General features: G+C 42.8%; 1 protein-coding gene across 2 annotated transcripts; it reads left to right on the top strand.

Moving 5' to 3' along the window:
• The first annotated feature begins 20,298 nt into the window (after window positions 1-20,298).
• cpne5b (copine Vb) lies at window positions 20,299-209,768 on the top strand. 2 transcript variants are annotated; one of them, XM_042324199.1, is made up of 20 exons: window positions 20,299-20,777; window positions 65,530-65,570; window positions 66,287-66,333; window positions 74,785-74,888; window positions 76,820-76,859; window positions 78,616-78,692; window positions 137,082-137,145; window positions 149,766-149,869; window positions 151,880-151,984; window positions 163,117-163,158; window positions 164,739-164,814; window positions 169,816-169,869; window positions 171,017-171,078; window positions 179,056-179,102; window positions 184,313-184,494; window positions 184,786-184,913; window positions 187,308-187,410; window positions 204,664-204,721; window positions 206,585-206,658; window positions 207,323-209,768. In XM_042324199.1, the coding sequence occupies exons 1-20, from the start codon at window positions 20,668-20,670 to the stop codon at window positions 207,509-207,511; spliced, it is 1,707 nt and encodes a 568-aa protein (XP_042180133.1). In that variant the 5' UTR covers window positions 20,299-20,667; the 3' UTR covers window positions 207,512-209,768. The 2 variants fall into 2 exon arrangements, with proteins under 2 accessions (XP_042180133.1, XP_042180134.1); XM_042324200.1 differs by lacking the exons at window positions 20,299-20,777; window positions 65,530-65,570; window positions 66,287-66,333; window positions 74,785-74,888; window positions 76,820-76,859 and adding an exon at window positions 78,298-78,308.
• Window positions 209,769-229,732: the final 19,964 nt, after the last annotated feature.

Genomic DNA, 229,732 nt, shown 5'->3' with positions numbered 1-229,732 from the left:
TACAAAAAAGGGGGATAAAGAGATACAAGGGTGGTATAACTAAATGATGAGTTGAAAGGGGGTAGAGGAGGATAGAGAGGGTTACGGGGAGAGTAATAGAACAGGGGGGTGGTGGGGAAGGGTTGATGGAATGGAAGATGGAGAGGAAGAGGAGAACTGAGAGTACTGGAGACACCTTAGCCTTGAGAGGAGGCAGGCGGTGCTCTGTGGTGGAGTGGAGGGAGTTAATTTGAAAACAGAAGGAAACTATAAAGCGAGAGAGAAGTAGAAATAAAGAGAGAACCACGGGAACTCTCTGTACAACCACCACTGCCACCACTGTACTGATTAGTCCTGTAAGCCACATGGACAACCACAGAGATGGAGGGCAGGGGTGGGAGAAAAACAGAATGACAGAGTGAAAGAGAGAGAGAGAGAGAGAGGGAGCGAAAGGCAGAAAGCGAGAAAGAGCGCGCGCGAGAGAGAGTCTAAAGAGACAGAGGGAGAGAAACCATGGCTGATAAAGATTGATTGAGAGCAGAAGGACAGTGAGAGTTCACAGAGGGACTTTAATATGTCATCAAACACAATCAGTCTTATAGGCACATACCGTACATCTGCATGGGTTTATGCAGAGAACAAAGGCCGATCATATCCGCAGAATAACATGGGCGTGTCCTACAGTACTTCCTCTCTTTGAATTTTAGCTTAACTACTCTGTATGCGTGTGGTTTACACATTGTGTGTTCACACAATGAGCCAAATAGAAGGATACCGGTGAATTAACTGTTGATCAGAAAAGGTCCAAAGTAAACTCTTTTACGGCACTGTGAAAACTTGATTTCATGTTTCAAGTACTGAGGATCAGACGTTATCTTCATGCAGTCATAATGATCAGACCTGGGTTCAAATACAAATACTTAAATAAGCATGTATTTAATATACTTTAGTATACTTCCAGTGCATTCGGAAAGTATTCAGACCCCTTTGACTTTTTCAACGTTTTGCTACGTTATTGCCTTATTTTAAATGGATGAAATATTTTTGTTCACTCATCAAACTGCACACAATACCCCCTAATGACAAAGCGAAAACAGGTTTTTAGAAATACCTCACTATAAGTATTCAGACCATTTGCTATGAGACTCTAAATTGAACTCTGGGGCATCCTGTTTCCATTGATCCTCCTTGAGATTGGAGTCCACCTGTGGTACATTAAATTGATTGGACATGATTTGGAAAGGTGCCCACACCAAGCCATGAGGTCGAAATAATTGTCTATAGAGCCCCGAGACAGGATTGTGTCGAGGCACAGATCTAGTGAAGGGAACCACAAAATGTCTGCAGCATTGAAGGTCCCCAAGTACACAGTAAATGGAAAAAGTTTGGATCCACCAAGACTATTCCTAGAGCTGGCCGCTTGGGCCAAACTAAGCAATCGGGGAGAAGGGCCTTAGTCAGGGAGATGCAGCAGAGCCTGGACCTGCTAGAGCAGTACTGCCAGCCATGGGCCCTGGCAGTAAACCCCCAAAATACTCAAATAATGCTTTTCCAGAGAAGATCCAGATCTCAGGGATTTTGACCAAAGTTCCCAATTGGTACAAAATATATAGAGTACTGCACACACTACAATTACTTAGGTTTAAAATAAGCTCAACTGGACACCTTAATGAGTCAGTGAATGAACTGAGAGAGAAAGCACGCAGGGCATTCTACGCCATTAAAAAGCTCATTCAAATTGAAATACCCATTAAAATTTGGCTAAAACTAATTGAAAATGTCATTGAACCAATTGCACTTTATGGCAGCGAGGTGTGGGGTCCTCTTACAAAACAAGATTTCATCAAATGGGACAAACACCCCATTGAAACTCTGCATGCAGAGTTCTGTAAGATTATCCTACATGTCCAGAGGAAAACTACAAACAATGCATGCAGGGGAGAATTAGGCCAATATCCACAAATAATAAAAACTCAAAAAAGAGCAATTAAGTTTTGGAAACATCTAAAATACAGTGATCCCCTCTCATATCATTACCAAGCCCTGCAATGCCAAGAGCTGAGCAAAGAAAAGAGTCCCCTCATCCAGCTGGTCCTGGGGCTGAGTTCACAAACCTGTTCTACCGACACACTGAAGCCTCAACATCGAATCAATCAGAATAAACCAAATTACAACACAGTCAAAACAAAACTACATTGCTTATTGGGAAACACAAGCACAAACACAAAGCAAAATGCAGTGCTATCTGGCCCTAAATTGACAGTGGCAGGGACTGAGAGACTAGTCAGGATCGAGGGAAAGATGAAATGAGCAAAGTACAGAGATCCTTGATGAAAACCTGCTCCAGAGCGCTCAGGACCTCAGACTGGGGCGAAGGTTCACCTTCCAACAGGACAACAACCCTAAGCACACAACCAAGACAACACAGAAGTCTCTGATTGTCCTTGAGTGGCCCAGCCAGAGCCCGGACATGAACCCGATTGAACATCTCAGGAGAGACCTGAAAATAGTTGTGCATTGATGCTCCCCATCCAACCTGACAGAGCTTGAGAGGATCTGCAGAGAAGGATGGGAGAAACTCCCCAAATACATGGGGGGCCAGGCTTGTAGCGTCATACCCAAGAAGACTCGAGACTATAATCGCTGCCAAAGGTGCTTCAACAAAGTACTGAGTAAAGGGTCAGAAGACTTATGTAAATGTCATATTTCAGTTTTTATTTATAAATTTGCAAAGATTTAAAAAAAAATGTTTTTCCTTTGTCATTATGAGGTATTGTGTGTAGATTAATGAGGCAAACATTTTTTTAATACATTTTTAAAATAAGGCTGTAACGTAACAAAATGTGGGAAAATAAAAGGGGTCTGAATACTCGGTAGTATTGCCCGGTAGTCCTGAGGCATGGTCCTAGGGCTCAGGTCCTCCGAGAGAGAGAAAGAAAGAGAGAATTAGAGAGAGCATACTTAAATTCACACAGGACACCGTATAGGACAGGAGAAGTACTCCAGATATAACAAACTGACCCTAGCCCCCCGACACATAAACTACTGCAGCATAAATACGGGAGGCTGAGACAGGAGGGGTCAGGAAACACTGTGGCCCCATCCGATGACACCCCCGGACAGGGCCAAACAGGAAGGATATAACCCCACCCACTTTGCCAAAGCACAGCCCCCACACCACTAGAGGGATATCTTCAACCACCAACTTACCATCCTGAGACAAGGCCGAGTATAGCCCACAAAGATCTCCACCACGGCACAACCCAATGGGGGGCGCCAACCCAGACAGGAAGATCACATTAGTGACGCAGCCCTCCTACGGACGGTATGAAAGAGCCCTAGTAAGCCAGTGACTCAGCCCCTGTAATTGGGTTAGAGGCAGAGAATCCCAGTGTAAAGAGGGGAAACGGCCAGGCAGAGACAGCAATGGCGGTCCGTTGCTCCAGAGCCATTCCGTTCACCTTCACACTCCTGGGCCAGACTACACTCAATCATATGACCCACTGAAGAGATGAGTCTTCTGTAAAGACTTAAAGGTTGAGACCGAGTTTGCATCTCTCACATGGGTAGGCAGACCATTCAATAAAAATGGAGCTCTATAGGAGAAAGCCCTGCCTCCAGCTGTTTGCTTAGAAATTCTAGGGACAATTAGGAGACCTGCGTCTTGTGACTGTAGCGTACGTGTAGGTATGTACGGCAGGACCAAATAAGAGAGATAGGTAGGAGCAAGCCCATGTAATGCTTTGTAGGTTAGTAGGAAAACCTTGAAATCAGCCCTAGCCTTGACAGGAAGCCAGTGTAGGGAGGCTAGCACTGGAGTAATATGATCAAATTTTGGGGTTCTAGTCAGGATTCTAGCAGCCGTATTTAGCACTAACTGAAGTTTATTTAGTGCTTTATCCGGGTAGCCGGAAAGTAGAGCATTGCAGTAGTCTAACCTAGAAGTGACAAAAGCATGGATTAATTTTTCTGCATTTTTGGAGAAAAAGTTTCGGATTTTTGCAATGTTACGTAGATGGAAAAAAAGCTGTCCTTGAAACAGTCTTGATATGTTCTTCAAAAGAGAGATCAGGGTCCAGAGTAACAGTTTTATTTGAGACGACTGTACAACCAATAAGATGAATTGTCAGATTCAATAGATCTCTTTGTTTCTTGGGACCTAGAACAAGCATCTCTGTTTTGTCCGAGTTTAAAAGTAGAAAGTTTGCAGTTTGATAGTCCCACTAAGCGCAAACCAGATGGGATGGCGTATCGCTGCAGAATGCTGTGATAGCCATGCTGGTTAAGTATGTCTTGAATTCTAAATAAATCATAGTCACCAGCAAAGCACCATCACACCACCTCCATGCTTCAAGGTGGGAACCACACATGTGGAGATCATCCGTTCACCTACTTTGCATCTCACAATGACACGCCGGTTGGAACCAAAAATCTCAAATTTGGACTCATCAGCCCAAAGGACAGATGTTTTCCACCGGTCTAATGTCCATTGCTTGTGTTTCTTGGCCCAAGCAAGTCTCTTATTATTATTAGTCTCTTTTAGTAGTGTTTTTTTTTGTTGCAGCAATTAAACCATGAAGGCCTGATTCACGCAGTCTCCTCGGGAACAGCTGATGTTGAGATGTGTCTGTTACTTGAACTCTGTGAAGCATTTATTTGGGTTGCAATTTCTTGAGGCTGGTAACTCTAATGAACTTATCCTCTGCAGCAGAGGTAACTCTGGGTCTTCCTTTCCTGTGGCGGTCCTCATGTGAGCCAGTTTCATTACAGCGCTTGATGGTTTTTGCGACTGCACTTGAAGAAACTTTCAAAGATCTTCTGTATACCACCCAACTCTGTATACCACCCCTAGCGTATACCACCCCTACCGTATACCAACCCTAGCGTATACCACCCCTACCAAAGTTCTTGACATTTTCCGTGTTGACTGACCTTCATGTGTTAAAGTAATGATGGACTGCCATTTCTCTTTGCTTATTTGAGCTGTTCTTGCAATAATATGGACTTGGTCTTTTACCAAATAGGGCTATCTTCTGTATACCACCCCTACCTTGTCACAACACAAGTGATTGGCTCCAACGTATTAAGAAGGAACAAAATTCCACAAATGAACTTTTAACAAGGCACAACTGTTAATTGAAATGCATTCCAGGTGACTACCTCGTGAAGCTGGTTGAGAAAATGCCTAGAGTGTGCAAAGCTGTCTTCAAGGCAAAGGGTGGCTACGAATATAAAATATAAAATGTATTTTGATTTGTTTAACACTTTTTTGGTTACTACATGATTCCATATTTGTTATTTCATAGTTTTGATGTCTTCACTATTATTCTACAATGTAGATTAATAGGAAAAATAAAGAAAACCCCTGACTGTACCAGTCAAAAGTTTGGACACACCTACTCATTCAAGGGTTTTTAGTTCTTGTTCTATTTGATACAGTTGAGTCACTGACAGTATACTGAGCCAAAGCAAATGATTGAAAATATAACACACTCAAAATCACTCTTTATCTCTCTCTCTATTTCTCACAGCCTCTGTTTGCCTGCCATCAAGGTCCCTTTGAGCCTCATCAAGGCTGTGGCAGCCAACCAATCATTGTACTGTGTGTGTGTGTGTGTGTGTGTGTGTGTGTGTGTGTGTGTGTGTGTGTGTGTGTGTGTGTGTGTGTGTGTGTGTGTGTGTGTGTGTGTGTGTGTGTACTGCTGAGGTACATTCCAATAAACCAACTCCTCCAAGGTTAGAAGAGTTCTAATTATATGATTAGAACACACAATAATGTCTCTGTCTTACAGCAGCCTTGCAATACTAGCTATAGTTTCTCTGTCTTAGCAGAATTGCAGCAATGTCCACTGCAATTACACTGAAGTTAAATGGCGCCGACAGAGAGGGTGCCTCGCTTCTAGTCCTTAGGATACTTTGCAGTATTTTTAAAAATGTATTTCCTAATTTTAAAAAAAATTCTTACTTTGTTAGCCCAGAAAATCTTAAGTGTTATTACATACAGACGGGAAAAACTATTGAATATCAGAGCGACGTCAACTAGCACTACGACCAGGAATCCGACTTTCCCGAAGCAGGTCCTTTGTCCGCACCACCCAAGGGCATTTTAACTGATTTTACAGGCCGACCCAAAACAACGCCGCTGGAGAAAAGGGAGACAGAGCGGACTTTGGAGAAGCGCACATCACCCACCTCTTCAGAGTATATTACTTGCTAATGTCCAGTCCCTAGATTACAAAGGAAGACGAAATCAGGGCAATGGTTGCTTTCCAGAGAACCATCAGGGATTATAACATACTCTGTTTCACGAAAACATGGTTCTCTCGGGATATCCTGTCGGAGTCGGTACAGCCACCTGGATTCTCAGTGTATCGCGCCAACAAGAATAAACATCTCTCCGGGAAGAAGGGCGGGTGTGTATGTTTCATGATTATCGATGGTGTAATTGGTAACAACATACAGGAACTCAAATCCTTTTGTTCACCTGAGCTAGAATTCCTCACAATCAAATGCTGACCGTATTATCTCTCAAGAGAATTCTCTTTGGTTATTGTCACAGCCGTGCATATCCCCCTCAAGTCGATACCGGGATGGCCCTCAAGGAACTTCACTGCAAACTGTAAACCGTATATCCTGAGGCTGCATTTATTGTAGCTGTGGATTTTAACAAAGCAAATTTGAAAACAATACTACCTAAATTCTATCAGCATATCGACTGTAGCACTCACGTTGAAAAAACACTGGACCACTGTTACTCTAACTTCCGCGATATATACAAGCCCCCCCCACCCCCCCACCCTCATTTTGGCAAATCTGACCACGACTCTATTTTGCTCCTCCCTTCCTGTAGGCAGAAACTCAAACAGGAAATACCGAGCTAAGGTCTATTCAACACTGGTCTGACCAATCGTAAATCCACGCTTCAAGATTGTTTTGATCACATGGACTGATATGTTCCGGGTAGCCTCAGCGAATATCATCGACTTATACGCTGATTCGGTGAGTGAGTTTATAAGGATGTGTATAGGAGATGTTGTACCCACTGTGACTATTAAAACCTACCCTAACCAGAAACCGTGGATAGATGGCGGCATTCACGCAAAACTGAAAGCGCGAACCACCGCATTTAACCATGGAAAGGTGACTGGGAATATGGCCTAATACAAACACTGTAGTTATTCCCTCCGCGAGGCAATCAAACAAGCGAAATGTCAGTATAGAAACAAAGTGGAGTCACAATTCATTGGCTCAGACACGAGACAGATGTGGCAGGGTCTACAGACAATCACGGACTACAAAAGGAAAACCAACCTCGTCACGGACATCGACATCTTGCTTCCAGACAAACTAAACACTTTCTTTGCCCGATTTGAGGATAATACAGTGCCACTGACACGGCCCGCTAACAAGGACTGTGGGTTTTCCTTCTCCGTGACCGACGTGAGTAAGACATCAAAACGTGTTAACGCTCGCAAGGCTGCCGGCACAAACGGCATCCCTAGCCGCGTCCTCAGAGCATGCTCAGACCAACTGGCTGGTGTGTGTTTACATACATATTCAATCTCTCCCAATCCCAGTCTGCTGTCCCGCACATGCTTCAAGATGGCCACCATTGTTCCTGTACCCAAGAATGCAAAGGTAAATGACTATCGCCCTGTAGAACCCACTTCTGTCATCATGAAGTGCTTTAAGAGACTAGTCAGGGATCATATCACCTCCACCTTACCTGTCACCCTAGACCCAATTCAATTTGATTACCGCCCCAATAGGTCCACAGACAATGCAATCGCCATCACACTGTACACTGCCCTATCCCAGCTGGACAAGAGGAATACCTATGTAAGAATGCTGTTCATTGACTATAGCTCAGCATTCAACACCATAGTACTGTACTCTCCAAGCTCATCATTAAGCTTGAGGCCCTGGGTCTCAACCTCGCCCTGTGCAACTGGGTCCTAAGACTTCCTGATGGGCCGCCCCCACAGGTGGTGAAAGTAGGAAACAACATCTCCACTTCGCTGATCCTCAACACTGGAGCCCCACAAGGGTGCGTGCTCAGCACCCTCCTGTACTCCCTGTTCACCCATGACTGCGTGGCCATGCACGCCTCCAACTCAATCCTCAAGTTTGCAGATGGCACAACAGTAGTAGGCTTGATTACCAACAATGACGAGAAAGCCTACAGGAAGGAGGTGAGGGCTCTCAGAGTGTGGTGTCAGGAAAATAACCTCTCACTCAACGTCAACAAAACAAAGGAGATGATCGTGGACTTCAGGAAACAGCATAGGGAGCTCCCCTGTCCACATTGACGGGACAGCAGTGGAGAAGGTGGAAAGTTTTAAGTTCCTCGGTGTACAAATCTCTGACAAACTCAAATGGTCTACCCACACAGACACTGTGGTGAAGAAGGTGCAACAGCGCCTCTTCAACCTCAGGAGGCTGAAGAAATTTGGCTTGTCACCTTGTCACTTTTACAGATTTACAATTGAGAGCATCCTGTTGGGCTCTATCACCGCCTGGTACAACAACTGCACCGCCCACATCCGCAGGGCTCTCCAGAGGGTGGTGCGGTCTGCACAATGCATCATTGGTTGCAAACTACCTTCCCTCCAGGACACCTACAGCACCTTTTGTCACAGGAAGGCCAAAAAGATAATCAAGGACAACAACCACCCGAGCCACTGCCTGTTCACCCCGCTACCATCCAGAAGGTGAGGTCAGGTGAGGTCAACACAGCTTCTATCTCAAGGCCATCAGACTGTTAAACAGCCATCACTAACGCAGAGAGGCTGCTGCCTACATACAGACTTGAAATCATTGGCCACTTTTTAATTTAACACTAGTCACTTTACTCTTCACTTTACTCTACTCTGACAACAAGTTTGTTATCTCTACTGCTGCACACCTTCTCTTACCCAGTTTGACATTTTATTCTTCTTCTCCTTCTTTCCTTCCACCTTTCCTTCCATCTCTCCACTCCCCTCCTGGCCCGTGACCGCTGTATTTCATGTTTCTTTCCATGGCAGGAAGCTGCAAGACACCAGGGCTGTGATGAGATATATGAGCATGCCGGTGTAGTGCCCCACCACCGGGCAGTGCGGCTGAGCCAGGACGAACAGACAGAAGACGTTGACGCTGGCGCCCTCTGCCAGCACCACCCGGTCCTCCTGACTGGCACTCAGCACACCGCAGAAATGGATCAACTCCACAGCGGGGTAGAACGCCAATTCCACCATGACGTTGTCCGAGTTAGATAGAGAGAGCTGCCTTAAATAGATGTTAAAAAAGACTTGCTCAAAGGAGAGTGTGTTGATCTTTTTTTCTTTAACTAGGCAAGTCAGTTAAGAACAAATTCTTATTTGGAACAGTGGGTTAACTGCCTGTTCAGGGGCAGAACAACAGATTTGTACCTTGTCAGCTCAGGGATTTGAACTTGCAACCTTTCGGTTACTAGTCCAATGCTCTAACCACTAGGCTACCCACATGTATAAACACACTGGGGTATGCAGACGGAAGTGAATGTGCAGACACGATTAGGATATACAACAAGAACAACAACAAACTCCTCTTGGAAGAAGAATACATTTACAGGTGAACAGAGGGCTTTTTAGTTACACACACACACACACACGCCTTTTGGTCCTTCCGTCACACACACTCACTCTCCCGCAGAGAGTCAGACACTCTGTAAGGGTGTGTCCTGTGGAGATGGAATGTTGGACCTTTGATCATCAGTCCTCTTGGATCAGTGCATTAGCCAACTCCGGTAGTATCTAAAGGGGGCAAGGTCGTCTGTGTCTCACAGCACACAGCTCTACTGACAACAGCTGTGATCAAAACGGCTCACTGGAACATACTCTTATTTCCAAAGGCAGGCATTAAGACGTTATCAATTTATGAAGGATTACAATGTTTATTTTGGTCAGAGTATACTTTACCGAAGACGTTTTTTCAACCTTCGCCCTGACATTGTTTTGCAGAGTAGGCTACATTGGGTTGTTGTACTGAGGTTCTCTTTCAGTCAACTCGGTTCAACATCTCACTATGGGACACAGGCTCGCGTGCATGTATTCGCTTAAGCCTTATTCAATCACTCCTAACAGGCCAATCAGAGCTTTGTGGGTGTGAGCACCGCTCAATGCTCTGGTTTCCTCATTTTACTCCTCTTCACGAGTCTATTTGCTTATGAACCCATTTAGCAGCTTTCTTCAGAAAACGTACCTCTCTACCCAACTGTTCCTTCAGTGTGGGTTACCACTCCACAACAGGGCGTTGATTGGCTTCTTTTCTATTTTCAGGAATTCTGCTAACTTCAGCTTCTCTTTACAGAGTAAAGTTTGCGTGTTAGCAGCGCTGTTTATTGTCAGCTTTTCTTTGATGTGTAAATTATCAACTATTAATTTTACTTATTGAAAACATTTAAATAAATGCAATTACCTTGTGGGCCTAATGTAGGCTATAGGCTATCTAAATACATTTTACAATTAATGATCCGATTGTGTAGCCCGCACGTACCCTATATAGGCTACTTGAACTGGTGTCCAGTGGACCTGCAGTCTAAGGTACAATGTACCTGCTCCCTGGCGGCGATTCTAAATATTTCTTCAGATATTAAAATCCTCCTGCTGCAGTCTTATTTTCCACCTGGGACAAAACGGGTCAAATTAAGATCTGACCTCTGTAGCTAGCTAGCTATCGTCACTCGGGTGGTGATAGCTATCTAATTAGCTAGCATCCCTTCTAGTGCTACTGTACTTCCACTACCCTGAATGTATAAAGACTGTCTTTATCTCCTACTCCCCTGGTAAATAAAGCATTCTGCCTACCTGGCTTCCAGCTATTGTTACCCCGTGTCTCGCCAGGCTTCTCCATCTAGTTAGCAGCATGTGGAGTAGCTAGCTAGCCTTCCCCTGGTAATTCCGAACCATACCTTAGTCGAAATGACGTTGACTAAGGTACCAACCAAGGGGGGAGCAGCGCAAGCCTAGGCAGTTTGTCTTGGCAATTTCGGCCATTAACTTGTCACAGTCTGATTCCCATCAGTTCTGCGTTACCTGCCTCAGCGTGGACCACACTGGCTCTCGTTGACCCTGCTAGATGTGCGCATAGCGGCCGTGCATGACTGGATCTACCAATCAACAGCTCAGGTGGTGCGCTCCGGTAATGCAGCTGCCCTCTTTGTCTCCATGGCAATACAGGCCAAGGAGCTGTTCAAGCTACCTGGCCGAAGGTGGTTGCACTGTTGACCAGGAGAAGTTATCAGAGTTAAGCCACCTTGCTGACCATTCCATCTGGACCCTCATGTGTACCGCTGAGGCTTCTGGGAGGGTCATGAAGTTTGAAAAGCCACCGTTCCCCACCACTGTTTGCCCAGTCCCTTCCACGGCTGCCTCAGGGCTCCCCGTTCCCTCAGGGAACAGGTGAGTTCCCTTGCTCCTCACAGGGAGAAGCGGCTCGCGTGTGCAGTCTCCCTTTGGGTCCTGTGCATCATAGGCCAGGGGTACAGACTACAATTCATGGGAGTACCCTACGTTTCATGGGAACAGTGCAGTCCATTTCTGAAGTGTACAGTGGGGGTCTGAAATGATTGACACTTATACATTAATGTGGATGCGACCATGATTACTGATAATCCCGAATGAATCGTGAATAATGATGAGTGAGAAAGTTACAGAGGGTCAAAGATCATACCCCCAAGACATGTTAACCTCTCACCTTTACCAATAACAGGGAAGGTTATGTCTTTGGGGGTATGATTAGGGCTGTGGGGGTCATTCAATTTTGTCAGCCGGTGATTGTCAAGCAAATAACTGCTGGTCTCACGGTAATTGACCGTTAATTAGCATAAACACTTTTAGCATCTCCTGGCTTCCACACAGCCTACAAGCCACTGATGGGGACCTTTGGAACATCTATATTTGAAATAGTCTAATAAATCCATGTAATATAGCCTACAACATCACAATAAATCCATGTAATATAGCCTACAACATCACAATAAATCCATGTAATATCGCCTACAACATCACAACAAATCCATGTAATATAGCCTACACCTTCACAATACATCCATTATTTATATTAGACAGGTCTAAAGAAACATGATATGAAGAAATGTAGTCTATTTCAGAAGAACAGAATTGTATACTCTGAGTTGTCCTTATGCTCGGCCCTGATATGACTATGGCTGTGGGTTACACTAGTTCATTTAGCAGACAAGATTTGCTTAGAATTTTGTGGCATTTAAAAATATATATATTTTCTAGTATGAATAATACAATTGAACATGATGGGACTCTAATGATGTTTTTTTTAAATGTGCAAGCTGCACACAACTTCATCACTCTCTCATTCACATTTTGACAAGCACTTGATAATATTCTCACTAGGCCTCGATATGCCCCCTAAAGAAATCCATGCCTTTTGCGGCCAAAGTCACCATTGTAACCTTGGGAGTTAATCATTATAATTCCCTTCTCCCTTCTCCCGGCTGCAGTGCTCCTCTCACTCACATGGCTCTCTCAGATGAAGCCAGTGCCCGTCACGTGATCGGGTCCTTCTGTGCGGAGTAGCACACTGCGTGTGTCCCTCTTGTCGAATTCTGAGGCTCATATGGATGATGTTAGATCTGTCCACATTTAGCCTACTTTTCACCAGTCAACAAGATGAGTAGGCCTAACAAACAGCAAAAGCAATTTACTACCCCCCATAGTAAAAAAAAAGTGTATCTATTTTATTGGTTAAAAGCAATGAGGCACTTTGTTTAGCTTATAATGTTGATAAACTATTAGGCCATTTTTTCACATTATAAGCTCAGCAATGTGCTCACGGCAGTAGGTTATAAGCGCAAATGTTCCAAAATGCAATCAATTAGCGGATAAACACTGTTCTCCAAAGTGACTGCAAATATGACTATGCGTGTAATGCTTTATTATAAAGGTGCATTTTTGTGGGTTAAATTATCTTCCCCAAACTTGAAACTCACACAAAGCCTATGTGTGCCAGTCAAGTTCTACACCGGTTATAGAGTGGATTAATGTGCTTAATTGTAAGAAGTTATTTGACCACTTTAGTTGTGATACAAAGCTTATCAAAACATACAGTATAGGCACATTGGCTAGGAGACATGAGGTGTGAGGCTATGATTTTGAAAAAGTCGCAAAAGAAGGTATGTTTTGTTTCTTGCCTTGAGGCGCAAACTGGGCGTCATTCACAAGTAATAGGCTTTTTTGTCACCCATCCGACTATTCTTAATTGAATGGTGCCTATACATACAGTACCGTCAAAAGTTTGAACACACCTACTCATTCAAGTTGTAATTTTTTAAATATTTTTTTAACAGTGAAGACATCAAAACTATGAAATAACACACATGGAATCATATAGTAAACAAAAAAGTGTTCAACAAATGTGTTAAAGTAGCCACCCTTTGCCTTGATGACAGCTTTGCACACTCTTGGCATTTTCTCAAATTTGGATTTGTTTGAAGAAATAAATGTTGGTTACTACATGATTCCATGTGTGTTATTTGATAGTTTTTACATCTTCACTGTTATTCTTTAATGTAGAACATATTCTAAATAAATAAAAACCCTTGAATGAGTAGGTGTGTCCAGACTTTTGACTGGTACTGTGTAATAAGTAATATATGCGTGATATTAGTTTTGATTTAGAATGGACCATTATCATGCACCTGTCTTGGAACAGGGGCATGGGAAACAATTATAATAAAAGAATTGCGAATGGAGGATGCTTCCCATGGTTCATTTTCATGTTAGCCAGGTAGGCTATACTCCTGTTGTTAAGCGAAGCAATGTGCTTAATATTCGGAAAGGTGAGAAATAAATGTAGTAGGCCTTGTCTATAGAAGGCTGGTGGGATCCTCCTGTTTTTAATAGAGGCCATCACTCTGTTTTCTCACGCAATTGCATAGCCTATAGAAATGTTACACAACATTAGGTCATGGGCTCTCGTGAAGTGTTTGATTATATTTTCGAAGACATTTGCATTGATGTCAGAGTGATTAGGGGGACAATAGAGTGCTGAGTACCAGGCAGTTAGCTAGTTTGGTAGGCTACTAATCACCATCAGCAGCATCAGAGCTTGGAGAAGCCTAATTACTGTGACTAAACGGTCACGTGGAATTTGATGGCCGTCATGACTCGTGACCGCCGGTGTGGTAATATGGTCACCATAACAGCTCTAGGTGTGATCTTTGACCGTCTAACTTTCTCCCTCATCATTATTCACAATTCATTCTGAATTATCTGTAATCATGGTAGCATGCACATGAATGTAGAAGTTTTAGGAACATATTCTAAACATATACAATTCCTGTTCGGTGGATGTGTAAGATCCAAAATGATTGATTTACCCCTCTTACATGTGTGGTCTTTGTAAATGTCTGGGAGAGCCTTTTGCTTTCTCTCTACAATCTTACCACTGATTTGCACAACTCTCTAGGGTAATCTGACTTGTCCATGGGATGGAGCCAAACCAGACAACTACACTAAATGTTAAGACAGGCTTCATAAAATATCTGTATAAGGAATATAAAATAGATTGATCGACAATCAGCCTTCTAAGTTTAGCAGGGAAAACAGTCTGGGTTGACATTTAGATAATAACACTCGCCCACTGTTGGCTCTAAAAGTTCATCTTATTATCAACTCTTGTACCGAAGTACTTATACTTCTCCGCCTGTTTTATGCTCTGGTCGCCGATGGGGATTGCCTTTGGAGCTGATGGTTGCTTCCTAAAATCTATGATTAAGCTTTTGGTCTTGATGACATTCAGATCCAATAAAAAGAAAGAAAGAAAAATAAATAAATAAATAAATGCTTGCCCGGGCTACGTCTCAATCCACTGCATCCGCCTGTTGGCTTTCTGCATCTGCGGTGGAAGGTGACCGAGCTACAGCTGTGTTTCTCAGACCATGAGACATCCCAAAAATGGGTCTTCTAACAAAAACGTATGTAGCGTCCGAACGGTATGGTCTATAAATATACCACTCTATGGAAAGGGGAGACTCTCACGGACATGATGGTGTTCTCCGTTTTGAGCTAGGATCCCCACAAGTGTTACAGGACTTGTCTGAAGTCTGTAACGCTGATGTGCCATCCGAACCGTTTGAGCTACAAACTAATATGACTCCCACTATGGAAAAGGGAGACTCTCACAAACACGATGGTGTTCTCTGTTTTGCTCTACGACAAGTGTCACAGGACTCATCTGAAGGTAACCTATACAAACAAATGGAAGTGTAGAGGTAGTTTTGTGCAAACAAACAAATATTTCCTGAGCCGCCTTGTATCTCCTAGATATATTTGTATTTATATTTATTATGGATCCCCATTAGCTGCTGTCAAGGCAGCAGCTACTCTTCCTGCGGTCCAGCACAATTAAGGAAGTTATACAGTTATAAAAACATAACAATACATTCATTACAGAATTCACAACACACTAAGTGCGTACCATCAGGCTTATACTCCACTACCACATATCTACAACACAAAATCCATGTGTACGTGTGTGTAAAATGTGTATGTTATCATGTGTGTGTATGCATGTGTCTGTGCCTATGTTTGTGTTACTTCACAGTTCCTGCTGTTCCATAAGGTGTATTTTTACCTGCTTTTTAAATCTGATTCTACTGCTTGCATCAGTTACCTGATGTGGAATAGAGTTCCATGTAGTCATGGCTCTATGTAGTACTGTGCGCCTCCCATAGTCTGTTCTGGACTTGGGGACTGTGAAGAGACCTCTGGTGGCATGTCTTGTGGGGTATGCACGTGTTTCCAAGATGTGTGCTAGTATTTTAAAAATACTGCTCGGTACCTTCAGCTTGTCAACGCCTCTTACGAAAAAGTAATGATGATGTCAATCTCTCTTCCACTTTGAGCTATGAGAGATTGACATGCATATTATTAATGTTAGCTCTCAGTATACAGCCGAGGGCCAGCCGGGCTGCCTTGTTCTGAGCCAACTGCAATTTTCCCAAGTCCTTTTTTGTGGCACCTGACCACACTACTGAACAGTAGTCCAGGTGCGACAAAACTAGGACCTGTAGGACCTGCCTTGTTGATAGTGTTCTTTAGAAGGCAGAGCAATGCTTTATTATGGACAGACTTCTCCCCATCTCAGCTACTGTTGAATCAATATGTTTTGACCAAGACAGTTGTAGTTGATGTAGTTGAGATTTAGGCTTCAGTGAATGATTTGTCCCAGATACAATGCTTTTAGTTTTGGAAATATTTAGGACTAACTTATTCCTTGCTACCCATTCTGAAACTAACTGCAGCTCTTTGTTAAGTGTTGCAGTCATTTCAGTCGTTGTAGTAGCTGACATGTATAGTGTTGAGTCATCCGCATACATAGACACACTGGCCTTACTCAAAGCCAGTGGCATGTCGCTAGTAAAGATTGAAAAAAGCAAGGGGACTAAACGGCTACCCTGGGGAATTCCTGCTTCTACCTGGATTATGCATGAGAGGCTTCCATTAAAGAACACCCTCTGTGTTCTGTTAGACAAGTAATAGCTCTTTATCCACATTATAGCAGGGGGTGTAAAGCCATAACACATCAGTTTTTCCAGCTGCAGAGTATGATCGATAATATCAAAAGCTGCACTGAAGTCTAACAAGACAGCCCCCACAATATTTCTCTCAGCCAATCATAAGTCATTTGTGTAAGTGCTGTGCTTGTTAAGTGTCGTTCTCTATATGCGTGCTGAAATTCTGTTGTCAATTTGTTTACTGTGAAATTGCATTGTATCTGGTCAAACACAATTTTTTTCAGAAGTTTACTAAGGGTTGGTAACAGGCTGATTGGTCGGCTATTTGAGCCTGTAAAGGGGGCTTTACTATTCTTGGGTAGCGGAATAACTTTAGCTTCCCTCCAGGCCCGAAGGCTCATACTTTCTAGTAGGCTTAGATTGAAAATGAGGCAAATAGGAGTGTCAACATCGTCTGCTATCATCCTCAGTAATTTTCCATCCAGATTGTTAGACCCCGGTGGCACGTCATTGTTGATCGACAACAATAATTTTTTCACCTCTTCCACACTGACTTTACGGAATTCAAAAGTACAATTCTTGTCTTTCATAATTTGGTCAGATATACTTGTATGTGTAGTTGCTGGCATGTCATCCCTAAGTTTGTTTATCTTGCCAATGAAAAAGTCATTAATAAAGTAGTTGGCAATATCAGTGGGTTTTGTGATAAATGAGCCATCTGATTCAATGAATGATGGAGCCGAGTTGGCATTTTTCCCCAAAATTGAATTTAAGGTGCCCCAAAGCTTTTTACTGTCATTCTTTATATAATTTATCTTTGTTTCATAGTATAGTTTATTTTTATTTTTTATTTAATGTAGTCACATGATTTCTTAATATCACATACATTATCAAGCATTTCACACATATTATCCAGATACTGACTGTTAACACTTGGTGGTCTATAGCAGCTTCCCACAAGAATGGGCTTTAGGTGAGGCAGGTGAACCTGTAGCCATATTACTTCAACAGTATTTAACATTAGATCGTCTCTAAGCTTTACAGGAATGTGGCTCTTTCTATAGACCACAACACCGCCCCTGTTGGCATTTATGTATTTTCAGTAGATGTCATAACCATGTATTTCTACCACTGTATCATCAAAGGTATGATCTAAGTGAGTTTCAGAGTCAGAATATGAATGTCTGTTACAAGCAAGTTATTGACTTCATGAACCTTGTTTCTCAGGCTGCCTGTGTTCATATGGGCTATTTTTAGCACTTTTCTGGGTTGCTTGATTGTTTTTAATGCTTTACTGGGAAGCTTATCAGAAGTAGACTTGATAGTGCAGGGTGAGCTGCACAAAGTGGTCTTCCTATTAGGGCACACCGCCTCAGTGCTAACAGTATAACTCTGGTTCATAGGCTCATGATTACTGCATCCAATAGCTGTTGGATTAACAAAAGTATTCAGGGCAATTAGAGGGACATAAATGAAGTCACTTACATTGTGTCTGCCAACGCCCCTAGGATAATGTGCATTTGATGCAGCATTATGACGACTCATTGTCCCAATGGTAGGGATTAACTGAGCTGGTCTTAGGTCATTGATAAATCATTGTTTCAACGCATCCTTGAAATGCGTGGACAGAGTTCAAGGAGCCAAGATGATTTGGATGGACACCGCCATTCCTGTAGAGTATCTTCTGTTTCCAGAAGGTGTCAAAGTTATCTATAAAAGTGACTCCAGCAGAGCTACAGTAATCGTTTAGCCAGATGTGCAATGCCAGTAGCCTGCTGAATCTTTCACACCCACTGACCAACGATGGTGCTGGACCTGGAATGATTGGCCGTTTTTTGGAGTCTTTTAATGCTAAAATCAGTTCTTTAAAATCCATTTTCAGATGTTCCGAGCTAGCCTTCCTGATGTCATTTGACCCCACATGGACTACGACAGTGTCAGCTCCTGGCATCTGTTGTAGAACAGTCGGAAGCAGCCTTGTGATGTCCTGTACTCGAACTCCTGGGTAGCACCGGGTTTTTGCCTTGGGAACCGAGATGTTTGTCACCATAGAGCTGCCTATGATGACAGCTGGCGATGTTAAGTGGGCCGGTCTCTCAGGACAGACACTTCAAAACCTTATTCCTTATGATTAATTTATTTTTACTCTTTTTTGCTATTTATGAATGAGTTATTCAATGCCTTTCTATGGGCTATAGTAGTAAAGACTAAATTCAATAATTGATCAAGTAAAACTAATTATTAAGAAATGGAGACCTAAAGGGGTCCTAAAATTCTAAATCAAATAGCTAAATGATCCATGGTATGACTACCTTAAAACAATTCCATATGTTAGCTTAGTTTTATTTATTATTATTAAAGAAGGTTGACTAGAGGCTGGCACAGTGGGAGCTGGCCATTTTACTGTTTGCCATTGTTATCACAGGGCCAGTGACAATTGTGACTAAGGCTGTCACAATTACAAATGGCAAGGCCTCACTCCTCCTCCTCTTTCTCTATCTTTGCCAGGCCATGCCAACCCCCTTATTGGATACATCTGCACTAACACCACCCACCCACCCTTAGCCTGCACACACCAACCCCAGCCACCATAACTACCATGCCTTTACAGGCAGGACTCTTCTACCAGGGTGTGTGCGTGTGCGTGTGCGTGTGCAATCTTGTGCCGTGAAAAAGAGAGAGAGAGAGGGCGAAAGGAGAGAGGTTAAGTGACGTTATCTTTGTGTTTGTGTGAGAAGGAGCAGGGTTGTGTGTGCATCTGAAAGAGAGGTTGGGTTGTCACTGTCAGCCTAGTTCCTGTTGCAGAGAGAGACAAGCGTGAGCCCATGTTGGGGTGTAAATTGATTTCTGGAAGCCAGACCCTTAGTAAGAACTGGGAGCATTGAGGTGGAGGGCAACTTTTACAGATGAAAAATCATCACTTTCCTGTGTGGCTTCTAGTCTCGAGGTTCATTGTCTTCCACAGAAAAATTGTGGGGAAAAAAGTGGATCGCTCTATAAAAGCGGATCGCTCGATAAAAGCAGATCGCTCTATGAAAGCAGCACAAGCTGCCGCCGACTTGGGAGCTGTCCACCAATGTGGTGCTGAAACGAGACACACTTTCAATGTAGCTCTATACATTCTCTCTCTCTCGTTTTTTCTTTTTCTTTCTCTCTCACACATATAGTTATGTAACAGCAACAACTGACTAAATGAATCAATGGATCGATATCTAAAAGAGCCGACGTGTCGATAACTGCATAGGCCTAATGCATCCATGTAGGATTCAGGTTTCCTGTAGAGTTGGAAATAATGGAATTCTAATTTTGGTAGCCTACATTTTTTTTACATTCGAGCAGCGCTGCAAAATTAATTTCTCACAGAAAATAACATATTTTGTTTCTTCTTGCTGAGAGAAGCAATATTATCCCACCCACACCCATGTGTCAAAACGGCTGTCCATCTCATTATTACACTTGGAACTGTGACAGCAGCAAACCCAGAGCTGGCTAGCTGTAGGCTACGCATCTGGCTAAGAGGCGGGCATGGGCTGGTCTGTGAACGCCCGCGTGGAATAACTTGTGTAGAGAAGGAAGGAGGGAGGTGGAGTACAGAGCAGTAGTGTAGTGTAGAAAACGCGTTCTCTGTCTTCAGTCTCTGGTCCGCGCAGTCTGAGCTCATCAGCCAGCGGTTGGAGTAGAGCTCTGCTTGACGCGCAAAGAGCAGGTCATCAGGCTACTCCCCTACAATGCGCTGCCTGTCAGCGGTGCGGCAACAACTGTAGCTAGCGCGGTAGAGCGGCACGTCACTTTCATGGTCTCTCCAGCCAAAACTGCACTATCTTTGGACAGTTTGTTTTGTGCGCTTCTTCAGAGAAAGGCTGTTGGTGTCCGGTTTCCCTGAATACCTCTCTCTCTCTCTCTCTCTCTCTCTCTCTCTCTCTCTCTCTCTCTCTCTCTCTCTCTCTCTCTCTCTCTCTCTCTCTCTCTCTCTCTCTCTCTCTCTCTCTGGCTGGCTCTCCCGGTCTCATCGCGGGGGGCTGGCGTGTGATCTGATCTCCGACCTGTCCTCGCGACTCACCGGGAGGGGGGACACGACACAATCACCACCCAACACGCGCTCGACTGGGGCCAGGCTGTGCGAGTCACGGATCGCTCCCGAGTCGCCCCGCGCGCTCGCCCTTGGGCTTGCGCCCATGGAGGGGGACGTCATGGACAAACTGGGGGACATGGCCTCGGTGTATGAGTTCGACCCGATCACCGGGAACATCCCCGCTACTAAAGTAGAGATCACCGTCTCATGCAGGTAAGTTCTTAACCCCGAGTGGACCGGTAGTCTCTGATCTTCAGTTCTAAGTTCTTCCAAAATTGTTCCAAAGCTGTGCTATTCTTAACCGCCGTGGTCCGTGGTCAGTTTTGGACGTTCACGTGTAGGAATATCCCAAGGGTTTTCGTGTACGCTGTGATGTTTTTAAAAGAACATACAGTTAGTTTTACATTTGATAACACACCACTTAGCAAGTCGTCTTCAACTGCTGTTGAGTCCTGACGACTGGCCGCGCGTTATGGTGAGGCCAGATCGTAGATATACATTGAGTGTACAAAACATTAAGAACACCTGCTCTTCCCATGACTGGCCAGGTGAATCCAGGTGAAAGATAAGATCCCTTATTGATGTCACTTGTTAAATCCACTTCAATCAGTGTAGATGAAGGGGAGGAGACACGCTAAATAAGGATTTTTAAACCTTGAGACAATTGAGACATGGATGTGTGGCATTCAGAGGGTGAATGAGCAAGACCAAATATTTAAGTACCCTTTGAATGGGGTATGTGCAACACAGTATTAGGAAGGTGTCCTTAATGTTTTGTACACTCAGTGTATAGTCTTGTGATTGTGCATAGCGTCAGTGCAAGATAGGGTCAGTGCAGATAGTTCGGGTAACCATTAATCAACTGAGATCATTAGCAAGCACACTGTAGCAGCGTCACATAGTCAATTCAATATTAGGAAGGTGTTCCTAATGTTTGGTATACTCTGTGTAGACTTGTAGGCTAATGGATACGGGAGACTCACTGAGAGTGGAGGGGTTTTGGGTGGGACTGCTATCTGCATTTGACTAAGGTAGGCTGTGGCTGAATAATACAGGATAGGAAGTTACAGCTGAGATGTCACTATCGCAAGTGCTGTTATCTTTTTCACATCAGCTTTTTTTTTTAAATTAGGGATCAATTCTTTCATTGAGGAAAGTTACACTTGGATTGAAAAAAAATGTGTCATTTAAACAGACATGTGCTCTTTGTTTGTTATGTAATTATCACTGTGCTACAGTGCCACTTTCCATCCAGCCGCTCTCCAGAACCTAGCTGGATGAATCACTTTTAATAGATCGGCTGGCTGCACTGTGTCACCATGTATTATGTATTGGCTAATTATTTAGTTGTGGTTGGTGGTGAATGATGCTCCAGTGTAGAGTGCAGGTTGCAGGAATACGTGCACTTTGATGCACCCGCAGTGCACGGTATGTTTGAATGTGAGTCTGTGGGTCTTTAAGTGATTCCAGAGTCCGCTTAAGTCCACTTTGCAGTGTGTGTGTGTCAAAATCAAATGACATTTTATTGGTTGTGCACAGTACACATATTTTGCAGATATTATTGCAGGTGCAACAAAATGCTTATGTTTTTAGCACCAACAGTGCAGTGATATCTAACAATACAAAACAAAACACACAAATCCATAAAATAAAAATTAAGAAATTAAGAGATATGAGAACGAGAAATCAGTCCGGAATATAAATATGTATATAAAGTGTGTGTACAGCAGTAGTTATATATGATGACTAGAATACAGTATATACATATGAAGTGGGCAAACCAGTACATAAACATTATTAAAGTGATTAGTGTTCAATAACTATGTACAGTACATAGGGCAGCAGTCTCTAAGTTGCAGGGTAGAGTACTGGGTGATAGCCGGCTAGTAACAGTGACTATGGTTCAGGGCAGTGTACAGGGCGGAGGCCGGCTAGTGGTGACAATTAACAGTCTGATGTCCTTGAGATAGAAGCTGTTTTTCAGTCTCTCGGTCCCAGCTTTAATGCACCTGCACTGTGGCTCGGGTGGCTGAGGTCCTTGATTATCTGCTTTGGCCTTCCTGTGACACCAGGTGCTGTAGATGTCCTGGAGGGCAGGCAGTGTGCCCCCGGTGATGCATTAGGCTGACCCCACCACCACCCTCTGGAGACCCCTGCAGTTGCAGTCGGTGCAATTGCCGTACTAGGTTGTGATACATTCCTGACAGGATGCTCTCAATGAAGCATCTGTAGAAGTTTGTGGGATTTTTTCTTCTGCCCCCTGAGATTGAAGAGGTGCTGTCGTGCCTTCTTCACACTGTCTGTGTGAATGGACCATTTCAGGTTGTCAGGGATTTGCACGCCGAGGAACTTAACGCTTTTCACCTTCTCCACTGCTGCCCTGTTGATGGGAGCATGCTCTCTCCGCTGCCTCCTGAAGTTCACGATCAACTCCTTCATTTTGTTCATTTTTATACGTTTGGAAATAAAAAATAAAAAAACGTTTTTGCTTTGTCGTTATGGGGTATTGCTTGTGTTGTGGTTAAATACGGTACTTCGCGCTTTCAGTTTTGTGCGAATGCTGCCACCTGTCCACAGTTTTAGGTTTGGATAAGTTCCAATTGTCACAGTGGGAACAAAATCCTCTATGCACTTCCTGATGAACTCGGTCACCGAGTCAGTGTATAAGCCAATACGATTCTCAGAGGCAACCCAAAACATTTCCTAGTCCACGTGAACAAAACAATCTTGAAGCATGGATTTCTGATTGGTTAGGCCAACGATGAACTGAACAGTCCTTACCACAGTTACTTCCATTTTAAGTTTCTGCCTATAAGAGGGGGGCAGCAATGTGGAGGCGTGATCTGATTTGCTGAAGGGTGGGTGGGGGAGGGCCTAGTCGCCACCCCGGAAGGGAAAGGAGCAATTGCGAAGAGTGCTTGATGCGCAAGTAGCACAGGAGATGTTGATAGAATTTCGGAAGCGTTTTCCTCAGATTTCCTATTTGAAAGGGTCGGATGCGAGAGATTTTACTCACTAAAGTAACAACACAGTTTGGTGAAAGACTTAGTAACTTAGTTGTAGTCACAATGTGGTTATCTATAACTACAAACATAGTTATATTTTACAGTTTTTACATATTAACTTATTTCCGGATGTCTTCGGAACTACCTACAGTGCACTATTTCTCAACGTCATATGGATAACTGGTGCTGCCTAGCTGGTTCCAGCTGGCTAACGTTAGCTACTAGCCATGCTAGAATGTATTTACATTCCAAACCAAGTGTTGGCGCTGGGGAGCTACTATGTACAGTTGAAGTCAGAAGTTTACATACACCTTAGCCAAATACATTTATACTCAGTTTTTCACAATTCCTGACATTAGTTCTAATAAGAATTCTTAGGTCAGTTAGGATCACCACTTTATTTTAAGAATGTGAAATGTCAGAATAATATTAGAGATAATTATTTCTTTCATCTGTTATTTCTTTCATCACATTTTTTATTTCTTTCATCACAAGTTGACATAAACTCAATTAGTATTTGGTAGCATTGTATTTCAATTGTTTAGCTTGGGTCAAACGTTTCGGATAGCCTTCCACAAGCTTTTGGGCCATTCCTCCTGACAGAGCTTGTGTAACTGAGTCAGGTTTGTAGGTCTCCTTGCTCACACATACTTTTCAGTTCTGCCCACAAGCTTTCTATGGGATTGAGGTCAAGACTTTGTGATGGCCATTCCAATACCTTGACTTTGTTGTCCTTAAGCCATTTTGCCACAACTTTGGAAGTATGCTTGGGGTCATTGTCCATTTGGAAGACCAAGCTTTAACTTCCTGACTGATGTCTTGAGATGTTTCTTCAATATATCCCCATAATTGTCCTCCCTCATGATGCCATCTATTTTGTGAAGTGCACCAATCCCTCCTGAGCAAAGCACCCCCACAACATGATGCTGCCACCCCCGTGCTTCACGGTTTGGATGGTGTTCTTCGGCTTGCAAGCCTCCCCCTTTTTCCTCCAAACATAACAATGGTCATTACGGCCAAACAGTTCGATTTATGTTTCGTCAGACCAGAGCACATTTCTCCAAAAAGTACAATCTTTGTCCCCATGTGCAGTTGCAAACCGTAGACAGGCTTTTTTTGTGGCGGTTTTGGAGCAGTGGCTTCTTCCTTGCTGAGCAGCCTTTCAGATTATGTCGATATGGGACTTGTTTTACTGTGGGTATCGATACTTTTGTACCTGTTTCCTCCAGCATCTTCACAAGGTCCTTCGCTGTTGTTCTGGGATTGATTTGCACTTTTCGCACCAAGGTACCTTCATCTCCAGGAGACAGAACGCGTCTCCTTCCTGTGCGGTATGACGGCTGCATGGTCCCATGGTGTTTATACTTGCGTATTATTGTTTGTACAGATGAACGTGGTACCTTCAGGCGTTTGGAAATTGCTCCCAAGGATCAGCTAAACTTGTGGAGGTCTACAATTATTTTTCTGAGGTCTTGGCTGATTTCTTTTGATTTTCCCATGATGTCAAGCAAAGAGGCACTGAGTTTGAAGGTAGGCCTTGAAATACATCCACAGGTACACCTCCAATTGACTCAAATGATGTCAATAAGCCTATCAGAAGCTTCTAAAGCCATGACGTTGTTTTCTGGAATTTTCTAAGCTGTTTAAAGGCACATTCAACTTGACCCACTGGAATTGTGATGTAGTGAATTAAGTGAAATAATCTGTCTGTAAACAATTGTTGGAAAAATTACTTGTCATGCACAAGTAGATGTCCTAACCGACTTGCCAAAACTAGTTTGTTAACAAGAAATTTGTGTAGTGGTTGAAAACCGAGTTTCAATGAATCCAACCTGAGTGTATGTAAACTTCCGACTTCAACTGTACATCCACAAAGAAGAAACCATATACATTCCTATGTAAAACTGCATCTCCTTCACGTGTTTGTTTGGTTTTGGCAGTCGAGCGAGTGGGATTGTACTTTTCCGTTGATTGTAGCAAGTGCAGTAATACCCACAAGGACGGGGTTACGACTCATTTGTCTGCAAAAAACAAATACTACCACTGCACCATCGAAAGCATCCTGATCGGCTGCATCACGACCTGGTACGGAAATTGCTCAGTCCTCAACCGCAAGGCCCTCCAGCTTGTGGTAAAGATGGCCCAGTACATCATGTGCTCCCACCCATCCAGGACATCTACTCGAAACAGTGCCTGAGGAAGGCTGTATCAAGGACCCCACACACCCTAGCCACAAGCTGTTCTCTCCCTTACTGTTGTGCAGATGGTATCAGAGCATGAGTTCTGATAGAAACAGTCTCTGAGCCTTTTGGTATCTACAAGCCATCAGACTGCTGAACACTTGTACTGGACTGACCACCTGCTTTGATTGTCCACACCTTAACACATATGCACTCATCCATGCACACACACACACACACACACACACACACACACACACACACACACACACACACACACACACACACACACACACACACACATCACAACTGCTGCTGCCAGACTCCTATTATACTACTCAATTAATACACTTGCCCCCCCCCAATATACGTGTAAATATTGGACCATAAATTGTGCCTTCCTGTATTATACTTATGCTTAAATGTTTATTCTATTCTACTGCTTTTTACTTTGTTTTGTATTCTTATTTTGTATTATTTCTTGGTGTTCTTGCATTGTCGACAAAGGAATCTACAAGTAAGCATTTTGTTGAACGACGTATACCATGCAAATCGTGTACACACGACTAATAAAACTTGAACATGATCTGAAAACCAGCTGCTGTGCTGAGCGTGAATGTGAAGCCTGCAGTCTTTATTTCCTACCGACCTACCGGTACATCGTGAGTGTCAGCAGTGACGGAGATAAGCCGGGTAAATTCAATGTGGACTTACCTCACTGTGGAGTGAGTCCACTGACTAAATCAAATTACAGCATTTAGCTGAATGATTGAGTCAAAATTGCGCAACATCAAGCAGAATAAGACCAAATTGCACCCCACTGGGCACACACTGGTTGAAACAATGTCGTTTCCAAAGCATTTCATTGAATTTACGTTAAACCAACGTGGAATATATGTTGAATTGATGTCTGTGCCCAGTGGGGGTCACACTTAAAAACACACTCTTTCAAGTGTGGGTGGGCGGCCCCTCTACCTCTCCATAACTCTCTTTTGTTAAATGTAGGTGTTAAGAAGCACTCAGCCAAATGGAGTGAGTCCACTGACTAAATCAAGACTTAATCCATTTGGCTGAGTGCTTCTTAACACCTATGTTTAACAAAGAGAGTTATGGAGAGGTAGAGGGGGTGCAATTGGGTCTCATTATGCTTGAGGGTGTGCAATTTTGGCTCGATCATTCAGCTAAACGCTGTAATTTGATTCAGATGCAGTGGCACCTTTCCTTGTCCCATTGTATTGTACTGCTGAGGTGACTCATCTCTTTTGAGCGGTTTGATTCCATTGGCTTTCAGAGAGTGTTCCAGAAAGATGAGGACATGGGAAAAAACGTGTGTGTGTGTGCGTGTGCGTGTGTGCGTGTGCGTGTGTGCGTGTGCGCGCACGCGCGTGTGTGTGTGTGTGTGTGTGCGTGCGTGCGTGTTAGTGATGCGCGGGTCAGCTGTTTGTTCACCCGCCCCGCAATTGCTAATAACCCATCCGCAACCACCAGACTATATGTGATAAAATGAATGTCTGAGGCCCGCACCCGACCTTAACCCACAAATTACTTGATTGAAAATGCTCTGTAGGCTGCAGTCAGAGATGTCAGAACGAGTTTCTGACAGGGGGTGCAGGATACATTTTTTAAAGCCAAATTTAGGCGTTTTGATTTCTGACATTTTGGTTGGCAATTTGCGAGTGAACTCGTCTATAATTAGGTACATGCAGCTTCTCTTCTGTCGTTACTGCCATAGAAGACTAAATTAACTGTTGCTCACCAGAATGATATCATAAATCGATGAATGCTTCAAACTATGCAACCTCTTAAGGATTGGACCCTTTTTTTTCAAATTTCTCCTAAAATGACATACCCCTAGATAACTGCCTGTAGCTCAGTACCTGAAGCAAGGATATGCACATTCTTGATACCATTTGAAAGGAAACACGTTGACGTTTGTGGAAATGTGAAAATAATGTTGGTGAATATAACACATTAGATCTGGTAAAAGATAAATCAAAGAAAAAAACATGCGTTTTCTATTTATTTATTTGTTCCATCATCTTTGAAATGCAAGACAAAGGCCATAATATAATGTTGCAGTTTATATTTTGTAGTGTGTGTGTGTGTGTGTGTGTGTGTGTGTGTGTGTGTGTGTGTGTGTGTGTGTGTGTGTGTGTGTGTGTGTGCAAAGTTTCAGATGGATTCAGGGAAGCATTGCAATACTGCACAGTATTTTGTATGAAGTCTGCCCAAATCTGGCAAATTGGTCAATTGATACATTTTCAAGTACATAACTATAGGGAACATACATTTTGTATTACCATATCATGTATATGTTTACACACTCCCAGGAATATATGTTTACACACTCCCAGGAATATAAGTTTACACACTCCCAGGAATATAAGTTTTCACACTCCCAGGAATGTCGTACATGATGGATCATTAGCTTATACAATAACTTTCCACGACTAGATGGCCGGGCGGGGTGGGTGTGGTGCCAGACACAGTAGGGGTTCAAACTGTAGAACCCAGCTCCTACATTTGAATATAAAAATAGATTTTATCAAACAAAACTATGCTACATTTTATCTCTGGGACCCTCAGGATGACAAATCAGAGCAAGATTACTGACTGTAAGTACATTATTTACCTGCAGAGGTGAATGTATCAGACATTAAATTCTCTGGCAACAGCTCTGGTGGACAGCTCTGGTGGACATGTCCATGGGAGGGAATAGTGGGGGGAGCAGGTAGCTGATTAATGGTGGCTATTTAGCTCCCTGATGGTCTGAGGGTAGAAACTATTGGCCAGTCTTTCAGTTTTTGCCATGATGTTCCTGCACTGCCGCATCTGAGTGATTGAAGCGGGGAGAACAGGGCATGGGTGGCTGGGGTCCCTGATGATCTTCTTGGCCTTCTTGTGACACCTGGTGTTGTAGGTGTCCTGTAGGGTACCCAAATGGTGCGTTCGTCTCCACATATATAAATCTCTGAAGAGCCTTGAGGTCCGCGGTACATCACAGCCTGCTGTACCAGGCTTTGGTGTAGCTCGACAGTATGCTCTCAATGGTGCTCCAGTAGAACACTGTGAGGGAAGTTCTTTAGCATACTGAGGTTAAAGAGTCGCTGTCGTGCCTTCTTCACTATGATGTCCATGTAATTAGACCATTTCAGCTTCTCTGAGATATGTACGCCGATGAATTTGAAGATATTGACTGTCTCCACAGGGCCCCGTTGATGAGGATGGGGTCGTGTCCAGCCTGGTTCCTCCTGAAGTCCACAATCAGCTCAATTATTTTGCTAACATTGAGGGAGAGGTTGTTTACTTGGCACCACGCCATCAGAGTGTCTACATCCTCCCCGTGGGCTGTCTCTTTGTTGTTGGTGATCAGGTCTAATATTATCATGTCGTCAGTGAACTTGATGATGGAGTTGGAACTGTGTAAGGCCATGCAGTCGTGGGTATACAGAGAATACAGGATGCACCCTTGTGGGGCCCCCATGTTGAGGATCAGTGTCGAGGAGATAATGTTCTGAAATGGTAATGAAAAGAAATAGGAAATGGATAGCATTCACTTCTCATATTTTGTCAACACATTTTTCACTGCCATGTTTTTATGTTTGGATTTGTATTTTGTAATGGATGCTTCTTTTATGCTCCTTTTATGTTGCCTACCTTCACCACCTGGGGGTGGCCCATCAGGAAGTCTAGGACCCAGTTACATAGGGAGGAGTTCAGACCCAGGGCTGTGAGCTTTGTTATGAGCTTATAGGGCACTATGGTACTGAAGGCTGAGCTGTAGTCGATGACCAGCATTCTCACATACTGTATGCATTCCTTTTGTCCAGGTGGCTAAGGGCAGTGTACAGTGCAATGGCGATTGTGAGTCAACATATTCATTGACATTATCTCCAGAGGCAACCCGGAACATATTCCAATCTTGGAGTGTATATTCCAATCTTGAATTCTGATTCGTCGGACCAACGCTGTACAGACCTGATCACCGGAGCTTCCCTCTTGAGTCTTTGTTTGTAGGCAGGGAGAATCAAGATGGAGTCATGGTCGGATTTTCCGAAAGGAGGACGGGAGAGGGCCTTATACCCGTGTTTAAAAGGCGTGTAGCAGTGGTCAAGAGTATAATTTCCGAGCATTAGACAGTCAATGTGTTGGTAATAATTTGGGAGCACGGATCCCAACTCAATGTAGCATATAGATCAATTGCACAAGAATTATACATTTATAGATTTTTAATGCATTGTTTTCTCTATATTTAACCCGCCCGCCAACCACCCGCTCTTCATCCACACAATATTTCATGACCCTAAATCCACCTGCCCCACAGATATAACCATGGGGACTGCGGTTGTGGGTCAACCCACCTATCACTAGTGTGTGTGTGCGTGTGTCTGTGGTATAATATTGTCACACCTGGAAGTGGTGAAGATGTGTCTTGAGTTGATGTAGATGGCATTGATGGGGCTCTCATGACCCATGACCTCTCCTATGGGGGTGAAGTTGTCAACTGCCATTTATGGTGCAAAACAATTCATCTTTGAATAGAATTTCTCCATGTCTGTGACACCAAATGACACATTGCATCAACCTGGCCTTCCAAAACTATACAGACATCATACATCAATCTGTCACACTTCTCAAGTACGTCCACATCCAACCGTTTAATATTTCAAGGCATTACAAATCTATCTTAATGGCTTTTGCTAAGGCTGTGAATGGCAGTGAATAAAATACATTCAGGTTGTATTACTGGCAGGGTTCTAATCTATATTGTAACAGTACATTCTCTCCCCTGCCACCACACGGTAAACACACACACACACACACACACACACACACACACACACACACACACACACACACACACACACACACACACACACACACACACACACACACACACACACACACACACACACACACACACAGTAATCAGAACCATTCAGTGCTGATACATACTGTCAGAGACTACCAAAGGGAGTAAACTACCGGGCCTGTTGAAAATGTCTGGTTATCATAATGGGTGTGGTACATGTGGGATGGAATATAGAATGTTGATTTTAGAACATCCTATAATATTTATATACAATAATGTATTTTTGCAGAAGACAGCTTTTGTGAGTAAAGGTTGGATAGCCTCCTGAGTTTTATTTTTTACATCACATACAGTACCAGTGAAAAGTTTGGACACACCTACTCATTCAAGGGTTTTTCTTTATTGTATTATTTTCTACATTTGTAGAATAATAGTGAAGACATCAACACTATGAAATAACACATATGGAATCATGTAGTAACCAACAAAGTGTTAAACAGATGAAAATATATTTGAGATTCTTCAAAGTAGCCACTCTTTGCCTTGATGACAGCTTTGCACACTCTTGGCTGGGGAACATAGCTGTGCAGCAGTGTTCCCCAGCCAAGAGTGTGCAAAGCTGTCATCAAGGCAAAGAGTGGCTACTTTGAAGAATCTCAAATATATTTTCATCAGGTCTTTTCAGAGATGTTCGATCGGGTTCAAGTCTGGGCTCTGGCGTGGCCACTCAAGGACATTCAGAGACTTGTCTCGAAGCCACTCCTGCGTTGTCTTGGCTGTGTGCTTAGGGTCACTGTCCTGTTGGAAGGTGAACCTTTGCATCAGTGTGAGGCCCTGAGTGCTCCAGAGTGCTCTTTATCAAGGATCTCTCTGTACTTTGTTCCGTTCAACTTTGCCTTGATCCTGACTAGTCTCCCAGTCCCTGTCGCTGAAAAACATCCCCCACAGCATGATGCTGCCACCACCATGCTTCATTGTAGGGATGGTGCCTGGTTTCCTCCAGACGTGACGCTTGGCATTCAGGCCAAAGAGTTCAATATTGGTTTCATCAGACCAGAGAATCTTGTTTCTCATGGTCTGAGAGTCTTTAGGTGTCTTTTGGCAAACTCCAAGCAGGATGTCATGTGCCTTTTACTGAGGAGTGGCTTCAGTCAGACCACTCTACCGTAAAGGCCTGATTAGTGGAGTGCTGCAGAGATGGTTGTCCTTTTGAAAGGTTCTCCCATCTCCACAGAGGAAGCCTAGATCTCTGTCAGACTGACCTTCGGGTTCTTGGTCACCTCCCTGACCAAGGCTCTTCTCCCCCGATTGCTCAGTTTGGCCTTGGCGGCCAGCTCTACGAAGAGTCTTGGTGGTTCCAAACTTCTTCCATTTAAGAATGATGCAGGCCACTGTGTTCTTGGGGACCTTCAATGCTGCAGAAATGTTTTGGTACCCTTCCCTAGATCTGTGCCTCGACACAATCCTGTCCTTCGTCCTCATGGCCTGGTTTTTGCTCCGACATGCTGTGTCAACTGTGGGACCTTATATAGACAGGTGTGTGCCTTTTACAAATCATGTCCAATCAATTTAATTTAGTCCAATCAAGTTGTACAAACATGATCAATGGAAACAGGATGCACCGGAGCTCAATTTTGAGCCTCATAGCAAAGGGTCTGAATACTTATGTAAATAAGGTATTTATTTTATTTTATTTTATATATATATTTTTTAAAATGTATTAAAACCTGTTTTCGGTTTACCATTATGGGGTATTGTGTGTAGAATTAAAATTATATTTAATCCATTTTAGAATAAGGCTATTACGTAACAAAATGTGGAAAAAGTCAAGGGGTCTGACTACTTTCTGAAGGCACTGTAAGTACAATTAAATAGTCTTAATTGGTCAACCATTGTAACTGGTTGATGAATGGTAGGGTAAAGTCCCAGGTGACTAGGCTAAGTAAGTTGTCATGTACAGTTAGAGATCAGGGGTCAGACAGGGTGAGTTATGGCAAGGTCAAATACTGTAGATCAAAGTAGTGAGAGGAAAACCCCATGATTACATCAGGCTGCACTTCCTGTGTTTTTGTTGAATGACCGCTCCTCTTGAGAACGTAGTACAGTGTAGCACATGGGTACTTTTTATACGAACTGAATATATTTATTGAAATGGATATTGTACCTGTAAAAATGACAAAACAAATAGAAAATTGGGTAAAAAAAAGGAAATAACAAAGCTAGTAGTACGGTGTGACAGAGACAAATGGGAAGTGCTGCTTCTGTAATCTGTTATTACTGTTACTACAGTACTTAGAGCCCTCAGGGTCCTGAAACTGAGAAACATCTATTTTAGTTACTTTACATCTAAGAGATGAAAGGAGGGAGATAAAGAGAGAGTGGATGGAGGTACGGTGAGAGAGTGAGAGAGAGAGACTTCTGGGTTGGTACCATCACACAGTAACATCTCCACTATACTGTACTCAATATATTTAGATATAAATCCCTGAGTCTCCACTTTAAATTAGCATAAAGTTGTATGCATGGTGCCATACGAAACCAGACACACTCTATCTGTATCTGATGGTTGAATTCCTATTCCTTTTACAGTGTACTACTTTATACCGTAAAGTAGTGCACTATATAGGGAATAGGGTGCCATTTTGGGCACATCCTATATCTGATGGTTCGTCACTGATCTGGGGCAGATTGGACAGCATCACATCATGAGGTATTAAATCCTGGAGACTAGACATAATGTAGCTACTGTAGCTCCCACTCACCTTCAAAAAGGGTGTGTGTCCTTGGCTTCTGTACACTTACTGTACTTCTTGACACTATAGAGGGATAGATGGATGCATTGACTGTAGACGTTTATGAAGTGCATGAATATTCAATATTAATATTTAGAGTGTAGAGAATATGTTAAGCGAGAAAGCCAGCAGACAGACGTGGTAATAATCTCAAACACAGCTGTTCAGATCCATCCTTATTTGGCAGGACTGTATGGAAGATGCTAACCTGGTGCAAGATGTGATTGGAATTGGAAAACAGATCTGAGAACAGGCTAGGAAGAAGCTTGTATCATCTCCACAACTGTCAGTCCCTAAACTCCTTGTCATACACAGGTTCTACAGTCCCCAGGTCAGTCTCAGTCTCTGATAGAAACAGCTGCAGTCTAAAGCCCAGAACAGAACCCAGGTACCTCAGGTCACAAACACTTGCGAACATTAGAAAAAGTTTGTTTAACCTGGACCTCCATCTCAAAATGCACATCAGCCAATTATAATCTTTGGTGTAGTTGCACATGATAGAACGCTACATTGTAGCTTTTCCCATCAGATAACCTAGCACACGTTAACCCTATGGTACCTCACCAGCTGACAGTGATTACTTCCTGTAACAAATGACGCAATCAGCCTATCACATATCTTTGACTTTCTATCCACCAACCAATGGCAATTTCTTAAAATATAGGTAGATTGGGCCTCCAGAGGGATATTTTAAAACTCAAAAATTCTAGGTCTGTAAAGTGTAGTGTCCCAATAATATTGTATGACTCATCCTTGACTAGGCTACTAGATACTAAATTCAAAAGGCACCTTTTCACGTACATGACAAATTCACCCGTTTTTCCGTTTCACACACATTCATGTGCTTTCACAGCAATAAAGATGTAGGGTGATTATACAACATGTAATTTTATATTCATACAGCATTTTTTTTTAAAGTTGAAGACACTCGTGGTCATGTCAAATGGCTGTCATTTACCCATTACTGCTATCGCTAATTGGTGGTGTGATCCACTATGGCGTTAAGCCCAGAGACGTCGAGATATGATGTCGCCGATTTCGTCTCCCCTCAGGGCAAAGGTTTTTATTTGAGGAATAAATGACCACTATTGGTCCTCACGCATATGTGACAAAGTAAATGATTATAAAAATGCATGTAAAAAGTTGTAGGCCTACATTTAGGCGTACACATCCGTGTAGTATAGCCTATGCAATATGACTATTAGGCCACGGCAGTGTGTTTGTCTGTAAGGCTGAAGAAAGATGTAGCGCCTTATTAAATTAATTCTTCATCTTCACATTCAAACGGTTGGCTGCACTTCCTTCTCGGCACACTAAAACAATACATGTTATTCTACATTTCAAAGGGGGGAAAACTCAAACCGTTGCCACAATTATGAGGAGGTAGGTGCTCTACTCTGTGAGCTATAATACCAGTCAGTCATACGCATGTGATCTAGTTGCTTTGATTATCAGAACTTGTCTTTGGACTTCTGAAAGCATGCTTTCATGAACAAGTGTTGGATCAAAAACTATTACGGCATTTTAATTGGCTGTTATGGAATTTGAACCGGATATAATCACAGCCAGGTGTGCAGGTTATCACAGGGCTAAGTTTGCCAGGTTATCTGATTGGAACACCTAACATATAGCTTTTGATCACCTGCAACTACATCAACGATTGTAATTGGCTGATGCGCATTATGAGACGGAGGTCCAGGTTAAACTGAAACTTTTTCTAATGTTCGCAAGTATGAGCCCCACTGTGTTCCAACCACAACAGCCTGGAACACAGAGACTAGTCAGGTCAAAAACACTGTGTTCCACTAACACAAAGCTCTGAGATACTGTAGGTCACCAACACAAAGCTCTGCCTTGCTCCATGTTCCAACCTACAACACATTTCCACTCCAGAGTCGAGGGAGAAAGGGGAAAGGAAAAAGGCGAAAAGAGATTGATTTTTGTGACAGAAAGGAGAAAAATAGCAGCCTGGTCAAAATGTCATAACATGCCCCAGGACAGAGAGAGAGGTTTCTCAGAATGACAACAGGCAGGCAGGAAGTTATATTTATGTAGCGGGATGGGGGGTGGGGTGTTAGAGGTGCAATAGACAAGACTGACAAGATCTGTTTTAGTCAGTCTATTTCCATGTCAGACTCAGCCAGTTTTGGAGCTAACTGGGTGGACAGCTGTCTAGTGAGAAAATGTGCTGATGTGTGAAGCCACAAATCAAAGTTGCCTTCTGTCGTAAAGACACTGTTACTCTGGGTGTCGATGTGCTCTACAAAGTGAACTCTACAAGGTGTAGAAATTGTTCCGAAGGAATGCTGGCCCATGTTGACTTCAATGCTTCCCACAGTTGTATCAAGTTGGATGAATGTCCTTTGGGTGGTGGACCATTCTTGATACACACAGGAAACTGTTGAAAAACCCAGAACCGTTGCAGTTCTTGGCACCAACCGGTGCGCCAGACACCTACTCCCATACCTCGTTCAAAGGCACTTTCTTTTTTGAGGTTGCCCATTCACTCTCTGAATGGCACATACACAATCCATGTCTCAATTGTCTCAAAGGTTTGTAAATCATTCTTTAATCTTAAGGATCTCTACAGATTGGTGTCCCACCCATGGCACGGTTGAGTTAATTAGCATGACGTTGTAAGTAAAATAACATTGCTCAGGTCATAGACATATCTGATATTGGCAGAAAGCTTAAATTCTTGTTAATCTACCTGCACTGTCCAATTTACAGTATCTATTACAATGAAATAATACCATGCTATTGTTTGAGGAGAGTGCACAGTTATGAACTTTGAAAAGTTATTAACAAACCAATTAGGCACATTTGGGCATTTTTTTACAGAAATACAGAAATGGTTCCTTGGATCAGTCTAAAACTGTGCACATACACTGCTGCCATGTAGTGGCCAAAATCTAAATTACACCTGGACTGGAATAATATATTATGGCCTTTCTCTTGCATTTCAAAGATGATAGTACAAAAAAAACGGGTTTTTTTTCTTTGTATTATTATAATTTTTTTCTAATGTGTTATATTCTCCTTCGTTCATTTTACATTTCCACAAACTGCAAAGTGTATCCTTTCAACGGTATTAAGAATATGCATATCCTTGCTTCTGGTCCTGAGCTACAGGCAGTTAGATTTGGGTATGTCATTTTAGGTAAAAATATTGATTCAAACGGGCAGATCCTTTAACCTGTCTCCTCCCCTTCATCTACACTGATTGAAGTCGATTTAAGAAGTGACATCAATAAGGGATCATAGCTTTCACCTGTATTGACCTATGTCATGGAAAGAGCAGGTGTCCTTAATGTTTTGTACACTCAGTTGCGGTCGGTGCAGTTTAAGATGAGGGAGGATTTTTTTTTTAATGAGCATGGCTTTATTTCTATTACAGTATATTGGATGACAATCATTCATATTCCATTCACCCAGTTCAATTTAACAGTGATAGGTTTAGGCTACTACATGATACTCACATTTTCCCTATACCCATCATGAGGTTGCTACAACCTAGCCTATGAATGAAAGTTTACAACGTAGGTGCACACAGGGCGAGTGAAAAATTTGAGGTGACATGGACAGACAGTGACACATTCAATACCACCTTGCACACTCTTGCTTGTATCTAGCTGATATAAGGGTGTAATCATTAGTCCAACAGTTGCAAACAAGAGTTTCTATTGGACAAATTTGGGTATGTCCCCGTTTTGTTCTGTTTGCTTCCATTTGAGAAACATTTTTAAATAGATTCTGTGGAATTAATACACCCCTGATCACGTGTTCACTTTCATAGCAGCCATCTTTTTTTCCTTCTCTCATATATGCGCTCTCCTCATCTCACGTTTTCCCTTTGCTTGTGGACTTCAATTCACAACACATCACAACACATGAAAATATCTTTCAAAACCATATCATAACCGCTACACACAGCCTACATTTTTTTCACCATATCAGCTAAAGCAAAGTCATAGTCAACACAGCCAATAGAACTAACTTGTTAGTAAACCAACTACAATCATGCAATAATGTTACAGTGTACAGTCAGTAAGCACTTTAGCACTTACACCGGCGGGCTCAGGTGGCAATAAATTAGTCAAACCAAAAGCTTACCTTGACTTGGAAGAGTTCCAGTGTTGTGATAGTCATAGCCAGCTAGGTAACATAGCATCCCTCTCTTTGAGCAGGATGTTTGAGTAAGCTAAACTAGCTAGCTGCATTTACTAACTAAGTAAGTTAAACTGAAAGGGCTTTCTTTTTTTACAATATCTTTCTCTTGCTTCTACTTCATTTTGGAAGAAATTAATTTGTTCAAACTGTTCAACTATTGTCTTTCTCTCTCTTTGAGTCAACTACTCGCCACATTTTATGCACTGCACTGCAGTGCTAGCTGTAGCTTATGCTTTCAGTACTGCTGTAGATTCATTCTCCGATCCTTTGATTGGGTGGACAGCATGTCAGTTCATGCTGCCAGAGCTCTGATAGGTTGGAGGACTGTCCTCCGGAGTTGTCATAATTACTGTGTACATTAAGTCTATGGAAAGGGGTGAGAACCATGAGCCTCCTAGGTTTTTGTATTGAAGTCAATGTAGCCAGAGGAGGACGGAGGCTAGCTGTCTTCCTGCTGCACCATGGTGCTGTTGAGGCTACTGTATATATTCATTTCAAAATAGTGTGTTTTAATAAATTATTTGGTGACGTGATTGTATTTAGTATAGTTTTATCTAAAAAGGATAACTTAAAAAAATAGACATACATTTATTTGTTTAATGAAATTGACTGAGGATGACTCTCACCTTCCTCCTCTGAGGAGCCTCCCCTGATGTACATGCATCTGTGACAGGCAGTGGTGTGTGTCTCAGAGCACAGATATTGGTCATGTGATCAGTCTGGCGTTCTAAAATGTTTTGGAAAACGTGGTGACCGTTGTAGAGAAAATCAATTTCTGTTTTGGAGTGAAATCTTGGCCATTCAAGTCGCTAATGTTTACTCACTACAATATATGATCATGATACTGTGTTCAGTTTGTCATGTTTAACTGACGAAAATATCCATGGTGGGTCACATGCTAATCGGTTAGCATGCCAACCAGAGTGAAAGCAAAGTCAATGGGAAAAACTGGCTAAATTAGTTAGCTAATTACATTTCATTTTCCGCATTCACATCTTTCTAGCTTATTATTATGGAGTTAGAGGTTTGCTGAATCTAGTCATCTTCATGTCTGCATTGCCATTGACTTGACTGGCAGCAGGTTGATTGGTTGGACAGAGCAGGGACAGTACCACCTTGTTTGTTAGCTTATGAATTTCAGTACAGATGTGGCTGTTAACTGGCAGTAAATAACAAGCTATAGGAGATGAGTAAATAAATTGGGAAATAATGTTTTAAATAAATGTATGAAATGTATTAATCACCTGCATGTTGATCATTGATCATCATTGCTCCAGTGTCTCATACCCCTCTCTCCGTTACCAGCAGCCAGTAGCCGTGAGGGGGTAAAATCACTGGGGAAGCCCAAAAAGAAGCCATATTACAACCTGTGTTGTGATAATTGCGTAATTTGCTCTATAACCTGTTAATTCATATGCCTTGCGACTGTGATATATAGGCCTAAAGGCCGAGACAAGAAGTCAGTGGCAAAATAAATTCAACCACACCTTTGTTTGATCACAAAACCAAATAGCAACCTCTGTCTGTTTTTAAGTCCACAAAGCATATCACATGTAACAGACAGTTACATGACCTACAGAATAGTCAAGCAAGTTAATGTTTCCAACATTTTTGGACCACTAAACAGCTATTGATTTAGAACCACAGAGAGTTACCACAAGTCGTAAAGAAAACAGGAGCTGCCTCCACTATTCCAGCACCATTTCAATTTCAACATCATCAAATCACCTCTGCTTAGTCTAATACAGTGATAACTAAAAGATACCAAAAACAATTTAGTCCAATCAACATAAGCTAAATATGATGTGGCCGTCCAAAAACGGTCTATCACTCAGTAGACGCTTTTATTTTTTGTGGCTAAAATGCTTGCTCGCTAGGCTATATTCCATTCATGGGCAATGCTAGCTAGTTAACATTAGCCTTCTACATCTAGGTACATATTGAACTTCCAAATCCCTATCTCCATCCATGGTTAATTTAGGAAAGGGCCCATTTTAGCTAGCCACTGGAGGAAAACAACACTACAAGATGTCACAATTCAATTTATTTCTGTCAAGGATGTATTCTCTCAATGCGATTTGATAGCCAAAATCCAAGCTGGATTGCCTCTCCCTTTTTTTTTTGCTGTGCCAGGACCATTCACAGTTGTGTTCTCTGTTTACCTCAATGCTAATTGGCCATTTTTAAAAAACTTTATCAAGGGAGGCCAAAAGATTGCTGGCTTCCCTTGCATTCAATAATACGGGTGGCAACAATGTCATACTCGTTTGGACCACACAGGATCAGATTGATGGCCTACACACACAGAGACAGGGGTGCTGTTTTGCTCACTCGGATGCATTATCCTATGAGATTCATTCAGCCTCTAGCGAATTGATAGAAAATTATGAAAATAACTGAGACGAAAGATTAAATATTTTTTTATTGAAAATGAAATATAGAAATATCTCATTTACAAAAGTTTTCACACCCCTGAGTCAGTACATGTTAGAATCACCTTTGGCAGTGATTACAGCTGTGAGTCTTTCTGGGGAAGTCAAAACTGTAACTAGGCCACTGAGGAACATTCAATGTCGCCTTGGTAAGCAACTCCAGTGTATATTTGTGTTTTAGGTTATTGTCCTGCTGAAAGGTGAATTTGTCTTCCAATGTCCGTTGAAAAGCAACGTTGCTTTTTATCCCCCAAAAATCCCTTGTGTGTGTGTGTGTGTGGTAATAATCAGTATGTCTGGTGTCTTTGAGAGAGTTAATCAGAGTTACTCATTGCCATGCAGGTAGGGGGGGAGTTGAACTGTGTGTTAGCTCTTTGATGTGAGGAGGAGTTAAGTGTACAGTCAGACAAAGTTCTGTCTCTGAGTGAAAGCCTTTCTCCCATTAGGATCTGGATGAATCAGAGAAGCCTAGAGTACATTCAAAGTTCTGGTTGTGAAAACCTTTCATTAGTTTGAGAATAAATGTGACAGACCACCTTGATTCGGTCTTATGTAGCAAAATTGAAATGGTCTTTTTTTACATTGGATAAAAGCAGAGACACAGAGCTATAAAATGGTATGTCATACACTGCATCTGAGGAACAATGGGAAAGTAATTATGCTTTGAAAGTTGATAAACTTGTAACCTTACTGTTGAGGAAATGGCCTTTGAATGTTTTGGTGCCTACTGGAAAGCTCTTCTTTGTCTTAACCCAGTCAGCATCGTTCACACTTGCATCATGGAGTCTTTTGTTAAGACATGTAGCTAGCTAGCTAAACAATGAACCATACTCCCAACTCATGATATTACTACCTTGCATGAATCTGCAGATAGCTAACCAACCAGGTTCAATGTTAGTTAGCTAACATTAGGCTATAACTAGCCAAGCAAATGGCTCTGCGATATGAATAATAAGATCATTCACGTAACAATAGTTAGCGAGCCAGACAGCTAGCGTTAGCTACCTAGCTAACAGTACACTTTAACTTGACATGAAAACGTCTATGTCAAAATTAGAAACGTGTAATATCTGAATATCTTACCCGTCCGTATACATCATGGTTGGATGCTTCTCCCTGACACGGATGCCATGGTTGCACTTAGTTTGAAGATATAATCCAGAGACAGGTGTTTTCTCCATCTCCTTAGCTGTCATACTTTAATTCCACTGATATCAAAACTCGGTCCTACAGAAAGTGGAGAGCAACACTTCTGCAGTTCTACTAAGCAATATTTTTTTAAAGCAGCATTAGACAGGATTATCTACACATATTCACCAGCTCAAATAGACAGAAGTGTGCTATATGGCAGACCGATCTGAACTCATCTTTTGGCATGTCCAGCCCACTCATTATCTTAGCCAATCATGGCTAGCAGGAAGGTTGCTGGCTTTTTCTGTGGCTAAACCAACTAGGCTCATAATTTAACAATGTTGTTTGTATTTACAGATGGCATACAAGTTTGTTATTAAGACATATTAAAGTTCACATGTTCCAGAAGGCATTTCTGCCAAAAAACGCATTATGATAAAAAAAAGGATTATATTCAAATGGCTCTCGTGTGAATTCATGACCCGCGACATATGCTTAGTTTCCTGAAACGGGTCACAAAATGTAAAGTTGAGGATGGTCAGGGTTTGGGATTGTAATGCATAAATAATAAAGTTGTGCCAAATCGCTTAGATGATTAATATTCACATAGAACATGTCATGCATCAAAGGCCAGTTGAACGGTGTTTCCTCTGACACATTGGTGTGGCTGGCTTCCCGGTTTAAACTGGAGGGTGTTAAGGAGCGCAGTTAGGCGGGGTCATGTTTCAGAGGACGCATGACTCCACCTTCGCCTCTCCCGAAATTGGGGAGAAAAAGGGGGTAAAATGGAAGAAGAATGTAATAAAAACATTTAGAAGACCACCTGGGAACACGCATGAACCCCTATAACCTTTTCCCATGTAACGTATTCCATAGAGTGAGTACGACCACTCCTGGTGAGGAGACATGAACAATACATCACTTTCTACATACATCCCTGTAAAAAAAGAAGAAAAAAAAGAAAGAAAATTACTTAATTTAGAAGTAAAAGAACCGTAAAGCATGAGAAGAACATGTTAGTTGTTAGGGGATAAAACATGACTGTAATCCACATTCTTACTACACTGTGACTACAATATGTAAACACAGAGCACTTTCAGATAAACGGAATCGAAATGATAAAAATAAGAAGGGATAGGAGATTGTGCAAAAACAATTTGGGAAAGTAAATATGTTTATATGATTGATCTGAAAGTGTTCTGTGTTTGCATATTCTAGTCATTTCGTTACCCACTATCTCATGGTTTGAGATAGGACAGCCCACTGTCAACTACTCCTGTGATAGTCCAAGAGAGTCCAAGCACTATATATTTTTTACCAGACAGGGAGATGTTTTTTTTTGACACTCATTTTCTTTTCTTTTAATTTTTCTCTCCTTTTTTTCAAAAATCTATCTAGAAATCATAGTCCATCAGCTACTGTGGCTTCTGTATATGCCCTGGGGGGGACCCTGTCAGAGTGCTCTCACAGGAGTAGCTGACAGTGGGGCTGCCTGTCTCAAACCATTTTCATGAGATAGTGGGTGACTGAATCAAAATGCCCCTGAGAGGGCAGTGAGTGGGGGGTATGGGACTTGGCTGAAGGTACAAAACCCTGCTGACACTTGTGGCTGCCTATTGGGTGGGGGATTCTTTGCGACGTCATCATAGAATGATGGATAACTTTTGGGGTAGTTTGAGATGATTTCAAGTCCTGTTTTCAAGTCCAGTACCTTGTATGTGACACCAGGCTGCCCATCTGTGTCGAACTGATGTAGGATTTTGCAGGGGCCCTAACAACGTGGTGCTAGTTTACAGTGCAGCTTGCCTGGATCTGTCATGAAAACCAGATCACCAACTTAAAATGGTTTGAAAACAGTTCCCTTGTGGATATTTAGCTACATTCAGTGCTGTTTGGTTTAGGGTAGCATAGAGATTGTCATATTTTGTGAAATAGTTCATTATAGTCCAGTATATTTTTCCACCAGTAGTGGGGTTCAACTATGAAATCTGTAGTCACTTTCTGAAATGTGCGTAAAGCCATTTTTTCTGCTGGAGGGGAGCTTTCGAGTTAAGTGTTGGGGAGTGGCTAGATTGACATGAGAGGCAACCCTTACAAAAGTGGCCAATATCTTTGTTCATGAATAGCCAGTAACAGTGCTTCCTAGCCTGCTCAGGTGTTGTCACTGGGCCCATATACCCTCACAGAGGGTGTCCATGTAGGTGGGCTAGGGTTTCAAGGATCTGTGTTTCTGGAATGATAACCTGGTATGCCAGCGTATCACCTGGAGGAAGAAGGACTTCTCTACACAAGAGACTGTTGTAGATGAGAAGCTTTGGGTATTCATACCATCATTTCCAAAGTGCTGCAGGGGAGTTTTGAGGTGGTCTCCCCACTGGCCTCATCTGATCCCGTTCGAGCCAGTGGAACACTTCCTGTAGTATTGGGTCAGCGTGTTGGGCAGCTTGGAGGCTATCTAAGTGCAGTAGGTCATCCTCAGGTAGGGATGGTTGCTCTCCAGTAACTGAATCAGGTAAGTGTGGTAACGTTTGGTCAAGCTTGACAAAAGAATATTGCACAGCTGCAGAACCTGACTGGGCTTCTCCTGTGTCTGATTTGGTCGATGCTTTTGTAGCAGAGGCAGAGTGTTAGCTGCGTAGAGGGGTCATCTTCCGTTGCTCGAGCTAGGCAACGGATCAACGAGTCAGCATTGATATATTTTCTTTCTTCCCTGTGTTCGACCATGTAGTTGTAAACATCGGGTTCCAGTGCCCATCGTGCTCTCCACCCTGTGGGGTCATTGTCCAGTGGGATCTTCCTGAGTGCCACGAGTGGTTTGTGATCAGTTATGACCTTGAACGGATTGCAGCCCAAATAATGTCTGAAATATTGGATGAGTTCCTTGTCATATGTGGACCAGTTTGACTCAGACGGGTTGAACATGTGACTAGCATAGGTGATCACTGTTTCTCTGCCATTCTGCACTTGACTGAGAACAGCACCAATTGCCAGCTTGAATGCAAAACAGTGAATGAGGAAGAGCTCGTAAAATAATTACTGTACGGTGGCTCAGAGAGGGTCTGTCTCAAGTATTTGAAAGCTGCTTCCCTTGACCACTCAAAAGGAACATCCTTGTGTTTGGGCTGCATTTTGGGCAAAGTTTCTTATTAATGAGAACCTTCCTGTAGTATGTTCACAGACCCACGAATGCTCTGACGTTTTTGGGAGAGGATGGGACAGGCCAATTTTTCACATGCTCCACATTTCTGGGATCTGGTCTCAAGTCCTGGGCAGACACAACATGGCCTAGAAATGTCACTTTGCTCTGAACAAAGGTGCTTTTGGATGGCTTCAGCTTCAAACCTGCTGACCTGAATCTCTGGAAAACTTTGTTCAGGTGCTGATGGTGTCCTTCCAAGTTCCTGCTGAACACGATGACTTCATCCAGGTAAACTAGGCAGTGGTTACAGTGACAACCGGCATGAATTTATACTAGAGGCCGCTTCTTGTGTTAAACAACATCTTTTTCCTGTCTGTAGAAGCCATGGGAACCTGCCTGTAACCACTGGATATATCAACCGTACCGAAAATACGTCTTTCCGAGCAACTCTAGAGTGTCATCCACTCAAGGCAGGGGATTGGAGTCACAAATTAAAGCATTAATATTTCTGTAATCGACACAGAATCTGTAGCTTCCATCTTTCTTTTTGACCATAACCGCTGGAGAACACCAGGGGCTGTGACATGGTTCGATCAGATAATATTCAATCAACTGATCAACATTCTCGTCAATCATTGCACGTACAGTAGGTGAAGTCCTGTAAGCAGGCTGTCGAATCGATGCTATGTCTCCCATCCGGATATGATGTTTGATTAGCTCAGTGTGTCCGTAATCCCTTTTGTGTTTGTTGAAGATACACTATATAGACAAAAGTGTGTGGACACCCCTTCAAATGAGTGGATTCGACTATTTCAACCAAAATCGAGCACACAGCCATGCAAGCTCTATAAACAAACATTGGCAGTAGAATGGCCTTACTGAAGAGCTCAGTGATTTTCAACATGGCACCATCATAGGATGCCACCTTTCACCCAAATTGTTGTGGGAAGCTTGTGCAAGGCTACCCGAAATGTTTGACCAAAGCTAAACAATTTAAAGGCAATGCTAACAAATACTAATTGAGTGTATGTAAATGTCTGACCCACTGGGAATGTGATGAAAGAAATAAAAGCTGAAATAAATAATTCTTTCTACTATTATTCTGACATTTCACAAGTGGTAATCCTAACTGACCTAAGACAGGGAATTTTTACTGGGATTAAATGTCAGGAATTGTGAAAAACTGAGTTTAAATGTATTTGGCTAAGGTGTATGTAAACTTCCGATATCAACTGTAGCTAGCTAACTTGTTCAATGCGGTGGTCGGTAGTGCCGTCATACAAAACAGCACATAAAGTCGGTAATTTCTAACAGAAACAGAAAAGTTATGTTCCCCAGACGCTGTCACCATGTAATGTAAGGCGGGATACAAAGATTTGCCGAATAACGTCGCTCTTAGATGATTCATATGTAATATCCAACTGCTAGCTTTACATAGAACATGTCATACATCAAAGGCTAGTTCAAAAAGACCACCCGGGAACATGCATGGACCCCAATAACCTTATCCCAGGTCAAATATTTCAGAGTAATTACACCCACTCCTGGCAAGGACACATTAACATTTTTTTTAGTTCTGAAGCTGTCCCAAATCACTGAGATATCTTTATCAGAACCTGAGTTTTGAGCTTTTAAAGTTGAGTTTGGCAAAAAAAAAGAAGAAGGAGAAAACAGCATTGGAAAATTCCATTGAGAGGCATCAGAAAAACACCAACTCTCAGCTTGACTGTTTTAAAAGAGGTTGTCACTATATTATTTTAAAACAGCATCTGCTGGTATTGTTTGCATTAAATAATCATTACTAGAACAAATGATCATACTGTACAATAATAGATACATATATTTGAATTGTAGCCAAAATAATGTACATTTCAATGCAATTATGAACCATCAATAACACTTCCTTAAAAAGAAAAACATTTTTTTTTAAAAATCTGTTTGATGTGACAACACTGGATGGCATGAAAATTCAGCTTGCAGGAATGGTTAGTGGAATGATTTGCCTCCGTCTCTATGGCCAGGAGGAACAATCTCATCTGCTGAGAGATTCGATTAGTTTTTCATACAGGCAAAGTAAAAACAATGTAAACACTCACAAAACTAGAAGACAATCACACGAAACCTAAATATAACTGTAGAGGCAAATAAAAGAGTACAGTACTAGTGTGCAAAAGCAAATAAAGTGATTGGGTAAGGTCGTGTGTTGACTGTGACCTGGTATTGTTGATGGCCCAGATTGCAGTTGGCAAGAAGGATTTAATTAATATTGATATTAATGAATTTGACTCTCTCCCTCTGACAAACAAACACAAAGAGATCTCTAACGCACACAAACACAAACTACTCCAGTAGGTCTTCATTCTTGCCTTGGCCGAGTGCTCCATGGTGACGACCATATTGGATCCAGCGCTGACCACTAGATTCATGAGCTAGCCTATTCTCTTCACCGTCTTACCCTGAGGGGAAAAAACATACGTTTCAGTGCTTTATCAGTCTTATTTCTTTGGGCCCACAATAAGGTCAACTGTCATGGAGACCCAAATGTAGATTTTTTTTTTAAAATGACACTCTTGTTAGCTAGCTAACATGTTTTGTGGATGAAAAATAGGGAGGGAAAATACCATGGCTGGTGAAATAGTCAGTGGAACATTTAGGCTAACATTAGCTATAGCTGCTGGTCTTCAAATTTGTCTTCGAGAGTACTGTCACTCCAGCAACACTGGCTGAAGCCTACCTTGAACAAATACAAAGTAGATGCAGGTAGTGGAGGCCTGATGGTTTTTAAAGTCTTGTGTACTCAATTAGCTAGCTAGCTTAACATACCTTGCTAGCTCCTCGTTGAAGATGCTCTCTCATCTCTTCATCCATTATAAGGTGACAGACGATCGTTGGGACCACTCGTAAAATAATCATTGATTACTGGTAATTCAGAGCATAGTGGCAGCTTTGCTCAAAGTAATGACAACTAACTAGCTAAATCAAACAACAAGCAACGGCGTTATTTATCTGAGAAGTAGCTGTCAGCTTCAACGATGATTGATGACTAACTAGAAATGGGAAGACTGCGTGCATGTGCTACGGTACTACTAGGATGACAGAAGCACAATCCCAATTCGCCACCCTTGTCGCCTGTGCACTCGTTCAGACCCCCGCAAAGATTAAAAGCAGTGGCTTGGTGTAACTGTATAGGTATACAATTCATCTACTGCTTTTACATCTTTGAGGGGAGTGAAGGCGAGTGGCCATTACTAGCAAGAAATGTTTACAGCAGGCCGGGCGCAGTGCACGCTAACCAGGGTCGCCAGGTGCACAGTGTTTCCTCCGACACATTGGTGCGGCTGGCATCCGGTGTTGGATGCGTGCTGTGTTAAGAAGCAGTGCGGCTTGGTTGGGTTGTGTTTCGGAGGACGCATGACTTTCGACCTTCGTCTCTCCCGAGCCCGTGCAGGAGTTGTAGCGATGAGACAAGATAGTAACTACTACTAATTGGATACTACGAAATTGGGGAGAAAAAAGGGGTTAAAATAAAAATAAAAAATACAAAAAAATAAAAAATAATTAATTTTGTTTTTCTCCCTCCAACCTTTTATTTTATTCCACTGTTCATTTTATTATATTCCCTTTGGAAGAAAGAACAGGTACAAACTGACCTGGTACAAAGAGCTTTTTATCAACGCTAAGCAAACATAATTAATCATAGCTCCTCTGTGTGCTGGAACATGGGTCTCTGTGACACGTTCCATGATAGTCAGTTCCAAGATTCCCTCTGTGGCTGTCGGCCGGTAACTGGTGTGTGTGTGTATATTTGCATGTGCGTGTATGTGTGCATATGTGGTGGCTGGCTCCTGTCAGGGGATCTCCCCAGAGAGAAACACTTATGAATAATTAAGGGTTCTGTGAGAAAATGAACCAGCTCCAGCATCGATCCCACATCCACCCTGGGAAGACCGACGCTCATCCACCCTGGGAGGACCAACGCTCATCCACCCTGGGAAGACCGACCTCGAGTCTAATGCTAGAGGTCTGCAGGGGCAATGCCATCCCTCATTCCTTTACTGCCTTTATCCTCCTCTATTATGCTCCTTTCTCCTCATCCATCCCTCTCTCCTCACAACTTGTTTCCTTACTCCTCCAACCTATTTCTTCTCTATCTCTTCCCTTCCTCCATCCTCCTCTCTTCTCCCACACCATTACCCTCCTCCTTCCCTTCCTTCCCTCCGTATCACCCTCTCCATCTACTCAGCAGCATGCAAAGCCCTTCATCCCCTACTCTCTCCTCCCTCTCCCCCTCCTCTGTCCTCTAAACATTCTCTCTCTGCTGACATTAATCTCAGGAGTGATTGAGGACTAGGGGCGGAATATTAAAGAATTCTTATTTCTGCATCTAGATGCTGCTGTGTGCCTTCTACATTCGGATTTCAGAACTGTGGTGTGTCTCCCCCGGGCGACAATCAATCAACTTTGTGTGGTTTCCTTTTCTGTGTATTTAGGGGTGAGAGCGAGCTGATCTCATAACTCACATACAGATCATATCCTGTACATTTCTGTCTGGGTGATACTAGTGTGGCCGTGGCTGAGGCCATCGATTGGGATCTAATTGAGAAGCACAGATGGTTTGTGATTCAGACAGTGCAGAGCTAGAGAGGCGAGCAGAGGCAGGGGGGAGAGGGAGAAGCAGGGAGAGGGAGAAGGGGAGGTAGGGCAGCCAGGTCATACCAGATCCACTGCAGTATTAGATGTTTGCCCAGGTCCCCTTGTGCATGCATGCAATTTCAATAGGTTTCCTACTGTCCACTAGGGGCAACATGAGCACCTTTTCATAATCTCGTAGGCTTGCGGCTTGCTAGGAGGGTGTTGTGGATGGGGATAGACTAAAAACTTAAACTGCGGCTCCGAGGATCGTGAATTCAATCCCAGTGCTAGACACGTTTTTATTAGAAATTATTTCTGTTTCAACCTTATCCCAAACCGTAAGCCTTACCTTAATCCCTAGGAATGAATGCCTAAATTTAACCGCTGAGTTTCGAGTTTCACTTTCGGTTTCAACTGGCGCAGTTGCGACATAGCAGACCTACCTTCACTTCACACATAGACGTTTATCCGTGCCTGGACAAACATTGAATACTGAAGTGAGAACATGAGATCTTTTTTTTGGGTAGGGAGAGGCAACTCACCAAACAATGAATACGTTTGGCGAGGTGTGCCCACCTTTTCCAGATCGATTTGATTTCATTGCGATTCAAGTGCGAAAGCATGCCTTGATAATATCCCTCCGTTGTGAACACAATCTCAGTGGCATTCGGGCCTGAGCAGAACATCAGCCTGGTTGAATCCATGAGCCGTTTTTGACTAGCAGATGTATTTCTGACACAGTATGCTAGAGCTGAGAGGTCAGATAAATGGTGACCCTTTGTATGCGTATTTATGTTATGCACCCACTAGTGGAGACCCTACTGTGCATACAGCTGGCCAGCTGGAATACACTCTGGATGTGAACTCTTGGCCTTAGAAAATACAGCATTCAAAATCAATAGGACTGTTTAATGGGAACGAATGGCAGTAGAAGCACAATCCGGATTTTACCGATGCAGGAAAATAAAAGTAGGGCAAATCAAATAAAAGTTTGTTGGTGGCACACACAGTTTAGATGTTGTGGCAGTTGTAGCAGGTGCAGGGAAATGCTAGCTCCTAACAAAGCAGTCAAATGTCAACAAGTAAATCGACAACCACGAAAAAAAGTATAATAAAACAAGAAATATTAAAATGCCAGAAAAAAATCCAATTAACTCAAATAGCACTGTGACAGTAAAATGGCGTCTCTATATGTAAGCCGGATGAATTTACACAAGATATACTCAGAATGATATGTACAGCGGTAGATATGGCAGAGTGAGATATGTCAAGAATCCAGTATTGAAATGAATATGTGGTATGTATATGCAATGTAACTAAAACGCAATGCACAGTGGTAGAAATAATAGAATGAGCTATGTCGAGAATACAGTATTTAAATACACAGTGCAAAATGGATAGAATTGCAAGAATTTAGCTTCCGGACCAAGGTCCAGAATATAAAACTACAGTGCTGTGAAAAAGTATTTGCCCCCTTTCTAATTTTCTCTACATTTGCATATTTCTAATACTGAATTATCAGATTTTCAACCGAAACCTAATATTAGATAAAGGGAACCTGCGTGAACAAATAACACAACAATGACATACTTACTTCATTTATTTCATAAATAAAGTTACGCAACACCCAATACCCCCTGTGTGAAAAAGTGATTGCCCCCTTCCACCTTTAGCTGCAATGACTCCAACCAAACACTTTCTGTAGTTGTTGGTCAGTCTCTCACATGGCTGTGGAGAAATGTTGGCCCACTCTTCAATGCCGAAAGTCTATAACTCAGTGACATTTGTGTTTTCAAGCATGTAGACTTGATTGTGTGTTTTGGATTATTGTCTTGCTGCATGACCCAGCTGCGCTTCAGCTCACAGACGGATGGCCTGACATTCTCCTGTAGAATTCTCTGATACAGAGCAGAATTCATGGTTTCTTCAATTAAGGCAAGTTGTCCAGGTCCTGCGGCAGCAAAGCATCCACAAACCACCACACTACCACCACCATGCTGACCCCAAATCATCACACTACTACCACCATGCTTGACTGTTGGTATCAGGTTCTTACTGTGGAATGTAGTGTTTGGTTTTTGCCAGGCATAATGGGACCCATGTCGTCCAAAACGTTATACTTTTAACTCATCTGTCCATAGAACATTCTTCAAAGATCATTGATGATCATCCAGGTGCTTCCAGGTGCTTTTTGGCAAACTTGAGTCAACTTTTTGGATGACATGGGTCTAACAAAAACCACTGATTTCAATGCTTGTATCGACACAGTTGTTCCTGTAACTGGATTTTTGTACCATTTTCTGTTGAAATTGATAATTCTAGTCTTTGTGGATAGACTTCTATGGTTTGTTTAACTTAGAAATCTATGGTTTTTGTTTGGTATGTATTAACTGAAAAATCGGAGTCTCAGCGTAATTCCATTATCATGGAATTGCCCCCAACTCCTTGACCTTTGTCCCATCATAAGGTTCATGTCCGTTCTAGTGTTCTAATTATATGGGCAAAACTCTCTAACTGCAGATTTAGAATTGTTATGACCACCATGTTGGCACCAAATGTTCCATGACATTCCAGATAGAACATAGATCACATTCTAGAGTGGTGGTTGAATGTTTGGTGCCAACATGGCAGACCGTTAGCTGAGCCACCTGTGGCTCTGCGCCTGTTGAGGTTTTTGAGAGGAAGATGGCTGGAATAATGTCTGGAATACAGTGTAATGGTTGGAACGGAGGGAATGGAATGGTATCAAACACATGAAAACCACATGTTTTATACGATTCCATTTACTCGATTCCAGCTATTATTCTGAGCCATCCTACCCTCAGCAGCCTCCACTGTTCTGTTCACATAGTAGTGGAATAGAACTACAGATGCAAGTCTATGGCAGATCCCTAGTCATCAAACTGTCATCCTGTCCTCCGATTTCCGGCATAACACTCAGTCACTCCATCAGAGAATATGTGAATGCAGTTTTTTTAATCACTGAAGTATTTTTGCATAGGGAATCTCAGGATCCAGATTTCACCACTCTGGTGTTGTCTCTTATTGCTGCCATACTTGGCGTTTATATAGGACGAAATCTGGCCTGCCTGCTACTTAAACTGCACACGGTGTAAAATTTAGCACATACTGTTTAGTAAAGAAATATGCATTATGCCACAGCCAAAACGTCTTACTTTTGGTGTGTTCAAGACAACTGGGAATTCAGAAACAAAACTAGCTCAGACTGGGAAAAATCGTGACGTTTGTTACCTGTGTGGCAAGCTTTCTAGCGTCTAGAGCTCAGTTTGTATGATGGCAATTTGCATATACTCCAGAATGTTATGAAGAGTGATCAGATGAATTGCAATTTATTGCAAAGTCCCTCTTTGCCATGCAAATGAACTGAATCCCCCCCCAAAACATTTCCACTGCATTTCAGCCCTGCCACAAAAGGACCAACTGACATCATGTCAGTGATTCTCTCGTTAACACAGGTATGAGTGTTGACAAGGAGAAGGCTGGAGATCACTCTGTTATGCTGACTGAGTTCAAATAACAGACTGGAAGCTTCAAAAGGAGGGTGGTGCTTGGAATCATTGTTCTTCCTCTGTCAATCATGGAAGGAAACACGTGCCGTCATCATTGCTTTGCACAAAAAGGATATTGCTGCCAGTATGATTGCACCTAAATCAACCATTTATTGGATCATCAAGAACTTCAAGGAGAGCGGTTCAATTGTTGTGAAGAAGGTTTCAGGGTGCCCAAGAAAGTCCAGCAAGTGCCAGGACTGTCTCCTAAAGTTGATTCAGCTGTGGGATCGGGGCACCACCAGTACAGAGCTTGCTCAGGAATGGCAGCAGGCAGGTGTGAGTGCATCTGCACGCACAGTGAGGCAAAGAATTTGAGAATGGCCTGGTGTCAAGAAGGGCAGCAAAGAAGCTACTTCTCTCCAGGAAAAACATCAGGGACAGACTGATTTTCTGCAAAAGGTACAGGGATTGGACTGCAGAGGACTGGGGTAAAGTCATTTTCTCTGATTAATCCCTTTTCGAATTGTTTGGGGCATCCGGACAAAAGCTTGCCTGGAGAAGACAAGGTGAGCACTACCATCAGTCCTGTGTAAACAGTAAAGCATCCTGAGACCATTCATGTGTGGGGTCGCTTCTCAGCCAAGGGAGTGGGCTCACAATTTTGCCTAAGAACACTGCCATGAATAAAGAATGGTACCAACACATCCTCCGAGAGCAACTTCTCCCAACCATCCAGGAACAGTTTGGTGACGAACAATGCCTTTTCCAGCATGATGGAGCACCTTGCCATAAGGCAAAAGTGATAACTAAGTGGCTCGGGGAACAAAACATCGATATTTTGGGTCCATGGCCAGGAAACTCCCCAGACCTTAATCCCATTGAGAACTTGTGGTCAATCCTCAAGAGGCAGGTGGACAAACAAAACCCCACAAATTCTGACAAACCAGGGCTGATTGGCTTGAAGAAGAAGGGTCAACACCGCAAATATTGACTCTTTGCATCAACTTCATGTAATTGTCAATAAAAGCCTTTGACACTTATGAAATGCTTGTAATTATACTTCAGTATTCCATAGTAACATCTGACAAAAAATATCTAAAGACACTGAAGCAACAAACTTTGTGGAGATTAAGATTTGTATCATTCTCAAAACGTTTGGCCACAACTGTACATTGTGAAGCAGAAGTTCAGTGGCTACATGAATCAGGCTGGTTCCCAGAGTAGACCTCTACAAGATCGTTACCAAATCCCATCTTCATCAGCCATCTCCCTGACCACCTTACTCTGATCAAGCCATGAACTGTCCCTCTCCAACTTTGGAGGATCCATGCACTCAGACTTGGCCTCTAGTGGTTGACCTATAGCTAGGCTACTTGTGATCATGTATTGCTTATACGTTTTTATACTTTTGATGCGCTTGACATTATGAAAAGCGATATGAAAAACATCAATTATTATACCACAGATGGTTTATTTAGTTTAGTAGAGCAAAAAAAGCTCTGATGAAGGCCAAGAGGCCGACAAGTAAGCTTCAATAAAAAAGTGATACTAGCAAGAGCAGTGTACAGGTTTCTTTTAACGTATCTAATTGTTCCCATGCACCTGCAACAAGATAGCTCAGATGTGCGAGTGCATTTTTATGTTGAAAGTAAAACACACCAACAGTTTATTACAAACAAGAAACACTTTTCATTGAGAAAACAGAAATCTACTTTTGGTTAAAAACAGGAATTCACCAAAAACAGTAGAAAATGAATAAATTAATAGCTATACATAAAATACATTCTCCCACCTCAACATCTGGACCTTTGTGGGAGGGAGAGGAGCCCACTTCTTTTTAACCCCCCTCCAGCTCACACTCTTTCACATAGATCCTGAAAATACACAAGATGAAGTACAACATTAACCAAACATCAACCAAGCTATTGTTGTGCAAACTTTCTGTAGCTAGACTGACTCATACTCTATCAAATTTGGGTGCCAAGGTGAAACAGTAATGAGTGCATCTTACCATTAATTTCAACATAATAGGGGTGTATACTCCTAACAGTTGCAGTGTGTTCCGTTTTGTAATGAAAAACTAGCATTTCTATTGGACAGGTTCAGCAAACAGGGAGCGACCTACCTGAATCTGTCCAATAGAAATTCTAGTTTTCATTGCAAAACAGATCGATTTGCAACTTTTGGAGTAACGATTACAATCCTATGTGCAATGAAACTCGCTAACTAACTAGGCTAATGTTAAATATGAAGTTGTCGCTCAACAGCAAGTAACCAAGTAGCTAATGTTACTGTTCAGTTACAACTGCTAGTCCTAGCTACTAAAGCATATAGCTACAATAGTTAAATGCACGGCAGGCAGTAGGCTGAAAATCTATTTTCAAATATGTATGATGGGATAGTCGATCAGAAGCTTTGCTATTCACCATCTTCCAAGATGTTTTGCTATATATATATATATATATATATATATATATATATATATATATATATATATATGTGTGTGTGTGTGTGTGTGTTATATTTTATGTAAATTCCATAAAATCCTCAAGTTTCCTGTAGTTTTCTGGTAAACTTTTAAATATATCCTCCTCTTAATCCCAATAAACATTCCTTGATAAAAAAAAGGTCAATGATAAATTATAATAATATATAACCGTATGCTTGTCATTAGACCAATTATGATAAACAATCCAACTGATGCCAGCATTACCTTATACATTGTATTAAAGCACATGGAGTCATCCTGGTGAATTATCCTAATGGATTCCTTGTTGATAGTTTTAACAGCTTCTTAAAGCTTCATGCCACTAAAATGTATGATTAGCTGTAGGCTAATTTGTAAATGGCCAGTACTTAAGCCTCTATAGAGCCTGTTTTGACGGTTGTCTATTGTCCGTGTCATGTAGGTCGTGTCAATGAAGCAGGCCTGGTTTCAAATACGGTGCGTTCAGAAAATATTCAACTCCCTTGACTTTTTCCACATTATGTTGTGTTACAAAGTGGGAAAAATGTATTTAATAGTTGTTGAGCTACAAATACTCCCCCCCAAAATTCTAAAATGTGTAAAAAAAATATATATATTTATAGTAATACTAATTAGATTCAAGTATACATTCAGAATCACATTTGGCAGCGATTACAGCTGTGAGTCTTTCTGGGTAAGTCTCTAAGAGCTTTGCACACCTGGATTGTACAATATTTACACATTATTCTTAAAAAATATATATTCAAGCTCTGTCAAGTTGGTTGTTGATCATTGCAAGACATCCCTATGAAGCCCACAAACCACACAAGACTCGTCTGAAGGTCCCCGTACCAGTTTAAAAAGTGAATGGAGGTACATATATGGAGATAGTTTAGTGCCTAAAACCAGGAGATCAATATAAATATAAAAATTCCTGACCTTTCTTATATCTCTAAGATATAGGACAGACACTTCAGAACAAACTTCCTTTTGATTATGTTGGGACTATCTGTTGTTCCATGTTGTGAATCTGTTATTCAATGTGTTTCTATTGGCTAATAGCAGTAATGTCAAATTCTTTTTTTTGATATCGTAAGGGGTCTAAAAATGTAAAATCATATAGCTAAATGATCCTTGGTATGACCAGCATAAAACAATTGCATATGTTAGCTTAGAACGCTCTCCTCCCCTGCCTTGCGTTTTAGGTTATTATACTGCTGAAAGGTGAATTTGTCTCCCAGTGTCTGTTGGAAAGCAGACTGAACCAGATTTTCCTTTAGGATTTTGCCTGTGCTTAGCTCTATTCGATGTATTTGTATCATAAAAAACACCCTAGTTCTTGCCGATGACAAGCATACCCACCATGCTTGACAATATGAAGATTGGAACTCCGTGATGATTGTGGACTACAGGAAAAGGAGGACCGAGCACGCCCTCATTCTCATCGATGGGGCTGTGGTGGAGCAGGTTGAGAGATTCAAGTTCCTTGGCGTCCACATCACCAACAAACTAACATGATCCAAGCACACCAAGACAGTCGTGAAGAGGTCACAACAAAACCTATTCCCCCTCAGGAGACTGAAAAGATTTGGCATGGGTCCTCAGATCCTCAAAAGAACTTACAGCTGCACCATCGAGAGCATCCTGATGGGTTGCTGACGGGCTGACGGGACATTTCTAAGTGACCTCAAACTTTTGAACGGTAGTGTGCATATTTAGACAGATGGTATTATGGATTAGTAAGGGTTTTGGGGTTGACAGTTTGTACAATAGGGTGTGTGGGGATAGTTTATGGATTATAGATTGAAGATAATGTGTGGAAGAGGATATGTTATGGAACTAAAACTACAGGTTTGGGGAAGAAGGATGTTTGGAGAATTTGGAAAAGTATTGTTGCTGTTTAACGTGCACATGTAACATAAAGCTGTTTCAACAGCTGGAGCATCAAACACCAGCACCATTCATTATTCATATAGAGACGTGCTGTGTAGGTATACATGTGTGTGTCCTACCCAGAAACAGGTTTGAACAGGAACACACACACTCTCCCTCTCTCTCTCTCTCTCTCTCTCTCTCTCTCTCTCTCTCACACACACACTGACACACACACACACACACACACACACACACACACACACACACACACACACACACACACACACACACACACACACACACACACACACACACACACACACACACACACACACACACACACACACACACACACACACACACTATAAGTGTTTGAACAGGAACCTGGAGAGCTGAGCTTATAGACAGCTGACTCTTATATCCAGACTAGATGCTAAGGTGCTCAGTTTAGTCAAAAACACTTCATAGAAATGAGTAAACCTATACGGGATCGGTGTCCCTAAACCGGGACGGTTGTTGCTCAATGTGCGATAATGTGACTAGAAAACATTGTCTACCACAGCCAACTTTCTGAGACATAGAGATGTCTTATATGGGCAGAAAGCTTAAATTGTTGTTAATCTAACCGCACTGTCCAATTTACAGTAGATATTACAGGAAACAAATACCATGCTATTGTTTGAGGACAGTGCACAACAACAAAACACTTTTGTTAGAAAAAAATCTATTTTTATATTCAAATTATATATTTATATTTTTATACTCTAAAATGAAGAATCAAATGATCCATGTTATGACCATCTTAAAACAATTCCATATGTTAGCTTAGTATGGTTACCTCCATTGTGGAGGTCACTAATGAAAGAGTTGTCAAGCGCCTCAGTCACACACACGCGCACACACACACATACAGAAAAACACACAGACACACGCACAGACACAATGCTAACTGCAAAAGCTTACGGGGAAGTGTCTGGAGTGCAGTGTGTTTGTGTTCAGAAAGGCGAGGAGCTGTATTTCTCTTAAAGTATAGTCTCTGTGTGGTTTAAAGTTCACAGAGAAGAAACAATTTAATCTTTCTTCTTGTGGTGAATATATTGAGATGGATTGAGATAGAAGCAGTGTAATAGATCAGCTCTATTAGCTCCCTCTCCTCTCTGTCTCCCTTTCTTGCATGCACACGCAACCATGCATGCAGGCAGGGAGGCGGCATACAGGCAGGCACACAGGGACGCACGCCTGCGCGCACGCACAAGCACACATATTCACACACGCTGTTCATGTTGATGGGGCCTCTTTGACTGTCTCCGTAGGCGAACCCTTTTTGGTTCCAGGTAGAACCCTTTTTGGTTCCAGGTAGAACCCTTTTGGGATCCACGTAGAACCCTCTGTGGAAAGAGTTCTATATGGAACCCAAAAGTGTTTTTCAAAGGGTTCTCCTATGGGGACATTCGAATTACCCTTTTTTTCTAAGAGTGTATTGTAGATTACTGGGATAGAAATAGAAACGGCTACAGCCCCCTCATCTCGCCCACATCACTTTATATACTTATACCCAACGCCTCTCCTCCCACACACGTCCCTGTTGCTCTCTGGCCGCAATTTAAGATCCAGCAGGTTCATTAGAGTAAGTGTTTCTCTCTTAAGTTCATTAAGTCCAGAAGTGTGTAGGGGGAGTTGACGAGAGTCGGGGAGTGTGGTAACTTTCAAGCATTCAGATTCCCAGAGTGCCTATTTTTTTCCCTCCCTATCTTGCCGTGACACTCAGTCACACGCTACCCCACCGCCTCTCTAAGCCACACCGGTCTACTTACATTTTAGTCATTTAGCAGACGCTCTTATCCAGAGTGATTTACATTGGCAATTAGGGTTAAGTCCTTTGCTCAAGGGGACACAAACATCTTTTTCACCTAGGGGATTCGAACTACAGCGATCTTTCAGTTACTGGCCCAGCGCTCTTAACCGCTAGACTACCTTCCGCCCCATCAATGCACATTTTCTGCATCACACTCAACTGGTTTTTCTCTGGGCTCCCATAGAGGACTGTTTCATTAAAGACATGCTCCGGAACTTTGGCGACTAGTAAGTCTTTTTAAAACTGTCGCGTTGGGCTGGATTTGTCAATGTGTAGTTTATAGATGCATAATCTATGAGCAGAATTAACTTCTTCGAATTCGTGTCCCTTCCATGGGACGGTTGAGCAAACGTAGGCTAATGCGATTAGCATGAGGTTGTAAGTAACAAGAAAACTTCCCAGGACATAGACTTATCTGATATTGGCAGAAAGCTTAAATTCTTGATACTCTAACTGCACTGTCCAATTTACAGTAGCTATTACAGTGAAAGAATAACATGCACAATTTTGAACATGAAGTGCACAATTTTGAACATGAAAAGTTATTAATTAACAAATTAGGCACATTTGGGCAGTCTTGATACAGCATTTTGAACAGAAATGCAATGGTTAATTGGATCAGTCTAAAGGTTTGCACGTACACTAAATTGCACCATGGCTGGAATAATACATTATGGCCATTCTCTTGCATTTCAAAGATGGCACAAAAAAATACAAAATAACGGTTGTTTTTTTCTTTGTATTATCTTTTACCAGATCTATTGTGTTATATTCTACTACATTAATTTCATATTTCCGTAAACATCAAAGTGTTTCCTTTCAAATGGTACCAAGAGTATGCATATCCTTGCTTCAGGGCCTGAGCTACAGGCAGTTAGATTTGGGTATGTCATTTTAGACGAAAATTGGAAAAAAGGGGCTAATCCTTAAGAGGATTGCATTGATGTCTTACCTCAATTAGCCATAAAATCCCTGGTTTGAAAGTGACTATCAGGAGAGATAAAATTGTGGCAGGAGAGATAAGACTGTGGCAGGAGAGATGAGACTGTGGCAGGAGAGATGAGACTGTGGCAGGAGAGATGAGACTGTGGCAGGAGAGATGAGACTGTGGCAGGAGAGATGCAAAGGTAATACATCTTGCATCTTACATCTTACATACTATAGCTGTTGTTCGTCTGTTTATACTACATGTACGTATGCAAGGCAATAGAACTTCTCCATTCTTGTATGTAAAGCCATTTCAAATAACCTAGCTGCATCTTTACCCTCCATTTGAAAGATTCTCCGGTACTTATATACCTTTTAGCTAGTAGTTCTGAAAGTAGCGGTCATGAGCCAAAAATGGTCCCAGAAATGTGTCACATATGTGCAGATATGAACACCACGTACTGGCTCTCTCTCGCTCTGCTGTGTGGGCATCTTGCTAGATGTCACTCAAATGGCAAGGAGCTTCTGAAGCTCATTAGCTAAAACTCAAATTGCTAGGGGGCTGGCCCATGTGGGGGAAAATATAGGTAAAATGGATCCGGAAGCATCCAGAAACCAGTCACTTTCAAACTAGGGATTTCATGGCTATTTGAGGTAAGACATGAATTCTGCTCATAGATTATGCATGTATGAACTACACATTGACACATCCAGCCCAACGTGGCAGGTTTACAAAATACTTACTAGTCGCCAAAGTTCCAGAGCATGCCTTTAATGAAACACTCCTCTAAGGGAACCCAGAGAAATACAGTGCCAATTGAGTGTGATGCAGAAAATGTGCATTGATAAACATGACAGATGGCTTGTGTGTGTGTGCTTGCGTCTGTGTGCATGCATGTTTGCGTGCCTGTATACGTGCATGTGCGTGTGTGTGTGTGTGCACATCCATGTTCAAATATTCATCATGATGTGATTCATCAGCCCAAGAACATAATGTGAAGATAAAAATCGAAAAATCATGACTATCACATCAAATCTTCATATTAGTGTTATTTAAATGCATTTATCTCTTTGTGGTTGGTTGGTTGTTTGTGAGCTAATGTAAACAGCACGGAAACAGAACAACAGTTCTAGAAGGCTGCATTGCAAACATTGTGACGTGTTAACTATTAGATGCTATAATTCTATGATATTGAGAGAAGTGTGTGTGTGTGTGTGTGTGTGTGTGTGTGTGTGTGTGTGTGTGTGTGTGTGTGTGTGTGTGTGTGTGTGTGTGTGTGTGTGCGTGTGCGTGTGCGATAAGCATCAATCTGGTATGATTGTGCAACAAGATAGACATCAAGGAACATGACGCTTATGCGAATACATTGCATTCAATGTCAGGGAGGTTAGCCGTACACTATTGAAGGCTAGAGACGTGCATCAAACAACATTTCTAATAAGGGTTACATGGAGAAAATCGGACCTCTATTTTACCTAAACCCTCCCTGAATGCTTAGAGGGAAAAAAAAACAGGGACCCTCTGCTATACCCCAAATAATAATTAATAACAAAAAGGATAACAGAGAACATGTCTACCGTTTATCCTCACTTCTTGGTCAGACAAGGGCCCTGGATATGCAGGTTTCAGAAACTGTTTTTCGTCCTGTGAACATGATATGGCAACGCAGGAATTTTGATGGCGCACATGGCTGTGGGCCAGAAGGTTGTGGGGTTCGCAGACCAACGTGGACAAGAGTAGGGGTGGAAAGATCTGCTTCATAGTAAAATTGTTGCATGAATCTATCATAGTATTTGAAGGTCCAAGACAAAGTAGCCTTTAAATAAACATTTCATGCAATTCGAAGTCATTTGACATAATAGCTGATTATACCACACAAATTACCGAAATTGACAGGCTGATAGACAGAGAGAGAGGTCTATGCGTTCATCTTATCACGTTTCTTCAATGCCAAATCAGTGTCTTGTTTGCAATGAAACTGTCCCTGTTTGCAAAGAGTGTGCTAAGCTGTCATTTAAGGCAAAGGGTGTGTCAGGGATTTCCTCCTCTTCTTCCGAAGAGGAGAGGCGAAAAGGATCAGAGGACCAATATGCGGCGTGGTAAGTGTCCATGGTTCTTTTAATACGTAAACGTACACATGAACAACTGATTACAAAAACAAGAAACGTGTGAAAACCTAACAGCCCTATCTGGTGCAAAACACAAAGACAGGAACAATCACCCACCAACACACAGTGACACCCAGGCTACCTAAGTATGATTCTCAATCAGAGACAACTAAATGACACCTGCCTCTGATTGAGAACCATACTAAGCCGAAACATAGAAATACCCAAATCATAGAAAAACAAACATAGACTGCCCACCCAACTCACGCCCTGACCATACTAAAACAAAGGAAATAAAGGTCAGAACGTGACAGGGTGGCTCTCAAATATGAAACGTATTTTGTTTTGTTTAACACTTTTTGGGTTATTACATGATTCCATATGTGTTATTTCATAGTTGTGATGACTTCACTAAGTGAAAAATAAGAAAAAGCCTTGAATGAGCTGGTGTGTCCCAACTTTTGACTGGTACTGTATATATTTATAAAATGGTTGGTTCGAGCCCTGAATGCTGATTGGCTGACAGCCATGGTATATCAGACCGTGTACCACAGGTATGACAAAACATGCATTCATACTGCTCTAATTACGTTGGTAACCAGTTTATAAAAGCAATAAGGGGTTTGTGGTATATGACCAATATACCACGGCTAAGGCCCACTCCGCGTTGCGTTGTGCATAAGAACAGCCCTTAGCTGTGATTATATTGGCCATATACCACACCCCCTCAGGCCTAATTCCTTAAATATACAGTTATTTGTTTGTACGAAGCAGTATACAGCTGACAAGGAAAACTGATGATTGATGAGTCCATGTAGTGTGATCTTAGTCTAGATAATACTACATGATTGCCACTGAAGGCATGACTGTGTGGTGCTGGAATATTTTATATGCAGTATGTTTTATATATATACACATGTGACCAGTAATAAGACTATGGAAATAATATTAACAAGGCCTATCAAGGTGTATATTGTCTGACTCCGATAGATACATAGCAATGTGTAAGCAAGACTCGTATAGAGTTATAGGAATATAGTATTAAGAGAGGTCTGAGAATGGAATACTAGAAGCAAATAGGATTCATTACATAGTAAAAATCAAGTCAAAATGTATTGGTCGTATGTACACAGATTTGCTGAAGTTATCGCAGGTGCAGCAAAATGCTTGTGTTTCTAGCTCCACCAGTGAGCCTACGGCTTTCCATACTCAACAGTGAGTATTATCCAAAACAATACCTAGCAATACAAACAATACGTAAATCATCCAAAAACTGAAAAGAAAAGAATAAAAATGCACCTTTGTAATAAAGCATTAGGCCTACATGAATAATCGTGTTTGCAGATTTAGGTAAACTAGCCTAATGTTAGTAATGTGATGAGTCGATTGGATAGTCATAATTTAGGATAATAATATCCTGTAACTCCATAATTGTTCGCAAAAAAAAAAGAGTCTGTTCAATGCATTTGGCGTAGGGCAGGCCTAGGCCTAGGCTTCATCCAATATGTTTTTTCTTTCTTTCTTCGCGTGGGAGGAATGTGGCCCTTTATGAACACATTCCATCTAGTTCTACCCTACTTTATATATGACTGGAGGCATTAGCAGAATATTGAAGGGTAGCCTACTCTGACGACAGTGACAAACTATCAATAAAAATGGCATTGTCCATATAATCGACCTATGAGAAGTGCAGACACAAATATAATATGACTTCCATCTAAACTGGAGGAGGAAATGATTGTCCAAAAACAAACTTTTACGTGGTGCTGACCCAACAATGATAAATAGTGAATATGCGCAGTGCGCAGTCACTGAGGATATTGCCGATGCTCTCCCCTGGTGCTAGTAAGATAGGCTATACTGTTGTTCGCTCAATGAAGTTGGGAATCTTAAGAGACTAAAAGACAGAGTAGTCTTTTCATGGTCTTCTTTTTATAGCAATAACCCTTTGCTTTCCAAACTATGTTTTCCCGCAATTGTATTTTGAAATATTGCATATGCCTGGTTTGGCCTCTTTTCACAGACAGTTGCAACTCAACAATAATCTACCAAAATTGTGTGCGCTGCATTTCCTTCAGACTATAGGCAATGCGATTTAAAACAATCAAAATCTTTTTTTTTTTAAGAAACTAAATATCTTCTGTGGCCAAATCATGCTTTAGTCGTCTATTTGTAATGATTCTATGTATTTTTAAAATTTTATTTAACACGTATGCTTCCCCTAGCCTTATGGATGCTGCCTATTCTTGCATAAAAACGTAACTGCACAACCTGCATTTATTATTTGATGACATTTTGTTTTTGTGGGCCATTCTAACAAACAAAAATTCCACACATATATTAGTAGGCTATATGTAAAGACCAGATTAAATTCAGAATAGTCTGATGGGTGAGAATATCATCAAATTCTTGTGAAATTGTGAATGAGAGACTGATGAAGTGTGTGCAGCCTGCGCAAGATGCAGAGCAGAGCTCATGCCTTTCATGCAACATTATGTGGCATTAGAATGTATTAACAATCAAAACATATAGCCATAAATTTGTATTACAATTAAAATTGTATTAATAGCTCTAAATTACGCATATAGGAGGAACTGTTTCTTCGTTAACCGGTCAATACAATACAATATTGCTGGGTTGCAGGCATTGAACCAATGTTCAATACAGAATAGCCAAATGTGCCCACTCCCTTGGAAATCTTTGGAGAAAATATCCTTTCTATTTAATCAGGTATATTCAATTGTATTCTTCATACTATAAAATAATATAAAATAATGCCTCGGAATTCAACGCTAATCTTGTCTGCTAAACTAACTAGTGTAGCCCACAGCCATATGGAGCTATGTGTTTCCCGCAAATTAGATTTTTAAATGTTATTCAATCAGAAGCCTTTTGTCTCTCTCTCTCAGAGCACACATCAAGTGGCTCACTCATCACAGCAGGGGCCACTTGCCAGCGGAACAGGCCCCGGCGAATCAGGCCCACGGGCTGGGCAGACACTATCATTAGAGGAATCATGAGGATAATGCTCATTAGGACGTTTTGAAACTTTTGAGTGAAGTGACCATGTAATGAATGTTCAACATGCATGACAGAAATTACAAATTTAACTTGCGCAGTCGGGTCAAATGGTCGCAAAATGCCAAATGGTTGCAGTTTGGACAACTCGCCCCTTGTAGCTATATTGTAATCAAAGTTGTGTCAAAATTAGTGGCCTGATAGGTTTCAGCAAACTACTAGCTAGCATTATCAATCTGTTATTAGCCTACCTTAGCGTAGGCTATATATTGGGATGATGCACTTTTGGATTTCTCTTGAGGTCGGCAGTATTTTTCCTGGTCAACTTGTGGGAGCAAACACTGTCTTCTCCCATGGAAACATTGCATTCGGTCTTGTTTGAATCTGCACGATACGTAAAGTGGCTCCAAACATCTTCCCTTTTTCTACCGGGAGCTTTTACCACCAGGAGAGTAGCCATGGCATGTGCCTTATATGCATCAGTGATTTGTTGCCTCTAGATTGCAAGTAACACTGAAAAGATCTCAATCTTTCCAAAAACTCTTGCCCAGTCCATTTACTAGTCAGATTTTAGTCACAGAGATAACTTAGTCTCGTCTCATTTTCGTCAACCCAAATGCAAAAGGATTTTGGGTATAATCACTCTTGGTATACGTCTTCATTATTTTAGTTGATGACACTGCAAGCCACTACAGCTGTTGGATGATATGAATAGGTACTCAGTCAGGACCTCTATGGTTAACTTAATAGATCTCAGGAGAAATTCTGAAAGCCATTAATGCCTGTGTAATGACTCATGCAATAACTGAAGCACAGAACAATTGGATGAATTGGTCTCTGATATGTTTCGATAAGATTATGAAGTCGATATTGCTTGACAGTTTTCCTCTTTCCTTTTTGTCTTTCAGGAATCTACTAGATAAAGACACATTCTCCAAATCTGACCCATGTGAGTATGACTCAACCTTTTATGTGCTCCTTCCCTGTCTACCTTCCTTCCTCTCTCTGTCTGTCCATCTGTCGCTCCGTCTATCTGTCCTTCCATGCCTCCTTCCCTCCTTCCCTCCCTCCATGCGTCCCTCCCTCCCTCTTTCCCTACCTACCTCCATCCGTCTACCCCCCCCTTCCCCATCCCTACCTCTCTGTCTGTCCATCTGTCTCTCCGTCTATCTGTCCTTCCATGCCTCCTTCCCTCCTTCCCTCCCTCCATGCGTCCCTCCCTCCCTCTTTCCCTACCTACCTCCATCCGTCCACCCCCCTTCCCCATCCCTACCTCTCTGTCCCTGCATGATAGTTGACTTGAGGAGTAGATGTTAGCTTTGCCTTTAGCCTCCGTCTGTTGTTTGCTCAGTGTTTTGGAGCTAAAACTTTTGTATTCATCTGCGCTGTTCAATCTGCCAGCATCTATTTCTGATAGTCTTTCTGCCCTGTATGTCTCACTTTCTCTTTCACAATCTCTATATCACTCTCTCTCTCTCTCTCTCTCTCTCTCAATCTCACTCTTTATCTCTCTCTCTCTCTTTCTCTCTCTCTCTCTCTACTCTCTCTACTCTCTCTCTCTCTCTCTCTCTCAATCTCACTCTTTATCTCAATCTCACTATTTATCTCTCTCTCTCTCTACTCTCTCTACTCTCTCTACTCTCTCTCTCTCTCCCTCTCCCTCAGTGTGTGTGCTCTACACCCAAGGAGTGGAAACCAAGCAGTGGAGAGAGGTGAGCATACACACGCAAACACACACACACACACACACACACACACACACACACACACACACACACACACACACACACACACACACACACACACACACACGCACACACACACACACACACACACACACACACACACACACACACACACACACACACACACACACACACACACACACACACACACACACACACACACACTTCTAAAGTTCAATGATTCCCTTGCAGTGGGGTATTGACTGTTTGTGAGGGAAATAGCTTCTCTTTATTTTTGTCCTTTTTTTCCAAATACCAATCAATTTAGCCCCGTGCTGACATTTAAAAGTTTAAACTTTAGGATTAGTTTTGGAATAAATGTAGCTTTAACTCTTCACACACCTACCTCTATACTCAACATATACAAGCCACAGCGTGAGATTCAAAATAGGACAAACTCATTACTGTAAGAACCTTTCTGTGTACATGTGTGTGTGTGTGTGTGTGTGTGTGTGTGTGCATAGGGGGATGATATGTTTATTCAGAGCTGTTTAGTGGAGATCTGACAAGCTTGACCTTTTCAAGCCTTATACCGTCTGATTTGCCTGTCTGTGACATCCTAGCTGTACAGTCCAGGCGAGAGAACACGACCAGTTCCCACCGCCAGTGTCTGTGTGCTACCATACCGATCGCTGCCTGTGTAATCGCAGTATAAGTTCCCGCAAAGGGAGAAACTCAAAGTTCCAAACTTTTTAAAGTAAGTGACCAGGTGACAGTCAAGGATAAGGTTGAGGGGGGCTGTCCTGTGAATCAGAACCCCCTCTAGTGCTGCCAGTGTGTTTTCCAGTGTGTTTGCCAGTGTGTGTGCATGTATGCTGGAAGTCTGTCCAGACAGTTTTGAGACATATTGAGCATCATAGCATAAAGAACTTACTCTCAGCACACTGATCACTCTATCTATTACTACAATGTGTCTCTGGGAACACAGGACTGGCAAGACAGAATAGAGCTAGACCGAGGAAGAAAGAGAAATTGATAGATCCGTTGAATGGAGAGAGAAAGAGAAAGTGAGGGAGAGAGAGAGAGAGGGGGGTGATAAAAGAGAGAGAGAGGGGGGTGATAAAGAGAGAGAGAGGGGGTGATAAAGAGAGAGAGAGAGGGGGGTGATAAAGAGAGAGAGAGGGGGTGATAAAGAGAGAGAGGGTGGGGTGATAAAGATAGAGAGGGGGGTGATAAAGAGAGAGAGAGAGGGGGTGATAAAAGAGAGAGAGAGGGGGGTGATAAAGAGAGAGAGAGGGGGGTGATAAAGAGAGAGAGAGAGAGGGGGGTGATAAAGAGAGAGAGAGGGGGTGATAAAGAGAGAGAGAGAGGGGGTGATAAAGAGAGAGAGAGGGGGTGATAAAGAGAGAGAGAGAAATAGAGAGGAAACAGAAAAGCCATGATGACACACATCCAAATGCTACAATCCTCAACACCCTAATTCAGCTGCTGAACAGAAAAACACCCTCCGAGAAGAACATCAATGAAAGCCAATAGAGGGGATGCAGTATTCTATTACTACAAACTGCCTATCGGAAGACAGAACTCTACCCTGTTATCACAGTGTCACTCTGTTCCTGGTTCTGCTAGGGACAAGGAGGTTGGGGGCACCTTAATAGGGGAGGATGGGCTCGTGGTAATGGCTGGAGCGGAATCATTGGAATGGTATCAAACACATCCAACCCACCATTTCCAGGTGTTTGATACCATTTATTTGCTTTGTTCTGGACATTATTATGAGCCGTTCTCCCCTCAGTAGCCTCCTATGTGTCACATGCAGGGATTTCAACTGGTTTAGACTTTACTGTGAAATGCTAATGAGACCTCCGCAATAATGCAGAGTTGAAAAATAAAATAGTAACACAAGAAGAATAACATAAAATGCATATGAGAATGGAGCTATATGCAGGGAGTACCAGTACCAGATCAATGTGCAGAGGTACGAGGTATTTGAGGTAGACTTGTACTTCAAGGCAGGGTAAAGTGACTAGGAATCAGGATAGATAATAATATGGTATTTGAGGTAGATATGTACTTGAAGGCAGAGTAAAGTGACGAGGCATCAGGATAGATAATAATTATATTCCAGAAAATTATGTCATGGCTTTAGAAGCTTCTGATAGGCTAATTGACATAATTTGAGTCAATTGGAGGTGTACCTGTGGATGTATTTCAAGGCCTACCTTCAAACTCAGTGCCTCTGAAATTTGTAGACCTCCACAATTCTGGTTCATCCTTGGTTCATCCTTCCAAACGCCTGAAGGTGCCACATTCATCTGTACAACCAATAGCATGCAAGTATAAACACCATGGGACTACGCAGCCGTCATACCGCTCAGGAAGGAGATGTGTTCTGTCTCCTAGAGATGAACGTACTTTGGTGCGAGAAGTGCAAATCTATCCCAGAACAACAGCATAGGACCTTGTGAAGATGCTGGAGGAAACAGGTACAAAAGCATCTATATCCACAGAAAAAATAGTAATGTATCGACAAAACCTGAAAAGCCGCTCAGCAAGAAGCCACTTTTCCAGAACCGCCATAAAAAAAGCCAGACTACGGTTTGCAACTGCACATGGGGACAAAGATCGTACTTTTTGGAGAAAAGTCCCCTGGTCTGATGAAACAAAAATAGAACTGTTTGGCCATAATGACCATCATTATGTTTGGAGGAAAAAAGGGGAGGCTTGCAAGCCGAAGAACACTATCCCAACCGTGAAGCACGGGGGTGGCAGTATCATGTTGTGGGGGTGCTTTGCTGCAGGGGGGACTGGTGCACTTCACAAAATAGATGGCATCATGAGGGAGGACAATTATGTCGATATATTGAAGCAACAGCTCAAGACATCAGTCAGGAAGTTAAAGCTTGGTTGCAAAATGGGTCTTCCAAATGGACAATGACCCCAAAGTTGTGGCATACTGGCTTAAGGGCCACAAAGTCAAGGTACTGGAGTGGCCATCACAAAGCCCTGACCTCAATCCCATAGAAGATTTGTGGGCAGAACTGAAAAAGCGTGTACGAACAAGGAGGCCTACAAACCTGACTCAGTTACACCAGCTCTGTCAGGAGGAATGGGCCAAAATTCACTCAACTTATTGTGGGAAGCTTATGGAAGGCTATCCGAAATGTTTGACCCAAGTTAATAAATTTAAAGGCAAAGCTACCAAATACTAATTGAGTGTATGTAAACTTCTGACCCACTGGGAATGTGATGAAATAAATAAAAGCTGAAATAAATATACTATTATTCTGACATTTCACATTCTTAAAATAAAGTGGCGATCCTAACTGACCTAAAACAGGGAATTTTTACTAGGATTAAATTTCAGGAATTGTGAAAAATGGAGTTTAAATGTATTTGGCTAAGGTGTATGTAAACCTCCTACTTCAACTGTGTATATATACTGTATATAGTTCTGGTAGCCTTAATTGACTGTTTAGCAGTCTGGCTAATTAGCAGTCTGGCAAATTAGCAATCTAGCTGTTTAGCAGTATGGCAGTTTAGCAGTATGGCAGTTTAGCAGTATGGCTATTTAGCAGTCATGGCTTTGGGCGGGTAGAAGCTTTCTCGGAGCCTGTTGGTCCGAGAGCCAATGCTCTGTTACTGTTTGCCGGATGGTAGTAAGGTGAAAAGTCTATGGCTTGGTTGGCTTAATTCTGTGGCCATTTTTGGCTGCCTGATATAGAGGTCCTGGATGAAAAGGAGCTTGGCATCAGTGATGTATTGGGCTGTCTGCACTACCCTCTTCACGACTCCTCGGATGTGTGTGGACCATGTTAGCGTCTTGATGTGGATTGGGGCTTGCTCTCCCTTTTTTCTCCTATAGTCCACAATCAGCTCCTTGGTCTTACTGATGTTGAGGGAGAGGTTGTTGTCCTGGAACCACACTACTAAGTCTTTGACCTCCTCCCTGTAGGCTGACTCATCGACATTGGTGATCAGGCCTACCGCCCTGAGGGGCCCCCATGCTCAGCGTCAGCGTTGCGGAGGGGTTGTTGCCTACCCTCACAACTTGAGGCTGGGCCTTTAGGATGTACAGGATCTTGTTGTAGAGGGAGGGTTTCAGTCCCAGGGTCCCTAGCTTGTTGATGAGCTTGGAGGGGACTATGGTGTTGAATGCTGAGCTGTAGTCTATAAACAGCATTTTCACATAGTTCACATATTTACAGAAGTATGTAGACACCCCTTCAAGTTAGTGGATTCGGCTATTTCAGCCTCACCCATTGCTGACAGGTGTGTAAAATCGAGCACACAGCCATGCAATCTCCATAGACAAACATTGGCAGTAGAATGGCCCTTACTGAAGAGCTCAGTGACTTTCAACGTGGCACCATCATATGATGCCACCTTTCCAACAAGTCAGTTCCTCAAATTTCTGACTTGCTAGAGCTGCCCCGGTCAACTGTAAGTGCTGTTATTGTGAAGTGGAAACATCTAGGAGCAACAACGGCATAGCCGTGAAGCGGTGAGCCACACAAACTCACAGAACAGGACCGCTTAGTTCTGAAGCGCGTAGCACGTAAAAACCGTCTGTACTCGGTTGCCTCTGGATGAACTGTTCATCGGGCTTCATGAAATGGGTTTCCATGGCCGAGCAGCCACACACAAGCCTAAGATCACCATGCGCAAGGCCAAGCGTCGGCTGCCCCCGTCCCCCGAGCGAGGCCCATACAGAAATGGTTTGTTGAGATTGATGTGGAAAAACTTGACTGGCTTGCATAGAGCCCTGACCTCAACCCCAGTGCAGACTATGAGCCAGGCCTAATCGCCTAACATCCGTGCCCGACCTCACTAATGCTCTTGTGGGTGAATGAAAGCATGTCCCCGCAGCAATGTTCCAACATCTAGTGGAAAGCCTTCTCAGACGAGTGGAGGCTGTTATAGCAGCAAAGTGGGAGGACCAACTCCATATTAATGGCCATGAATTTGGAATGAGATGTTCAACAAGTAGGTGTCCACATACTTTTGGTCATGTAGTTTTCCCCCCTTCAGGTGTGAAGTGCAATTGAGATTGCGTCATCTGTTGGGGCGGTATGCAAATTGGAGTGGGTCTAGGGTGACTGGGATGATGGTGTTGATGTGTGTCATGACCAGCCTTTCAAAGCACTTCATAGTTACAGATGTGAGTGCTACAGGGTGATAGTTGTTTAGGCAGGCTCTTGGTAACAGGGACAATAGTGGTCCACTTGAAACATGTTGGGATTACAGACTGGGACCAGGAGAGATTGAAAATGTGTGTGAAGACACTTGCCAGCTGGTCAGCGCGTGCTTTGAGAACAAGGCATGTTATTCTGTCTCTGATTGTTAACCTGTTTAAACATTTTGCTCACACTGGCTTGAAAAGGGAGGGACAACTCTCCTGGTAGATTAAAGGGTCTGCAGTTTACTATGAGGTATTCTTTATCAGGTGAACAAAAGCTTGATATTTCCTTCACACTTGAAGCAGCACACCATTTGTTATTCATGAAAAAAAACACACTCCTTTCGACTTCCCTGAAGACTCCTGCCGCTGCTCGGAGAATCCACCGTCATCATCCAGCCACGTTTCAGTAAGACAATATTGCAGCTCTTCAAATCTCTCTGTCAGGAGACTCTAGATCGAAGCTCATACACCCCCCCCCCCTCCAATTATTATAATAAATAATAATATAGAGTATATATTTATACTTTTTTTAATGAACTAAGTCCAGCTTTTAACCTACTCTTGAAAGTTGTAATAGTAGAATGCACAATGCACAATGCAATTTCGAAAATTGGGTAGGGCATCATCAATTCCTCTTGTTGTGTTAGTAATTGCATACCTTCGAGAGCTATTTATAAATTGTCAGAAAATGTCCAGATCAACTAGCCCAAGTCAGACAACGGTTTTTCTATTTCAATTTTTTTTAGCCCATAGATACTGTATGCATTTTTTTCTCACTGAAATACATGAATACACATTAGGCACTCAAATACATGAATATACATTAGGCATGGCAAAATGTATAGAATTGTAAGAAAATGTGCTTTAAAACTGCAAACATTTATTTGCCCCCCACAACAAAATGTGTAGAAATTGCAGGAAATAAACTTTAAACCTAGAAAATTATCTCGACCAACAAGAACAGTTTGTGTCATAGAAATGGCTCGGGATGTTCCCCAAAACTGGAAGGGGGGCCCGGAGTGACACATTTTGGGAACCCCTGTCTTTACCTCAAGGGATTTTATCCTGCATGATTAAATAAAGGCTAAATGAGGTTAATCTCTGCATTTAGAGAGGATGCATTGATTGCAAATGTCACCAAGAGTAATTACAAAGTAAACACACAGAATCCCAAATGGCAGATCAGTTGTTTACTCCGATAGGAATAGCAATGGAAAAAAAAAAATGCCAATGAGGAGGCGTTGTTCACATTACATATTGTTATTATTTAATGAGTCTGTACGTCAGGAGATTAGAGCTGTAAACCCACAGCTATGTATCTTGTAAAAAGGTCATTTATTTCCATAATGAAAAACAATTTGCATCATCTGAACAGTTCAAGTAACTTTGCTAATGTGTCCAATTTAAGTTGTTGACTTCTCAAAGTTCAAACCACTTCTGGTCTCCAAATACGTAGGCAACTTTGACTCTTGGGACTCCCTTAAATAGTACAACTGAAGCCCCTCTCTATTACATCTTGTCCTCCAACTTCAGAGAATGGAGACGTTTTAACCTCAATCCTCTCTAGCTTTTATAACTGGCCCTGCTCGGAAAATGACTAGCTTTCTCTAGAGTGTGAGCCAGGCAAGCACGGTTGGGAAATGGCTGTTTTATTCATGCATTATCAGAGAGGCTAGGTTTCTCTTCCTCTCTATTTCTGTCTTTCTCTGTCGCTCTCTCTCGGTTTCCTCTCTCACACCTTCCCTTCTCCCTCCATCTCTCTCTCTCTCCATTTCTCTCCCTCCCCCTCACTTTTCTCTCTCGCTTTCTGTTTCCCAGTCTGAATAATTCATGGATCAACACAAATAGCTGTGAACAAACTGCAGCCCACCTCTGGGCACAAGCCTCTAGAGTCTACCGCATTCAACTACTGGGTTTCTACACCACACAACCATAATGCTGCTGTTTCACCACGCTGTACACTTGTTAAGGGCTTCAGATGTCGGCCCCATTTTACTTAGAAACCAGACTGAAACAGCGATTTTTTTTTTCAGTAGTTTACAAAACATTTATAGCATGTGTCCCAAATGGCACCCCATTCCCAATGTAGTGCACTACTTTTGACCAATACACCATATAACCACTGTGCTGCCTCTCTGTACTTGTTTCCCCATACATTAGACATTGGCCCATTTTACACGACCACTGCAGACGGCACTGCCTCCCTGTTAAGGGATGTAGACAGACGTTGCCCCAGTTTGACTCCGAAGCAACCATATTTCAGCCGTTTATTTACAGTCTCAATTCATATGAGATCAATGGGTGTACTTCACCCCACTGTATCTCCTCATAGAGAGTTGCAATCAGAATCAGACCCCTTACTGGGCGACATAGTCTTTGTTTCAGACATGTTTAAATGTGTAGTCAGAGAATCCCATTACCATATTGGCTTACCAGGTCTCCATGATTGAAACCGTATCTTACAGCAGCTATATTTAGAGAAGTGGTTGTAACCCCTACCTTATATTTAGGATTCCTCCATGGGCTTTACCAACAGTGTCATGTCACTCACACTGTCCTCTTTCGGAACTAGGTGGGGTGTGTGATTGGGTGACTTCCAAGCTTGCTGGCTTTTTTCCTGGATCTGCAGCCGTTCGTGTAGGAGTGAGAATCCCAGTAATTAACTGGGTTTAACCCCCCGCCCATCTCCCCCTCTCTTTCTCTTTTCTCAGCTCCCCCTCTCTTTCTCTTTATTCTCTACTCCCCCTCTCTCTTTTCTCATCTCCCTGTCTCTCCCTTTTCCTGGTCTCCGGTGCTAATTCCGCCTCTTTCTCTAACCCATCTCTCGTACTCTGTCTTTTCATGTCTCTTGCCAACTCTGCCCCTCTGTATCGCTCTCTCTCTCCTCCCTCTCACCCTTCATCTCTCTACACTCTCTCGCCAAGCCCTCTCTCCTTCCCCCTCTTCGTCCCTCTTCTTCCCTCTTCCTATTCTTTCTCTCCCTCTCTTCCCCTCCTTCCACTCCTCTCCTCTCCTCCCCCTCCCTCCTCTCTCTCTCTCTCTCTCTCTGGAGGGTGAGTTGAGGTGATGAGTGGGTGTTCTCTGCCTCAGTAATTAGAATGGGAGAAAAGAGACGAGACAGGATCAAAGAAACACACTCACACAACAAGAGTGTGTGATGTGTTGGTATTCACGGGGTGATACTCCTAATCATCCCTCTTCTGTCTCTCTCTCTGACAGGTGTGTATGTGTCGGAGAGAGAGATAGATATGTATAATGCTGAATAATGCTTCCCCCCCCTCTCTCTCTCTCTCTAGTTTGGGAGAACAGAGGTGATTGACAACACTCTAAACCCAGACTTTGTCAGGAAGTACATCCTGGACTATTTCTTTGAGGAGAAGCAGAATCTACGCTTTGACTTGTGAGTGATTATTTCTTTTAAACACCGGCCCTGATGAGTCCCCACATGACAACCCTCCCTCTGTTCCCTTTCTTTCTCTTTCTCTGTATGTATCACTGTCTCTGTATCTTTCTCTTTCCCCCTCTCTGTGTTTCCCATTCAATTCAATTCAAGAGGCTATATTAGCTTGGAAAGTGTAGGGACTTACATTGTGAAAGCAAACATGAAGAACCATATTGGGGCGGCAGGATAGCCAAGTGGTTAGAGCTTTGGACTAGTACCCGACTAGTACCCGAAAGGTTGCAAGTTCAAATCTGTCATTCTGCCCCTGAACAGGCAGTTAACCCACTGTTCCTAGGCCGTCATTTAAAATAAGAATGTGTTCTTAACTGACTTGCCTAGTTAAATAAAGGTAAAATACATTTTAAAAAGACACGTTCCGTTACACTGTAGTGACTATTCTGTTCCTTGTTGGCCTCATGTTCACACCGAGAGGAATCCTAGAGACGGTTTCCTCTCCTTTCGAATGGTGTTTAGTCATGAATAGTAAACATCAGACAGACACGATAGTGGTTGGCACACAGCTGTCTCATTCTCTCACACATAATGTATCCAGGAGGAGGTAGTGCAATAACAGGGCTAGGATTGGACTTTGGAACGAAAACTATAACAGTAAATGGCTGGGCGATGATGGAATATGGCGAGCTAATATAATATTCACAGAACATTATGAATCTTCTCTTTTGGAGTTTAACTGTGAACAGTTAGTTAAAGTGATCTATGACTTCTATGATAAAAACGTAGGGAAATAAAAACACATGTGGCTTTGGTTTCAATCCTCAGCCAGTCCCATCCAGCGAGAACAGAGGGGAATGGAGGAGCAAGGACCTCCCATAGAGGTTCAATTCAACCCTGTCAGACGAATACGATCACCCCAATTTGTATAGTGTAGAAGTACGCAGAGTCGGACATAATGAGAAGCTACCCCCTTTTGCTCTGAGGTGATGACCCTTAGTAATCATCCTGATTCATGATCGGTATTGCGTCACATGCTATAGCATGTGCGGCTCTCGTCTGATTCTGGGCTGTAGTGGTCTATTGTATCACGGCCTGTTTCATCGTCACAGGGCTCACAAAGTGGATGTCCTTCTCCTCGATGTCTCTATGTTCAAGGAGTTAGAGAAATGTATTCAAGTGTCCCTCCACAGTGACACAGTGACGCAGAACACAGCTGGAGAGAATAAGAAACGCATTGCGGACCACTCAAATTGAGCTTTGAGACACTAAGAAACAACCAGTCAAAACATGTTACGGGCCTCATCTGTAATGCATTACGTCATCTATACCCGTGTATGCATCAACAAAATACAGTGGGTCAAAGGTCAATTAGGCAGTTCTAAAGAAACGGAGGATAAGGTGGCAGGTTTGGTGCAGGCCTTTACACTCACGTGCAGGGGATCAGGCCCATGAACAACTAGCCTCCAATGGTGAGATATCTTCCCACTAATAGGAAGGTGAAATAGATAACCAAGATGAAATACGACCCCCTTAGCATTTACTCACGTACACTGATAGATGTGAAAATATTAGATTAGGGTTTCCTAAACTCGGGTCCTCGGGACCCCAAGACACGCACGTTTCGGGTTTTTTGCCTAGCACTACAAAAAATAATCAACTAATCATGAAGCTTTGATCATTTTGAATCAGCTTTGTAGTGTTAGGTTAAAAAAGTGAAACGTGCATGACTTGGGGTCCCGAACACAGAGTTTTGGGAAACGCTGGATTATACGGATGCTGGATATATGGACGCTGGATTAATGAGCCACGGAGAAACTTCATCTACCAGAGGCCTCGTTAGAGATCCCTTTCTCTCTCTCCTTCTCTCTCTCGCTCTCTCTTTCGCTCACACACACACACGCACATGTAACCTGTGTTACCTATCTCTCCTCCAGATATGATGTGGACTCTAAAAGCCCAGACCTGTCCAAACACGTGAGTGACACACCCTCTCAGACCTACAGACACAGATGAACAGGTATTGGCCAATACTCCCAACAATAATCAACACAACTGACTTGAAACCATTGATTTTCAAAGTTATCATTGATCAATACAAGTTAACAGAATTTCCTGAACAAAATGATCAGAGCTAAAAGCGTAGGACTCATCATGGACAACTGATGGAATGTCCAGAGAGATGAAACATGAGAGTCCTGCACTCTGATTGGCCAAACTCTCCTTATCTGTGACTCTGGTCTGATCGTGAAGTTGCATGGTTTGATTAGTTGTGCCTGCTACATGTTGCATGTTCTGTCAACAAACTACCTTCATGGATTTATGCAAACCTAGTGGTTAGAGTGTTGGGCCAGTAACCGGAAGATTGCTGGCTCGAATCCCCGAGCTGACAAGGTAAAAATCTATCGTTCTGCCCTGAGCAAGGCAGGTAACCCGCTGTTCCCCGGGGCGCCGAAGACGCGAATCTCTGATTCAGAGGGGTACTTATTTTCCACCATAATTTGCAAATAAATTCATTAAAAATCCTACAATGTGATTTTCTGGATTTTTTTTCCTCATTTTGTCTGTCATAGTTAACGTGTACCTATGATGAAAATTACAGGCCTCTGTCATCTTTTTAAGGAGGAGAACATGCACAATTGGTGGCTGACTAAATACTTTTTTGCCCCACTGTATATATATATATATTATTATCCCATCTGGTTTGTTTAATAAAAGGAATGTGAAGTGATTTGTACTTTTGAGTATATTTTAGTAATTACATTTACTTTCGATACTTAAGTATATTTAAAACCAAATACTTTTTGACTTTTACTCAAGTAGTATTTTACTGGATGACTTTCACTTTTACTTGAGTCGTTTTCTGTTAAGGTATCTTTACTTTTACTTAAGTATGACAATTGGGTACTTTTTCCACCACTGCTTTGGTGCAGGATTTACATTCATATGCAGATGATTAGTAGTTGTACTACTGTTGTAGAATAATGTACCTTCTGTGTCCTCAACTAGACTAGAATTGATCATGAAATGCTTTAGTGCATTTGAATTGAATAAACAGGATGTATGAATCATCGTGTCACTATTTGACTGCTAATAAGAGGATAACAATCTTCACATTCTGTCGCTGGGGAGACTGTTGGATCAAAACAGTCGAACAGATTATTTGAGGCGTTTGCACACAAAGAGAAGATTTGCATATCTCCAATTGCATGATTTTCATGAATTCTATTCCTCCCGGATGTTTTTTTTACAGCTCTTATATGACACCTAATCTGTATTCTCTCCTGCTACACTTTCTGGTTTGAGTGGTGCTAGGTGTTCTGGGTATTGTAGTGTTTGTGTGTACATGATGTGTTCTGTTGTTGTTGTTGTTGTTGACCCTGCTGCCTGCTCTCCCCTGCCCTCTGGAAGCCTTCTGATCTCAACGTACGTCTCTGCCTCTTTCCTTTTCTTTTAGTACTGTAGCTATAGTATATTTTAGCTAGATACAGAAAACACAGGCAGCTGTAATGCATGTAACACATTTTAATAACCTCAGTATATTACCTCCCTCCCTTCTTTCGCTCTCGCTATCACCTTGTCCAATCTTTTCCCCAACTCCCTTCATTCCTGTTTACTTCCCCTCTCCCCTTGTTTCCCTTTTGTAACCCTATACCTCCTCCATCCTGTCTGTCTCTTCTTCCCTCCCTCTTCCCCCCTCTCTCTCTCTCCCTCCTTCTCCTCCCCCTCTCAGGACTTCTTGGGTCAAGTGTTCTGTACCCTGGGGGAGATCGTGGGGTCACCTGCCAGTCGACTGGAGAAACCACTGGGGTGAGTCTCTCTGATAATATCATAACTTTTTTTCAAACCGCTGTTGTCATAAATGAGACCATTACGGATGAAAAGTTGTCCACTGTTCTGTGGTGGTGAACGCCAGACCTCTGGGATATGGTTTCACCGCTGTCCATGATACTGAAATCTCTGATCCCCGCTATTTGCTTGTTGTTACCTTTTGCTCTTGTTGTCGCAAAGTCACACAGCCGTGTTTTCCACCTGTGTCAGTTGGGATTGTTTTTCTGGACCCCTGATGTTGCTGAAGTACCTGCCTGAAAAGTACCTACCTGCCTGGACCCCCTGCTGGTACCCAAAACTACTGGGTCCATTTCAAGGCTGTTGGTTGTCATTGTGTGATAATGAGAATAGACAGAATGTTTTACTCCTGTAGAGTCTTTTTTTCCCCTTTTTTTTTACATATTCTAATGAGACTATGTTGTCAGAAAAGGGACAGAAAGACATACAAATGAAAAATAATGAGAAAAGAAGATTACTTAAAATAAACAGAGAGGGAAGTAGAAGGAGAGAGAAAGAAACACAAATAAATCAAATTGTACTCGTTCCGACAAATTATTGTCATTAGAGAAAGGGGGCGAGGCGCTGAACCAGAATTACAACAATTAGTAGTAATAGCACCTTGGGATTAATTTAAGATACTCTTTGAAGAGGTAGGGTTTCAGACGTTTTCGGACGATGGGCAGGGACTCTGCTGTCCTGCTTCCACCTTAGGGGTGCCAAGACAGAGAAGAGCATTGACTGGGCTGAGCGGTAGCTGACCCCCCGAAGAGGTGGAATGGCCAAGAGATCAGATGTGGCAGAACAGAGTGCTCGGGTTGGGGTGTGGTTTGAGCATAGCCTGAAGGTAGGGAAGGGCAGTTCCTTTTGCTGCTCCGTAGGCAAACACCATGGTCTTGTAGTGGATGCGAGCTTCAACTGGAAGCCAGTGGAGTTTGCTGAGGAGTGGGGTGACTTGGGAAGGTTGAACACCAGGTGGGCTGTAGCATTCTGGATAAGTTGCCGGGGTTTGATGGCACAAGCAGGGAGCCCAGCCAACAGGGTTGAAATACTGTAGTCCAGATGGGAGAAGACAAATGTCTGGATTAGGACCTGCGCTGGTTCCTGTTTGAGGAACGTGCAGGGTCACGCCAAGGTTCTTTACACCTACAAGGGGGACACAGTGGAGTTGTCAACCATGATGGAGAGGTCTTGGAGCGGGCAGGTCTCCTCCGGCAGGGCGAGCAGCTCTGTCTTGTCAATGTTGAACTTAAGGAGGTGTGCCGATATCCAAGCTGAGATGTCTCCACGTCACCTGGTAGGTGACCTCCCAGGTAGGATGCAATCCAAGAGTGTGCAGAGCCTGAGACGCCCAGCCCCTGGTTAGGGTCAAGAAGATCATTCTGAGAGAGATAACGGGAGAGTTAGCAATAGATAGTACGCTCAAGTGTATTGGGAAGAAAAGAAAGAAGATACTGGTCTGTAGTAGTTGACGTCAAAGGGGTCGAGTCTTCCTTTCTTGAGGAGGGGAGCGACTTTGGCCATCTTAAAGTCAGAGTGGATGAAGCCAGTGGTCAGGGATGAGTTGATGAGGAATGGGAGAAGGTCTCCAGAGATGGTCTGGAGAAGGGGATGGGGATCGAGCGGGCATGTTCTTGGGCGATTGGATATCACAAGTTGCCAGATTGCATATGGAGAGAGAGGGGGCAAAAGAAGTCTCTTCTTTTCAAAGTGATTAACAAAGTTGCCCATGGAGAGGGAGAAGGGAGGGGGAGGAGGTTGAGGATTAAGGAGGGAGGATTAGAGGCAGAAGCTTGAAATTTAAAGTGATAGAAGGTTCTACGTAAGTTTAGTTGTCCGCCATGACCTCTCAGCTGCCCGCAGCCCTATTCTGTAAGCTCGGAGTGAGTCACTAAACCACAGAGCAGGAGGGGATGGCTGAACCAGCCAGGAGGAAAGGGGACAGTGAGAGTCATAGGATGTGGAAAGGGAGGAGAGTAGGGTCATAGAGGCAGAATCAGGAGACAGAAGGAAGAGATGATAGGATAGGAGAGAGAGAGAGAGCAAAGATTGCGATGGTGCATGACCATCTGGATAGCGGCTGAGTGGGTAGGGTTGGAGGAGAGAGGGAGGGAGGGAGAGAAAAATAAACAAAGTATTGATCAAAGACACGAAGGGGGGGTTGTAGTGAGATGTAGTTTTATGTCACCCAGTACGATGAGTGGTAAGCCATCTTCGGGAAATTAGCTTGTCAAGCTCATTGAGAAACGCTCCAGCCGCTGAGCGATAGATGGCATCAATGTAAAGCTTGAGTGGACAAGTGACAGTGACAACATTCAAATGAGGATGTGAGAGAGGGGGAAAAGATCAAATCTCTACAGGAGAAATGAGTAGCCCTGTGCCACCACCGCGATGACCAGATGCTCTTGGACTAATCAAGTGACGATAGAACAGCAGGAGTAGCAGTGTTCTCTGGGGTAATCCGTGTCTCCGTCACCAACAAAAACTGTAGAGACTTAAGGGCGACATAGGCTGAGATGAACCAGTTATGTTAATGTAGATCAGTCCACAAGAGCTTAGGTTGGGGCCTATATGACAGAACTGAAAGAGGGGATAAGAATGTGACATGAGTGAAAGTGGGGACGAGTGGGAGTGCATGAAGAGTGTGATTTGAGGGGGTTAGTTGAGGAGATGGGGAGAAGAATGTGTGACGAGAGTCAAAGTGGCAATCGTGGGAGTTTGTTTGCTCACTTCATGATTCAAGTACAACACTACATCTCCCCCCTCCCCCTACTCCAAGTATACAGCTGCTTTATTAAAACAGACATTGCATGTCTAATAAGAATCTGAAGGAGGCTTTGAAATGAAACCTCTAAAAATCCAAGCCATTGGCTTAAGCTAATGTACAGTATGGAATTGTTTTAAGATGGTCATACCATGGATCATTTAGCTATTTGATTTTGAATTTTAGGACCCCTTTAGGTATAAAAATATATATATTGAATTTGGCCTCTAGTACTATACCCATAGAAACCCATTGAATAACACATTCATAAATGGCATAAAAAGGCAGTAAAAAAATAAATCATAAGGAATCAGGTTTTGAAGGCTCAGGAAATACAGTGTATATTTGAGTTTTTTGGACACATATTTAACCCCTTATTTTTGTTGGCACAAAACTACCTCCAGACTTCCATTCATCTCTATGGGTTACCTTCAGACTAGTCACGGGACACTTCTGGGGGTCATAGAGCAAAACAAAGAACACCATTGTTGTTAGGTATGCGTAACTGGCTGTAAGGGAGTCAGGCGCAGGAGAGCAGAAGTTCGGTAGCCAAAGGAGCCTTTTATTTCAGCGAACAAAAACATGGCACTAAACAGAAGGTGGTTTGACATAACCCAGCGCAAACCAGTCTAGCAAGCACATACAACAAACAATTCCACACACAGACATGGGGGGAACAGAGGGTTATATACACATCTAATACTGAGGGAATTTTTATTTATCCGTTATTTTACCAGGTAAGTTGACTGAGAACACGTTCTCATTTGCAGCAACAACCTGGGGAATAGTTACAGGGGAGAGGAGGGGGATGAATGAGCCAATTGTAAACTGGGGATTATTAGTTGACCGTGATGGTTTGAGGGCCAGATTGGGAATTTAGCCAGGACACCGGGGTTAACACCCCTACTCTTACGATAAGTGCAATGGGATCTTTAATGACCTCAGAGAGTCAGGACACCCAAAAGACAGCACCCTACACAGGGCAGTGTCCCCTATCACAAATTTTTTTTGTTTTAGACCAGAGGAAAGAGTGCCTCCTACTGGCCCTCCAACACCACTTCCAGTAGCATCTGGTCTCCCATCCAGGAACTGACCAGGACCAACCCTGCTTAGCTTCAAAAGCAAGCCAGCAGTGGTATGCATGGGGGTATGCTGCTGGCAAATTGAAACCAGGTGTGTAGGAAAACAAGACAAGACAAATGGAAAAATTAAGGGTGGATCGGCGATGGCTAGAAAGCGGGTGACATCGACCGCCGAACGCAGCCCAAACAAGGAGAGGAACTGACTTTGGTGGAAGTCATGACAATCGTGTTCATGAGAGTCTTGTGCGCTGTGCCTGGCCCGCCATAGTAGTCACTAGTGCACGATGAGACAAGGATATCCCTGCCGGCCAAGCCCTCCCTAACCCGGACGGCGCTGGGCCAATTGTGCGTCGCCCCATGGGCCTCCCGGTCGCGGCAGGCTCAGCGGAGCCTGGGCTCGAACCCAGAATCTCTGGTGGCACAGCTAGCACTGTGCCACCAGAGATTCTGGGTTCGAGCCCAGGATAGGAGAGAGATCACTGCGCCACCCGGGAGGCTGACTCTTAAGGATTTTAATGAGATTTCATGAACCCCTTTCCCACGTTACTGTCCATTTCTTGTTTTTAAAGGATGGTAGAAGTGCTACACCTGGTGGAGAGAGATTGTAAGACAGAAATAGTTGCGTTATGCGTACATTACGACATGACACGTCAAGATGTAACGGAGGGTCAGTTTTTTAAAACTTTTCTCCAATACTATAGAGTCATTACCATGTCGATCAACGCTTGAATAGGAACCTAGTTCACACCCCCGATTTTGAAGTCAACACAGTCACTACAGTCCCATTAGTTTTCTTTGTAGACTTGTTTGAATTTTGCGGTTGCGCACATTTGTACAGAATGGGGTGAGTTTACGTTAGCCAGCTACGTTAGCTTTCTAGGTACATTAATTGATTTAGTTTGGTTGTTTTTAAGGTCAACTTCAAGATTTCCACCAAGGCCGTTGCCTCTCCGATCATAAACTCTCATTTAAGAATCACTCCGATGTGACGTTGTAAAATGTCATTCAAGGGCTGAGGGCCGATGGGTGTCTACTTTGAGTTTGGACTGCAGCCCTATTTGCCTCGTGGATTCGAACCAGCGACCTTTCAGTTACTGGCCCAACGTTTTTAACCGCTAGGCTACATAAATGTGTGTCCAAGCTTGATGGGTGACTCCTCTTTCCTATGCAAAAAAACACAACTATAGATGTTATGCACTAGCATGTAATGCAATGAGATATATTTGACCAGGTATTTACTTTGTAACACGTGTTGTCATTGACTAGACCCAAATATAATTGTTTGAGATATGCATCTGTGTACCGCCTCTGCTAGCTAGCTAAGATGGGTACTCCAGTCAGTTGTCACTAGTTACCACAGCCACAAAGTCATAATTATGGATAAACTGCTTATTTCTAAAATGTATCTTCTTAAAATCTGATTTTAAACCTAACCCTAACTCTAACCGCAGTGCTAACCTTATGCCTAACCTTAATCTTAAATTAAGACCAAAAAGCTCATTTTAGATTTAATGATTTTTTACGATATAGAGGGCTTGAAGTTGAAGTAGAATGCCTCCTGGAGGCCATTTTGGAAGGCCACCGCATCAATTATTCTGACAACAGCTGAGTGGCTACCCCAAACTGCATGATAACAGTGCCTGAAGCTAGTTGATTCATCACCACGGTCATTTTCTGTAGAGTATTCGGCTGCTCTAACCAGGCAGGAAAGACAACGGGGGAAAAAAAGGTTTACAGATTCCCCGCAATCATGAAACACGATTGGTGACACCAATGAGATAAAAACTCAAGAACTGTCAGAAAAGTGAAGAAACCTTTTTGTCCGTCAAAACCTGAACCCGGACAGTTGTCAATACATGGTTTGCTATGATAATTTCATCACTGGTAAATCAAGTCTGATTGATTTTGAGTTTAGGTTCGCTGTTATACTAACCAAGTGTTGACATCAACACTAAGTTAGCCAAAATTAGCTAGCTCAATAGCTTGTTGTCTAGCTATCAGCATGTTGTCGCTTGAGTTAAATTTTGGGGAAGCAATTTTTTTTAAATGATCTTTTATAACAAAAGATTGCATGCCTCTAACATCGCATTTGCAGACTAATGTAAGGCTACTATTCCTAATGTGATGAGTAGATTGGATAGTGATAATTGTGGCTATTAATAAGCGTGTAGTGGCATACGTTTACAGGCTGTATCAGAGATGTTTCTTTCCCTTGCACGGGAAAAATGTTGCCTTTTGATAAACATTTCATGCAATTCTACTAACTTGCACGTTATGTGACTGGAGAAGAGACATCGGCAGAATATTTTTTAATATGATGGTAGTCTAGGCCTACTCTACTGACATTGACAACAGATCATTAACAATGACTTTGTCTTGAACGCAACCATGAAATCTTGACCGAAAAGGGGTCCTGGCTAAAAGGGATCCAGCTTTTGTCAAATACACATAAAAGGTTATATTTAACCTAATTCTCATAACCTCCTGCGTAAATCCTCCTAATCTGCTATGAAATGTCAAGTATTACGTTCATTTGACAAAAGCTGGATCCCTTCTAGCCATGATCATGAAAAGGGGAGATGCAAATTGTACAATATGACATCCATATAGCCTGGAGGACATTATTGTCCAAACATACTCCAGTGGTTATCATATATTTGTGTGATAACACAATGATAATTTGATAACTTTGTTTATAAGAGGAGGGGGAAATGTATGGATATTACAGCATGGGACAAAGGCCTCAATGGGATAGGACAACCTGATATGTTGACGATCGGTTGCACAACAATGGATTTAATCTTTATATGACACTAAAACATATGAATGAATTAAGCACAACCAAACACGTAAGTGTCCTGATGGTGTAGGTGATGCTGAAGTTCTAACATCAAGTGTGCTTCTCATTTGCTTATGTCCTGTAGGTTCACCAGCTGACCTCTATCAAGACACCTATGTCTTGAGTTGCCTAGTTAAAAAAAAAAAAGTTGACTTTGAAGATGAGCAATGCTGCAGCAGCATCCGTTTCTACTTCTACTGTGTCATTTTACAGATATGAAAGGAGACATCCCAGTTATACGAGAGGGTTGTCATATGCTGTGCTTTGGACAATCTGAATGATACTGTTGTGCCATTCAAGTAGAGAGCACCTTCACCTTGTCGTCATGACAAAGTGCCCCCCTTAAAGTGTATGAATATATATATATAATGTAATTTTGAACGTGTAAAAGACAATTGTTGATATTGTAAACATGGGTAAAATGAAAAGGTAATCTCTGCTTTGCTTAGCCCTATTGAATAAAAAGTATTTCTTACAGCCCAACTATTGCCTTTCCTTTACAATTTAAACACATTCAGCAAAGACAATGTAATTGTTGTGGTAGTCTTAGGCAAATCATCTTCATTATCTCACTGGCACCTCCAAGTACCACACAGACCTTCTGGTAGAAAAGTATCTGGCATTGAACATGGTGGTAGTTGTATGTTTTAAGCTAAGGATCCCATTATCTCCTGCTTCCAGACATTTCACCGCCTAGATTACAAGGGTTGGATTTGCAATAAACAATTTCATGTCAGCACAGGGCATGTGCAACATCTAGTATAATGATCAGCCTCATACATTGTCCACTGGTATCGTTTTGAAATAAGAGGACACATAGCTGAAAAGTGTAAACAACGTGTGCATTAAGCTATTCTCTACTTCAGATGCACAATCAAGGGGTGCATTGCAAGGGGTGCATTGCAAATGCCCATAAGGCAATTGCCATCATACTGTAGGTCAGTGGTTCCCAACTCCGGTCCCCGAGTACTCCCAACAGTACAGTTCTATTGTAGACCCGGACAAACACACCTGATTCAACTTGTCAACTAATCGTCAGGCCGTCAATGAGTTGAATCGGGTGTGTTTGTGCTTTTGGAGGTACGCAAGGACTGGTGTTGGGAACAACTGCTATAGACCTATGGCGGCACTGGCGTTGCATGCCATTATCAGTTAGAAAATGGGTTCACATGGATGATATACTGAAAGAATTGCTTATGCCTGAACAAAAAGGTAATGTTCATTTGAGAATATAACACAGAAACACAGACATATTAGAGACAGATTCCCTTCCCCTCTGCTGCAGGATTGTGATCTGTGATTAATCAACATCGACACTAGTTCGTCTTGAAATATAATTAAGTTAACAATTAAAACAAGTTTAAACACTCAACTTCAAAGAACCAACTCTATTTCATATAATTCCAAAGCGTACATGTAAGCTGACTCGTATGTCAAGGTTAGACATTTTAGTAACAAGTAGGCTATTACCACTAAAGCATCATTTCAGGTGAACAACGAAAAAAAGTCAAAACCAGAGGTGGCCAACCTCACTCGACTGATCACTGATCTACTGGGTGAGCAGACTTCCGTTCCAGCCCAGCAATAGCACACTTGATTGCTAACTAATTAGGTTTGATATATTGAATCAGATGTGTTAGTGCTGGGCTGGAACAGAAGCCTGCACACCCAGCAGGGTTGGTCTGCTCCAGTTGTAATAGGTTTATACATTCTGTGTGACTTTTAAAATGTGTTTTTTTGCTCACAAAATTTGCCAATAAAGGTACACATATAATCCATGGTATACAAGGATGTACCCGTATTCTCTTGGAACATTCATTTGGACCTCTTCATCTGCAGATAGGGTTTCACGGCTCTATCTGAGGACAGAAAACATCAACAAAGAAACAGGCTGCATTATACAAAAAATAGACAGCACTGAATATTATGTTGCTATATATGTCCGCAGTTTTTCTCTCTAGGGACTGGAACAGGAGAATATTTCCACAATGTCCTCCCTAAAAGGTACCTGCTCTATCCAGGGCAGCCTACTCACCCTTCTCTGACAGCTGGAACTGCTAGCTAATCCTTTCACCCTATTCCTTGGTTGTTAGCTAGCTAACTACCTAGCTCCAAATGCATTTAGTTACAACATTAAATACGTCAAGATAGCTAGCTGACTAGGTAATATGAAGTTAGCAAGCCAGTGATATTCAATTCGCTTAGCTAGGTAGCGAACATTACTTTAGCAGCTCATTTGAGTTAGCCTACACACTAAGTGTCTTTAGCAAGCTGGCTAATAATAGCTTGCTTTTGATCATTTTCTAAATATATTTATTTACTTGGATATACGTTCTTCAACTGTCTCGGTTTTATGCGTCCTTACAAAAAATAAATAATGGGCAATCTTTCCAAAGTTTCCGGTGGTTGCGGAACACAGCCGGCAATGGGGACTTTTGGAGACATCCAACAGACTGATTCTGGTCTTCCAACATTGCGCCTGGTATGGTTGCTAGGTGATTTGTGATGCACCTGCAAGCCCTCTATAGCCGTAGCCAATTTTGACTTTGTGGTAACTTTTTATTTTTTTATTTTTTTATTTCACCTTTATTTAACCAGGTAGGCAAGTTGAGAACAAGTTCTCATTTACAATTGCGACCTGGCCAAGATGAAGCAAAGCAGTTTGACACATACAACGACACAGAGTTACGCATGGAGTAAAACAAACATACAGTCAATAATACAGTAGAAAAATAAGTCTACATACAATGTGAGCCAATGAGATGACATAAGGGAGGTAAAGGCAAAAACAAAGGCCATGGTGGCGAAGTAAATAAAATATAGCAAGTAAAACACTGGAATGGTAGATTTGCAGTGGAAGAATGTGCAAGGTAGAGATAGAAATAATGGGGTGCAAAGGAGCAAAATAAATAAATAAATACAGTAGGGGGAGAGGTAGTTGTTTGGGCTAAATTATAGATGGGTTAAGTACAGGTGCAGTAATCTGTGAGCTTCTCTGACAGCTGGTGCTTAAAGCTAGTGAGGGAGATAAGTGTACCCAGTTTTAGAGATTTTTGTAGTTCGTTCCAGTCATTGGCAGCAGAGAACTGGAAGGAGAGGCGGCCAAAGGAAGAATTGGTTTTGGAGGTGACCAGAGAGATATACCTGCTGGAGCGCGTACTACAGGTGGGTGCTGCTATGGTGACCAGCGAGCTGAGATAAGGGGGGACTTACCTAGCAGGGAGCCAGTGGGTTTGGCGACGAGTATGAAGCGATGGCCAGCCAACGAGAGCGTACAGGTCGCAGTGGTGGGTAGTAAATGGGGCTTTGGTGACAAAACGGATGGCACTGTGATAGACTGCATCCAATTTATTGAGTAGGGTATTGGAGGCTATTTTGTAAATGACATCGCCGAAGTCGAGGATCAGTAGGATGGTCAGTCTTACAAGGGTAAGTTTGGCAGCATGAGTGAAGGATGCTTTGTTGAGAAATAGGAAGCCAATTCTAGATTTAACTTTGGATTGGAGATGTTTGATGTGAGTCTGGAAGGAGAGTTTACAGTCTAACCAGACACCTAGGTATTTGTAGTTGTCCATATATTCTAAGTCAGAACCGTCCAGAGTAGTGATGTTGGACGGGCGAGCAGGTTCAGGCAGCGATCGGTTGAAGAGCATGCATTTAGTTTTACTTGTATTTAAGAGCAATTGGAGGCCACGGAAGGAGAATTGTATGGCATTGAAGCACGTCTGGAGGGTTGTTAACACAGTGTCCAAAGAAGGGCCAAAAGTACACAGAATGGTGTCGTCTGCGTAGAGGTGGATCAGAGACTCACCAGCAGCAAGAGCGACATCATTGATGTATACAGAGAAGAGAGTCAGGCCAAAGAATTGAACCCTGTGGCACCCCCATAGAGACTGCCAGAGGCCCGGACAAGAGGCCCTCCGATTTGACACACTGAACTCTATCAAAGAAGTAGTTGGTGAACCAGGCGAGGCAATCATTTGAGAAACCTAGGCTATCGAGTCTGCCGATGAGGATGTGGTGATTGACAGAGTCGAAAGCCTTTCCAGATCAATGAATACGGCTGCACAGTATTGTTTTTTATTGATGGCGGTTAAGATATCATTTAGGACCTTGAGCGTGGCTAAGGTGCACCCATGACCAGGTCTGAAACCAGATTGCATAGCGGAGAAGGTATGGTGGGATTCGAAATGGCCAGTAATCTGTTTGTTGACTTGGCTTTCGAAGACCTTAGAAAGGCAGGGTAGGATAGATATAGGTCTGTAGCAGTTTGGGTCAAGAGTGTCCCCCTCTTTGAAGAGGGGGATGACCGCAGCTGCTTTCCAATCTTTGGGAATCTCAGACAACATGAAAGAGAGGTTGAACAGGCTAGTAATAGGGGTTGCAACAGTTTCGGCAGATAATTTTAGAAAGAAAGGGTCCAGATTGTCCAGCCCGGCTGATTTGTAAGGGTTTTGCAGCTCTTTCAGAACATCAGCTGACTGGATTTGGGAGAAGGAGAAATGGGGAAGTCTTGGGCAAGTTGCTGTGGGGGGTGCAGTGCTGTTGACCGGGGTAGGGGTAGCCAGGTGGAAAGCATGGCCAGCCGAAGAAAAATGCTTATTGAAATTCTCAATTATAGTGGATTTATTGGTGGTGACAATGTTTCCTATCCTCAGTGTAGTGGGCAGCTGGGGGAGGTGTTCTTATTCTTATAAAGTTTGTGTTGCAGGAAGCAAATTTCTGCTTGAAAAAGCTAGCCTTGGCTTTTCTAACTGCCTATGTATATTGGTTTCTAGCTTCCCTGAAAAGTTGCATATCACGGGGGCTGTTCGATGCTAATGCAGAACACCATAGGTGTTGGTTAAGGGCAGTCAGGTCTGGAGAGAACCAAGGGCTATATCTGTTCCTGGTTCTAAATTTCTTGAATGGGGCATGCTTATTTAAGATGGTGAGGAAGGCATTTAAAAAAAATAACCAGGCATTCTCTACTGACGGGATAAGATCAATATCCTTCCAGGATACCCCGGCCAGGTTGATTAGAAAGGCCTGCTCACTGAAGTGTTTCAGGGAGCGTTTGACAGTGATGACCGCTGACCCATTACGGATGCAGGCAATGAGGCAGTGATCGCTGAGATCTTGGTTGAAAACAGCAGAGGTTTATTTAGAGGGCAAGTTGGTTAGGATGATATCTATGAGGGTGCCCGTGTTTACGGCTTTGGGGTGGTGCCTGGTAGGTTCATTGATAATTTGTGTGAGATTGAGGGCATCAAGCTTAGATTGTAGGATGGCTGGGTTGTTAAGCATGTTCCAGTTTTAGTCGCCTAGCAGCACGAGCTCTGAAGATAGATGGGGGGCAATCAGCTCACATATGGTGTCCAGAGCACAGCTGGGGGCAGAGGGTGGTCTATAGCAGGCGGCAACGGTATGAGACTTGTTTTTAGAGAGGTGGATTTTTAAAAGTAGAAGTTCAAATTGTTTGGGTACAGACCTGGATAGTAGGACAGAACCCTGCAGGCTATCTCTGCAGTAGATTGCAACACCGCCCCCTTTGGCCATCCTAGCTTGTCTGAAAATGTTGTAGTTAGGGATGAAGATTTCAGAATTTTTGGTGGTCTTTCTGAGCCAGGATTCAGACACGGCTAGAACATCCAGGTTGGCAAAGTGTGCTAAAGCAGTGAATAAAACAAACTTAGGGAGGAGGCTTCTAATGTTAACATGCATGAAACAGAAGTCATCAAAAGGGAGTGCCTGGGGAATAGGAGTGGAGCTAGGTACTGCAGGGCCTGGATTCACCTCTACATCACCAGAGAAACAGAGGAGGAGTAGGATAAGGGTACGGCTAAAAGCTATGAGAATTGGTCATCTAGAACGTCCGGAACAGAGAGTTAAAGGAGGTTTCTGGGGGCGATAAAATAGCTTCAAGGTATAATGTACAGACAAATATATGGTAGGATGTGAATACAGTGGAGGTAAACCTAGGTATTGAGTGATGATGAGAGAGATATTGTCACTAGAAACATCATTGAAACCAGGTGATGTCATCGCATGTGTGGGTCATGGAACTGAAAGGTTGCATAAGGTATAATGAGCAGGGCTAGAGGCTCTACAGTGAAATAAGCCAATAAACACTAACCAGAACAGCAATGGACAAGACATATTTACATTAAGGAGAGGCATGCTTACTCGAGTGATCCAATTAGGGTCCAATTAGTAGTGAAGTTGGTTGGGGTAACGGCGATTCAGACAGCTAGCCGGGCCATCGGTAGCAAGCTAGCATAGGATGGAAGTCTGTTTTTAGCCACCTTGTGCAGTTCCGTCGGTAGATTAGTGGGGTTCCGTGTGGTAGAGGGGATCAATCCAATTGGCAAAACAGATATAGTTATAGTGACCCAAGAAAAATTGTCCGATAGACCTATTCAGATAGCAGCTGATAAGACAGCTAACGATTAGCGGGCCGCAGATGGGCGTTCAGGTAACGTCGCGACGGAGGTGCCAGTTGGATAACTGCCTCGGGCAGATAACGTCGGTAGTCCATTCGTGAAGGCCCGGTGGGGCTCCGCATCGGCAGTAAAACTAATCCGGATAGGTGATTGTAGCCCAGGAGTGGCTGATGGAACTCTTCAGCTTGCTTGCTCCGGAATAATTGATGTTTGCTCCAGGATCGACATAAGCCAATAGTCACTCAGATAGCAGCTAGCTAGCTGCGACATCCAGGTGTAAATGTCCAGAGCTTTCGGTTGAAATCCGGGGATATGGAGAGAAAAATAGGTCCGGTATGTTCTGGTCTGGGTCACGTTGTACAAAACTGGCGAAAGCTTTTCGAGCTAAAAGATAGCTGATGACCATCAACCGTGGTTAGCTGGATACTAACGCTAGCTTCTGGCTAGCTTCTGGCTAGCTTCTATTGTGGATTTCAGATTTGAGGTGAATAATATATACATTTTTAAATTGGTGAGGCGGGTTGCAGGAGAATGTTTTGAAGTTGAGTTTTTGGAAAAGAAAATATATAAAAGAATGCGAAGAAAGATGTAAATACTGTATATATGTACACGGGTCACGACAAGACGAGGACAAAGGACGTCTGACTGCTATGCCATCTTGGACTAAGCAGGTGTGACAACTAGTGACAATCAGTCCAGTCCCAGAGAGACAGTCTGTTCTGCTTGCCTTCTTGACTTTGATAATATGTGCCATCATGCATTTGTGGTAACTGCCATCATGCACACTGGTAACTGTCATAGCCACCTTGCTAGCTAACTTAGCTAGCTCACAAACCAGTATTTTCTTAGCTGTTTCTGCACGATGGCGCTTATTGATGCCTTGAATCACATAAGGACCTCATCGTCACCATTGGTAATCTAGCTAGCCATTAGCCAGCAGGGTTGCATCGGTTTCCATTGGATTAAATTTGCTAGGCTGGCTAGGTAGGTAGCTAATACTAGCGAGCTAATGCAAGCAGATTACCTTGTAGGGGCCTATGTTGACTAGCGTTGCTAGCATGGTAATGTTAGATAGATAGATAGATAGATAGATAGATAGATAGATAGCTAGCTAATGTCGATACACCATAGTCGCGGTTCCGCAAAATCAAAGAAATGGTACTAACTCAAAATCATTTTTGACATTGTAGTGGCTATTGATGTTTTGGTTGTTTGTTTTCTGCTTTGTGACATTGCGGATATCATATTTTCGGCATTTAACTTTGATATAACTACCGGTATGTATTTCATTCGGTTAGGAAGCGGCCATTGTGTTAATCTTTATCAAATACCGAGGTGATAGAGTGCGAAAGAGCGAGAGGGATGGAACCGAGGAAAGGCTTTTTGAGAACAGAAGAATAAGAAGGGTGGAAGGCAGTATAGTAGGGAAGCCATTGGACAGACAAGTGTGTGAGGTATTTTTTTCCTGCTCAAGCAAATTTGTGAGAAGGAGTAAACAAAACAGTTCTGCTGGGAAGGAAGTTTTATGCCTTGATTTATTCCTGTTCCACATCTATCGTCAAGACCCTCTCCTTGTGTCATTGTCTGGAGAGAGGACAGAGACTCACTGGTAATTAATACGGAGTAGTAATGAATGCATGATGAGATTCAGCTGCCCCAAGTACTCAGGAGACTTGATTAATTTTAATGTGTCATATCTTAAATACATTGCATTCTTTAGTTATTAGTGACATGCCCACTGCACACCTGGGCACCATTGACCCAGCTACAGCTTCAATTGAGCGGTATACAATCAAAGCCTCTATTTGGAAGTTTACAGGAATACAATATTTTCCTTGTGTTGTGAGGAAGAACAGAAAGTATTCAAACCCCTTGACTATTTCCACATTCAGTTGTGTTACAGCCTGCATTTAAAAATGATTAAATTGAGACGTTGTGCTTAACAAGTCACATGATACGTTGCATGGACTCACTCTGTATGCAATAATAGTGTTTAACATGATTTTTTAATGACTAAGTCATCTCTGTACCCCACACATACAATTATCTGTAAGGTCCCTCAGTCAAGCAGTGAATTTCAAACACCGATTCAACCACAAAGACCAGGGAGGTTTTCCAATGCCTCGCAAAGGAAGGGCACATATTGGGAGATGGGTAAATTATTTAAATAATAAGCAGAAATTGAATATCCCTTTGAGCATGGGGAAGTTATTAATTTCATTTTGGATGGTGTATCAATACACCATCAATACACCAGTCACTAGAAAGATACAGGCGTCCTTCCTAACTTAGTTGCCGGAGAGGAAATAATCCTAATAAATAAAATAATAAATAAATAATAATAATAATAATACCATGAGGCCAATGTTGACTTTAAAACAGTTAGAGTTTATTGGCCGTGATAGGGGAAAACTGAGTATGGATCAACAACATTGTGGTTATAGCACAATACTGACCAAGTTGACAGAGTGAAAAGAACGAAGCTTGTCAGAATACATTTTTTCCAAAACTTGCATCCTGTCTGCAACAAGGCATAAAGTTATACAGCAAAAAAAAATGTGGCAAAGCAATTATTTTTGTCCTGAAAACAAAGTGTTATGTTTGGGGCAAATCCAATACAACACACTACTGAGTACCACTCTCCATATCTTCAAGCGAAGTGGTGTCTGCATCATGTTATGGGTATGTTTGTCAAATTTAAGGACTGGGGAGTTTTTCAGGATAAACGAGAAACAGAATGGAGCTAAGCACAGGCAAAATCCTAGAGGAAAACCTGGTTTATTCTGCTTTCCACCAGATACTGGGTCATTTTAGCAGGACAATACACTAAAACACAAGGCCAACTCTTCTGGAGTTGCTTACCAAGAAGACGGTGAATGTTCCTTGAGTGGCCGCGTTACAGTTTTGACTTAAATCTACTTGAAAATCTATGGCAAGACCTGAAAATGGTTGCCTAGCAATGATCGACAACCATTTGACAGAGCTTGAATAATGTTGAATAGAATAATGGGCAAATGTTGCACAATCCAGGTATGGAAAGACTCACAGCTCTAGGTGCTTCTACAAAGTATTGACTCAGTGGTGTGAATACTTATGTAAATTAAATATTACTGTATTTCATATTTATTTTATATATTTTTTTATTCTAAAAACATGGTTTCACTTTGTCATTATGGGGTATTGTGTATAGATGGGTGAGAAAAAAGAGCAATTTAAACCATTTGAAATTTAGGCTGTAACACAACACAATGTGTAATAAGTCAAGGGGTATGAATACTTTCCGAAGGCACTGTAGTACGTTATTGGCTGATATCCAGGGATTCAGAACTATATGGAGAACCATAGCCTGGTCAAACGTAGTGCTCTGTGTAGGGAATAGGTTGCCATTTGGGACACAACCATATAGTTCAAACAGATAGACCAAGGCCGGGTGGCCAGTCCTGGAGGAGGGGGTGGTGGAGTGGACACAGTTTGGAACCTATTCAGTCAAACACCTGTTGTTGGGATTGTTGGAAGTCAAAAATTAAAGAATTATATAATTCATACACGGTTGATTTTTGGGGAGTTTATTTCGTATCTAAACCTTTTGTTGTTGGCAATCATTCCAAACCTCATGGGTATCTCCTCTCTACATATAGGATCATCTAGTTTCCCATTGTAACGGTAGAAGCCAGGTTAGAGATTCCAAACGTGCACTGAAACAAGACGGATGTTTTCACCGTATCTCCAGTTCCGCCTGGTTTTGGTGTTTGATTGAATAGTGTCTTTGTTATTTTCCTCCAGAATGACTCCGGTGTTCTTTTCTATAGCCCTGCACTTCCTGGTAAAGAATATTTACTGTGATGTTGGGTTGTTGGTTGTTAGTGGGCCTCAAGCACAGGTTTAATTTGGTTGTTTAGTTGCTAGGTAATTTGAATTAGGCTGCCTATGCCTTGCAGGGGAGTCAAGGAACCGGTGTAGAGCCACACAAGTAGTTTCTGGATGTCTCGAGCACACACAGACACACACACACACACAGACACACACACACACACACACACACACACACACACACACACACACACACACACACACACACACACACACACACACACACACACACACATACACACACACAGACACACACACACACTCCATCAAGAGGAAAGGAAAGGAGCTGCAAATGATCAAATTACCTCATTAAGAAGTGGTGCTTGAGATTAGCCCATTTAGCAAGCAGGTACTTGTGTATGTTCTCAAATTGCATGAAAGTGCATGCTTTTGTAAGTGAGGAATGAGCTGTGTGTACTCCTAGCCGATATGTTTTTATTTTTATTTTTAATCTTTTTTATTTTTTACCTTTTGGTTACTAGTCCTATGCTCTAACCACTAGGCTACCTGCCACCCCAGCTTAAAGCCATCTATCAGCCGTTACTACATTGTAGCATGAATTGTATATTAGCATGACCTGAAGGGTTCAGAAACAACCCAGGTGCGGCTTGTTTTAGTATGGTAATGTGGTCCTAAAATGGGTTGATTTACGTAAGAGCAGTGTTTGTGGATTCAGATTGCATTGCAGTTCTCTGAGCACGGTAGGCGTTGTGGAATGTTGTGGAATTGTTGTTGCTATCATAACAAAATGGCGTACAAAGCATTATGGCCTAAGCCTCATAGGAATTAGTTTGTATTATCTATGGAGAGGAGGAGAAGGCAGAGAGGAAAGGGAGAGGAGGGATACCAGGGCGAGGGTGGAGAGGAGAACGAGATATAGGATAGAGAATGAGAATGAGAAGAGAGGAGAGCGGTGCCAAGGCAAGAGATGGAGAGGAGACCAAGAGATAAGGGGGAGGAGAGGGTGAGGAGGAGAATAGTTGGGGTGCGTAACAATGGGTTAGAGTGAGCGTGGCCTTTACAGGTTATGTGTTCTATCAGTAGGGATTAGTGATACAGTGTAGCAGAATGAAAGGAATGTTCTCGGGAACATTAATAGAACTGTATGACTAGAACAGAGCATGGAGACTTCCTGCTGGGTCTCAGTGACAGGTCGCACAGAGTCAGTGGTGAAAGAGAAACAGAGATGGTTCGGTCGGTGAACTATAGTCACGTGATGATGAAATGTGTGTTAGCTCCTCGGACTAATACCTTCGGCTTTAGCTCAGCAGTCTAAGACAGTCTTTCCACCTACTGTACAGTATCATTGTATATCGCGTGCCTACACAGTACATAATGTTTCGTTTTTACAGCTAATCCCACTCAATCAATCAATCAAATGTATTTATAAAGCCCTTTTTATATCGCCCGATGTCACAAAGTGCTATACAGAAACCCAGCCTAAAACCCCAAACAGCAAGCAATGCAGATGTAGCAGCATGGTGGCGAGGAAAAACTCCCTACAAAGGCAGGAACCGAGGAAGAAACCTAGAGAGGAACCAGGCTCTGAGGGGTGGCCAGTCCTCTTCTGGCTGTGCCGGGTGGAGATTATAACAGTACATGGACAAGATGTTCAAATGTTCATCGGTGACCAGCAGGGTCAGACAATAATAATCCCAGTGGTTGTAGAGGGTGCAACAGGTCAGCAACTCAGGAGTAAATGTCAGTTGGCTTTTCATAGCCGATCATTCAGAGTTCGAGACAGCAGGTGCGGTAGAGAGACTTAGTTGAAAACAGCAGGTCCGGGACAATGTAGCACGTCCGGTGAACAGGTCAGGGTTCCATAGCCGCAGGCAGAACAGTGGAAACTGAAGCAGCAGCACGACCATGTGGACTGGGAACAGCAAGGAGTCATCAGGCCAGGTAGTCCTGAGGCATGGTCCTAGGGCCCAGGTCCTCCCAGAGAAGATGGAAAATAGAGAGAGAATTAGAGGGAGCATACTTAAATTCATACAGAACAGTGGATAAGACATGAGAAATACTCCAGATATAAAAGACTGATCCTAGCCCCCCGACACAAACTATTGCAGCCAAAATACTGGAGGCTGAGACAGGAGGGGTCGGGAAACACTGTGGCCCCATCTGACGATACCCCCGGACAGGGCCAACCATGCAGGATTTAACCCCACCCACTTTGCTAAAGCACAGCCCCCACACCACCAGAGGGATATCTTCAAACCACCAACTTACCCTGAGACAAGGCCGATTATAACCCATGAAGATCTCCTCCACGGCACAAACCCAAAGTGGAAACCCGGACAGGAAGATCATGTCCGTGACTCAACCCACTCAAGTGATGCATCCCTGCTAGGGACGGCATGGAAGAGCACCAGTAAGCCAGTGACTCAGCCCCCGTAATAGGGTTAGATTCAGAAAATCCCAGTGGAGAGAGGGGACCTGGCCAGGCAGAGATGGCAAGGGCGGTTCGTCGCTCCAGTGCCTTTCCGTTCACCTTCACATCCCTGGGCCAGACTACACTCAATCATAGGACCTACTGAAGAGATGAGTCTTCAATAAAGACTTAAAGGTTGAGACAGAGTCTGCGTCTCTCACATGGATAGGCAGACCATTCCATAAAAATTCCTCCAACTGTTTGCTTAGAAATTCTAGGGACAATAAGAAGGCCTGCGTCTTGTGACCGTAGCGTACATGTAGGTATGTACGTCAGGACGAAATCGTAAAGATGGGTAGGAGCAAACCCATGTAATGCCCTGTAGATTAGCAGTAAAACCTTGAAATCAGCCCTAGCCTTAACAGGAAGCCAGTGTAGAGGCTAGCACTGGGGTAATATGATCACATTTTTGGGTTCTAGACAAGATTCTAGTAGCTGTGTTTAGCACTAACTGAAGTTTATTTTGTGCTTTATCCAGGTAACCGGAAAGTAGAGCATTGAAGTAGTCTAATCTAGAAGTGACAAAAGCATGGATTAATCTTTCTGCCAAATTTTTTGACAAAGTTTCAGATTTTTGCAATGTTACGTAGATGGGAAAAAAGCTATCTTTGAAACAGTCTTGATATGTTCGTCAAAAGAGATATCAGGGTCCAGAGTATCGCCGAGGTCCTTCCAATTGCCGCCATCCACTTCCTTTTGTCTGAAACACGTTTCCAGGGAGGGCAATTATGGGGTTTCACCATGTTTCATCGAAATGTACAGCTGTGTATCGTCCGCATAGCAGTGAAAGTTAACATTATGTTTCCCAATTACATCACCAAGAGGTAAAATATATAGTGAAAACAATAGTGGTCCTAAATGAAACCTTGAGGAACACCGAAATGTACAGTTGATTTGTCAGAGGACAAACCATCCACAGACAAACTGATATCTTTCAGACAGATAAGAGCTAAACCAGGCCAGAACTTGTCCGTGTAGACCAATTTGGGTTTCCAATCTCTCCAAAAGAATGTGGTAATCGATGTTGTCAAAAGCAGCACTAAGGTCTAGGAGCACGAGGACGGATGCAGAGCCTTGGTCTCACGCCATTAAAAGGTCATTTACCACCTTCACGAGTGCAGTCTCAGTGCTATGATGGGGTCTAAAACCAGACTGAAGCGTTTTGTATACATCGCTTGTCTTCAGGAAGGCAGTGAGTTGCTGCACAAAAGCTTTTAAACAATTTTTTGAGAGGAATGGGAGATTCGATATAGGCCGATTTTTTAAATATTTTCTGGGTCAAGGTTTGGCTTTTTCAAGAGAGGCTTTATTACTGTCACTTTTAGTGAGTTTGGTACACATCCTCTGGATAGGGAGCCATTTATTATGTTCAATATAGGAGGGCCAAACACAGGAAGCAGCTCTTTCAGTCTTTTAGTTGGAATAGGGTCCAGTATGCAGCTTGAAGGTTTAGAGGCCATGACTATTTTGTGTCAAGAGATATAGTATTAAACAACTTGAGCGTCTCCCTTAATTCTAGGTCCTGGCAGTGTTGTGCAGACTCAGGACAACTGAGCTTTGGAGAAATACACAGATTTAAAGAGGAGTTCGTAATTTGCTTTCTAATAATAATTATCTTTTCGTTAAAGAAGTTCATAAATTTATCAGCATACTCTCTTGGGGAATGCTGCTGTTTAGTTAGCTTTGCGACAGTATCAAAAGTAAATTTTGAATTGTTCTTATTCTCCTCAATTAAGTTGGAAACATAGGATGCTCGAACAGCAGTGAGTGCTCTTCGATACTGCATGCTCTGTACATTGTGGACATGTTGATTCTCCTGTAGGAATAGTATGGGGAGATACTATTGGACAGCCAATCCCCTCCAGTAGCAGAGCTTGTTGCACTTCAGTGACCCAAGTGTAGGACAACAATATGTCAGCCATGCTTTCAAAGATGGCGGGATGGATAGGGTTTGCTCCATAAAATTAAGAATTAGTATACAAGAATGGACTTATTATGATGGGATACATGCCAGCCATTTTGGTCAGGGAGCTGGTCAAATATGGTTGTGGTATATCAGACCGTATACCTCCGGTATGACAAAACATTTATTTTTTACTTCTAATTATGTTGGTAACCAGTTTAAAATAGCAATAAGGGCATATTGGGTTTGTGGTATATGGACAATATACCACGACTAAATGCTGTATCCAGGCACTCTGCATTGTGTCGGGCATACAGTAAGAACAGCCCTTAGCCGTGGTATATTGGCCATATACCACACCCCCCTGTGCTTTTTTTGCTTAGTCATTTTCAGAATGAAATATCTTGAGATGCACTATATAGTTTTCAATAATAAAAAAGAAAACTATACTTAGTGACAAGAATAATATGGCAACCACTGTCTAATAATAATAACAATGAAATAATAATACAAATAAAAAACCTACATTAACAGCGTTTACTAATATGCTTACAACAGCAACTACTAATATGCCTACAACAAATAAAAACTACTACTACAACTACTAATACAACTAATAAATACTGCTGCTACAACTACTAATACAACTAATAAAAACTACTGCTACAACTACTGCTGCAACTCATAAGAACTACTGCTACAACTACTAATGCACCTAATGAAACAAAGTACATGTAATATACAATGGTGCAAAAAAGTCAGCCACCAATTGTACAAGTTCTCCCACTTAAAAAGATGACAGAGGCCTGTAATTTTCATCATATGTACATTTAAACTATGACAGACAAAATGAGAAAAAAAATCCAGAAAATCACATTGTAGGATTTTTAATGAATTTATTTGCAAATTATGGTGGAAAATAAGTATTTGGTCACCTACAAACAAGCAAGATTTCTGGCTCTCACAGACCTGTAACTTCTTTAAGAGGCTCCCCTGTCGTCCACTCGTTACCAGTATTAATGGCACCTGTTTGAACTTGTTATTAGTATAAAAGACAACTGTCCACAACCTCAAACAGTCACACTTCAAACTCCACTATGGCCAAGACCAAAGAGCTGTCAAAGGACACCAGAAACAAATTTTTGTATTTCCAGAACTGCTGGAAATACAGAACAGCTGTGGATTTGTTTAATTCTCTGTAAGACTATCCATATAGAAGGAGGCTTTTGCATTCCTAGTTTGAGTTTTACTGGCGTTTCTTAATTTTCAATAGGACTCCCAATCAGTCTGATCTTTGGTTCTCTGGTACTTAGCCCACGCTTTATCCCTTTCTCTGAACAGATATATTAAGTCAGAGCTAAGCCAGGGCCGATGACAACCCTTAACCTTCACTGTTCTCCAAGGTGCATGTTTATCACATACCTTTGTGAATTCAGTGAGAAAGTAATCCCATGCATTTTGGGCTGCTGGGATTAGTTGGAATCTTTTAACAGTTTATGGATATCAAGTCATCAATGAAGTAATCAATATTTGCCTTAAAATAATCAATTTGGGTGGTGCGTTAGTTAATTTTCCAAACACAGTAGATGATGGAATGATCACTGAAACAGTCTGGAAGAACACCTGAATTTATAATCACCAAGAGCCAATCCAGTAAATTCCATTGTGAGTTTTTGGATTGACTCTCGTTGGTTCTTTAATTAATTGAGTAAAATATACTGAACAAAAATATAACCAAAACATGCAACAATTTCAACAATTTTACTGAGTTACAGTTCATATAAGGAAATCAGTCAATTGAAATAAATAAATTAGGCTCCAATTTATGGATTTCACATGACTGGGAAGGGGCACAGCCGTGGGTGGGCCAGGGAGGGCAACTCCAAACGGGCTCGGGAGAGGCGAAGGTCAAGTCATGCGTCCTCCAAAACATGACCTGCCAACCCGCGCTTCTTAACACCCGCCCGCTTAACCCAGAAGCCAGCTACACCAATGTGTCAGAGGAAACACTGTTCAACTGACGACCGAAGTCAGCCTGCAGGTGCCACAAGGAGTCGCTAGAGCGTGATAAACCAAGTAAAGCCCTCCCCGGCCAAACCCTCCCCTAACCCGGACGACGCTGGACCAATTGTGCTGCGCCCTATGGGACTCCCGGTCGGTTGTGACACAGCCTGAGTTCAATCCCAGGCTGTAGTGATGCCACAACACTGCGATGTAGTGCCTTAGACCACTGACCCACTCGGGAGGCCTCATGTAGAGTTATTTTAACAAATAAACCTTCAAAATCTAAAGGGACAATTTTAGGTGAAATCTTCATTGCCAGTAATATATTGAGGACATAGGTTGCTACTCCCCCACCTCGAGTGCACATATAAATTCTATTTAATATGTAACACTGGATTTTTAACTCAGTCTCTAAAATTGTTAATATGTGAGGCTTATAATGTTCTACCCATGCTCTGAGCATGTCTATTTTGGGTAGCAGGCTTCAAATGTGTACATGTATAATGTTTAAAGCCTTTATTATCTGTTATTCTATCTGGACTTGTCATGAGTAAATAATAACAATTACAATGAATAAAACCAAATGAATGAATCAATCGACTGCAGATGATGTTCAGGAGGTGTCTTCTTATTTGATTAAGTTCAGATGCTGCAGGGTTTGCAGGCCAGCATGCTATCTCAGCATAGCTCTCCGGGTGAGCTCCTGGGATTCGCTCAGCTGACTGTTCTGGAGCTCTGTTGTAGTTCTGTTGGATGGGACCTGTGGGTGCTCCCCTGGATGATACTGTAGCATATCTGTCCCTCTGGGTAGATGGCTGGGGTTTGCTCATCCTTTCCTCAGGCTGCTTGTGTTGTTCAGGTATGGGTGTTGTGTTGCCTTGGCTTAGAGTCCCTTTGAGGTTATTGGTGGTTGGTTGGTCTTCTAATGTGAGTGTGGTTGTTTGACCTGATGTCCAAGCTGTGTCCTTCAGAACCTTTACAAAGGCTTCTCTGGTGACGTGGACGTGGTCATAGAGTTGGTTATGACAAATGTCAGAGCACAGTTACGAGACACCTCCGCATTTATCCCGTGGATGACTCCCTGATGTACATCTGTTCTGGGCTGAAGAGTGGAGACGATGATCTTGGCTGTGCGGTAAGGCCTGTGTGGTTGTTATAGCCACCTGGGTCTGCACCTTGACTACATCCACCCTGCCTGTGCAGAGCTCATCCGTCACTGTGTGGAAATTTATGTGGGTCGGCACTCTCAGTCTCTGCTCTGCCAGGAATCCAAGGGCAGGATGACAATGTTGTCCTCTGTCTGCTGCTCTGGCTGGGTGTTGTCTGGAGTGATGCTCACCACGGGAATGTGTGTTTGTTAGTGGTGGGGATGTTGGTTTTGTGGCTGTCAATGCAGGGTGTTGAATGCATGTCAGTGGTATGTGTGATGTTAGTATGATTGCCAGTGTCAGGAGTGGTGTGTGTGTGGAGGTTTTGGAGAGGTTGTGGGTCTGTGTTCCAGTAGTGGTGGTGTGTGTGTGTGTGTGTGTGTGTGTGTGTGTGTGTGTGTGTGTGTGTGTGTGTGTGTGTGTGTGTGTGTGTGTGTGTGTGTGTGTGTGTGTGTGTGTGTGTGTGTGTGTGTGTGTGTGTGGATGTCTGTCTTCAGGGTGGAGAGCAGGATGGTCCTCATCTCTTCCAGCTGTCTCTTCAAACTATGACCATTTAAAACCCGATAAAAAAGCAACAACAAAAAATATTTAAAAAAAAAAGTATTTTCACTTCTATAGTATGATGCAAATGTACTATTTGCAAATGTACTAAATAAAAAAATGTATTTGGCAACTCCCAGACAGTCACACGAGACATGCACAAGAACACTTTACATAGCCTGATGACTTTCTCCTTCGTGAGGTTTAGCTCCATTACACAGATCCTGGTTTGCCTCTTCAACCTGCCTTACAGCACAGCACATCTATCGTATCTGTGCGATTCGCTGGTTGCACGTCTATGGGTCAGGTCTGGTCTGGTTGCTGGAGATGGTGTAGTCTCCCTGTTCAGCCAGGCTGCTCTTTCAGAGCGTCAACTTTGGGGGAAGCGGCGGGAATGAGGAAGTGGGGAGGGATACCATGTGGTTGTTTCTGATGTTGACACATCTTCACGGCTAGGGATCACCTCTGGCTCCTCCTGTTGAAAGCGCTCTCTGGCCACTTTTAGTGTTGAACTCCTCCAGGCTGCTCTCAAGACCCTGGACCATTGTTGCTCCATTGTTATGAATGTTAGCTTCAGTTCTTCCTGTTCTCCCTCCACAGTGATCTGCCTGCCTTTGCAGATGCCACCCTTCCTGGTATAGGGTAGGGGAGCAGTGATAACAGAGTGCCACCTGTAGGTTGTGGGGTGAAGAAGAGCAGGTTGCATCTCACTCTCCTCTCTTCAGGTCCGCTGAAGTACCTCAAAGGGGTCGCTGGGTTGTCCCGCAGGGTAGTTAACTTTGAATTGCTTCTTTGCTTTGGTTGTTATAACATCTTTAGGGCATTACATTTCAACCCCTCTTGTTTTTATTTCCAAAATATGCACCTGGGCATGCATGGCTTGCTATAGTCCCAGTCAGTATTGACTTAATAATAAGGAATTCCCCTTGACCACACCCACAAATTGGGGTAAACCAACATTCTTTCCTATTGACCCTCAATTTTAAAAGAAGCAACTTTGTTGTCAATGTTTTGTTATACAGAAATAACTAAACATGCCGAAAAGCTGCTGTGTTGTTCAATGTACCTTCAGGAAGTATTCACACCCCTTGACTTTTTCCACATTTTGTTGTGTTATAGCCTGAATTTTAAATAGATTCAACTGAGATTTTTTTGAATGGTGTATCAATACACCAAGTCACTACAAAGACACAGGCTTCCTTCCTAACTTAGTTGCCGGAGAGGAAGGAAACCGCTCTGGGATTTCACCATGAGGCCAATGTTGACTAAGGAGTCTAATGGCTGTGATAGGAGAAAACTAAGGATGGATCAACAACATTGTAGTTACTCCACAATACTAACCTAATTTACAGAGTGAAAGTAGGAAGCCTGTACAGAATTAAAATATTCAAAAACATGCATCCTATTTGTAACAAGGCACTAAAGTAATAGTGCAAAAAAAATGGCAAAGCAATTAATTATTTTTTCTGAATACAAAGTGTTATGTTTGGGGAAATTCCAATAGAACACATTACTGAGTACCACTCTCAATATTTTCAAGCATAGTGGTGTCTGCATCATGTTATGGGTATCCTTGTAACCTTTCAACAGGATAATAACCTAAAACACAAAGCCAAATGTACATTGGAGTTGCTTACCAAGAAGATAGAGAACGTTCCTGAGTGGCCAAGTTACAGTTTAACTTAAATCTGCTTGAAAATGGTTGTCTGGCAATAATCAACAACCAATTGGAGCTTGAAAGGGAATGGGGGATACCTAATCAGGTGTACAACTGAATGCATTGAACTGAAATGTGTCTCCAGAATTTTGAAAAGAGTAATGGACAAATGTTGTACAATCCAGGTTCGCAAAGCTCAAGACTTACCCAGAAAGACTCACAGCTGTAATCGCTGCCAAAGGTTATTCTAACATGTATATTCTAACATGTATTGACTCAGGGGTATGAATACTTATGTAAATGAGATATTTCTGTATTTAATTTTCAATAAATTAGCAAAAATGTCAAAAAACATGTTTTCACATCATCATTATGGGGTATTGGGTGTAGATGGGTGAGAAAAAAATAGGCTGTAACACAACATGTGGAATAAGTCAAGGGGTATGAATACTTTCTGAAGAGAGCGACTGTAGATTCTTCTAACAACAACTTTATTATAAGATTTGCAAAAATGGAACAATAAACATCACTCAAATAGTTCAGTTGAAAAGCCAGACGAACAGAGTTGGCTCTCTCCTTTTATAGAAAGTACATACTCTTATCTATGTTACAGTTAGCAGATGTAGAGAAACAGGGCCGGGGAACAGAGTTGTAAAAAGTACTTTAACTCATCTGTGCAAAGCAAGATAGCTGGTATCGCCACCATACTCTGTTCCTCCCTGCAATTCCCATATAGATAAATTCCTGCCAATTGTGAACACAGGAGGTCACATACTGCGGTCGTACCCAAATGGTTCATAAATCTGTACGTTCAGATTTATGACTAAGTCTCACGAGAGTTTTGTATCAGTAAAAAATACTAGCATATAACAACGGACAATTCTTTAAGTAAAATACAGCATAGTATACCTAATTAAACAGCATAGTATGTCATTAATTACTTTCCTCCACAACGTGTAGCCAGGCCAAACAGCCTGGCCTACCGTTCTCAATACTCCCAAATTGGGAAATAGAGCCTGCGAGAAGAACAACATTCCATAAAAAATACATTTTCACTGTATCTTCGGTTCCACCTGGTTTTGGTGTTTGATTCATCTTTATTATTTCCCCCACAACAACTCCGGTGTTCTGTCTCTACCACTTACTATGTGAGAAATAATTACAATGATGGTTGTTAAGGGGCCGCAAGCTAGAATTTGTTTGTTTAGTTGCTGGGTAATTTGAATTAGGCTGTGTGTGCCTTGCAGGGGAGTCAAGGAACAGGCAAAGAGCCACACAAGTGCTCTGTGGATGTCTCATACACACACACACACACACACACACACACACACACACACACACACACACTAACACACACACACACACACACACACACACACACACACACACACACACACACACACACACACACACACACACACACACACTAACACACACACTAACACACACACACAATCAAGACGAAAAGGAAAGGAGCTACAACTAACCTCGTTAAGAAGTATTGCTTGAGATTAGCCTATTTAACAAGCAGGACTTATCTTCTCAAATTGCAACAAAATAATGTTTTTGTAAGCGAGGAATGACCTTCTTAAAGGTAAACTCGACCTAAAAGCTATCTTTTGGTATTTGTTTCATTAGCCCATTGTCTATATAGTCCTTTCATTAAATAGTACCCGCAAAACAACAGTCTCAGCGTCAGGAGTGAAGAGGCGACTCCAGGATGCTGGCCTTTCGTGGCAATTTCTCGCATGGAATAGCCTTCATTTCTTAGAACAAGAATAGAATGACGAGTTCTTTGTTTCTGGCCATTTTGAGCCTGCAATCGAACCCACAAATGCTGATGCTCAAGATACTCAACTAGTCTAAAGAAGGCTTCTTTAATCAGAACAAGTTTACAGCTGTGCAAACATAATTGCAAAACAGTTTTCTAATAATCAATTAGCCGTTTAAAATGCTAAACCTGGATTAGCTAACACAACGTGCCATTGGGACACGGGAGTGATGGTTGAAGATAATGGGCCTCTATACGCCTATGTAGATATTCCATAAAAAAATCAGCTGTTTCCAGCTACAAAAAGTCATTTACAACATTAACAACGGCTGCACTGTATTTCTGATCAATTTTATGTTATTTTAATTGACAAAAAAATGTGCTTTTCTTTCAAAAACAAGGACATTTCTAAGTGACCCCAAACTTTTGAACGGCAGTGTGTATTTATATATATATAAAACCCAACCATCGCACCATAATAACACCCTGATCGTGATCAGGAACACTAAGATAACACTACCAATACAGCCACCATGGCAGCGTGGAGAAATGCATGTCAATGTTGCGGGGAGTGGAGCTGCCTCCCATGTTAGAACCCGTTCATTATGTGTCTATTTTAAAAAGCACAGATGTCTGTGATTTCTATGTTTACCATAATTGTCGTGTTGAAGTGTAAAATTGTTGGTTCTTCGGATCACCAAGGAGAAATAAGCAAAGGAAAAAGGACCCAAGCTTTGTTTTACCACATAGAGGAAGGACTGTGAAATTGTCTGAAGCCTTCTAAAACAGGTGTGCGCGTGTTTGTGTGTGTGTGTGTGCTTGCGGGCATGCGTGGATGCATGCATGCGTGCGTGCATGCCTGATTTTGAGCGGAGTCGAAGCCGGCAGCAATATGTGGAGATGCATTTTAATGTTCACCGGGGTGGCGGATTTGAGAAAACAATCACAGAAATGCCACTGGCAATTCTTTGGAGCGGCAAGTAAAACTGAAGACCTTTATCTGGTATCAGCCCCCTAAATTGCTTTTATGAATAAAGTGGTAGAAAGGGAGAGAGATAGATCCAGGCAGAGAGAGGTACAGGAAATTTGAATTTGAGAGAGGTAGAGAGAGGGAGAGAAACAGTGAGAGAGAGAGAGAGAGAGTTGAAGATAGGTCATGCCCGATGCTTGGGCTGCACAGGGATCCTGCCTCCTACAGTTTACACGGAGCGAGGAAAGAGCCATGCTCATTATTGATTTTCCCTCAAGTGGCTTTTCTGCCTGGTCTTGACGTTTGGCAGATATTGCTATCGCTTTGTCTAATGTGAGAAATAACTGTGGTGCGTGGGGATGTGAGAGAGAGAGCGAGAGTGTCAGCGCGAGAAACATGATGAAGAGCCCATTTGACGACCTTCTGTTAAACTTTGTGTGCGTGCGTGCATGCATGCGAGCGTGTGTGTGTCTGTATGTATTTGTGTGTGTCCAAATCAAATGAAGTCAATCCAAATTAAATTTTATTCGTCACATGCTTCGTAAACAACATGTGTAAACTAACAGTCAAATGCTTCCTTATGGGTCCTTTTCCAACAATGCAGAGTTAAAGATAAATGTTTTTTTTTTAAATAAAATAAATAGGAATAGTTCACTATTCCTACGGTAAAATGTTAGAGCTCATCCTTGTCCCATGGGTCCGGCTGAAGATTGGTCGAACTCTCCCAAGGGCCGGGCTAGTCAAAGAAACGATCAGGGGAGAATTGACCAATCAGGTTAAAGGTTAGGGTCAAAGGGTAAGGTTGACGGCATTCAATCTAATGCTCCCCCACCCCATACACACACCACGCCCACCACCACCACTATCACCGCCATTAAGACATTGTCTAGCCTTTGATTCCAACCTCTCTTCCACTAGACCTTTCCCCCGATCCATTCGCTCTCAGACCTTTCCCCCGATCCATTCGCTCTCAGACCTTTCCCCGATCCATTCGCTCTCAGACCTTTCCCCCGATCCATTCGCTCTCAGACCTTTCCCCCGATCCATTTGCTCTCAGACCTTTCCCCCGATCCATTTGCTCTCAGACCTTTTTTCCCGATCCGTTCATTTTCAGACCATTTTCCTGATCCATTATCTCAGGGATCACATTCACAACCCCAAACTGTTCTTGCCTGCCAGAGTTCGATCCTCCGGTATCATTTGTATAAAACCCCATTTTAACCTGGCGGGAACTCTGGTTCAATTTCCTCTTACATTGTATTTATTACTAGATACTGTATCTCCTGGCCTTCTTCCCATTTGCCCGAAGCCTTTCTTAGGTGTCACAGGAGCAGCTAGTTAGCTAAACCTCACTTCTGAGGCAGTAAGCTGGGGGGCATGGGTTGAGCCAGGAACTGTAGATGTACAAGAGACAAATGAGTTTCATAGCTAAGCTAAGCTAAGCTATATATTTATATAGCAATGCAAAAATTTTGCATGGTCCTTGAGAAATACATGAAAAGTTTGATCATTTACATCTGTTGAATAAGAAGCTAGGTGGCGTATGACGCCCACTGTTATGACCTATAAGATGACAGCCATTCGTAAGGCAGCATGCGTAGGCTGCACTGTGGCATGCTCTTCAGGTAAATAAACATTACTGAACACTCCCTTTACATTTGTATTGCTCTCTCACTCCATCTCTCCCTCGCTTCAGTGATCTGTCTCTTCTTCCGTCCTCTCTCTGTTTCTCTCTCTCTCTCTCTCTCTCTCTATCTGGTCAAAGACTTCTCTCTCTCCCTTTCTCTTCTCTCCTCTCTGTTCATTGACATCTCTTGCTTCATCTAACTTCCTCCCCCGCTTCCTCTCTCTTCTGCTCTTTCCTTCTTCTCTCTCCCCTCTCGTCCTCTCATTTTCTGTTATCCCCCCCCCCTCCTCCTACCTGTCACAATGCAGCATGTCTCTACTCTGTTGCATGGCTACCAGCTATTTCTAACCCTCTGCGGCTCCGGTGGGCCTTGTCATTACCTATCTGGAATATGCAGATGCCCACAAACCCATACCCGTATAATAGGGTCCTGTTGCAACCCTTATAGTTGGCTCTGTGCTGGCTGGCATTTTGGTGCGATAAGGGACGTATTTTTAGCTCGTGTGACGGAGCTGGAGAGAGTGACATTTTGTGTATGTGGAGGGGGAGGCTCGTTGGGCTCAGGGACTTCAGGGGCTTTGGATCTACTTCTTTGTGTGGTTGTTATGGTTCCAGGGTTTCAGGATGTGTCCCCCAAATGGCACCCTATTCCCTGTATAGTGCACAACCCAGAGCCCTATGGGCCCTGGTCGTAAGTAGTACACTTTAAAGGAAATAGGGTGCCATTTGGAATGCAGACAGGCTCTCTGGGTGGAGGTACAGTATATGTCTTCAGACGGCAGGTAGTTTTCCTTACAGCTTCAGAACCACAGTAGATCACATGCCTGGACCAGGCAGAGGGCCAGAGGGAGAGATTTCACTTTCTTTTTCAGAAGGCTTAAAAATATACCTCCTGGTGGAAGGAGTGGGTTTGGGAGCCTTTGATCAGGATTAAGAGGCTGCCAGGAGACAGCAGATGCTGTCGCTCTATGCTGCCACTATACGACTCTGGCTTCTTTGGTTTGGAGTTATGGGTTTATTTTTCCTCCTTTGAGGAACTCTGCTCCCCTCCGAATACCCCCTACCTCACCTTAGATTTTCCCCACAGAGTGACTAAGCTGAGTTGGAGCTGTAGGGGTGCCAGTGCAGTCATAGGGGTGCCAGTAACCCCCCCCACCAGGAGCACACACCAACCCCTAGGCGAAAAGGGACAACCCATGGCGTCTTAACACACCCCCCTCTATGTTCGTCCTCCTCCTCGGGCATGGTACTACGGCAGATAGAGCCCCGGTGGAGATCTGGGATCTGGAGCGACCACAGGTCTTTTGATAAAGCTGTCACATCGTCTCTGTTCTCTTCCCCCCTCCATCTGTGCTCTCTTTATCTCTCCCCTCTCTCCTCCTATCTGGCCTCTCCTCCCCTCTCTTCGCTCTCTTCCTCCCTCTCCATCCCACCCCAACTTCCTCTGGGGCTAATTAACACAAGGCAAGGCAACCCAGCAAAAGAGAAGCGATTCATAACTACCACAAATAATGCCTAGCCTCACAAGCCACCTGATCCTGCGAGCTCGCGAGTCTATGACCCCAGTCTGCCTCTCTTCCTCCATAAGGTGCCATTACAGAGCCCTCGTCATTACATCTTTATAGCTCCCTAATTTCCACCCATCAGGATCAGTTGGAGGAGTGATTATCTCTAACTGGTAGTCCACATATGATTTCCATCACTCACACTGTAAACCCAGCACAGGACTGGTCTGTTAATGTGTAATGAGGTTGACCGGGGAGTGTGTGTGTGGTGTGTGTGCGTGCGTGCGTGCGTGCATGCGTGTGTGTGCTTGTGTTTATAGGAAGGATGTTGTTGCTGATTTGTTAGCATCAAGATTCACTTTTTTTTCAAATGATCATCATCTGGTGAGTGGAACTGTGTTTCCTATTGCAGATCACTTGCTGTTGTTAGCCGTCTCTTTGAAAATAGCATTGTTGCATTTCAACTTTAGATCCCTGGTTACTTTGTGTTCTGAGTGTGGAAAACACGTTTGCAATGGGAAGTAATAGTTGTACATTTTGAATGGGAAATGCTTAGCCTAATGGTCGTGTTTTTGTATACTTAAGTTTGGAACCTACTGGATTATTATGTCTGAGGGAGTGGGCTGCTTATCCTACAGCATCATACTGTGTGAATTTCTATCGTCCCTAAGTGTTTTACAAAAAAGTGCGCTCTCTCCTACATAGAGTACGCTGAGAGTACACTGTCACACTCGCATTCTTTGATATGTCACCGTTGTCACGTTTGGTAAATCGTGCGATAGGGATGGCGTAAGGCTACCGTCGGTTGTGTAAGCACTGTGGTTGTTGTTGCTGGTAGCATTATCAGTGCGGGTGCTGTCTCTACTATGTGAGTGGCAGCCCGAAGCACAGCTCAGGCTCAGCCTTGTTTGATTCAGTTGGGCACATTAAGTGATGCTATGTTTCTGTAATTTGTCTTAATTTTTGAGTTTGGTACAATGTGTTAGAAGACCCCCCCCCCACACACACACACACACACACACACCCCACTGAAGACCTAGGTCCAATTACCACGGTTCGCCACGGTGTCTGGCTGATGCAGTGATGAGGTCTCTGGTCCCTATTGTGGAATTGAGAAGACAGAGAGAGGAAAATAGAGAGAGAATTACAAAGGGAGAAGAGGGGGAGAGAGAGAGAGAGAGAGAATGGTAAAAGAGCCTGGGTCTCTTCTCTGGTGGTCTGGGCCTGAGCCTCTTGAAGAGAGATGAGATATGGTTGGGTTAGTAATTACAGGAGGTGTGTATGTCTGGTAATGGTCCAGCACTGGTTATGTGTGAAGAGGAGGAACAGGAATTGCCTCATCAATTCCTTCCTTTCTTCTCTCCTTCCTGGGGGACTGGGTGGTCGGATGAGAAGGGTAATGGCTCATCCCTCCTTCTCTCATTCTCTCTATCCTCACTGTATCCTGAGAAGCAGTGTGATGGTTTTACTACGGTAGTTCCTGATACTCTCTACATGTGTCCCCAAATGGCACCCTATTCCCAATATACTATATATATATATATATATATATATATACTTTTGATAAGGGCCCATAGGGCTATGGTCAAAAGAAGTGCATTGCGTAGGGAAGAGGGTGCAATTTGGGGCACAGCATCTATATGTCCAGGGAGCTGTAAAACCACAACAGGTTCTTTGCCAACCAAGAGATTTACTGGAGATTTGTGCAGGCCAGGGCTTTAATTTGATCTGGTGTTTCTATGTCTGTCTGTGCCTCTGTGTGTGCGCGCGTGTGTTGATGTGTCCCTTGAGCTTGATGAGACTCATCATACATTGACCTAGCAGAGAGATTGTAGGATCTGGTCTAAAGCTGCCATTGATGAAGAGAGAGAATAGCCATACAAAAAACAGAGGGATAAAAGAAAGGCAGCTCCTCCCTTCCTCTTACTCTCCCTCTGTCTGTTCTGGCATGGATGAGAGGACTTTGATGGAGTGATGAGAGGTGACACGCGAGGCTCAAGGCAGGTAGTGATTGAGAGCTGTGTGCGCTCTTCTGTGTGAAGTAAAATGAATAGTTCAAGGTTCAGAGCAGAGCATGGCACTACTAATGCTGGGAGGAGAGCTTGGAGCCCTGTGCGTGTTAGCCCTGGCTTCGAAAACACCTGCATGCCTGTCCTGGCTGTCATATTCCATGTTCCAAATTCTGTATTACATATTCCAAAAAGTTTGGAAAAGATTGCCGCTGTCTTATTAACGGTGAGCTATCTCTTTAAGCCCAAAAACTACAGCTGGTGCTGTGCTGCTCGTAACAACCTTCCAGAGACCAGCCCGATCCAGCAGCAGCAGGGGTTTCGGTTGGGGTTTGGTTAGACAGACAGACAGATGGCTGATTGATATTTGTTAGACAGACAGATGGCTGATTGATATTTCCCTAAAGGCTTCACAGGCCAATCACCAGCTTGATAGACTGATACTAGCAGCAGAGAATGGACTCTAAACAACTGTTACATATCCAAGCTCTAGGGTAGCCCTTAACCTGCAGTCAATGACCAAAAGCGGCCTCTTTTGCCTCATGGGGTGGAATGTTATTAACGTTTCATAACATTAATACACTCTTTTTTTTAAATGACTAAAATCTAGTGTTTATTGAGTGTAATATTGGGATGCAATCTCAAAATGGAATACATTTCAACTCTATATCCGACATGGTACAGATGTCTTCATTTCTTAATTCCATAACCACGTGGGTGAGGTGAACACTTTTGTTTCAAATCAGATTTGTTGAAGATTACCCAGAATCACTCTGTGTGATTCAGCCCACTTCAGTAAAAGGTTATTAATGTTGCAGCTTTGATGGGCAGTGCAACTGAAAGGCAACCTTGGAATGTAGGCTAATGTAGCATTACTTAAAAGGCAACCTTTTGGTCTTGAATTAAGCGAGGGTGTTTGAATTAAACTGTTTTAAGGGATTTAATAACAGTTGACTCAAAGTCTTAGAAGAAATAGACAGTAGAGAATTGAATTAATATACAGTGACGCAGGTTGGAGAAAATGGATTGTGTTCTCTTTTGGGAGAGCAGAAACAAACTTTTAATATATTAGAGGGAGAAAGGGGGGAAGGTGAATGATTTGTCGTCTTCTGTTCAGCTTGCCTGCTCATTCTTCTGCTGGAAGAATAATTGCAGAATATTTTGTATATCCACAACATCATGTACACTTCATTGTCTATGTGTCTTTGAGATATTTCGTCAAACTTGTGTGTGTGTAGGTGTGTACATACCTGTTTGCGTGTCTCCTTGTGTTCATGCGTGTGTGTAATGCCAGTGTCATGTGCGTTCATTTCATTTGTGTGTGTGTGGTTCATGATGATGAACGGCATGTCGCTGTAAGCCTATCGCTGCGATACCCTGATAGATCAGCGACTGACAACCATTCGTCTCTCACTGTATTATGGGTTTGATCTCTGGAGGCTGTGTATTTGTCAGGAGGAAAAAAACATCCTTTATCAATAGGGTGTGTGTGTGTGTCTGTGTGTGAGATCCCGGAGGTCATGTATTTGTACAGACAATATATTTTTAGGAGGAAGAATCATACATTGGCCAATATGAAAGTCCTGTGTCTTAGTCTCTTCACGGCAGGAGTCCTTTTAAACCATTTCCTCTCAGAAGGCAGAATTCATCAAGTTTCTCGCACCAGTGTCATCTGTTAGTCTGGCTGTTTGTGTGTGAGCCCGCGTGTGGTATTCTTCGGGTGTAGCTAGCTGAGGTAAAACAATCAATCACAGTTCCTATGGCAGTGGCCCAATGGCTGCTCTATAGCACTAAACATATTTAGGAGTGAAGTTGTGGAGGGAAAATTGTGTTTAAAGGCCCAGTGCAGTGCAAATTATATTTTCCTGTGTTTTATATAATATGTTTTGCTGATTGAAAGTACAATCTGCACAGGACTGTTTAATCCGCAGATTTGCTGAAAAACTATTTTTGCTTATTTCATTGGAAATCTTCTACAGTAAGATACTTAATTTTTACCCAGAAATGATTTGATATTGATATAAAAATGGCTGCAGTGGGCCTTTAATGTTTCATGGGTAAGTTTGACCTTTGAACAAATGAACCTCTTCACCTCTGGTAGGTCTCTGCTGTATTAGGGCCGTTTTGACCTCAATTAGCCTTGTTACAGGAGAGAGAGATAAAGAGAGAGTTTACTATTCATTGTTACCATTCTATTGTTGTTATTTATATTATTTCCGTATTTTTATAATTACTTTTTTATCACTTTTTAAATATAATTATAGTAATATTGTTTTTCATGCCCCAAAAAAATCTGCTTAAATTTGAGAGAGAGAATCAACAAAAAGCATCACACAAAGCAACAGTTCTAGGATCAGGTCCTGGGTCTCTGTTCTGACTCTGTCGACAAACATTGATTTCCCTCCAAACTCCAAATGAATTAACAGGCCCAGCAGCCCTGATGGCAAACAAAGCATAGATAGTTTGGTTGCCTTGTTATTGTCACACACACACACACACACACACACACACACACACACAGAACTAATTGCCTGGGGTTTAATTTGCTCTCCCCAACAGGTGCTACAAAAAACAATAATTGCCTTGGCTTCACCTTCCCCTGTTGCTTAGCAAACTAGAAAGAAAATAAATCCACTAAACCAGATGGAATGGAATTAATGTGAGGTAGTGTGCGATGCTTTAAATGTGATGCTTTAGATGTACTACTTTGAATATTCTTTTTCAAAATGGTTATTATTTTTGCCTCATTTTCCGCATAAATATATTATATTTTAAAAATGGATGATGCGACAGCTGGTAATGACTTGGAATAGAAAATAAACATTTTAAAAAAGTAAATAAAGTAAATAAAGCATATGTTTTATGAGCAGTGTGAATAAGAATGGTGACATCAATTAAAGGATGTACCGGAGCTAATTATCTTAGTATTTTACTGCCTCTGTGCCTCACTGCCAGGGAACTACAGCCAGGGAACTGCCAGGGAACTACAGCCAGGGAACTGCCAGGGAACTACAGCCAGGGAAGCCAGGGAACTACAGCCAGGAACTACAGGAACTACAGCCAGGGAACTGCCAGGGAACTACAGCCAGGGAACTGCCAGGGAACTACAGCCAGGGAACTGCCAGGGAACTACAGCCAGGGAACTGCCAGGGAACTACAGCCAGGGAACTGCCAGGGAACTACAGCCAGGGAACTGCCAGGGAACTACAGCCCTACAGAAAGAGCGCTATACGGTAAGACACGACAGAGAGCTGACCTTTTGAAACAGGCTCTGTTTGAGATGAGGAGAGGAGGAAGCTCATTGGGATCTGCTGGTTTTATATTGACATAGAGCAAGAGAAAGAAAGATGAAGAGTGAGAGAGAGAGAGACAGAAGAGACACAGCGCCAGCCTTTTTGGTTCCTCCTGTGTTCCTCAGTTTCCCTCTTTGGCTGTCTGGGTCTCGGTATTATTCTTTATTAATGGAATTTTCTCTCCCATCCTACTATTAAAGTCGGATGAAGTCTCGGCTGGCTGGGGCTTTGTGGAATCAGCAGCCTGTAAATTAGGAAGTGGGATCTCCCCTCCCCTTCTTTCTTCTGACTCTCTCTTTATATATCTCTTTTTCTCTATCTCTAACTATATTGTGTGGTTTTCTCTCTTTCTCTACCTCTCTCTCAATTCAATTTCAATTTAAGGGGCTTTATTGGCACGGGAAATATATGTTTACATTGCCAACGCAAGTGAAGTAGATAATAAACTAAAGTGACATAAACAATATAAAACGAACAGTAAACATTACACTCACAAAGTTCCTAAAGAATAAAGACATTTCAAATGGCACATGTCTATATACAGTGTTGTAATGATGTGCAAATAGTTAAAGTACAAAAGGGAAAATAAATAAACAAATATAGTTTGTATTTACATTGTTTTTTGTTCTTCACTGGTTACCCTTTTCTTGTGGCAACAGGTCACAAATCTTGCTGCTGTGATTGCACACTGTGGAATTTCACCCAATACATATGGGAGTTTATCAACATTTTATTCATTTTCAATTACTTTGTGGGTTTGTGTAATCTTAGGGAAATATGTGTCTCTAATATGGTCATACATTTGGCAGGAGGTTAAGGGCAGTGGGCAGTGTGCGCGGCCTTTCTCAATAGCAAGGCTATGCTCACTGAGTCTGTACACAGTCAAATATGTCCTTAATTGTGTTGATGTCCTGGGGCTCTGTGGGGGTTGTTTGTGTTTGTGAACAGAGCCCCAGGACCATCTTGCTTAGGGGGCACTTCTCCAGGTTCATTTCTCTGTAGGTAATAGCTTTGTTATGGAAGGTTTGGGAAATGCTTCCTTTAAGATGGTTGTGGAATTTAACGGCTCTTTTCTGGATTTTGATAATTAGCAGGTATCGGCCTAATTCTGCACTGCATACATTATTTGGTGTTTTTTGTTGTACACTGAGGATATGTTTTGCAGAATTCTGCATGCAGAGTCCAAATTTGGTGTTTGTCCCATTTTGTGAATTATTGGTTGGTGAGCGGACCCCAGACCTCACAACCATGAAGGGCAATGGGTTCTATAGCTGAATGAAGTATTTTTTGCCAGATCCTAATTGGTATGTTGAATTTGATGTTCCTTTTGATGGACCGCTCACTCAGATCAATCACATCTTTGTGGAAGTTAGCTGTGGCACTGATGTTTAGGCCGAGGTATGTATAGTTTTTTGTGTGTTCTAGGGAAACGGTGTCTAGATGGATTTTGTATTCGTGGTCCTGGCAACTGGACTTTTTTTGGAACACCATTATTTTTTGTCTTACTAAGATTTACTGTCAGGGCCCCAGGTCTGACAGAATCTGTGCAGAATATCTAGGTGCTGCTGTAGGTCCTCCTTGGATGGGGACAGAAGCACCAGATCATCAGCAAACAGTAGACATTTGACTTCAAATTCTAGTAGGGTGAGGCCGGGTGCTGCAGGCTGTTTTAGTGCACTCACCAATTTGTTGATATATATATGTTGAAGAGGTCAACAAAGCATGAGAAGACTTTGCCTTTGTTTTGGTTTGTTTGTAAATTAGGGTGTGCAGAGTGAATATATGGTCTGTCGTACGGTAATTCGGTAAAAAGACAATTTGACAATTACTCAGTACTTTGTTTTCGCTAAGGAAATATACGAGTCTGCCGTTAAAGATAATGCAAAGGATTTTCCCAAGGTTGCTGTTGACGCATATCTCATGGTAGTTAATGGGGTCAAATTTGTCTCCACTTTTATGGATTTGGGTGATCGGTCCATGGTTCCACATATTGGGGAATATGCCAGAGCTGAGGATGATGTTAAAGAGATGTGAAAAACAGCCTCAGACCATTATTCCTCCTCCACCAAACTTGATACTGTAGTTGGCACCATGCATTGGGGCAGGTAGCGTTCTCCTGGCGTCCGCCAAACCTGATTCATACGTCGGACTGCCAGATGGTGAAGCGTGATTCATCACTCCAGAGAAAGCATTTCCACTGCTCCAGAGTCCAGAGACAGATGATTTTTACTCGCCATGTGCTCCAGCACTCGGCGGTCATGTTCTGTGAGCTTGTGTGGCCTACCACTTTGCGACTGAGCCGTTGTTGCTCCTTTCCATTCACAATAACAGCACTTACATGCTGACCAGACCCGCGTGCGCCATTGCACGTATGTTGATTTTGTCCACCTACACCAGACGCGATCATGACATGCAGATTGAAATATCAAAACAAACTCTGAACCAACTAAATTCATTTGGGGACAGGTCGAAAAGCATTAAACATTTATGGCAATTTAGCTAGATAGCTTGCTGTTGCTATCTAATCTGTCCTGGGATTTAAACATTTGCTTGTTATTTTACCTGAAATGCACAAGGTCCTCTGCTCCGATAATTAATACTAGATAAAAAGGTAAACTGAGTTTGTTTCTAGTAGTCTCTCCTTCTTCAGGCTTCTTCTTCTTCTTTGGACTTTATATGGGCGGATGGCAACCAACTTTAAGGTGCATTAGCATTACCAAATGAACTGAAGTGTGGACCTCAGTTCATCTTTCAATCACCCACATAGGTATATTCTCCTAAAAACCAATGAGGAGATGGCACGTGGGTATATGCTCCTAAAAACCAATGTGGAGATGGGAGAGGCGGGACTTGCAGCGTAGCGAGCATCACAAATAGAACCAAGTTCTATTTTAGCGCCTGGATACGCAGACTCTCATTGAAGCATGTGAGCAGTGTGTGTGTGCAATGATTGAATAACATGTAAACACATTTTGCAATGCTTGTGCACGCGACGCAAGTGGTGTCGTCAGAATGTTAGAGTTGACCAGGGCAGCTCTAGCAGGACAGAAATTTGACCAACTTACTTGTTGGAAAGGTGGCATACTATGACGGTGCCACGTCACCGAGCTCTTCAGGAAGACCATTCTACTGCCAATGTTTGTCTATGGAAATAGCATGGCTGTGTGCTCGATTTCATACACCTGTCAGCAACAGGTGTGGCTGAAATAGCCAAATCCACTCATTTTAAGGGGTCTCCACATACTTTTGTATATATAGTGTAAATTCTATCACATAAATAATAACTTGGTTGTGTTTTTGAAGGCCTTATGATTAGAATACAATTGTTTTCCTACAGATAACACAATAGTATTTTAATTTGTTTATTTTACTGTAGGCTATATGTAAAAACGAAATAACCCAACCAGTGGTGATTTTAGAATGTAAATCTTGGTGGGGCTAAAAAAAACAAATGTTGGGGATGCATGCCAGCAAAGCCACTCCAGTACACAACACTAAACAATGCATCAATTGCACGAGAACCTTGACAAACGGTGCCCACAAACTGTTAGTGCCTACATAAAGCTGTCCCAACAGCAGAGTTCCAACGGCAGTCCCAACACCTTACCCCGACTGCACCTGGCTATCAGCGGAGCCGTGTATGGCAGCGAGTTCATTCAGCCTCCTTTACTGCCTTTAAAGAAAACATTGCTGATATGGCTGACTTGCTTAAACAAATGTGACAGACCACCTTGATTCAGTCTTATGTAGCAAAATTTGAAATGGTGTTTTTTACATTGGATTAAAGTAGAGACTCAGAGCTACAAAATGGTTTATCATACACTGCATTTGGGGAATAATGGGAAAGTAATTCTGCTTTGAAAGTTGATAAACTTGCAACCTCACTTTTTGAGAAAATGGCCCTTAAATCCTTTGGTACACCTACTGGAGAACTATTTTGTCTACACCCATTCAGCATTGTTCACACCCTCTTAAGCCTTAGCCCCTCCTATCTCTTTAAGGATTCACTTGTGAGGTCATGTGCTAAAGGTCATGTAGTGTGGTAAAGATTAAGAATAAAAGCAGTAGCCTACAAAAGGAAACATTCCAGGTAAACATAGTGTCCAGATAAAAATATTATATAAATATTAGATGACGCTTACCCAGACAGTCATGTTGGAAGTAAATTAAATAATCAAAACGTGTTGTTTATGCTTTACATACTAAGTGTATCATGACACAAGGCGAGACCCAGATGCAGACACAGGAGGCAGATGGTTGGACTTTAAGATGTTTAATAATAATTAATCCAAAGGAGTAGGCAAGAGAATGGTTGTGGACAGGCAAAAGGTCAAAACCAGTTCAGAGTCCAGGAGGTACAGAGTGGCAGACAGGCTCGAGGTCAAGGCAGGCAGAATGGTCAGGCAGGCGGGTCAAACAGGCAAGGGTCAAAACCGGGAGGAGAAGGAGAATAGCCAAGGCAGGAGAACGGGAAAAAACACTGGTTGACTTGAAAACATACAAGACGAACTGGCACAGAGAGACAGGAAACACAGGGATAAATACACTGGGGAAAACAAGCAACACCTGGAGGGGGTGGAGACAATAACAAGGACAGGTGAAACAGATTAGGGTGTGACAAAGTGTTGTCATCGATTCCTTGTAGAGATGCCACACTGCTGCTTTTTGGCACATGAGATGGCAGCAGCTTTCCACCAAAGTGTTTGTGTCCTGGGTGGCGTCCTGGTAATAGTATTGCACTATCCTCTGCATAGTCATTGATGATGTTCACAGCTCGCTGCAAGTCCTCATGCTTCAGGTGTAACCTGTGCTTGTTTGGGCCAGCTCTCTTTTTGATGGGAGGCATAAGACCATTCTCCTTGTATGACTGGTGGAGGAGAGTCAGGTGTGTTGTACTGGTGCTGAAAGACAAATTCCAGATACAAATATTTAAGCATTATTATATAATAGATAGCCGTAATGGCTTTCTGAGATAATATTACTACACAGATCATACAAGTAATGCTAGCTAGCGAGCCAGCCATCTAATGTCAGCTAGCTAGCTAACAGTACGCTTTAACTTGGGGTATTTTGTTTAGACTTGTAGCTAGCTAGCTAAACAATGAACCATAATCCCAATCCATAGAGTACTAGCAATACAAACTGAATGTCATAGCTAGCTAAAGTTAGCTATAGGTTCAATGTTAGCTAGTTAGCTAGCTAAAGTTAGGCTATAACTAGCAATGCAAATGGCTTTCTGAGATAATCTTACGACACAAATCATGCACGTAACGCTAAAGTTAGCTAGCGAGCTAGCCACCTAATGTCAGCTAGCTAACAGTAAGCTTTAACTTGCAATGAAAACAACTTTCTGACAAAATTAGAAACATATAATATCTGAAACTGTAACAAGACTGTATGCATGGATGAGCGCTTCACGGCAGACTGCAATCCCTTTCATTAAATAAGACGTCCTGTGTTGTTTCCGTTTTGTTTGTACAGCTTGCTTGGCCCATTGTGTCAAATCACTCTAGTTCACACTGACCATGTGCAATGCCATTAGAATCATCAAATCTTTCTCCTTCTCTGTCACGGATGCCATTGTTGCCCTTAGTTTGAAGATGTAATCTGGAGACAGGTGTTTTAGACAACAGCCTTCTGTGTTCTCTTTTCGACTACCTCTGGATTTGCAATCAAACTCCAGAATTGTATTAATATCCTTATCATACTCTGCTTCCACCAGACATTTTACTGATTTCAAAACTCAGTCAACTTCTTCCGTGACAACAACACTGTTGATCTCCGTTTCTTCCCCATCACTGTCATCAGAAGACTCTACCATGTGTTCTTCAATGAAAATGTTTTTACCTAAAATCAAGGATTTCCTCATCGTCGAGATTCATTTTCAGGGAGAATCAGCACGGTACGATCGTCCTCCTGGAAGTAGTCCATCACAACTCTTTCCCCACTGACCTTTGTCGATAATGCCTGATAAATGCAGGGCAGCAATGTTATTGACAGCATTAGCAACAAATTTGCAGTTCTCCATTGCTAACGTTATATCTTTCGAAAGAACTGCAGTAGAAAGAATTTTCTACATATAACGAGCAGCTCGTATTATAGACAGAAGATTCTACACAGCAGACCAATCAGAAACTCATCTCTCAGCATGTCCAGCCCATCCATTATCTCAGCCAACCATGGCTAGCGGGAAGGTTCCTCTCTTTTCTGTGGCTAAACCAACTAGGCTCATAATTTACCAACTGTATTAATATTGACAGATGGCATACAAGTTAAAATGTTCCAGAAGGAATTTCTGCCCCCCAAAAAGCATTTTGATAAAAAATGTAAATAAACATTCAAATACCTGTCCTGTGAAATCGTGACTTGCGACATACGCCTATTTCTTCTTATAAGAGGCAATCCGTAATTTAGATTAAGACATTAATGAGCGAGCTAGGACGAACATTGTCAATATAACTATTTATTCAGCACCTTTGAAATGTACAGCGTCAGAACTCAGAACATGGGCCGTTCTTATGGTGTTCTCCCTGTACACAAAGTCAGAACCGCAGAATAAATAAAGGGGGTATATAAGCAGACAATGAAAGCTCTTACAATATTTGATGATTACATTTCTCTAAAACTTACAGGTTACGTGTGCACCACCATCTCAGAACAGTAGGCGAAATTAAGAGGGGAAAATAGACCACATTTTTAGGGTGAGGCACATGGGCTACTAACAGCTTACTACACAACATACACTTAGTATTACTTTCTTTGGACTCACCTTGTTGTGCTGTGCGTGGTAGTCCTTCGTGATCTAACTTTGTCATCAAAGTCTGTCATTCTCTGGGTTTATGGTGCTTTCAAGACAACTGGGAACTCTGGAAAAAAAACAAGGTCGAATCATGATTACGTCAGTGATCTTCAGGTCGTAGCTCTAGAAAGAGGTCCGAGATCCCGACTTACAATTCCGTGTTGGATGACCGTTCAAAACGTATTTTCCCAGTCAGAGCTTGTTTTTTCCTGAGATCACAGATGTCTGGATCTCACTGAATTCAGACTGATTGAGAGCGGAAGAAATCATGCTGGATTGACAGCATGGCCAATGTTGAATGTTTATCATTTTAAGCTTGAAAATAGATCCTTAAACCGAGAAATGGGAACACACAACCACTCCACCGAATAGCAGGCTAGTGATTGCTTTGCAATGCTTGCAGTTAGCCATTGATACCGTCCAAACTACTCATTGTTGAATTTGCAATTTCCAACTTGTGTAATGTTTATGTCCAATGGCCGATGAGCACCTATACATTTTAGCTATAATTTCTCCACACATTTCTCTTCATATGACAACTATTAAAAATAATTTGCTAGTAGATTGTCAATACATGATGATTCATGATGATGGCTGCTAGCTAATATTTTGAAAGTCTGATCAGTCCAATCAAAGCTACTGTAGATATAACGTGATTTGACGTCATTTTATCTGTGGCCAATGACCTTGAGCCTTCTTGGATGGGCTTGAAATTTCTAGCTCTACCCTTAGATTTGGCAGTGACGTAGTGTCCCCATGAATGACAGAACACTGAGCCAATCACGGCAAATCTAGAGATCATTACCAACCCCTACGCTCTGTCTGTGGCTGCCCCACCACCACAGAAAGCACTGAGGTAGGCTGAAACACCTACATTTTGGAGCTGCCTTACTCAAGAAAGCAAAAAAGAAACCATGTTTGTATTGAGTTTTTTTTTTAACTCAATGCATTTTTATTTATTTTTTACATTGTTTACAAACAGATATGTGACACATATTAATCCCAAAACAATATGCAAAACAGGCAAAACAAATGTTGGGCTCAAAACAGGTGGGGCCCCGTTGTCTTGTCATTCTTCAGCACCGTTGTGGAGTACAACAGCTGTGCAGCTGCCTTACTTTGCGCAGAGGGAGAGAACTCCCGTCTCACTTTGTTCATGATGCCAGCCAGGCTTGTTTTCTTTGCAAGCAACTTATTCACCAATGAAAGTGAAGTGAAGAAATTGTCCATGGTGACATTTCTCCCCTTGCCAACGTAAGGTTCCACAAGCCTCATCACCACATTCTCCAACACTTGCTCACCTGCTGCCTGATGCGGATCTTTTCCCAGATATTGAAAGCCGTTCAGCATGTACAATTATACACACTCTCACCGCGTAGCCTACACCAAGTAGACCAGAGTAGACTGATAAGACTGCTTGGATTCAGTGGACTGATATAGGGTACATTATATTTAGAATAGATCATTACAATAGAATGGCCTGCCCTTTCCTTCATTCACAATTTTGATGACATAATTATGTATAGTTCGCTTCCCCTCGCTCATCAACTCACCCATTCTCCCCCTTTCGCAGCATCATACTTTACTTAATGTACTAAATCTTTTGTTATACGTGTGAAATTAGTTATGGTGTAGTTTAGGTTCCGTTTCGAGACAATTATCCGGTGATTATCAGCTGGACACGGCACTTTCAACTGTCAGGAGAAGGAGCGGAGCAGGAGCGGAGCAGGCCCTACTGTCGGGAGAGGCAACGGGGATAACCGTTCAAAAAAATGACATGCCCTCCTAAAACTGGTTATAACGCCAGGTCTGTTTGTGAGATTGAGATCCTAAAAACAACAGTCTGTTATATGGGCTTAGTTAGGAAAAGTCAAGGACGGAGGGGGACGTGAATGGTAAGAGTAATATTTTTTTTTAAATGAATGAGCGGTCAAAATGACTGCTTTAGCCGTTCTAGTGTTACGCCCTTCCTCTAGCTCTGTCCACAACACCCTAGCAAGCCGTGAGGCTACTAGATGGTAATAGGTGCTCATGTTGACCCTAGTGGATGGTATTGAAGGCATCTCCCGATGTCCTGGGGACCAGGACAAACATCTAACACTGCAAGGGATCTGGTGTGACTTGGCTCCTCTTTATGCGCATGCTTTGAATTAGTGCGGCGAAATACTTTGGTGCAGTTTCTCAGTAATTGTGCCAGAGAGAGAGACTGTTGCCTGGTGTAGCAGTGCAGTACCGTATCTCTGGTACTGTATGTAGGTTGTTGAGGCTGTATTATACTGACATGAGTTGCTGGCGTGGAACCAAATCCTGCACACCTGTCAGTGTCCAGGTACAGTATATCACTAGCTAGATCAGGCGTGCACCTCTAGCCCTCAAGAGACTTTCCTGCAATGAAAGAGAATTCATGATGGACAGGTCTAATGTCAAGTCAGAATGGACTGATCATCAATCACGATTCATCAATACTTTACCCCGTCAATCAAGCATCTGAAGCTAGACTGGATATGACCCCTGTTCATTATGTAAACACCCACAGCAATCAGTGTGGTGTCAGTGTGAGTCATGATCAACAAAGGATATCAGGGTGAATTGTGTTGTTGATTCCATGCTTCCTGTTATGTTTGTCTGTAACCAGATCACTAGAATGTATCATGGAATATATTGGGTGGATTTAATAGACCCTTTGATGTCATATCACAGCACAGTGTACTTGTCTTAAGAGGGAGTGTCATGGCGGGTAAAGATCAACTACTACAAATGAAGCAGCGGGTACTCAGAGATATGTATGCTGCAATCGTAGCAGAGATGTAGAGTGTGTGTGTGTGTGTGTGTGTGTGTCTGTGTCATTGTACTGTATCTGTGTGTCTGTATGTAGGGGTGTGTGTGCCTGTGTCTGTTCGATGACTGTGTATGTGCTGGTGTTCTCACGGCATGTGGGTTCTCAGTGGATTCACTCTGACGCACGTGTTTGCCTATCGCCTCTCCCCACCTGACCCTTGGAAAACCATTTGACTCCGTTAGCGCATCACCAATCATCATTTTGTCCAGAGAAATATCAGCGAAATACCAGTCAAAATAAAGTCTCTATAGGGAATAACTCGACGTTACTTGCGTAACCCCTTAAGTTCTCTTTCAATTATTTGTTCCGATATCTCACATGTGGGTATATGGCCAACTCCCGTATAGCAAAGACAGGCTCTCTGCAGCTAGGGTAGTCCTAACATCAGCAACCCTCAGAGGTCCTGAAACTGAGGGAGGGTACAGAAACAACAACCTCATAGCAAAGCCCAATACAAGGCGCACACAGTCTCAGTTTAATGAGGAATTTCCCAAAAACAGTACCCCCACCCTAGCCATTATAAATCAATGTAATATACAGCACGACATCATCCAAGAGAGAAGGGTCCACTCACTTCTGAGGGTGGTGGCTCGATGAGCGAAGAGCTTAACAGCCTTGCCTGAGCTCTCCTACAATCCCAGTAGATGCGCTCCGGACGGACAACTGGACAACTGGACAACGACGTGAAGGTGAAAAGCCATAGGTGCGACAATGGAAAAAAAGTGGAGCCGAGCGTAAAATGGGGTTTCAGATTCAGCAAGAAAGAGAAAGAATGTCCATAGGGGGTGTAGCGGGTAAGGTAAGTTAGAGTTGAGGGTGTGTGTGGGTGGGGAAATGTCCATTGGGGAAGGAGCAGGGGGGGGGGGGTGATTAGTGGTGGCTATTCAGCAGCCTGATGATCTAAGGGTAGAAACTATTGGCCAGTATTTTAGTTTTTGCCATGATGCTTCTGCACTTCCCACGTCCGAGTGATTGAAGCGGGGAAAATAGGGCATGAATTTCTTCAGCATCCTGAGGTTGAAGAGTCGCTGTCGTGCCTCACTACGATGTCCATGTGGTTATACCCTTTCAGCTTCTCTGAGATGTGTATGCCAAGGAATTTGAAGTTATTGATTGTCTCCACCGTGGCCCCGTTGATGAGGATGGGGGCGTGTCCAGCCTGGGTCCTCCTGAAGTCCACAATCAGTTCCTTTGTTTTGTTGATGTTTAGGGAGAGGTTGTTTACCTGGCAGCACACCATCAGAGTGCCTACCTCCTCCCTGTAGGCTATCTCATCGTTGTTGGTGATCAGGCATACTACTGTCATGTCGTCAGCGAACTTGATGATGGAGTGGAACTGTGTGAGGCCACACAGTCGTGGGTATACAGAGAATATAGTAGGGGACTGATGACGCACCCTTGTGGGGCCCCTGTGTTGAGGATCAGAGTCGAGGAGGTAATGTTTCCTACCTTCACCTGGGAGAAGCCCATCAGGAAGTCCAGGACCCAGTTACATAGGTAGGAGTTCACACCCAGGGCTGTAGGTACATTAACCTGAAAAAACTCTGGATAGACTGCGGGCACAAACAGTGGCTAGTAGAGCACAGGCCACATATACGCTTAGGGACGCCAAGTGCAGTAGTAAAGCGAAGGATGGAGGAATATTACATATCCACACTTTTCAGCGGCTAGTAGCTACTGTGAAAGGATCTTAACCCATAAGAGTCTAAGCCCCGTCTAAGCCAGGGGTGGGGGTGGGGGTTTCTAGTAAGCTAGATGGAGTAGCAAGCTAGATGGAGTTGTTTTAAGAAGGTCATACCAAGGATTATTTAGCTATTTGATTTGGAATTTTAAGACACATTGAATAACAGATTCTGTACATGCGACAAGAGATTTACCCCCCCAAAAAATCAAAAGGAAGTTTGTTCTGAAGTGTCTGTCCTATTTCTGAAAGATATAAGATATGTATTTTAACACTAAAGAAAATATAACACAGTACCAGAAATAGTTTGGACACACCTAATCATTCAAGTTTTTTAAAAGAATATTAGTGAAGACAACAAAACTATGAAATAACACATATGGAATCATGTAGGAACCAAGAAAGTGTTAAACAAATCAATATATATTTGTATTTGAGATTCTTCAAAGTAGTCACCCTTTGCCTTGATGACAGCTTTGCACAGTCTTGGCATTCTCTCAACCAGCTTCATGAGGTGGTCACCTGGAATACAGTTCAATTAACAGGTGTGCCTTGTTAAAAGTTCATTTGTGGAATTTCCTCTTTCCTTCTTAATGCGTTTGAGCTAATCAATTGTGTTGTGACAAGGTAGGGGGTGGTATACAGAAGATATCCCCATTTGGTAAAAGACCAAGTCTCTGACATGCACTACTTCTATGGTATATTGGCACAATTCAATGTGAAACAGGATTCCCCAAAATTTTACAAAATACAAAAATAAATTAATGAATCAATTAAACTAAAATAAAACAGATCTGATCCCTACACAGGCTCAAGGGGAATGTGGGAGGGTAGGTCTTCCAGCGCCAGTACCCCTTGCAAGTCTTCAGATGTAAATTCTTTCAATCCCATAAATGTTTCTGCCGCAGCCACAATAATGTTGAATTTCTTAAGACTTCTTTGAGACGTGTGCCGTACAGTTTATAACTGTGGCAATGAACGCCAGAAAATCGATCTTTTGAATGGCAGCTGACATTTACTACAGCCTGTGGTGTGTCCACTGTCATATTTTCACTAGCATCACTTGTTTTCTCAATTATTGTAATCGCCTCCGCGTAGAGGATTTGATTCATCGCTTTAACTTTTGCCATGTCAATCTCCTTCACCCTTACAGGGCATTCCAGGAACTCATGATCCCCACCACAATTGCAACACCGTCATCCTTCTACACACCGTTCATCAATATGCTCTGTCTGTCTGCACACACTTGAAACGTGGCAAAATCCTTTACAATTCTTACACTGCAATGGTTTGGGGACAAAAGCTCTTGCAGCGTATCTGACATAACCAAGCTTCATATGTGTAGGTATCAATGGTGGCTCCTTAGAGGAGGAAGGAGAGGAGCATCCTCCTCAGATAATTTTTTAAAAGTTATCATTTTTAGATAAAACTATACTAGATATAATCATGTCACAGAATAATTTAAAAGCACTATTTTATAGTGTGTCATTTTTTTCACATTGTTTCACTTACTTAGCTAGCAAATGCAGCTAGCTAGTTTAGCCTACTGAAACACCATGCTCAAACAGAGGGATGCTATGTTAGCCAACAAGCACATTTTTCCAACAATTGTTGACAGACAGATTATTTCACTTATAATTCACTGTTTCACAATTCCAGTGGGACAGAAGTTTACATACACTAAGTTAACTGTGCCTTTAAACAGGTTGGACAATTCCAGAAAATGATGTCATGGTTTTAGAAGCTTCTGAAAGGCTAATTGAAATCATTTGAGTCAATTGGAGGTGTACCTGTAGATGTATTTCAAGGCCTACCTTCAAACTCAGTGCCTCTTTGCTTGACATCATGGGAAAATCAAAATAAATCAGCCAAGACCTCAGAAAAAAATTGTAGACCTCCACAAGTCTGGTTCATTCTTGGGAGCAATTTCCAAACGCCTGAAGGTACCACGTTCATCTGTGCAAAGAATAGTATGCAAGTATAAACACCATGGGATCACGCAGCCGTCATACCACTCAGGATGGAGACGCGTTCTGTCTCCTAGAGATGCATGTATTTTGGTGCGAAAAGAGCAAATCAATCCCAGAACAGCAAAGGACCTTGTGAAGATGCTGGAAGAAACAGGTACAAAAGTATCTATATCCACAGTAAAACACGTCCTAAATCGACATACCCTGAAAGGCCACTCAGCAAGGAAGAAGCCACTGCTCCAAAACCGCCATTAAAAAAGCCAGACTACGGTTTGCAACTGCACATGGAGACAAAGATCATACTTTTTCGAGAAATGTCCTCTGGTCTGATGAAACAAAAATAGAACTGTTTGGCCATAATGACCATCATTATGTTTGGAGGAATAAGGGGGATGCTTGCAAGCCGAAGAACACCATCCCAACCGTGAATGTTGTGGGGGTGCTTTGCTGCAGGAGGGAGTGGTTGTAGAGGGTGCAACACAACAGGTCAGTACCTCAGGAGTAAATGTCAGTTGGCTTTTCATAGCCGAGCATTCAGTGGTCGAGACAGCATGTGCATTAGAGAGAGAGTCGAAAACAGCAGGTCCGGGACAGCACATCTGGTGAAAAGGTCAGGGTTCCCGAGCCGGAGGCAGAACAGTTGAAACTGGAGCAGCAGCACGACCAGGTGGACTGGGGACAGCCAGGATGACAGCCAGGGCGCAGGTCCTCTGGGAGGGAGAGAGAATTAGAGGGAGCATACTTAAATTCACACAGTACACCAGAAAGACATGAGAATTACACCAGATATAACAGACTGACCCTAGCCCCTCGGCACATAGGCTATTGCAGCATAGATACTGGAGACTGAGACAGGGGGGGGGTCTGGGGACACTGTGGCCCCTTCCGACGATACCACCGGACAGGGCCAACCAGGCAGGATATAACCCCAGGCCACTAGAGGGAAGTCAACAGACCACCAACATACTACCTTCAGACAAGGCTGAGTACAGCCCACGAAGATCTCTGAGTCTGCGTCTCTCACATGGATAGGCTGTCCATTCCATAAAAATGGAGCTCTATAGGAGAAAGCCCTGCCTCCAGCTGTTTGCTTAGAAATTCTAGGGACAACAAGGAGGTCTGCGTCTTGTGACCGTAGCGTACTTGTAGGTCTGTACGGCAGGACCAAATTGGAGAGATAGGTAGGAGAAAGCCCTTGTAATGCTTTGTAGGTTAGCAGTAAAACCTTGAAATCAGCCCTAACCTTAACAGGAGCCAATGTAGGGAGGCTAGCACTGGAATGTACAGTATGTGGGGTGTTAACCTGAGTATGGAGATATAACATAGCCTTTTCCTTACCGTCATTGAAATATTATGTAATAATCAAATACTTTAATCGTACATTCTAAAAATCTATCCAAAATATATTTATTTTGAAAATTATTAATTATGTCAAATCTACACAGGCGTGTTTTCCCCCATGATATTTCACTGCTTTCTAACGATGTCTCTACCTTTCTATCTCTAGTCAGAGGAATATGTTAAGGTTTTCATATTCATAGTGTTTTATACTTGTTTTTCTTTGTCTACCTCAAGAGTATTGTACGGTGATTAAAGCTTGTCAACGCTGATAGTAAGTGCGTGTTTGTGTGTGTGTGTGTGTGTGTGTGCACCCAGCACCCACACCCCATTTTGCACTCTCCCCATTTCGCAGTTGCATTTTAACAGTGCTCTACTTTAATCTTCAAACCCCTGTCTTCTCCCTCGGCTTTGAAGCTGTGTATTAATGGCTGCATTACACATGCAAAGGAGATGGAGAGAACATGGCTGCACCGTCGCTTTCTCTGTTGTACGTTTTTGTTGTGTGCTGTGTGGTGGGAACACTGTTCACTTCTTCAGTGGTCCTCGCTTTGCTTCAGTGTTGAGAGCCGCTTCCTTCCCCATCTCATCTTGCAAGGTTCAAATAGCGCTGCTTATTGCGTTGAGTCTTTTGGGTCGTCTGTGCGTTTGGTTTAATGTTGTGGTGCTGCGGCAGGTTCTCAATAATGACAGGGGTGTTGTGGAACTCTGTGTCTCTCATTCAGAAGTGTATGTATGTGGTGAGGAGTGAATAGGATCTGATTGGATCTTCTCCCCATTCTCTAGTTCCCTGGTTTCCTTCAAAGGCGAACTGTCTCCTGTTATCTACATTCACACACGCACACATGCACACACACACACACGCGCACGCACACAGAGAGATAGAAGGGAGAGATAAAAAGGAGTGTTCAGATCCTGCAAGGAGACAGATTGCACTGGAGCAACTGCTCATTATCTGAGGCTGTTTTGAAAGGACCATAAAGTTGTGAGAGAGACCGAGACAGAGAGAGAGAGAGAGTGTGTGTGTGTCTTGGGGTTTCAGTGGCCTTTGAAGGTTTTCTCAGAACTCGTGGAATGGTGATGAAATAGCCGATAGCGGGAAGGAGAGGGTGTATTTGTGTGATCTCTCTCTACGAAAGATCCATAATGACGTAGTGTGCTGTCGTCTCTCAATCTTGCTGCTCAGAGCATTAACACTTTACCACCCAGTAGGCAAAGTAAGATAGGTTCATTCTATATTCTGAATGAAAGGCGAAAAGGCATCTTTTCCGGACATTGAAAATGCGTATTGTCAGGACGTTGAAAATGCATATTGTCCAGAGGTTGAAAATGTGTATTGTCCAGACGTTGAAAATGCGTATTGTCCAGACGTTGAAAATGCGTATTGTCCAGACGTTGAAAATGCGTATTATCTAGACATTGAAATCAGGTACATTTTCGGTTCAGAATTAAAGTTGAAAAGACCTAATTTAAAGATGTTGAAAATATATATATTTTGTAGAATCAATGGCCAGATTTCAACTGCACATACATTCTCAATGATGTAAGCATTATATCACAATAATTATGTTTAAATCCATTTAATATAGAAGAGGAACCAACTGAAGATCGCAGCATAGTATATTTATTATTGCTCCCATCTATCACATGCACTTAATTTTCAAAAGATTTTAAACTGTCAGCGATGATGTTCAAAGTAGCTCAACCTACAGAACAGTCAACTTCAACTACAATAACATTATCAGTAACAGTTACAGAAGTATATTTACAGAATATATTTTTCTTGCTATGACAGTGATATGTTGTTGTTTATCTATCTTAGTTGAATGCAATGATTGTAAATCACTCTGGATAAGAGTATCTGCTGAATAACCAAAATGTAAATCGAAAACAAACACTTGCAAAGAATTCTGGTTATTATTCCAATGAGCTCCACCCCCCCAAACAAATACAAATGTGATTGGTTCGGACCAGACCAAATCTGAACAAATCATAGACGCCTAGGCTATGTTTCTCAGGTTTGAACAGCATAGTACAGTACGGCACAGTTCAGTACAGTACGGTACAAGACAGTAGAGATTGATTCAGTAGAGTAAAGTACAATACAGTTTATTATACTGTACTATAATCTACTGTGCTGGACTGTATTGTACTGAAGTATACTTTACTTACCATTACTTTGGTTCAGACCGGGCCAAAAAATCGGAACTAAACATAAATAAATGTCTGTTTGGGCCAATTGAAGGTTGGTTCATACTCTCCATTTTTATTCTAGATAACTTTATCTTTATCTTTATCAAAATAAAGCAAAAATAATTAGGCCGACTTCATCCAGTGTTCCAAATATTGTATTTATGCGATATGCAAATGTGTGCTTTTTTGTTGTTGAATTTTACCCCCCTTTCTCCCCAATTTCATGGTATCCAATTGTTAGTAGTTACTATCTTGTCTCATCACTACAACTCCCGTACGGCTCGGGAGATATGAAGGTTGAAAGCCATGCATCCTCTGAAACACAACCCAACCAATCCGCACTGCTTCTTAACACAGCGCGCATCCAACCCGGAAGCCAGCCGCACCAATGTGTCGGAGGAAACACCGTGCACCTGGCGACCTGGTTAGCGTGCACTGCGCCCGGCCCGCCACAGGAGTCGCTAGTGCGCGATGAGACAAGGATATCCCTACCGGCCAAGCCCTCCCTAACCTGGACGACGCTAGGCCAATTGTGCGTCGCCCCATGGACTTCCCGGTCACGGCCGGCAGCGACAGAGCCTGGGCTCGAACCCAGTCTCTGGTGGCACAGCTAGCACTGCGATGCAGTGCCCTAGACCACTGCGCCACCCGGGAGGCCCCAATATGTGCATATTTAATTAAATATTGCCGCATTTGCCTACTGTAATAGAATATACAATGTATTCAAGGTTTAAAAAAGCTTCTAAAGTTTGGAATTTCCACTTTAAAATATCAGACTTGATTTGCCCTAACAAAAAGTGTATCAACTCCTAAAATAACAACAATATTTCACATTTCCTGTTGCTGCGGGGATTCTCTTCCTGCTGTAGCAAACTGGCTGAAATTAAAATCTGTAGGTAAATAAGTAGGGGATTTAAATAAAAATGACAGTTGTTTTAGATCTATTTTACCTTGTGATTGCTGGAGACAAATGTGAAAATAGTAATTTCAGCAAACTGAAAAGCATGACAGGTATTTCGGGCCTCTTTTCCACAATAAAGTATAAATAGCTGTGTCGATATTCCACATTTTTATTCAAGGCCTGTGCCTTCATAATTTGCAGGGGTGAAATTTGGAGACCCAAGTCGAGGCTGTAATCTATGGAAACCTTTGCGCACTGATGGTAGTGCCAAACCTACCGAGTTGATTTATGCACTGTATAATGTTTTATTTATATGCCCTTTTGATATATATATATATATATATATATATATATATATATATATATATATATATTATATACAGTATTTTAACCATTTCCATTATATTAAATATGAGCCCCATCAGTAGCCACCATCAGTAATACCCACATGCATAATAAAAACTGCCACTTGTGCAGTGATATTTTAGTTTCCTTCCATTTGTAGCCTACATTTTGCATCATTCCATTACATCGTTAGTTTACCTTTCTTTCCTCTGTCAGGTCTATGCGGTTGTTGCTGAGGATGGCTAGCAATAGTGGAACGCGTTAAGCTAACGTAATAGAAGTTGTGCAATCATTTGGGACATGTTTCCTACAGTATTTTAATCCTTGTGGAAGGCAGACCGTACATAGAAGTTTAAACCTGGAGCCTGGCTCACAGTTCACGATGACTGGACCATTGTCATCACAGTTCCTTGATTAGTGAGGATCAGGGTAGATTTCTAGGAGTATTGTTCAACCTATTGTCCACTTTTCTCACATTCCAAAATGTAATAGTTTGATCAATTGAATATGGCAACTTTCAGGATGAAACAAACTACTGTATTTTTTTATTAATCAATATATTTACTGTTTTTAAAGGCTCTCCAACTCTGTTTATGTGTGATTCATACATACTTTTCTAACCCTGCATAATCTACATGATCAGAGTATTTAAAAATCTACCCATTGGTGCTGAAAAGGAGACCAATATGTGTGTACGTACATGGTAATGGCTGGAGCGGAATCAGTGGAATGGTATCAAATACAGCAAACAAATAGTTTCCATGTGTTTGATACAATTCCATTCACTCTGTTCCAGCCATTATTATGAGCCATCCTCCACTCAGCAGCCTCCACTGATTTACATGGCTTAATAAAATTAAAGGTACACCAAATTTAAAGGGATGGATTTAGATAAATGTACTGAAAACCCTTGAATTAAAACACCACAATAAATGATTTTGGCCAGCAAGTGGGAGGGTTTTCAGAGTTGAATTCAATTTATTCAGCCCATGCAAGGGAATCCCGCCTGCAAAGCCCATTACATACCTACATAAGGTAAGTCTGAATACCAATCACTGAGAAGTGAGCATTTCCTTAGTCTGAATTGGGCCCAAAATTAATAAATAAATCCATTCCCTGACCCTCTCCTCTCGTTGAGTGACCTGGCAGTGTAGATCTGAAGGGATCCTTATGGACCACTGCCTTTTTGACCTCCAACCAGCACCAATGAGCTTCATACTGGAACATCAGCGTCACCATCTAGGAGGGAGGGGATATTGGGAGAGAGAAGTTGAGGCAAAGCGAGAGATGGATAAGGATAATGGGGAATGACACACATACACGCACACACACAACCCTGCCCTGCCACCTCACCCATTCGCAGTCCTGTCACATTGTTAAGATACAGCCCCCTCCTCTCGTGACACACGTCCATTGATGAATGAGCAAATTAGCAGACATCCACGCCGGTGTCATTAAACCCCCTGGTCAAACAGAGAGACATCACACACAAACGCACACCAAAGCACACACACACGCACACACACACACCACTTCCCTCTAGTGCATAATGAACAGCACAAACTAACAACTCACTTTAATGGCGGCTGTAACTCTCATGGCTGGGTTATTACAAAGGTCAGAGGAATTATGGGATATTTGAGAAGCAGCCTGTAGTGTCTGGTAGAGGCACGATGGATCCATGATGGGTTTTAATGAGGGCTGGTACCGAGGCTCTTATACACACAGTCGCTAGAAAGGGGGGGGGGGAAGACAGAGAGAAAGAGAGAGAAAAACAAAGAGAGAGAGAGTGAGTGAGAAGTCAAAAAGGTGCTTTTCACTCAGCCTCAGGTGTTTCCCCACCTCTCCTCTCCTACTCTCTCATCTCTGTCTGTCATCTTCCTAAGTGATCCTTTCGCTCTCTCTCTGTCTCTCTCTCTCTCCTTATATACTACCATTTTTTGCTGGTGGCTGCTTTGTTCACTGATCTGTAAAACTGTAAAAACTCAAATTATGACATTCATAACACGCTCGTTCGAGGGCATTAGAATAAAACTAAACATATGGATCATAACATTAATCTGTCCAGTTATTATGTCTCCTAAACGGAGGGAAAGAACAGAAGCAGGCACTGCTGAAGGGTGGCAGATGGTGTTTAAAAAGAGAAGTAGAGAGGAGAACTCTATTCAGCACCACGGACAACAACTCTCAACCTTGCGCTCTGGTTGCGTTCAGCACCATGGACAGTGACAGAGAGTAGCGTGCCGATTCTGGTACATGCAAATGAGTGTCTCATTCTGACCTGGACAACCAGGTGTGTTCCATCTCTAGCTAACTGACATTTCCTGATCAATATGTGCCAACAGATCCAGACACTCTGGCCCTGGAGGACTGGAACTTGGCACCTCTACTGTACAGACACCTCTATACCTGCACCTGGCTAAACGCAACCATGTGTTGTCCTCTCTCTTTCTTTCCCTGTTTTCTACAGGGGGATAGCTGGGAAGAAATGTGGCACCATAATTCTATCTGCAGAGGAGCTGGGAAACTGTAGAGTAAGTAGAGCTACTACTACCTTCTGACAATACTATCACTGTGAAGTAGACTGTAAACACCACTACCTTCTGATATTCCTTTTAACTGCCTTGTCACTACGTACAACTTAAGCATAATTCTCCTGTTACCTGTCCCTGCATATCTTCATACTGTACTGTATATAACTGCAGAGAAAGCACAAATCTACCTTCTCACATTACCATCACTGTTACGGCACACAATATCATATAAATATCATAGCACTACTGCTTACTCTTACAATTGCCTATACCCCTCAAATTCAAAATCTGGACCTTGAAACCAGTCCCACTGCTTTTTTTCATTGTTTACATCTAAATTAGGGACTGATTTAGACCTGGGACACCACGTGGGTGCAATTATATTTCTCAGGTAGAACAGCAAACCAGCAGTACTCCAGATCTTGTAGGGTAAGTTTGGAATACCCTAGACTAATCGTATCATTGCTTACGGAGATACTACCGCTTCTCATTGCTTCTAAGACATCCTTAATAGCTCATCATGTTGACACTGTATTCAGTGTTAGTCTGTTACTGCCCGACTGTCTGATTGTAGATACAGTGTGAATAAGGTTTCTAGCTACAGTACTCACTTTAGATGTATGCAGAAAGTTACAGTTGACTTGAGGCCAAAATGTTCAGACAGATTTCACAGATCAGAATGATGGAATACATACGTATCCTTGGGTCCTTGGGTCTACTGGTCACAAAGAGATGAAGCACCTACTTATTGAAGCACACAGGATCCATAAAGGAGACAAACGGGACATACAGTGCAGAACATCCTTGGAGTTGTCTGAGAGACTTTCAACCTAGCTGAAAGACAGTTGATGTTTCTAACCTTTCTAAGCATTTAGTGAAGGAACAAAGGATGTAGCGTCCCTGTTCAGCTATTAGAATGGGATGGGGCTGATTTACACACACACACACACACACACACATTTCACACATACTTTTAATCTTACCGTATGCTTCCCAGTCTAAACAGTTTGTGCACACAAAACAAAATCTTGAGGCAAGTCAAAGTTCGGTAGCGGAAGTCTACGCCCCCTTCGTAGGTGATTGGTCAACAGTATTACAGCTAGTAGGAGTGGGAAAATGAAGTGTTTGTTGTCATGGAACGAGAGACGACTAGTTTTCAAGCACATTCTTTCACTTGAGAAATACTGTGAAATACTGCAACAAACATCATTAAGACTAAGACCTCTTTGGGCCACAATGTCAAAATAAATGACAGATTTCCTGATACATCTTTGATTAATTTAGTCTTTGGAGGAATTGTTTCTGGCTATGTTGTTGCTACAGTGGCCCAAGAGGGACAAACAACAGTAATATTGTAGTTCTCATTTTTCAAGCGAATGTCTTTAGGGAGTATACGAGCACAGACGTTCGCTTAGCCAAGTTCTACTAGGTGCCAACCGAACCGGTGTATGCAGCCACCTTTACCCTAATAGTGGACACAACTGAATGCATTTAAACAAAATGTGTATTCTGCATTTAACCCAACCTCTTTGACTCAGATAGGTGTGGGGGATGCTTTAATTGACATCCATGTCATTGGCACCTTGGGAGCAGGTGTTGTTGGGGGGTTAACTGCCTTGCTCAAGGGCAGAAAGACAGGTTGTTCCACCTTGCCAGCTCGGGGATTTGAACCAGCGACCCTTCGGTTACTGGGCCAATGCTCTTAACCGCTAGGCTACTTGTCACTGTAGCCTGTGATGGGTGTGATATATCAGTGGAACGGTGTGTATCTAATGAAATGACACAGTGAGATGATGAGAGGAGGTTGAATGGTCCCCTTGGCTCTCCTAGCTCTTCACTGGGCTCCACTGAGCTATGGCATGACAGATTATATCTATGTGATATCTAAGCTCTGTCATCTCTAGGCTCTGTAATCTTTGTCATTTATATGGCTCTCAGTACTAGGCTAGATCTGACACTGATGTGAGAGACATATAGAGACAGACAGAGAAAGAGGAGAGGTAGAGAGGGAGAGAGGACAAGAAGAGAAATAGATGGGGGAGAGGATAGGGAAATAAATACAGAGAGGGACATAGAGAGAAACAGACAGGGAGAGATGGAGAGAGAGAGAGACAAAGAGAGAAAAAATGACAGACCGAGAGGAAGGAATCAATAGTGGATTATATTGATGCTCTGTGCAGCTCTGACTGTAAAAGCTACTACAGCTGATCGTAATGTTTGACTAAATGGGCTTTAATTAAAACCCAGCCGTCTGACTGACCTTGTATCAAACTGACTGGGGGACAATAACGTTACAGTACAGCTGTTAAAAGGACCAGTAGACTTGTCACTGACTAGCAATATGTACAGTAACAAGACCAGCACAGTGAGAGAGACCACACACACACGTACACAAACACAGCCGTGCATGCACACACACTCTCCAAACACACACACTTACAAACATACGCACAATATACGTACCCCCTATAGCAACCCCATGTGGCACCAAACAAACTAGCACAGAGATTTCTTGTCATGTTTCTCTCATCCTTCTCTCCCCCTGTCCCAGCCTCTTCCTTCAACAGGGGCTCTAAATGAATCACAATGTCCCCTATCTTCTCTCTCTTTATTTCTCTCTCCCTCTGATCAATGTGTCTTTCATGCCTCCCTCCGTTAAAGCAGCAGGTATGGAACTAACAGGACTTGCATCCCTTCTGTCCTTCCTGCCCATCTCTCCTTGTATTCCAACGTACCACCACCACCCACCCTGTTCCCTTATTTGTCTATATTCATCCCCTTCTCTCTCGTCTACACCACCACCACCAGCACCAGCACCCACCCTGTCCCCAACCCTTTCTTCATTCATCACCACCACCCTGTTGCCTTCTACATTACCAAAGCTTTCTTCATCCCATTCCCTCTCCTCTTCACCACCACAGACATGATATATGATACCCAGCATTCACAATACCAAGCTTTTCAGATCTCACTCTCTCCGTCATTCTCCTCTACCTCCTGTGTGTTCCTGTCCCCAGGCACCCCACCGTCCCATCAATCCTCCCCACCCCGTTCAGATATTGATAAACTTATTCTGCCCACCTTACCCATCCAATGTTGATCACAGACTTTATGAGGGGGCATGTACAGTGGCTTGCAAAAGTATTCACCCCCCTTGGCATTTTTCCTATTTTGTTGCCTTACAACCTAGAATTAAAATAGATTTTTGGGGGGTTTGTATCATTTGATTTACACAACATGCCTACCACTTTGAAGATGTAAAACATGTTTTATTGTGAAACAAACAACACACAAGACAAAAGCAATTACAGCTGCAAGTATCTTGGGGTATGTCTCTAAAAGCTTGGTACATCTAGCCACTGGGATTTCTGCCCATTCTTTAAGGCAAAACTGCTCCAGCTCCTTCAAGTTGGATGGGTTCCGCTGGTATACAGCAATCTAAAAGTCACACCACAGATTCTCAATTGGATTGAGGTCTGGGCTTTGACTAGGCCATTCCAAGACATTTAAATGTTTCCCCTTAAACCAATCGAGTGTTGCTTTAGCAGTATGCTTAGGGTCATTGTCCTGCTGGAAGGTAAACCTCTGTCCCAGTCTCAAATCTCTGGAAGACTGAAACAGGTTTCCCTCAAGAATTTCCCTCTATTTAGCATCGTCCATCAATCCTTCAATCCTGACCAGTTTCCCAGTCCCTGAGGATGAAAAACATGGTTGGTATTCTTGGAGTGATGAGAGGTGTTGGGTTTGCGCCAGACATAGTTTTCCTTGATGGCCAAAAAGCTCAATTTTAGTCTCACCTGACCAGAGTACCTTATTCCATATATTTGGGGAGTCTTTTGCTTATTTTTTTCTTTAAGCAATGGCTTTTTTTCTGACCACTCTTCTGTAAAGCCCAGCTCTGTGGAGTGTATGGCTTAAAGTGGTCCTATGGCCACTTGCTTAGTGGTGTTGCAGACTCTGGGGTCTTTCAGAACAGGTGTATATATACACTGAGATCATGTGACAGATCATGTGACACTTATATTGCACACAGGTGGACTTTATTTAACTAATTATGTGACTTCAAGGTAATTGGTGGCTCCAGATCTTATTTAGGGGCTTCATAGCAAAGGGGGTGAATACATATGCACGCACCACTTTTCAAATTACTTTTTGAATTTCCCTTCATCAGTTTGGATTATTGTGTGCATGTCCATTACATGAAATCCAAATATAAATCAATTTACATTACAGGTTGTAATGCAAAAAAATAGGAAAAAAAGCAAAGGGGGATGAATACTTTTGCAAGGAACTGTATGTGTCACAGCTCCCCAATGAGTCTGGAACAGCCATAGAGATCCTACTAAATTACTAGAGGGCTATGTCATAAACCCGAAAAGTTCCAGAACGGTCAGAAAATGTCAGCAACTGTTTTGTGGTCAGGATTAAATCCATCCGGGTGCTGCCAACTCTCACACATTGGCTGTGAGACACACGTATTTGACCATCTTGTCACACTCTCAATGCATACCTCATATCTCACACATTGAAAAGTACTGCTTTTATTTTTCTAATTAGTCCATTGTATTGTCAGCGTGTTCTTTTCAACTGTGCTCCAAATCGTTTTGAAGTTTGAGCTTCTGCGCCTACAGTTTCACATCACAAGCAGAGCCTCTATCATTATCATGTCTTGACACAGCACTGTTTTATGTACAATGTTGGCAACAGAATTAAGTTGATGTTACTCCTGTCCCTATTGCAGAATGCAGCCTTTTGACAGCATGTACTAAAGTCGATTTAATCCCAATTTGCATTAGTCCCCTTGTTTGGTGATTGGCATTTATGCTGTGACAATGAAACGCCAGCAGACAGACCTACAGTATGTTTTAGCAGGGAAGTTTGGTAGGGTGACCTGATTTGTAACTATGAAAATAATTGAGTCAAACATTGTAAACCCAAAATTGTACGTTTTATTCTAGAGGGGGGGACGATAAATAGAAAATAATTGAGTTAGGGTGTGAGGGCAGATAAATGGCATCATGTCTTCAAGACATTTTTATTATCTATTTATGTCACGACTCCCGCCGAAGTCGGCTCCTCTCCTTGTTCGGGCCGCGTTCCGGCTTTAAATTCCCTAATCACACTGCATGTATTTAGTCCTCTGTTCCCCCCCATGTCTTTGTGTGAAATTGTTTTGTTACGTGTTGAGTAAGATGCACCAGACTGGTTTTTCTCCCGGGTATCGTATTTTGACCCGTTGTATGTATTTGTCACACATTTGTATATTTGTGAGTGATTTCGCGCTTATTGACTTTTACCTCTGGCTGGAGGATTTTTGACACAGTTGCGTCTGTCTTTTGTGCTTTTTCCAAATAAAAGTGCGCCTGATCACAACTCACTGCTCTCAAGCACCTGTCGTACCAGTAGCGCACAACATTGACAATTTACTTTATTTAGCCTGATCAGTTTTTTGCCAGTGTAATCACAAATTTGAAATATGACATGCCTCCTTGTGTCTTTTGAAAGTGAGTTATATGAGGCGACGTATTTTTGCAGTGATTCATGGACAGTTTTTAATAAGTTATACAGATAAGCAATGGATATTGAATTTTCCAGGAATCAAAAAGAGATTTATTTTATTTTACTATTGTGCACATGCTAGGCAGAGATGGTAAGGGGACTCAACTCATAAACGCATCATATTTTTTTATATGTAGAGTAAGATCATGGTAAGGATCTTCAACTAGTAGGAATAAACCACCGGAATACTGATATTCATTCGATTTTTCTTCAAGGTTGGGAGATTATATGAAATTAGCCCTATTTTAAATTTGCGACTTCGACCCCAAATGACAAAATGTTTGTGTTCTTACCTTGAAAGCAGTCTATGGACAAGGAGACTACAATCTATGATTTGGTTACCGACTGCCATCAACCATTAATATTAAAAGATCCTATGCAGTGCCTTGCTGTAGTGATAACCCAACAAGGCTCAAACACTGCTTCCAACCTTCCCACTGTTTCTAGCATTTGCCTGTCTCCCGATCTCATTTCATTACTATCTGAATAAAGTGTCAAACTACCTAAAAAAATATTTTACATTTTAGCATACATTAAATGTACATTAAATACATTAAAAAATCTCAAAGTAACAAAGTCGTCAAATTCTGAGTGTTCATTTAATGTAAAGCATCCTGAATACACCTGACCTATGTTTTATTTATTTATTATCATAAAAAAGTTTTTTACCCTGGCCTAAGTCATGACAAAACACGTAGAATTGCAATAAATTTGCTTTAAAACAGTAAAATAGTCCTGGGGGAGGACGCCAAGTCCAGCAGTTGTGCCAAGGAATGAAATTCACAAAGAAAATCTCACTCCAAGCTTTCTTCAAAAGTTGGCAGCCCTGAAAACCAGTCTAATAGGCCTCTCTCTCATTTACACGTTGGAACATCTGTTTTTGGGACGGTCGGGGAAATTGTCTTTTTTCAATAGAAATGGCGCATGTCCTGTTGTAGCGTACCTCTTTGTTCAAATTCGCATCGCACTTTGAAGTCAACCCGGGATGGGATGGACTTGGTTGGCCAGCTCACATTCAACAAATCTGAAATACGTCATGCCTTACAGTACCAGACAAAAGTTTGGACACACCTACTCATTCAAGGGTTTTTCTTATTTTTTAAAACTATTTTCTACATTGTAGGATAATAGTGAAGACATAAAAACGATGAAATAACACATATGGAATAATGTAGTAACCCAAAAAAGTGTTCAACAAATTAAATAATATTTTATAAAAAGTAGCCACCCTTTGCCTTGATGACAGCTTTGCACACTCTGGACATTCTCTCAACCAGCTTCATGAGGAATGCTTTTCCAATAGTCTTGAAGGAGTTCCCACATATGCTGAGCACTTATTTTCCTTCACTCTATGGTCCAACTCAACCCAAACCATCTCAATTGGGTTGAGGTCAGGTGATTGTGGAGGCCAGGTCATCTGATGCAGCAATCCATCTCCTTGGTCAAATAGCCCTTACACAGCCTGGAGGTGTGTTTTGGGTCATTATCCTGTTGAAAAACAAATTATAGTCCCACTAAGGGCAAACCAGATGTTTTTGGGGGTTACTACATGATTCCATATGTGTTGTTTCATAGTTTTGATATCTTCACTATTATTATAATATGCAGAAAATAGTCAAAATAAAGAAAAACTCTTGAATGAGTAGGTGTGTCCAAACTTTTGGCCAACCCTAGTGATAGCATTCCCATTAGGAACAATGTTAAACTAAGGCGTTAATGCTATTCTAACATTGATCCAAATGAGAGTGCTGTGGCGCTAACACTGACCAACACTAGCACTGGTTTAAACATTGTTCCCAATGAGATCGCAAAGGCGCTAATGCTAGTCTGAGTTAGTAGCCGGACATTGCTAGTTCTCGGTGCTCCCTCCACAAAAAAATGGTCCCTGTATTCAACAATCCAAGATGGTGTCTCTGTTGCCCTGAATTACCTTCCAAATTCCCTTTTCAACTGTATTACTGCTGATCTGAAAAAACTAAGCACTATGAACAAAAATAAGCATTATAGTGGGTATGGAGATGACAGAGGAGCTAGAGGGAGTGGTGACGATGTTAAGTCAAACCATAGAAGTAGAATGTATAGACAATGTGAAATTCCATTCTCTTATATTTATTTTAGAATGGACTGAGTCGATTTTAATCGCTCCATAGGGAAGATACAGGCTCCGTCCCAAATGGCACCCTATTCTGTAGATAATGCATAAAACATTTTATGTACATTTTCCCCTTTTCCATTAACATTCCCTTCATTTAAAGCAGTTGCACAAAGCATATTGAGGTTAAATGTATCCTTAAATTATGTTAAAAGGTTAATGGTGCTCATGAGGTCCCTTAAGTGCTTAATTCAGTATAAATATCAATATAAACAGCCTTTCTGTGGTGGTGAATGTTGCTTTCCTCTGCCTACATAGTTAAATAATGGAAGATGCACACTAATGGCTTCAAAGCTATTTGGTTTGCTAGCTAGCTACTCTGTGTGATCTAGTTTGTCGAGCTAGAAAGGATTTGAAACAAGCTGAGAAAAAAAGTAAAAAGTGTTTTTATTATCATCTGAAACAATTTACTTCTCCTGTCTTGAATTTAGAAGTTATGTTTTGCGGTCTCCCAGAATAAATGCGATCTCTTTGACGAGGCGTTCAATGTTGCCAACTATTCATCAGTGAGCATCGCTATTGGCACCTTGATTTGTTGCTAGAAGTCGCTAGATGACGTTTTGCCATTGCCATGACAATGTCACACCACCAATTTGTCTTGCTGCGGCACAGCTGCAGTACCCGTCACAGTGTTTTCGTCCCATCTCCCACCCCCTCCCCTTGTGCTGTGACATTGCTGTGACTTCTGTTGCACAGACAGCTTTTCCCACGCTTGTTTGCGGCACAATTCAGTAGGAAAAGTCACTAAATGCTATCAGAAACGTACAAACCCTCAGTGTCAAAACTCCCCAAAGGCAGCCTGAGATGTAGCCGAATTTGTCACTAGACTCTTTTACAGTAAGTACAGTAAACATAGAACACTAAGTACAGTTTCCCTTGTCTAAATGTTGCAGAGAATGTCCTCTTTCAGATGCTCTTTTCCCAGGGTTGATAAGAGATAGAGCCAAATGTTTGATGCATGTAAAAAAGTCACAAATCCATCAGATCGTCGGTGATCCGACGCCATAAATCATAGTTTGTCAAAAATCGTGTTGAGTGTGTTGCTCAGCCTCTGATCAGCATGGTTGCACCATTCCTGTGCAGCAAGCATCTTGTTTCTTGACCCAGAACATCATGAATGTCACTCATTTATTTGTATACATGTTTTATTGACGCGTTTAACAAGTTTGAGACCCATACCTAGGAGAATAGGATGAATGGTGGGAAAAATTACGTTAAATAGTATTTTAGTGATTTCAAACGTCGGGCCACCGTGGAGAGGAGTGTGATTGTACTCACTGAACACAGCCTGCAGTCTAAGTCTGACTGAGAGTGATAATGAGACAGGACCTAGGACAGACACACACACGGACACACACAAATCATGCACAGCGACACACACACTTTCTCCCACTCACCCAAACACAAACCATCACACTCACACAAAGTAGATCTGCTTCAACATTAAAAAGCCATTAGCAGTATCATTACGAGGTGCAGCTAGCGCCAGTAGTGTCCAGTGTAGAGCCTCGGGCCCTCCAACAACAACAGGAGAGGTGTTTATCTTCCTGATGCCCACTGCCTTGGCTGTCTGCTGGCACTTCAGCTCTTTAGATAACAAAGCTATTCAATCTCTACTCCCATGGTAAGATTAGCTAGCTACAAATTCTGCCCGGGCTGATTTACAAGGAGCTCCTACAGAATAATGGCTCTTTGTTTTTGTTTTTGCAACTGTGTCCCAAATGGCACACTATTCCCTAATTAGAGCACCGCTTTTGACCGGGGTCCATTGGGCTCCAGTCTAAAGCAGTGCACTATGTAGGGAATAGGCCCATAGCTTCTTCAGAATGTCTTTAGCAAACAAACATAGTGGTCCCCAGAGAGAGACAGAGTTAGACAGACAACAACAGTAATTTAGAATAACGCTTGAATTATTCAAGTCTTACTGCTAATTTACATTATTTTTTACAACCAATTCTGTATTTTGAATGTAAATGGCATGTTATAGAAGTGTCCAGACATAATTTTCCTTGTGATTTCACTTGTTTTTGAGAAATTTACCCCAACCAGCGATATACTTCCTCATCCTCGTTTTGTATCCAAATATGCAATTTTAGAACAGGAAACGCTCTCAATGTAGGGATGCAGGTCTTTAGATGTTGTACACATGAAATGGTGTGATTCCAAACTTTATCCACAACGTTATATCCCATTTTGTGCAACTCGAATGGTTTTCCCTATCCAGCTGTTCCATTCTCCGTGTAGCCTGCTGCTAGAATGGACAGAGATGTTTAGCTCGAGTTGCAACAAAATGGAATGCACAGTGCCTTCAGAAAGCATTCAGACCCGTCGACTTTTCCCACATTTTGTTATGTTAACGCCTTATTCTAAAATGGATTACATTTTTTTTTTCTCATCAATCTACACACAATACCCCATAATGACGAACCGAAAACAGTTTTTTAAACACAGTGCCTTTGTAATGAGATTCGAAATTGAGCTCAGGTGCATCTCGTTTCCATTGATCATCCTTGAGACGTTTCTACAACTTGATTGGCGTCCACCGGTGGTAAATTCAATCGTTTGGACATGATTTGGGAAAGCACACACTTGTCCATATAAGGTCCCAAAGTTCTCAGTGCATGTCAGGGCAAATACCAAGCCATGCGGTCGAAGGAATTGTCCGTAGATCGCCAAGACAGGATTGTGTCCCCGAGAACACAGTGTCCTCCATCATTCTTAAATAGAAGAAGTTTGGAACCACCAAGACTTTTCCTAGTGCTGGCTGCCTGGCCAAACTGAGCACTCTGGGAGAAGGGCCTTGGTCAGGGAGGTGACCAAGAACCAGAGGGTCACTCTGACAGAGCTGTAGAGTTCCTCTGTGGAGATGGGAGCACCTTCCAGAAGGACAACCATCTCTGCAGCACTCCACTAATCAGGCCTTTATGGTAGAGTGGCCAGACGGAAACCACTCCTCTGTAAAAGGGACAGGACAGCCTGCTTGGAGTTTGCTAAAGGGCACTAAAATACACTCAGACCTTGAGAAACAAGACTCTCTGGTCTGATGAAAGCAAGAGTGAACTCTTTGGCCTGAAAACCAAGCGTCACGTCTGGAGGAAACCTAGCACCATCCCTATGGTGGTGGCCGCATCATGCTGTGGGGATGTTTTTCAGCTGCAGGGACTGGGAGACTAGCCAGGATCAAGGCGAAGATGAATGGAGCAAAGTACAGAGAGATCCTTGATGACAACCTGCTCCAGTGCGCTCAGGACCTCGGACTGGGGCGACGGTTCACCTTCCAACAGGACAACGACCAACACAGCCAAGACAACGCAGGAGTGGCTTCGGGACTAGTCTCAATGTCCTTGAGTGGCCCCGCCAGAGCCCGAACTTGAACCCGATGGAACATCTCTGGAGAGACCTGAAAATAGCTGTGCAGCGAAGCTCCACATCAAACCTGACAGACCTTGAGAGGACCTGCAGAGAAGAATTGGAGAAACGCCCCAAACACAGGTGTGCCAAGCTTGTAGCATCATACCCAAGAAGACTCTAAGCTGTAATCACTGCCAAAGGTGCTTCAACAAAGTACTGAGTAAAGGGTCTGAATACTTATGTAAATGTGATATTTCCGGGAGGTTTTTTTTGTTATTCAATTTCTAAAAAGCTGTTTTTGCTTTGTCATTATGGGGTATTGTTTGTAGATTGAATGGAACTAACAATTTTAGAATAAAACAATGTGGAACAAGTCATGGGGTCTAAAATGCACTGTAATGTTGCAGATAAAGTTCGGAATGACACAATTTAATGTGCACAACATCTAAAGACCCTGCATCACTATACTCTGAGAGCTTTGCAATTTCTGTTTGGTGTTTTTATTCGCACCTCCCATACTGCAGAATGAGCCATGGGGAAGTGTATCGCGAGTGGGGAAAGTTTCTCAAAAATAGAGATTTGGTTGTATAAAAGTAAACTTCTCCTTAAATGGATTGTCATTGTCTTGGAATGTTTCAGCTATAATAACTTTTCGGTGATGTAGCAATTGAATGTGTAATTTGGCAGATAGGCCTACATCAGCGACGATGGAAGAGTAGGAGAGAGAGCGTTATGGGAGGGAGGGCTAGTTGTCTGACCATCATTAGTGATGGTCAACGATCAGGCACAGTGTCTGCTGTCTGTGACAGGTCTGAGAGGACATTAGTGGGACTGTCTGACCTGAGGAGTTTTACTCATGCTGCTGTGCTACTCTTTAGGATCAGTCATACTGGCCAGTGGAATCAGTGTTGGTTCGACTGGGGATTACTGACTGGTTGGAGAGCATTGCCCCCCCCAACCATCAGAGATTGACCTAGGTACCAGGGAGTTAGAGGTTGTAACATAATCTAGGCTGTATCCCAAATGGCACCCTATTCCTTTCATGTGCACTATGTAGGGAATAGGGTGCCATCTGGGACACAGTCCTTCTCTGGAACATGGGGATGAGTAGGGTTGGTTTGTAGGCATCATTACTGTAGAATTTATGTGGCTCTGTTTCTCCCAAGAGCGCCCGGTGTACCCCTAATGAGCTCTCATATTCATCCTACTGCAAGAGATGAAACACAAGCACACGTGTGCGAGAACACGGACACACGCGCACACATAGACACACACAAACACACACAAACACACACACTGAGATGGAGGTGGCTTGGTCGTAATTGTGGCAGTAGTGGTGAATTGATTAGAATGCAAAATGCATTTTGCCTTTCATTTGACACAAACAGATGAGTGACTACAACAAACAGGGGAAAAAAGCACAAACAACAATATTAATCAACTGAATCATTAAGTTGAAATATTTTCTTTCTTGCTCTCTTTTCATTCTCTCTTTCTGCCCTTTCTTTCTCTCCCTCTCTTTCTCTCTCGCACTCTCTCTCTCTCCTCACCCCCAAAGGACAGCGCAACGATGCAGTTCTGTGCCAACAAACTGGACAAGAAGGACTTCTTTGGCAAGTCAGATCCTTTCATGGTGTTCTACAGGAGCAACGAAGACGGAACGTAAGGCTCTGTGTTCTGTGATCCTGATCCTGTTAAAGGGATAGTTCACCCGAATTACAAAATTACATATTTGTTTCCTTACCATGTAAGCAGTCTATGAACAAGGTATGACAGCAACCCATGCTTTGGTTATGGTACCTATGTTAGCATTTTCATGCTTCATGTCCAAATCATCCAAAATATCAAAAAACGAATGTGTAACTCAATGATGTTACTAATAGAAAATGTGGATATGAAATGCAAAAATGCTAATAGGTACCATTGACTTACATTGGATTTGTGCCACAAATGCAAACAAGTTAGCATTTGAATCAGTGGCCAGGTAAACAAAACCAAAACATGGATTGCTGTAGTACCTTGTCCATAGACTGCTTATAGGGTAAGGAAACCAATGTCATTGTGTAATTTCAGTGAACTATCCCTATAACATTGAGGGGGGTATTAATAAAAATCACCTAATAGCAGGAACCACACCACCTAGTGGTCATAACAAGGTCACATGGACATAAAGGATGGGACATAAACATACCTTTAATGACAAAATTCTCTGAACACTGTTTTACATTTTTACATTTTTTTTAACCAAAATTCACTGAGAATACATAACATAGGATGAAGAAACAATACTCCGAGCCGCAGCGCTGTACTGTATACTCTTTGTTGGGTTGGGATTGGGGTGGGGTCTGGGAGGTCTGTGGGAGGCTTTTGACAATTTCTTTGGATTCCTCATGTCTTACTCATTATTAGACAAGCATTTCTTAGGTACTATATTTCTTGAATATTCTATGAATCCTACAAATTAAAATGTCCAATTTGGGTGCAATCAATTAGCTTAATTTCCCAGAAATCTAATTATATTCCAACAAAATAATGTTGCAGGAATGCTAATCTTATCCGTTTCTAAACTATTTCAGAACAATGGTGGGTGTCATGTCTTGCATTACCAATCACACTGGTTTACTGTATCTCTACAGTGTGACAAATTATGCAGTGGAGAATTGGTGCGGTGGAGAATGCAATTAGAGAGAACACACAGAAGGCAAACAGGTCTTTGTATAAATAAATTAAACACACACCAGCAGGACTGAGCCAAACCCACCAGGGACCATAAAGCACCTCCCCATTCCTTAATAACAGGCTTCCAGCGTGTGCGTGTACGTGTGTATGTGTGTGTGTGTGCATGAGCCATACCCAGAGAGAATGTGCTATACAACACCCCCCAATCCCCTAACAGGCTACCAGAGTGCACTCTGTTGTCCCAGAGGCCCTTGCAGCGAGCGGTGTCAGACCATTTAAGGGCCACTGGTTTAGCGAGAGCCTGCACTTCTTAGCCCTTATCTTCATTCAGGCATTTCTTAAAGTGACAAGAGAGGATAGTGGCAAGCACAAATGTGCTAAAAGTGTCTGTGTAGGAGAGAGGAGAGGGACAAATTAGCGGGCGGCACGGCACACACACAAACACACATAGAAATGAGTACTTGGCGGATGCTGCTAAATGGACCGTGCTGTTCTAATGGCCAAAGGACCGAAGGCAACGAGGCAAGATGAAGTAAATCCCACAGCTCAGGATAACAGAGGGAACACACAATATTGTGCAAATCTAGATCTGCTCAAGCAGAATTGTGGTGGGTGGACACACTGGGTTGGTGTGCAGTCCCCGTTAGGTAAGGCACTCAAGTATCAAAACAATATGCAAATTGTATCACACCTGTGTGAGGGAGGAGAGAGAGTCATTATAATAGTGAAGGCCAAAAACACACAACTTTGTTTGGACAGCGATGTCGGTAAACAAAGATTATACACGGACGCTAATCATGAAGTTGCTGTTTTCAACACTATGAATTGTCTGTCTTTTAACCGGATACATTCTGTCCTTGTCTGTCTCTCCTCGATTATCTTTCTCTTCCCCTCTGGTCTTCTCTTCTTTCCTATCTCCTTTCTTTACTCCTGCCCAACTCTCTCTGTTTTCTCCCCTCTCTCCTCTCTCTACCCCCTCACTCTCTCCTGCAGGTTTACTATCTGCCATAAGACAGAGGTGGTGAAAAATACGTTGAATCCAGTTTGGCAGTCATTCACCATTCCAGTCAGAGCACTCTGCAATGGGGACTTTGACAGGTATAGAACTCGCCTCTCTCACTCCCTCTCGCCTCGCTCATCCCCTCTTACACCCTCACACCCTCTCATCCCACTGATCCTTCTCGCCCTCACTCTTCTTCACTGCCAGGCAATCTAGGCCTTCATGCAGTGTGTACTGAACATGTTGATCTTTGTTTTAATTCCGAATGATTTGTAACCGTGGAAGTGGCCTCACTCATGCTTACAGAAAGCTACGCACTTTATTGCTAGCGATTTGGCTGGAAAAGGCTAAAAGGTTCACCGAATATAATCAAATAAAAACGGATTGCATTATATTTCAGGGGTCAGATTCTTATTAAATAGGTTATAGGCCTAAATGTTTTTTTACCAAAGCAACAAAAATGTGACATGCTGAAGAAATGACTGTTTGATTTCCTCCAAATCATTGATCAGTGATAATTTAGTAACATTGTGACTTTTATTAATCTAGATATACTGAACTACAAATGTATTAGGGATCATTGGACGGACTATGATGGAGTCACAGCACAAGTGTACGGCAAGGTATAATGTGTTGGCCTAATTTTCCACCTGTACCTTTAGATCTAGCCGGTGGGGACTTCTATAACATTTCCATAGACAAGCCACTGTAGACTATAATATTACTGTGGCCTATTATTTTCTAATCTGCAACTGAATTAGACTATTCTTCACGTTACAAAAAAAAGTTTATAAAGCACTCAGCGGCTCAATAACTCTAGCCTCCACAGCACTGTCCAGAATGAACGGTGGGTGGTGGGATGGTCATCCAATACTGCTTCCAGCTCAGAATAAAATGGGCATTGGGTTTTCCCGTTGCCACTCCTGCTATTACAGTCCTTGGCCTTTCTGCGTGATGTTTACGTATATTTGATTTTGCACTGGCATTGAACATGGGAACGGCAGAACGTTTTTTTGCACTCATTCGGGATGATATTCTATCTCTTCATAAATATATTTATTTCCATATGCGTCATCTAATGTCGATTGGACTGAGGCATCTAACCACAGTGCCAGTAGGTACAAGGTTTCTAATGAAGACCATTATCTTATTTCTGGCGGAATTTAAATAAATAAAAACATTTTTCAGTTAAGAACAAATTCTTGTTTTCATTGATGGCCTAGGAACAGTGGTTTAACTGCTTTGTTCAGTGGTAGAACAACAGATTCGTACCTTGTCAGCTCAGGGATTCGAACTTGCAACCTTTTTGATTACTAGTCCAATGCTCTAACCACTAGGCTACCCTGCCGCTCCATTAAAAGCTGAATTAATAGAGGTATCTTTGCCCATAATTACCTCAATTGTCCGGTGTGATTTCTTTTCTTTTTAAATTAATTTCTTATTAACACTTTGTTCTAGCTAGCTATTTGTGTAGGTAGCTATCAAGTAAACGCAATGATACACCAAATGCTTTTGGGCAGAAAAAGTTCACGTCGATCCATGGAGGCAAAAAGGACAATGTCGGAGTATAATTCAATAAGGGAAAAGCTGCGAAATGGAGAGTTGAAAATGAAGAGTAAAAGTCATTTTTTGGGAAGGATTTGGTGAAGCGTTAACAGGGGATGATAGCAGTATTATGCACTATACACATTCGACAGTCACAAGAGCTGAACTTCAAATAGGCTCATGGCACGTCAAGGGAACGGTAGCCTATTGTTCAGATGGGTTAAATGAAACCTGAAATCTGGACACTGACTGTAGGTCTATAACCTTTCACAGCCTTAATATTAATTCCTGCAGAATGAAGCATTTCCTTGCAGTGAAATTATACACCAAATGTCGACGACGTGAAATAGGCAGTTTTTTTTTTTTTTTGGTCAATGTTTTGTAAGAGCCTCCTCGATGTTAGAGAACACTTGCCCCTCTCCTATTTGGATGCAAGCCATCCAAAACTTGGGCCTCACCCAGAATTTTTCAAAATTGTCAATGATCTCCAAATCCATTGAGGAACAGCAGGATTTAAGCCAGTAGTGTAGACCGAGGAGACGACTAAAGTCTGACGTGCTTATACTCAGATATCAGAAACAGTGATCTACAAGAACCAACCACGATGTGAGACAAGATTTGACAGTGACAGCCAGGTAATCGAGCTAGCCTGCTAATGTCAGCTCCAGGAGTTGGTAAAAACCCAGCCGAACACAGTGTAAAATGTATAAGTGTTTTTTTTCAAGTATAAAACACAGTGGTGTGTCGCTACTCCAAATGTTCTGCTTCTTACTTCCTGGTCACTTTAACTTTGACAGGTAATTAACGTCTACAGTACATTTCTCTTAGCCATGTACACTCTTATGTCCATAAAGGGTTGTGTTTGCGGATTGACAGTGATTAAAAGTTGAAATAAATTTCAAGAAGCAAAATGGCAGTCAACGAATTTTAAACCAAACGGAATCTTTACTCAAGTATTTATTTAACAACGACAGACTCTTAGGCTGAAATCAGTGTTTAAAGAGGAGGTCTGGTTATGATTTTTGCCCTGAATGGCCTGGTCTCGGGGATAAGCCGTTAGCCATAGTGTTAACAGTCAACATAATCACATGGTAATCTTCACATGTCGTTCTGTCAGGGTCCACTTACCACTATAAAGCCCCCTGAAACAGTAAGCTGGAGACGATAGGCCCTAAGACCATTAGGACATAAGATAGGCCCTATGACCACTTAAAGCTAGAATCCTTCATTAAAACAATGACAAAGCGGATACCCCACTTCTGTTTAGGTAAAAAGCTGAGGAATAGGCCTGGAGAAATGTAACCACTCTAAAATTCATAGACAAAGCAATGGTTACATGGACTGTTCATCCATGATATCACACTTCTAATTGAGGCTATACAGTGTTTGTTAACATTTACATTGTTTGCAAACATTTGAGTAAAGCAAGCTTATATTTTGGGTTCTGATGGGGTATGACAGTTGAACTTAGCTCATGAGGCATATATAAGTTATATTCTTCAAGAATCAATGGGTATATATCATTAATTTAGAAGTTAAATGAATGTAGCAACTAAGGGAAAGGGGGATACCTACTCAGCTCTACAACTGAAATGTGTCTTCCGCATTTAACCCAACCCCTCTGAATCAGAGAGGTGTGGGTAGCTGCCTTAATGGGATAACTGTCTTTTAATGGGTTAACTGTCTTGCTCAGGGGTAGAATGACAGATTTTTACTGTAAGTTTGATGTAACTTACTCTGTGGATGATGTCTGCTGAATGGATATACTGCAAAACAGACAAATAGTTAAACTGCATACAGTACCTATGACAACCTATACCTGCACCTATGAAAACACACACACAGGCCTACCTTGAGACCCCGGCGGAGGATCTGGTATATGAGGAACTGAACGTGGTCGTCCGTCAGGTTCTGACACTTGACGATATTGTTGAGGTCCGCCCCCATCAGGTGGGTCACCAGGTACCTGCCAATCACAACCCAAAAAAAGGAAAGACGGGCCCAATGCTCTAACCACTAGGCTGGATTCTAGCTTTAAGAGATGAGACGGTGATATAGCAAAATGCACTTCAGATATTTGGCTTATGTAAGACATACGAACAACAGAGAGAGAAGAGTTTAGATAGAGAGGGAGGAAGACAGAAAGAAAGGGAGGGAGGAGGAGGACTTAAACATGGGTTGACTATAGAGAAAGAGAGGAAGAATAAGAAAGCGAGAGAGAAATGAGAAACTGGATTTTTTTTAAAGACCATACATGTTGGATGCTACTTTCTCTGTACAGGTCAAAGCAGGATTTCCCTATAGCCTCCTTCCCTGCCTTCTCTCGCACCCCCTTGCTCTCTCGTTCTCTCTCTCTCTCCTTCCCCCCTTTCTCTCTCTCTCTCTCTCTGCTCAGAAAAAGCTGAGTTGCTTAGCCTTCTGTGACAAATTACTACACCCAAATTCTGCAGAAATAAATCCAAATATCATTCCCAGGTTTTTCTCTGTGTCTAGATACAAATGTATTGTGGGTGCCCCAAAGGAGTGTGGGTAAACAGGTCGGGGTCACTGAGTGTCAGCCGACAAATCAAACATCAGACATAGTGAGGTCATCACCCTGTCAGAATCAATCAGACATGGGGGATTGAGATGTGTTACAGGAGAGCCTTTCCTAGAATGCCTCTCTGCCTCTCTCTAACAGACAAACACACACAAAAACAAAAATACACACATGCACAAACACAGACACTTTAGCATGGACACACGTGCATGCACACACACATGCATACACACACACACACGAACACACATGCGCATACACACACACTCCGCCTCAGTGTGAGTGAAATAGGATCTGACAGGGGCAGACCTGGAAACACTACATGTGTCATGAGATATCACAAAGCCCAGAGCAGAGAACAGCCAACCGGTTACACACTGGGTTTGTGTGGGTGTGTGTGTGTGTGCGCGCATGCATGTGTAGGTGGTATGTTCAGTATAATGTGTATGTTGTGTGGTTTATATCTCGTGGCTATGTTCATCTTATTTAGCATCAATACATATCGTAAATGACAAGTACGAACAGGCTGTGATTTGTAGACAGAGAATCAGACACCACACAAACGACAGACTCATTTATTAATATAGCATGTAGATGTACCCTGTCCGCTCCTTGAGTGTCCTGGGAAGAGGGGGGTGAGAGGAAAGGAGCGGAAATGGGAAATTAATTTTGTCAGTCCGGCCTACGCTGTCTATATGCTTCAGAGGACATTCCATCCCAGGACTGTCTTCCTCATTAGCATGGTAGTCTATATGAGTCTGTCTGAGTCAAAGCAACTATTTCTTCCCAGGCTGGGGAAGATCGCAAACAGAGCCACGAAATTAGGGCTGAAGTGGTGGTGTTGTTTTTCACAAGCGTAGCAGCTCATGTACTCATTCTTGTGATCTCTCGTGGGGTGTGTTTGGGTTATTAGTGAAGGAGACATATGCCTGTTTGAATTATCGTCTTAAATGATGTTAGGAACCCCACTTGGAAGATTGGTTTATTAGAGAGACAACGTGAGGGTTTTTAAAAGCATGATTTCGCTGGGAAGACACAGCAACAGAAGAAGACATCCTGCCTTGTGTTACTGTATGTTTGGTCTGGAGTACACTCATAGAAAAATAATCTAGAATCTAAAAGGATTCTTTGGCTGTATCCATGGGAGAATAATTTGAATAACCCTTTTTGGTTCCACCTGGATCCCAAAAGGGTTCTACCTGAAACCAACCAGGGTTCTCCTAATGGAGATAGCCACAGAACCCTTTTGGAACCTTTTTTTCTCCTGACCTGTTACTGCTTGGCGGACAGTCAAAGAGAGGATGATTGATAGGGCCTGCAGGGCATGGTGTCTTTCATGTTCCTCCCCGACATAACACACACACATGCGCGCGCGTAAGTGATGATGCACGAGAAGCCGGTGTTTGAAGGATATATTGGCACGGTTATTAGGCCCGAGACGAAGTCAATAATACATAATACATAAATAATTTATTCCAATGCTAATTGCTTACATGTTCAATTAAAAACGTGTCACAGGATTGTCGAGACTTATCAAAACAACCATTACAAACCACATTCGTAAAGGACATTCGTAGAGGACTTCGTCCGGTTATATTATAGTACAGTGTTTTGTTCCGGGGCTGGTGACATAAAACACTTTCACTTCTGTGCCTTCTGAAAAGAAAAACATATCAAATCTGTTTTGGTTTTGTTGAAAATAGTTGTTCTTTTTCAATCCAAATTTTTTTTATTTTAAATTTAAATAAAAACACTGGGTCAGCTGATTTAGGGAAAAGGTACTATTAACAAATTTATGTAGGATCTGAATCATCATCAACCAGTGGTTCGTTCTAAATGTTCCATTGTCATACTGGCTGGCAACGTTCTTATCCCTTGCTTGCTACCTAGCCAACTACAGCTAATTTACAGACACGTCAAAAAGTGCAGCCAGAATAACAGAAAAGTAGCTGCATTGGCATTTGTTTAAGCTGTTTTCAAGTTACATTTTTTGGGATACATCCATAACAATGAGCTAATGAGGCGCGATTTTGCCTGGCATAGAAAATGTGCTCTCTCGTCAGGACACTGTTCAGAGGAGCTAGCCAACAACACAGCTAACACAATCACTTCAAACTGAAGCTGGAAAGACAAGCTGCACTTTGTTTCGTTTTACCTTTTTTCAATTGACATTTCTTTGTATATACATCCATAAAAATTATGCAAGCTGATTCATGATTTCAACTGGCTGAGAAACGCTTCCTGCCTGTCTGTCTCGTTCCGACTCCCGACAAGTTCATTACTATGGGATGGCTGGAGACTGAATTTGAATATTCAAACAATGTTGCAAATGTCAGAGAGACAGACAGCAAGATTTATACAAATCTCCTCTGTTGAAAACGAAATGTTAGTCTAAAAGAAATGTGAGATAATGTCTAGCTGCTTTTTATAGTGGAGATCAATTTTATAAAGTGCCTGGCTGGGATGATGAGACAGTGGATTACGCATTCAGATCATACTGCCATCCAGGACCTCTATACCAGGCGGTGTCAGAGGAAGGCCCTAAAAATGGTCAAATCCACCCTAGTCATAGACTGTTCTCTTTGCTACCGCATGGAAAGCGATACCGGAGCACCAAGTCTAGGTTGAAAAGGCTTAACAGCTTCTACCCCCAAGCCATAAGACTCCTGAAGAGCTAATCAAATGACTATTTGCATTGTCCCCCCCCACCCTCTTTTATGCTGCTGCTACTCTGTTTAGTATCTATGCATAGTCACTTTAACTCTACCTACATGTACATACTACTTCAATTACCTCGACTAACCTGTGCCCCCGCACATTGACTCTGTACCGGTGCTCTTTAATTATTTGTTATTTTTTTCGTTAACACTTATTTTTCTTAAAACTGCATTGTTGGTTAAGGGCTTGTAAGTAAGAATTTCATTGTTGTATTCAGCGCATATGACAAATAAAATGTGTATATATATTTAGTCGGTGGTAACTTGTGGAATAGACACCTGTTGGAATGTCGTTTTAACCAATCAGCATTCAGGATTAGACTAACCCGTTGTATAAACACAGACACACACACACTTCTTAGTTGATAGATCCTCTGGGGGAAAGGCTCACAACCCTGAAGATACTGCCACTACAGATAGAAGAGAGGAGGGAGGGAGAGAGATGCAGGGAGCGAGGGAGGAACGTAATATGTTAGATGTAGCCCTTTTTCTTAGCGGCAGAAAACATCTCTGATGTCTAACTTCATTTTATACTGTGTTGATGTGGAAATGGGGAGAGAAGGCAGAGGAAGGGTGGGAAGGAGGAGGGAGAGAGAGAAAGACAGAGAGGGAAGTATTTTAGCTGTGCCACTTTTTGGCTCTGATGTCTCTTAGTTAGAATCTCAACTGTGTTTAGTGGGGGCTGGGGGAGAAGGGGGAGAGGGGGAGAAGGGGGAGAGGGGGAGACGAGGAAAGGAGAGAGAAAGATTAAAAACGAGAGAAGGATGAAGCGATGCTTCTAAAGTTTTATAAGTCTGCAAAAAAACTCTCAACGGCATCGCGTTTGTCACCCCCCATCATCGATTTGTCATCTGCTTTTGGGAAAATGTGACGGCAGGTATTTTTAACCTGAGCAAATTTGCATTCGCTGCGGTTTAGCTCAGAATTTTTCCTTCTCATAGATGTAAGTTGATCCTTCCTCATTTGAAAATATCAGCAACAAGCCATAGGCTCTGATTCTACCGATACAACGTTTCTTGCAACGATGCCAGTGCGAAACTTTATCTCAGAGTTCCTAACAGTCAGAGATGAAAATGTATTACAATACAGCGAAAATATATTTACATTTTTCAAATCCATTACACATGCTTGTGGAGAGTGTTGGATTAGATGTACAGTACCAGTCATGGGTTCAGACACACCTGCTCATTCCAGGGTTTTTGTTTATTTTTACTATTTCCTACATTGTAGAATAATAGTGAAGACGTCAAAACTATGAAATAACACATATGGAATCATGGAGTAACCAAAAAACAAATCAAAATCGATTTTATATGTGAGATTCTTCAAGGATTCTTCAAGCCACCCTTTGCCTTGATGACAGCTTTGCACACTCTTGGCATCCTCTCAACCAGCTCCATGAATGCATTTTATTTAACAGGTGTGCCTTGTTAAATGTTAATTTGTGGAATTTCTTTCCTTCTTAATGCATTTGAGGCAATCAGTTGTATTGTGGAAAGGTAGGGGTGGTATACAGAGGACAGCCCTATTTGGTAAAAGACTAAGTCCATATTATGGCAAGAACAGCTCAAATAAGCAAAGAGATACGACAGTCCGTCATTACTTTAAGACATGAAGGTCAGTCAATTCGGTAAATTTCAAGAACTTTGAAAGTTTCTTCAAATGCAGTCGCAAAAACCATCAAGCGTTATGATGAAACTAGCTCTCATAAAGACCGCCACAGGAAAGGAAGACCCAGAGTTACCTCTGCTGCAGAGGATAAGTTCATTAGTGTTAACTGCACCTCAGATACATCTCAACATCAACTGTTCAGAGGAGACTGCGTGAATCAGGCCTTCGTGGTCTGATTCTAGCTGCAAAGAAACCACTACTAAAGGACACTTATAAGAAGAAGAGACTTACTTGGGCCAAGAAACACAAGCAATGGACATTAGACCAGTGGAAATCTGTCCTTTGGTCTGATGAGTCCAAATTAGAGATTTTTGGTTCCTACCACCATGTCTGTGAGACACAGAGTAGGAGAACGGATGATCTCTGCATGTGTGGTTCCCAACGTGAAGCATGGAGGAGGTGTGGGGGTGCTTTGCTGGTGACACTGTCGGTGATTTATTTCGAATTCAAGGCACACTTAACCAGCATGGCTACCACAGCATTCTGCAGCGATACGCCATCCCATCTGGTTTGCGCTTAGTGGACAATGACCCAACAGAAGGGGTTTATAAATCAATTTTATTTGATCAGATACTGTATGTTGACAGGTAGATATTTCAGTGGACTGGATAAATCATCTGCAATGGGACTCATCTGGTTAAATAAAGCATGAATAAAATAAAATCCTCACGATTTGCCCCTTTCATAATCTGCTAGTTTATTATGAAAAATATAATCTCTTGTTTCCCCCTCTTTAATCTGATTATTACGTTGTTGTTTTTTCATAGGAACTGTGAATAATGAATGCTGCTGTTTTCTGTTTAGGAGTGAAACGGTAAAATCACCCAGCCTTGAAATTACACAGCATGGAGCTGTAGAGACGTGGCTTCCTGAGTGTTATTGTCAAGGAGGCTTGTTTGTTTATTAGGGGCTTGAAAAGCCTCAGTGAAAACTAACTAATGACCTTGTTGGTGAGGTGAGGCAGGGCCTTACAAAGACATTTGGAGGCCTTTATTTTCTGCAAAGTCACACTCACCCCACTGTAAGCAAGATTTTAGCCTACTGCTCAAAGAGCCGGCGAAGAGGGGTGGGCTATCAATTTATCATGGTGAATGTATATTACGTAAATCAGCTAGCTAGCTAGTTAGCTATGCTGTTGAAACAATCTAACTGGTATTTGCTGGTGATTGGCGTTTGTTCTGCTGCTGGCATCTTGCTTTTAGGCCCACTAAGAAACAGTCCCGTTGAAGCCTTTCATATGTTCCTGACTGTGAGATGACATATGCAACTTTAAAGGGAGCCACTGCTACACTACTGTTCGGCAGCGGTAGCTTCTGCCAGAAGGTTGAGTGCAGTGCCGCACTCGTGTGAGGGCAGAATCTACAAGATTCAAAAATGAGAAATAATCTAGTTTGCAATTCATTTAAATAATAAGAGAGAAAATAGACTACGAGTGAAATAAAAGTTGAATCATAAAAAAAAACACCAATCTGAAAGGGCACTTTTCTCATAGGAGGGAAAAGGGCAGGTGCTTCGGCAACCTGATGTGTGTGTGTGTGGCTTAGTTGGTAGAGAATGGTGCTTGCAATGCCAGGGTTGTGGGTTTGATTCCCATGGGGACTAGATTGAAAAAAAAAGTACAAATGTGTATGCTCTCACTACTGTAAATTGCTCTGGATAAGAGCAGGTGCTAAATGACTCAAATGTGAATGTTATTGCTCCTCATTAAAATGTTACTGCTCCCTTGCAGTCAAACATGTGATTTCCTGTGTTTTATACAGTATATATTCACACACTATGAGTTTAGAATAATACTGTAATGATTATGATAATGCCCTTTTAGCTGTTTGAAAATACCCGCTGAAATATCAGCCTGTTTTGGTGGGATGGTGTTTTGGCCTGCCCGGTGACATCACCAAACGGCAAATTAGTTAATAGACCAATAAGAAAGAGAGTTCCAAACATCTCTGCCAATAACAGCTAGTTTTCAGTTTTCCCCTCCCCACTCAGACCACTCCCAGACAGTCCTATCAAAATTCTTGCTTGAGAAATGTCTCTTTGCTAAGAAGCTATTTTTGTGTCTTCTTGGCCATTTTAATTGAAAACAATCACAGTAAGGTTCATTCTTACCCGGACGTGATTTGATATTGAGATCAAAAACAGTTGCATTGGACCTTTAAGAAAAGGCTGTAGCGATCATTCCTTTCTGTCTTGTTTGATGTTTGTTTAAAGCCGTGCAGAACAAACACACACACACACACACAATCACAACGCCTGCCTCAGGACATGTTCCTCTTTTCAGCTTTGACTGATGAGTCAATCCACAGCGGCAATCTTAAGCAGCTTGAACCCAATTACTCAGAATGTGTGTTTGTGTGCGTGCATTTGTGTTTTCTAAGAGGTTCTTAGGACACCCATCTTCTAAAGCATATCTGACCACTCAAGCAAGACACTCCACTACACTAATTACTTCATAAATAATGACCAACAGCTAAAGTTCAATAGCCTACAATAGCTCTATGTATTACTTGTAACAATGGACAGATGGGGATTCATTGTTATATTTCCACCATGTCTCTCGTGTGTTACACCCATGAGCCATAGATAGGTGCTGTAAGATTGCCGAACATCTGTAATGGGTGTGTTTTCACAATGCAGATATTGATTTTACCAGTCTGTAAAGTGAATCCCCATGTTTGACTCTCTGGTCTATGACAACCTTGAGCAAAGTGTGCTTCAGTAACATCCGTCTGTTGGTGTGTGTTTCCTGTCGTTTCAGAACGATCAAGATAGAGGTGTACGACTGGGACCGAGATGGCAGGTGAGTGCAGGTGATGGTCGGATAGATTAGGAGGAGAGGGAGTTTGAGCCAACAGTTTGTAATCAATGTGTGTTCTCATGGATTCACAATGTTGATTTTGTCTTTAGTAGACATTGTATTACACTGAACACCTTCCTAATATTGAGTTGCACCCCCTCTTTCGCCCTCAGAAAAGCCTCAATTCATTGGGGCATGGACTCTACAAGGTGTCGGAAGTGTTCCACAGGGATGCTGGCCCATGTTGACTCCAATGCTTCCCACGGTTGTGTCAAGTTGGCTGGATGTCCTTTGGGTGGTGGACCATTCTTGATACACATGGAACCTGTTGAGCGTGAAAAACCCAGCAGCGTTGCAGTTCTTGACACAAACCGGTGCGCCTGGCACCTACTACCGTACCCCATTCAAAAGGCACATCGTTTTTTTTGTCACCCTCTAAATGGCACAAATACATAATCCGTGTCTCACGGCTTAGAAATCCTTCTTTAAACTGTCTCATCCCCCTTTATCTACACTGACTGAAGTGTATTTAACAAGTGACATCAATGAGGGATCATAGCTTTCACCTGAATTCACCTGTTCCTAATGTTATTTACACTCAGTGTATGTTTCACGAAGAGTTTATTATCGGTCCAGAGGAACCTGAATGTAATATAGCCATGTTTATCCTATAACTTTCACTAGCTCAAAGGGTGAAAAAAAGACGTGCCGATTATGTTATTGAAATTACGGATGTCTTCCGGCTTCTCCCCGTCCTCCCTCCACCTTCTCTCTCCTGTGTTCTCTCTTCTCCCCGTCCTCCCTCCACCTTCTCTCTCCTGTGTTCTCTCTTCTCCCCGTCCTCCCTCCACCTTCTCTCTCCTGTGTTCTCTCTTCTCCCCGTCCTCCCTCCACCTTCTCTCTCCTGTGTTCTCTCTTCTCCCGTCCTCCCTCCACCTTCTCTCTCCTGTGTTCTCTCTTCTCCCCGTCCTCCCTCCACCTTCTCCTCCTGTGTTCTCTCTTCTCCTGTCCTCCCTCCACCTTCTCTCTCCTGTGTTCTCTCTTCTCCCCGTCCTCCCTCCACCTTCTCTCTCCTGTGTTCTCTCTTCTCCCCGTCCTCCCTCCACCTTCTCTCTCCTGTGTTCTCTCTTCTCCCCATCCTCCCTCCACCTTCTCTCTCCTGTGTTCTCTCTTCTCCCCATCCTCCCTCCACCTTCTCTCTCCTGTGTTCTCTCTTCTCCCCGTCCTCCCTCCACCTTCTCTCTCCTGTGTTCTCTCTTCTCCCCATCCTCCCTCCACCTTCTCTCTCCTGTGTTCTCTCTTCTCCCCGTCCTCCCTCCACCTTCTCTCTCCTGTGTTCTCTCTTCTCCCCATCCTCCCTCCACCTTCTCTCTCCTGTGTTCTCTCTTCTCCCCGTCCTCCCTCCACCTTCTCTCTCCTGTGTTCTCTCTTCTCCCCGTCCTCCCTCCACCTTCTCTCTCCTGTGTTCTCTCTTCTCCCCATCCTCCCTCCACCTTCTCTCTCCTGTGTTCTCTCTTCTCCCCTCTCTTCTGCTCTCTCCTCTCTCCTCTCCTGTCTTTTCTCCTCTCTCATCTCTCTGTCAGCCATGACTTCATAGGCGAGTTCACCACTAGTTACCGGGAGCTGGCTCGAGGCCAGAGCCAGTTCAATGTCTATGAGGTGAGCTTTTCTTTCATTTATTTCATCATATAGCTTCTGTTAGGGGATCAAAAAGTTTAGGGCTGCGTCCCAAATGTATTTTATTTAACAAGAATAATACCCCTGATGTCCTCTTTTGCAAGGGGGACCTGGGCAAGGTCGGGTGATAACTAATGACACCTTATTCCCTATAGTGCACTCCTTTTAACCAGGGCCCATAGGATTAAAGTAGTGCACTAAATAGGGAATAGGGTGCCATTTGGGATGCACACTAAAACTCAACTTCAGTCCTCCAGGATCATAGACAAAGTGTCTGTTGTTTTCACCCATGATGCCTTTTCTTGACGCCTCTGGTCTAAATCAATGACTAATTGACTGGGAAACCAATGTTGCTGTTGTCCTCAAGCATTAGAGTTCTTGAGCAATTAGGAATGTGTATAGAATGTCTTACCTTATCCGATGACCGTTGCGTTAGGAATGCATCTGGAAAGTCCTCTAATACCTAACACGTGTTTTTGAAGGGACTCTATGCATGCAGGTGGTTCAAAGACAGCGTGACAAATATTCCAATACCCTTACTGCATTACAACTCTCCTCCTCTATCACCCCTCCGCCCCCCACTCCTCCTCCCCCGTCCTCACCCTCATTCACCCTGCTCTATTCTTGTTTATGTGTTTATTTTGCAATAGAACTAATGAATGCTCCTCTCTGATCCCTCTGGTCCCTCCCGACACACACACACGAACGAATGCACACGTGCAAACACACACACACACACACACACACACACACACGTAGTTCTGTTCTGTCAGGAATATAGAGAAACCATCTCCGCATCGTATAACGTCAGCAGAGATTTATTCCATGCATTTATAATTCCCTTTGTTTAAGTGTGTGTGTGTGTGTGTGTGTGTGTGTGTGTGTGTGTGTGTGTGTGTGTGTGTGTGTGTGTGTGTGTGTGTGTGTGTGCGTGTGTGTGTGCGTGCGTGCGTGCGTGCATGCGAGCAGTAGGCTAAAATCTTGCCTACAGTAGCACCTAGATCTTCTGCACAGATTCATCAGTGAATCTCCGTAAGACAACAATAATGGGGTTCCATAACGGTCCAGTTACCAGGAACACAAATACAAATTCCATCTAGACGTTGCCCTTGACAACACAAAGAACTATACCTGCCTCGGCCTCAACATCAGCACCACAGGTAACTGTGAACGATCTGTGAGACAAGGCAAGAAGGGCCTTCTACGCCATCAAAAGGAACATACAGTACAATGTGCACAACGTAAAACACCAAATAATGCATGCAGAGCAGAATTAGGACGATACCCGCTAACTATCAAAATCCAGAAAAGAGCCATCAAATTCTACAACCATCTAAAAGGAAGCAATTCTCAAACCTTCCATAACAAAGCCATCACCTACAGAGAGATGAACCTAGAGAAGAGTCCTGCAGCACATTTAGAAAGACAGAGCAAAACTGGAATGTTATTTGTCCCTAGACAGAGAGTATACAGTGGCAGAATACCTGACCACTGTAACTGACCCAAAATTAACGAAAGATTTGACTTTGTACAGACTCAGTGAGCATAGCCTTGCTATTGAGAAAGGCCGCCGTAGGCAGACACAGCTCTCAAGAGAAGACAGGCTATGTGCACGCTGCCCCAAAAAATAGGTAGAAACCAAGCTGCGCTTCCTAACCTCCTGCCAAATGAATGACCAGATTAGAGAGACAAACTCAACAAAACAAGAAACGTCCCCTCACTGTCAACTGTGTTTATTTTCAAACTTAACATGTGTAAATATTTGTATGAACATAACAAGATTCAACAACTGAGACATAAACTGAACAAGTTCCACAGACATATGACAAACAGAAATGGAATAATGTGTCACTGAACAAAGGGGGGTCAAAAAAGTAACAGTTAGTATCTGGTGTGGCCACCAGCTGCATTAAGTACTGCAATGCATCTCCTCCTCATGGACTGCACCAGATTTGCCAGTTCTTGCTGTGAGATGTTACCCCACTCTTCCACCAAGGCACCTGCAAGTTCCCGGACATTTCTGGGGGGAATAGCCCTAGCCCTCACCCTCCGATCCAATAGGTCCCAGATGTGCTCAATGGGATTGAGATCCGGGCTCTTCGCTGGCCATGGCAGAACACTGACATCCCTGTCTTGCGGGATATCATGCACAGAACGGGCAGTATGGCTGGTGGCATTGTCATGCTGGAGGGTCAAGTCAGGATGAGCCTACAGGAAGGGTACCACATGAGGAAGGAGGATGTCTTCCCTGTAACGCACAGCGTTGAGATTGCCTGCAATGACATCAAGCTCAGTCTGATGATGCTGTGGCACACCGCCCCAAACTATGACGGACCCTCCACCTCCAAATCGATCCCGCTCCAGAGTACAGGTCTCGGTGTAACGCTCATTCTTTCGACGATAAATGCGAATCCAACCATCACCACTGCTGAGACAAAAGCGCGACTCATCAGTGAAGAGCACTTTTTGCCAGTCCTGTCTGGTCCAGCGACGGTGGGTTTGTGCCCATAGGCGACATTGTTGCCGATGATGTCTGGTGAGGACCTGCCTTACAACAGGCCTACAAGCCCTCAGTCCAGCCTCTCTCAGCCTATCACGGACAGTCTGAGCACTGATGGAGGGATTGTGCGTTCCTGGTCTAACTCAGTCAGTTATTGTTGCCATCCTGTACCTGTCCCGCGGGTGTGATGTTCGGATGTACCGATCCTGTCCAGGTGTTGTTACACGTGGTCTGCCACTGCGAGGACAATCGGCAGTCCATCCTGTCTCCCTGTAGCGCTGTCTTAGGCTTCTCACAGTATGGACATTGCAATTTATTGCCCTGGCCACATCTGCAGTCCTCATGCCTCCTTGCAGCATGCCTAAGGCACATTCACGCAGACGAGCAGGGACCTTACTTAGGCATCTTTCTTTTGGTGTTTTTCAGAGTCAGTAGAAAGGCCTCTTTTGTGTCCTAAGTTTTCATAACTGTGACCTTAATTGCCTACCGTCTGTAAGCTGTTAGTGTCTTAACGACCGTGCCACAGGTGCATGTTCATTAATTGTTTATGGTTCATTGAACAAGCATGGGAAACAGTGTTTAAACCCTTTACAATGAAGATTTGTGAAGTTATTTTGATTTTTACGAATTATCTTTGAAAGACAGGGTCCTGAAAAAGGGATGTTTATTTTTGATTTTTTTCCCTCAGAATACGCAGACCCACAAAGAAATCTAAAACATATCCTGTGAAGCACAAACACCATTGTAAATACAACCCATAATTATGTTAATTTGTCTCCCCTCTGTACTTCAACTATTTGCGCATTGTTAGAATACTGTACATAACCATAATATAACTTTGGAACATCTCTATTCTTCTGAAACTTTTGTGAGTTTAAGGTTTCCTGTTCATTGCTGATTGTTTATTTCACCTTTGTTTATGATCTATTATGATCTATTTCACAGAGATTTGCTGACACAGGGCGCGCGCGCACACACACACACGCCGGCCCATCTTTTAGACGTCACCTTGCTTCTGTACATGGTGTTCACCATTAGTATTACCTGGCAGAGGGACAGGAACAGTGACAGAAAGCTCATTTAGGTTCAGCATCAGCAGGTCTCTTTGCTGTCTGCGTGTCAACCAGATTGTCTTCCCTAGATTAGATTAGGGCCTGTCACTGTCTGTCACTTCCAGGCCCCTTGGCGCTACAGGGGACCTTAATGAGACCAGGCAGCTTTTGTCTTTGGAAGCACAAACGAGATAGTTTTTTTTTTCTTTAGACTTTGATTCTAACTTTGCCACCAAAACCTCCAGTGAATCTTCTGCTCATCATTCTCTCTCAATTGTAAAAGGACTAATGTTGTCTTGGATCAGTGCTGTAATATAATTTAGGGCTAGTTTCCCAGACTCAGTTTACAGTAAACCTACTTCTGGATAAAACATCTTGCTTCTTGCAATGGGGAGCTAATGCGAGTCCTCAGCTCTCAGTCACGGTTACACATCACTCGGGGTATGGTTCACCGAACCAACTCCATTACACCTCCGTTAGACATGCAGTATGTGTGCCTCTCTGTTTATTCATGCACCGACAGTCAGTTCCCTACCATCCGTCTTCCTCCCACATCCAGCCTGTCAATAGTGTGGATCTGGCCCTCTCTCCAGCCCCATCTTCCAGTCCTGCCTTCCATCAGTCAGACCTGGGTTCAAATACTTTTGAAATCATTTTAAATACTTCAAACGTTTCCCCTAGTCTGCCTGGAGATCCAGATGGGCGGGGTTTGACTTTTTCAATTATTCTATTGGTTCCATTGTACCAGGCAAGCCCAATCAAACCCAGCTAAAGTATTTTAAATGATTTCAAATACTATTTGAACCTAGGTAATGCTTCTATCCATTAGAATGCCTCTTTATGGTGTCCCTCCCTCCTACACACCCTCTCATTATGCTGGTTACAGAACTTAATTAGGGAGGAACAGAGATGGACAGGGAACAGAAGGAGAGAGAGGGTGGGGCCGGGGATGCAGGGAGGGGGTGGAGAGAGAGAGGGAGAGAGAGAAAGAAAGGGAAGCAGAGCTGGAGAGGGAACAGGTGTGTATATGTGGGGAGAGAGAGGGGGAGAGATGATGGGAAAAGAGATAGGAGAGAGAGAAAGGGGGAGCAGAGAGAGAGAGAAAATAGATTTAGAGAATTAGACAAAGAGGCTTCTTGGAAAACAACAGTACGTATACATTTTACAGTTGACTAATGAAACATGAAACCTGTATCACACCCTCTCTCTCTCTCGTTCAGAGAAACAGCCTTTCCCCTACAGGAGATGTATGGTACTACACTTCTCATCGCTGCCTCCTTTCTTATATAATTACTTGTTTTTTTTCCTTCCTAAAAGCCCCCTGCTGTGAGGAGAATTCCCTCCATGTCCACCATCCTCCAAATCTCTCCTTAACGTAACATAATTGCTTATTCTTTCTCTCTAATTTGGTCATTTTGTTTCTTCTCTTAGGTGGTGAATATCAAAAAGAAAATGAAGAAAAAGAAATATGGGAATTCTGGAACGGTGATTATAGCCTACACATTATGAGCGTTAGAACGTTGCGGTCGTCCTTCGCTACTATCCATCCCTCCCTCCCCTTTTCTCTCTCCCTCACTCCTCACTCGCCTCCTCTGCACATTTTCTTCTGGTAATTATGATGCTTTTCTCTGATGGTTATCTGGGCTCTGTTGAAAGGAGCAGTGCTACCAACCATAGACTGTGATTGTCAATGCAGGTTTTGCTCATTAACTGGTATCTCCTCTTCTCTCGCCTTCCTGCTAATTAAAACTTGTGAAAGTGAAAGATGAAGAACACACATGTCTGTCCGCTTCAGCTGTCTAAAGACATTAGACAATAGTGCCCATCTCTGTCAGAGAAACACGCAGAGCAGAGCTGTGAGTTCTTAGAGCCAGCTAACTAGCTAGTGTACTGTACATTGTTTCGTAACATTGACAGATGGAGGGAGGCTGTCGAGGGAGGAGGGGTGAGTAGGTAAAGTAAAGTTAGCAAAGCGATCGAACAAGAGAGGGTGAGAGAGGTTCTTGAACAATGACAACAGCAGAGAAACGTGGGAGGAAGGAGACAGAAGAGAGGAAGAAGGGAATGAAGGAATAAAAAAGAAAGGAAGGAAGAATATGAAAGTCTCCCCTCACACCCCAGGAGAGATCTGAGAGTGGGAGTATTGGAGTTAGCATCTCGTAGCATGCGGCGGCTAATGTGATATTGGCTCGCTACGAAGACTGATTACAGGGCCCAGATCCCACGTTCCCATCTGCTCTCTCTCTCTCTCTCTCTCTCTCTCTCTCTCTCTCGCTCCCAGATGGACCTGTACATACGCATCCCACCCTCTCTCTCGTTTAATGTTGTTCTATCTGTCTCTCGCTTCCTCTCTTTCTCCCCTCTCCCCCGTGGTTTCAGAGAGTGTAGTAATGAACTCATCAATCATCTACAGTATGCGTCTGTGATGAGAGTAGGTTGCACCCTGCCACATCCCACGTCTTGTTTCAGGATGAGGAGAGTGATGTGCTACTGGATACAGTGGCTCCGTCTAAGTCAACATATGCTACTGGTCTATATGGGCACTAGGGAGTGAGTGTGTGTGTGTGTGTGTGAGGTCTGGATGTGAATGGGTACTGAGGTCTCATGTTTCTCTTTGTGCTTTCTCTCCCAGGTGACCCTCCTCTCCTTTTCAGTGGAATCCGAGTGCACCTTCCTGGATTACATCAAGGGAGGGTGAGTGGGAGGAGAAGGGAACACGCATACCACATACAACACACACAAACACATACACACCCACATTCTGTGATATACACAATATTTAAAAGTATGTGGACACCCCTTCAAATGTGTGGATTCGGCTGTTTCAGCCACACCCATTGCTGACAGGTGTATACAAGCATTTCGCTACACTCGTCTTAACGTCTGCTAACCATATGTATGTGACCAATAACATTTGAATTGGTTATGCAATCGAGCACACCGCCATGCAATCTCCATAGACAAACAATGGCAGTAGAATGGCCTTACTGAAGAGTTCATTGACTTTCAATGTGGCACCGTCATAGGATGCCACCTTTCCAGTTAGTTCGTCAAATGACTGCCCTGCTAAAGCTGCCCAGGTTAAATGTAAGTGCTCTTATTGTGAAGTGGAAACGTCTAGGGACAACAATGGCTCAGCCACGAAGTGGTAGACCACACAAACTCACAGAACAGGAAAACCGAATGCTGAAGCGCATAGTGCATATAAATCGTCTGTCCTCGGCTGCAACACTCACTACCGAGTTCCAAACTGCCCCTGGACTCAACGTCAGCACAATAACTATTAGTTGGGAGCTTCATGAAATGGGTTTCCATGGATGAGCAGCCACATACAAGCCTAAAATCACCATGCGCAATGCCAAGTATCGGCTGGTGGTGTAAAACTCTCCGCCATAGGACTCTGGAGCAGTGAAAACGCGTTCTCTGGAGTGTTGAATTACACAGTCCGACAGACGAATCTGGGTTTGGCGGATGCCAGGAGAACGCTACCTGCCACAATGCATAGTGCCAACTGTAAAGTTTGGTGGAGGAGGTATAATGGTCTGCGGCTGTTTTTCATGGTTCGGTCTAGGCCTCTTAGTTCCAGTGAAGGGAAATCTTAACACTACAGCGTATAATGACTCTAGACGATTTTGTGCTATTTTGGGAAGGCCCTTTCATGTTTCAGCATGACAATGCTCCCGTGCACAAAGCGAGGCCCATACAGAAATGGTTTGTCGAGAACGCCGACTGCGAGCTCGGCCTAATCGCCCAACATCAGTGCCCAACCTCACTAATGCACTTGTGGCTGAATGGAAGCAAGTCCTTCAGCAATCTTCCAACATCTAGTGGAAAGCCTTCGCAGAAGAGTGGAGGCTGTTATAGCACCAAAGGGAGGGGACCAACTCCATATGAAAGCCCATGATTTTGAAATCCGATGTTCGACGAGCTTTGTTTATGTAGTGTACGTTTATGCACATCCACAGCATCGTACATCTCCCAGCGCTTATCCCTGACAGGAATCATTCCATGCATTAATGATTTCCTGTCTTTAAGACATACATTCTAGGCCATATATACTGTACATACATAGATATTAATAACAAATAATATCCTTATAGCAATAAACAGCCTGGCATAAATTCCATATCTAAACAGCCTAGTTTCTAAATAACAGATGGCTTACACACGTTGGCGGTATCGACTGTATTATGGTGGGTGAAGTGTCCCTTTAAGTTATCGAGGACAATGCTTTGATCACAACATCCGTCACAAGTAGAGAGGTGACATTTCAGAGGTTCCAGGGCTTTTCAGATGTAGCAGATTTGACAACTGTGACAGAGCTCACTGACACCTTCAGCTTTGGTGTGTTAACAGTCGGTAGCCCCCCCTCCCCCCCAGCTGGAGGGTTCTAACAAGAGTAATGACACTTCTACTCTACAAGATAAAACATGATCTGACCTCTATTCTCTGGGGAATGAAAGTTGAGACAAAAACAAACTATCTATGAAAAGATATTCAGCTGATGAAAATGAGACTTATTGAAAGCTAATGTCTATTGAGGCCTTCATCAGAGAGATCAGAATGTTCCCCCTGGCTATGACCAATCCTCTAAAAACCACTCAGGACCATCAGTGACCGTTTAGGACCATTAAGCCAAAGCAGACACTTGGAATAAAAAGCCCTTAACTTCATAATAAGGTTCTCTCTCTCTCCCTTTTTCTCAATACAATTCAATTCAACGGGCTTTATTGGCATGGGAAACATATGTTCTCTCATTCATTCATTCATTCATTCATTCATTCATTCATTCACATAGACTGCAATTGCCCGTTCCATTCTGGATCACAATAAAGGACAGGGAGGTAATGAGGTGAGAGGATAAATGGCCCTATATCTCTACCTTTCTGGTTCTGGTTTATGGCCCCTCTTAGGAGGGAAATGGTTTAAACTACCAACTATCAGCCACATCTTGACAGAGAGGAGAAAAGTTTTGAGATATGAGATGACTGGGAAGGAATGGGCGAAGGTGACTAAAAAGGTTGGGCTAAATTCAGGGCGACTGAAAGAAAGGACTATAGATAGAGCAAAGTGCATTGCATATTGACCTGGATCTATACTGACTGGGCAGGGCAATGTGTCAGAAATGGGTTTTACAATTCATTTTGAAATATCATCCAGAGTCTAGTGGTAGCGCGGCTGACTCGGGGCCACACATGGACCCTTGCGGCAGGGGTTCAAACCCCTCCTCATGTGTGTATTTATCCTCCCCCTTGCCGCAACCCTTTCATTCGTGACATTCTGTTTCAATGAAGAGAAAGTACAACAACAACAAAAAGTTTGCGTGTAAGCAAGTGAGCCTGTGAACTGCTGGAGTGATCTAGGATATTGGTAGTGGGTGTTGTGCGCGAAGGAGATGCTGACAGTGAATTGATTAAGTGCCAGCTCCAATCAAAAGAAGACATTGCAGCAGAAAAGCAGCCAGTCTAGTGCAACTACTGGGAATAGCTTGAAAACACCTCGAACAGTACTTAGGAACACATCCACACACACACAGCACCCTGGCTTACCTCTCTACGTTGTGAAGAGAACACTCCAAGGAATGGTAGCACTGAATGCAAATGTATTGTACATTACAGAGAATACAGACGGAAGAATGGAAGGCAAGGTTGTACGTACAGTTAGTCAGTCAGGCGGGAAGAAAGGGTGTAGATCTCCATGTTAACACCAATGCCAGAGCTTCTTACTGGACAAGGGGTCACTTTTGTGAAAAGAGACTGAGGGGAGCTGCTTCCTACTTTCTCTCACTCTGATTACACACACTGACCTTGACCTATTCTCACACACAGGGCCACACACACACACACACACACACACACACACACACACACACACACACACACACACACACACACACACACACACACACACACAGAGAGAGCTGGGGAGAGAGGGAGATCTGAGAAATCTAGCCTGGTTGACCAGACTGATAAGAGAAATTAAGCAATGCCGAGCTCAGTATTCAGTCTGGTTGACCCAGGGAAGGTGCAATCAGGGTAGCACGGCTAATAGTATATAAGAGATTGTGCAAAACTTTTTGTGAGGATTCCTATGTTGAAGATGTAAAAAGTATTTGTTGGTCTGATTGTGTGTAACGAGGAGCATCCTGAACTTGTTGCATTTATGAAATTGTTTCTTCCAGTTATTGAGAAGCATGCACCTATTAAGAAACGGACTGTTATAACTGTTAAGGCTCTGTGGATTGATGAGGAATTGAAAAATGTTATGGTTGAGAGAGATGAAGCAAAGGAGTGGCTAATAAGTCTGGCTGCACAGCTGCTTGGCAGACATACTGCCAATTTAAATAATATGTGACTAAACTGAACAAAAAGAACAATAAATTGTATTATGAAACTAGTAAGTTCAATTATATAAAGAATGATGGAAAAACCTTTTGAGCACTTTAAATTAAATTATGGGCAGAATGACCAATTCAACTTCATTGAATCAGAAGGCTCATTCATCACAAGACCTTTTGATATTGTCAATTATTTTAAAATACCATTTCATTGGTAAAGTGGGCAAACTCAGATATGAAATGTCAACAACAACCCGCGAGCCATCATATTTATGCATAAAATACCAAATAATGAAAGAAACACATTGTAATTTAGAATTCTGTAAAGTTAGTGTGGGAAAGGTGGGAAATTATTGTTGTCCATCAATAATAAGAAACCACCTGATATTGACAACAGATGGAAAGCGACTGAGGATGGTATTGGACTATATTGCCACTCCTGTTTGTCATATCTTTAATCTGATCCTGAAGAAAAGTGTTTGTCATCAGACCTGGAGGTAAGCTAAAGTCATTCCGATACCCAAGAATGGTAAAGTACCCTTTTACTAGATCTAACAGCCTACCTATCAGCTTCCTACCAGCTCTTAGCAAACCTTTGGGGGAAAAAATGGTTTTGACCAGATGCAATGCTATTTTTCTGTGAACAAATTAATAACATACTTTCAGCATGGTTATAGAGACGGGCACTCAACATGTACTGCACTGACACAAACGACTGATGATTGGATGAAAGAAATGCTTTAATAAGAATGTGGTGGGAGTTATACTGTTAGATTTTATTGCAGCCTTTGATATTATTGACCATAATCAGTTTTTGGAAAAACGTATGTGTTATGGCTTTACATTCTCTACAATATCATGGGTTAAGAGCTATCTAGGGTCTTCTTTAACCTTTTACTGCAGTGGACTAAATCAGGGTCACGCAGAGTGATTCTTGGTAGTCTTAAACAAATCTAATTTGAAACAAAAGTATACACCTCACACACATGGTTATGGGCTTAAAAAAGAAGACACCAGTAGCATGTCAAATATAGAGTTGAAATGTATTCAATTTTGAGTTTGCATCCCAAATATTGTACTTTATATACATCACAGAAGACTGAAATACAGTGGGGCAAAAAAGTATTTAGTCAGCAACCAATTGTGCAAGTTCTCCCACTTAAAAAGATGAGAGAGGCCTGTAATTTTCATCATAGGTACACTTCAACCACGACAGACAAAATGAGAAAAAAAATCCAGAAAATCACATTGTAGGATTTTTTATGAATTTATTTGCAAATTATGGTGGAAAATAAGTATTTGGTATAACAAAAGTGTATCTCAATACTTTGTTATATACCCTTTGTTGGCAATGACAGAGGTCAAACATTTTCTGTAAGTCTTCACAAGAATTTTCACACACTGTTGCTGGTATTTTGGCCCATTCCTCCATGCAGATCTCCTCTAGAGTAGTGATGTTTTGGGGCTGTTGCTGGGCAACACGGACTTTCAACTCCCTCCAAAGATTTTCTATGGGGTTGAGATCTGGAGACTGGCTAGGCCACTCCAGGACCTTGAAATGCTTCTTACGAAGCCACTCCTTCGTTGCCCGGGCGGTGTGTTGGGATCATTGTCATGCTGAAAGACCCAGCCACGTTTCATCTTCAATGCCCTTGCTGATGGATGGAGGTTTTCACTCAAATCTCACGATACATGGCCCCATTCATTCTTTCCTTTACATGGATCAGTCGTCCTGGTCCCTTTGCAGAAAAACAGCCCCAAAGCATGATGTTTCCACCCCCATGCTTCACAGTAGGGATGGTGTTCTTTGGATGCAACTCAGCATTCTTTGTCCTCCAAACACGACAAGTTGAGTTTTTACCAAAAAGTTATATTTTGGTTTCCTCTGACCATATGACATTCTCCCAATCTTTTTCTGGATCATCCAAATGCTCTCTAGCAAACTTCAGACGGGCCTGGACATGTACTGGCTTCAGCAGGGGGACACGTCTGGCACTGCAGGATTTGAGTCCATGGTGGCGTAGTGTGTTACTGATGGTAGGCTTTGTTACTTTGGTCCCAGCTCTCTGCAGGTCATTCACTAGGTCACCCCGTGTGGTTCTGGGATTTTTGCTCACCGTTTTTGTGATCATTTGGACCCCACGGGGTGAGATCTTGCGTGGAGCCCCAGATCGAGGGAGATTGTCAGTGGTCTTGTATGTCTTCCATTTCCTAATAATTGCTCCCACAGTTGATTCCTTCAAACCAAGCTGCTTACCTATTACAGATTCAGTCTTCCCACCTTGGTGCAGGTCTATAATTTTGTTTCTGGTGTCCTTTGACAGCTCTTTGGTCTTGGCCACAGTGGAGTTTGGAGTGTGACTGTGAGGTTGTGGACAGGTGTCTTTTATACTGATAACAAGTTCAAACAGGTGCCATTAATACAGGTAACGAGTGGAGGACAGAGGAGCCTCTTAAAGAAGAAGTTACAGGTCTGTGAGAGCCAGAAATCTTGCTTGATTGTAGGTGACCAAATACTTATTTTCCACCATAATTTGCAAATAAATTCGTTAAAAATCCTACAATGTGATTTTCTGGATTTTTTTCCTCATTTTGTCTGTCATAGTTGAAGTGTACATATGATGAAAATTACAGGTCTCTATCAACATTTTAAGTGGGAGAACTTGCACAATTGGTGGCTGACTAAATACTTTTTTGCCCCACTGTATAACAAAAATGTTCGACATAGAAACACTGGATTTTAGTCGTAAAAAAATACAATTTTTATTAATAACATTCCACTCATGAGGCCAAATGGGGAGCTTTTGGTCATTAACTGCAGGAAAAAGCTACTGGAAAGTTCTCTAATGTAAAATATGTAAAGTGTGGTATTCCGCACGGCAGCTGTCTTGGTCTCTATTTTAATAATGATCTACCACTAGCCTTAAACAAAGCATGCATGTCTATGTATGCTGATTTTTAAAGATTATACACATCAGCAACAACATCCAGTAAAATCACTGCAACCCTAAACAAAGAATTGTAGTCAGTTTTGGAATTGGTTGCTAGTAATTAACTAGACCTGAACATACAGTATCTAAAACTAAAAGCATTGTATTTAGTACAAATCATTCCCTAAGTTCTAGACCTCAGCTGAATCTGGTAATGAATGACGTGGCTGTTGATCAAGTTGAGGAAACTAAACTTCTTGGTGTTACATTAGATTGTAAATGGTCATAGTCAAGACATATTGGTTCAATTGTTGTAAAGATGGGGAGAGGTCTGTCTGTGATAGAGAGATGCTCTGCTTTTTTTACACCACATTCGACCAAAAAAGTCCTGCAGGCTCTGGTTTTATCACATCTTGAATAATATAACATACAGTTCTGACAGACATACATACCCCACCAGACATGCTACCAGGGGTCTCGTCACAGTCCCCAATTCGAAAACAAATTTAAGGCAACACACAATATTGTATAGACCCATAGTTACATGGAATGCCCTTCTATCTCAAATTGCTCAATCAAACAACAAAATCAGCTTAAGAAACAAATAAAACAACACCTCACAGCACTACGCCTCTCTCCTATCTGACCCAAATAACTTGGATGTCTATGTAAAGTAATATGTTTTTTCTAAGTGTTTTGTCAGCATAGGACCTTTTTAATTTCTATATTTATTTTAAATGTATGTAGCTCTGTCCTTGAGCTGTTCTTGTCTGTTATTGTTTTATGTTTTGTGTGGACCCCAGGAAGAGTAGCTGTGGTTTTGCAACGGCTAATAGGGATCCAAATAAAATCCCAAATCTCTCCATCCCTCCCTCTGTCCCGAAATATCAATGTGAATATTTGACTCTTTCTTATTGTTGTATTCTTTCTGGGTTGATCTGTAACGAGGTTATCTGGAGTTTATTCTCTCACTCATATATTAGCGTTGCAGCTAAAGAGCATTTCATCAGTCGGAAAATTGGATTATGGTTATGTTTCTCTTAAGTGCTCCAGCAGTCTAATTGCTTGTTATTCAGCTCAATGTGAGGATGTCATGCACCTCTCGCCCCTTCTCCTCTTCCTAAAGGGAATAAGAATAAGAAATTTCAGTCCACACACACACACACACACTGATATAGAGTGAATTAATTGCCAGGGTCACTTAAATATATGATCGTGACTACAATTCCCATATATTACATTTACATTGTGTGTGTCTGTGTGTGTGCATGTGTGTGCTTGTGCACGTGTGTGTGTGTGTCCAGAGTAAATATATTTTGTTTGTGCTTTGTGTATAATTATCTGGTGGTCTACCTGTACTTCTCTTGTTGATTTTTCACTCTCTCTTCTATATCCTCATTTCAGGACCCAGATCAATTTCACTGTGGCCATCGATTTCACTGCGTCTAATGGTAAGGGATTCTAAAGACTGTGTGTGTGTGTGTGTGTGTGTGTGTGTGTGTGTGTGTGTGTGTGTGTGTGTGTGTGTGTGTGTGTGTGTGTGTGTGTGTGTGTGTGTGTGTGAGAGAGAGAGAGAATATGGCGCGCCACTAGGGGGCAATAAAGACCACCGTTACTCAACCCACAAGCAAGCATGCAAGACCTTCCCTCGTCCCCTCTTCGGCAAATCAGATCATGACTCCTGGTTCCTGTTTACAAACAAAGCTCAAACAGGGAGTACCTGTGACGTGCTCTGTAGAAAAAGGGCCTACCAAACCAGAAGCTATGCTGCAGGACTGCTTTGCTAGTGCTGACTGGGACTCCGCCGATAGCATCGACGAGCTAACCACCTCCATCATCAAGAAATGCATCACCGACATCATCCCCACAGTGAAGATTTACTGCTTCAGCGTTCAAAAGCTCTGGATGAACACTGAGGTGCGCATTAAGTTAAAGGAAGAGCTACCGCTCACAGAGCTATCACAGCCAACACTGAGGCTACGGCTGATGACACAAACGCATACAAGAAGTCCCGTTACGACCTCCACAAAGCCATCAAACAGTCAAAAGGGCAATATCAGAACATGGTGGAATCCTGTTATTTTCCGGCTCTGACTACCTAGCCATGATCTGCCCAACGATGCCTCTCTACCAGCATTTTTTGAATGCTTCGATAACAACACAGATCCCTGCATGAGGGCCCCCGCTGAGGAATGGGTGATCTCTCTCTTCGAGGCTGATGTAAGGTTTTTAAACGGGTCAACACCCTTAAGGCCGCCTAAGTCTAAGGCGACCACTGCATCGCAGTTGCTACCAGTGCCACTAGAGATCCTGGTTCGAGTCCAGGCTCTGTCGCTGCCGGCTGCAACCGGGAGACCCATGGGGCGGCGCACAATTGGCCCAGCGTCGTCCGGGGTAGTGGACGGTTTGGCCGGCAGGGATGTCATTGTCCCATCGCGCTCTAGAGACTCCTGTAGTGGAACGGGTGCATGCATGCTGACACGGTCACCAGGTGTACGGTGTTTCCTCCGACATATTGGTGTGGCTGACTTCCGGGTTAAGCGGGCATTGTGCCAAGAAGCAATGCAGCTTGGTTGGGTCATGTTTCGGGAGGGCGCATTGCTCTCGAACTTCGCCTCTCACAAGTCCGTATGGGAGTTGCAGGATGAGAAAGACTGTAAACTACCTATTGGATACCACAAAATTGGAGAGAAAAAGGGGTAAAAATAAAAATATATATATTAATAATAATAAAAAACACTCTTAAGGCCGCAGGGCCAGACGATATTTCGGGGCGTGTCCTCAGGGCATATGGGCTCCCGTGTGGCACAGCGGTCTAAGGCACTGCACCTCAGTGCTAGAGGCGTCACTACAGAACCTGGTTCGATTCCAGGCTGTAACACAACTGACCATGATTGGGAGTCCAATAGGGTGGATGCTGTTCATTGACTACAGCTCAGCGTTCAACACCATAGTTCCCTCCAAGCTCGTTACCAAGCTCGGGACCCTGGGACTGACCACCTCCCTCTGCAACTGGATCCTGGACTTCCTGATGAGCCAACACCAGGTGGTAAGAGTAGGCAACAACACCTCCCCCACGCTGACCCTCAACACAAAGGCACCCCAGGGTTGCGAGCTTATCCCCCTCCTGTACTCCCTCTTCAGCCACGACTGTGTGACCGCACACGACTCCAACTCCATGGAGACGACATGCTGGTGGTAGACCTGATCAACAGCAGCGATGAGAGCCTACAGGGAGAAGGTCAGGTGGTGCTGAGAAGGCCCGTAAAATTGCAAGAGACTAGCCACCCAAGACATGACTGTTCTCCATGCTCCCGTCCGGCAGGCAGTACCAGTGCATCAAGGCTCAGACCGACAGACTGCTAAACATCCTCTATCCCCTGGCCATATGGCTATTAAATGGCAAACAACTACTGATCTCCCTCTCCCACAGACAAGCCACACTGACTCTATGTCCATCCACAGTTCTCTACCTACTCAGACACACACAGCTTCACTGCCACTCTTACTCACAAACTCATTACTAAGGCCACACTGCTGCTAAAATGATTATTGATTAGATGTATTACTACCACTACATTACTGTTCACACACACACACTCTGCTGCCACACTGTTTACTATTATTATTATTTATCCTGCTACCAGTCACTTTCTCCTAATTTCTTCCTATGTATATAAGGTATCTACCTCAAATACCCCAGTATCCTGCACATTGTATATGTGGTACTGCCACTGACCCTGTATATAGCTTACGTTCATATTTTTTCTTTCTCTTATTTTCTACTTCTCGTTTATTTTGTATTATTCTTTTCTTATTTGTTATACTATTTTGATATTGAATTACTGTACTGTTGTGTAGGGCTCGCAAGTTAAGCATTTCACTGTACTTGTACATGTGACAAATAAAACTCGAAACACACACACACGCAAAACCTCCCTATTCCTCCATACTATACGTGTTGCTCTGGGTTTGGGTCGCCTCCTAACTTTCTTCCTGAGTGTCTATGGTCAATACCACCACGCTGTGCCTAAAATGGATGACCACTGTGCCCCATAATAGCACTGCTTTCGAGACCAAATGTCACCCAAAATGGTCGAATACACCCTCCTTACCACAGTCTAAAAGGCCACACGTAAGTTTAAATCACTCCACTTATTTGGAGCCTCTAGCTCAGCAGTTCATTTTCTATTTCCCACCCTTCCATTAAGCTCCGAGCCTATCAGAGTATTCCTTCCTATTCCCATTCATTGTGTGACGGGGTTGGTGAGAGCAGGCGGTAGTTTATCTCTGAAAGGTTGAAAGAGAAGGAGAGTTCTAAATCGTTGTTATTTTTTAGCTGTATTCAGTTTAAGCCCTTAACCAACAACGCAGTTCAAGATAGAGTGAAGAAAATATTTACTGAATACACTAAAGCACAAAAATAATCAAAAGTATACAATAAAATAACAATAACAAGGGGGTACCGGTACCGAGTCAATGTGCAGGGGTACAGGTTAGCCAAGGTAATTTGTACAAGTAGGTATGGGTAAAGTGACTAAGCATAGATCATGGACAGCGCATAGCAGCAGTGTAAAAACAAATGGAGGGGGGGCGTCAATGTAAATAGTCTGGATGGCCATTTGATTAATTGTTCAGCAGTCTTATGGCTTGGGGGTAAAAGCTGTTAAGAAGCCTTTTGGTTCTTGACTTGGAGCTCCGGTACCACTTGCCGTGCCGTGACACCTTTATAGGGTTAGGGTTATGGTTCCCACATGGCCATATTTTTATGTTACACCACTTGTTTATTGAAAACAGACCAAAACAGAGTGAACTACCTGTGCTAATTAGCTATCTGCATCTCCTAACACCTGTGTGTAAACAGAAGACAGACGGCACAAGCGTGTTGTCAATATAAAATACGGTCGGCTGCAACTGTGTTATTGTGTTATAAAAAACTGCGTACAGTAAGTATGTAGCCTTTTGGTTCTAGACTTGGCACTCCGGTACCACTTGCCGTGCGGTAGCAGAGAGAACAGTCTATGACTTGACCAATTTTTGGGGCCTTCCTCTGACACCACCTAGTTAGGGCCTGGATTGCAGGAAGCTTGGCCCCAATGATGTACTGTGCCGTACACACTACCCTACCCAAAATAAAATACTGTCGGCTGCAACTGTTATCAGTTTTTTTAAAACTGTGTACAGTAAGTATGTATTTTGCATTTGTGAATTTATTTTGATGGGATATGAAAGCAGAGGGATTTATGTTTCTAGAACTGTACCGCAATTGAGAAACAGGACATGTAAGCTCCTTGGACTAAGGAGTAACGCTAGGCTCCTTTAGTCCAATATTGGGCTAGCTTTCCCACAGCAGTATAGCTGGCTATTTAAAGCTGCAATATGTAACTTTTTGGGTGACCAAACCACATTCATGTAGAAATGTGAGTTATAGAACTGTCATTCTCATTAAAATCAAGTCTAAAACGGGTTCTATGTGGGCTAATTCTATACTTTTTGTTATTTTACTTTTGGTATTGTACACAATCTTCGAACAGCTAAAAATACAATATTTGGGTTATATATTTCACAGTGGTTTTGACGGTACAATGATTCTCTAGTCTACACTATACATTTCGTGTTTTGTGACATAAACTGAAATTAGGTGAACTATTCGAATTTTAGCAACAAGGAAATTGCGTCAATAGCTAGCAAAAATATTTGTACACCTATGTGTCCCTTGTAGCAGCTAGCTGACCAAAGTTTTCGATGCGTCTCCACACAGAAGAGCAGGTAATCTGGAGATGTGTCGTATTCAGCAGAGGCAAGCACTGCCAGAGCCACCTATGTGAATCTAGCCACAATAACAATTAGCCAAAACAGTGAAATTTGCTATTTGCCTTAAAAATTAAAGTCCCTTATTGAAACGGATGCAAACGGATACAAATAGTGGAATCATGCCATATTTGGACTACAGTTGTGGACAAACATTTTGAGAATTTTGCAGGATGGCCTGGTGTCAAGAAGGCCAGCAAAGAAGCCACTTCTCTCCAGGAAAAACATCAGGGACAGACTGATATTCTGCAAAAGGTACAGGAATTGGACTGCTGAGGACTGGGGTAAAGTCATTTCCTCTGATGAATCCCCTTTCCGATTGTTTGGGGCATCCGGAAAAAAGCTTGTCCGGAGAGGACAAGGTGAGCGCTACCATCAGTCCTGTGTCATGCCAACAGTAAAGCATCCTGAGACCATTCATGTGTGGGGTTGCTTTTCAGCCAAGGGAGTGGGCTCACTCACAATTTTGCCTAAGAACACAGCCATGAATAAAGAATGGTACCAACACATCCTCCGAGAGCAACTTCTCCCAACCATCCAGGAACAGTTTGGTGACGAACAAAGCCTTTTCCAGCATGATGGAGCACCTTGCCATAAGGCAAAAGTGATAACTAAGTAGCTCGGGGAACAAAACATCGATATTTTGGGTCCATGGCCAGGAAACTCCCCAGACCTTAATCCCATTGAGAACTTGTGGTCAATTCTCAAGAGGCGGGTGGACAAACAAAAACCCACAAATTCGGACAAAATCCAAGCATTTATTATGCAAGAATGGGCTGCCATCAGTCAGGATGTGGCCCAGAAGTTAATTGATCGCTATATTGACCTATACCTTCTGCCCCTTCCCTAGGTAACCCATCCCAGTCCACTTCTCTACACTATATGAACCCATACCAGATGAATGCATACGCCATGGCCTTGAAGGCTGTAGGGGAGATCATCCAGGACTACGACAGTGATAAGATGTTCCCTGCCTTGGGCTTCGGAGCCAAGCTGCCCCCGGATGGACGGGTCTCACACGAGTTCCCACTGGTGAGTCAAACACAGAGCCCTTTCTGGTCACTTGTTACTGAACTGAACTGGACAAGATTGGACTAAAACTGGACTGGACTTGACTGGGCTTGAATTTACTTGACTCACCAAATTCAGCTGACGATTGTCCACTCCAGAAAGAAGATATTGATTTATTAAATACAAGAGATTTTACCCTGTTGATTGTTTCTACCTCTCCAGAACATGAGAGAAGCACGACTCTAACGATATAGATAAACTAGAGCAAACTGTTTTAAACCTGTTGATTGTTCTGTTGTTCCTCCTCTCCAGAACGGTAACATAGAGAACCCCTACTGTAACGGTATAGATGGCATCCTGGAGGCCTATCACGAGAGTCTGAAGACTGTTCAGCTCTACGGACCAACCAACTTCGCCCCCGTAGTCAACCACGTGGCCAGGTAATGGACGCATACACACGCACAAACGCACAAATGCAGGTGCGCATTTGCAAACACATACATATACACACGTATACTCATACACACATGCACGCACATACACACATGCACACTCACATACACACATGCTGCACACACAGGCAGACATACAGGCACACACCCTCACAAATCTGCTATCACAGATTATCAGCCGTGCAAGCCAGTGTGAAATGTCTCGTTCTCTGCTGCTGTCAGATATCAGCCTTGTCGTGTAGTTGTTCCACTACAGTAATCCCAGTAATTCATACTCAGTCTTCCATCCCTGGGCTTCTCTCCTGTTCTGACCTCAAAGGCTGTGACGATTGGCCTTTCAATGGACAGAAAAAACCCAAAACACAGGATGTGACACACATTAACACCGTGGCACTGTGAGAGAATGAATCAATTACTGACTCGCCAGACTGGCGGCGGAGCACTCAACGTAAACATATAAACACATAAACATAACTCAGAGTCAGAGAGGGCAAGCACTCTGATCACATTAGAGGAGGAGTGGGAAGTGGAAAAAGGAGAGATAAATGCAGACACTGCTGTACACACACACACAGGATAGGGATGGTGGTTTAATAAGGAAGGAGGGATGATGGGGTACACACACTAGTGATGCACGGGTTGACTCGTAACCCGCATTACCCGGGGTTTAGGTCCATGAAGTGCAGTATTGTGTGGATGAGGAACGTGTGGGTGCCGGTCGGGTTGAATAAAGTTCAAACAAGGCACGCACACAAAAGAAATCCATAAATGTATCATTCCTGTGCAATTCATATCAATAGGCTACGTTGAGGTTTTTCTTTCAGAATTTCTATCTGCCGTTAGTGTGTAGCCGAAGCTTAAGGGCCTAACTGCAGCGTGCCAAATACACGGCAATTGCCTTTTGGGAACTTGAGCAGTAAAAGTTAGTAGTCTAATGTTTGGAAAAAAATTGGGTGAAACGGTAAAAGAGTATGATTGCAGTTCCAGCTTTGTCATGTGCGATGATTGTGAGGTGCTATACGAATTCGACAGTCAGAAGACGGGGGCTTCAGTATGGTACATCAAGGGAACTGTGCTGTTCAGATGGGTTAAATGGAATAGTAGTCTAACTGAAATCTGAAATTTGACTACGTCTGTAACATCTCATATAGCCTAATATAATATGAACTGCTGCAGAATTATGTATTTCTTGCAGTAAAAATGATAGACCAAATGAAATTTTGTCTTCGGGAACAGGAGTGGAGAAATATATATATTTTTTTTCAGCATCTTGAGAGAATGAATGCACTGTTAGGGACCGTCTGTAAAGGTGCGTTCTTTATCAGCATCATAAAAGCTGATAGCATTTCAAAAACATAAAATATGCCTCCAAGCCAAACTGAAATCTTATCAGAAACATGTTGGGTCGTTTTAACAGCTTTTAATTCCCTTAAAACCGGTCAAACTGATGTCATTTGGAAATGTTCCCCTAATTTGTCATTGCATTTTCTCCACAGTCCCTAAACGTCTTTACTGCTCGAGAGAAGCAGAGATAAAAGAGGAAAAGAAAACAAGCTTTACTTATGTCAACTAGATTGAAGCATTCATTTTATCGATCTATGACATTACTCTGGTGAGCAAGGGTTTATTTAGTCTTCTAGGGCCACAAGTAGACCTAATAACAGAACAGAAGCTGCATGTATCTATAGACCAGTTGACTAACAAATAGCCAACCAAAATGTTGGAAATTATGAGCAGTAACATAGGCCTGGGTGCTCAAACAGCTGACCCGCACATCACTAACACACACCCAAACACACAGGCACACACACACCTAGTCCGCAGTCTGATAACTTTTCAAACAAAGAGAGATAAGACCATAGAGATAAAAAGAGTTCTGAATATGTCCCTCCAGGCAGAGTAACAGTCAGTCCTCTAGCCATTACCATGTGAATGGAGTTGGGCTGAAAGGGGGAAAATGACTCCAGATAGAGGGAACAAATGAACACAGACACTCAGTTGATCACTGAAACACACGGCGTAGTTCGGCTTCATATCCTGCAGTGTTTGAGGTCAAAGTGTTTTTCGAGGTATGATAATGAATAGAATGAATGTTATCAATCCGCAGAATGATATCAGAGTATAGTATTTAAATTTCATAGACACTGAAATGTAGAAGGGACTGGAGTGGAGAAGATGGAGAGGGAGTACAATGACTTTAGTTAAAGAATGACATTCAAGCATGTCATTGGTCACAGGGAGTTTGAGTTTGGTTCAGGGTGTTTGCTTTTTTACTCACAATCTGCTTGTGTGTGTGCGTGCGCGCCTGTTTGTGTGTGTGCATACTTGCCTGCCTGACTTGCCTGCGTGTGTGTGTGTGTGTGCGTGTGTGTTCCTCTTCAGTTATGCTGCAGCGGTTCAGGACGGGTCCCAGTACTTCGTCCTCCTCATCATCACAGACGGAGTCATATCAGACATGGCTCAGACCAAGGAGGCCATCGTCAATGTAAGTCTGGAGAGAAGGAGAGATGGAGAGAGAGAGAGTGGTTGAAGAGGAAGGAGGAAAGAGGGAGAGAGAGAGAGAGGGAGAAAATGGTGGTACATGAAAGAGAAATGAGGGGAGATGTAGAGAGAGAGAGAGAGAGAGAGAGAGAGAGAAAGAGAGAAAGAGAGAGAGAAGCGAGAAGCGAGAATGTTTGGAGAGAGAAGCAAACGAAGAGAAAGAATGAAGAGAAAGTCGTCTGCGTGGAATCGGCCAGACCTCCAGCACACTGGATTTAAAGGGAATTTGCGACTGTTAGTCAAACCGTTAGAACAGCCACACCTTCCTTTTAAGATCTTGCCTGCTGCTCTATCTTGCTTGGCCTCTCTGACTGACTACTGCACCTCTACCTGCATACAACCCTGCTGCCTCTACTGCTTTCAGTTCTGCTCTTTTGATGGTGATGGAATCTAATTTTGGGAAACATTGATTATTTGAGTGTTTTCTCTGAAATAGGAGAGTGAAGTTGAAATGCTTTGAGCGTCCTCTTCAGTTCAAAGAGCTGGACAGGATGGTGTGTGTGTGTGTGTGTGTCCTCCGGAGAGTGTTTTCAGGAACACTGACCTACTTCTCTACAGCTGGCGGAGGGAGGAAGGGAGGGAGGTAACGGAGGGAGGAAGGCGAGGGAGGTAACGGAGGGAGGAAGGCGAGGCCCATGCTGTGTGTCATTCATAACACAGCTGGGGCAGGGGGGACAGTACACTATGGAACCTGTCACTCAGTTAGAGAACACAACAGTGCTCCAAAGCAAAGCAATGCTCTCTCAATGCATTATTTCGCTCTACCTCTTTTGCTCTCTATTTCTGTCTTGTGTCACCTCTCTCTTTCTCTCTTGCTTCACCTCTCTTTCTCTCTGGCCTCTCCCTACCTCCTCCCCTCTTTCTCTATGTACCTCCCTCTCTCTTTCTCTCTTCTCCTCTCAGGCTCTCTCTCCCTCTCTCTTCTCCTCTCAGGCTCTCTCTCCCTCTCTCTTTCTCTCCTCCTCTCAGGCTCTCTCTCCCTCTCTCTTCTCCTCTCAGGCTCTCTCCCCCTCTCTCTTCTCCTCTCAGGCTCTCTCTCCCTCTCTCTTCTCCTCTCGGGCTCTCTCTCCCACTCTCTTCTCCTCTCTCCCTCTCTCTTTCTCTCTTCTCCTCTCAGGCTCTCTCTCCCTCTCTCTTTCTCTCTTCTCCTCTCAGGCTCTCTCTCCCTCTCTCTTCTCCTCTCAGGCTCTCTCTCCCTCGCTCCCTCTCTCTTCTCCTCTCAGGCTCCCTCTTCTCCCTCAGGCTCCCTCTCCCTCTCTCTTCTCCTCTCAGGCTCTCTCCCCCTCTTCTCCCTCTGGCTCTCTCTCCCTCTCCTTCTCAGGCTCTCTCTCCCTCTCTCTCTCTCTTCTCCTCTCAGGCTCTCTCTCCCTCTCTCTTCTCCTCTCAGGCTCTCTCTCCCTCTCTCCCTCCCTCTTCTCCTCTCAGGCTCCCTCTCTCTCTCTCTTCTCTTCTCTCTCCCTTCTCTTCTCTCTCAGGCTCTCTCTCCTTCTCTCCCTCTCTCTTCTCCTCTCAGGCTCTCTCTCCCTCCCTCTTCTCCTCCCAGGCTCTCTCTCCCTCTCTCTTCTCCTCTTGGGCTCTCTCTCCCTCTCTCTTCTCCTCTCAGGCTCTCTCTCCCTCTCTCTTATCCTCTCAGGCTCTCTCTCCCTCTCTCTTCTCCTCTTGGGCTCTCTCTCCCTCTCTCTTCTCCTCTCAGGCTCCCTCTCCTCTCAGGCTCTCTCTCCCTATCTCTTCTCCTCTCAGGCTCTCTCTCCCTCTCTCTTCTCCTCTCAGGCTCTCTCTCCCTCTCTCTTCTCCTCTCAGGCTCTCTGTCCCTCTCTCTCTCCTCTCAGGCTCTCTCTCCCTCTCTCTTCTCCTCTCAGGCTCTCTCTCCCTCTCTATCCCTCTCTCTTCTCCTCTCAGGCTCTCTCTCCCTCTCTCTTCTCCCTCAGGCTCTCTCTCCCTCTCTCTCTCTCTCTTCTCCTCTCGGGCTCTCTCTCCCTCTCTCTTCTCCTCTCGGGCTCTCTCTCCCTCTCTCTTCTCCTCTCAGGCTCTCCCTCCCTCTCTCTTCTCCTCTCGGGCTCCTGTCATGTTAAAACAGTTCATGTCATATCAGGGCCCCTGGTGAATCAGACACTTTGACACATTTCCTTCTCCGCCCAACGATTAAATTGCGCCGTGCACGATTCTACTATGGCCCCGTCAACACCCTCAGACCCCTACCGGAGCCTAACGCCACATCCTGATGTTCGCATCAATGTGACTCTGCAAATGTCACAGATCATGTTGTTCATGTCTCTCACACTTTCTCGGGAGGTTTCAAAACATGGCTTTACTAGAGGTACAGTATATCCCTTAGAGAGGAGTTAGGAGGCTAGCCCATTGCTTCTCTATTAGTCTGCCACAGCCTGATAATGTATTGAGGTGTGGTTCTCTCATTGTTGGTTCTCCGGTGTTTCCTATGTGGTTCAAATCTGGTTTTAAGACATCATTCATCCGGCCCTCCCTTTGTAGACCTGTTCTGTAGGCTACTCTAGTCCAGGACCAATATACGAAGAGAGTTTGGAAATTGCCGTTTCAGTTGATTTACAACCGAGACATTTAAAGGAAGACTCAGCGAGATGATGTTGCAACGAACAGCACCTCAGAAATTGAGACCACACGGTCACACAAGAGTATCTGCTCATGTGCACGGGTGCGCTTCACGCTGCTACAACGTGGTAGCCTCGAGACCTAAACAGGGGAGAAGTTTAGCGCTGCGCTGCAAAGCTCTTAGTTGGATTCACACATTCATTTGCCACTGTGGTATCAGGCTGTGGTATCACACTGTGGTTCTCAAAGGTCACTTCTAGAGGGGAGTCCTCCAAATGACGTACTAGGCTTAATGTCTTCTTCAGTCAAAGCCTGGGGTGGTTTCTTGTCTCTCTCAGTGGGACATCACAGGACATAATTGACGACTTGTGAATTACGTTATTTATGAGTCACCGACTCAGACGTAGGTGTGATTGGTTTCTCAGGCTCTGGTCAGAAATCCTTTGTTGTGTCATACAGAAGACGTTCTCCCCCACAGACGCTCACTGTTCTCATACTGTTTCATCAGCAGCAAACACACATACATACGTGCATTCTCGTCGCCTCTGAATGAGTGTTATAGAAACAGACAGGACTAATCAGTTAGACAGCCCCAGGCTTCCTACACATTTTTTTATGGACTGTGGTCTCAGAGTGGATGATGGACATGTTAAACTACTGTGACATCACTTCCTGTTGTGTTCTGCTGGTCCAGTACTTGAGTAAAAGTAAAGCTACCTTAATAGAAAATGACTCAAGTAACAGTGAAAGTCACCCAGTAAAATATTGGTTGAGTAAAAGAGTAAAAGTTTTGGTTTTAAATTGACCTAAGTTTCAAAACTAAATGTAATTGCTAAAATATACTAAAAGTACAAATATAAATAATTTCATATTCCTTACATTTAGCAAACCAGTCAGCACCATTTTCTTTTGTTTCTTTTTTTAAGGATAGCCAGGGGCACACTCCAACACTCAGATATCATTTACAAATTAAGCATTTGTGTTTAATGAGTATGTCAGATCAGTGGCAGTAGGGATGACCTGGGACGTTCTCTTGAGAAGTGTGTGAATTGGACCATTTTCCTGTCCTGCTATGTATGAGTACTTTTGCGTGTCAGAGAAAATGTATGGAGTAAATAGTACATTATTTCCTTTAGGAATGTATTGAAATAAAAGTAAAAGTTGTCCAAAATATAAATAGTGAATTTAAGTACAAATACCCCCAAAAATGACTTAAGTAGTACTTTACACCACTGTGTAGGATGCGTCCCAATAATGTTTCCTTCACCACTTCCCACAAAAGTAAAAGCCTTGGATTGGTGTAGCCATGGGCTAGTGGGAGTTTACATCATTTCCTTTTAAACCAGTGTAGGGAAGTGAACAAGTGTACACTTTTGGAGGAAGGAGAGAAAATTGGGCTGCAACCTGAGTCTTCACCCACTCCCCTTTAGCTCCCTAAAGTCCAGCTGTCCACACAAGAAGGCCTGATACCTCTATACCTCTGCCGAAATGGCCATCCCTTGCAAAATAGCTGTAAGTAGTAGTAGAAGTACTGTTGTTAGTTAGTTCACTCAAATTAGGGTAGGGATGGTAGGGTAGGGGGGATATATAAAAAAATGTAAAGAAGAGAAAAAAACACTAGAACCACCAAACGCTGCGACGCATTTTGTAACTAAAATTTTCATTTTGAAAGCAACATTCTCCTGCTTCCCTGACTTCCTAAATCATTTTATTTTACATTTACTCAGCTGTCAAAATGTTGTTGTTTAAAAAAAATCACAAACAGAAAAGTATTTAGAGCCCGTATGTATACGTGTTTCTTTTTCCCACACCTATTCCTAACTTAACCCTTTGACGCGTACGATCACATCTTTGTGATCATTGTTGAGTGGTCCCTGGAGTGTACCATCGCAAATATGTGACCGAAAGCCTTGATTCTTATGTAGCAAAATTTGAAATTGTGTTTTTTTACATGGGATAAAAGTAGACAGCTAGAACATGGTATATCCTACACTGCAGTTGAAGAACAATGGGAAAGTCATACTTCTTTGAAAGTTGATGAAATTGCAAATCCACTTTTGAGAAAATGTTTTGGTACACCTACTGGAGTGCTTTTCTTTGTCTACACCCATTCAGCATCGTTCACACCCTCTTAAGTCTTAGCCCCATCCATCTCTTTAAGGATTCACATGTGAGGCCATTTGCTGAACAGGGTGATTCATTTAGTAAACAACCAAAGATTTCAAGACTAAACACGGTGAAAGTAGTAGCCTACAATAAGGAAAAACTCCAGGTAAAAATACACTTTATCTAGTCCTTGGCCTACATCCTAATTTGACTTTGGTGCAGGTCATTTTGTTCTTCGTATTACCGTCTCTGGTAAACACAAACGGTATCAAATAAAATAAAAAGTTGATTTGTCACATGCACTGGAAACAGAAGGTGTAAACAGTACAATGAAATGGTTACTTGCAGAGAAGCAATATCAAAAAACAGAAAGTGTCCAGATAAAACTATTTTATCATTATTAGATGACACTTACCTGACACACTTGTCTAAATTGATGGGTCATGTGAAGGAAATTCTGTAACCAACACCCAGCCACATCTAGCTAACTGGATGGGTCACTATTGTCTAGACATGTAGCTAGCTAGCTACACAATGAACCGGCATAATCCCAACTCACGCTACTACTATACCAACCAGGTTCAATGTTAGCTAGCTAACATTAGGCTATAACTAAGAATGCAACTGGATTTCTGGTTCAAATAATATTACTACACAGATCATACATGTAATGTTAGTTAGCGAGCCAGCAAGCTAACGTTTACTAGCTAGCTAACAGTACACTGTAACTTGCAATGAAAAATGACTTTCTGACAAAATTAGAAACTTATACTAACTAAAAATTTATCTAGACTCTTACCCGTATACTTTGATGAATGCTTCAAGGCAGACTGGAACCATTTAACTCCATAAAACCATAAAACTTTAAGTTTTGTTCGTAGCTACATCTTGTTTGGGCAGCGTTGTGTCAAGTCACTCCAGTTCACACTGACTGTGGCGTGTGCAGAAAGTAACAAATCACTTTTACCAAATGATTGGTCAATAGAGCCTGCTAAATTCAGGGCATCAATGTTGTTGAGAAAAGTAGAAAAACTTTTGTTCTAGTTGGCTAACGTTATATATTTAAAAATGGATGTGGTAGAAAGGGCTCTCAACACATACTGAGCAGCTCACGTTATAAACAGAAACATGTTGCATGGCAGACCAATCCAAACTCATCTCCCGGTATGTTCAGTCCATACATTATTTCAGCCAATGCCATGCCCAGCGGGAAAGTTCCTGTCTTTTTCCGTGGCTAAACCAACTAGGCTCGTAAATTAACCATTTTATTTCCGGCGCCGACAGAGATGGCCGCCTCGCTTCGCGTTCCTAGGAAACTATGCAGTTTTTTGTTTTTTTACGTGTTATTTCTTACATTAGTACCCCAGGTCATCTTAGGTTTCATTACATACAGTCGAGAAGAACTACTGAACATAAGAGCAGCGTCAACTCACAATCAGTACGACCAAGAATATGACTTTCGCGAAGCGGATCCTGTGTTCTGCCTTTCACCCAGGACAACGGAATGGATCCCAGCAGGCGACCCAAAAAAACTACTTCGTAAAAGGGGGAAACGGAGCGGTCTTCTGGTCAGACTCCGGAGATGGGCACATCGTGCACCACTCCCTAGCATTCTTCTCGCCAATGTCCAGTCTCTTGACAACAAGGTTGATGAAATCCGAGCAAGGGTAGCATTCCAAAGGGACATCAGAGACTGTAACGTTCTTTGCTTCACGGAAACATGGCTCACTGGAGAGACGCTATCGGAATCGGTGCAGCCAGCTGGTTTCTCCACGCATCGCGCAGACAGAAACAAACATCTTTCTGGTAAGAAGAGGGGCAGGGGCGTATGCTTCATGGTTAATGTGACGTGGTGTGATCATAACAACATACAGGTACTCAAGTCCTTCTGTTCACCTGATTTAGAATTGCTCACAATCAAATGTCGACCACATTATCTACCAAGGGAATTCTCTTCGATTATAATCACAGCTGTATATATTCCCCCCCAAGCAGACACATCGATGGCTCTGAACGAACTTTATTTGACTCTTTGCAAACTGGAATCCATTTATCCGGAGGCTGCATTCATTGTAGCTGGGGATTTTAACAAGGCTAATCTGAAAACAAGACTCCCTAAATTTTATCAGCATATCGATTGCGCAACCAGGGCTGGAAAAACCTTGGATCACTGCTATTCTAACTTCCGCGACGCATATAAGGCCCTGCCCCGCCCAACTTTCGGAAAAGCTGACCACGACTCCATTTTGTTGATCCCTGCCTACAGACAGAAACTAAAACAAGAAGCTCCCGCGCTGAGGTCTGTTCAACGCTGGTCCGACCAATCTGATTCCACACTCCAAGACTGCTTCCATCACGTGGACTGGGATATGTTTCGTATTGCGTCAGACAACAACATTGACGAATACGCTGATTCGGTGAGCGAGTTCAGTAGACCGTGCATTGAAGATGTCGTTCCCATAGCAACGATTAAAACGTTCCCAAACCAGAAACCGTGGATTGATGGCAGCATTCGTGTGAAACTGAAAGACCGAACCACTGCTTTTAATCAGGGCAAGGTGACCGGAAATATGACCGAATACAAACAGTGTAACTATTCCCTCCGCAAGGCAATCAAACAAGCTAAGCGTCAGTATAGAGACAAAGTAGAATCTCAATTCAACGGCTCAGACACAAGAGGTATGTGGCAGGGTCTACAGTCAATCACGGATTAAAAAAAGAAAACCAGCCCAGTCACGGACCAGGATGTCTTGCTCCCAGGCAGACTAAATAACTTTTTTGCCCACTTTGAGGACAATACAGTGCCACTGACACGGCCCGCAACTAAAACATGCGGACTCTCCTTCACTGCAGCCGACGTGAGGAAAACATTTAAACGTGTCAACCCTCGCAAGGCTGCAGGCCCAGACGGCATCCCCAGCCGCGCCCTCAGAGCATGAGCAGACCAGCTGGCTGGTGTGTTTACGGACATATTCAATCAATCCCTATCCCAGTCTGTTTCCACATGCTTCAAGAGGGCCACCATTGTTCCTGTTCCCAAGAAAGCTAAGGTAACTGAGCTAAACAACTACCGCCCCGTAGCACTCACTTCCGTCATCATGAAGTGCTTTGAGAGACTAGTCAAGGACCATATCACCTCCACCCTACCTGACACCCTAGACCCACTCCAATTTGCTTACCGCCCAAATAGGTCCACAGACGATGCAATCTCAACCACACTGCACACTGCCCTAACCCATCTGGACAAGAGGAATACCTATGTGAGAATGCTGTTCATCGACTACAGCTCGGCATTTAACACCATAGTGCCCTCCAAGCTCGTCATCAAGCTCGAGACCCTGGGTCTCGACCCCGCCCTGTGCAACTGGGTACTGGACTTCCTGACGGGCCGCCCCCAGGTGGTGAGGGTAGGCAACAACATTTCCACCCCGCTGATCCTCAACACTGGGGCCCCACAAGGATGCGTTCTGAGCCCTCTCCTGTACTCCCTGTTCACCCACGACTGCGTGGCCACGCACGCCTCCAACTCAATCATCAAGTTTGCGGACGACACAACAGTGGTAGGCTTGATTACCAACAACGACGAGACGGCCTACAGGGAGGAGGTGAGGGCCCTCGGAGTGTGGTGTCAGGAAAATAACCTCACACTCAACGTCAACAAAACTAAGGAGATGATTGTGGACTTCAGGAAACAGCAGAGGGAACACCCCCCTATCCACATTGATGGAACAGTAGTGGAGAGGGTAGTAAGTTTTAAGTTCCTCGGCGTACACATCACAGACAAACTGAATTGGTCCACCCACACAGACAGCATCGTGAAGAAGGCGCAGCAGCGCCTCTTCAACCTCAGGAGGCTGAAGAAATTCGGCTTGTCACCAAAAGCACTCACAAACTTCTACAGATGCACAATCGAGAGCATCCTGTCGGGCTGTATCACCGCCTGGTACGGCAACTGCTCCGCCCACAACCGTAAGGCTCTCCAGAGGGTAGTGAGGTCTGCACAACGCATCACCGGGGGCAAACTACCTGCCCTCCAGGACACCTACACCACCCGATGTCACAGGAAGGACATATAGATCATCAAGGACAACAACCACCCGAGCCACTGCCTGTTCACCCCGCTATCATCCAGAAGGCGAGGTCAGTACAGGTGCATCAAAGCTGGGACCGAGAGACTGAAAAACAGCTTCTATGTCAAGGCCATCAGACTGTTAAACAGCCACCACTAACATTGAGTGGCTGCTGCCAACACACTGACTCAACTCCAGCCACTTCAATAATGGGAATTGATGGGAAATGATGTAAAATATATCACTAGCCACTTTAAACAATGCTACCTAATATAATGTTTACATACCCTACATTATTCATCTCATATGTATACGTATATACTGTACTCTATATCATCTACTGCATCTTTATGTAATACATGTATCACTAGCCACTTTAACTATGCCACTTTGTTCACATACTCATCTCATATGTATATACTGCACTCAATACCATCTACTGTATCTTGCCTATGCCGCTCTGTACCATCACTCACTCATATATCTTTATGTACATATTCTTTATCCCCTTACACTTGTGTCTATAAGGTAGTAGTTTTGGAATTGTTAGCTAGATTACTTGTTGGTTATTACTGCATTGTCGGAACTGGAAGGACAAGCATTTCGCTTGTATACACTACTGTTCAAAAGTTTGGGGACACTTAGAAATGTCCTTGTTTTTAAAAGAAAACCACTATTTTTGTCCATTAAAATAACATCAAATTGATCAGAAATACAGTGAAGACATTGTTAATGTTGTAAACGACTCTTGTAGCTGGAAACAACTGATTTTTTATGGAATACTACATAGGCGTACAGAGGCCCATTATCAGCAACCATCACACCTGTGTTCAATGGCACGTTGTGTTAGATAACCCAAGTTTATCATTTTAAAAGCCTAATTGATCATTAGAAAGCGCTTTTGTACTGGCTCTAACCAGAATAGAAAGAGGAGTGGGAGGCCCCGGTGCACAACTGAGCAAGAGGACAAATACATTAGTGTCTAGTTGAGAAACAGATGCCTCACAAGTCCTCAACTGGCAGCTTCATTAAATAGTACTTGCAGAACACCAGTCTCAACATCAACAGTGAAGATGCAACTCTGGGATGTTGGTCTTCTAGGCAGATTTCCTCTGTCCTGTGTCTGTGTCCTTTTGCCCATCTTAATATTTTATTTTTATTGGCCAGTTTGAGATATGGCTTTTTCTTTGCAACTCTGCTTAGAAGTCCAGCATCCCGGAGTTGAATCTTCACTGTTGACGTTGTAGGTACTATTTAATAAAGCTGCCAGTTGAGAACTTGTGAGGCGTCTGTTTCTCAAACTAGACACTCTAATGTACTTGTCCTCTTGCTCAGTTGTGCATCGGGGCCTCCCACTCGTCTAATGAGGTGAAGGAATGGTTCACTCATCTTTTGGGTAAACTTCCAGAAGTGAATGAAGGGAAGTGGATGATCGTAGATGACACTCCCCCTTCAAAATGCATACTATAAACAGATCAAACTCATCTTGTCTCCTCTTATTATCCTTGGTTGATGCGAAAAAACAAACATTCCGGCATGCACAAACTACCCATCGTCGGATTACTTTTGATTTCTAGAAAGTGTTTTACTCAATTATTTCAATCAATGATGAGCGCACCCGTGATGTGATTCATTATAAATAGTAATTGCTATTAGCTAATTCATATTGTAGTTTCTGGTGTGAAAGATGTTGAATGGGTGTAGACAAAGAAGAGCTCTTCACTAGATACCAAAACATTCAAAGGCCATTTTCTCAAAAGTGAGTTTACAAGTTTATCAACTTTGAAAGAATAATTACTTTCCATTGTTCCTCAAAAATGCAGTGTATGATATACCATTTTGTAGCTCTGAGTCTCTACTTTTATCCAATGTAAAAAAACAAACTAATTTTCAAATTTTGCTACGAAAGACTGAATCCAGCTGGTGAGTCACATATTCAGAAAGTATAATGATAGTGTAATCAGGCACTTACTTTGATAGGAACGCAGACATGTCCAAAGTTATTTTTAGTGTGGAAAACAACAACGAAGGCAATGCGGGCGCCAGCCGGAAAATGTGCCAGGGGGAAAATGTTTGTGCAAGTTATTTTCTGACTGGAGAGTCGCAAATGTCTGGGAAAGTGCTTAGCCTCTCCTCAGCGAGTAGTTTGTCCGGCTCAGTAAAGCCTCAAACATTAAATTGTCTGCAACAGTGAAATGGGCTACTTCTATGTGAATTAATGAGGAGGCGGAACACACCTCATTGTGTCAAGAGACTATGGCCAAAATTAAATAAAGAAAGTCGAGAATAGAAAATTCCGGATTTAAAAATCAGCAATGTACAAGTGGATCCCAAAAGTGGAAGGCCAAAAAATGAGAACGCAAAGGAGGTATCAAAATGAGTTAAATTAGATTCCTTTTTCAAATGCAAAAGAGGATGTAGGTTTATCATCGCCAGTAGCAGCTTTTAGTGGGTCAAGTGAGCCCAGGCCATGCTGTTCCATTGTGCCAGAAGAAGCAACTTTGACAGAGGAGGGTACAGGTTGTCAGGTATCGGCGGATACACCCTGAGCACCAGCTATCCCCGGGTCGGGCGGCGGGATAGGGAGCAGGGTGAGGCTAGAATCGTGTCGGCTGAGGAAACAGGTGGAAATGGGACAGACGGCCTTTTAATCTATCCAACTGACAGAGGGCATTATGCAACAAATGTGGATGCAAAAGTTAAACCACACGTGTAACCGATGTGAAATGGCTAGCTAGTTAGCGGGGTTTGCGGCTTTTGTTGAGCGATGGGTAATGTTAGGGTTGCGTCAATCGAATCTGGTATCAGGATAAATATGACAATGAGTCACCGCATTGTATGCTATGTATTTTTTATTAGCTAAGCAATAAGTGGTAAATGCAATTTTCGTATATACGGGCTCTCTGTCACACCTTGCAGGGCAAACAGAGAACTGACTTGTTCCTGACAAAGATATTATAATATACTCTTGACAGAAGTAGTTCCTGCTTCCGAGCCGGCCTGTCAGAGTAGAGACTGGGCGTGGTTTAAACTCACTCAGCCTATCGTTGATTGTTGGCGCCCGAGCTGGTCCCAGCCCCCTAAGCGCTTCAGCGGTCAGTCGTTGTAGTTGTGTAGAATATACAGTTATCAGGCACCTGGCTCCTGTTATCTAACAAAATACAGTTTGTTCTCGCAACACTAAGCTCTGAATGTGCCCCCCCAACTCATTGCACAGTTCCTGTCTTTATGTTAATCTGTATTTTTCCATCATGAGAAAGGCCCATGGCCCTGAAACTGTTAACAATGTCTCAAGTCAGCTATGTTGCATAACACATACATCCACACAAGCCAACAGCAGATAATATTCAATCACATATATGGTAACGGGCTATAATGCATAACACAGAATCCTCATAGTAACGATTCTTCGTGGTTGTTGTGTGCAGGGGGTCCCTGGTTCAGCCCAGGTATGGGCGAGGAGAGGAACGGAAGCTATACTGTTTCACTCGTGTAAGCCTACTACCCCATTCCCAAGAGATGACGAAAGGCGGTGTTTTTCCGAGTCGTATTACACCACTACAACCAAGGCAGGAAACAAATTATCACGTGGCTATGTTATTCGGCCAAACTAGATTGCGTATTGTGTGAGTCTTGCTGGCTGTTCTGAGATCGGAGTGCCCCTTTCTTCTCTGATGTGTGGGTGACATCCCAGATTCACATGAACAATGGAAGCTCAATGGTACTATTGACGCAGAAATGGAGAGAGGCGTGAGGAACGCAGCAAAATTCTGGCGACAGGTGTTGGAGCGCATAGTTAATGTAACTCTCACACTTGCATTGTGTAATTTGGCGTTCAGACGGCACCGTGAAAAGCTGGGGCAGGCCAACAGCCGGAGTTTTCTCAGTATAAATTGAACTGCTGTCATTTTACAACCCAGTTCTGAAACAACTTTTAGAACACCCCGCAGGATCCGTGAACTATCTCAGCCCTCAAATCCAAAATGAGCTGATGTATATTTTAGCCGAGCAAGTGAAGTGTGACATGCAGGGAGAGATGTAGGAAGCCCATTTTTTGTTTGTGTGTATCCGGATGTATCCAAAGTAGCCAGTTAAGCCAAGTTTATCGCTATGTGAGAGTGATAAGGGATGCAAATAATGTCGCCACAGATCTGACCATCACACAGTCGTTTTTAGGATTTCTGGAGACTGCTGACACGTCCTAAAATCCTGGGCAGCATAGAGGATAATGGGCTGGATATTTCAAAATGTCGTGGGCAGGGTTATGATGTAGCTGCTGACATGAGCGGGGTCTATTCGGGTGTGCAGGCCAGAATATCTGAAAAAGAGACGCTTGCTGTTTATGTGCATTGCGCAGCACACAATCTTAACCTGGCTATTCAAGTTTTATAAAACTGTTGAACTGTTATACACCTTCTTCAGACATAGCATAAAGAGATGGTCAATGTTGAGTGGTATATTTGATTTTGCATCAGAGAAAAAAAATGTAACTCTAAAACGACTGTGTCCCACCCGCAGGTCATTTAGATATGAGTCCCTTGCGGCCCAGAGATACAAATATGTGAACGTAATGAAGGCCCTCACCAAGATTGTGCTTTTAAGTGACAAGAAGGGCGAGAGGGATGATGCAGGGGCACTGAAAAAGAAAATGGAAAAATTGTGTTACATTTTTTTGTTGTCGTTGTGCAGGCTGTTTTGAACGTCGTCTCAAGTGCTACAGGCCAAAGATGCATACCTGCACAGAGCAGTCAGCCTACACAAGGACATGATAGAGACATGATAGAGGTCCTGTCCGGATTCCGACGGGGTTTTGAGATGGCCAAAGTCACTGCAAAGACCCTTGCCGACAAAAATGGGAAGCTCAGAACGCATTTGAAGACATTCGGAGAAGGAAGGTTAGGCGTCATTTTGATGAGCTTATGCGAGGACGAGCGACTATCTGATGGGGAGAGTCGTTTTAGAGTCAACGTCTTTAATGCAAACCCTGACATCGTTATCCACCAGCTGTCAAACCGATTTAAAAGTATGCGGGCAACATCGAGACTGTTTGACATCCATCCCACTACCCTGGCCAACGCAGATGATGATGCGCTCTTCGAGACCGCCAGCCGGCTGGCTGAACATTACAGCAAAGATATATCAGCAAGCTTCCCTGGCCAATTACTCTCTTTCGGGGCCTGTTTTTAAGAATGTAAATAGCAAAGCACACTACAGTGAGAGACCTGGCCAATATGCTCATTGTGGATAACAATTCAGTCACTGCTACATTTGGGGAAGTAGTTACAGCGATGCTCTTTTTTTATGACCCTAACCCTAACCCTTTAATTAACAGTAGCCAGTGCCAAGCGCTCCTTTTCCAAAGGTAAAATAATGAAATCCTACCTGCGGAGCAGCATGGTACAGGAGAGACTGAGTGGGTTGGCCATTCTGTCCACTGAAAACACCAGGGCCAGGACCATGAATTTCAATGCCATTGTCAACGACTTCGCAGAGTGCAAGGCCCGCCAAATGCCAACCAAATGAGTGAGTGAGTGAGTTTAGATTATTACAGGGCAGGCTACCCAAATAAGTCTATATTAATTTGCATTGCTTGTCTATCTACGACTATGCTCGATCTGTCTTTGGAAACCATGTTCTGGTGCATGGACGCTGAGCCATTTCATTGTCATCATAGCCTATACGTTTAATTAGGCAATGATAATAGTAGTAAGCACATACGCATCATATACTGTTAAAAGGCATGCTGCCATTTAAGCAATCTGTTTCAATGCTCCACTTGATTGATTTGCTGGTGTTTTTGCTATAGGCCTCTGTGGGAGGCAGATCATTCGAAATACCGGTTTTGCGCCGTGCATAACTTCAGCGAGCATGCACTCGGTCATTAGCTGTGTTTCGGTGTTTCAGTCAAGAGATTGATCTACATATTTATGTTTTGTAATATAGGCTATTGCCTATTATTTGCAGACAAAATATGGTGGTTTTTTTGACCGCTTTGTTCTTTCCGTGGTGCTGATCGACTTTTATGCGGGTTAATTTCTGACCGCCATCCATAGCGTTGAATGTATTGGCTATATTGCGGCTTCTCTGGTAACAGCTTCAAATGTGCCCTTAGACTAGGTTCTGCTCAGCTGTTACAATGCTTAGTAATATTACCACACAGCCTTGCCAACAAAATTATTTGAATTTTAAGGGAAATATGACTGGTGATAGGGGCCCATAATTTTGGGGGGGCATCTGGGCCCGTCATGATTAAACTACCTACTGCACAGACACACAGACACAGTCACCTCCACAGACTGCTCCTAATCTGCATCTTTTTGGGGGTCTATAAATAAACCTTTGAGGAGATTGGTCGTTTGCCAATTTTTAGGCATTATAAAACATTACCCTTTTTTCTGATCAGGAGTATCAACTGTCAATTTACGGATAATATTAAGAATACAAGTATAGCCCGGTTGTCACAACAACACAGTGGATAATTCTGATAAGTAGGCTAAAGGGGACGCCTGATAGCGATACATGGAGGCTGAGAAGCCCAGCGGTTCTATTGTTAACTGACTACAGTCCTAACACCATGGTGTATCTTTAATTAAAGATACTGTCCGTTTCAGTGTGTTTGAATTGATAGGAACGACTGAGGGGAAGAAATGAGAGAGGTGGGGAGTCGGAGAGAGAAACACATGAAAAATGGGCTTCTCAATCTAATTAAAGTTTGTCTAAGAAAAACGTTGTGTTTTTTTCTACCTTGCATAGTTATTTTATTGGAATATTGTTGTAGTTTAATTCAAGTCTACCCACTCACACTCCAAGCCCCCCTCCCCACACACGTCAGCATATTTTAGCAGCATAAATGCTTGATGAGCTGTGTGTGTGTGTGTGTGTGTGTGTGTGTGTGTGTGTGTGTGTGTGTGTGTGTGTGTGTGTGTGTGTGTGTGCGTGTGTAGCGTGGGAGGACAGTGACTGACAGTGTTGAACACTGATACTTTGGGATCATCAATCTGTTTCAGGGTAATAACAGAGATGACAAGACAGAGAAGTAGATCTCACCCCCGTAACAAACTAGGTCAGCTGACACGCTTGCGTTAGTCTTGGGCTGGAGACAAATGCCGTTTCTGTGAGAATATGCATCCATCTGAAATAAAAAATAATAATCATGATTTAAGCACAAATAACTACAAGGTATTTCAGATCAGTTCCCCCAATACTAAACATTAGGGTTAAAAAAACACTAAATTGGACCTTGGATCATAGTCTAGAAGTAACTTCCTCCAGCTCTTGTTCCTGCTTCCGCAGGACTTGTCTTGGGAGTGGTTGGGAGGGTAATTGGCGGGAAGGGTTGCCTCCCCATTCCCTCCTCACAGTCATCTTCAATCTCCCAACTCCTACCTAATCAACACTTTACCAATGTTTATTGGCTTCCTTGATAAAGATGAGCAAAAAAAGACTGCGCTGTATGGAATAAATAACACAAATACTGAGCCACAGTACAAATAAAATATTAAAGATAAGGGTCAAAATGATTGGATCCCCAGTTTTCAATACTCCAGCACCCTCCCCTTGCTAGGATAACGACACTGAGTCTTTGGCATTGTTCTTTCAAAGGCTAAACCCAGCATTGGTGTGCTTGACCAAAGACCTCTATTTTAATGTCATCTAACCATAGCACCGCCTGGAGTTTGCTAAATGGCAATGGCACTTAGATTGGAACCGGTGCTATGGTCATATAACTTGAAAATAGTCATCTTTGGGCCACGCACACCGGCAGTGGGTTTGCACACAGAGAGAGATGCACCCAGATAGAGATGCAAACTGTGCAGAAATGGTTTAGATCACCCAGTAACTGCTCTCTCTCTGTACTCCATGTGTCTGCAGCAATAAAGACCCATTCATAGTTAATGGCCCTTGATCAAGCTAAAGTGCTCTCCTCTCCAGAATATTAGTGGTGTGGTGTACTAACCTATAACTGGGTGTTTAACCATGTAGCTGTCACAGAATATATAGCATGGAGATCACATCTGGGTCAACAACAATGGAGACTCACTGTGAGCTTGAATGAATACGACTGCCCTCTTGGAGTTGTGTGGGCGTGCATTCGTGTGTAGTATAGCATGTAAGAGACTCATCGGTCTCTCAGGAAAGTAAATGACCCATGTCTCCTACATGTCTTTCACATATACATGACTATGTATATTAGTACATAATATTAGTACATAATAGACTATGTATATTAGTACGTAATAGATCAGGTTGTATGGAACAGCCTCGAATATATTTCAATTTTTGTCTATATGGAAAAAAGAGAATGGATGTACTTTACATGTGTGTCATATCAATAGTGTTTTGGAGTTGTGAAGTGGTCATGTCAAGAGTTAAGCGTTAGGATTTGTAGGCTGTGTTGAATGACCATCAGAGTCTCTATAACATTTATGGTGTGTTCCTGTTCTTCTCCTCAGGGGGCTAAACTGCCCATGTCCATCATTATCGTGGGAGTGGGACAGGCTGAGTTTGACGGTAAGTAGCTGCATCTCACTTAGTTTACGATACTTGTTGTTGTAGTTTTTTTATAGCAATAAATATCAAAGGAAAAAGTTACTACCTGGTATTGTTGCTCAATACTCACATTGCCTGAAACTCTACTAAAACTTGTTTAAAATGAAGGTTTATTAAACTTTAACCTAGTATTTAATGTTTCAAATATAACCTAGTGTTTCATGTTTAAACTCTACCAAGATCCGATGATATATCATTTAACGTATGAGGCTGATTGTTAGTGCCCGATTGATACAGTCAGACAACTAATCAAAAAGCAATCTACGCTCCGTCCATATTCTCATTATCACCATTAACCTGGCCTGAAAGCTATACTGAACAAAAATATAAACGCAACATGGTCCCATGTATCATGAGCTGAAATAAAAGATCCCAGAAATGTTCCATACACACAAAAATCTTATTTCTCTAAAATGAGGGAGCTCATTTAAAATGAGCTTATTTGAGCTTATTTCTCAAGTTTTGATGGAGTGTGCAATTGGCATGCTGACTGCAGTCATTTTCACCAGAGCTATTGCAAGAGAATTGAATGTTCATTTCTCTACCATAAGCCGCCTTCAACGTCGTTTTAGAGAATTTGGCAGTACGTCCAACTGGCCTCACAAACGCAGACCACGTGTAACCACGCCAACCCAGGACCTCCACATCCGGCTTCTTCACCTGCAGGATAGTCTTGAGACCAGCCAAACGGACAGCTGATGAAACTGCGGAGTATTTATGTCTGCAATAAAGCCCTTTTTGTAGGGAAAAACTAATTCTGATTGGCTGGGCCTGGCTCCCCAGTGGGTGGGCCTGGCTCCTCCCAGGCCCACCCATGGCTGTGCCCCTTTCCCAGTCAGTTGAAATCCATAGATTAGGGCCTAATTTATTTATCTAAATTGACTGATTTCCTTATATGGACTGTAACTCAGTAAAACCGTTGAAATTGTTGCATTTTATATTTTTGTTCAATATAAGTTATTGAGAGCGATTCAATTTCTACAATTCACACACAGCAGCCAGGTACAGTAGCTGTAGCCCCTATTCGCTCTCACTTCTAGCAATTAGTTAGACGGATGGCCTGCAAGACCATTAGCAACTCATTTGATTCAGCAGAGGAGAGGGAGGGAGGGAGGGAGAGAGAGAGACAACACGTGTGCCTACTGTACGTGCAGTGCATGCGTGTTTGTGTGTGGAGGAGAGTAGAGTGGTATGGCGTTGAGGGGTTTTTAATGTAATGTAGTTTAAAGTAATCAGGGCTAATGGATGGGTTCATCCTGGTTCTGACAAGTTCCATAATGTGGAAAAAGTCAAGGGGTCTGAATACTTTCCCGAATTCACTGTATATAAGTTGTTTGTCATAAAATATGGTGTCTCCAGTTCCAATCGATCTCTCGGTAATTAGGGACAACAACAAAAAACCTGACAAGTCTTACTTTCTTCTCAGTTCTTCCCTGTATTTGAGGTTTAAAAAGGCTTCTGGAGTTTCGAATTTCCACTTTCAAACGTCAGACTTGATTTTCCCAGGGGGGAAAAATGTGTCAACCCCTACAAAAATGTACATGAATTCTAAATCTACGTAGTAATAATAATAGTAGATGTTGCTGCTGGATTGTTACCCTGCTGTAGCAATACATCTCTAATGAAGATGCTACATCTGTACTGGGCACACACACCCTTTAAAAATGCACAAACAAAAAAATCAGAAATTGTATTTCATCATGTTCCTCGTTGCTCTTGTGAACGAGATGCTCCTCTCAACGAGACTAACCTTGATACATATTGGTTCAAAACAAATGTGTGCATTGTACATGTTCGGGGTTGTGTGATCTCTTTACCTTGCAGCCATGGTGGAGTTGGATGGTGATGACATCAGAATTTCATCCAGAGGGAAGCTTGCAGAGAGAGATATTGTCCAGGTGACTCACACAGACACACACACACACACACACACAAGCACACGCGCGCGCACATACAGTTCAGTGATGCAATCTGACCATGAACACGGCTATGAACAAACACATCGTAACCTTGAGCAGTAGAAATGTCCGGGTTTTCCAGGAGGTCTTTATCCAGAGTAAGGCTTTGTACAGACATTGTACAAGAGGGGTTAAGTAAATGGATGAATGGAAGGTTACATTGCTTTGTTAAATTGCTTTCAAGAGGAATATCAAGGAATTTCAAAAACGGGAAGGTATACAGAGTAAAAATCCTAGGAATGCTGGTTAACTGTAAATGAACAATAAGGCGAAGGCAGTACAAAGGATGAGCCTTATCAGTATTAATGATTGTTTCATTTTTATTTAACCTGTATTTGACTAGGCTAGTCAGTTAAGAACAACTTGTTATTTACAATGTTGGCCTACCGGGGAACAGTGGGTTAGCTGCCTGACAGATTTTTACCTTCTCAGCTCGGGGATTCAATCCAGCAACCTTTCGGTTACTGTCCCAACGCTCTAACCACTAGGCTCAAAAGGATGTATAAATATGTGTAATGTATTATTAATGAAAATGTTCATATGCTGTAGTGTTATCCCAGGCTGTTTCTCAGTTGCTATCGTGTCTTTGCTCTCTCCCTGTCAGTTTGTCCCATTTAGAGACTACATGGACCGAACAGGAAATCACGTGTTAAGTATGGCCCGGCTAGCCAAGGATGTCCTGGCTGAGATCCCTGATCAGTTAATCTCCTATATGAAGAGTAGGGGCGTCAAACCCAACCCCACACCGCCTCCCTACACACCCCCTGGACACACACACCACACACAGATCTGAGCCCACCACACAAACCTTTACACTGAGTACTGACGAGAGACGGAGTCAAAGATTTGCAGACCCTGGGAACTCTCTACTTCCTGATTGGAATGTTGGGACGGGAAGTGATGTAATAGGAAGTTGCTGAAGCAATAGGTGTTTGTGTCAGGACTTTCCCAGACAGGTGACTCTCTGGAGAAGACAACAGCGTTTCTGTTCATTGTGATTCTATCTATTCTGTCTGTTTCTCTGCGAAAGAGAGACGGCAATGGACAGACCATACAAGGACTTGTCTTTTTATCAACATACATGGGCCAGTGACTGTTTCTTCTTGTCTTGTTTGAGAGCGGGTGGGTGAAGGGGTCATGTGGGGTCATATTGTGGTTGAAACTTGTGCCTGTCTGTGATCTGGTTGTCTAACTGTAATGGGACAAGTGGAACTCTCATCTGAACTCTGATCTTTGACTTTTGACCTAGCTCGCCATTGGTGTATTAGAGTGTGTGATAAGGTGATGTTTTTGGATACTTTTCCATTCATTTTTGTTTTGTTTTGGGCCTACACATTCCCATATTAATTTGTAGCTTTATGATTTAAGGTTGAAAAAAAGAAAAGTATATTCACCTTGTGAGTTTTCTTTTTTAGTCATTGAGTGTCTTTGCTCTTTGTACTCCCATAAGTTGTAGACTCTTCTCTTGCTTTCTATTTTAAAGCATGTTCGTATATAGGATGGAATTCCCCATATGTCTGTATTTATAATGTATCAAAAGTGGCATGGATATATAAGGATATATAATTAATATGTGACCATCCAGTTTGGATTTCTCAATTACAAACAAGGATAGTTTAACAATATGGAGAAGCACAAGGGAGAGCTCATCATAGCTCTCTAAACCACTTAACCACCACCACAGGAATGTAACTATGCACATCAGCGTTTGGACACACTAGAACCTGTCTGTGACATACATACATACATACATACATACATACATACATACATACATACATACATACATACATACATACATACATACATACATACATACATACATACATACATACATACATACATACATCAGAAGTATTGCTTTATTTTTTTCAAGGGTTCTGATAGTTTACCGTGTCCTATATTTCATCAGTCAAAGAGTGAAAATATATAACTCTTTCAACTACTATTTTCTTCTCTCTCTCTCTTTCCATCTCCCCAATTCCCATAGTGAATGGATTTTTGCTTATTGACATTAAACTGCTGGATAAAGACAGCAAATGTATTCACTTGAATCACATTGAATTCCATTGAAACCTTTTCATAACCAACAATAACTCGCCCACCAGTCCTTTACCGTCCATCCCTCTCTCTCTGGTCACCCAACAGCTTCTCTCTCCCTGAGAATAAGCCATTATTGTGTTATAATCAGATGAAGCCAGGCTGAAATTAAATCAAGCTGAGGAGTATAGACAGTCTGGACACCTGCTGCACGGTACACACATAGACAGACAGACAGAGGGACGGATCTCCTCAGCTAGCTAAATACTCTGTAGGCCTTAACGTACTGTAGACAGCATTCCAACCAAGCCTGATAAACAACTAAGGTTGAACAATTCTGTTAACTTTTCCAAAATGTTCAGGTTTTCCAGAAATCCTGCTTTGAAAATTCCTGGAATCACAAGGAACATTCCTTGAAAACCTAGGACTTTTTGCAAAGTTACCGGAGTTTTGCAACCCTATTCACAGCTCTCTTCTCTTGGAGTCATAATCGCTAAGAGTACTGTATGTTTTGGAAATGGCTAAACCTGGTTCTGTACAGTGTTGTGTATAATATATGGGGATAAAGACAAATGGTATATCTGATATCTATACAGTTAATTATATGGCTTGTTTTTTCTTACTAAGTGGTGTGGACCTAGAGTATCAGGAGTGAGTGTGTGTGTTCAATAATAAGAGTGGTTTACAACAGTACATATTCCTACTGATAAACTTTAAGGAAAGCACTTTATTCTATTCCTTAAGAGGTGTACTGGTACTTCGACAGTATGTTTATTTATACATTTTTAGAGATAGTGATGATCTTATTGATATATTATATGATTCACTTAATTTTTTCTGCAATTTGTATGATAAAAAGCCATTTATTCTGCCGACAACGCCACAATAATAGAAGTAGACTTGCACACTGACTTCAATGGGGATGTTATTCGTTCTAGTAATTCTATTTCTATGGCTACGCTATAAAAAAAAAACAGTATTTATTTTAAATGTTTAACTTGGCAAGTCAGTTAAGAACAAATTCTTATTTTCAATGATGGCCTAGGAACAGTGGGTTAACTGCTTTGTTCAGGGGCAGAACAACAGATTTGTGTTAGGGGATTTGAACTTACAACCTTTTGGTTACTAGTCCAATGCTCTAACCACTAGGCTACGCTGCCAAGTCCTCAATCTCGCCTCAATCGACCCCTGATCTGTAGGATTGCCAGATTGTGAACAAGATCCATCCACTCACCTGGGATGGAAAGACAGTGTTTTATATTCTGTGCCAACTATCTGTAACACTAGCCCCATTTATTACTGGTTCTAGCTTGCGTCTTTGTCCTGATCTTATCCACATTCTGAATGTCTACACCGGTCAAAAAATGCGCAATCAAAAGACACATTGTGATCTGATTGGGATCTGATCATTCTGCTCACCTCTGGAGGTAGTCAGACACACATCGTGTCTGGATATCTTACAGGTGTAGACAGATCTGGAAAGAGAAACCATTTAAATCATCATTATTCAGCCATCTAAAATCATTGAAAAGTGGCACCAATATCTGATTACATCAATATGTGTCTTACAATAAATAAATATTATTTTGAATGAATAGCTGTGAAGCTATTTGCATAAAGGAAGTGCCAGGAAATCTGATCGCAATGCAGATGGATATCAGACACGTTTTAAGCACATTTCTGTGTAGATATATTTCTGGAAATGTGGGCACAATCAGAATGTAGACAAGATCAGGACAAAGGATCCATATTAGCACCAGGTATAAATGGGATTATAGACACCATTTCATCTGGATTAATGGCCACAAATTCAGTGGGCTGTCTGCTTTCTCTTCTCTCTCTCTCTCTCTCTCTCATGCCTGGCCATTTCTGTTGTTGCCGTGAGATCTCTTGACAGGAGGAGAGATCACACAAGGGAAAACTGTAACCGACCAGCATGTTGCAACAATTAATTGTTCATTATTTTTTATTAACACCATTTTTTGTGATCCTCCTCTTTTCACCTTTGTTGTTTATCCCTCTGGGTTTCTCATGTGCATGGTTCCCCCTTTTTATTTGAAACGTTTTTTTGTTGTTGTACATGATCGTTGTCATACGGTGGGTTGTGAAATGCTTTGTATTGGATTGCCTTAAATGAAAATGAATTAAAAAAACAAATGACTACTTTTATAAAAATTGTTGTAGAGTTGTACTTTGATGTCCCAATTAGTTAGTTCAATAAAGTTCAACCTGGACTGTACTGTGTATAGACTGTAGAACAAACATTTTGCCACACACTAACAATATACTGTAGTCCTTCCTGCAACAAATTGTGAAATAAATGGTTTGTGATTTTTTTTTATCAAGCTAATGTTAGTCTATGGTCAGCTGAGAAGTTAATTTGTCTTGATGCCAAATCTCCCATCGACAAACAGGACACTAAAGGTCTAAAGGGGTCATTCCTCAGTGTCCTCTAAAAAAGGCCTCATTGACACTAATGCCAGAGTCCAGTGATTGACTTCCCCGGCCTGAACCAGCTGACCCCCCCCAATGTACATTTACCCTGGCCCCCCTTCCCCATGGACATTTATAATTGCTACAGTTGAAGTCGGAAGTTAACATACACTTAGGTTGGAGTCATTAAAACTCTTTCAACCACTCCACAGATTTCTTGTTTTTTAAATTATTTTATTTTACTCCCTTTTCTCCCCAATTTCATGGTATCCAATTGTTAGTAGTTACTATCTTGTCTCATTACTACAACTCCCGTACGGGCTCGAGAGAGACGAAGGTCGAAAGCCATGCGTCCTCCGAAACACAACCCAACCAAGCCGCACTTCTTAACACAGTGCTCATACAACCTGGAAGCCAGCCGCACCAATGTGTCCGAGGAAACACCGTGCACCTGGCGACCTGGTTAGCGTGCACTGTGCGCGGCCCGCCACAGGAGTCGCTAGTGCGTGATGAGACAAGGCTATCCCTACCGGCAAACCCTCCCTAACACAGACGATGCTAGGGAAATTGTGCGTCGCCCGACGGACCTCCCAGTCGCGGCCGGCTGTCGTCAGAGCCTGGGCGCAAACCCAGAGTCTCGGTTTCACGCCTAGACGACTGTGCCACCCGGGAGGCCCCCTCCACAGATTTCTTGTTAACTTTTTATGGCTGCAGGGGCATGGATTAGCTTGGAGTAGCTTGGATGAAAAGGTGCCCATTGTAAACGGCCAGCTCCTATTGTCTCAGTTGCTAATATATGCAAATTATTATTAGTATTGGATAGAAAACACTCTAAAGTTTCCAAAACTGTCAAAATATTGTCTGTGAGTATAACAGAACTGATATTGCAGGCGAAACCCTGAGGAAAATCAAAACAGGAAGAGGCTTCTATTTTGAAAACTCCATGTTCCAAAGCCTCCCTTTGCTGGATTTAAAGGGATATGAACCAGATTCCTTTTCCTATCGCTTACTCAAGGTATCAACAGTCTTCAGACATAGTTTCAGGCTTTTATTTTAAAAAATGAGCCAGAACGATAACATTGCGTCAAGTGGTCACATGAGTTTTGCTCGCGCAGCAGAGTTTGGATAGGTATTGCTTTTCCATCTCCTACTGTGAAAGACATTTGCGGTTGATATATTATCAATTATATATTTTAAAAACAACCTTAGGATTGATTATAAAAAAACGTTTGACATGTTTCTGTGGACATTATGGAAACAATTTGGAATTTTTGTCTGCGTTGTCGGATTGCATAACAAGTTTTAACAAACTATAGTTTTGGCAAGTCGGTTAGGACATCTACTTTGTGCATGACACAAGTCATTTTTCCAACAATTGTTTACAGACAGATTATTTCACTTATAATTCACTATATCACAATTCCAGTGGGTCAGAAGTTTACATTCACCATGTTGACTGTGCCGGTAAACAGCTTGGAAAATCCACAAAATTATGTCATGGCTTTCGAAGCTTCTGATAGGCTAATTGACATAATTTGAGTCAATTGGAGGTGTACCTCTGGATGTATTTCAAGGCCTACCTTCAAACTCAGTGCCTCTGCTTGACGTCATGGGAAAATCAAAAGAAATCAGCCAAGACCTCAGAAAAAACATTGTAGACCTCCACAAGTCTGGTTCATCCTTGGGAGCAATTTCCAAATGCCTGAAGGTACCACATTCAGCTGCACTAACAATAATATGCAAGTATAAACACATTGGGACCACGCAGCTGTCATTCCACTCAGGAAGGAGACACGTTCTGTCTCCTATAGATGAACGTACTTTGGTGCGAAAAGTGCAAATCAACCCTAGAACAACCGCAAAAGACCTTGTGAAGATGCTGGAGGAAACAGGTATAAAAGTGTTTATATCCACAGTAAAACGAGTCCTATGTCAACATAACCTGAAAGGCCGCTCAGCAAGGAAGAAGCCACTGCTCCAAAACCATGATCGTATTTTTTGGAGAAATGTACACTGGTCTGATGAAACAAAAATAGAACTGTTTGGCCATAATGACCATCGTTATATCTGGAGAAAAAGGGGGGAGGTTTGCAAGCCGAAGAACACCATCCCAACCGTGCAGCACGGGGGTGGCAGCATCATGTTGTGGGGGTGTTTTGCTGCAGGAGGGACTGGTGCACTTCACAAAATAGATGGCATCATGAGGGAGGAAAATGATGTGGATATATTGAAGCAACATCTCAAGACATGAGTCAGGAAGTTAAAGCTTGGTCACAAATGGGTCTTCCAAATGGACAATGACTCCAAGCATTCTTCCAAAGTTGTGGCAAAATGGCTTAAAGACAACAAGGTATTGGAGTGGCCATCACAAGCCCTGACCTCAATCCTATAGAAAATCTGTGGGCAGAACTGAAAAAGCATGTGCGAGCAATGAGGCCTACAAACCTGACTCCGTTACACCAGCTATGTCAGGAGGAATGGGGCAAAATTCATCCAACGTATTGTGGGAAGCTTGTGGAAGTCTACCTGAAATGTTTGACCCAAGTTCAACAATATTAATTGAGTGTATGTACACTTCTGACCCACTGGGAATGTGATGAAAGTAATTAAAGCTGAAATAAATAATTCTCTCTACTATTATTCTGACATTTCACATTCTTAAAATGAAGTTGTGATCCTAACTGACCGAAGACAGGGAATTTTTACAAGAATTAAATGTCAGGAATTGTGAAAAACTGAATTCAAATGTATTCGACTAAGGTGTATGTAAACTTCTGACTTCAACTATAAATATGTACAGTCGTGGCCAAAAGTTTTGAGAATGACACAAATATTGATTTTAACAAAGTCTGCTGCCTCAGTTTGTATAATGGCAATTTGTATATACTCCAGAATGTTATGAAGAGTGATCAGATGAATTGCAATTAACTGCAAAGTCCCTCTTTTGCCATGCAAATAAACTGAATCCCCAAAAACATTTCCACTGCATTTCAGCCCTGCCACAAAAGGACAAGCTGACAGTGATTCTCTCGTTAACACAGGTGTGAGTGTTGACGAGGACAAGGCTGGAGATCACTCTGTCATGCTGATTGAGTTCGAATAACAGACTTAAAGCTTCTAAAGGAGGGTGGTGCTTGGAATCATTGTTCTTCCTCTGTCAACCATGGTTACCTGCAAGGAAACACATGCCGTCATCTTTGCTTTGCACAAAAAAGGGCTTCACAGGCAAGGATATTGCTGGCAGTAAGATTGCACCTAAATCAATAATTTATCGGATCATCAAGAACTTCAAGGAGAGCGGTTCAATTGTTGTGAAGAAGGCTTCAGGGCACCCAAGAAAGTCCAGCAAGCGCCAGGACCGTCTCCTACAGTTGATTCAGCTGCGGGATCGGGGCACCACCAGTACAGAGCTTGCTCAGGAATGGCAGCAGGCAGGTGTGAGTGCATCTGCACGCACAGTGAGGTAAAGACTTTTGGAGGATGGCCTGGTTTCAAGAAGGGCAGCAAAGAAGCCACTTCTCTCCAGGAAAAACATAAGGAACAGGCTGATATTCTACGAAAGGTACAGGGATTGGATTGCTGAGGACTGGGGTAGTCATTTTCTCTGATGAATCCCCTTTCTGATTGTTTGGGGCATCTGGACAAAAGCTTATCCGGAGAAGACAAAGTGAGCACTAACCTCAGTCCCGTGTCATGCCAATAGTAAAGCATCCTGAGACCATTCATGTGTGGGGTTGCTTCTCAGCCAAGGGAGTGGGCTCACTCACAATTTTGCCAAAGAACACAGCCATGAATAAAGAATGGTACCAACACATCCTCTGAGAGCAACTTCTCCCAACCATCCAGGAACAGTTTGGTGACGAACAAAGCATTTCCCAGCATGATGGAGCACCTTACCATAAGGCAAAAGTGATAACTAAGTAGCTCGGGGAACAAAACATCGATATTTTGGGTCCATGGCCAGGAAACTCCCCAGACCTTAATTCCATTAAGAACTCGTGGTCAATTCTCAAGAATTGCCACAAATGCTGACAAACTCCAAGCATTTATTATGCAAGAATGGGCTGCCATCAGTGTGGCCCAGATGTTAATTGACAGCATGCCAGGGCGGATTACAGAGGTCCTGAAAAAGAAGGGTCAACACTGCAAATATTGACTCTTTGCATCAACTTCATGTAATTGTCAATAAAAGCCTTTGACACTTATGAAATGCTTGTAATTATACTTCAGTATTCCCATAGTAACATCTGACATACATACAGTATCTAAAAACACTGAGGCAGCAAACTTTGTGAAAATTAATTTTTGTGTCATTCTCAAAACTTTTGGCCACGACTGTATATATTATTATTTTTTCTTTCTGTTCTATTCACGTCTCACTTCCCTCCCTTCTGCTCCCCCTAAGGACATACCCCAATGGACTCTTCCTATACCCCCAACACCCAACGGTCATTTAACATTGTGTATATATATATATATATATATAATTATTATTTTCCATATTTTGTCTCGTTCACTTCTCTTTTTATTTCATATACTGCATACTTTTAGATTTTTAGATTTTTTTAACCTTTGTTCACAGTACCCTACAATTGCATCTGCATCCCTGTACACGTGTCTAATAAACTCAATCTAATCTAATGTTTCCCAGAATTCTAACTCTTTCAATTAAAAAATAGTCATTGTATTTCCTAGTAATCTAACACCTTCACATTTCTATCACACAACACATGATCTCCTTTTTATCTGTACTGCCAGACTCGATCTCTGACTGCTCAAAGTGTGAGCTGATGTATGCCAGTCCAGCCGTCCAGTCGTGTTGGCATTACACATCAAAGAGTAATCTGGATAGTACCAACACACTCTACTCTACATCTACTGATGGCACATCAAATTCAAGGGTCAGGCAAGACAACAGTACTTGCCAATGCCTGGGCAACTGGGTAACTGGGTAACTTTCAACCTTGATGTGGTATTGGCACTCATTGTGTTGTCTGATCCTTGACCTCTATGTGACAACGTCCTGGGTGCTGCGGTACCATTTAAGGTCCCTGTGTCGTGTTTAGAAGCTCCCCGACACCACCGAGCAGATAGCGCTAACACAGAAACACCATGGAAATAAACAGAGCATGCTTTGTATTGGCCTGAGGTGCTGCTATCAGACTTCTAAACTGGGATAGAACCAAGAGCACTCTATTATGTTGATACGGTGTACAAGATTTTGTTAAGTGGAGAAAATATTGCATAATCATAAATGCAGTGATAGTTTCCAGGTTGTTTTTTATTAAAACTAGTAGTTACTAAACTGAAACTAAGGGGCTTTATTCAATCTGTATTGTTGAAGAGTTACAGATCGTGCGTTAGAAATGTAAAGGTAATTTCCAAATGAGCCGTGCATTTACCGTGAATGCAGTCTCCGCAAACGCGGGAACATTGCCTTTCAATTTCAATCACGCTGTTACGCTGAACTTCCAAGGTACGGATCAAATAGAGCGCTAAACCTACACGTAATATGTAATAAATCACATATAACTAATATGCCGCTTACATGACAGAACTACAATAGTTAAATGTCACTATCTTGACATATTCTTTTGAGATCATGTCCATGGGAAACGCATTGTCATTGCACCTGTGGTTCATGTCAGGTAACAGAGTCTCTTCCTGAAGGATGTCTGAATCAAGGTGACAGTGGAGGATGCAAATGTTGAGGATGCAAATGAGAGATTCATTCACGCACGCACACACACACACACACACACACACACACACACACACACACACACACACACACACACACACACACACACACACACACACACACACACACACACACACACACACACACACACACACTGGCTTTGATGTCCACCATGTATAATTTATGAACAACACCTGGCCTAATGTGCGAAGCTGTGAATTGACAGTGAAATTTGCTCTCCTTTATTCTCTCCTCCACCTCTCCCCCTCTGGTCTCCGCACAAAACACAATCCAAACTCCAGATCATTTGGCTGCCTTTGTACCAGATCATTTGGGAGAGATTTCAGCTGATGCTTCGGGTTTGCATCACGTTTTGTCCACTGAAAAACTCTTGAAGCCCCACTCATGACCACACCACCACTCATGGGAGAGAGGTACGCACACTTGTAAAACCATTTCCCCACTCAGAGGGCCAGAGCTAATGGACACATGAGTGTTGGCAGAGAGAGAAATAGAGGAGATGTGAGAAAGGGGGGAGTGAGAGAGCGAGAGAGAGACAGTGGACCTTTTAAAGCACTAAAGTGAAGTGGGAACTAAGGAAAATGTTTTCTACACTCATCCGTTGCCATGTATGTTTTGGCAAGTTCAGGTGTGGCTGTTCTGAGTGCTGAGTGGGTAGAGGAACATCATTTGAAATGAAACATCGCCATCTACAGCTGATGAAACACATTACTGCCAATGGCACAGCCAAAAAGAAGGAAAGGACTCACACCCAGACTCATAACACTACATCTAGGTCTTGTCACATACACTCTTAGAAAACGAGGTTCTAAGTTCTAGAAGCCTTTTATCCACCTAATTTTTGAACACTTTTAAAACACGGAAGCTAAACGCTGAAACTATGGATAAAACTTCCTCCGTGCTAGCACATTATCATAAATCAGACTGCACACACCACTAGAAATCCCTGCGTTAGTGTGTTTCTGTTAGCTGATACATCATGAAGGAAGACACCATATTACTGTCCTGCTAATGTGCCTGGCTAAACTGCAGAGAAAAAAACCCAAAACTGATCCAAGTGCCCAATCATGCAGGCTATATGAAGTTATTTCGAAATTAATGTGCATTTAAAACACTGTGGTTTTGAGGGGTTATTGAAATGACATAGGCTATTCACTGCAGTTTCACTGCCTTAACTAGAGTTTTGTACTCACTGGAAAACAATAACATTCTTCATTACATTGTGTAGTTGTAGCTTAGGTAGGATATATTTTGTGTACCTACGGGATGGACTACAATATGGTAGCTTTTCGAGCACTGTGCCCGGTGCTAGGCTACCTATGCTACCTACATCTCGAGACTGTCTGTCTTCCTTGTTCTGTTACACACATGGCCTCTCTCCAATGTTTTATACTCGGCATAATAGCCTATTCGGAAAATGCATGTCGGGGAAAGTCGAGGAGAGAAAGTGCATTGTTGTGATCACTTTTTGCCATTCTTGATAACATTGTCGCACTGATGCATTGCAAATAGTTGCACAGGACATACAGAGATGAGCACAGTGGAAAAGAAGACCCGAAGGCATGGACAACCATTAGAAAAACGGAAATCACTTGCAAACCACTTGAGCAACTAGGCTGTAAAACATGCGCAGGCGAAAGGGTGTTCGTTGTTGAATTGCTACATTTAAATGCAAGTCACTCGACTTGTTGGTCACTAGGCTTACATGTACGCTGAACTAGTATTTACAGTTGTCACTGTGACAACGAACACACCCCGAAAGCCCTGAATGGTCTGAACCAGTTAAGAGACCTCACGAATGGTCTTGTGTTGCCACCTTATTTAATATGCCGCATCCAGTACTATGCGTTGAACAGTTGACTGACAGGTGTAGGACTGTAAAACAACAAATGATAAGCGTTCCTCTGGTGTGGATGCTCCTCAATGTTTTATAGTGCTCCAGCCTTAGCCTATAGTTTATCATCATAATTACCATCATAGTTATTGGCATGGTGGATGGCCTGGGCCTTAACTCTGACACAACACTACTAACGTTATCGCAACAGAACTAGCCTAAATTAGCTAGGTAGGTTTCAAAAATGCAAATATTCTAATAACATTTCAACTTTATTTATCTAGCCTAAATGTTTATCTTATGACTTTGGCTTCATCACCTGGTATGGCAACTGCTCGGCATCTGACCATAAGGCCCAGTACATCACTGGGGCCAAGCTTCCTGCCATCCAGGACCTATATACCAGGCGGTGTCAGAGGAAGGCCCCAAAAATGGTCAAAGACTCCATTTTCTTAAAAAAAAATATTGAACTGCATTGTTGGTTAAAGGCTTGCATTTCACGGTAAGGTCCTACACCTGTTGTATTCAGTGCATGTGACAAATACAATTTGATTTATATTTGAATAAAATAATTAACTTTGTGTAATCATGCTGGAATGGCAATTTAAAAAAAATATATATTGAGTGTATGCTTTTATTAAACACTATTTCCTCTTGCTTCTAGCTCCCATTTAGTTTACAACAGCACAGGTTTGTACGAACCTTGCTGTTTGCCACTCAGACCTTTGGCAACAATGTTGAACAATATGAATTTGATCTTCCCCTGCTGTCATTTCAGAGTTTGATGTGACTGTGTTAGATTTATTAACTACTGTTTTCTAAAATCCCCATTACGGAATACATACACAGCCATCAGCTGTTTCTCAAGACATCTCAAGTCTTCAGACATTGTTATTTTGGAGACCTGCCTCAAGACACCCCATGCCATTTTGTGCTATGTCTTAAAAACATGTAATGAAATGTCTCAAAACACTATTGAACACTATTGTAATACCATGTACAGAGACACCATTTAGATGGTACCTGACAACAATATTTACATATATACATATAGTTGAAGTCGGAATTTAATATGCACCTTAGCCAAATACATTTAATCCTAGTAAAAATCCCCTGTATTTGGTCAGTTAGAATCACCACTTAATTTTAAGAACGTGAAATGTCAGAATAATATTAGAGAGAAATTATTTCTTTCAGCTTTTATTTTTAATTTTTTTATTTCTTTCATCACAAGTGTACATACACTCAATTGGTATATGGTAGCATTGCCTTTAAATTGTTTAATTTGTGTCAATTGTTTTGGGTAGCCTTCCACAAGCTTCCACAATAAGTTGGGTGAATTTTGACCAATTCCTCCTGACAGGGCTGGTGTAACTGAATCAGGTCCGTAGGCCTCCTTGCTCACACACGCTTTTTCAGTTCTGCCAACAAATGTTCTATAGGATTGAAGTCAGGGCTTGTGATGGCCACTCCGATACCTTGACTTTGTTGTCCTTATGCCATTTTGAAACAACTTTGGAAGAATGCTTGGGGTCATTGTCCATTTGGAAGACCCATTTGCGACCAAGCTTTAACTTCCGGACTCATGTCTTGAGATGTTGCTTCAATATATCCACATCATTTTCCTCCCTCCTGATGCCATCTATTTTGTGAAGTGAACCAGTCCCTCCTGCAGCAAAACACCCCCACAACATGATGCTGCCACCCCCGTGCTGCACGGTTGGGATGGTGATCTTCAGCTTGCAAGCCTCCCCCTTTTTCCTCCAAACATAACGATGGTCATTTATGGCCAAACAGTTTCATCAGACCAGAGGACATTTCTCCAGAAAGTACAGTCTTTGTCCCCATGTGCAGTTGCAAACCGTAGTCTGCCATTTTTATGGCGGTTTTGGAGCAGTGGTTTCTTCAATTTGCCTATCAGAAGCTTCGAAAGCCATGACATTATTTTCTGGAATTTTCCAAGCTGTTTAACGGTGTGTATGTGTATGTAAACTTCTGACCCGCTAGAATTGTGATACAGTGAATCCCATCTGGTTTGCGCTTAGTGGGACTATCGTTTGTTTTCTTACAGGACAATGACCCAAAACACACCAAACTGTGTAAGGCCTATTTGACCAAGAAGGAAAGTGCTGCATCAGATGACCTGGCCTCCACAATCACCTGACCTCAACCCGAGATGGTTTGGGATGAGTTGGAACGCAGAGTGAAGGAAAAGCAGCCAACAACTGCTCAGCATATATGGGAACTGTTATTGAATAATTCTAATAATAGAAGCATAATAAATATCTTAATGTTCATCCAACAAAAAAAATAATAATGAAAACCACTGATTAAGAATTTGTATATGCGAGAGAGACCTGAACTCCATGAAGGCTGCCTAGAGAGACTCTCTCTGGTTGGACAGCCTCAGTCTGGCCACACTTTTAGATTTTAATTCAAAGGATTATCACAAAAGGCGAACAAAACAGAAGTTTGGAACTTTGGAATGTTCAACTTCATGGAACATTCTTTAGTCAACTGACAGTTGATGCAAGACAGCAGTCTGGCAAACGTTCATTTTGTATATTAGTAACGTAGGCCCACAGCTAAACAAAATCAAATCTCTAAATGCAGGCTGTTAAATATATTTTAGACATCTTGAGACATAAAGGTGTCCTACTCGTGCAGGTTTATTAAATGGAGAATACATCCATTATGTCAAATATATCTCCAACATAAAATATAGAGAAATGTTCAGTGCATTTATAGATTATTTTGTGTTTTGTGCCAACCTCACATGCTGCTGAATAGATTGGAATAATTTGGATTAACTGATGAAGTTATGCATGTATCTGACATTTTTTAAACGTGGTTTGATAGTTATTGTGTAATGACGCTTGGCATTGCACATGGTGATTTTACCCAGCTAGCGATAAGGAATCGGCCTAGAAGCGGCTCTCTTCCGGGGGACTAGAACTGATTGAACTGGCCCAGAATTGGGTGTCGGACTCGGCCCGGAATCAAAATGAATGACTGCCCAGGATTGGCCCAAGTACATTGAGCCATTTCCGTCTAACAGAATTCAGCCAACTTTGCCGGCGTCTTACCAGAATCCCCCCCAGAATTTAAATAAATTTATACAAAATTACCCGATTTAGTCATTTTAAATATTACTATTATAAAATTCAAAAGACACTCGCACATCTAAGCAATCTTATTTGCAGATGCAAATATGACTATTATACATACAAATTATACCCATCCACAAAAACACATTTTGTGTCACAGGAAAACCATACACCTGGTGACTGTGTCAGCGTGCATGTACCTTGCCCGCCACAGGAGTCGTTACAGCGCAATGGGACAAACCCTCCCCAAACTTGGACAATGCTGGGACAATTGTGTGTCACCTCATGGGTCTCCCGGTCACGGCCGGCACGGGTCTTGAACCAGCATCTGAAGCAACGCAGTTTGCACTGCGATGCAGTGTCTTAGAACACTGTGCCACTCGGGAGGCTCCATCCACAAAGTTTTTAATGCTTATAAATTGCCTTGCACAAAGTATCAAACTACTAAAATACTACACAAGACTCTTAAAGAATTTCATTTAAATGTTAATTGTATTTTTTGACCACAGAAACAAGGAGAAATTATGGAAAAATAAATAATGAAATTATATAAAGCAGCCCGTTTAATCATCTGCCTGAGAGTAGCCCCAATCGTCCCGAGCCCAAAGTAATACATTTGGGGCAGATAACTCTCACCGGAATCGGCCCAAGCAATTATTTATTTATTTATTTAATTTCACCTTTATTTAACCAGGTAGGCAAGTTGAGAAGTCTCATTTACAATTGCGACCTGGCCAAGATAAAGCAAAGCAGTTCGACACATACAACAACACAGAGTTAAACATGGAGTAAAACAAACATACAGTCAATAATACAGTACAAATGAGGTGAGATAAGGGAGGTAAAGGCAAAAAAAGAAGGCCATGTTGGCGAAGTAAATACAATACAGCAAGTAAAACACTGGAAAGGTAGATTTGCAGTGGAAGAATGTGCAAGGTAGAGATAGAAATAATGGGTTGCAAAGGAGCAAAATAAATAAATACAGTAAGGGGAGAGGTAGTTGTTTGGGCTAAATTATAGATGGGCTATGTACAGGTGAGGGAGATAAGTGGTTCCAGTGTCAGAGATTTTTGTAGTTTGTTCCAGTCATTGGCAGCAGAGAACTGGAAGGAGAGGCGGCCAAAGGAAGAATTGGTTGACCAGAGAGATATACTGTACCTGCTGGAGAGCGTGCTACAGGTGGGGGCTACTATGGTGACCAGCGAGCTGAGATAAGGGGACTTTACCTAGCAGGGAGCCCGTGGGTTTGGCGACGAGTATGACGCGAGGGCCAGCCAACGAGAGCGTACAGGTCGGAGTGGTGGGTAGTACATGGGGGTTGGTGACAAAACAGATGGCACTGTGATAGACTGCATCCAATTTATTGAGTAGGGTATTGGAGGCTATTTTGTAAATGACATCGCCGAAGTCGAGGCTCATGGCAGCATGAGTGAAGGAGGCTTCGTTGCGAAATAGGAAGCCAATTCTAGATTTAACTTTGGACAGGAGATGTTTGATGTGAGTCTGGAAGGAGAGTTATAGTCTAACCAGACACCTAGGTATTTGTAGTTGTCCACATATTCTACGTCAGAACCATCCAAAGTAGTGATGTTGGACAGGCGGGCAGTTGCAGGCAGCGATCGGTTGAAGAGCATGCATTTAGTTTTACTTGTATTTAAGAGCAATTGGAGGCCACGGAAGGAGAGTTGTATGTCATTGAAGCTCGCCTGGAGGGTTGATAACACAGTGTCCAAAGAAGGGCCAGAAGTATACAGAATGGTGTTGTCTGCGTAGAGGTGGATCAGAGACTCCCCAGCAGCAAGAGCGACATCATTGATGTATACAGAGACGAGAGTCGGCTCAGGAATTGAACCCTGTGGCACCCACATAGAGACTGCCAGAGGCCCGGACAACAGGCCCTCCGATTTGACACACTGAACTCTATCAGAGAAGTAGTTGGTGAACCAGGCGAGGCAATCATTTGAGAAACCAAGGCTATCGAGTCTGCCGATGAGGATGTGGTGATTGACAGAGTCGAAAGCCTTGGCCAGGTCAATGAATACGGCTGCACAGTATTGTTTCTTATTGATGGCGGTTAAGATATCATTTAGGACCTTGAACGTGGCTGAGGTGCACCAATGACCAGTTCTGAAACCAGATTGCATAGCGGAGAATGTATGTTGGGATTCGAAATGGTCGGTAATCTGTTTGTTGACTTGGTTTTCGAAGACCTTAACAAGGCAGGGTAGGATAGATAGTCATCCCCCTTTGAAGAGGGGATGACTGCAGCTGCTTTCCAATCTTTGGGAATCTCAGACGATATGAAAGAGATTTTAGAAAGAAAGGGTCCAGATTGTCTAGCCCGGCTGATTTGTAGGGGTCCAGATTTTGCAGCTCTTTCAGAACATCAGAGCTGACTGTATTGTGGAGAAGGAGAAATGAGGACGGCTTGGGCGAGTTGCTGTGGGAGGTGCAGTGCTGTTGACTGGGGTAGGGGTAGCCAGGTGGAAAGCATGGCCAGCCGTAGAAAAATGCTTATTGAAATTCTCAATTATAATGGATTTATTGGTGGTGACAGTGTTTCCTATCTTCAGTGGGCAGCTGGGAGGAGGTGTTCTTATTCTCCATGGACTTTACAGTGTCCCATAACTTTGTTGAGTTTGTGTTGCAGGAAGTACATTTCTACTTGAAAAAGCTAGCCTTGGCTTTTCTAACTGCCTGTGTATATTCGTTTCTAGCTTCCCTGAAAAGTTGCATATCACGGGGGCTGGTCGATGCTAATGCAGAACGCCATATGATGTTTTTGCGTTGGTTAAGGGCAGTCAGGTCTGGAGAGAACCAATATCTGTTCCTGGTTCTAAATTTCTTGAATGGGGCATACAGTGGTAGGCTTGATTACCAACAACGACGAGATGGCCTACAGGGAGGAGGTGAGGGCCCTCGGAGTGTGGTGTCAGGAAAATAACCTCACACTCAACGTCAACAAAACTAAGGAGGTGATTGTGGACTTCAGGAAACAGCAGAGGGAACACCCCCCTATCCACATCGATGGAACAGTGGTGGAGAGGGTAGTAAGTTTTAAGTTCCTCGGCATACACATCACAGACAAACTGAATTGGTCCACTCACACAGACAGCATCGTGAAGAAGGCGCAGCAGCGCCTCTTCAACCTCAGGAGGCTGAAGAAATTTGGCTTGTCACCAAAAGCACTCACAAACTTCTACAGATGCACAATCGAGAGCATCCGGGCTGTATCACCGCCTGGTACGGCAACTGCTCCGCCCACAACCGTAAGGCTCTCCAGAGGGTAGTGAGGTCTGCACAACGCATCACCGGGGGCAAACTACCTGCCCTCCAGGACACCTACACCACCCGATGTTACAGGAAGGCCATAAAGATCATCAAGGACAACAACCACCCGAGCCACTGCCTGTTCACCCCGCTATCATCCAGAAGGCGAGGTCAGTACAGGTGCATCAAAGCTGGGACCGAGAGACTGAAAAACAGCTTCTATCTCAAGGCCATCAGACTGTTAAACAGCTACCACTAACATTGAGTGGCTGCTGCCAACACACTGACTCAACTCCAGCCACTTTAATAATGGGAATTGATGGGAAATGATGTAAAATATATCACTAGCCACTTTAAACAATGCTACCTAATATAATGTTTACATACCCTACATTATTCATCTCATATGTATACGTATATACTGTACTCTATATCATCTACTGCATCCTTATGTAATACATGTATCACTAGCCACTTTAACTATGCCACTTTGTTTACATACTCATCTCATATGTATATACTGTACTCGATACCATCTACTGTATCTTGCCTAAGCTGCTCTGTACCATCACTCATTCATATATCTTTATGTACATATTCTTTATCCCCTTACACTGTGTATAAGACAGTAGTTTTTTTTGGTTGGAATTGTTAGTTAGATTACTTGTTGGATTATTACTGCATTGTCGGAACTAGAAGCACAAGCATTTCGCTACACTCGCATTAACATCTGCTAACCATGTGTATGTGACAAATAAAATTTGATTTGATTTGATTTGATTTATTTAAGACAGTGAGGAAGGCATTAAAAAAATATAACCTCTACTGACGGGATGAGATGAATATCCTTCCAGGATACCCCGGCCAGGTCGATTAGAAAGGCCTGCTCGCTGAAGTGTTTAAGGGAGCATTTGACAGTGATGAGTGGAGGTCGTTTGACCACTGACCCATTATGGATGCAAGCAATGAGGCAGTGATCACTGAGATCTTGGTTGAAAACAGCAGAGGTGTATTTAGAGAGCAAGTTGGTTAGGATGATATCTATGAAGGTGCCCGTGTTTACGGCTTTGGGGTGGTACCTGGTAGGTTCATTGATCATTTGTGTTAGATTGAGGGCATCAAGATTAGATTGTAGGATGGCTGGGGTGTTAAGCATGTTCCAGTTTAGGTCATCTAGCATCACGAGCTCTGAAGATAGATGGGGGGCAATCAGTTCACATATGGTGTCCAGAGCACAGCTAGGGGCAGAGGGTGGTCTATAGCAGGCGGCAACGGTGAGAGACTTGTTTTTAGAGAGGTGGATTTTTAAAAGTAGAAATTCAAATTATTTGGTGGTCTTCCTAAACCAGGATTCAGACACGGCTAGAACATCCGGGTTGGCAGAGTGTGCTAAAGCAGTGAATAAAACAAATTTAGGGAGGAGGCTTCTAATGTTAACATGCATGAAACCAAGGATATTACGGTTTTAATTTTAATTATCCGTTATTTTACCAGGTAAGTTGACTGAGAACACATTCTCATTTGAAGCAACAACCTGGGGAATAGTTACAGGGGATAGGAGGGGGATTAATGAGCCAATTGTAAACTGGGGATTATTAGGTGACTGTGATGGTTTGAGGGCCAGATTGGGAATTTAGCCAGGACACCGGGGTTAACACCCCTACTCTTACGATAAGTGCCATGGGATCTTTAATGACCTCAGAGAGTCAGGACACCTGTTTAACGTCCCATCCGAAAGACGGCACCCTACATTGGGGCATTGGGATATTTTTTTTAGACCAGAGGAAAGAGTGCCTCCTACTGGCCCTCCAACACCACTTCCAGCAGCATCTGGTCTCCCATCCAGGAACTGACCAGGACCAACCCTGCTTAGCTTCAGAAGCAAGCCAAATCAAATCAAATCAGATTTATTTATATAGCCCTTCGTACATCAGCTGATATCTCAAAGTGCTGTACAGAAACCCAGCCTAAAACCCCAAATAGCAAGCAATGCAGGTGTAAAAGCACGGTGGCTAGGAAAAACTCCCTAAAAAGGCCAAAACCTAGGAAGAAACCTAGAGAGGAACCAGGCTATGTGGGGTAGCCAGTCCTCTTCTGGCTGTGCCGGGTGGAGATTATAACAGAACATGGCCAAGATGTTCAAATTATCATAAATGACCCATGGTCAAATAATAATAAGGCAGAACAGTTGAAACTGGAGCAGCAGTACGGCCAGGTGGACTGGGGACAGCAAGGAGTCATCATGTCAGGTAGTCCTGAGGCATGGTCCTAGGGCTCAGGTCCTCCGAGAGAGAGAGAGAAAGAGAGAAAGGGAGAATTAGAGAGAGCACACTTAAATTCACACAGGACACCGAATAGGACAGGAGAAGTACTCCAGATATAACAAACTGACCCTAGCCCCCCGACACATAAACTACTGCAGCATAAATACTGGGGGCTGAGACAGGAGGGGTCAGGAGACACTGTGGCCCCATCCGAGGACACCCCCGGACAGGGTCAAACAGGAAGGATATAACCCCACCCACTTTGCCAAAGCACAGCCCCCACACCACTAGAGGGATATCTTCAACCACCAACTTACCATCCTGAGACAAGGCTGAGTATAGCCCACAAAGATCTCCGCCACGGCACAACCCAAGTGGGGGCGCCAACCCAGACAGGAAGATCACATCAGTGACTCAACACACTCAAGTGACTCACCCCTCATAGGGCCGGTATGAAAGAGCCCCAGTAAGCCAGTGACTCAGCCCCTGTAATAGGGTTAGAGGCAGTGGAAAGAGGGGAACCGGCCAGGCAGAGACAGCAAGGGCGGTTCGTTGCTCCAGAGCCTTTCCGTTCACCTTCCCACTCCTGGGCCAGACTACACTCAATCATATGACCCACTGAAGAGATGAGTCTTCAGTAAAGACTTAAAGGTTGAGACCGAGTTTGCGTCTCTTACATGGGTAGGCAGACCATTCCATAAAAATGGAGCTCTATAGGAGAAAGCCCTGCCTCCAGCTGTTTGCTTAGAAATTCTAGGGACAATTAGGAGGCCTGCGTCTTGTGACCGTAGCGTACGTGTAGGTATGTACGGCAGGACCAAATCAGAGAGATAGGTAGGAGCAAGCCCATGTAATGCTTTGAAATCAGCCCTTGCCTTGACAGGAAGCCAGTGTAGGGAGGCTAGCACTGGAGTAATATGATCACATTTTTTTGGTTCTAGTCAGGATTCTAGCAGCCGTATTTAGCACTAACTGAAGTTTATTTAGTGCCTTATCCGGGTAGCCGGAAAGTAGAGCATTGCAGTAGTCTAACCTAGAAGTGACTAAATCATGGATACATTTTTCTGCATAATTTTTGGACAGAAAGTTTCTGATTTTTGCGATGTTACGTAGATGGAAAAAAAGCTGTCCTTGAAATGGTCTTGATATGTTCTTCAAAAGAGAGATCAGGGTCCAGAGTAACGCCGAGGTCCTTCACAGCCAACAGTGGTATGCAGGGTGGTATGCAGTTACAGAAGTCATCAAAAGAGAGCACCTGGGGAATAGGAGTGGAGCTAGGCACTGCAGGGCCTGGATTCACCTCTACATCACCAGAGGAACAGAGGAGGAGTAGGATAAGAGTACGGCTAAAAGCTATGAGAATTGGTCGTCTAGAATGTCCGGAACAGAGAGTAAAAGGAGGTTTCTGGGAGCGATAAAATAGCTTCAAGGTATAATGTACAGACAAAGGTATGGTAGGATGTGAATACAGTGGAGGTAAACCTAGGTATTGAGTAATGATGAGAGAGACATTGTCTCTAGAAATATCCTTGAAACCAGGTGATGTTATCGCATGTGTGGGTGGTGGAACTGAAAGGTTGGATAATGTATAATGAGCAGCACTAGAGGCTCTACAGTGAAATAAGCCAATAAACACTAACCAGAACAGCAATGGACAAGGCATACTGACATTAAGGAGAGGCATGCTTCATCGAGTGACCACAAGGGTCCAGTGAGTAGTGAGGTTGATTGGGGTCACCCCGATTCAGACAGCTAGCCGGGCCATCGGTAGCAAGCTAGCATAGGATGGAGGTCTGTTGTTAGCTACCTCGTGCGTTTCCATCGGTAGATTAGTGGGGTTCCGTGTGGTAGAGGGGATCAATCCAATTGGCAAAATAGATATAGTTATAGTGACTCAAGAAAAATTGTCCGATAGACCTATTCAGATAGCAGCTGATAAGACAGCTAACGATTAGCGGGCCGCAGATGGACGTTCCGGTAACGTCGCGACGGAGCGACCAGTTGGATAACTCCCTCTGGCAGATAACGTCGGTAGTCCAGTCGTGAAGGCCCGGTGGGGCTCCGCATCGGCAGTAAAACGGGTCCGGATCGGTGATTGTAGCCCAGGAGTGGCTGATGGAACTCTTCAGCTGGCTAGCTCCGGAATAATTGATGTTTGCTCCGGGATCTACATAAGCCAATAGTCACACGGATAGCAGCTAGCTAGCTGCGAGATCCCGGTGTAAATGTCCAGAGCTTGCGGTTGAAATCTGGGGATATGGAGAGAAAAATAGGTCCGGTATGTTCTGGTCTGAGTCGCGTTGTAGTAAACTGGCTAGCTTCTGGTTATTTTCTGGCTAGCTTC

Source organism: Oncorhynchus tshawytscha, linkage group LG07 (genome assembly GCF_018296145.1).
Source record: "Oncorhynchus tshawytscha isolate Ot180627B linkage group LG07, Otsh_v2.0, whole genome shotgun sequence".
In the NCBI taxonomy this organism is placed as follows: domain Eukaryota; kingdom Metazoa; phylum Chordata; class Actinopteri; order Salmoniformes; family Salmonidae; genus Oncorhynchus; species Oncorhynchus tshawytscha.
This window is presented reverse-complemented; position numbering and strand designations above follow the sequence as displayed.

What these genes read in the sequence shown, in the direction of transcription:
- cpne5b (XM_042324199.1), top strand. Translation starts at nt 20,668, where the DNA reads ATGGAGGGGGACGTCATGGACAAACTGGGGGACATGGCCTCGGTGTAT. An exon ending in CGACTGGAGAAACCACTGGG is followed by an intron (nt 78,693 to 137,081) that starts GTGAGTCTCTCT and finishes TGTTTTCTACAG; the next exon opens with GGGGATAGCTGGGAAGAAAT. An exon ending in GCCAGTTCAATGTCTATGAG is followed by an intron (nt 164,815 to 169,815) that starts GTGAGCTTTTCT and finishes TTCTTCTCTTAG; the next exon opens with GTGGTGAATATCAAAAAGAA.